This window comes from Aquarana catesbeiana, linkage group LG03 (assembly GCF_042186555.1).
Source record: "Aquarana catesbeiana isolate 2022-GZ linkage group LG03, ASM4218655v1, whole genome shotgun sequence".
NCBI classification, from domain to species: Eukaryota; Metazoa; Chordata; class Amphibia; order Anura; family Ranidae; genus Aquarana; species Aquarana catesbeiana.
In genome coordinates, this window is record NC_133326.1 from 729,403,560 (window position 1) to 729,613,107 (window position 209,548).

At 44.6% G+C, this 209,548-nt stretch overlaps 2 protein-coding genes and 1 pseudogene across 3 annotated transcripts; all 3 read left to right on the forward strand.

The window, feature by feature from the left end:
- The first annotated feature begins 19,362 nt into the window (after positions 1-19,362).
- On the forward strand, positions 19,363-129,333 carry LOC141133794 (C-reactive protein-like). Of its 2 annotated transcripts, none has more exons than XM_073623351.1 (3): positions 19,363-19,517; positions 36,481-36,542; positions 115,161-129,333. In XM_073623351.1, exons 2-3 carry the CDS (start codon positions 36,485-36,487, stop codon positions 115,757-115,759), a joined length of 657 nt encoding a protein of 218 aa, XP_073479452.1. In that variant the 5' UTR covers positions 19,363-19,517; positions 36,481-36,484; the 3' UTR covers positions 115,760-129,333. The 2 variants fall into 2 exon arrangements, with proteins under 2 accessions (XP_073479452.1, XP_073479451.1); XM_073623350.1 differs by lacking the exon at positions 115,161-129,333 and adding an exon at positions 53,324-56,081.
- Positions 62,899-108,831, forward strand: LOC141131168 (C-reactive protein-like; annotated as a pseudogene).
- On the forward strand, positions 86,251-201,757 carry LOC141133793 (uncharacterized). Its single transcript, XM_073623349.1, has 6 exons — positions 86,251-86,357; positions 97,805-97,875; positions 153,962-154,050; positions 161,427-161,497; positions 190,543-191,142; positions 200,841-201,757. Exons 3-6 carry the CDS (start codon positions 154,007-154,009, stop codon positions 201,440-201,442), a joined length of 1,317 nt encoding a protein of 438 aa, XP_073479450.1. The 5' UTR covers positions 86,251-86,357; positions 97,805-97,875; positions 153,962-154,006; the 3' UTR covers positions 201,443-201,757.
- The last annotated feature ends 7,791 nt before the right edge of the window (positions 201,758-209,548 follow it).

Consider the following 209,548-nt stretch of genomic DNA (forward strand, 5'->3'; position numbering starts at 1 on the left):
GCTCTCGGCTCTACAGTGTGTGTTCATCATCCATGTCAGTCCAGCGGCACAGCACCCCCCCGGGCCCCCCCACGCTACCCCATGCTCTCCTGGAGCGGAGTATGGATGGAGGATGGCATGGCGTGGCAGCGTGGCGCCTGGCGGCGGCTCTCCCGGCTTTCATGGGTGCTGGTGAGTCTGTATTGGATGGGCACAGGTGAGTCTGTATTTCATGGGTGCTGGTGAAGCGACATTCATGGGCGCTGGTGAGTCTGTATTTGATGGGCAAAGGTGAGTCTGTATTTGATTGGCGCTGGTGAAGCAGCATTGATGGGCGCTGGTAAATCGGCATTGATAGGCGCTGGTGAAGCGGCATTGATAGGCGCTGGTGAGTCTGTATTTGATGGGCGCTGGTGAGTCTGTATTTGATGAGCGCTGGTAAGTCTGTATTTGATGGGTGCTGGTAAATCTGTATTTGATGGGCACTGGTAAATCTGTATTTGATGGGTGCTGATGAGGCTGTATTTGATGGGTGCTGGTGAGGCTGTATTTGATTGGCGCTGGTGAAGCGGCATTGATGGGCGCTGGTGAGTCTGTATTTGATGGGCGCTGGTGAATCTGTATTTGATGGGCGCTGGTGAGTCTGTATTTGGGTGCTGGTAAATCTGTATTTGATGGGCGCTGGTAAATCTGTATTTGATGGGCGCTGGGGAGGCTGTATTTGATGGGCGCTGGTTAGGCTGTATTTGGGCGCTGGTAAATCTGTATTTGATGGGCACTGGTAAATCTGTATTTGATGGGCGCTGGTGAGGCTGTATTTGATGGGCACTGGTGAGGCTGTATTTGATGGGCGCTGGTGAGGCTGTATTTGATGGGCGCTGGGGAGGCTGTATTTGATGGGCGCTGGTGAAGCGGCATTGATGGGCGTTGGTGAGTCTGTATTTCATAGGAACTGGTGAGTTTGTATTGGATGGGCACAGGTGAGTCTGTATTTGATGGGTGCTGGTGAAGCAGCATTCATGGGTGCTGGTGAGTCTGTATTTGATGGGCGCCGGTGAAGCAACATTCATGGGCGCTGGTGAGTCTGTATTTGATGGGCAAAGGTGAGACTGTATTTGATTGGCGCTGGTGAAGTGGCATTGATGGGCGCTGGGGAGGCTGTATTTGATGGGCACTGGTGAGGCTGTATTTGATTGGCGCTGGTGAAGCGGCATTCATGGGCGCTGGTGAGTCTGTATTTGATGTGCAAAGGTGAGTCTGTATTTGATCGTTGCTGGTGAAGTGGCATTCATGGGCGCTGGTGAGTCTGTATTTGATGGGCACAAGTGAGTCTGTATTTGATGGGTGCTGGTGAAGCACCATTGATGGGCACTGGTGAGTCTGTATTTGATGGGCGCTGGTGAAGCGACATTCATGGGCGCTGGTGAGTCTGTGTTTGATGGGCACAGGTGAGTCTGTATTTGATTGGCGCTGGTGAATCGACATTCATGGGCGCTGGTGAGTCTGTATTTGATGGGTGCTGGTAAATCTGAATTTGATAGGCACTGGGGAGGCTGTATTTGATGGGCTCTGGTGAGGCTGTATTTGATGGGCACAGGTGAGATGGAATTTGATGGGCACAGGTGAGGCTGCATTTGATGGGCACAGGTGAGGCTGCATTGGTGAAGCGGCCTTGATGGGTGCTATTGAGGCTGTATTTGATGGGCACAGGTGAGACTGTATTTGATGGGCAGAGGTAAAGCTGCATTTGATGGACACTGAGTGAGATGGCATTTGATGGGCATCCCTTACAGTCATACACAGACACTGAAACACACAATGCATCCCTTACACACACACACACACACACACACACACACAAAACTCTGGTCTCGTCTGGTCCTCTCCATCAATAACTCCCCCCGGTTCCCTCCCTTCATTAACTCCCTCCCATATTGAAATAATAGAAAACTAATGCGCACAACCACGTTCTCAAAAGATCAAGGGTACACAGATTAGAGAAGCTGCCAACATAAGAGGTGGTCTCACCCACCTTAAGGGGTAACGTAATAAAAGATAGAAATATGTGGCGCTAGTCTAAATTAGCCAATCATCATACCTCTCCGAGGAAATCTCAATGTTTCCTTGATGCACAACAACCAATAATATCTTCTCTCATTAGGGGGCAGCTAAATCAGCCAAAATAATAAATACCATAATCCTCACATTAAATCATCCTAATAAATAATGGGTTCCTCAATCAAACTAAGTATAAAAAAATGTGGCCAAAATTATTAAGTGATACTAGTGGGAATTCAACAAAGGTTCCTCAAGCTGTGTCATAAATAGTGCTAGATTTCCCTCACCTTGATCCGTAAAAATAAAATTACAAAATACATAAATGAATAATGCTGATGAATAAATAACATGCAATAATAAATATAAAGTGCAACTCAATATCACATGTGTGAACAAAAGTGATCAAATGCAAAAAAGTGATGGTAGTGCAGAGCTGTGCATATATAAAAAATCAGATTCCGAACTGCACTCCAATAATCTATATATAGCACCTCTTTCGCCTGAAAATTAATTCTTAAAATCTAAAAAACTGTGACATAAACTGTGATCAAGTCCAAAAGTAGTAATGCTTCATGCAGTGTATTTTAAAAATGTCCAACCAAATGGTTAATAATCCAGTGCCAGTAACGTGACTTTGTGCTGGATTCCTTCACTTGACAAAAACTGGTGCAGCACACAGGTGTTTCCCCCAGCCTCTCACCTTAAGCAGCGGCCCCCATTGGGCCAAGTCAGGCAGATAGTAAATGTTTAGCTGTGAGGGATGATGATCCAGCAACCGTCCCCTTCCTCCAACGGATGTGCGTGGGTCAGATTTTCACTAACTAATCACCAACACTCTCACCGACCCCAAAATGAAGAAGGAGATGCTTCCATAGTGCAGTAATTTCAATAACGTTTATTGTAAAAACATAGTAACTTACATGTATAAAATGGAACTGTCAGCAGAAGTAAACCGCAGAGACAATACAAGCTTCCGGGGACGGCCGTTTTACAATAAACGTTATTGAAATTACTGCACTATGGAAGCATCTCCTTCTTCATTTTGGGGTCGGTGAGAGGGGACATGGATCAATGCAAAAAAAAGTTTTAAAAACGGCCGTTTTTTCAGGAGCAGTGATTTTAATAATGCTTAAAGTCAAACAATAAAAGTGTAATATCCCTTTAAATTTCATACCTGGGGGGTGTCTATAGTATGCCTGTAAAGGGGCGCATGTTTCCTGTGTTTAGAACAGTCTGACAGCAAAATGACATTTTGAAGGAAAAAACTCATTTAAAACTACCCGCGGCTATTGCATTGCCGACAATACACATAGAAGTTCATTGATAAAAACGGCATGGGAATTCCCCAAAGGGGAACCCCGAACCAAAATTAAAAAAAAAAAAAAATGACGTGGGAGTCCCCCTAAATTCCATACCAGGCCCTTCAGGTCTGGTATGGATATTAAGGGGAACCCCGGCCAAAATTTAAAAAAAAAAATTACATGGGGTTCCCCCTAAATTCCATACCAGACCCTTCAGGTCTGGTATGGATTTTAAGGGGAACCCCGCGCCAAAAAAAAAAAAAAAAACGGCGTGGGGTCCCCCCAAAAATCCATACCAGACCCTTATCCGAGCACGCAACCTGGCAGGCCGCAGAAAAAAAGGGGGGACGAGAGTGCGCCCCCCCCCCTCCTGAACCGTACCAGGCCACATGCCCTCAACATTGGGAGGGTGCTTTGGGGTAGCCCCCCAAAACACCTTGTCCCCATGTTGATGAGGACAAGGGCCTCATCCCCACAACCCTGGCCGGTGGTTGTGGGGGTCTGCGGGCAGGGGGCTTATCGGAATCTGGAAGCCCCTTTAACAAGGGGACCCCCAGATCCCGGCCCCCCCCCTGTGTGAAATGGTAAGGGGGTACAAAAGTACCCCTACCATTTCACTAAAAAACTGTCAAAAATGTTAAAAATGACAAGAGACAGTTTTTGACAATTCCTTTATTTAAATACTTCTTCTTTCTTCTATCTTCCTTCATCTTCTGGTTCTTCTGGCTCTTCTGGTTCTTCCTCCGGCGTTCTCGTCCAGCATCTCCTCCGCGGCGTCTTCTATCTTCTTCTCCTCGGGCCGCTCCGCACCCATGGCATGGGGGGAGGCTCCCGCTCTTCTCTTCTTCTTCATCTTCTTCTCTTCTTCTCTTCTTCATTTTCTTCTCCGGGCCGCTCCGCATCCATGCTGGCATGAAGGGAGGCTCCCGCTGTGTGACGGCGCTCCTCGTCTGACAGTTCTTAAATAACGGGGGGCGGGGCCACCCGGTGACCCCGCCCCCTCTGACGCACTGGACATGACAAGGTGTTTTGGGGGGCTACCCCAAAGCACCCTCCCAATGTTGAGGGCATGTGGCCTGGTACGGTTCAGGAGGGGGGGGGCCGCACTCTCGTCCCCCCCTCTTTTCCTGCGGCCTGCCAGGTTGCGTGCTCGGATAAGGGTCTGGTATGGATTTTTGGGGGGACCCCACGCCGTTTTTTTTTTTTTTTTTGGCGCGGGGTTCCCCTTAAAATCCATACCAGACCTGAAGGGTCTGGTATGGAATTTAGGGGGAACCCCACGTCATTTTTTTTTTTAAATTTTGGCCGGGGTTCCCCTTAATATCCATACCAGACCTGAAGGGCCTGGTATGGAATTTAGGGGGACTCCCACATCATTTTTTTTTTTTTTTATTTTGGTTCGGGGTTCCCCTTTGGGGAATTCCCATGCCGTTTTTATCAATGAACTTCTATGTGTATTGTCGGCAATGCAATAGCCGCGGGTAGTTTTAAATGAGTTTTTTCCTTCAAAATGTCATTTTGCTGTCAGACTGTTCTAAACACAGGAAACATGCGCCCCTTTACAGGCATACTATAGACACCAGGTACGAAATTTAAAGGGATATTACACTTTTATTGTTTGACTTTAAGCATTACTAAAATCACTGCTCCTGAAAAAACGGCCGTTTTTAAAACTTTTTTTTGCATTGATCCATGTCCCCTGGGGCAGGACCTGGGTCCCCAAACACTTTTTATGACAATAACTTGCATATTAGCCTTTAAAATTAGCACTTTTGATTTCTCCCATAGACTTTTAAAGGGTGTTCCGCGGCATTCGAATTTGCCGCGAACACCCCAAATTGTTCGCTGTTCGGCGAACTTGCGAACAGCCAATGTTCGAGTCGAACATGAGTTCGACTCGAACTCGAAGCTCATCCCTACTGATCACATGTGCAGCACCATGGCAGTTGCAGATTGAACAGAAGCAGCTTCCTTGGCTGTACAAGATAGGAGGGTTTAATTCTGTTTCAAGGCTGTCAGCAGGCCTCTACAAACACAGCAGTGCCTAAAGGTGCCTAAAATTTTGAGCAACTGAGCATGTGCAGAGCGGGGGAGACAGTATATTACTGGATTGTACACAGTATAGACACGCATTTTTAGTGTTCTACATAGCTATACCTGCAAAAGGGGCCAGCCCAAAGCGATCGAGCAGGACTTCATTTTCTGACTAAAGTTCCACTTTAACTTCCACCCTCCAATACGGTTCCCTCAATCTGGCTGTCCAAGATTGCATAGAGGATTGGACAAGCCTCAGCCATATGCCCACAATATCGTGTGGGTGGATGGGGAGGGGTTTATTTGTCTAGGAAGCCAGACAGACTAAGATCAACCAATATTTTTGGCCTTAAGTCATGTGGTCACTGTGAAAAACAATCAACGATCACTTGACTAAATGGCTCTTGTCCTCAGCCAAAACCCAATTTGTCATTCAGGGGTTAATTATTAGTTTATTTCTGCAGCGGATTGATTCACGTTATGCAATGTCTGGACCTCCATGTAAGAAGTTGTCGGGTGCTGGTTTCAAAAAGAAAAGAAAACTTTGAGAAGAAGAGGCCCAAAAAATGGCTGGATCATTAAAAAAAATCTTCAGTGCTGACCAGGAGCAGAAATCCACACAAGCTCAGGATGATGAACCAGATTGTGAAGTTGAAGACAATCCTGTGCATATGGATAGCGGTGAAGGACCTTCAACAACCATGACAGTGGGTGCTTCAGCATCAACAACTATTAGTGAGCAATCTGTTGAAGAGAAAAGTGACACAGATACTGAAGAAGTGAACTCTCTATTATCACCAAAACTACTAGAGATCACTTCATTACCACTGGATTTCTCTGATCCAGCGGATTGGCCAGATGTCATCACTACGTCATGTCAGGATACCATCGTAATGAAAGGCCCAGCAAAATCAAATGAACGCTTTGCATTTCCCAGGGATGCCTCTAATAGACATTTTACAGCAGTCCATTACAAACGCCGCCTTGGAAATGAAGAAGTGCAGACGAGACATTGGCTAATCTACTCTACCAAGCTAAACAAAGTGTTTTGTTTTTGTTGCAAACTGTTTGCAAACAAAGAAATAAGTCTGATTGCTGGAGGTGTCGATGACTGGAAAAATATATTGAATATTTTGACAGTACACGAACAGTCTGCATATCATCTTGCTTGGATCAGGCTTGGATCAGGAAAAACTATTGACCGGGCTTACCAGAGGTTATTAACAACCGAAACTCAGCACTGGCAAAGTTTTCTCCAGCGCCTTGTAGCCATTGACCAATATCTTGGTAAGCAGTGCTTGAGTTTCATAGGAAGCAATGACACAGTTTACAGTGCAAACAATGGTAATTATTTGCAACTTGTGGAAATGCTGGCCACATTTGATACAGTGATGCAGAACCACCTTCAAAAAATAACAAATTCAGAAATTCATTGTCACTATCTGGGGAAGGATATACAAAATTAATTAATTGGCCTTATTGCTAAAGAAATAAACAGAGGGATTCTTCTACTATTAAAAAAGTACTATTCCATCATTCTTGACTGCACCCTAGATGTTGCTCTTGTGGAACAGATGACCATCATTGCTAGATTTGTGTGAATCATACAAGGGGACTCAATAACAGCAAGCCCTGAAGTGAAAATCGAAGAACGGTTTCTTGGATTCATCCCAGTTCATAGTTCAACTGGAGAACAGTTGACTGAATCGATTCTGGCAGAGCTTGATAAACTGAACATATCATTAAGTGATATGAGAGGCCAAGCGTATGACAATGGGTCCAACATGAAATTGAAGCACTCTGGTGTTCAGAAGAGAATCAAGGATTTGAATTCACGGAAATTCTATATTCCTTGCAGTGCTCATTTGTTAAACCTTGTTGTAAATGATGCTGCTATGTGTTGTAGGGAAGCCAGTTCATTTTTTGGTACCGGTACTTTGCAGAAAATATATGTTTTTTTATCTGGCTCAAAAAATCGGTGGGACATCTTAAAGAAGCACATCAGTAGGCTGACAGTGAAGCCACTATCAACTACAAGATGGTCAAGTAGAATCGATGCCATTCGTCCTTTCAGATTTCAAATAGCTGAAATATATGACACACTGATGGCAATTGAAGAAAATCCAGCATTTGCTATTCTTGCAAGAAGTGAGGCTGCTTCATTGGCAAAAGAGCTGAACAGCTTTACATTTTTGTGTTTGACAGTAATGTGGTTTAACATATTAAGTAGCATTAATGAAGTAAGCAAACTTCTTCAAAGTCAAACAATTTACTTTCCAGATGTTGTGGAGCTTTTGGAATCCAACAAAACCTACTTAGAAATTTATCGGTCTGATAATGGATTTGAGGAGTTACTCACAGAAGCACGAACAATGGCACTGGAAATGGAAATTGAACTTGTGTTCCCTTCTACAGTGCAGAGAAAAAAGAAGAGCCTTTTTTCCTACGAGGGACAAGATGATCCCATCCAAGATCCCCAAAAACGGTTTAAAGTTGAGTGTTTCTACACTATCTTGGATGTCATAATAAAATCTGTTGAGGAGAGATTTGAACAGCTTAAAGGTCATAGCAACTATTTTCCTTGTCAAAATATTTTATTATAGATTTCAGTATGGAAATGACATTGTACAAGTAACATATTATAGTAATGATATAGTCTTGTAGAAGATGATTATTTACATTTACATAAGCGATCTAATATTATATCTTTAGAGACAATATATTAATGTCAAGAACAAATTAAAATGTTGTTGATAATACATAAGGCTTGTTCAAGATAGTGTGTATTATTATAATAGTAATAGTCATTTATTACAATTTTGACAATATCAAAGAGACTGTTGAGTGGGAAATATGAAAAGAAAAAATATGCAAATTAAACAATATGGGTATTACACAATTAAAAAAATATACCATAAAAAATAAAAGAAAGGAGAAAGGAAATGAAGAAGAGAAGGAAGAGTGGAAAAGTCCGCAAGGTAAGACCATAATCCATTACTACTATTTAAAGAAACATAAGTGTTAAAATTCTTCATTCAATCTACCACGGCAGTAGTACTTGATTATCAAAGGTTTGTGGTATAGTATCGTTTATCCAGGGTCCAGGGTTGCCACATTCTTTCAAATTTAGGGATCGTGTCCATGTCAATAGCTATCATTTTGGCATGGGTCATAGTATTATTCATTTTAACTAATGCTTCTTTTATGATTAGATTAGAAGATGTCCATGCTCTTGCTAGTGTTTGTTTAGCCGCTGTAAAGAATTGCATTAGCAATTTGAATTGAGCATGTGTTATACTTTCAGGTTTCAGGTTAATTAGTGCTATTTCAGGATCAAAGGGAATTATCTTATCAAATAATTTAGATGCTATATTAAAAATTTCCTTCCAATATATTTGAGCTTTTGGACACATCCACCAAATGTGAAACAACGTTCCCAATTCAGAGCATCCCCTAAAACACTGTGCAGAATAATTTGGTACATATTTTGCCACCCTGGCTGGTACAAGGTACCATCTTGTTAACACTTTATAACTTGCTTCCCACGCCAATATATTAGGTGATGCTGCTTTAGTTGAAGACCATATTTGATTCCATTCAGAGCTATCCAATTTTCTTTTCAAGTCTTTTTCCCATTTCTGTATATATTGGGGTTCATTATGATTGGCTTGAACCAGTGCTTGTGAATATAGTACAGAAATAGTACCTCTAGAATGTGGGTTATTCTTACAAATAGCTTCAAAAGTGGACAAATGAGTTGGAGATGTTACAGTATTTAATAACGGTGCGAAAAAGTTTTTGATTTGGAGGTATCTAAACAACTCCGATTGTGGTATATTATACATTTCACATAAATTCGGAAAAGAAATGAATGATGAAGAATTTACAAATTTGTGCATGTAAATTACATCTCTAGATGTCCATTCTTTGAAGGATTTGGGATATACCCATGCAGGGTAAAAAGCAGGATTTTTGAAAAAAGAGAGTAAAGGATTATGTAAGGATTGTAACTGATTTTTAAATTTAAATCTATCCCAGAGGAAAATAAAATGTTTGGTAGCCGGGTTTCGTAGTGTTTTACGATCTTTTGAAGACATCCATAGTAAGTTGGAAAGTGAAATAGGATCACATTCAGCAGCTTCAATAGATACCCAAAGTGGAACTTCATGATGAGCATGATATTTAGCAATACTTGCTAAATGAGCTGCCCTATAATAGTATGCAAAATTAGGACATCCTAATCCCTGATTTATTTTAGGTAGATAAAGTGTATTTTGCTGAATCCGTGGTTTGGAAGATCCCCAGATGAATGACATTGTTTTCCTTTGTATAATTCTCAGATAATGTGCTGGGATTGGAATTGGTAAAACTCTAAACAAATAAAGTAATTTAGGTAACAATGTCATTTTAATGGCATTTATTCTACCAAACCACGAAATTGGAAGGTGGGACCAGGAATCAATCATATTTGATATACTTTTCAATGCCTGAGGATAGTTGGCTGAAAATAAATCAGATAATAATGATGCAAGTTGCTCACCAAGGTATGGGATTGATCTGTCAGTCTATGTATATGGGAGTCCAATTTTTGCAGAAGATAATTCCAAATTTGAGAGGGATATGTTTAGAGCTAGACATTTTTTAGAGTTAATGTAAAGACCTGAAATTGCAGCAAAATTATTAGGAGTTGGCACAAGATTAGGGCCAGACACTTGCGGTGATGAAAGAAATAAGAGAATGTCATCAGCGAATAGACAAAGTTTGTGATGATAACCTGCAATTTCAATTCCAGTAATTGTAGGTTCATTTCTAATTTTTTGTGCTAGTGGTTCTATAAGAAGGGCAAAAACTAAAGGAGAGAGTGGACATCCCTGTCTAGTACCTCGCTCAATATCAAAAGAGTCAGATTTATAACCGGCATATTTTACATATGCTTTTAGTTTATTATAAAGTGCAAATTTGTATAGTTAGGACCAAATCCCCATTTCTGTAACATATATTGCATATATTTCCAGGAAATAGAGTCAAAGGCTCTTTTGATGTCAAGGGAGAGAAAACAAGCAGGAATATTACTAGACATGTGCACAGCCAAAAAAATTTGTTCATTTTCGTTTTCGTTTCATTAGTTTATTATTTTTTTCGGGTCATTAGTTAATTCGTAAATTTGTTCATTTGTACGTTTGTACATTCGTAAATTGGAACATTCGCTCATTCGTACATTCGTTCATTCGTGCATTCGTACATTTTACATTTGTACATTCGTAAATTCATACATTCGTAAATTCGTAGAATCGTACATTTGTAAATTAGAATATTCGGAAATTTGTAAATTCTACGTTTGAAAATCCAAAAACACGAAAAATTCAAAAATCTGAAATAGTAACTAACTATTAAATTATAGGTATTGTAATTTCCTTTCAAATTTGACTGTCAGTGAACATAACAAATACGAATTTATCCGAAGTTACGAATTATTCGAAACAAATGCTGCATCTAAACAAATGGGACGGAACAAATTAATAATAAATAATAATAATAAAACGTTATTATTATTATTGTTATTTATTATTATTAATTCATTACGTTCCATTCCGTTTTTTCGGATCATTCATAACTTTGGATAAATTTGTATGTGTTACGTTCACTAACAGCCAAATTTAAAAGGAAATTACAATACCTATAATTTAAAAGTTACTAGTAATTACTAATAGTTAAGTTATTATTAGTTAACTATTATTTCAGATTTCCGAATTTTCAAATTTACAAATTTACGATTTCACTAATTTACTAATGTACGAATGTACGAATGCCCAAATTTACGAATGTCCAACTTTATCGAATTTACGAATATTCGGAAAAAATTTGTTAAACGGGTTTTCGTTAATTCGGATATTCCCATTAAAAAACGAATTTGGAACGAAACGAATTGCACATGCCTAAATATTACGTGTTTTAGCAATGTGGGACAACAGGACTGCTCTGCGTATATTGTCACCAGCCTGACGTGAAGGCATAAAGCCAACCTGATCACTATGGATAAGAGTACCAATAATCTTTTTTAGCCGAGCTGCTAAGATTTTCGCTAATATCTTAATATCAATGTTTATCATAGATATAGAAGAGAAGAGCGGGAGCCTCCCCCCACGCCATGGATGCGGAGTGGCCCGAGGAAAAGAAGATAGAAGACACCGCGGAGGAGATGCTGGACGAGAACGCTGGAGGAAGAACCAGAAGAGCCAGAAGAACCAGAAGAAGATGAAGGAAGATAGAAGAAAGAAGAAGCATTTAAATAAAGGAATTGTCAAAAACTGTCTCTTGTCATTTTTAACATTTTTGACAGTTTTTTAGTGAAATGGTAGGGGTAAGTACCCCCTTACCATTTCACACAGGGGGGGCGGGATCTGGGGGTCCCCTTGTTAAAGGGGGCTTCCAGATTCCGATAAGCCCCCCGCCCGCAGACCCCTACAACCACCGGCCACGGTTGTGGGGATGAGGCCCTTGTCCTCATCAACATGGGGACAAGGTGTTTTGGGGGGCTACCCCAAAGCACCCTCCCAATTTTGAGGGCATGTGGCCTGGTACGGTTCAGGAGGGGGGGGCCGCACTCTCGTCCCCCCCTCTTTTCCTGCAGCCTGCCAGGTTGCGTGCTCGGATAAGGGTCTGGTATGGATTCTTGGGGGGACCCCACACCGTTTTTTTTTTTTTGGCGCGGGGTTCCCCTTAAAATTCATACCAGACCTGAAGGGTCTGGTATGGAATTTAGGGGGAACCCCACGTCATTTTTTTTTAAATTTTGGCCGGGGTTCCCCTTAATATCCATACCAGACCTGAAGGGCCTGGTATGGAATTTAGGGGGACTCCCACGTCATTTTTTTTTTTTTAAATTTTGGTTCGGGGTTTCCCTGTGTTGAATTCCCATGCCGTTTTTATCAATGAACTTCTATGTGTATTGTCGGCAATGCAATCGCCGTGGGTAGTTTTAAATAGAATTTTTCCTTCGAAATGTCATTTTGCTGTCAGACTGTTCTAAACACGGGAAACATGCGCCCCTTTACAGGCATACTATAGACACCCCCCAGGTATGAAATTTAAAGGGATATTACACTTTTATTGTTTGACTTTAAGCATTATTAAAATCACTGCTCCTGAAAAAACGGCCGTTTTTAAAACTTTTTTTTTGCATTGATCCATGTCCCCTGGGGCAGGACCTGAGTCCCCAAACACTTTTTATGACAATAACTTGCATATAAGCCTTTAAAATTAGCACTTTTGATTATTCATGTTCGTGTCCCATAGACTTTAACGGTGTTCACGTGTTCGAACAAACTTTTTTCCTGTTCGCATGTTCTGGTGCGAGCCGAACAGGGGGGTGTTCGGCTCATCCCTAACTTCTATAATACAATGCTGAATATCTGTCAGGACCCGGTCTCCTATTTATTTTTAAGTCTTTAATGGCTTCTGTAACATCTTTGACTATAATATGGTTTTCTAGTTGTGCTTTTTGTGCTTCAGTCAATTAAGGAATATTTATTTGCGAGAAAACGAAATCTGCCTCATTAGTGTTAAATGTATTTGTTTCAGTATAAAGATCTTTTAGATGAGATTTGAATTTCTGTACAATTTTTTGTGGATTACTCGTATATATATTATTAGCCAATTTAAGTTTTATAGGTTTGAAAGATGTATTAATGTTTTTTTAACGCCTTAGCTAACAATGTACCATGTTTGTTGGATTTCACAAGGAAAGTATGTTTAGTTCTATGAAATGATTTATCAGTGGAGTTGGTGAGAAAAAGGTCATATTCTAGACGCGCTTTTTCTAACCGAGTTCTAGCAGAAGAAGTGGGATTATTTTGAAAGGACATAAACGCTGAATTGAATTCCGTCTCGAATTGTTTTGCTAAATTTCTACCTTCTCGTTTAAGTATTCCTGATTGTTGTTGAAAAATACCCCTAAGGACCGGGTTATGCGCTTCCCATAGTGTAAGAGAGGATATGTCAGTACTGGTATTGTTCTTTAAATAATCCTTTAATGCTAACTGCAGTGAGGCGGATGTTTAAGTAATGTGTCAGGGAGGTACCAAGTTGGGTTATGTGCTCTAGGTATAATTGAATCAATAGTGGTACATACCGCATTATGATCTGACCAAGGAAAGGGAATGATGTTGGACATAAGTATTTCTGGCACCATACCTATTGTTATAAATATGTGATCTATACGGCTAAATGTTTGATGCGGATTTGAGAAATACATATAATTTCTTTTTGTTGGATTAGATTCTCTCCAAGAATCGATCAATTTGTGTCTTGAAAGAAGCTGAGAAAAAGACCATTTGGTTTTGTATTTTGGCGTGGTATATGGGGTTTTATCTAGAAATGGGAGGAGTACATGATTGGAATCACCGCACACAAAAATGGAACCAATTTTGTGCGTATTTATAACTTGAAAAAGATGTGATAAGAATGATAGAGGTTGACGGTTGGGGGCATAATAAGAAACCACTGTTATAGGGGTATCCATCACATATCCTGTTAGTATTAGATAACGTCCTTCTGGATCTTTGATTTCAGAGTGTAATGTGAATGGTGTAGTACGATCAAATGCTATGAGAGTACCATGCTTTTTGATGTTAGCCGAAGCTGTAAATAATTGTGGGTAGGATTTACAGAAAAAAGTGGGAGTTGTAGTCTGTGTAAAGTGTGTTTCTTGAAGACAAACAATGTGTGCTTTTTTAGCTTGAAAAGACCTGAATGCTTTTGTACGCTTGTGCGGAACATTGAAAGCCTGGACATTAAGTGAAAATATATTTAAAGGAGCCATGTCAAATCATTCCGCTAGCTAAATATAGCTTATGAGATAAACTTAGTGCAGTGATATTTGGACTTACCTTCGCAGACAAGAAAGAGAAAAAAGGATAAGATAGTTTAGTATAATCTATATTAAAAAAGAGAATGGAAAAATACATTATTATATAGCATGCTAATACAGTGAAAAAACATAGTGATACAAAAATTGCCCGTGATGAAGAGTTAAACTCCTCATCAGGGGGTAGAGGACCTTCGTCGAGTCCCCACATAGTAATGTGGGGATCCGAGGAAAGCAGATTGAGGCACATGAAGCTTCCGTGCACTGGGGAATCGCCTAAGAAATATAATGTACATCTCAAGGATGTAATAGTACTAGCCCTAACTACGTATTTTAGAGTCATATATATAATAAGATCTATAATGATAAAGTAAAAATGAAATGAGAGGAGAAATCCCTCAGAATTGTATCTTATATAACTAAGGTTATGAAAACAAGATTATCCTCAGTGTTGATGTAACCAAAGTGTGTTCAGAACAGTGGAAACAAATTACCCTCAAACTTTGTTATTTTGTTTCAAAACTGAAGATAACTATATAGTTACAAAGTAACTCTCAAAACTTTTACTAGATATCAGTAACAAATGGAAGATCTGTAATTACTTAGTCCGTAAGTAATAGTTGATCTTAGGCTGAGAAAAAAAAAGGAACATTTCCAATATTTCAAATAGGAATTATAAAAATATTTGATTTGAACAACAAATTCAATATGTTTTAATATTGAATTTGAAGAAAAAAATAAAAAAATCAATTAGGATAATAAATTATTACTGAAAACTTAGAAATAATTCATAGAGATATATAAATGTATATGTCATTTTTCAATGCATCTCAACCTATCAGGGTGTTATATGGGATAATAAGCTAAATTAAAGCAGCATTTACATTTTTCTTAACCCTTAAAATGTATTATTTTAACAAAAATCAATGAATTTTATGATAAGAATGAATTTCTTCAGTCCATGGAGTCATCTTGTCCTTGGGGTGAGATTGCATATCGTCCTCTTTTATGTGAATGATAATTTCCATTTCTTGCCTCAGAATGTGTTGCATTTTGGAGGGATGAGGCTGAAGCTGACCTTCTTCATGTAGCAGTGTAGGATGAATTTCCATCTATTAAATTGAGGTCTTGGAGCGCTTGTTGAAGTTCATCAGCTGTTCTGCAGGAGACTCTTGTGCCTTGGTGGGTGAATCATACAGAAAATGGGAAGCCCCATTGGTATTTTATATTATGACATTGTAATTCCATTAACTGTGGCTTCATTAATCTCCTTTTAGATATTGTTAATTGGGAGAGATCAGCAAAGAGTTGGTAATTATATCCTTGGAACATGAGGTTGTTCTTTTCTCTAGCTGCATTTAAGAGCTGTTCCTTTGTACGGTAAAAATGGAATTTTGCTATTACATCTCTTGGGGGGCCATCTACTTTTTTGGGCATTAGAGCCCTATGCACTCTATCCATTTCCATCCTTTCTAATGGTATTCCTGGCTGTAGTTCTTGGCATAGTGCGGTTATAGTTGCTTATAGATCTATGACCGATTCAAGTATGCCTCTGAATCGCAGGTTTTTTTGTGATATTCCTCACTTGTGTGCCGCTGTTAGGGGTCTGTTTTATCTTATTTCTGGCACCCCCCAGCACCATTTTAGATTCAAAATGTTCCCCTCACCTCTCAGGAGTATACGCCTTGAAGTTTTATAATTTTATGACTGCGGGCTGTCTGTGTGATTCGGCTTTCTTCCCCTCATGGAGCGGAGCTCTAGCCTGACATGTCCATCCCGCTAGCCTCCGCGCATGGGCCGATTTCATAGCAACTATTTTCAGTTTTTGTATGACATCAGTTAACTTAAAGACATGAATAGGGAGCAACTCTTAAAGAGCTGTATGGAGTTACAAGAGGTGTTAACTGATGTAAAGACCAAGGATGAAGATATTGATGGAATGCAGCTGTGTGAAGAGCTAATTGTCTTGGCTCCTGTTGTATCAGCAAGCATGAAACCAATTGACGTTCTGGGCTACGCAGTCAAGAATGGTTTTGCTCCAAATGTAGCTATAGCACTTTGCATACTGTTGACACTCCCCATCACAGTCGCTTCTTGTGAAAGACGCTTCTCAAAATTAAAAATCATTAAAAATTACCTGCGTTCTTCAATGTCACAAGAAAGGCTGGTGGGTCTTGCCACTCTGTTTATTGAGAATGCCATTGCTCAAGAGATTGACTTTGAAATATTGTTGAAGGAGTTTGCTAATGCTAAAGCAAGAAAGGTCAATTTTTTGTAGACCTAATAGCCTTAGTTAAAAGATGCTTGAACAGCACAAAGTTCAAAGATTGACACTTTCATTATATATTGTTTTTAGATTTGCAATGTTATAAGTTCTTTTACACTATCATTTAATTTATAATTTGCTCTTTTGTACTTTAGTTTATTTTTTATTGTACCAAATTTATTGAGAGATGTTAGACATAATAGAATGTTATAATATCTCTCCTGTCTCATGGTGTTTATTTTATAATAGTATGTTTCTATAACGTTGTCATGTTATTTATCTATCTTATTTTTGTGAGTCTTGTTGCCAGTTGATACATGTGCAATGTTGCTATGTTATGTTTTGCAAATGAGAAAATGTTTACAAATAAAATCTACTATTTTATGATTTATCATTTTGAATTATTTGATCCAAAAGCTGGTTAGGGGGCTAAACTGTAAAATTTCCACAATTTCCACAATTAGCTGGTCTAGCAAAGTGTTGCATGCAAAATAGTAGTGGTCATTAAAAAGGTGGGGTGTACATGGGCAGGGCAAAGGGGTTGGAGTCAGGAGTGGAGCCAAGGGGGGCGGCAAAATGAGGTTTACCCTAGGGTGTCAAAAATCCTTGCACCAGCCCTGCTCAGAGGCAATACAGCAGGACCAGTACACAGAAAGTCATGGGTTCAATACCTCCTTAAGCCACCTTGGGGGTGGCCACACCTGGCCATTTGCATGGCACGGTAGGAACCGTGACAATATTCCATAGTTTGGAGATGCTGTAACTTTCATGCAAACCAATCAATATACACTTATTAGGATTTTTTTTTACCAAAATATGTCGTAGAATACATATTGGCCTAAATTTAGTAAGAGATTTGATTTTTTATGATATGTTTTATGGCAGAAAGTAAAAAGTATTGTTTGCTTTTCCAAATTTTCAGTCTTTTTTCGTTCCTAGCGCAAAAAAATAAAAAAACCCAGTGGTGAACAAATACCACCAAAAGAAAGCTCCATTTGTGTGAAAAAAATGATATACATTTCATTTGGGTACAGTATTGCATGACCACTGCAAATTGTTTTTGAGTGATTAATAACTTAATAGTTATTTATATTTCTATAGTGCTATTGGGGCAGATGATGAGGCAGCCATCTTGGGCACATTCTGTAGAATATCACGTGGTCAATGTTAGACAGGAGCAAAGGAACCTACCAGCATGCATTTTTATAGATCTATTTAACAAATGCCACATTATGAAGTATGGACTTTTTATTGTGGGTGAGGTGCTGATCCCTTGTTTGGTACAATACAAATAGGTAGTTGAAGATAGCGAGTTTGTGTGCTCACTATCTAGCAAATAATAGACATTTTGTTTACTTTCGAAGCCAATGTACTTCCATTTATTTGCACTTCCTGTAGAGCATCCTGGTTGTATTGGAAAGTTTCCTAGTGTCATCCACAGAAGACACAACAAGACAGTGGACATCCTTATATGTGTAGCACAGATCCCAAACCAGTCTTGCAGTTTTATCTCAGGTACTGTTCCTAGTTGGGTACACAACAGCTCCACAGTCTTGCAACACAATAACTAGGCAGTGAAGTTTAATGTGAATTGAACTTGGTCAGGGTGTAGAGTGAGCTTTCGAATACTCCAGCTTTAGTGCAAAGACTAGAACAGGACATACTCTGGTTATAATTAGACTCTTTAGGGTTTTTTTGGACCAGCAGTAAATGGGCATACAGTTCAGAAAACTACAATTGCATGAGCAGCCCTAAGCCCGCAACTCTGGAACAGTCACTCACAAAATTAACCCCTTAACGCCAGTGCCTTCCCTTTAAGAGGTTTCTGAAGCCGGGAGGATTTCTGATCATATGATTGACTGTCACAGTGGTCACATGATCGGAAAGCTGCCAATTGCAAATAGAGACTGGCAGTATTTCGTTAACCGTCGGTAATTGGGCTGAGAGTGCACACGGTGTGCGCTCTTGGTAAAGCTGTTTTTACATTTTGGTATGTATATATGCGGCCTCTCGCCATTCAGGCCCACCCACCGAGAGGCCACAAATATGCATACCGCTGGCGCAAATAAGCTAAACAGCAACGGCCCTAAGATCTCTCTCTATAAGGAATCTACTCACTGTGTCCCTGTGTAATTGGATGCCTCCTTTCAATATCACCACTGATCCAGTATTCAGCTCTTTAGAATCAGAATGGACATCACACCTGTTATTGTCTCTCAGGACCCCTGATAATGGACTTTGCTGCAACTTTCATCCAGAGGTATCTTTGCTAAATAACGGTGTATACCCGGGTATATGTACACAACTCCACCAGAACTCCTGTTAGGCTCATTTGATGATGTTATATGTATGTATAGTGAATGTCCATACTGCTACTGGAAGTGAGGTCGCGCTGATACTCTGGACAGGTAGATGGGGCTTTGGCTCTGCATGCTTTTCCTAATTGCAGAAGTGACCGTAATGTATATTACATCAAGAGAGTTTATTATAGTTCATTCATCTGTTCAAGTAAAGGTAACCCACGTGTAAGGCAAGTAAGACCCTACTCAAAGTGCTTAGCATTGCCCAGAAGAACCCATCCCATGGTAGGCCTCTAATATAACCCCTGCTTGGTGCCCAATGAAGAGGAAAACTGGGGGATGTGACAACCATCCCTGTCCCTGCAATCAGGACAAATAGGAAAACATAATTTCGTAAAGATATTTGGATCAGTATAACAGTATACATGACACATTATGAAAGCCCCGTCAGCGCTAAGATAAACAGCCAGAAAATAATTTTGGTTTGCATAAGGTTAATGCTTATACAATGCTTGTTGTTGTGTAATTTCTTTTCTTGAGAAATGATGATCTCATTAATGAAGTCAGAGGAGGAGTTATTAACGAGGAAGAGACTTTATAACACTCCTCCATCCTCTCATCTCACCATTACCAGGAGGATCTTCTGAGGGCTGAGACTGGACACATTGAGAAGGCTTCAACCAGACCAACAACATCGTACACAGAGATCGCAGGTACTGTCATACACATAGATGAGGAGCTAAGCTGAATATTTTTGATTGTCCTGTAGTAAGGATGAATATGAGAAAAATCTGAAATCTTAATAATACTTGGTTCTGGTCAGTGACCAACAACATTATTATTATTATTATTATTATTATTATACAGGATTTATATAGCGCCAACAGTTTACGCAGCGCTTCGCAACATTAGGGAGGACAGTACAAGTACAATACAATTCAATACAGGAGGAATCAGAGGGCCCTGCTCGTTAGAGCTTACAATCTAGGAAGGAGGGTCAAGTTATACAAAAGGGTAATAGCTGTGGGGGATGAGCTAATGGAGAAAATATTGCAGTTGTTAGATGGAGGCAGGATAGGCTTCTCTGAAGAGGAAAGTTTGGGATTGCCTAAAAGTGGATACATTTGGAGACAGTCTGACAGATTGGGGTAGGGAATTCCAAAGGATGGGTGAGGCTCGGGAGAAGTCCTGGAGGCGTATATGGGAGGAGGTGATGAGAAAGTTAGAGAGCAGGAGGTCCTGGGAGGAACGGAGAGGGCGATTAGGTTGGTATTTTGAGACTAGGCTAGTGATGTAGCTGGGGGCAGAGTTGTGGATGGCTTTGTAACATTGACATTGACATTAAAACCAGAGGATCATCTTGACAATCAGGAACTGAGCACCCTTAGAAGGAAGGTCACCACAGAGCTCAGCCAATGCTAGGATAGGGGAAGAGGGAGCGCACTTTGCAAGGATAGCTTTTAAATCAGGCACACTCAATACTTTGATGCTAATGAAAATGCTCAATGTCTGCTGTGTCCTAGAATTGCACCCTCTAAGTGCAGCACGTGAATAACTTTAAGGGTCCTTTCACTCTGGGGCAGTTTGCAGGCGCTATTGCGCTAATAATAGCGCCTGCAAACCGACCCAAAAGTGCCGCTACCTTCATTCCAGTGTGAAAGCCCCGAGGGCTTTCACACTGGAGCGATGCGCTGGCAGGACGGTAAAAAAAGTCCTGCTAGCAGCATCTTCGGAGCGGTGAAGGAGCGGAGTGTATAACGCTCCTTCACCGCTCCTGCCCATTAAAATCAATGGGACGGCGCGGCTATACCGCCGGCAAAGTGCCTCTGCAGAGGCGCTTTGCAGTGGTTTTTAACCATTTCTCGGCAGCTAGCGGGGGGTAAAACCACCCCGCTAGCGGCCGCATACGGACGGTAAAGCTCCGCTTACAATAGCGGCGCTTTACCGCCACCTCCGTCGCCCGCCCCAGTGTGAAAGGGCTCTAATAGTAAACATTAGATATAGATACAGTATCTCACAAAAGTGAGTACACCCTTCACATTTTTGTAAATATTATATTCTATCTTTTCATGTGACAAAACTGAAGAAATGACACTTTGCTGTCCCCTTAAAATAACTCAATACACAGCCATTAATGTCTAAACCGTTGGTAACAAAAGTGAGTACACCCCTAAGTGAAAATGTCCAAATTGGGACCAATTAGCCATTTTCCCTCCCCGGTGTCATGTGACTCATTAGTGTTACAAGGTCTCAGGTGTGAATGGGGATCAGGTGTGTTAAAATTTGAGAGCTCTCACTCTCTCACACTGGTCACTGAAAGTTCAACATGGCACCTCATGGCAAAAAACTCTGAGGATCTGAAAAAAATAAATGTTGCTCTAAATAAAGATGGCCTAGGCTATAAGAAGATTGCCAAGACCCTGAAACTGACCTGCAGCACGGTGGCCAAGACCATACGGCGGTTTAACACAACAGGTTCCATGTGGAACAGGCCTCGCCATGGTCAACCAAATAAGATAAGTGCATGTGCTCAGCGTCATATCCAGAGATTGTCTTTGGGAAATAGACATATAAGTGCTGCCAGCTTTGCTGCAGAGGTTAAAGGGGTGGGGGGGTCAGCCTGTCAGTGCTCAGAACATACGCCGCACACTGCATCAAATTGGTCTGCATGGCTGTCGTTCCAGAAGGAAGCCTCTTCTAAAGATGATGCATAAGAAAGCCTGTAAACCGTTTGCTGAAGACAAGCAGACTAAGGACATGGATTACTGTCCTGTGCTCTGATGAGACCAAGATAAACTTATTTGGTTCAGATTGTGACAAGCGTGTGTGGTGGCAACCAGGTGAGGAGTACAAAGACAAGTGTGTCTTGTCTACAGTCGAGCATGGTGGTGGGAGTGTCATGGTCTGGGGCTGCAAGAGTGCTGCCAGCACTGGGGAGCTACAGTTCATTGAGGGAACCATGAATGCCAACATGTACTGTGATATACTGAAGCAGAGCAGGATCCCCTCCCTTCCGAGACTGGGCCGCAGGGCAGTATTCCAACATGATAACGAGCCCAAACACACCTCCAAGACGACCACTGCCTTGGTAAAGAAGCTGAGGGTAAAGGTGATGCACTGGCCAAGCATGACTCCCGACCTAAACCCTATTGAGCATCTGTGGTAGGGTGACCAGATGTCCCTGGTTTCCGGGGACAGTCCCCGGATAGAGTACACTGTCCCCGGACAAAATCTGTCCCCGGTTCTGTCCCCAGATTCAGGGATAGCGCCATACCCATTGCTGACAGCCTAGCCCTAGCAGGACATGGAGCAATGTCAATATCTATCCAGCATAGCAGGGATTGGGTGGGCAAGCCAGGGGCATATATGGCCACAAGTGAGTGGAGCTATCAAATCAGAGCTCTGATGTCGGGGATGGGTGGGGCCGATATGTGGAAGACAAGAAGGCAAGAAGGCAGAAGTCAGGGCCACCGCTAGCAAAAGAGCGGCATGAAGATAGCGGAGGAGCCGGCAGAAGAACTAGAACACCGGGAGCAGAGGTCAAAAACCGGGAGAAGAGGCCAGAGAGAGCGGAGAAGAACCAACTGGATGCAGGGAGAAGAGGCCGGAGGGTCCCCCAAAGTCAGAAGAAGACCCCCGGAGCTGTCTAATACATTACTTTAAAAACCTGTGTAGTGTTTTTTTCTTGACACTTTTCCCCCCAGGTGAATGGGTAGAGGTACCATGTACCCCATACTCATTAACATAGGGTGGGGGGCCGGGATCTGGGGGCCCCCTTATTAAAGGGGGTCTGGTATGGACTTTGGGGGGACCGTACACCGCTTTTTTGGCGTAGGGGTTCCCATTAAATTACATACCAGACCTAAGGGCCTGGTATGCCCCATGCTCGCCGCAATAGGATAATTTGTTTTTCTTATTGCAGCGAGCGCGAGATGCAGTACCCTGCCCTTGCGTCGTATCTGGTCCGTCAAACCAGCATACAGATGAACAGGCTTTCTGTCAGGAACTGAGTCCGGCGGAGTTACGACGGAAAGATTTGAAACATGTTTAATTTCTAGGTCCGTCGGACTTTTGAAAAAAACGTCAGCGGGACCCTACACACGATCGGAATGTCCTGCGGACTCTGGTCCGCCGGACCAAGTCTGCTGTAAAGTCCGCTTGTGTGTCTGCGGCATAAGGCTACTCAGCTACCAACAACTGCTTTCTCTGTTAACTAATGATGTACCAAAACAGTCCTGGCTGCAATTGACACTTATATACCCCTAATAGATGATATTAGACTTTGGTATACACTGTGCAGGATGGTTGCAGGTGCAGGAATCACATCTGTTCCTGCCTGCAGCTAAATTGCACTGCTCTTATGAGAGGTGGGGCTGCCATTCATTTTGAATGGTACACCCCAGCACACACACACATTTTAGCCCATACTTAGTTTGTGGTAACCGCAGGAAAATCAAATGGTCAAAAAGACCATGCTTTTTCCTTGCCACTGGGTTTTTAAAAGGGTGCAGGCATCTTTTTTGCGGAAAACGCAGACATAGCAGCCCATTCAAATGAATGGGCTATCCGGCCCACAAAAGTGTGAACCAGGGCTAAAGGAGATGTATGGCCAAAGCTCATTTGGCTGTACTTCTCCCATGGATCACACAAGTGCAGTTTGTTCTGCCCTCCTGTGACCCAGATTCAGTCCGGTGAAGTCCGCTGTCGGCTGATATCACAGAGCTGGTACAAACTCTAGGAAGATCCCAAGATTAAAGGCGGGATCCACCCAGATGCCTACCCAGCAGCTGGCTTGGCATTCCACTAAAAACCTGAGCTCCTGCCCCCTCCACAGCGCAGCACTCCAGTGAGCATTGGAGGGGCAGAGCAGAGAGCGACTGACAGTCACAGCTCTCTGCTCAGAGTGGAGGGGAGTGATCAGCTGTGTTTGGTCATTCAGTTCTCAGTGTGGAGCCAGCGGGAGACAGATGCAGTTTTGGACTGATGCCACATCCACCGCCGTATGTAAGGTGTGTGTTTTTTATTTATTTTTTTAATTCCTGAATTTCTTTTTTGAAAATCCAAATCCTCAGCCACTTATTGGGTATTTGTATTGTTAAAATACCAGTCTTTCATTCCCTAACACTGCACCCTCTCTTCTAACAACATGGATATTTTAGTTTGCCTCACCTGCAATTACGTAGAAGGCAGGTGGCAGGAGGAAGGGGTCAGTTTAAATTTAAAAAACAATTTAAAAAAAAAATGACGTAGGGGTCTCCCTCGAAATTCATACAGACCCTTCAGGTCTGGTATGGATTTTAAGGGGAACCCTGTGCCAAAGTTTTTTTAAAAATTGGCGTGGGGTCCCACCAAAAATCCATACCAGACCTTTATCTGAGCACGCAACCTGGCAGGCCGCAGGAAAAAAGAGGGGGGACGATAGAACGCCCCCCCCTGAACTGTACCAGGCCACATGCCCTCAACATTGGGAGGGTGCTTTGGGGTCCCCCTCAAAGCACCTTGTCCCCATGTTGATGAGGACAAGGGCCTCATCCCCACAACCCTTGGCCGGTGGTTGTGGGGGTCTGCGGGCAGGGGGGCTTATCGGAATCTGGAAGCCCCCTTTAACAATGGAAACCCCAGATCCCGGCCCCCCCTGTGTGAAATGGTAACCATTTCACACAAAAACTGTCAAAAATGTTAAAAATGACAAGAGACGGTGAAGAACCGTCAGAAGATGGGTGAAATGTTAAAATGTCATTTTGCTGTCAGACTGTTCTAAACATGGGAAACATGCGCCCCTTTACAGGCATACTATAGACACCCCCCAGGTACGAAATTTAAAGGAATATTACAATTTTATTGAACAATGAAAAAATTCCTACGAGCCAAAATGAACCTAGTGCTAAAAGTAAGCACTACACAGCCGCATATATGAATCACGCTTTGTAATGCGTGTGAAATATTAAATAAATAAATAAATATGATGCGCTAGAGTGTGCTAACCGTGCCTAATCACATTCTCCCTGATGATGACACGTATGCCCTGTGTCGAAGACGCGTAGGGAAGGGTCCAGGACGGAGTGTTAGGCAGCAGCAGCTGCCTGTGCTGGGACGGTCTCCATAACCTCACTGCTACATCCATTACCTATTGTTTTATCCAGGATATATGCCTCTTCTGAGTGGTGCACTGACGCACCCTCAAAATGTGAGTACCCCCTTCTGGGGGAGAGTTTTTTATCTGACCTTGTTAATAAACACTTTTTAAACGTTATCACACCATATGGTTCCTTTCTCTTTTTGCCTATGATATGAGCCTATGCTGGAGCCTGTTTTCCTGTGATCCATACTGAGCCCTGGGTGGCTCAAAAGCGTTTCCTGACTCTGTCTAGCGACTTAGTCACATTTCCTAAGGTGAGCGCTTTACCTTGGGGGGGGGGTCACCTTTTGTTTCACCATCGCATGACATGTGGCACATGGAATCACAGCACGTTTGAAAACATCATCACTGAAGCACAGTTGTCATCACTTTCATTAAGGAATTTTTTGTTGAAAATAATATATGTCTATTTTATGATGGACGATTAAGTATATGTATTGTGTGACACCCTGCACTTTTTGGCTGGCACATGTCATTTTTCAGCTTTTGTTTGTATATATGAATCATTTATGAATTAACGTTATTTATTTTATCATTTGTTCATTGCACTTTTAGCACCCGGTTTGCACTGATTCATTTTGGAGCATTTTTGTTGATATTACTATATCACATGCTCACTGCAATATTTATTTGTGCACATTAAGTTTGTTTATCTTGGGGGATATAGCACATATTGGGGTAAATTATTTTATACTCTGTTGTATATGCACTGTATCTCTGTGTGCCAGGATTAAGGCACGGTTAGCACACTCTAGCGCATCATATTTATTTGTTTATTACACTTTAACTTAAACTTTTTTTGCATTGATACATGTCCCTTGGGTCAGGACCCAGGTCCCCAAACACTTTTTATGATAATCAAATTGGAAAAATTCTGTGAGCCACAATGATCTTATGCCTTGCTTGTGCTACCTCCAGCTGCATGCGCTAATCACGCTTCATATAACGTGCATAGGATAAATTTACAAGTTATGCGCTGCGCTTGGGTGACCCCAAAAACAAAATTAATAATAACCAACTTTGTGCTTACTAGTGCGATAATATTAAATACAAATAATATGAATGTAGAATAAATAAACAAGGTGTGAAAAAACAAGTGCTTGTTACACCATAAATTAGTGCTTATTAGTGCTTTTTACACCATACATAGTGTCTTAATCAACATAAAAAGTGTGCTTGGTGCTCAATACACAGTAACCTACTTTTCTTAAATGAAAAAAAAAAAAGTTCTCTATGGCACTCTCAATAGTGTGTGCAAATAATGTCCAGCAGTGATAATAAAACAATGCGTGCAGGTGGTGTTCAGCTGTGACAACAATCCAACATCATGCCGAAGATATCCTGAGTGCTGCAAAACATGCTCCTGTGCTCCTTCGTGACCCCCTTAAGCTAATGTGCTCACCTCAGAGCATGTGACTCAGCTTCTACCCTGAGTCCAAAATTGCTTTGGAGCCACCCCTGGGCTCAGTCTCAGTGTCTGCTCCACTCCTCCAGCTGGAAACAATGTGGCTCCATACATAGAATGAAAAGGAAACTATATAGTGTAATATAGTCAAAATGCTTTTATTAAAAAAAAAACGCTCCCCACACCGGGGTACTCACATGGCACTGGTGCGTCATGATTTTTCTATGCAAAATCAGTGGAAGTTTGGTGCGGTATGCTGTGCTGAGACAGGGCTGGTGTAAAGTCTGTGTCAGTCTCTCCGTCCTGGCCCCTCCCCTACGCGTCCTCGACACAGGGATCACGTGTCATCATCAGGGGGATATCCCCCTGATGTTGAACGTTAGAACCCCATTGACGTCACAAAACTTTTAAAAACAGCCATTTTTTCGGGAGCAGTGATTTTAATGATGCTTAAAGTAAAAAAAAAAAAGTGAAATATTCCTTTAATTATCGTACCTGGGGGGTGTCTATAGTATGCCTGTAAAGTGGCGCGTGTTTCCCGTGCTTAGAACAGTCCCTGCACCAAATGTCATTTTTAAAGGAAAAAAAGTAATTTAAAACTGGTTGCGGCTTTAATGTAATGTCGGGTCCTGGCAATATGGCATGGGTACCCCCCCAGTCCATTACCAGGCCCTTTGGGTCTTGTATGGATATTATGGGGAACCCCGCACCCAAATTAAAAAAGGAAAGGTGTGGGGCCCCCATGCCCTATATACTCTGAACATCAGTATACAGGCATTGCAAACAAGACAGGGACTGTAGGTTTGTTGTTAAGTAGAATCTGTTTGTAATTTTGAACTGGTACATTTTTAACGTGTTTAGCTCCAGCCAAAAAATCTATTTTAAGCTTTTTGGAAAACATAGGGAAGGGTTATCACCCCTGTGACATTTGTTTTGCTGTCTGTGCTCCTCTTCAGAAGATTTCACCTCACTTTTTTCTCAATGACAAATGTTTTTTGAAAATTTGGGTTTTTTGTGAAAGAAGGATTGGTAATAAAGAATCAGTGTAAAGGAGAAAAGTTTTTCCCATATTAACTCGTACAGGAGAGAATTTCCCTTCCTAAGGGTAGATTTTATCTCACTTCCTGTTGTCTCCTTCCGTTTGCAAATAGGAGTCGTTTGTAAATTGGATGTTTGAAAGTAGGGGCCTGCCCTATATACTCAGCAGAAATTTGGGCCTTAGGTGTTGTTGTGGCCATAACACTGTAAGCCCTCACAGGGCCCTGCTGTGAAATATTAGATCAAGAATTGTAATTACATGCCCCTGTTGAACAGGGGCAGAAAAATTAGGCCTTTGGTGGTGGTGGTGGTGCTGGTGCCACAACACTGTAAGTCCTCACAGATACTCTTGGTGGGCGCAGAAACAAGCCCTGCTGTGAAATATTAGATCAAGAATTGTAATTACATGCCCCTGTTGAACAGGGGCAGAAAAATTGGGCATTTGGTGGTGGTGGTGGTGCCACAACACTGGAACCCCTCACAGATGCTCTGGTTGGAGCGCAGGAACTAGCCCTGCTGCAAAGAATTGCATCAAAAATTGTAATTACACGCCCCTGTTAAACAGGGGCTGAAAAATTGGGCGTTAGGCACTGGTGCCACAACACTGCAACCCATCATAGATACTCTAGTTGGCGCGCAGGAACTAGCCCTGCTGCAAAGAATTGCATGAAAAATTGTAATTACATGCCCCTGTTAAAAAGGAGCTGAAAAATTGGGCGTTAGGCACTGGTGCTGGTGCCACAACACTGCAACCCCTCACAGATACTCTAGTGGGAGTGCAGGAACAAGCCTTGCTGCAAAGAATTGCATGAAAAATTGTAATTATATGACCCTGTTAAACAGGGGCTGAAAAATTGGGCCTTAGGCAATGGTGCTGGTACCACAACACTGCAACCCCTCACAGATACTCTAGTTGGAGCGCAGGAACTATCCCTGCTGCAAAGAATTGCATGAAAAAGTGTAATTACATGCCCCTGTTAAACAGGGGCTGAAAAATTGGGCCTTAGGCACTGGTGCTGGTGCCACAACACTGCAACCCCTAACAGATACTCTAGTTGGAGCGCAGGAACTAGCCCTGCTGCAAAGAATTGCATGAAAAATTGTAATTACATGCCTCTATTAAAAAGGAGCTGAAAAATTGGGCGTTAGGCACTGGTGCTGGTGCCACAACACTGCAACCCCTCACAGATACTCTAGTTGGAGCGCAGGAACTAGCCCTGCTGCAAAGAATTTCATGAAAAATTGTAATTACATGCCCCTGTTAAAAAGGAGCTGAAAAATTGGGCGTTAGGCACTGGTGCTGGTGCCACAACACTGCAACCCCTCACAGATACTCTAGTTGGAGCGCAGGAACTAGCCCTGCTGCAAAGAATTGCATGAAAAAGTGTAATTACATGCCCCTGTTAAACAGGGGCTGAAAAATTGGGCCTTAGGCACTGGTGCTGGTGCCACAACACTGCAACCCCTCACAGATGCTCTAGTTGGAGCGCAAGAACTAGCCCTGCTGCAAAGAATTGCAGGAAAAATTGTAATTACATGCCCCTGTTATACAGGGGCTGAAAAATTGGGCCTTAGGCACTGTTGGCGGGACTGGCGGCGCCCAGAACCAAAAATGTTCTTACAAGCTATCATCATGATCATTGAGGAGGAAGAGGATAATTATTCAGTATAACAGGATAGTCACTCAGCATCAGCATAGGCAGTCTTTGAAGGGATCTGACATTTAAAAAAAAAAATATTCCGTTACATCAGCATCAGGTGCTTGGTAGCTGGTGGTGATCCAAGACTGATTCATTTTTATGAAGGTCAGTCAATCGACCGTGGACAGACGCACCCTGTGATCGGTTACAAAGCCTCCAGCAGCACTGAATGTGCATTCCGAAAGAATGCTGGATGCAGGACAGGCCAGTAGTTCAATTGCACACTGTGTAAGCTCTGGCCCGTGATCCATCCTCAAAACCCAGTAACCCAGAGGATTTTCAGTGGGAAAGGTGTCCAAGTCAGATCTTGCCCCTAGGTATTCCTGAACCATGTAAAACAGACGCTGGCGATGGTTGCTGGAACCGATCATACCTTGGGGCTGCGGACCAAAAAATTGTCTGAATGCAGCAGTCAGATGGCCACCTTCTCCACCGTTCCTTATTTGACTGACCGAAGCCTCAGCAACACATTGTCCAGAAACAGGAGTTTGTCACCTCCCAGTCTCTGGGAACGCGTTGCACAGACCTTTCTGTAAGACCTTCTGAAGATGTTTCATCCTCTGCTCCCTCTGCGATGGCAAGATAAGGTCCGCGACCTTACCCTTGTAAGGTGGATCAAGGAGGGTTGCCAACCAGTATTGGTCCTTCTCCTTGATACCACGAATACGAGGATCCTTCCACAGGCTTTACAGGATCAGGGAGGCCATGCAGCGTAGGTTTGCTGAGGCATTCGGTCCAGAGTCCTCTGGGTCACTAAGAACAACATGGTCCGCAGCCACCTCCTCCCAGCCATGTACAAGTCCATGTGTTTCTTGGGACTGATCCCTTAAAGACTGCTGCTGATGCTGAGTGCCAGGCTCCACCTCCATACTGACACAATCATCTCCCCCTCCTCCTCCTCTTCCTGTGTGGTCGGTGGGCATGCAGGAACACTGTCTGGATAAAGGGGGCCTTGAGAGCTAAGAAAGTCCTCCTCTTCCTGCCTCTGTTCTGCCTCAAGTGCCCTGTCCATTATTACACGCAGCGTGTGCTCCAACAGGTGGACAAGGGGGACAGTGTCACTGATGCATGCACTGTCACTGCTCACCATCCTCATGGCCTCCACAAATGATGACAGGACAGTGCATGCATCCCTGACCATGGCCCACTGGCGTGGGGAAAAAAAACAAGCTCCCCTGACCCTGTCCTGGTGCCATAGACTCACAGGTACTGATTGATGGCCCTCTGCTGCATGTGCAGATGCTGCAGCATAGCTAACGTGGAGTTCCACCTGGTGGGCATGTCACAGATTAGGCGGTTCTTGGGCAGGTTAAATTCCTTTTGGAGGTCTGCCAGCTGAGCACTGGCATTATATGATCAGCGGAAATGCACACAGACTTTCCTGGCCTGCCTCAGGACATCCTGTAAGCCTGGGTACCTGCCCAAGATCCGCTGCACCACCAAGTTAAGGACGTGAGCTAAACAGGGTACATGGGTCAGTTGTCCCTGTCGGAGGGTGGAGAGGAGGTTGGTGCCATTGTCGCAAACCACCATTCCTACCTTAAGTTGGCGGGGCATCAACCACCTCTGAACCTGCCCCTGCAGAGCTGACAGAACCTCTGCCCCAGTGTGGCTCCTGTCCCCCAAGCACACCAGCTCAAGCACCGCATGGCATCTTTAGGCCTGCTTACTTGCTTAGCCTCTTGAATGCCTACGGAGCACCGCTGGTTCTGAGGACAAAGCACAGGAAGAGGCCATGGAGGAAACAGAAGAAGAGGGGGCGGTGGAGAGAGGTGTGTCAGAATCATCAGTAGTGGCATTTTGGAGGCGTGGTGGTGGAACAACCTCCAACACTACTGCACTTTGTCCTGCATCCTTCCCAGCTGCCGGCAGAGTCACCCAATGCAATGAAACTTAGGTAACGTCCCTGTCCATGCCTGCTGGACCATGAGTCAGTGGTAATATGCACCTTACCACTGACCGCCCTGTCCAGCGAGGCCAAGACATTGCCTTCCACATGCCGGTAGAGAGCCGGAATCGCCTTCCATGAGAAGTGGCGTTTGGGTACCTGCCACTGAGGAACCGCACATTCCACAAACTCATGGAAGGGGGCAGAGTCTACCAACTGAAAAGGTAGCAGTTTAAGTGCTAGCAATTTTGCCAAGCTAGCATTCAACCGCTGGGCATGTGAATGGCTGGGAGCGAACTTCTTTTGGCGGTGCAGCAGCTGGGGCAGGGAAATTTGCCTTGTACAATCTGACGTCGGTGTACCAAAAGAAGATTGCCCACAAGTACTTGGCTGTGACACACCTAATTCTACACCTTCATTCTTCTCAGTTCAGGTCTCAGAGAGGACTGAAGGTATAGTGGGGTTGGAGATCTCAGCTGATGAGGAGCAAGGAGAGGTCCTCTTTGTTCTTTGGTGTGGGTCTTTTATATACGCTTGCCAACGAACATCATGGCAGGTCAACATATGTCTGGTCAAGCATGTGATTCCCAAGCGGGAGATGTTTTGGCCACACAAGATACGCTTGAGATATATGTTGCAAATAGCAGCAGTGCGATCTGATGCACTCGTCTCAAAAAAGGCCCACATCAAAGAACTTTTGGAATAACGCGCAGAGACAGCAGCGCCCTGCACATGCGGAGCTTTGCGGTGTGATGCAGTCAGTGTGCTGCCCTTAGGCTGGCCCCTGGATGGCATCCTGCCTCGATGGTGATGTGCCTCTTCCTCTTCTTCCTCCTCCTCCTCTCTCCTATCAGGCACCCACGTTGAGTCAGTGACCTCATCATCCCCTCCCTCCTCATCACTGGAGCAAACCTGGCAGTATGCTGCAGCAGGAGGAGCATGACTGCCGGATTGCTGTCCTTCTTGGGCACCCCCTCTGTCCATGCTCACGTTACTGACTTCATCTAGCTCAGTATCATCATCAGAGCCTTCTAAACGCTGGGCATCCCCCTGGAGCATGTACCCAACACTGTGGTCAAACAGTTCGACGGACTCCTCAGGAGGACATGGTGGGGCTAGGAAAGGAGTCACTGATGCCATTGAGCTGAGGGAAGAGGCCGCGTGGGCAGCTGCTTTGCCAGACAAAGTACCCTGAGCATGGGTGAGATGGAGGAGGATGAGGACGACTGTGTCATCCACTCGACCAAGTCTTCTGCATGTTGCGGCTCAACACGGCCAGCTGCCAAAAAAAAGGCCAAGCGTGTACCACGGCCACGTGCTGATGAGGATGCACCGTCTCCATGACCAGCACTGTTGCCTCTAGGCACAGAGCCTGCTTGCCCTCTTTTATTGGCTTGTGACTGTCCGTCTCTCCTTGTTGGCCTTCCAGACATACTAATGGCCTGTAGCTGCACTAAGCTGGGATATATATATACTGATACTGCAGCTAGCAAAATCAACTGCCTGCCTGTAGTATGAGAACACCACCAACCTTCTGGAGGTAGCTTTAGCTGAACACTGTGCAGAGGTTGCACTACACTTTTTTGTAGCTTATTTAGCTGCCTGCGGTAGTGATAGGATCAGGAAAACACCACCAACCTTCTACAGGTAGCTTTAGCTGAACACTGTGCAGAGGTCGCACTACACTAACTTGTAGCTTATTTAGCTGCCTGCGGTAATGATAGGATCAGGAAAACACAAACAACCTTCTACAGGTAGCTTTAGCTTAACACTGTTTAGAAGACGCACTACACTAACTTGTAGCTTTAGCTGAACACTGTGCAGAGGTCGCATTACACTAACTTGTAGTTTTAGCTGAACACTGTGAGGAGGACGCACTACACTAACTTGTAGCTTTAGCTGAACACTGTGCAGAGGTTGCACTACACTAACTTGTAGTTTTACCTGAACACTGTGAGGAGGACGCAGTAAGCTAACTTGTAGCTTTAGATGAACACTGTGCATAGGTCACACTAAACTAACCTGTAGCTTTAGCTGGACACTGCACTACACTAACTGTAAATATTCTAGCTGCTTGACTGTGGTACTAATAGGATCAAAAGAACACCAGCAATTTTCTTCAGGTCGCTGTAAATACTGTAGCAACACAAGCCTGCCTGTCAGTAGGAAGATAACAGGAACGGATCTAGCTAAACTGAATACAGTGTATATATATATATATATATATATATATATATATATATATATATATATATATACAACACCTGGGATGCATATATATATACACAATACACTGTAAGTGTAGCTAACTGACTGACTGTCCTGCCTAATCTATCTAAATTAAATCAAATGACACTGTCTGTCTCTCTCTCTAACGCCGGAACACACACTACACGGGGCCACAGTGCAGGCAGCCTTATATAGTGTGGGGCGTGTTCTAAACCCCCTGAGCCAGGGTGGCTTTGGCCAATTAGAGCTCTCTCTACAGACGGCGCTGTGATTGGCCAAGCATGCGGGTCATAGTGCATGCATGGCCAATCATCAGCCAGCAATGCACTGCGATGCTGCAGTGAATTATGGGCCGTGACGCGCAATTCGGCGAACAGACGAACAGCCGATGTTTGAGTTGAACATGGGTTTGACTCGAACATGAAGCTCGTCCCTAGTGCCAAACATGGGACATGGGTCAAGTGTCCCTGTCGGTGGGCAGAGAGAAGGTTGGTGCCATAGTCGCATACAACTATTCCTGGCTGAAGCTAGCATGGCGTCAACCACCTCTGAGCCTGCCCCTGCAGAGCTGACAGAATCTCTGCCCCAGTGTGGTTCCTGTACCCTAAGCAGACCAACTCAAGCACCACTTGCGTAGTCCCTTGAATGCTTACGGAGCACCGCTGGTTCAGAGGACAAATCTGGAGAAGAGGCCATAGAGGAAGAAGAAGAGGAGGGGGTGGAGGAGAGAGCTGTGGCAGAATTACCACTAGCATTTTGGAGGCGTGGTGGCGGAACAAGCTCCAACAAAACTAAACCCTGTCCTGCATCCTTCCCCACTGCCAGCAGAGTTACTCAGTGCACCATGAAGGAAAGGTAATGTCTCTGCCCATGCCTGCTAGACCATGAGTCAGTGGTAATATGCACATTACTGCTGACTGCCCTGTCCAACGAGGCCAAAACATTGCCTTCCACATGCCGGTAGAGAGCCGCAATGGTCTTCCATGAAAAGAAATGGTGCTTTGGAACCTGCCACTGAGGTACAGCACATTCCACAAATTCACGAAAGGGGGCAGAGTCTACCAGCTGAAAAGACAGCAGTTGCAGTGCTTGCAATTTGGCCAAGCTAGCATTTAGAAGCTGAGCATGTGGATGGCTGGGACCAAATTTCTATTTACAGTTTAGCAACTAGGGTAGGGAAATTTGCCTGCTAAAATCAGATGTAGGTGTACTGATAGCAGATTGGCTGCAAGTACTTGGGACACCTATTGCTATACCTTCATTCCACTCAGTGCATGTTTTTGAGAGGACTGGAGGTATAGTGGGGTTGGAGATCCCAGATGAGGAGCAAGGAGAAGTCCACCTTTTTCTTTGATGTGGGTTGCCAACAGACTGCATGGCAGATCGTCATATATCTGCTCAAGCATGTGGTGCCCAAGTTGCTGCTGTTCTGGCCACGCTTGATCCGCTTCAGACATAGGTTGCAAACAGCAAGGGTGCGATCTGCTGCACACGTGTCAAAAAAGGCCCACACCAGGGAACTATTCAAAATCAATGGGGAGTCAGAAGTGCCCTGCACCTGCAGAGCTCTGCAGTAGGATGCAGCATGCTGGGACTGGGACCTTTTAGGGGGGCGTGGTCACCGGGTGATGTTGACCACGCCCCCCTAAAACGTCACAGTCCCAGCATGCCCAGGGATGGGACGGCATAAGGGGGAGGGGTCACCACCTATATAAGTCCCATCGGAGCGCTCAGAGAGCATTCTAGATGGAGAGAGCATCGTGTCAACATTGGAAGAAGAAAAGAGGGAAGAAGGCAAGAAGACAAGAAGGCAGAAGGCAGAAGTCCAGGCCACCGCTAGCAAAATCGTGGCATTAAGATAGCGGAGGAGCCAGCAGAAGAACTGGAACACCGGGAGCAGAGGTCGAACACCGGGAGAAGAGGCCAGAGAGATCAGAGAAGAACCAACCGAATGCCGGGAGAAGAGGCCCGAGGGACCCCTGAAGTCGGAAGAAGACCCCCCGGAGCTGTCTAATAAATTACTTTAGAAACCTGTGTAGTATTTTTTTCTTGACACTTTTTCCCCCAGGTGAATGGGTAGGGGTACCATGTACCCCATACTCATTCACATAGGGTGGGGGGCCGTTATCTGGGGGCCCCCTTATTAAAGGGGGCTCCCGGATTCCGATAAGCCCCCTGCCCGCAGACCCCGACAACCAACGGCCAGGGTTGTCGGGAAGAGGCCCTTGTCTTCATCAACATGGGGACAAGGTGCTTTGGGGTGGGGGGGCTGCAGGGCGCCCCCCTCCCCCACAGCACCCACCCCCCCATGTTGAGGGCATGCAGCCTGGTACAGCTCAGGAGAGGGGGGCGCTCGCTCGTCCCCATCCCCTTTCCTGACCGGCCAGGCTGCGTGCTCAGATCAGGGTCTGGTATGGTCTTTGGGGGGGACCCCACGCCGTTTTTTTGGCGTAGGGGGTTCCCCTTAAAATTCATACCAGACCTTAGGGCCTGGTATTCCCCGCGCTCTCCGCAATAGGAAAATTTTATTTTCCTATTGCAGCGAGCGCTAGATGCAGTACCCTGCCCTTGCGTCGTATCTGGTCCGTCGAACCAGCATACAGATGAAGGGGCTTTCCATCAGGAACTGAGTTTGGCGGAGTTACGACAAACAGATTTGAAACATGTTTAATTTCTAGGTCTGTCTGACTTTTTGGGAAAAAAAGTCAGCGGGAGCCTACACACGATCGGATTGTCCGGCGGACTCTGGTCCACCGGAAAAAGTCTGCTGTAAAGTCCGTTCGTGTGTATGCGGCATAATACTTCCAGCACAAGACCTCCTGTGTAGCTCTAAACTGGTAACCTGTAAACATTTTTAAAGCGTAGCCTATGGAGAGTTTTAAGTATAAAAGTTTTGCGCCATACTACAAGTGTGCAAAATTTTAAAGCATGACATGTTGGGTATTTATTTACTCGGCGTAACATCATCCTTCACATTATACAAACAAAATAGGGCTAACTTTAGTGTTTTGTTTTTTAATTCATTTTTCCTCCAAAAAAATTGTGTTTGAAAAGTTGCTGTGTAAATACCGTATGTCACAACCATCATTTTATTCCTTAGGGTATCTGCTAAAAAATAAAAAAAAAAAAGATATATAATGTTTGGGGCTTCTGAGTAATTTTCTTGCAAAAAAAAAATTATGATTTTCACATATAGGAGCGAAGTGTCAGAATTGGCTTGGGACAGAGGTGGTTAAGTAAGACATTAATTTTATTTAATCATTTTATATGTTCTCAGGGAGATGGAGCTGAGTGTTCTAGTGTTGCTGTTGGTGGTCCCCGTGTCTCTTGCAAAGGAAGGTAGGTGATAAATCCTGCTCACATTTACTGCTAGTGGAAATCAGCGATGTATAATATTCAGATTCTTCTCCGCTTTTCCATTTTTCCTTTATTTCCACACGATAGATCTGAGCTCTTTCCTTTGGATGCTCTGCTCACTGAATGACCGCCCTTAGATCACTGAATTCCATAAAAGAGTCGGGGGCTGGGTGAGGTCTAAGCCATGACCTGAGTTCAGCCCTACAGAGAAAGATGGCTTGTTAGGGTAGAGGTGTTACAGATGTCCATTTAGATCACTCAGCACTTAGTCTGCAAAGAGTGGTGGACCGGTATTGGACATTTTTTGATAGGAAAACCTCTTGGACATACTGCTCAGACCATAATGGGGGCTTTCAAATTGCAGGCATATCCATCCATCCATCACCGCCTCCCCTATCTATGCGTCCAGCCCCTTTCAGGACACTGGCTCATGGATTCCAATGCGGGGGAGGGGCTGTTTTTTTGAAGTACCGATTAGAGCCAGAGGCTCTAATAGTCTTCAATATAGGGTGGGCTCGGGTCACACAGAGTGTGCTCTGAGCCCACCCAGGTGTGTTACAACAGCGAATCAATATTTGCTAATATAACACTGATCCTGTTCCCAGCTAATCAGGAAGCTGGTTTTGACACCGGTCACCTGATTGGCTGAAAGGACATGTAGCGCTGGTAGATTTTAATCTACCGCTGATAGGTAAATCTAGTGGGTTAATTGTTTAGTTAAAGTTAAATTTGCCTCTGTTCCAGCTTGGCTGAGTTGCGTGTGGTTCCACACTGTGCTGGTGGGTGTCATTGTCACCATGGGCCGGTGTTGGAAAAGCAACGTTTTAAAGCGCATAGGTGCTCCTCTGTCCCGGAGACAACTCGGTGGAGGTGGTCCTCCGAGTTGCATTCTGGGAGAGGGTATTTATGGGACAGACGCCATGTTGTTTAGAGTAGTTTTCACCTGCTGGCCCTCCTGGCTGACAGGCATGCGTTAGGAGATCACCTCGTGGCCCTCCGATCGGGAGGCCCAAGTTGCAGCAGCGTGTGGGTGGGCCCAGAAGCTTGTCTGGGGCCTACCACAGCAGCAGAGGAATGGTCCTGGGCTGTCTATCCAGAGTGAAGGAGCTGGACAACTGAGAAGATCCCAGGGGAGGACCCATCATGGAAGGATCATGCAAAGTGCTGGTCTGGAGAGGGGCCTGGTGACTCAGTTGGAGGACGTATCCTGAAGTAATCTTACTGCATAGTGCTGCCGGGTTGGCTTAAAGGTTCAAGTGCTGTGTCAGATATTCATCGTAAACCTCTACATCCTGTGGCAGAGGATCGTATGGGATTTTCTCCAAACAAGTCTGTGGCAGAGACTTTTGTTTGTGCTGCGCACTGGCTACTAGGCAAGTGAGAGAGGCCTATCCAGGCAGGCAAAGATTAAATCCCACAAGGGGAGTACATTCAGCTACGAGCGTTCAATCCCTGATGATGTACTAAAGAATACTAAGAAAAGGTATTTGAGCTTCCCTGCAGTCTTCCTTCTACCTCTTTCCTGCTACTTCCTATGCCATCTGTTCATTAATTCATTGGAAAAGATACCCAAGTCTATGGTGCCTGCATTATCCAAAGGTAAACTCAATGGGACCCTAGACCTGATGCTGGTGAAATCGAGGTGGCAAAAGTGAAGGTAACAGCCCGCTTTAAATCAGCAGCTCCACCGAGAGTTATTGCTACAGACAGGTGATCTTATTATACGCCTAGGAGGAGCAGGGAAGAGCCACACGGTGGAAGCCGCTGTGATGCAGAGAGGACACAGGAGCTGCTTCCCATAGGAGCGCGCAATCCGCTGCCCGTAGGAGCCTGCAATCCACCCATAGGAGCCTGCAAACCCCCGCCCGTAGGAGCCCACAACCCACCGCCTGTAGAAACCCGCAACCTGACCTCTGCCTGTAGGAGCCCGCCCGCCTGCTACCGATGGGGTAAAGGCCATGGTGGGGGGGAGGGTGCCGCTGACCAACCAGGGGGAGGGTGATTGTTTGCCGCCCCCCCAAAAAAATAAACACCAGCCGCCACTGATAAAATCTATGAAACTTTAGTCAAAATACATTAACATAAGTATTTTTTAAACCAAAGTATTAGTCATCTTTCCTCTGTAAGATATCTATCTATCTATCTATCTATCTATCTATCTATCTATCTATCTATCTATCTATCTATCTATCTATCTATCTATCTATCTATCCATCTATCTATCATATATTACCAAATTCGAGTTAACATTGTTATAGATTGACAGTGTGTAAGTTTGTGATTTATAGTCCATTTTGCTATTATAGCGCTCTTATGCCTTTATCTGTTTGTTGGTTTGCACCGTACTACATTGAATTGCCTTAATACATTCATGGAAATATGGTGATTACTGCGCTTACCCCAAAACCTAAAAAAGCAGCTACATAAAAATGTGACAAACATAGAAAATCGAAAAGTGATATAGCGCTAACCAGTCAACACAAATATGGAAATATATGTGAAATAATACATAACAGTGATAATGATTCATGTAAACAGGGGCGTACCTAGAGCATTTGGCACCCGGGGCGGATCCTGTATCTGGCAACCCCCAGGCGGGTAGTCGGAGCACCACACGTTGACGTCAAGATGTCACGCGTAGCGCCTCCACGCGCCGCAGCTCGGAACCCAGAAGAATCCTCCTTCCTCTGCTTCCCCGGGAGGCCAGGTCCCTCCTCTGCAAAAACAGCACAGACTGACCTAAAGATTGTCATTGCGTGGCCGGCGCCAGACAGAAATACATGTAACTAACAGTGGCACACTTACAATGTGCTGCTGCCAGTGGCATCACTAGGGCTGGTGTCACCTGGTGCAGTAAAACATGTCACCCCTCCAAAAAAAAATGTTTTCTGAAAGTGCACCAAAGATGCAGACTTTTGGTGCACTTTCAGAAAATGCAGAAAAAAAAATGCAACCTAAGGGAAATCTATAACACTGCAGCTATAACTGCTGGTAAAATGTAGGAAGACCTCCTTTACATTGCACAGCCTCCATACCTCTGGACCCCTTCACAATACACAGCCCCCATACCTCTGGACCCCTTCACATTACACAGCCCCTATCCCTCTGGATCCCTTTACATTACACAGCCCCTGCACCTCTAGACCCCTTTACATTACACAGCCCCCACACCTCTGGACCCCTTTACATTACACAGCCCTGTACCTCTGAACCCCTTCACAATACATAGCCCCATACCTCTGGACCCATTCACATTACACAGCCCCCATACCTCTGGACCCCTTCACATTATACAGCCCCCATACCTCTGGACCCCTTCGCATTACACAGCCCCTATACCTCTGGACCCCTTTACATTAAACAGCCCCTGCACCACTAGACCCCTTTACAATACACGGCCCCCACACCTCTGGACCCCTTTACATTGCACAGCCCCCACACCTCTGGACTCATTTACATTACACAGCCCCCATACCTCTGGACCCCTTTACATTGCACAGCCCCCATTGACACCAATGCTGTGGGGGTAATATTGCATCCACTGACACCAATGCTAGGGGTAATTATAGCATCCACTGACATCATTGCTGGAGGTTATTAACAAATGGGCTTATTTTACTCTTGTTTCATTTCCATGTGCCTTGCTGCAAAAAAACTACATTTACAGCGTATTATGCATCCGTAGAACAGGAATAAAATAAAATTATGGGAGCATTGGAACTACTAAAATAAATACTGTTAAAATTTGTGAGCGATATCTGATTTGAATTAATTAAGGGCTCGTTCATACCAGAAGGTGGTGCAGCAAATCCATGTCCCGTGTGCGTTTCCCGCACTGCATTCAAAACACTCTGGGTATGTGATTTCCTGCAAGTGTATATATATTTTTCTAAGGACACCTCTAAAGCAGATCACAATTGCAGTGTGTTTGCCTGCCCCAGATCTCATGGTACCACAGTACCAAGCAATTTGGTGCAGTACGCTTTTGAGAAAGTAGTGCGTGCATTACATGTTTGTGCGATCCAGTGTGATTTCATCCCAGTTAAATGAATGAGCTGAAAATTGCACTGCGTGGAGTTGCACATGAATCCAGCAGGAACGCATTTGTGTGATTCAGGTGTGAACCATCCATAAACCTTATCTAAATTATTATGTTCTAAATATGCTCATGACTAATTTGCAATAAACTAGTATGGGGGGGAAGTTTGGCATTATCTCCCTGGACACCAGAAGATCTTGTCCCATCAGGACAAACACCCCCCCACTGTAGCTTGCATACATATAGTCTCACACTAGTGGTATTAAGGGTAATACTCACAATTCCTTATCACCACTATAGGGGGCATTTTCAAAGCTGCATTGGAAAAACAAGCAAAATATGGAACAGCAAGCAAGTAAAGTCAAATCAAAAAATTACTCTCAGGTAAATTTTATTGAAAATCATCACTCCAATCACTGAATCACCCTTTAAACTAAAAGCAGTGAGTTAGTACATTAGTGGGTGGTTGTGGAAACAACAGCTTCCCCCCTTCTCTGTTATCAGACCAGCTCAGGGATACAGAAACAAACACCCCACCCTCTTCTCACAGCACACCATGCCAAGATACACCCCCCACTCCCTTATCACAAGCTCACCTCGGGTGGTGGAGGACACTGCCAGGGAGGGCGGCTGGCTCAGCTTCAGGTACAACAGGGCAGCAGCTAGGGAGGTCTGAAAGACACAGTGTGCAGTGGCAGTTGCACCGCCCAGGCGGAGAATAGTAACAGGCCTGGCTCTGCAGTGTAGCAGTGGTGGGAGGAGCGAGGAGGAAAACACAGACCAGACCATTGCTCTGCTGCAGCGCGGGGGGGTTGATCTGGGTCACGGGTGAAAAAAAAAAAACATAGGGAGCTGCCAGGGCTCTCCCCTCCCTCGGTAAGTGGTGTCACCCGACCCGGGCATTGACCGCACCCCCATAGCAACGCCACTGACACCCCCCAATATGTGGCACCCAGGGCGGTCCGCACCCCCCACCCCCCATTGGTACGCCCCTGCATGTAAAAAATCAAAAGTCCATCTATAAAGCAAAAAAAGTGAACCAAACACTCTAACAACCATTAAAACATTATTCCAATGGTGAATGAGGTATATAGTGCTGTCCAACATTTGCAAAATAGAAAAAAACAGAATAAAACGTCCAACACCAGATGATGGGGAATCACAGGAGTTAAAGGTGAAACACTGTCCAGTGAAGAAACATCAAAGATGGTATGTCATCAACAACAAAGAGAGATGTATATGCTCTCACCGGAACAGGTGGAACAGCGACGTAGAGTCAAACAGGCAGGATTCCACAAAGGGCAGATATGTGGACCTCGGGGTGATTGAATACCTCCGGGACAAAATCCAGGGGAACCGTGAGCGACCTCCAAACGGACCTCCAATCAGAAGGGCATCGAGACTGGATCCTGATGATGGATTCAACTGGATAGTGGAGCCACTCGCATCCAGATAATATGTGATAAAAGAAATGGCTTCCACATAGTGTAGGTCAAAAAGGTATTTTATTACTAAAAAACAGCATGTAACAATAAAAAGTGATCACGAATAAAAATGACCCTGTTGAAGACCCATTGGTCAAAACACGTATGGCTAGGCTCATTATCTCCTCAAACACTCATCATGTTTTTTCACTTTTCACATTTTTTCACTTTTTCCCCTTTTTTTTCACTGTTTTTACACATATTTTTCTCATTTTCATACATTTTTTTCAGAACACCACACTTACAATCATCCCCACACAGGTGGAATGTAGCAGCAATCAAGCATGCTATGTGGAGGTTTTCTTGGCTGGGGTGGGGTTCCTGGCCTCAGCTCTGGAACAGACAACCATTTGGGGTCCCATGCTCCTCGATGCCAGCCAAGCACAGTGCTCCAGCCGACCTGTGAGTATAGATCTCTCTTTCCCCATGAGGTCTTTTCTCCCTTTGAAGGGGTAGAACATATTTGCTAACATTACATATTTATTTATATTTACAGTTTACTTTTGTACTCAACTCCTGATGAATGGCATGTAGCCATGAAACGCGTTGAGTTTCCATGGGGTGATTAGACAAGTCTGGCTCATTACTTACCTACTGGCCCATATATACTTTTTATACATCCAAAATTCATTGAGTACTATGTAATTATCAATGTGTACAGTATGTGTATCTTATAGCAGCTCTTTTGCATATGATGTACTAATGCCTGCCAATATGAAACCTCTTGTAGTATATTTATTAATATTTGCTATCTTTTATGTGCTGCCAGGCTAATGTATATGTATCCATTATGTTTATGCCATTGTACATGTATATATATGAAAATACTTTTATACTATTGTTACAAATAAAAAATGATTACTATATACTCTACCTCCACAAGTCAATTGCCTCATTTAAAGTCCCACACTCCCTTTTTATGTACATCATCTCCACATTTCCTGGTATTTTTATTTGTGATCACTTTTAATTTTTACATGCTGTTCTTTAGAAATTAAATACCTTTTTGACCTACACTATGTGGAAGTCATTTCTATGTTCCACATATCATCTGGATACGAGTGGCTCCACTATCCAGTTGAATCCATCCTCAGGATCCAGTCTTGATGCGTTTCTGATTGGAGGTCCATTTGTAGGTCGCTCCCGATTCCCCTGGATTTCGTCCTGGAGGTATTCAATCACCCCGAGGTTCACACATCTGCCCTTTGTGGCATCCTGCCTGTTTGACTCTATGTCACTGATATTGGAGTCCACCTGTTTCGGTAAGAACATATACATCTCTCTTTGTTGTTGATGACATACCATCTTTGATGTTTCTTCACTGGACAGTGTTTCATTTTTAACTCCTGTGATTCCCCATCATCAGGTGTTCGGCGTTTTATTCTGTTTTTTTCCATTTTTGCATATGTTGGACAGCACTATATACCTCATTCACCATTGGAATCACGTTCTATTGGTTGTTAGAGTGTTTGGTTCACTCTGGTTCAACCATTTTGCTTTATAGATTTTTTTACATGAATCATTATCACTGTTATGTATTATTTCACATATATTTCCATATCTGTGTTGACTGGTTAGCACTATATCACTTACCACCTTAATACATTCAACTGATTTACTGTGGAGCTGGTTGTGGCCTTAGTCTTGTGCTTTCTTAGAGTGGGAGCCTGCTAACACTTAAATTCACAGGTGCCAATGGTCTTCAGTATACGACCAAGTGTGTCAGTGGGGACCGAACAGTTTAGAGTCATGGCAGAACAGAGAACCCATCATTACCAGTGACTTCTTTGGGGGTAACCCTACATGATAAAAGGACTTTTTGGCATACTTATTTTGCTCCAGCTTGGCTCAATGTAGGTATCCATGATATGGAAGGCTGCTGAGGATGCTGGAAATCCCAGTATTAGTCCAATTTGCATACAGTGATAGCCACCATCTTCTGGGCGCTCCTCCAGCAGCTTCTTCTCCCCACACTGACCATGGGGTCACTTGCATTCATAGAAATTCATAGAAATTAATGAGATTAAGGCATTCTGTTATTGAACGAGGTGGAGAACATGATCTCACTGCCCCTCCTCTCCACCTTATCCAATCAGAGTGATATGAATGACAGAGGTTCTGAGTAAGTGCCCCCTGTGGTCAGTTTTCAGAGGGAAAGCCACTCACACAAAACTCAGAAGACCGCTGCTATCTCTGTATATAGTGCTGGATACTACAGTGATTTTCAGTATCCCCAGCAGCTCTCCAGGTATCAGATATGGATAGTTATATTGAACCAGACTGGACTTATGTAAGAATGCAAAAAATATAATTTCTGGAGTTCAAGGAGGATGCACTGCTGGGCACATTTCCCTCAGACTTACCCGATGAGACTTGGCAGAAGGGGGAGCCAGAACCAGGGTCAGGAGCCATACCAGATGTCATACACAGAATGTCAGCCAGGGGTAAGGCAGCAAGCAGAGTCAGGAGGAAGCCAAGGTCAAATACTGGTAATCAGGCAGCAGAGGAGTCAAGGAGCAAGCCAGACAGTGGCAGCTGGTGCTCAAAATTTTTTTGGGGGGCACAAAAAAGTTGAAAAAAATCATCAATTGCAGCCACTGTGCCCTCAAACGCTGCTACTGTGCCATCAAATGCTGCCACTGTGCCCATTAAAAGCTGCTGCTGTGCCATCAAATGCTGCCAGTGTGCCCATCATATGCTGCCATTGTGCACATCATATGCTGCCAGTGTGCCCATCACATGCTGACAGTGTGCCCATCACATGCTGCCAGTGTGCCCATCAAATGCTGACACCCCACTCACACCCACTCACAAACCCCCACCCCACCCCCGCATGGATGAGTTGCGGGACACACTGGCCCGCTCACACACCACGACACCCCCCCGGATGGATGGCGGGACACCCCGCTAGCACCACTCCCCTATGCGGATGGATCGCGGGACACACCGGCCCGCTCACACACAAACTTCTCACTGGTCTCACTGACCTGCCTCCTGATTGGTGGGGAAGCAATGCGATGTGAAAATAGCGAATATTCATTCACTATGGTCACACAATTGGGTGGGATCAGGGAGCACTCTCTGCGCCCTCCGAGCCCACCCTTTTTTGAAGCCTATTAGAGCCTCTGGCTCTAATCAGGTGCTTCAAAAAATACACCCCTCCCACCCCCCGCCCCCCGCCATAGGAGTCCATGTGTCTGGCATCCTGAAAGGGGCAGCAGGGACAGGGGGGTTTCCCGTGTGCCCACAATGCACGGCCGCCACTGACAGTGGTCATACACGGATAAGCAGGCAAAAGCGGGGTCAATGGAGCAAGCCAAGAGTCAAAGCCAGGAATGGAGACAAGACAGGTCAAAGGCAAGCCGGGTCAGTAATAGGAAATACAATAGTATCAATAACAGGAACACATGGGGGAGCTGAAGATTACCCAGCAACTATTGGCTCAAGCTGCTGGCTTTAAATAGGCACCCAAATGTGTCACGTATTGCTTGTGCACTGGCACATGAATCCTCACAGCAGTTCGTGCTCGTGCGTGCATGCGCCTTTGCATTGGTCAATTTCTATGTGCCAATCTTCAGTTCCACTGGGCCTTTAGTGGATGTGCCAGTCCTTCTACGAACCATTCTCTGACACATAACTAGTGATATATTGATGAATGTGGTAGCCAGTTTATATAGCTTATAGTATTGGGGCTCCCATACTTCTAAAACTGAGGATGCAACATTAATTAAAATGTTGTAAGAACATTTGGAGATACAAGTAAAACCCTTTATTGGGTAATTGAGAAGATGGAAAATATAAAAATAACAAATATAAATGATCCTCTCAAGGTATATAGAAGTGTATCCAATTGTTTTGTATTTTAGATTCTAGCATCTATAAATGAAATCTGAGTTTATTGTTTAGTATCCAAAGCTTTGAGAAGTATCAGTAATGAGTTTTGTCTGTTTGTAAAATGTTCGTCTTCTCCAGAGAAACCAACACAGCTCATGTCATTTTAATGCCGCGTACACGTGAGCGGACTTTCCGGCATACTTGGTCCGGCGGACCAGAGTCCGCCGCACAATCCGATCGTGTGTAGGCTCCCACGGACTTTTTTTCCCAAAAGTCCACCAGACCTAGAAATGAAGCATGTTTCAAATCTTTCCCTTGTAAGTTCGCCTCACTTCCTGATGGAAAGCCCGTTCATCTGTATGCTGGTCTGACGGACCAGATACGACGCAAGGGCAGGGTATTGCATCTTGCGTTCGCTGCAATAGGAAAAACAAATTTTCCTATTGCGATGAGCGTGGGGCATACCAGGTCCTTAGGTCTGGTATGGATTTTAGGGGGAACCCCCTACGCTGAAAAAACGGCATGGGGTCCCCCTTAAAATCCATACCAGACCCTGATCCGAGCACCCAGCCCGGCCGGTCAGGAAGGGGGGTGGGGACGAGTGAACGCCCCCCCTCCTGAGACGTACCAGGCCGCATGCCCTCAACATGGGGGGGTGGGTGCTTTGGGGGAGGGGGCGCCCTGCGGCCCCCCCACCACAAAGCACCTTGTCCCCATGTTGATGAGGACAAGGGCCTCTTCCCGACAACCCTGGCCATTGGTTGTGGGGGGTCTGTGGGCGGGGGGCTTATCGGAATCCGGGAGCCCTCTATAGTAAGAGGGCCCCCAGATCCCGGCCCCCCCACCCTATGTGAATGAGTATAGGGTACATGGTACACCTACCCATTTACCTAGGGAAAAAGTGTCAATAATAAAACACACTACACAGGTTTTTAAAGTAATTTATTAGACAGCTCCGGGGGGTCTTCTTCCGACTTCGGGGGTCCCTCCAGTTCCTCTTCTCCCGTCATCTGGTTGGTTCTTCTTCCCTCTCTCTGCTCTCATCTCCCGGTGTTCGACCTCTGCTCCCGGAGTTCCAGTTCTTCTGCCGGCTCCTCCGCTATCTTCATGCCGCTCTTTTGCCAGCGGGGGCCTGGACTTCTGGCTTTTGGCCTTTGGCTTCTGGCTTCTTGGCATCTTGGCTTCTTGGCTTCTTGGCTCTTCTCTTCTTCAGATGTTGACACGATGGTCTCTCCGGCTGGAATGCTCTCTGAGCACTCTGATGTGACTTATGTAGGCGGAGACCCCGCCCCCTTATGCCGTCACAGTCCCTGGGCATGCTGGGACTGTGATGTTTTAGGGGGCGTGGTAACTGATGTTCAGCAGATACTCAGCAGAAATTTGGGCCTTAGGTGTTGTTGTGGCCACAACACTGTAAGCCCTCACAGGGCCCTGCTGTGAAATATTAGATCAAGAATTATAATTACATGCCCCTGTTTAACAGGGGCAGAAAAATTGGGCATTTGGTGGTGGTGGTGGTGGTGCTGGTGCCACAACACTGTAAGTCCTCACAGTTACTCTTGGTAGGCGCAGAAACGGGCCCTGCTGTGAAGTATTAGATCAAGAATTCTAATTACATGTCCCTGTTAAACAGGGGCTGAAAAATTGGGCCTTAGGCACTGGTGCCACAACACTGCAACCCCTCACAGATACTCTAGTTGGAGCGCAGGAACTAGCCCTGCTGCAAACAATTGCATCAAAAATTGTTATTACACGCCCCTATTAAACAGGGGTTAAAAAATTGGGCCTCAGGCACTGGTGGCGGTGCCCAGAACCTAAAATGTTCTTACAAGCTATCAGCATGATCATTGAGAAGGAAGAGGATAATTACTCAGCATAACAGGATAGTCACTCAGCATCAGCATAGGCAGTCTTTGAAGGGATCTGACATTTAAAAAAAAATTATTCGGTTACATCAGCATCAGGTGCTTGGTAGCTGGTGGTGATCCAAGACTGATTCATTTTTATGAAGGTCAGTCGATCGACCAAGTCGGTGGACAGATGCACCGTGTGATCGGTTACAAAGCTTCCAGCAGCACTGAATGTGCGTTCCGAAAGAACGCTGGATGCAGGACAGGCCAGTAGCTCAATTGCATACTGTGCAAGCTCTGGCCAGTGATCCATCCTCAAGACCCAGTAACCCAGAGGATTTTCGGTGGGAAAGGTGTCCAAGTCAGATCTTGCCCCTAGGTATTCCTGCACCATGTAAAACAGATGTTGGTGATGGTTGCTGGAACCGATCATACCTTGGGGCTGCGGACTAAAAAATTGTCTGAACGCATCGGTCAGACGGCCACCTTTTCCACCGCTCCTTCTTTGACTGACCAAAGCCTCGGTAACACATTGTCCAGGAAAAGGAGTTTGTAACCTCCCAGTCTCTGGGAACGCAATGCACAGACCTTTCTGCAAGGCCTCCCGAAGATGTTTCATCCTCTACACCCTCTGCGACGGCAAGATAAGGTCCGCAACCTTACTCTTGTAACGTGGATCAAGGAGGGTTGCCAGCCAGTAACGATCCCTCTCCTTGATACCACAAATGTAAGGATCCTTCCGCAGGCTTTGCAGGATCAGGGAGGTCATGCAGCGTAGGTTTGCTGAGGCATTTGGTCTGGAGTCCTCTGGGTCACTAAGGACGACATGATCCACAGCCACCTCCTCCCAGCCACCGAAAAAAGGCCAAGCTTGTCCCACGGCCATATGCTGATGAGCATGCATCCACGACCAGTACTCTCCTTGTTGGCCTTCCAGACATACTAATGGCCTGCAGTGAGATGTAGCTGCATTAAGCTGGGATATATATAGATATATATATCTATATATATATATCTATATATATATAGATATATACATATATAAAGGTAAAATAATGTAGCTGCCTGCGGTAGTGATAGGATCAGGAAAACACCACCAACCTTCTACAGGTAGCTTTAGCTGAACACTGTGCAGAAGTCGCACTACACTAACGTGTAAATAATGTAGCTGCCTGCGGTAGTGATAGGATCAGGAAAACACCACCAACCTTCTACAGGTAGCTTTAGCTGAACAATGTGCAGAGGTCGCACTACACTAACTTGTAGCTTTAGCTGGACACTGTGCACTACACTAACTTGTAGCTTTAGCTGAACAATATGCAGAGGTCGCACTACACTAATTTGTAGCTTTAGCTGAACACTGTGCAGAGGACGCACTACACTAACTTGTAGCTTTAGCTGAACACTGTGTAGAGGTCGCACTACACTAACTTGGAGCTTTAGCTGAACACTGTGCAAAGGTCGCACTACACTAACGTGTAAATAATGTAGCTGCCTGCGGTAGTGATAGGATCAGGAAAACACCACCAACCTTCTACAGGTAACTTTAGCTGAACACTGTGCAGAGGTCACACTACACTAGCGTGTAAACAATGTAGTTCCTGCGGTAGTGATAGGATCAGGAAAACACCACCAACCTTCTACAGGTAGCTTTAGCTGAACACTGTGCAGAGGTCCCACTACACTAACGTGTAAATATTGTAGCTGCCTGCGGTAGTGATAGGATCAGGAAAACACCACCAACCTTATACAGTTAGCTTTAGCGGAACACTGTGCAGAGGTCCCACTACACTAACGTGTAAATATTGTAGCTGAACACTGTGCAGAGGTCGCACTACACTAACTTGTAGCTTTAGCTGAACACTGTGCACTACACTAACTTGTAGCTTTAGCTGAACACTGCAGAAGTCGCACTACACTAACTTGAAGCTTTAGCTGAACACTGTTCAAAGGTCGCAATACACTAACTTGTAGCTTTAGCTGAACACTGTGCACTACACTAATTTGTTGCTGTAGCTGAACAATGTGCAGAGGTCGCACTACACTAACTTGTAGCTTTAGTTGAACACTGTGCAGAGGTCGCACTAAACTAACTTGTAGCTTTAGCTGAACACTGTGCACTACACTAACTTGTAGCTTTAGCTGAACACTGCAGAAGTCGCACTAAACTAACTTGAAGCTTTAGCTGAACACTGTGCAAAGGTCGCAATACACTAACTTGTAGCTTTAGCTGAACACTGTGCACTACACTAATTTGTTGCTGTAGCTGAACAATGTGCAGAGGTCGCACTACACTAACTTGTAGCTTTAGTTGAACACTGTGCAGAGGTCGCACTAAACTTACTGGTAGCTTTAGCTGAACACTGTGCACTACACTAACTTGTAGCTTTAGCTGAACACTGCAGAAGTCGCACTAAACTAACTTGAAGCTTTAGCTGAACACTGTGCAAAGGTCGCAATACACTAACTTGTAGCTTTAGCTGAACACTGTGCAGAGGTCGCACTAAACTAACTTGTAGCTTTAGCTGAACACTGTGCAGAGGTCGCACTACACTAACTTGCAGCTTTACCTGAACACTGTGCACTACACTAACTTGTAGCTTTAGCTGAACACTGTGCAGAGGTCGCACTACACTAATTTGTAGCTTTAGCTGAACACTGTGCAGAGGACGCACTACACTAACTTGTAGCTTTAGCTGAACACTGTGCAGAGGTCGCACTACACTAACTTGGAGCTTTAGCTGAACACTGTGCAAAGGTCGCACTACACTAACGTGTAAATAATGTAGCTGCCTGCGGTAGTGATAGGATCAAGAAAACACCACCAACCTTCTACAGGTAGCTTTAGCTGAACACTGTGCAGAGGTCCCACTACACTAACGTGTAAATATTGTAGCTGCCTGCGGTAGTGATAGGATCAGGAAAACACCACCAACCTTATACAGTTAGCTTTAGCGGAACACTGTGCAGAGGTCCCACTACACTAACGTGTAAATATTGTAGCTGAACACTGTGCAGAGGTCGCACTACACTAACTTGTAGCTTTAGCTGAACACTGTGCACTACACTAACTTGTAGCTTTAGCTGAACACTGCAGAAGTCGCACTAAACTAACTTGAAGCTTTAGCTGAACACTGTTCAAAGGTCGCAATACACTAACTTGTAGCTTTAGCTGAACACTGTGCACTACACTAATTTGTTGCTGTAGCTGAACAATGTGCAGAGGTCGCACTACACTAACTTGTAGCTTTAGTTGAACACTGTGCAGAGGTCGCACTAAACTTACTGGTAGCTTTAGCTGAACACTGTGCACTACACTAACTTGTAGCTTTAGCTGAACACTGCAGAAGTCGCACTAAACTAACTTGAAGCTTTAGCTGAACACTGTGCAAAGGTCGCAATACACTAACTTGTAGCTTTAGCTGAACACTGTGCAAAGGTCGCAATACACTAACTTGTAGCTTTAGCTGAACACTGTGCACTACACTAATTTGTTGCTGTAGCTGAACAATGTGCAGAGGTCGCACTACACTAACTTGTAGCTTTAGTTGAACACTGTGCAGAGGTCGCACTAAACGAACTTGTAGCTTTAGCTGAACACTGTGCACTACACTAACTTGTAGCTTTAGCTGAACACTGCAGAAGTCGCACTAAACTAACTTGAAGCTTTAGCTGAACACTGTGCAAAGGTCGCAATACACTAACTTGTAGCTTTAGCTGAACACTGTGCACTACACTAATTTGTTGCTGTAGCTGAATAATGTGCAGAGGTCGCACTACACTAACTTGTAGCTTTAGTTGAACACTGTGCACTACACTAACTTGTAGCTTTAGCTGAACACTGTGCAGAGGATGCACTACACTAACTTGTAGCTTTAGCTGAACACTGTGCACTACACTAACTTGTAGCTTTAGCTGAACACTGTGCAGAGGTCGCACTAAACTAACTTGTAGCTTTAGCTGAACACTGTGCAGAGGTCGCACTAAACTAACTTGAAGCTTTAGCTGAACACTGTGCAGAGGTCGCACTACACTAACTTGTAGCTTTAGCTGAACACTGTGCAGAAGTCGAACTAAACTAACTTGTAGCTTTAGCTGAACACTGTGCAGAGGTCGCACTACACTAACTTGCAGCTTTACCTGAACACTGTGCGCTACACTAACTTGTAGCTTTAGCTGAACACTGTGCAGAGGACGCACTACACTAACTTGTAGCTTTAGCTGAACACTGTGCAGAGGTCGCACTAAACTAACTTGAATCTTTAGCTGAACACTGTGCAGAGGTCGCACTACACTAACTTGTTGCTTTAGCTGAACACTGTGCAGAAATCGCACTAAGCTAACTTGTAGCTTTAGCTGAACACTGTGCAGAGGTAGCACTTCACTAATAGTCTAGCTGCCTGACTGTGGTACTAATAAGATCAGAAGAATACCAGCAATTTTCTTCAGGTAGCTTTAAATACTGTAACAACACAAGCCTGCCTGTCAGTAGGAAGATAATAACAGGAACGGATCTAGCTAAACTGAATACAGTGTATATATATATATACACATACACACACACACACACACACACACAACACCTGGGATGCATATATATATACACAATACACTAAGTGCAGCTAACTGACTGACTGTCCTGCCTAATCTATTTAACTTAAATAAAATGACACTGTCTCTCTGTCTCTCAACGCCGAAACACACTACACAGGGCCGCCATGCAGGTGGTCTTATACAGTGTGGGGCATGTACTAAACCCCCTGAGCCATAATTGGCCAAAGCCACCCTGGCTTTGGCCAATTACAGCTCTCTCTACAGACGGTGCTGTAAATGGCCAAGCATGCGGGTTATAGTGCATGCTTGGCCAATCATCAGGCAGCAATGCACTGTGATGCCACCGTGAATTATGGGCCATGAAGCGCCACTCGAATTTGGAGCGAATGGCCCATATCATTCGCAATTTGACGAATGGTCGAACAAACGATGTTCGAGTCGAACATGGGTTCGACACAAACATGAAGCTTATCCCTATTGGTGAACTAAGTGACGTTCCTGGGATTATGTCCTGACACCAGAAGACATTCAGAAGGTTGTCCCTGGTGATCTCCATGGAAATGTCATTAATTGGAATTGTCTACTCTACCAAGTGAAAGGAGACGTTCTTGTCCTGCCTAACAATTTGTGTTAGTATGCCATCTTCACTATATATACATAAGCTCCTCCAATGCCTGGTACAGAATTACTATAAAAAATTATGATTTATTTGTCATGAACAATAACAATGAGAGGTGACAAAGACAACTATAAGAGAAAAATCACTTGACAAGAAATCAACATTCTCATGGAGTAACTACAACAACTGAAAAAATTGAAAAGATGATTCTCAGTGATGAATTATTGAGTCCTAACTTAAAACTTCTATCCTGAGATATATGAGTGTATCCAATTGTTGTTTAGTTATGATTCTGGTACCTTTAAATAAATTCTGATTTCATTATTCAGCGTGTAAAGCTTTGATATGTATCAGTAATGATCTTTGTCTGTTTTCTTCCCTAGACATGGAGGGCAAAGTCTTCGTCTTCCCCAAAGAAACTAACACAGATCGTGTCATTCTAACACATACAATTACAAAACCATTGAAGAAAGTCAGCGTTTGTCTACGTTCTTATACCGACCTTTCCCGTCCTTATACTACCTTCTCTCTCGCTACTCCCGGGAAGGACAATGCCTTTTTCTTCTACTTACAGCCTCCAAACACTTTTTCTATGCATGTCAACCAGGAAGTTACTCATTTTAAAACAGACTCTGAGACTTTGGACTGGATGCACATCTGTGTAACCTGGGACTCCGACACTGGAGTGATCCAACTTTGGGTCAATGGAAAGCTCTACCCCAGAAAAGTCTCAATGAAAGGGACTTCTATCGCACCTAAAGCCAGCATTGTTCTGGGACAGGACCAAGACTCTATTGGTGGAGGGTTTGATTCTAAGCAGTCATTGGTTGGTGAAATAAGTGATGTTAACATGTGGGATTCTATCCTGACTTCATTAGATGTACAGAAAGCCCTTCTTGGTCAATTCAATGGAAATGTCATTAATTGGAAGTCTCTAGCCTATGAAATTAAAGGGGGAGTGATTATCCAGCTTAAAACAAGTACCTCGAGGTTAATATAATAAAGGCAAATAAGCTGTTTACGTTGCAAGATTATTTTCCTTAGTGTATGTGGTGCATCTCTGCTGACTTCTATCATTTGGTTTGGAACACATCTGTGTGGCCTGGAACTCCGACACTGGAGTGGTCCAAATCTGGGTCAATGGAAAACTCATAGGTGAAGCTCTGCTCACTTCCATCATCCAATCATCTGCAAGAAAAACACAGGTGTTTCCTGGCATGTGATTGAGTATTCTTAGCAAAGTGGATTGTCACCACATTGACTAAGTTAAGTGAAAATTCTCTTGCAAACAATACCACCTGTTTGCCTTTAGTAAATCAATTTCTCTGTTTTTAAGATAACCCAACTGCTGGTTTTGAATTTCATTAAAAACAATCATTTATTTTTCATCCAAATCAACAATGACATTTCTTATTTACTCAACCGTATATATCGAGATATATTTTCTTAAGTGTGTTGCACCATCCTTCTAGTAAATACATAACCACAAATATAAATAACAGGTAGGAATTGTTACCCTTTTGCTGCAAGTAGAAACTGTGTGGGGTTTTCTTTGCCACTTTCTGCCAAACGACATAATGGTAACCCATGGCAGTTTGAGTGGTTATACCGGGGCCATGTTTGTAGTTATGACTTCAGTACCTTTTTTTAGAGCTGGCAATGCTCTACAATGTAAAAGCAGTCCTAGTGACTGATTAGCTGCTGGATCAATTTTACAGGCAGCGGGAGGTTTCATGCCTCTCCTTCCCCCACCCTCCAGTGCCTCTTCTGGCTCTCCTGTCCCACCGCAGAACCCAGGACTGAAGCCAGCGATTCTGCTGGCTTACCATAGAGCTGAACATCCCCGATCATCTCTATGGTCTAAGGCAGGGGTCTACAAACTCTCTATACAAATTTTACTGTCCTTCATGCTTTAGGGGGCCAGAATGAGGCCATCGGGAGTAGAAAATGCCCCAGCATCAGTAGGAATAAACAATGTCCCATCTTTGGTGTCAGTGAGAGAAATTGTGTCCCATCCTTGGTGTCAATGAGAGGAGTTTTGCCTCATCATTGGTGTTATTGAGAGGAATTATGCCCTATCATTGGGAGGAATTTTTCCCCGTCATTGGTGTCATTGGGAGGAATTGTGCCTCATATTTGGTGTTATTGGGAGGAATTGTTCCCCATTGTTGGTGTCATTGGGATGAACTGTGCCCCATCTTGGTGTCATTGAGAGGAGTGGTCCCCCATGATTGGTGTCATTGGGCAGATTTGTCCCCCATCATTGGTGTCATTGGAGGAATTGTGCCTAATCTTTAGTGTCATTGGGAAGAATTGTGCCCCATTGTTGGTGTCAATGGGATGAACTGTGCTCCATCTTGGTGTCACTGAGAGGAATGGTCCTCCAGCATTGGTTTTATTGGGCCCCGTTGTTGGTTTAATTAGGAGGAACTGTGCCCCTTTGTTGGTGTCAGTGAACGAAATAGTGCCCCAAGGTCCGGATAAAAGCAAGCAAAGGGCCATATCTGACCTCCGGGCCGCAGTTTGGAGACCACCATTAGTCTAAGAGACCAATCCATTTTGGATTGGGAAAGCATCTGTTACAAACTGATCTTGGTTTGATCAGATGCTTTTTAAGGCAGACGGGAGATCTGGTGTCTGTTAGACCCCAGATGTCTCAGTAAAGAGGACCAGTCATGTTTTATTGCTACAGTGGTATAGAAAAAAATCACCCCCTTTAAAATAATCACATTTTGTTGCTTTGCAGCCTGAAATGAAGACAGGCACAGTTTTAATTTTATCCAGCTGTTTTTACTCAGTGCAACTTGAACAATGTAACACCAACAAGTCAGGAATTTTTTTCCCACAAAATTACAAAAACAGAATCACTGAGCTCGAAAGAAGATCACCCCCCTCCTAAAAATGATGTGTAAACTCAATCAGTTGTAGCTCATCACCTTCTCAATGGCACACAAAGCCATCTGACTTTCAGCTATGGTCATTTTGATTAGCTCAGCATGAAAAAGAACTGACCACAGTGTCCAGGGAAAGTGACGGACCCGGAAGGGGGGGGATCAGTGAATGAACCTTTGTTGGTCTCCTCCAACCCCCCATACCTGTAGGCACCCACCACCATGCTTGTCATGGAGGGGATGCATGTGATATGGAGGAGAGGAAAGCGTATCTCCCACTCATGTTCATATATGAAATACATTAGTGGAAGCAAATGGGTTAAAGGTGCCAAATGCCCAACTTTATGTTAAATAATTATCCCAAAATATTTCTAAAAGTTATTATTTATTGATTAGTTTAACACCATAAAACATTGAAAACTTAAAAAAATGTAGTACAGCAAAATCAATAAATACAAAATTTTAAACACATTTTTTTTAGAAATATTTTGGGATAATTATTGATTGTGATGATTATTATTGATAATTATTGATTGTGATAAATATTTTGGGATAATTATTGATTGTGATGATTTTTATTGATAATTATTGATTGTGATAAATATTTTGGGATAATTATTGATTGTGATGATTTTTTTTCTTTTAATATTAACAATATTTCTGTCATTTTATAGTCTTGTTTAAAACAATATATAGCATAAATAAATATAAATCATCTGAAATAAAATATACAGAGAAGTTATATGAAAGCTGCATTCTCACTGTGTTTTTTCTTCATTCTAAAACCTGAAGTCTAATTGGTTAGTTAACTTTTTGATATTCGGAGATTCGGATATGTCCGAATACCTGAATTACAGTATAAACAAAGTTTACCGAATGCTCCAAATAACGAAACAAAATTCTAATTGAAATTCGATTAGAATTTTACATCGAATTCCATTCGAATTCGAACTGTAAACATATTTCTGAAATCAAAGACTGTGTGTGTTATTAGAGTACCATTTGGAAATAATGCTGTTTTTGTTAAGCCAAAGGTGATTTAACCGCTTCAGCTCCAAGCATCGTTTTGAGATTTGTTGTTTACAAGTTAAAATATATATTTTTTTTTGCTAGAAAATGACGTAGAACCCCCAAACATTATATATGTTTTTTTTTCAGACACCCTAGAGAATAAAATTGCGGTCATTACATGTCACATCGTATTTGCGCAGTGGTCTTACAAGTGCAATTTTTGGGAAAAAAATACACTTTTTTGAGTTAAAGAGTAAGACAACGGTAAAGTTATCCCAATTTTTTTTATGTTGTGAAAGATAATGTTAAGCCGAGTAAAGTGATAACCAACATGTCACGCTTCAAAATTGCGCCCGCTTGTGGAATGGTGACAAACTTTGGCACTTAAAAATCTCCATTGGCGACATTTAAAAATGTCTACATTTTACCAGTTTTGAGTTATAGAGGAGGTCTAGTGCTATAATTATTGCTCTCCCTCTAACAATTGTGGCGATGCCTCACATGTGTGGTTTGAACATCATTTTCAAATTTGGGCGTGACTTACGCATTGTGTTCGCTTCTGCGTGCGAGCACGGCTGGACGAGGAGCTTTAAAATTTAAAAAAATTCTTATTTATTTTACCTTTTTTGATTTTTTTTTTTTTACACTGTCCTTTAAAAAAAAGTGTCACTTTTATTCCTATTGCTAGGAATGTAAACCTCTCTTGTAATAGAAAAAAAAATAACAGGACCTCTTAAATATGAGATGTGAGGTCAAAAAGACCTCACATCTCATATTTACACTAAAATGCAATAAAAAAAAATAATGTCAAAAAAAGAAAAAATTCCCTTTTAAGAGCATTGGACAGAAGTGATGTTTGACGTTGCTTCTGCCCTCCAATGCTATGGAGCCGAGTGGGGCCATCTTCCCCTCACTCGGCATCCAGGCAGTGAGGGGAGCGGACACGATCGCCTCCACAGATACCAACGGCCCTGGTAAGTGGCGGAGACGACTGAAGCATGGCATGCCTAATAAAAGTGATAAAAGTGATCCTGCCACGAATTCGCCACTGAGACCACTTTTATCTCAAAGAGAAATGCATGCCGTTCCTGAAAATACCAGGGTTATGGCAGCTAGCTGCTGCCATAACAGCGGTATTTAGCCCCAAACTGCGGAAGTACAGGTACGGCGATTTGCGTGAAGTGGTTAGAGTCATTGTAATCTAGTAAAGATTTTCATTTTGTTTGTTCTCTTCGAATTGAAAATAAAAATCTAAAATTTTCTATTCAACCGATTCAAAATTTATCGATTCAAACTTATCAAATCGAAATAAAAAAACGGTAAATTCGAAGAAAATTTGAAAAAGACATAAAACAAATTCTGAATATGAATTCCAAATACGAATCCCGAATACGAATCGACCGAATTTAACAAAACAAAATAATTAGATTTAGGAATCTAAATGAAACAAAACAAAATAGGAGATCCCTTAACCACTTCCGCACGACTATATACATCCTCACTTTGAGGATGGATATCGTTGTTATGGCAGCAGCTAGCTGCCATAACCCTGGTATTGCCGTGTTCGTCCGGCGGTCCGGTTTAAGATAAAAGTGGTCTCTGTGGCGTATTCACTGCAAGATCACTTTTATCACCCCCCCCCCACACGCACGCGCCACATTCCGGTGCCCTCCACCGCTTACCGGAGCTGTCGGCAGCAGCGGAGGCAATCGGATCCTTGTGGCTGTGCATGGAGATGAGTGAGGGGAAGATGGCCCCCATCCGTCTTCATGAAACTGCAGGGCGGAAGCAACGTCAAAATGTCTCTTCCGCTCATAGCTCTTAAAGGGCCACTTTTAAATTTTTTTTTAATTGAATTTTAGTGTAAATATGAGAGGTCTTTTTGACCCCAGATCTCACATTTAAGAGGTCCTGTCATGCTTTTTTCTATTACAAGGGATGTTTACATTCCTTGTAATAGGAATAAAAGTGATCCAATTTTTTTTAAAAAACAGTGTAAAAAATAAAAATAAAAGGTAAAATAAATAAGAAAAAAAAATTACACCCGCGCCCCATCCCGCCGAGTTTGCGTGCAGGAGCGTACACATACGGGAGTAGCGCCCACATATGAAAACAGTGTTCAAACCACACATGTGAGGTATTGTCGTGATCAGTAGAGCGAGAGCAATAATTCTAGTCCTCTGTAATGCAAAACATGCAACCTGTAGAATTTTTTAAATGTCGCCTATGGAGATTTTTAAGGGTAAAAGTTTGTCGCCATTCCATGAGCGGGCGCAATTTTGAAGCGTGACATGTTGGGTATCAATTTACTCGGTTTAACCTTATCTTTCACAATAAAAAAAAATTAGGCTAACTCTACTGTGTGTTTTATTTTTTAATCCAAAAAATGTATATTTTCAAAAAAAAGTGCGCTTGTAAGACCACTGCGCAAATACGGTGTGACAGAAAGTATTGCAACGACCGCCATTTTATTCTCTAGGGTGTTAGAAAAAAATGTATAATGTTTGGGGGTTGTAAGTAATTTTCTAGCAAAAACAAACTGTTTTTAACTTGTAAACAACACATCTAAAAAAGAGGCCCGGTCTTTAAGTGGTTAAACACTACCAGCCCAACCAGGGTGGGCTGAAGGGACAGTTGCCCAGGGCACAGTAGTAGAAGATGGCATCCCACTCACCTCACCAAGCAGCAGATCATGGCGAGCAAGCAGTGGACCCCAGCTTCATGTCTGCTCTGACAGCTCCTGTTGTCATCCTGTACTCCAACATGCCCACTCTCCACCCCATCTGCCCCCAGCTGACGCAAAAGCATATTACTACCTCCTTTGCAACTACCTTCTAGAAAGAATGCAGGTAATTGTCCACACATGTGCAGTGCACACTTCATGCCAACCATGGACTGCTGGAGCAAGGTGGCAGAGAATGGACACAGGGCGCTACACCCATTCTATGGCAGAGGCTGGGGTCTCAGTACAGAATCCTTGTCCTGGGCACTGGATGGACCTGTCCTGGTACTGAGTAAAACACAGGGGACAATAACTGTGCAAGCTTTTATCTGGTAAGTCCAAGAACAATCACTGCACTGGCATTCACTGCTATTTTTTAACGTAGTTATAATCCCAGTAAATGTTCAGACCATTAACCACTTGGCGACCGCTCACTTTGGCTTTACTGCTACAGTGCGTGCCAGCTGCACAGAATCACACATACACATGACTCTGCTTTTCCAGGAAGGAGGCGCACCTGAAGGCCAGGCTGTGTTTTGATACATCACAGCACCTACCGGTCACCAGGTCCAGGCAAATGACTGACCTCCGGCACCCGGTGATCGGCTCTGAGCTTCCCTGAACACAGCTCTGTGAATTAAAAAAAAAGAGAGCAGTGTTCAGTGACAGGTGATCTCACTGTTGCTAAGCAGGGAATTAAAGCAAACTACAGTGCCTTGCAAAACTATTCACCCCCTTGGCTTTTTATCTATTTTGATACATTACAGCCTTTAGTTAATTTTGTTTTAATCTGAATTATATGTGATGGATCAGAACACAATAGTCTAAGTTGGTGAAGTAAAATTAGAAAAATATATACATAAAACTATTTTTCAAACATAAAAAACTGATAATTGGCATGTGCGTATGTATTCACCCCCCTTTGTTATGAAGTCCATAAAAAGCTCTGGTGCCACCAATTACCTTCAGAAGTCACATAATTTGTGAAATGATGTCCACCTGTGTGCAATCTAATGCCCCGTACACACGGTCGGATTTTCCGACCGAAAATGTGTGATAGGACCTTGTTGTCGGAAATTCCGACCGTGTGTGGGCTCCATCACACATTTTCCATCGGATTTTCCGACACACAAAGTTTGAGAGCAGGATATAAAATTTTCCGACAACAAAATCCGTTGTCGGAAATTCCGATCGTGTGTACACATATACGACGGACAAAGTGCCATGCATGCTCAGAATAAATAAAGAGATGAAAGCTATTGGCCACTGCCCCGTTTATAGTCCCGACGTATGTGTTTTACATCACCGCGTTCAGAGCGATCGGATTTTCCGACAACTTTGTGTGACCGTGTGTATGCAAGACAAGTTTGAGCCAACATCCGTCGGAAAAAATCCTAGGATTTTGTTGTTGGAATGTCCGAACAAAGTCCGACCATGTGTACGGGGCATAAGTGTCACATGATCTGCCATTACATATACACACCTTTTTGAAAGGCCCCAGAGGCTGCAACACCTAAGCAGGAGGCACCACTAACCAAACACTGCCATGAAGACCAAGGAACTCTCCAAACAAGTAAGGGACAATGTTGTTGAGAAGTACAATTCAGGGTTAGGTTATAAAAAAAATATCCAAATCTTTGATGATCCCTAGGAGCACCATCAAATCTATCATAACCAAATGGAAAGAACATGGCACAACAGCAAACCTGCCAAGAGACAGCCGCACACCAAAACTCACGGATCGGGCAAGGAGGGCATTAATCAGAGAGGCAGCACAGAGACCGAAGGTAACCCTGGAGGAGCTGCAGAGTTCCACAGCAGAGACTGGAGTATCTGTACATAGGACGACAATAAGCCGTAAGCTCCATAGAGTTGGGCTTTATGGCAGAGTGGCCAGAAGAAAGACATTACTTTCAGCAAAAAACAAAATGGCACGTTTTGAGTTTGTGAAAAGGCATGTGGGAGACTCCCAAAATGTATGGAGGAAGGTGATCTGGTCTGATAAGACTAAAATCGAACTTTTTGGCCATCAAAGAAAACGCTATGTCTGGCGCAAACCCAACACATCACATCAGCCAAAGAACACCATCCCCACAGTGACACATGGTGGTGGCAACATCATGCTGTGGGGATGTTTATCACCAGTTGGGACTGGGAAACTGGTCAGGGTTGAAGGAAAGTTGAATGGCGCTAAATACAAGGATATTCTTGAGCAAAGCCTGTACCACTCTGTGTGTGATTTGAGGCAATGATGGAGGTTCACCTTCCAGCAGGACAATGACTCCAAACAAACTGCTAAAGCAACGCTTGAGTGGTTTAAGGGGAAACATGTAAATGTGCTGGAATGGCCAATTATGTGCATTTGTATTCAGCCCCCTTTACTCTGATACCCCTAACTAAAATCTAGTGGAACTAATTGCCTTGAGAAGTCACCTAATTAGTAAATAGAGTACACCTGTGTGTCATTTAATCTCAGTATAAATACAGCTGTTCCTTGAAGCCCTCAGAGGTTTGTTAGAGAACCTTAGTGAACAAATAGCATCATGAAGGCCAATTAACACACCAGACAGATCAGGGATAAAGTTGTGGAGAAGTTTAAAGCAGGGTTAGGTAAAAAAAAATCTCCCAAGCTTTGAACATCTCACTGAGCTCTGTTCAATCCATTATGCAAAAATGGAAAGAGCATGGTGCAACTGCAAACCTACCAAGACATGGCCGTCCACCTAAACTGACAGGCTGGGCAAGGAGAGCATTCATCAGAGAAGCAGCCAAGAGGTCCATGGTAGTGGCGGCTGGTGAAGTTTTTGGATGGGGGGGCGCCAGACTCCGTCCATCGTTTTTGACCCCTCCCACTTTTCATAAACCACATCCGTTATAGAATTTTGACTTTTATCTTTATAGCGGATGAACGATAAGAAAGGGTGTGCCAATCAAACTATAACCTACCCTTGTGCAGACCTTTCACTATGCAGACTAAGGCCCCGTTCACACTGCTGCGATGCAAGAACCCTGCAAATCCACTGCGGGTTCCCGCATCGCGCCTGACTCACACGGCAGTTCACACTGCCATATGCGAACTGCTGGCGAGTGCCATACAATGTTTATGACACCCCCATTTCAGCTTGTATATCACACTGCGAACTGACAGTTCGGACATGAATCTGACCGCATAGGTGTGAACACCCATGCGATCCGATTCTGGTGCAGACCAAAAAAAGGGTCCTGTTCGAGTTTAGTCCAATGCGATGCGATTTCAGCAATACTATCTGTATAAAAACTGTAGGTGGACAAGAAAAAAGCCGCCAAACCCCGTCCTACCACCACTGCACTCAGTATGGTAAAGAATGACCCAATAAAAGCTGCCACTTTAAAGAATATACATGGAAAATCTGAATCACACCTAAGAAAAGGTACACAAGGAGATGAAGAGTGGCGCTACCCCCCTAATGTGGGCTTTGAGGCAAGTGCTCACACCCCCTCTAATGATGTGAAGTAAACCCTATATATCCTAAATCACAGTGTAGGAAGTGATACAAAACATACAATCAAAACATACAGTCAAAAATAAAAATGGGATGCTAGAAGGGCATGTGAGATGAGTAGTGATGACCACACAAATGAGCACCAGCTACTGGTGCAATACACATGGATACAAACTATTGCATATCAGTAATAATCTAGCATGACACTAGAAACAAATGAAAGAAGTGGTATGTAAATGACTGCAATGACTCCTATTGACAACCCGTGACAAGTGAATAAAACCCGGTATCGTAATACCAGAAAAAACACACCTGAAAAAATCAATATGATATTAGATTAATGAACTGTGAAAAAATATTCAAAAAAATGTAAAAATATGAAACTGTATGTGAAAAAAATAAAACAATTGGAAAAATTGAGAAAACTTGAAAAATAGTCTACATAAAATATGAGGTAATGTAGAGAAAAGTTCCAAAAGTGCAGTTGTCTCCAATCCACAAAATGCTGTTGACCATGTCCACCACACCTCAGTGACGTGATTCCACTCCCTTGTAGCCACGGCAATCCTATACGTCTGTTAGAGGAAGGAGTGAAGGGTGATGGAGCAGGGATCAGCTGAGGAACGTGGGCTGCGAACAGGTGAGACGATCATCGGCATTCACACTCTCTGGGTCCGCTGTGGCCATCCTGTGCTGTGCTATTGTTGCTGCATGCTCTGCTGTGGTCTGCTGTGATACAGTTTCATTGCTGTGAAGTGAATTGCCTAGTTGATTTTATCTACCATGTGAGTGCATATGTGTTGATTTTAGTTTGGATAAAATTTTTTAAACAATATCACGCCATTGGAGCGTTTTTTTTTTAATTTTATATGTGGAATCACTATCTCAAGGAAAGTGTTCGGTGCACTTAGCAGTGGAAACCATTGGTCGCATGATAACCCCCATGTGAGTGGGTTGAGGCTTTTCGCCGGCCAAACACGAGAGTGGGAGGCCTTATCAGCTGGTGAGTTTGCAATTCACAAGGGAGTGGAATCACGTCACTGAGGTGTGGTGGACACGGGTCAACAGCATTTTGTGGACTGGAGACACCTGCACTTTTGGAACTTTTCTCTACATTACCTCACATTTTATGTGGACTATTTTTCAAGTTTTCTCAATTTTTCCAATTGTTTTATTTTTTTCACATACAGTTTCATATTTTTACATTTTTTTCAATATTTTTTCACAGTTCATTTATCTAATATCATATTGATTTTTTCGGGTGTGTTTTTTCTGGTATTACGATACTGGGTTTTATTCACTTGTCACGGGGTGTCAATAGTAGTCATTGCAGTCATTTACATACCACTCCTTTCATTTGTTTCTAGTGTCATGCTAGATTATTACTGATATGCAATAGTTTGTATCCATGTGTATTGCACCAGTAGCTGGTGCTCATTTGTGTGGTCATCACTACTCACCTCACATGCCCTTCTAGCATTCCATTTTTATTTTTGACTGTATGTTTTGATTGTATGTTTTGTATCATTTCCTACACTGTGATTTAGGATATATAGGGTTTACTTCACATCATTAGAGGGGGTGTGAGCACTTGCCTCAAAGCCAAAATTAGGGGGGTAGTGCCACTCTTCATCTCCTTGTGTACCTTTTCTTAGGGGTGATTCAGATTTTCCATACTATCTGTATGGCTGAAATCACACTGCACCGACATCGAATGTGATTCGCACTACAGTGCAATCACATGCGATCTAGCACAGAGCACCAGTGTGAACTGGCCCTAATAAAGATATATGTTTGTACATAGTATCCAGAAAATAAAACATGTGTGTACACACCAAATATATATCCTAGAAACCAAGGTTATACTTCTGAAGGTCAATGCACTAAACAAATGTCATGCTGATATGTGGTCTATGCAGCATACCTTCCAAATGCATGCTAAGATATTTTGATCAATTGTACACTTCTAACTTTGTGCAAAAGTTTGGTGAAGGCTAATTTAAATTCCAGCATGACTACCCACAAGGCCAGCTCCATGATCTGAACGGTTTGACACAGAAAAATTCAAGAGGTCTGCCCAGATGCATAACCTCAACCTTACTAAACACCTTTGGGTGGAATAAAACACCAATTGTGAACCAAGTCCTTATATCCAACATCAGTGCCTAACGTTAAAAATGCATGCCCACAGATAAAATCCAAAACCATGCTGGAAGCCTTCCTGGATAAGTGGAGACTGTTGTAGATACGTGGGGAGTGGGTAAAAAAAAAGCTTAAGCCCCTAAATCACTTAAGAACTGAACCGATCCTCATGCTGCATGGCGCGCGAGATCTCATTACCTTACCTGGCTTCCAGCACCTCCGCTCGGGCCGAAGAATGGAGCTGCCGACGTCACTTCCTATTTTCGTCTATTACGCGAAACCCAGAAGTAACTTCAAGATTTAAGCAACAATGCTCCCGCCCGTAGTGATTCTACGAGCGGAAGCTACTCAGCGCTTTGTATTGCACCACAAAGCGGGTTGAAAGCCCGCAAATGAAGCTCCACTTCTTCAATCTCATGATTGCATTGACCTGGCGCTTCCCATAGTGCACTGTGTCCGGTGCTCGAACACAGTGCACTTAGTTAAAGGACTTTTTTTCTTTTTTTTTCCTTAAAGGGACAGTTTTAATTTTTTTTTGTGTGACTACACAGGAGGGGGGGCAGCGCCCGGGCGCCCCCTATGGACGGGCCCCAACTGGTCCATGGTAACTCTGGAGGAGCTGCAGAGATCCACGGCTCAGGTGAGAGAATCTGTCCACAGGACAACTATTAGTCGTGCTCTCCACAAATCTGCCCTTTATGGAAGAGTGGCAATAAGAAAGCCATTGTTGAAAGAAAGAAATAAGAAGTCCTGTTTGCCGTTTGTAAGAAGTCATGTGGGGGACCCAACAAACATTTGGAAGAAGGTGCTCTGGTCAGATGAGACCAAAATTGAACTTTTTGGCCTAAAAGCAAAACACTTAAACACTGCACATCACCCTAAACACACCATCCCCACCGTGAAACATGGTGGTGGAAGCATCATATTGTGTGGATGCTTTTCTTCAGCAGGGTCAGGGAAGCTGGTTAGAGTTGATGGGAAGATGTATGTAGCCAAATACAGGGCAATCTTAGATTTGAGACTGGGGCGGAGGTTCACCTTCCAGCAGGACAATGACCCTAACACACACAGCCAGAGCTACAATGGAATGGTTTAGATCAAAGCATATTCATGTGTTAGAATGACCCAGTCACAGTCCAGACCTAAATCCAAATGAGAATCTGTGGCAAGAGTTGAAAATTGCTGTTCACAGACGCTCTCCATCCAATCTGACAGAGCTTGAGATATTTTGCAAAGAAGAATGGGCAAAAATTTCCTTCTCTAGATGTGAAAAGCTGGTAGAGACATCCCCAAAAAGACTTGCAGCTGTAATTGCAGAGAAAGGAGGTTCTAGAAAGTTTTGACTCAGGGGGGCGCCATACAAATTCCCCCCACACTTTTCACATATTTATTTGTAATAAATATATAAAAATAAACATTTTGAAAACTTTTATTATTTTTCTTCTACAGTACTTCACAGTTATGTGCCACTTTGTGTTGATCAATCACATAAAATCCCAATAAAACACATTTACATTTTTGGTTGTAACATGACAAAATATGGAAAATGTCAAGGCACTGTATATGAGTGTATCCAATTGTTTTGTATTTTAGATTCTAGCATCTATAAATACATTCAGAGTTTATTGCTCCACATCTAGAACTTCGATCTGTAGCAGTAATGATCTTCATCTGTTTTCTTCCCTAGACATGGAGGGTAAAGTCTTCGTCTTCCCCAAAGAAACCAACACATCTCATGTCATTCTAAGACCTACAATTACAAGGCCATTGCAGAAAGTCAGCATCTGTCTACATTCTTATACCGACCTTTCCCGCCCCTATACTCTCTTCTCTCTTGCTACTCCCGGGAAGGAAACTGCCTTTCTCATCTACTTACAGCCTTCAAACACTTGTTCTGTATATATCAATGAGGTAAGCATTGATTTTAAACAGACTCCGGGCCTCTGGACTGGAAGCACACTTGTGTGACCTGAGACTCTGAAACTGGAGTGGTCCAACTTTGGGTCAATGGAAAGTTCTACCCGGGAGAAGTCTCCAGTAAAGGGTCTTCTATCGAAGCTGAAACCAGCATTATTCTGGGACAGGAACTGAGTCATTGAGAGGAATAGTGCCCCATCTTGGTGTCACTAAGAGGAATGGTCCCACATCATTGTTTTTATTGGGCCCCGTTGTTGGTTTAATTGGGAGGAACTGTGCTCCTTTGTTGGTGTCAGTGAATGAAATAGTACCCCAAGGGTGGCCAGGTAAAAGAAAGCAAAGGGCCACATCTGGACCCCAGGCTGCAGTTTGGAAACCACTGGTCTGAGAGAACAATCCATTTTTGGATTGGGAAAGCATCTGTTCAAACTGATCTTGGTTTGATCAGATGCTTTTTAAGGGCAGATGAGAGATCTGGGGTCTAACAGATGGCAGATGTCTCAATAATGAGAACCAGTCATGTTTTATTGCTACAGTGGGTATATAAATAAATTGTACCCCTTTAAAATAATACATTTTGTTGCTTTGCAGCCTGAAATGAAGAGAGATACATCTTTTGTTTTACCCAGTTGTTTTTACTCAGTGCAACTTGAACAATGTAACACCAACGTGTCAAGAAAAAAAATAAAAATTCAAAAACAGAATCACTGAGTTGGAAAGAAGATCACCCCCCTCCTAAAAATGACTTGTAAACTCAATCAGTTGTAGCTCATCACCTTCTCAATGGCACACAAAGCCATCTGACTTTCAGCTATGGTCATTTTGATTAGCTCAGCATGAAAAAGAACTGACCACAGTGTCCAGGGAAAGTGACGGACCCGGAAGGGGGGGGATCAGTGAATGAACCTTTGTTGGTCTCCTCCAACCCCCCATACCTGTAGGCACCCACCACCATGCTTGTCATGGAGGGGATGCATGTGATATGGAGGAGAGGAAAGCGTATCTCCCACTCATGTTCATATATGAAATACATTAGTGGAAGCAAATGGGTTAAAGGTGCCAAATGCCCAACTTTATGTTAAATAATTATCCCAAAATATTTCTAAAAGTTATTATTTATTGATTAGTTTAACACCATAAAACATTGAAAACTTAAAAAAATGTAGTACAGCAAAATCAATAAATACAAAATTTTAAACACATTTTTTTTAGAAATATTTTGGGATAATTATTGATTGTGATGATTATTATTGATAATTATTGATTGTGATAAATATTTTGGGATAATTATTGATTGTGATGATTTTTATTGATAATTATTGATTGTGATAAATATTTTGGGATAATTATTGATTGTGATGATTTTTTTTCTTTTAATATTAACAATATTTCTGTCATTTTATAGTCTTGTTTAAAACAATATATAGCATAAATAAATATAAATCATCTGAAATAAAATATACAGAGAAGTTATATGAAAGCTGCATTCTCACTGTGTTTTTTCTTCATTCTAAAACCTGAAGTCTAATTGGTTAGTTAACTTTTTGATATTCGGAGATTCGGATATGTCCGAATACCTGAATTACAGTATAAACAAAGTTTACCGAATGCTCCAAATAACGAAACAAAATTCTAATTGAAATTCGATTAGAATTTTACATCGAATTCCATTCGAATTCGAACTGTAAACATATTTCTGAAATCAAAGACTGTGTGTGTTATTAGAGTACCATTTGGAAATAATGCTGTTTTTGTTAAGCCAAAGGTGATTTAACCGCTTCAGCTCCAAGCATCGTTTTGAGATTTGTTGTTTACAAGTTAAAATATATATTTTTTTTTGCTAGAAAATGACGTAGAACCCCCAAACATTATATATGTTTTTTTTTCAGACACCCTAGAGAATAAAATTGCGGTCATTACATGTCACATCGTATTTGCGCAGTGGTCTTACAAGTGCAATTTTTGGGAAAAAAATACACTTTTTTGAGTTAAAGAGTAAGACAACGGTAAAGTTATCCCAATTTTTTTTATGTTGTGAAAGATAATGTTAAGCCGAGTAAAGTGATAACCAACATGTCACGCTTCAAAATTGCGCCCGCTTGTGGAATGGTGACAAACTTTGGCACTTAAAAATCTCCATTGGCGACATTTAAAAATGTCTACATTTTACCAGTTTTGAGTTATAGAGGAGGTCTAGTGCTATAATTATTGCTCTCCCTCTAACAATTGTGGCGATGCCTCACATGTGTGGTTTGAACATCATTTTCAAATTTGGGCGTGACTTACGCATTGTGTTCGCTTCTGCGTGCGAGCACGGCTGGACGAGGAGCTTTAAAATTTAAAAAAATTCTTATTTATTTTACCTTTTTTGATTTTTTTTTTTTTACACTGTCCTTTAAAAAAAAGTGTCACTTTTATTCCTATTGCTAGGAATGTAAACCTCTCTTGTAATAGAAAAAAAAATAACAGGACCTCTTAAATATGAGATGTGAGGTCAAAAAGACCTCACATCTCATATTTACACTAAAATGCAATAAAAAAAAATAATGTCAAAAAAAGAAAAAATTCCCTTTTAAGAGCATTGGACAGAAGTGATGTTTGACGTTGCTTCTGCCCTCCAATGCTATGGAGCCGAGTGGGGCCATCTTCCCCTCACTCGGCATCCAGGCAGTGAGGGGAGCGGACACGATCGCCTCCACAGATACCAACGGCCCTGGTAAGTGGCGGAGACGACTGAAGCATGGCATGCCTAATAAAAGTGATAAAAGTGATCCTGCCACGAATTCGCCACTGAGACCACTTTTATCTCAAAGAGAAATGCATGCCGTTCCTGAAAATACCAGGGTTATGGCAGCTAGCTGCTGCCATAACAGCGGTATTTAGCCCCAAACTGCGGAAGTACAGGTACGGCGATTTGCGTGAAGTGGTTAGAGTCATTGTAATCTAGTAAAGATTTTCATTTTGTTTGTTCTCTTCGAATTGAAAATAAAAATCTAAAATTTTCTATTCAACCGATTCAAAATTTATCGATTCAAACTTATCAAATCGAAATAAAAAAACGGTAAATTCGAAGAAAATTTGAAAAAGACATAAAACAAATTCTGAATATGAATTCCAAATACGAATCCCGAATACGAATCGACCGAATTTAACAAAACAAAATAATTAGATTTAGGAATCTAAATGAAACAAAACAAAATAGGAGATCCCTTAACCACTTCCGCACGACTATATACATCCTCACTTTGAGGATGGATATCGTTGTTATGGCAGCAGCTAGCTGCCATAACCCTGGTATTGCCGTGTTCGTCCGGCGGTCCGGTTTAAGATAAAAGTGGTCTCTGTGGCGTATTCACTGCAAGATCACTTTTATCACCCCCCCCCCACACGCACGCGCCACATTCCGGTGCCCTCCACCGCTTACCGGAGCTGTCGGCAGCAGCGGAGGCAATCGGATCCTTGTGGCTGTGCATGGAGATGAGTGAGGGGAAGATGGCCCCCATCCGTCTTCATGAAACTGCAGGGCGGAAGCAACGTCAAAATGTCTCTTCCGCTCATAGCTCTTAAAGGGCCACTTTTAAATTTTTTTTTAATTGAATTTTAGTGTAAATATGAGAGGTCTTTTTGACCCCAGATCTCACATTTAAGAGGTCCTGTCATGCTTTTTTCTATTACAAGGGATGTTTACATTCCTTGTAATAGGAATAAAAGTGATCCAATTTTTTTTAAAAAACAGTGTAAAAAATAAAAATAAAAGGTAAAATAAATAAGAAAAAAAAATTACACCCGCGCCCCATCCCGCCGAGTTTGCGTGCAGGAGCGTACACATACGGGAGTAGCGCCCACATATGAAAACAGTGTTCAAACCACACATGTGAGGTATTGTCGTGATCAGTAGAGCGAGAGCAATAATTCTAGTCCTCTGTAATGCAAAACATGCAACCTGTAGAATTTTTTAAATGTCGCCTATGGAGATTTTTAAGGGTAAAAGTTTGTCGCCATTCCATGAGCGGGCGCAATTTTGAAGCGTGACATGTTGGGTATCAATTTACTCGGTTTAACCTTATCTTTCACAATAAAAAAAAATTAGGCTAACTCTACTGTGTGTTTTATTTTTTAATCCAAAAAATGTATATTTTCAAAAAAAAGTGCGCTTGTAAGACCACTGCGCAAATACGGTGTGACAGAAAGTATTGCAACGACCGCCATTTTATTCTCTAGGGTGTTAGAAAAAAATGTATAATGTTTGGGGGTTGTAAGTAATTTTCTAGCAAAAACAAACTGTTTTTAACTTGTAAACAACACATCTAAAAAAGAGGCCCGGTCTTTAAGTGGTTAAACACTACCAGCCCAACCAGGGTGGGCTGAAGGGACAGTTGCCCAGGGCACAGTAGTAGAAGATGGCATCCCACTCACCTCACCAAGCAGCAGATCATGGCGAGCAAGCAGTGGACCCCAGCTTCATGTCTGCTCTGACAGCTCCTGTTGTCATCCTGTACTCCAACATGCCCACTCTCCACCCCATCTGCCCCCAGCTGACGCAAAAGCATATTACTACCTCCTTTGCAACTACCTTCTAGAAAGAATGCAGGTAATTGTCCACACATGTGCAGTGCACACTTCATGCCAACCATGGACTGCTGGAGCAAGGTGGCAGAGAATGGACACAGGGCGCTACACCCATTCTATGGCAGAGGCTGGGGTCTCAGTACAGAATCCTTGTCCTGGGCACTGGATGGACCTGTCCTGGTACTGAGTAAAACACAGGGGACAATAACTGTGCAAGCTTTTATCTGGTAAGTCCAAGAACAATCACTGCACTGGCATTCACTGCTATTTTTTAACGTAGTTATAATCCCAGTAAATGTTCAGACCATTAACCACTTGGCGACCGCTCACTTTGGCTTTACTGCTACAGTGCGTGCCAGCTGCACAGAATCACACATACACATGACTCTGCTTTTCCAGGAAGGAGGCGCACCTGAAGGCCAGGCTGTGTTTTGATACATCACAGCACCTACCGGTCACCAGGTCCAGGCAAATGACTGACCTCCGGCACCCGGTGATCGGCTCTGAGCTTCCCTGAACACAGCTCTGTGAATTAAAAAAAAAGAGAGCAGTGTTCAGTGACAGGTGATCTCACTGTTGCTAAGCAGGGAATTAAAGCAAACTACAGTGCCTTGCAAAACTATTCACCCCCTTGGCTTTTTATCTATTTTGATACATTACAGCCTTTAGTTAATTTTGTTTTAATCTGAATTATATGTGATGGATCAGAACACAATAGTCTAAGTTGGTGAAGTAAAATTAGAAAAATATATACATAAAACTATTTTTCAAACATAAAAAACTGATAATTGGCATGTGCGTATGTATTCACCCCCCTTTGTTATGAAGTCCATAAAAAGCTCTGGTGCCACCAATTACCTTCAGAAGTCACATAATTTGTGAAATGATGTCCACCTGTGTGCAATCTAATGCCCCGTACACACGGTCGGATTTTCCGACCGAAAATGTGTGATAGGACCTTGTTGTCGGAAATTCCGACCGTGTGTGGGCTCCATCACACATTTTCCATCGGATTTTCCGACACACAAAGTTTGAGAGCAGGATATAAAATTTTCCGACAACAAAATCCGTTGTCGGAAATTCCGATCGTGTGTACACATATACGACGGACAAAGTGCCATGCATGCTCAGAATAAATAAAGAGATGAAAGCTATTGGCCACTGCCCCGTTTATAGTCCCGACGTATGTGTTTTACATCACCGCGTTCAGAGCGATCGGATTTTCCGACAACTTTGTGTGACCGTGTGTATGCAAGACAAGTTTGAGCCAACATCCGTCGGAAAAAATCCTAGGATTTTGTTGTTGGAATGTCCGAACAAAGTCCGACCATGTGTACGGGGCATAAGTGTCACATGATCTGCCATTACATATACACACCTTTTTGAAAGGCCCCAGAGGCTGCAACACCTAAGCAGGAGGCACCACTAACCAAACACTGCCATGAAGACCAAGGAACTCTCCAAACAAGTAAGGGACAATGTTGTTGAGAAGTACAATTCAGGGTTAGGTTATAAAAAAAATATCCAAATCTTTGATGATCCCTAGGAGCACCATCAAATCTATCATAACCAAATGGAAAGAACATGGCACAACAGCAAACCTGCCAAGAGACAGCCGCACACCAAAACTCACGGATCGGGCAAGGAGGGCATTAATCAGAGAGGCAGCACAGAGACCGAAGGTAACCCTGGAGGAGCTGCAGAGTTCCACAGCAGAGACTGGAGTATCTGTACATAGGACGACAATAAGCCGTAAGCTCCATAGAGTTGGGCTTTATGGCAGAGTGGCCAGAAGAAAGACATTACTTTCAGCAAAAAACAAAATGGCACGTTTTGAGTTTGTGAAAAGGCATGTGGGAGACTCCCAAAATGTATGGAGGAAGGTGATCTGGTCTGATAAGACTAAAATCGAACTTTTTGGCCATCAAAGAAAACGCTATGTCTGGCGCAAACCCAACACATCACATCAGCCAAAGAACACCATCCCCACAGTGACACATGGTGGTGGCAACATCATGCTGTGGGGATGTTTATCACCAGTTGGGACTGGGAAACTGGTCAGGGTTGAAGGAAAGTTGAATGGCGCTAAATACAAGGATATTCTTGAGCAAAGCCTGTACCACTCTGTGTGTGATTTGAGGCAATGATGGAGGTTCACCTTCCAGCAGGACAATGACTCCAAACAAACTGCTAAAGCAACGCTTGAGTGGTTTAAGGGGAAACATGTAAATGTGCTGGAATGGCCAATTATGTGCATTTGTATTCAGCCCCCTTTACTCTGATACCCCTAACTAAAATCTAGTGGAACTAATTGCCTTGAGAAGTCACCTAATTAGTAAATAGAGTACACCTGTGTGTCATTTAATCTCAGTATAAATACAGCTGTTCCTTGAAGCCCTCAGAGGTTTGTTAGAGAACCTTAGTGAACAAATAGCATCATGAAGGCCAATTAACACACCAGACAGATCAGGGATAAAGTTGTGGAGAAGTTTAAAGCAGGGTTAGGTAAAAAAAAATCTCCCAAGCTTTGAACATCTCACTGAGCTCTGTTCAATCCATTATGCAAAAATGGAAAGAGCATGGTGCAACTGCAAACCTACCAAGACATGGCCGTCCACCTAAACTGACAGGCTGGGCAAGGAGAGCATTCATCAGAGAAGCAGCCAAGAGGTCCATGGTAGTGGCGGCTGGTGAAGTTTTTGGATGGGGGGGCGCCAGACTCCGTCCATCGTTTTTGACCCCTCCCACTTTTCATAAACCACATCCGTTATAGAATTTTGACTTTTATCTTTATAGCGGATGAACGATAAGAAAGGGTGTGCCAATCAAACTATAACCTACCCTTGTGCAGACCTTTCACTATGCAGACTAAGGCCCCGTTCACACTGCTGCGATGCAAGAACCCTGCAAATCCACTGCGGGTTCCCGCATCGCGCCTGACTCACACGGCAGTTCACACTGCCATATGCGAACTGCTGGCGAGTGCCATACAATGTTTATGACACCCCCATTTCAGCTTGTATATCACACTGCGAACTGACAGTTCGGACATGAATCTGACCGCATAGGTGTGAACACCCATGCGATCCGATTCTGGTGCAGACCAAAAAAAGGGTCCTGTTCGAGTTTAGTCCAATGCGATGCGATTTCAGCAATACTATCTGTATAAAAACTGTAGGTGGACAAGAAAAAAGCCGCCAAACCCCGTCCTACCACCACTGCACTCAGTATGGTAAAGAATGACCCAATAAAAGCTGCCACTTTAAAGAATATACATGGAAAATCTGAATCACACCTAAGAAAAGGTACACAAGGAGATGAAGAGTGGCGCTACCCCCCTAATGTGGGCTTTGAGGCAAGTGCTCACACCCCCTCTAATGATGTGAAGTAAACCCTATATATCCTAAATCACAGTGTAGGAAGTGATACAAAACATACAATCAAAACATACAGTCAAAAATAAAAATGGGATGCTAGAAGGGCATGTGAGATGAGTAGTGATGACCACACAAATGAGCACCAGCTACTGGTGCAATACACATGGATACAAACTATTGCATATCAGTAATAATCTAGCATGACACTAGAAACAAATGAAAGAAGTGGTATGTAAATGACTGCAATGACTCCTATTGACAACCCGTGACAAGTGAATAAAACCCGGTATCGTAATACCAGAAAAAACACACCTGAAAAAATCAATATGATATTAGATTAATGAACTGTGAAAAAATATTCAAAAAAATGTAAAAATATGAAACTGTATGTGAAAAAAATAAAACAATTGGAAAAATTGAGAAAACTTGAAAAATAGTCTACATAAAATATGAGGTAATGTAGAGAAAAGTTCCAAAAGTGCAGTTGTCTCCAATCCACAAAATGCTGTTGACCATGTCCACCACACCTCAGTGACGTGATTCCACTCCCTTGTAGCCACGGCAATCCTATACGTCTGTTAGAGGAAGGAGTGAAGGGTGATGGAGCAGGGATCAGCTGAGGAACGTGGGCTGCGAACAGGTGAGACGATCATCGGCATTCACACTCTCTGGGTCCGCTGTGGCCATCCTGTGCTGTGCTATTGTTGCTGCATGCTCTGCTGTGGTCTGCTGTGATACAGTTTCATTGCTGTGAAGTGAATTGCCTAGTTGATTTTATCTACCATGTGAGTGCATATGTGTTGATTTTAGTTTGGATAAAATTTTTTAAACAATATCACGCCATTGGAGCGTTTTTTTTTTAATTTTATATGTGGAATCACTATCTCAAGGAAAGTGTTCGGTGCACTTAGCAGTGGAAACCATTGGTCGCATGATAACCCCCATGTGAGTGGGTTGAGGCTTTTCGCCGGCCAAACACGAGAGTGGGAGGCCTTATCAGCTGGTGAGTTTGCAATTCACAAGGGAGTGGAATCACGTCACTGAGGTGTGGTGGACACGGGTCAACAGCATTTTGTGGACTGGAGACACCTGCACTTTTGGAACTTTTCTCTACATTACCTCACATTTTATGTGGACTATTTTTCAAGTTTTCTCAATTTTTCCAATTGTTTTATTTTTTTCACATACAGTTTCATATTTTTACATTTTTTTCAATATTTTTTCACAGTTCATTTATCTAATATCATATTGATTTTTTCGGGTGTGTTTTTTCTGGTATTACGATACTGGGTTTTATTCACTTGTCACGGGGTGTCAATAGTAGTCATTGCAGTCATTTACATACCACTCCTTTCATTTGTTTCTAGTGTCATGCTAGATTATTACTGATATGCAATAGTTTGTATCCATGTGTATTGCACCAGTAGCTGGTGCTCATTTGTGTGGTCATCACTACTCACCTCACATGCCCTTCTAGCATTCCATTTTTATTTTTGACTGTATGTTTTGATTGTATGTTTTGTATCATTTCCTACACTGTGATTTAGGATATATAGGGTTTACTTCACATCATTAGAGGGGGTGTGAGCACTTGCCTCAAAGCCAAAATTAGGGGGGTAGTGCCACTCTTCATCTCCTTGTGTACCTTTTCTTAGGGGTGATTCAGATTTTCCATACTATCTGTATGGCTGAAATCACACTGCACCGACATCGAATGTGATTCGCACTACAGTGCAATCACATGCGATCTAGCACAGAGCACCAGTGTGAACTGGCCCTAATAAAGATATATGTTTGTACATAGTATCCAGAAAATAAAACATGTGTGTACACACCAAATATATATCCTAGAAACCAAGGTTATACTTCTGAAGGTCAATGCACTAAACAAATGTCATGCTGATATGTGGTCTATGCAGCATACCTTCCAAATGCATGCTAAGATATTTTGATCAATTGTACACTTCTAACTTTGTGCAAAAGTTTGGTGAAGGCTAATTTAAATTCCAGCATGACTACCCACAAGGCCAGCTCCATGATCTGAACGGTTTGACACAGAAAAATTCAAGAGGTCTGCCCAGATGCATAACCTCAACCTTACTAAACACCTTTGGGTGGAATAAAACACCAATTGTGAACCAAGTCCTTATATCCAACATCAGTGCCTAACGTTAAAAATGCATGCCCACAGATAAAATCCAAAACCATGCTGGAAGCCTTCCTGGATAAGTGGAGACTGTTGTAGATACGTGGGGAGTGGGTAAAAAAAAAGCTTAAGCCCCTAAATCACTTAAGAACTGAACCGATCCTCATGCTGCATGGCGCGCGAGATCTCATTACCTTACCTGGCTTCCAGCACCTCCGCTCGGGCCGAAGAATGGAGCTGCCGACGTCACTTCCTATTTTCGTCTATTACGCGAAACCCAGAAGTAACTTCAAGATTTAAGCAACAATGCTCCCGCCCGTAGTGATTCTACGAGCGGAAGCTACTCAGCGCTTTGTATTGCACCACAAAGCGGGTTGAAAGCCCGCAAATGAAGCTCCACTTCTTCAATCTCATGATTGCATTGACCTGGCGCTTCCCATAGTGCACTGTGTCCGGTGCTCGAACACAGTGCACTTAGTTAAAGGACTTTTTTTCTTTTTTTTTCCTTAAAGGGACAGTTTTAATTTTTTTTTGTGTGACTACACAGGAGGGGGGGCAGCGCCCGGGCGCCCCCTATGGACGGGCCCCAACTGGTCCATGGTAACTCTGGAGGAGCTGCAGAGATCCACGGCTCAGGTGAGAGAATCTGTCCACAGGACAACTATTAGTCGTGCTCTCCACAAATCTGCCCTTTATGGAAGAGTGGCAATAAGAAAGCCATTGTTGAAAGAAAGAAATAAGAAGTCCTGTTTGCCGTTTGTAAGAAGTCATGTGGGGGACCCAACAAACATTTGGAAGAAGGTGCTCTGGTCAGATGAGACCAAAATTGAACTTTTTGGCCTAAAAGCAAAACACTTAAACACTGCACATCACCCTAAACACACCATCCCCACCGTGAAACATGGTGGTGGAAGCATCATATTGTGTGGATGCTTTTCTTCAGCAGGGTCAGGGAAGCTGGTTAGAGTTGATGGGAAGATGTATGTAGCCAAATACAGGGCAATCTTAGATTTGAGACTGGGGCGGAGGTTCACCTTCCAGCAGGACAATGACCCTAACACACACAGCCAGAGCTACAATGGAATGGTTTAGATCAAAGCATATTCATGTGTTAGAATGACCCAGTCACAGTCCAGACCTAAATCCAAATGAGAATCTGTGGCAAGAGTTGAAAATTGCTGTTCACAGACGCTCTCCATCCAATCTGACAGAGCTTGAGATATTTTGCAAAGAAGAATGGGCAAAAATTTCCTTCTCTAGATGTGAAAAGCTGGTAGAGACATCCCCAAAAAGACTTGCAGCTGTAATTGCAGAGAAAGGAGGTTCTAGAAAGTTTTGACTCAGGGGGGCGCCATACAAATTCCCCCCACACTTTTCACATATTTATTTGTAATAAATATATAAAAATAAACATTTTGAAAACTTTTATTATTTTTCTTCTACAGTACTTCACAGTTATGTGCCACTTTGTGTTGATCAATCACATAAAATCCCAATAAAACACATTTACATTTTTGGTTGTAACATGACAAAATATGGAAAATGTCAAGGCACTGTATATGAGTGTATCCAATTGTTTTGTATTTTAGATTCTAGCATCTATAAATACATTCAGAGTTTATTGCTCCACATCTAGAACTTCGATCTGTAGCAGTAATGATCTTCATCTGTTTTCTTCCCTAGACATGGAGGGTAAAGTCTTCGTCTTCCCCAAAGAAACCAACACATCTCATGTCATTCTAAGACCTACAATTACAAGGCCATTGCAGAAAGTCAGCATCTGTCTACATTCTTATACCGACCTTTCCCGCCCCTATACTCTCTTCTCTCTTGCTACTCCCGGGAAGGAAACTGCCTTTCTCATCTACTTACAGCCTTCAAACACTTGTTCTGTATATATCAATGAGGTAAGCATTGATTTTAAACAGACTCCGGGCCTCTGGACTGGAAGCACACTTGTGTGACCTGAGACTCTGAAACTGGAGTGGTCCAACTTTGGGTCAATGGAAAGTTCTACCCGGGAGAAGTCTCCAGTAAAGGGTCTTCTATCGAAGCTGAAACCAGCATTATTCTGGGACAGGAACTGAGTCATTGAGAGGAATAGTGCCCCATCTTGGTGTCTTGGTGTCAGAGGAATGGTCCCACATCATTGTTTTTATTGGGCCCCGTTGTTGGTTTAATTGGGAGGAACTGTGCTCCTTTGTTGGTGTCAGTGAATGAAATAGTACCCCAAGGGTGGCCAGGTAAAAGAAAGCAAAGGGCCACATCTGGACCCCAGGCTGCAGTTTGGAAACCACTGGTCTGAGAGAACAATCCATTTTTGGATTGGGAAAGCATCTGTTCAAACTGATCTTGGTTTGATCAGATGCTTTTTAAGGGCAGATGAGAGATCTGGGGTCTAACAGATGGCAGATGTCTCAATAATGAGAACCAGTCATGTTTTATTGCTACAGTGGGTATATAAATAAATTGTACCCCTTTAAAATAATACATTTTGTTGCTTTGCAGCCTGAAATGAAGAGAGATACATCTTTTGTTTTACCCAGTTGTTTTTACTCAGTGCAACTTGAACAATGTAACACCAACGTGTCAAGAAAAAAAATAAAAATTCAAAAACAGAATCACTGAGTTGGAAAGAAGATCACCCCCCTCCTAAAAATGACTTGTAAACTCAATCAGTTGTAGCTCATCACCTTCTCAATCGCACACAAAGCCATCTGACTTTCAGCTGTGGTCATTTTGATTAGCTCAGCATGAAAAGAGCTGGCCACAGTGGCCAGAGAAAGTGACGGACCCAGAAGGGGGGGATCAGTGAATGAACCTTTGTTGGTCTCCTCCAACCCCCCATACCTGGAGGCACCCACCACCATGCTTGTCATGGAGGGGATGCATGTGATATGGAGGAGTGGGAGCGTGGATCTGGGGAACATGGACGGGATGCATGGGACTGCTGCTCATATATGAAATACATTAGTGGAAGTAAATGGGTTAAAGATGCCAAATGCCTAACTCTATGGTAAATCATTTTCCCCAAATATTTAAAAATATATATTTTTCATTGATTAGTTTTACATCAGAAAAAAAGTGTAGTACGGCAAAATCAATGTATACAATTTTTTTGAAATATTTCGGGAAAATTATTGATTGTGATGATAGGCACTTGGCACCTTTAACATATCTCTGTGTGTTAATGAGTTCTGTGGTTCAACAATGAGAGTTGCCAATGATTAGTGAAGGGAATGGAGGGTCTCATAGCTCAACTAAATAAAATTTGTAAAAGATTTCAAATGTTTTTTTTGGGACTTTTTGAGAATTTTTGGCAACAATTCAGGTTTACTTGGCCGTTGCTTCTCCTCCCGGCCGAAAAGGAAGTGGGTCCTAAGACTCCCTGGCCAATTGGGTCTCAGGACCCCCTTCCTGATTGGCCAGGAGGAGAATCAGGAAGACAATAGAGATTATTAATTTGCCATTGTCACAAAACTGGGTGGGCTCTCCTCCCCTCTTTCTAGCACCTTCTTGAAAGAGGATTGAAGAAGATTGAATTGACCCCTACTTTCAGCCACGCTGACATTGGCCATCAACACAAATAGAGAGTGTGAATATCCAGAAAGCAATACAAACCTAACAGTGATTGTTACCTTTCAGTAAAAAAATGTTTCGGCTTTAGATATTCTTTAACTACATCCTACAGTGAGCAGCCAATAGATTATCTACTTTGTACCCCCATGTAACAGAAGAAATGTATATCTCTACCTCCAACAGCTTGATTGTGAATAACAGTAAGACACTCATCTTGTTTACACTATTGGAACAACTGTGATTGCCCTTATATGTTTAAACATCATGGGCTAGTTTGGGCTATATGGCACAGCACTGATGGGCACTTATAGGCAGCACTGATTGATACTGATAGGCGGCACTGATAGACAGCACTGATTAGCACTGATACACAGCACTGATTGGCACTGTTTGGCAACACTGATGGGCACTGATTGACAGCACTGATGGGCATTGATTGGCAGCACACTGATTGGCAATGATAGGCAGCAGTGATGGGCACTGTTTGGCACTGATCGGTGGCACTGATTGGCGGCACTGATGGGCACTGATTGGCAATAATTGGCAGCACTGGTTGGCACTGATAGGTGGCACTGACTGGCAGTGATAGGCAGCACTGATTGGCAGCACTGATTGACACTTATAGGCGCCACTGAAAGGCAGCACTGATGGGCACTTATTGTCACTAATAGGTGGCACTGATTGGCACTCATAGGCGGCACTAATGGACACTGATTGGCAGCACTGTTGGGCACTGATTGGCAGCACAGATGGACACTCATTGGCACTGATAGGCAGCACTGATGACCACTGATTGGCAGCACTGATAGGCAGTACTGATGGGCACTGATAGGCAGTATGCAGCAATGATTGGCAGCACTAATTGGCACTGATAGGCAGCACTGATGGGCACTGATTGGCAGCACTGATGGGCACTGATAGGCAGCACTGATAGGCAGCACTGATTGGCACTGATAGGAGGCACTGATTGGCAGTACTGATAGGCAGCACTGATGGACACTGATTGTCACTAATAGGTGGCACTGATTGGCACTGATATGCGACAATGATTGGCACTGATAGGCAGCACTGATGAGCACTGATTGGCAGCACCAATGGATACTCATTGACACTGATAGGCAGCACTGATGGACACTGATGGGCAGCACTGATTAGCACTGATTAGCATTGATAGGCAGCACTGATGAGCACTGATAGGCAGCACAAAGCAATGATTGGCAGCACTGATTGGCACAGATAGGCAGCACTGATGGGCACTGATGGGCAGCACCGATGGACACTCATTGGCACTGATAGGCAGCATTGATTGGCACTGATTGGCAGCACTGATGGACACTGACAGGGGAGAGTGGAATTTTCACATTGAGCAGACAGTGAGGCTTGTAGGAGCTGTTCGGTGTGGGAAACTGTCAGGTAATGTAACTGTTTGCAGGGAGAAAGATCACCTGTCAAAACTCAGCCATGATGTCGGGGTGGATGGGACTGTCACATACCTTACTGGTAGAGCCTGATGAGCAGAGGAAGGCCTCTTGAACAGCCCCGGTTCAGGGACCACTGAGTTTACAACAGCAGCTGCGAGAGCGCAGTGAGGTTGGAGTGCCTGTGGTGTGGTGTGGGGACACTAGTAGCAGCCAGCAGCAGTGGTGGAGATGCTGTTGGTGGCTGTGGATGCAGGCACTCATAGATGCAGGGATGCTACGGATGCAGGTAGATTGCTGGTGCTTGGTACCGCAGATGCAGGTATGAGGAGGCTGTAGCAAAGGGAGGAGACTGGTGCAGAGTCAGAAAAGCCAGGTCAGATACAGAGGAATCACGTACACCAGAGGTATCAATAAGAATGGTCAAGTTCACGGAGAGGTTTGGCAACAGGAAATCCGGAGAAGAAGACTGAAGAAAGGTCAAGCAAGCCGAGGTCAGGAATGGAGAGAATCAGAGCAGTCAGGAAAGCCGGGTACAATCAGATCAGAAGGGCAGGTACTGGAAACAGGATACAGGGAGAAGACTTCAGATCAGACAGCAAAGGCCCTGCTAATGGGTGCATGAACACGTGCGCGCATGAGCGTTTGCCCAGACCCACGGACATGCCTCTGCACATCTGCTCTGTTATGGCCAGCAAGTCCCTGACAGGGACCAAGCAGCTATCAAACATCAAACAATGATTGAGCTGCTAAAGAAAGGGGCGGAGCCACATAAACACACCCAAACACCATCCCATTGGATGATGTTTTATTAGCTGTTCAGTTCCCCCCCTCCCCCAACATCACCACTGAGTTTTGACAGCTGGTCTTCTCCCTGCAAGTAATTGCATTACCTGACAGTTTCCCACACTGAGCAGCTCTTAGAAGCTTCACTATCTGCTCAATGTGAAACCTTGGATGCAGCATTTCAGAGCAGCCCAGCAGGCAGTCCCCGGCAGGGGGGAAAGATACTGTGATAGTAGTGCAGGAAAGGGAGAGATAACAGCACAGCCTCCTCTCCTCCGGTGTCTCACTACTCTCAGTAACAAAGATGGAAATCACAGGAGACGTCCGACACTCGGCTACACTAACACACATGGGATGATTAGGGTGTGCCCAGGCACACCCTGCACATTCCATGCGCATGCCTATGGTTCTGTTATTTGAAAATCTCTATTGTTAGATGTGGATGTAAATTGCTTTACATTTCCGACATGAGAAGAAACTAGCCCTATCTTAAAATATATGTGGTCTATTTGGTGGATCCAATATTTTTTTCACAAATTTCCTATAAATGAACACAGGGTTATCAGGCAGTACTGGTTTCAATGCTTTATCCATACATAATATGTGCCAGTAAAGATGGTTTCAATCTCTTTATATTGTGGATGATAATTGAAGATTAAACACCCATTCTTGGTTTTCGTTTTTCCTGCAATCTCTCCATCACTCAAACAATATTCTCGAGGTAACTCCAAGACCTCTTTTATTACTCCATCAATCAAAGAAGGTTTGTAGCCTTTTTGGGTGAACCTTTCCTTAATTATTTGGGATTGTGTAATAACATCACTGTTGGAAGAGCAATTTCTCCTCACTCTCATAATCTGGCCTTTGGTAGATGATGTCCACTCTGCAAGGGGAGACAGCTATTAGAGTCAGTGGGTTAAAAATAGACTCTAGTCCCCAATTGTTGGTTTTGTTTATATACATTAACATCAAGAAAGGTTATCTGACCCTTACTCCACTAACTAACCAATTTAGAATTATTATTGTTCTTATCAGTGGTGGCTGGTGGTATATTTTTTTGGTGGGGGGGCAGCAATCCGTCCATCGCCTCTAAAACCCCCTCGCCAGTCAATCGGGTCTCCTGTACCCCCCTGGTCAGTTGGATCCCCCCAAGTCAGTCGGTTAGCAGCCGAGCACTAACCCCATCTGTGGTGTGGGATTCCTCTGGGTGGCGGCTTCACACTTCTTCCTCCTTCTTCGGCTTCACCGCGAGTTGGCTTCCCCTGAGTGACATCTCTTCCCTTCTTCTCCTCCCTCCTCCTCCTAGGCCAATAGGATCGCTTCTCCTTTTGGCCAATTCCTGATGGACCGGGAGGAGAATCAGTGTGACAATAGCGAATATTCATTCGCTATTGCCACACAACTGGATGGGCTTGGGGTGCAGCGCCCTGCGCCCCGAGCCCACCCTTTTTTATGCCTGTTAGAGCCTCTGGCTCTAATCACGTTCTTAAAAAAAAAATTGGAATCCATGCGTCCGGCGCCGTGCATTAGGGGGCTGGATGAATGGATAGGAGGGGCAGCACCCCTGCACCCTTAATGGAGCGGCTGTCACTGGTTTTTATTAAGTTCAGCTACAAATTCACATAACGACACCTCTGTTCCTGCCCATATAAAGAAAAGGTCATCGATGAACCTTCTACAAAAGCCCAGTTCATCTCAACTTTTCCAAACACAAATTTGTCCTCTCATTCTTCCATAAAAAGGTTTGCGAGGCTTGGAACGAATTTTGTACCTATGGCAACTCCTCTCTTCTGGGAGAAAAACTCCTTGTTATACCAAAAATAGATATGGGAGAGTCAAAACTCCAATGCCTTCCACAGAAATATCTCATATGTAATATCTTCCCTTTGGCTCAAGGGCCCAATTTAGGGCCAATAAGACGTCATCGTGCTGAGTAATTGTGTACCGTGGTAACAGTTTGCCATCACTAAATACACTTCAGATCTCCCTGTTAAATCTACCTCCTGCAGCAAAACGTACTGTTACTGACTCTATACTGTTAACGATTGTGGATTTTCGGAAGAGTATAGTGTATATTGTTTGTATACGACAGTTACTGGGCACTAAATATTTCCTCTTCTTTTTAGTCAGTATTCTAGTACGATACCCAAACTCCACTACATTGTTTAATTCACTCCTATACTGACAGGTGGGGTCGCTGTCTAATTTCACATATGGGTTATCATCAGACAGCATCTCTACCAGCTGTCCATGATAAAAATTCTTTAGAAAGAATTACCACTCCCAATCCTTTATCAGCTGGCCTTACAATTATTTTTTTCCTCTTTTCCAGCTGCTCTATACCTTCCTGAATATACCTAGGATCAGGACCAGTGCTAGACTATTTTGCACCCTACGTAAGACCAGATACTTAAACTCCCTCCCCCCCAGTCAGCAATGTTATATTTGTGAAGAAATATAGGAGATGAAAAAACCTCAGAGTAACAGAGATAGTGTGTAGTGAAATGCAGCCCCCAAATGAACACAAGGCAGTGACAGGCTTACCAGGCCAACTACCCCATCCAGGGAAAGAAACAAAGGGCTGTACCATCAGTGCCTCCACAAGAAGTCAAATGACCTGCCAAGTTGCCCTATATAGTCCTCATGGGAGAGAACGCACCACCCACACCTATCCCCCATCCGGTGTGCGGCGCTCGCCTGGTCCAAGACTCACAATTGCGCATTTGCAGCAGAACCAATGACCGTCGCCGCCATCTTCAAAGAGGGCAGTTCGGCAGTATACTAAGCTCCAGGCATCAGAGCCAGCAGAAAAACCAGGACAATCTGTCCACATGACCCTGAAGAGGCCAGGCATCCAAAAAAAGCCTACAATGACACGGACTACTGTAAGTAGCAGTGCACCCTAGGCGCCTGCCTAGCTCGCATAGTGGTAGCACTGGCCCTGCCTAGGATTAGTATTCCTTTTAGGGACAATGTTCTAGAATAAAAAAAACTCAATATGAAATCGGATTTTTGTTTGCAAAAAAAAAGTAATTGTTGAAAAAAACTGAATCTTCCATATCTGTTCTGGTCAGGAAGGCTTGGATTGCACATGGACAAGAACGGGTCAATGCTTTTCCTATATGACATTGCCTGTGTTGGTCTTGGAGGCTCCTGATGTTTAGTCTCTTGTATTGTGCAATGGTGATCCCTGGGGGGAAGAGTGTAATTGGGCGGGAGTTAGGGGGAGGAGGAGGTGTTATTAACAAGAAACAGATGTTATAACATCCCCCCCGTCTTCTCAATCCGCCATTAGTAGGAGGATCTGAGCACAGAGAGGGGCTGAGGCTGGAAAAACGGAGAAAGAGTCAAACTGACCAGCAACACAGAGATTGAAGGTAATGCACAAATAATGGGGGTTACATGTGATGTGGATGGGGTGATTGACTAGGAGTGAGAATGCAGATCACAGAAGTCAGAAATCAGCATGACGGCCGGGAACCTAAGATTTCTAGAAGAAGGGGTCACTACATACAGAAATATCTATCTGTCCAGACCTCTTCCCATCTCCATCTTGCCATCATGTTGCAGTTGACCTTTCTTAACGGCCAGGGCTTGGTACACCCCAAAAAAATCTTAAATTCACATATTTTTTTGTGGGAAAAAAATTTGTATGCATTATTTTTGTAAGCATAACATTTTTAATAATTCTTTTTTTTTTTTACATAGAAAAGTTCTAGCAATACAGGACATCTGAGTGTACAGTGCCCTGAAAAAGTATTCACACCCCTTGAAATATCCCACATTTTGTCATGTTACAACCAAAAACGTAAATTAAATGTTTTATTGGGATTTTATGTGATAGACCAACACAATGTGGCACATAATTGTGAAGTGGAAGGAAGACGATAAATGATTCAAATAAATATGTGAAAAGTGTGGGGGGGGGGGGGGGGCATTTGTATAGTGCTCCCCTAAATCAATACTTTGTAGAACCCCCTTTCACTGCAATTACAGCTGCAAGTCTTTTTGGGAATGTCTCTACAAGCTTTGCACATCTAGAGATGGACATTTTTGCCCATTCTTCTTTGCAAAATATCTTAAGCTCTGTCAGATTGGATGGAGAGCATCTGTAAACAGCAGCTTTTCAAGTCTTGCCACAGATTTAGGTCTGGATACACACATTCGGAATTTCAATCAAAAAAGTGTGATGGGTGCTTTTGGTCGGATATTCTGACCGTGTGAATGCATCCAACTTTTTCTGTCTGAATTTCCGCCAGCAAAAGATTGAGAGCTGGTTCTCTATTTTTCCAATGGAAAAAGTTCTTGACGGAAATTCCGTTAGTCTGTATGCAATTCTGACGAGCAAAAAAACACGCATGCTAGGAAACAATTTGACGCATGCTCAGAAGCATTGAACTTAATTTTCTGGGCTCCTCGTATTGTACGGCACCGCGTTCTTGACAGTCAAAAGTTCCGAGAACTTTTGTGTGACCGTGTGTATGCAAGCCATGCTTGAGCGGAATTCCGTCGGAAAAACCATCCAAGATTTTTCCCGGCAGAAATTCCGCTTGTGTGTACGGGGTATTAGTTTTCCTCCACACATAGCATTTTCCCTTATGGTAAAAAGTTACATTTTGGTCTCATCTGACCAGAGCACCTTCTTCCACATGTTTGCTGTGTCCTCCACATGGCTTCTCACAAACTGCAAATGGGACTTGTTATGGATTTCTTTCAACAATGGCTTTCTTCTTGCCACTCTTCCATAAAGGCCAGATTTGTGAAGTACACGACTAATAGTTGTCCTGTGTACAGGCAGCGCTGATAGGCAGCACTGTTTGGCACTGATAGGGAGCACTGATAGGCACTTATAGGTGGCACTGATAGGCAGCACTGATGGGCACTGATTGTCACTAATAGGTGACACTGATTGGCACTGATATGCAGCAATGATTGGCACTGATAGGCAGCACAGATGAACACTCATTGGCACTGATTGGCAGCACCCATGGACAGTCATTGACACTGATAGGCAGCACTGATGGACACTGATTGGCAGCACTGATTAGCACTGATATAAAGCACTGATGAGCACTGATATAAAGCACTGATGAGCACTGATAAGCAGCACACAGCAATGATTGGCAGCACTGATGGGCACTGATGGGCACTGATAGGCAGCACCGATGGACACTCATTGGCACTGATAGGCAGCACTGATAGGCAGCACCGATGACACTGATTGGTAGCACTGATGGAAACTGACAGGGGAGAGGGGGATTTTCAGATTGAGCAGACAGTGAGGCTTGCAAGAGCCGCTCGATGTGGGAAACTGTCAGGTAATGTAACTTCATGCAGGGAGAAAGATCAGCTGTCAAAACTCAGCCGCGATGTCAGGGGTGGACGGGACCGTCACATACCTTTCTGGTAGAGCCTGACGAGCAGAGGAAGGCCTCTCGTACATCCCCGGTTCAGGGACCACTGAGTTTACAACAGCGGCTACAAGAGCACAGGGAGGTAGGAGTGCCTGTGGTGTTCTCCATAGCAGGGGGACACTAGTAGCAGCCAGCAGCAGTAGTGGAGCTGCTGTTGGTGGCTGTGGATGCAGGCACTCGTAGATGCAGAGGTGCTGTGAATGCAGGTATATTGCTGGTGCCGGGTACCGCAGATGCAGGTACGAGGAGGCTGTAGCAAAGGGAGGAGACTGGTGCAGAGTCAGACATGCCAGGTCAGGTACAGAGGAATCAAGTACATCAGAGGTATTTTATACCTTCATCACCCACTTGTCCTCATGGAAGAGTGTCTTTGTGGTTTCCACGAATTGTTCTACATCAGAGGTATCAATAAGAATGGTCAAGTTCAGGCAGAGGTTTGGCAACAGGAATTCCGGAGAATTATGCCCCATACATAGGATAGGATTTTCAGATGGAAAATGTTCGTTAGGAGCTTGCTGTCAGAAATTCCGACCGTCTGTAGGCTCCATCGGACATTTTCCATCGGAATTTCCGTCACACAAAATTTGTGATCTGGATCTCAGATCTTCCGACAACAAAATCCGTTGTTGGAAATTCTGATTGTGTGTAGACAATTCCGACGCACAAAGTTCCACGCATGCTCAGAATCAAGCAGAAGAGCCGCACTGGCCATTGAACTTCATTTTTCTCGGCTCATCGTACGCGTTGTACGTCACCGTGCTCTTGACGTTCAGAATTCCCGAAAAGATTTGTGTGACCGTGTGTATGCAAGACAAGTTTGAGCCAACATCCGTCGGAAAAAAACATGGATTTTGTTGTCAGAAAATCCTATCGTGTGTACAGGGCATAAGACTGAAGAAAGGTCAAGCAAGCCGAGGTCAGGAATCAGAGGAATCAGGAAAGCCGGGTACAATCAGATCAAGGGCAAGTGCTGGAAACAGGATACAGGGAGAAGACTGTATCAGATCAGACAGCAAAGGCCCTGCTAATGGGTGTGTGAACACATGTGCGCATGAGCATTGTGCACATGTGCGCATTGCCCAGACCCGCGGATATGCCTCTGCACATCTGCTCTGTTATGGCCAGCAAGTCACTGACAGGGACCAAGCAGCTATCAAACACCAGCCAATGATTGGGCTGCTTAAGGACGGGAGAGGAGCCACATAAACCCACCCAGACACAATCCCATTGGTAGGAGTTTGATAGCTGTTCGGTCCCACCCCCCTCCCCTCCCCCTGACATCACCACTGAGTTTTGACAGCCAGTCTTCTCCCTGCAAGTAATTGCATTACCTGACTGTTTTTCACACTGAACAGCTCTTTCAAGCCTCACTATCTACTCAATGTGAAACTGTTTCACAGGCAGCGCATGCTACACACTCCTTGGATGTAGCATTTCAGAGCAGCCCAGTGGGCACCCCCCAGCAGGGGGGAAAGATACTGTGATAGTAGTGCAGGAAAGGGAGAGATAACAGCACAGCCTCCTCTCCTCCGAGGTCTCACTACTCTCAGTGCCAAAGATGGAAATCACGGGAGACGTCCAACACTCAGCTACACTAACACACATGGGATGATTAGGGTGTGTCCAGGCACACCGAGCACACCCCATGCGCATGTCTATGGTTCTGTTATTTGAAAATCTCTATTGTTAGATGTGGATGTAAATTGCTTTAAATCCCTAAAGGTGTTGGTAACCAGTCAACGTGCTTTACATTTCCGACATGAGAAGAAACCAGCCCTATCCCAAAATATCTGTGGTCTATTTGGTGGATCCAATATTTTTTTCACAAATTTCCTATAAATGAACATAGGGTTATCAGGCAGTACTGGTTTCAATGTTTTATCCATACATAATATGTGCCAGTATCTTTTAAAGATGGTTTCAATCTCTTTATATTGTGGAGATTAAACACCCATTCTTGGTTTTCGTTTTTCCTGCAATCTCTCCATCACTCAAACAATATTCTTGAGGTAACTCCAAGACCTCTTGTATTACTCCATCAATCACAGAAGGGTTGTAGCCTTTTTGGGTGAACCTGTCTTTAATTATTTGGGATTGTGTAATAAAATCACTGTTGGAAGAGCAATTTCTCCTCACTCTCATCATCTGGCCTTTTGGTAGATGATGTCCACTTTGCAAGGGGAGACAGCTATTGGAGTCAGTGGGTTAAAAATATACTCTAGTCCCCAATTGTTGGTTTTGTCTATATATATTAACATCAAGAAAGGTTATCTGACCCTTACTCCACTGACTAACCAATCTAGTATTATTATTGTTTTTATCAGTGGTGGCTGGTGGTATATTTTTTTGGTGGGGGGGCGGCAATCCGTCCATAGCCACTAAACCCCCCCCACCGGTCAATCGGATCTCCTGCCCCCCCGGTCAGTTGGATCCCCCCAAAGTCGGTCGTCCAGCAGCCAAGCACTAACCCCATCTATGGTGTGGGATTCCTCTGGGTGACGGCTTTGCACTTCTTCCTCCTTCTTCGGCTTCACCGCGGGTTGGCTTCCTCTGAGTGACGTCTCTTCCCTCCTCCCTCCTCCTCCTAGGCCAATAGGATAACTTCTCCTTTCGGTCGCTTCCTGATTGGCCGGGAGGAGAATCAGTGTGACAATAGCGAATATTCATTCGCTTTTGCCACACAACTGGATGGGCTCGGGGCGCAGTGCTCTGTGCACCGAGACCACCCTTTTTTATGCTTTTTAGAGCCTCTGGCTCTAATCACGCGCTTTAAAAAAACAAAACATTGGAATCCATGCGTCCGGCGCCCTGCATTAGGGGGCCGGAAGCATGGATAGGGGGGCAGCACCCCTTTTCCGCTACAAATTCACATAACAACACCTCTGTTCCTGCCCATATAAAGAAGAGGTAATCAATGAACCTTCTATAAAAGCCCAGTTCATCTCAACTTTTCCGAACACAAATTTGTCCTCTCATTCTCCCATAAAAAGGTTTGCGAGGCTTGGAACAAATTTCACACCCACGGCAACTCCTCTCTTCTGGGAGAAAAACTCCTTGTTATACCAAAAATAGATATGGGAGAGTCAAAATTCCAATGCCTTCCACAGAAATATCTTATATGGAATATCGGAATATCTTCCCTTTGGCTAAGGGCCCAATTTAGGTCCAATAAGACATCATCGTGCTGAGTAATTGTGTACTGTGGTAAAAGCCTGCCGTCACTAAAACATATCTAAATATTGTCCCAAACGTACTGTTACTGACTCTATACTGTTAACGATTGTGGATTTTCGGAAGAGTATACTGTATATTGTTTGTATATGACAGTTACCGGACACTAAATATTTCCTCTTCTTTTTAGTCAGTATTCTAGTACGATACCCAAACTCCACTACATTGTTTAATTCACTCCTATACTGACAGGTGGGGTCGCTGTCTAATTTCACATATGGGTTTATCATCAGACAGCATCTCTACCAGCTGTCCGTCATAAAAATTCTTTAGACAGAATTACCACTCCCAATACTTTATCAGCTGGCCTTACAATTATTTTTTTCCTCTTTTCCAGCTGCTCTATACCTTCCTGAATATACCTAGGATCAGGACCAGTGCTAGACTATTTTGCACCCTACGCAAGACCAGATACTTGAACTCCCTCCCCCCCAGTCAGCAATGTTATATCTGTGAAGAAATATAGGAGATGAAAAAACCTCAGAGTAACAGAGATAGTGTGTAGTAAAATGCAGCCCCCGAATGAACACAAGGCAGTGACAGGCTTACCAGGCCAACTACCCCATCCAGGCAAAGAAACAAAGGGCGGTACCATCAGTGCCTCCACAAGAAGCCAAATGACCTGCCAAGTTGCCCTATATAGTCCTCATGGGAGAGAACGCACCACCCACACCTATCCCCCATCTGGTGTGTGGCACTCGCCTGGTCCAAGACCCACAATTGCGCATTCGCAGCAGAACCAATGACCGTCGCCGCCATCTTCAAAGAGGGCAGGTCGGCAGTATACTAAGCTCCAGGCATCAGAGCCAGCAGAAAAAGCAGGACAATCTGTCCACATGACCCTGAAGAGGCCAGGCATCCAAAAAAAGCCTACAATGACAGGGACTACTGTAAGTAGCAGTGCACCCTAGGCACCTGCCTAGCTCGCCTAGTGATAAAACTGGCCCTGCCTAGGATTAGTATTCCTTTTAGGGACAATCTGTTCTAGAATAAAAAAAACTCAATATGAAATCGGAAGCACTAATAGAACATTAGGGATTGACAGTGGTTTGCGGAACAAGTCTCTGTTTAACCCACAAAATGCTGCCAATTAACATTTAGAGGTCTTTATGGGTTTGGTGCTTAGAGATCTAGAACAGATTGTCCCTAAAAGGAATACTAGTAAATAAATGTCTGTACTTAACTACTGGCAATAGAATTGCACAGAGCTGCCTAATCCTCCTCTTCTCGGGTCCCCCGTTGGTGCTCCTGGCTCCTCCTCTCTTGCTGATGCCCCAATAGGAAACTGATTACCATGCGGGCTTACTCCCGAGTCCCGCTGCTGCGTCCATTGACACAGACAGCAGGACTTGGTACTGCCCCCACCCACTTTATCATCACTGGAGTTGATTGACAGGAGCGGGAGCCAATGAAACCTCTTCTTGGGTCCCCCGCCGACACTCCTGGCTCCTCCTCTTTTGCTGGTGCCCTCAGAAGGAGATTAATTAACATGCAGGCATACATAAGGTCTTGCTCCTGAGCCCCTCTTCTGTATACACTGACACAGTCAGCGGGGCTCAGCCCAGCCCCGCCAATCCCTCGTCACTGGAGTTTATTGACAGGAATGGGAGCCAATGGCTCCTCTTCTTGAGTCCCCCACCAGCACTCCTGGCTCCTCCTCTCTTGCAGGTGCCCCAATAGGAAACCGATTCCCATGGGGGTACCCATGCAGGCTCATTCCCAAGCCCTGCTACTGCATCCATTGACACAGACAGTGAGACTGGGCCCCACCCCCTGCTCCATCATCACTGGAGTTGTTTGACAGTGGGAGCCAATGGCTGCTATCAATTTTCTCAATGAGGAAGAAGGACATGCTGGATTGAATTGGGATCAGGCACGAATAAGAGGGGGCTAGGGGGATCCTTCAGGAGATAATGTGCTTGAGGCTTTAGAAACACTTTAAGGCAGGGGTCTAAAACTGGCAGCCTTCCAGCTGTTGCAAAACTACAAGTCAAATGAGGCATTGCATGGCTGACAGTTACAAGCATGACTCCCACAGGCAGAGGCATGATAATTTCTCAACAGCTGGAGGGTCGCCAGTTTGAGACCCCTGCTTTAAGGCATTATGATATTTGCATAACTCCACCCAAGAGCCCACTCACTGCTTCCATCAGGGCTGAGGGCTCTTGAGAGGAGTACTGAGGCAGCTCGGTATAGCTCCCTGTCAACCCCTCCAACCAGTATTGCACAGAGAAGCACATAGATTCCGTACACTTCCAAATAAGCAACACAAGAATGATTTTGGTTTGCAAAAAAAAGGAATTGTTGAAAAAAAACGGAATCTTCCACATCTGTTCTGGTCAGGAAGGCTTGGATTGCACATGGACAAGAACGGGTCAATGCTTTTCCTATATGACATTGCCTGTGTTGGTCTTGGAGGCTCCTGATATTTAGTATCTTGTATTGTGCAATGGTGATCCCTGGGGGGAAGAGTGTACTTGGGCGGGAGTTAGGGGGAGGAGGAGGTGTTATTAACAAGGAACAGATGTTATAACACCCCCTCCCATCTTCTCATTCCGCCATTACTGAGCACTGAGAGGGGCTGAGGCTGGAAAAACGGAGAAACAGTCAAACGGACCGGCAACACAGAGGTTGAAGGTAATGCACAAATAATGGGAGGTTACATGCAATGTGGATGGGGTGATTGACTAGGAGTAAGAATGCAGATCAGAGAAGTCAGAAATCAGCATGACGGCCGGGAACCTAAGATTTCTAGAAGAAGGGGTCACCATATACAGAAATATCTATCTGTCCAGACCTCTTCCCATCTCCATCTTGCCATCATGCTGCAGTTGACCTTTCTTAACGGCCAGGGCTTGGTACACCCTAAAAAAATCATAAATTCACCTTTTTTTTTGTGGGAAAAACATTTGCATGCATTATTTTTGTAAGCATAACATTTTTAATAATTCTACTGATCTACTGGCTGGGGATCTATTGTTGCTGGAGGAGATCTATTTTTGTTTGTGCATGTGGGGGGGTCTTTTGCTACTGGGGGGGTCTGTTATTGCTAGCAGGGGATCTGTTTTTGCCAGTAGTGGGCCCTGTGTTGCTGGGGGGTCAATTGTTGCTGGGAGGGATCCACTGTTATGGGAAGAGTCTATTGTTTCTCACTGCTGGAAGGTCTATTGATGCTGGCTGTGGGGAGATCTGTTGTTGCTGCTGGGAGCCTATTGTTGCTGGAGGGTTATTTGTTGTGGGTGGTCCATTGTTGCTATGGGGATCTATTGTTGCTGGGGGGTCCATTGTTGCTGGCTGCAGGGGATCTATTTGACTGCTTTTCTTGTTATGATTAACAAATTCCACATGAATTACTTAGCACCGGGGCTTTTTATCTCAGAGATTAGGTGCAGGAACTCCCCCTTTCTAAATCACCCCTGTTCTCCACCCTGCCCTCCTGTGAGCACCATTGCTTGCCTCCACCATCTACCCACCTACCAGTACTACCCCTTTAAAGAATACAGTACTAAGTATTATTTTGTGGTGCTTAGTAATTCGGATTGAATCTGTGATAAAAAGCAGTACAATAGATCATCTGCAGCCAGCAACAATAGACCCCCTAGCAACAATGGACTACCTGCAGCAACAACAGATCTCCCCACAGCCAGCATCAATAGACCCTCCAGCAGTCAGGAACCATAGAACCCTCCCTCAACAGTAGATTACTCCCAGCAACAACTGACCCATCAGCAACATAAGACCCACCCCCCAGCAGTGTCCTCCTCCAGCTGTCTTTCTCCTGTTCCCATGCCTCTGGTCAGAACACCCATGTGTCATGAAGAGGGTCCCTTCCGTACTTGAGCCCAGGCCGAGGTCACCCCAGACAAGGGGGTAACCCTCAAGGGCTACTGACAGCCTAACACTCAATCCCCAGTCCTCCAACTGAACTCCACTACCCCAAGCTGGGCTGACCCTAAGTATTTGAGGGAGCCTGCCCCCTGCCAACCCATCTGTTTGGAATTGGTCAGGGCCCTCATAAATACTCCAGGCAGCTCCTCCTCACCTCCACTCCCATTCTTCTGGAAGTTTCTCAAAATTTCCAGAAGTAGAGAAAGTTTTAGAAGTGCTGCCTGTGAGTCATCCAACCCTGCCTAATTCACTCACCCTGACCCAGAAAAAAAAACACAGGCTTGGCTACCAGCCAAGCCTAAACATTTTGCTTACTCAAAAAAAACCTTACAATTCCTATTCTAGTACACTAGAAGGTGCTACAGGGGTAGTACTGGAGGTGGATAGAGGGTAGAACCAAGGAATGGTGCTCACAGGATAGTGGGGGGAGGAGAACAGGGGTAACTTAGAAAGGGGGTCTTCCTGCAGCTATTCTCTAAGAAAAAAAGCTATGACTATATACATATACATCTTGAAGATTTTATATAGTGACAGCAATGTTCAATAATAAGGTTAGGAAGCCGTTGAGTAGATTTTTCTTTGGCTCTATACAAGGACCCCTTAGCTCTTTTTAACCGTTTCATGATAAATGGAAAACAAATCCTAATACCTGAACATAATTGCCTTATCCTGTGACTTGTTACCCCATCTCTGCTCCCCTCGTTCCCAGTCCCAGTCTTGCTCATGCCCTGTTTAGTTCAGCTTCCACCATTTGTATATAGTGTGTTATAGTTAGATTGCTGGTTTGGTTTGCAACACTGTCACAATACTGTCAGGACCTGAATGACCTGCTGGGGGCACTGTGATTCCTAGAGCTGAAGAGTGCAGTTCTGGTGGCCACCAGCAGGTGCCTTCCAGCAACCAGCAGATCCCAGTAAATAGATTTGACCTGATGCTGGCTGCTGGGAAGGTATATAATCCCTTGCTTGACTTTTCATCAACACTTCAGTGTTTTGCCTGTTAGCCATATACCTGCTTGTGGATTATATTGATACTGATCGCTGCTTTATCATATATCTTGTTACCCCATCTCTGCCTCCCTTGTTCCCAATCTAAGTCCTGCTCATGCCCTGTTTATGTCAGCTTCCCTCTATTTGTATGTGGTGTATTTTAGTTAGGCTGTTGGCTTGGTTTGGTTTTGTTTCACTGCCACGCTACTGTCAGGACCTGGACCTTGTGACTTGTTACCCCATTTCTGCTCCCCTCGTTCCTAGTCCCAGTCTTGCTCATGCCCTGTTTAGTTCAGCTTCCATCCATTTGTATATAGTGTGTTATAGTTATATTGCTGGTTTGGTTTTGTATCACTGTCACACTACTGTCAGGACCTGGACGACCTGCTGGTGGCACTGTGGTTCCCAGAGCTGAAGGGCGCAGTTCCAGTGGTCTCCCAGCAGCCAGCAGGTCCCAGTAATTAGATTCCACCTGATGCTGGCTGCTGGGTAGGTATATACTTCCTTACTTGACTTTTCATCAATGCTCCAGTGTTTTGCCTATTAACCATAAACCTGGTGTCTCCCAGGTGTCTCCCAGCAGATCCCAATAAGCAAGCTCCACCTTATCCTGGCTGCTGGGAGATACTGGAACTGCGCACTTAAGCTCTGGGGACAACAGTGCCACCAGCAGGTGATCCATGTCCTGACAGGGGTCTCCAGATACATACATAAATACATAGTACTCGTACTCATTCACAAAAAAATGTAAAGTGTAAATAAAAACAAAGACTGCTTTTCACAAGACATTTAATTAAAAGATAGAACCATGTCAATCATGATGCCTGACGCCCACTGACCTGCCGAAAGAAAGAAAAAAAAATGTGTTTCATGCTCATCTTGTTCAACACTTATCTTGTGCTGAACGACAGGTCCAGGGAATGACAGGTTGGGTCTCCTCAGGGAAATCATCGACCATATTTTGACATGACCATACATGGTCAATGATGTTACTTGTACCCCGTGATGTCATTAAACAACTATGGTCATGTCCAGATATGGTCACTGACATCATCTGGTAGGCCACACCCCTTTGTAAATATCAGCTGTCATCAGCCAGACCTGTCATTCGGCATGAGGAAAGCGATGGAACAAGACGTGTTCAGACTTCCGTTTGGACTGAACCTTCAGCTCATACCTAGTGGTGACTTCTTTGGCCGCTTATTGAAGCCCAGATACCTTTGCTCATAAAATTTTTGTCTATTTCCACTAATAAATGCTGACTATTGCTTAGCAGAGAGTGATAAGTTTTTTTTTTTCTAGGCTATTCAGAGAGATGGAGCTGAGTGTGCTTGTGTTGCTGTTGGTGGTCTCTGTGTCTCTTGCACAGGAAGGTAAGTAATAGAGCCTGCATACACTTACTGCTAGAAAAAATAAGTGATGTGTAATATTTCCACTCTTCTCTGCTTTTCTATTTCTCTTTATTTAAAGAGGTTTCACAAGGAAGAACTTGGCTTTACCGCCTTCCCTATTGGAAGCTCTCCTTACTGAATTACAGACCTTAGATTACAGAGTTTCAGTAGTAAAGCTGGGGGGCTATGTGAGGTCTGAGCCATGACCTGAGTTCATCCACACAGAGACAGACAACTTCTCTAATGCCGCGTACACACGATCGGAAATTCGGACAGCAAAAGACCGATGAGAGCTTTTGATCGGAAAATGCTCAATCTGACTTTTGCTGGTGGAATTCCCACCAGCAAAAGATTGAGAGCAGGTTCTCTATTTTTCGGTCGGAAAAAGTTCTGATCGTTTGTAGCAATTCCAATGCGCAAAATTCCTACACAAAACAATTTGACACATGCTCGGAAGCATTGAACTCCATTTTCTCGGCTCATCGTAGTGTTGTACATCACCGTGTTCTTGGCGGTTGAAAGTTCAGAGAACTTTTGTGTGACCATGTGTATGCAAGCCAAGCTTGAGAGGAATTTCGTCAGAAAAACCATCCAAGATTTTTCGGACGGAAATTCCACTCGTGGGCATAAGAATCGATCTGTCATAGACACCAGTCACGGCTCGTGCTTCATCCGTTGGGGGAGCGGCAAATGAACCTGAGACATTCACCCCACCCCTGGTTGCTCCAGACCTCTACCCCATCCAGGTCGCTGCTGCGGCTTCCATCCTCTGTCTCCTCCATGTCACTGCTTCTACTCCCGGCCAATCGGGTCTTTGGACTCCCAGGCCAATCAGGTCTTAGGACTCCTGGCCAATCAAGTCTCAGGACCTACTTCCTAAATGGCTGGGAGGAGAAACAGGAAGACATTGGCGAAAATTTTAATTCGCTAATGTCACAGAACTGCATGGGCTCAGGGCGCAGTGCTCTGCCCACCATTTTTTAAAGCCAAGTAAAGCCCTAGGCTCTAATCATGGGCTTCAAAAAAACAAAAACAAACATTGAAATCCATGCATCTAGCGCCCTGCAAGTAGATTAGGGGCCGGGCACATGGATTAGGGCCACCCTGCATGGATGGGGCGCCACTGATAGACACCCATTTGTGGCATGTAGTCTGAGTGAAGTATCAGCCTGGTATTGGACAAGTGTTGGGGTCACAAGGTTCTAAATTGAAGCAGCACACCACTGCTAAGAGTTCCAGATACAACTTTATTACATTAAAAATCAGGGATGCAGTTCTAAAAATATTCAACATGTTTCGCCCCCCCCCCTTCTTCAGGGCTTGACTGGCAACAATGTGAACAAACCAAAAGTGAACTGAACTTACAGTTGTATTTTTCCCAGTGTGAATTCAGCAGCTTGTCAGCTGGCAGACTTGGGGTTGGTCATCCAGCGCAGCAGTTCTCTGCATGGACCTTTTGAAACCAGAAACAACACAAAGTCATAAAGTTACCAAAGTTAACCACTTGCCACCCGCCAACAATAACTTTACCGCTGACAGGCAGCAGCCCCAGGCACCGCGACATACCCATACATTGCAGTGAACTTCCTGGTTTTCAGGCGCACATGCGCACCCCTTGCTGATCTGTGCTGTGATTGGCCACTGCACAAGTTTGTCAGCAGGTTTCAGCCAATGATTTTGGCTGCATACCTGCTGATCAGTTGTCGCCAATCACACCACAGAGTTCTGCGTTTACAAACACACAGAACTCTGTGTACACAGCGATCTGTCTGCTTCTTCTCACTGAAATCCTGTAAGTAAAAGCAGCACACATGACACTGGTTAGACATACAGCTAACCCCTTAATTGCCCTCCTGGTCACCCCTGTCACCCAGCCAGTGTCATTAGTACAGTGTACACTATTATCCCTGATCACGGTATTAGTGTCACTAGCAACGTCAGTGTCAGTTAATGAGTTAGTGTTCTTCCCAGGCAGTGTCAGTTAGGGCCGAATTATCCGCCACACTGTCATAGTCATACTATAAGTCACTGATCAACGCCATTACCAGTATAGCATCATAGCAGTGTAAATTCCAGTATACATACCATAGTTTGTAGGTGCTATAACTTTCACACAATCTAGTTTATATACACTTGTTGGGATTTTTAATTTTTTTTTTACCAAAGACGTAGCAAAATAAATTTCGGCCCAAATGTATAAAGAAATTAGATTTTATTGAATATGTTTTATAATAGAAAGTAAAATAATATAGGTTTGACTTTAAAAAAAAATTGTATAATATAATAAAAATATAATATAATATAATATAATTTTTTTATATAATAATATAAAAAAATAAAAACCCAGGGGTAAATAAATACCACCAAAAGAAAGCCCTATTTGTGTAAAAAAAGTATATACATTTCATCTGGGTACAGTGTTGCATGACCGCGCAATTACCAGTTAGCGTAGTGCTGAATAGGAAAAAAAAAGGTCCCTGATATGCTGAGAGAGCAAGCATTATTACCTGTATCTTGAACGTGTTACAATACCATATTCTTGTCGGAGAAGAAGTGTCCTGCTCCCTTAATGTAATGCCGCATACACACGGTCGGATTTTCCGACAGGAAACGTTTGATGGGAGCTTGTTATCGGAAATTCCGACCATGTGTAGGCTCCATCGGACATTTTCCGTTGGAATTTTCGACAAACAAAATTTGAGAGCTGGATCTCAAATTTTCCAACAACAAAATTCATTCTTGTAAATTCCGATCGTGTGTACACAATTCCGACGCACAAAGTTCCACGCATGCTCTGAATCAATTAGGCTTGCTTCCAGGCTGTGGTTTTGGAGTTGTGGCAGGAGGTGGAGGAGGAGGATGGTCAAACTCACACAGGTGGGTTTTGGTTGTGAGTTGGCCCCTCAACCCCTTATTTAGGGACAGTTACATAATTTCCTCACAGATGAGGCGTTGGCCCTCCTCCATTTCTTGCATTTTGCATGCAGCCATGGAGGCAAAGGGCTCTTGAAGAGTGGGGGTGGTTCTGAGGGCAGCATTAGCCTCCCGAATCAGCCCAAGCGCTGCCTCCTCCATGTTAATCCCCTGCTGGGCCTTTTGGTTGAAAGGCGGAGGGGAGGGACCTGGGATTCGATCAGGCTAATGGGCCGGGCCATCTCCTGGCTGCCACCTACCCCTGCCACCTCCTGGCTGCCACTTTCCACTGCCACCTGCTGGGTGCCACATTCCACAGCCTCCTCCTGGCTGCCACATTCCATGCCCTCCTCCTGGCTGAGGCTTTCCTGTGTATGAAAAAGGATTTCTATTCATCAATCACACACAATTTTCAGCTCATGACTGTTGCAAATTGAATGTTAACAAATAGAAAAGACTATCATTCTGACCCCAGCATTTTTCATTCTTGTCCCAAACATTTTTGGCCCCTACTGTCTATCGATATGTAAAACACTTTATTAAATCAGCAATTAGTGATCAATAATAACATCTAGTTAACATCATTAATTTTTACGACAAGAAATATGTAGAACAATGCTATACCTGGCTCTTCCACTTCTTCCTGGCTAGAAGGCCCAGGCTGAATGTCGGAATCCTCATCTGGGGTAGAAGGAAGCGTGGAAGGAAGAGTGGAAGGAAGGGTTGAGAGTGATTGCCTGACTTCAGTCTGGTTTGACAGAAAATGCAGTCTGTCATAATACCACAGCCTGGGGACATAAATGGCATCTGCTGCTGCTGCTCCTGATCTCATGGAATCCTGGACCTTATTGCGCTCCATATTATAAATGCTCCTCAGCCCACCAATTTTTGCCTTCAAATAGGGGATGGTTGCCTTGGGGATCTGCGGCTTCACCAACTCCAGCAGTTTCTCCAGTGCTGCCTGCCTCTTTTATTTATGATTATAATGCAGATTTTTCACCTGCCACAGACAGGGCAGCTCCCTGTACTTGTCTATGAATAGGGGGAGGAAGTTGTGATCATTGAAGCCATCCATTTTCTCTGCAAGACACAACACAAGACAAACCCTAATGTCAGACTAAACTCTCCTAATCTTGTCCCAATATAGGCCTCTATCTAGAAGCAGTATAGGCCACTGATGCACCAAGTTAAACTTGTACCTTTGTTAGAACAATCAGCCCTTCTGCTACTCCTTCCTCCGCTCACATATCGTACGTACGACGAACACGTACGTTACGCTTTATATACACTGCGCATGCGTGAAACTCCGCCCGCCCCGACCTTCTTTCTAGTCTATTCCCCACCCCTTGTCTTTTGGCACAGTGGGAGAGCACATGGCGGAGAAAGAGCAAGTGCATGCAGACATCAGCAGCAGCAACAACGAAAGGCCAGAGCCATGAACGTCCCGATCCCGGAGGAGATTTAAGGCCTCAAATATGTCCTTTATAGAGATGGTGGACATCTTGAAGAGGGCCGAATATGATGGGAAGCATGGACCTTACCCAAACTCAAATGTCAGAAAGGCCAAGAACATGGCTAAAGTTGTGAGAAGTCTGCACAGGAATTTTGGGGTACGACGATCCAAGGATCAATTGAGGAAACTCTGGTCAAACCTGAATTTGAGGGAGCAGGATCAGTACAGAACTATCAAGAGAGTTCTTCAAAAAAGTAAGTAGTTGTCGTGTGTTCCTATTATTATTATTACTTGCATGCTGCTCCATGTGCTTTTCTATACTGTTGTACAGTTTAAAATGACAACTTTCAGGTTCGTGAGCACAGTAATCATTCGTAGTAAACATCATTCATTTGCCCACTAATACAATGTTTTTGGCAGATACAAGTTAACTACATTTGTTCAGGCCTATTTGTATTAAAAGAAGTTTATGACTTTGTTGTCTAGATGGGTTTGTACTAGAATGAAATGCAAACTTGATTCAGTGTAAGGAGAGGACACTCAGCAGCTGTTTACACATCTGTACGCAGGAGCACTAGTGTGGGACACCAGAACACCCTTTTTAGGGTGTCCCACAGGTGCTCCAGTGGATACTAGGGGTGTCTCCATGTGTGAAACTTGTACAAAAAAGGTAAGTAGTCCATCTTTATAAAGTTAAATAAATAATGTTGTCAGCTTGGAACTCTGCCAAAAAAGACAATTGTATGACACTTCCAAGCAATGTTTCATATTACTATTTCTCGCCTCAAATATCTGTGTGCTAAGTATACCTTTTTTTGATTCACATAGGGGAGAAAAGAATCGGGACTTCTGAGGACACCAGGGACCCCCCACCTCCTAAAGAAAAGCAAATCCCCACACCACAACCAGAAGATGTTGAGGAAGGAGAGGTTTAAGATGTGGGCGAAATAGTGACCACAACAGGTGACTGTCTGAGACCACAGCTTCAGGTAATAGATGGATGCCTGCATATTTATAATACATGTTCTGTTTTTGAATTTTAGGTGATGTGGATGTTTTGGAAGAAGAAACTCATTTCACAAGTGCAAGTGCACAGATCCTCATCGGGGAGATCATGGTGTGCAATCGTGACTCACAGAAGATCAAGGAAGACATCAATGATGTTGAAAAAAGACTCAAAAACAACATTGATGTTTTAGGCAGAATATAAAACACGCCTAAATTCTTCAATTTTTTGTTATTTTAATTGTTTGTAATATTTTTTAAACTTTTTGGAAGTATATGGAAGTATATTGAAAGCCATATTTTGAAGATGCACACAGTGTGTCAACATGTGCTATCTGCCAGCACAGGATATCAATGTACGCGTTTTGTGGGTGCAACCCCTTCCTCACAACTCAAGTAGCTGAGAGGAAGGGGTTGCACCCCCGAAACACGTCCATTGATCCACCATGATGGGAGCTAGCACATGTTGACATTAGGCATAGGATCAAGAGGGAAATCCCCATTTTCTCTCCCAATTTGTGTGCATCTTCAAAATTTTGCTTTCACAGGGGTGACATCAACACAGTTTGGACATACTAACTAATGTCTGATATTGCCTTCAATTCATCAAAGTTAAACTTTGTAAGTTCCTGAGTTATGTACTGTTTTATGGTTTTAAACATGCCTGTTTACCAAAAAAAGGCTATTTTGCAATGTCAAACGCCAAAATGTTATTTCAAAAATATGTTGGTTTGTTCAAAAACCTTTTCTAAGTAAATATTTTTCTAATCAACAATGTGTGGCTTCTTCTTTCAATGCTAAATAGCATTTTTTAAAGTAAGTTGGTGTTTACAGTGACAATGGGGGTTATTTACTAAAGGCAAATCCACTTTGCACTACAAGTGCACTTTCAGTGCAGTTTCAGTGCACTTTCAAGTGTACTTTTGCAGTGCACTTGTAGTGCAAAGTGGATTTGCCTTTAGTAAATAACTCCCACAGTGCTTTGACATTTGCCACAATCAGGCCATTTTTGTGACTCACAAAAAAATAATTCATGGTGCTGAAAATGATGAATATTTTTATCATTAATGCATTACATACATTAACAACAAAAACAAGGTGTGTGTGTAGCAGACCCACAACATAATAGTTCGCCGAAGAAGAGATTGTTACCTCATGTATCAAAGAAATTACGTTTGCACTGTTGAAGAAAATGGGCAAAATTTGGGCCATTGGATAACATAGGAGACAGCTAAAAGAAAGACAAGCAGTAAATCAAAGGAAATACTATTTCAGTTTAACTAAAAAATGTATTTTTAAAATGTTTATGAAAGATTTTCTGGCATATCAATGGCCCCCCTACCCGCAAAGTACTCCATATATTTGATACGGATCTCGCGGGCGCTTTGGGGAGGCAAGCCAGGATGGCCAGCTTCAAGTGCCGTCAAGGTTTGTTCGTTAAGTTCGGCCTCAGGCCCAACTGAGGCCACATACTTCATTGAATTTCTCCTTAAATAATTGTGGAGAATGCAGCATGCAAGGATTATATGGTTAAGTTTATATTCCGCAATGTTGATTGCCATAAGGAATAGGCGTAACCGGATGGCCATTATCCCAAAAGCATTCTCCACCACTCATCTGGCCAGCCGGTAGTTAAAATCCCTCTGGTCCGGGGTGAGGGTCCTTATCGGGAACGGCCGCATCAGGTGATCATCCAGCCCAAATGCTTCATCAGCGACAAAGACAAACGAGAGTCCTTCCACAATCTCTTCAGCAGGTGGCAATCCCAAGCCACCATTCTGGAGCTGTGTGTAGAACTTTGTCTGGGCGATGACTCCACCATCTGATATCCGACCATTTTTCCCCACGTCCACATAGAAAAACTCATATGTCGCTGACACCACCGCCAACATCACAATATTATTAAACCCCTAATGCCTCGTACACACGGTCGGACTTTGTTCGGACATTCCGACAACAAAATCCTAGGATTTTTTCAGACGGATGTTGGCTCAAACTTGTCTTGCATACACACGGTCACACAAAGTTGTCAGAAAATCTGATCATTCTGAATGCAGTGACGTAAAACACGTACGTCTGGACTATAAACGGGGCAGTGGCCAATAGCTTTCATCTCTTTATTTATTCTGAGCATGTGTGGCACTTTGTCCGTCGGATTTGTGTACACACGATCGGAATTTCCGACAACGGATTTTGTTGTCGGAAAATTTTATATCCTGCTCTCAAACTTTGTGTGTCGGAAAATCCGATGGAAAATGTGTGATGGAGCCAACACACGGTCGGAGTTTCCGACAACAAGGTCCTATCACACATTTTCCATCGGAAAATCCGACAGTGTGTACGGGGCATTATAGTTATAATAGTAAGACTTGGGGGGTGGCACAATGTGGACATGTTTCCCATCAATTGCCCCTCCGCAGTTGGGAAAGTCCCACCGCTGGGCAAATTGGGAAGCCACAGTCTGCCATTCCTGTGGCATTGAAGGAAACTGTGGAGTCAAACAAGAAAAAAAAACTTAGTAATTTTGCACATAAATTGAGGGGGGGTATGTTTTGGACAGGTAACCCTCTCCACTTCATTGAGAGCTGAATGCATAAATAATGTGTTTTACTTTGGCCAGACCCTCCTTACTTACACTATTGGCAGCCCATTGGACAGGTAAGAAGTGTCATAATACAAAAATATAAATATACACTGTACAAATTGAAGCACTTTTTTACATTCTGCAATTACCTATCAAGATAATAGGAGAACAAAACTTTAAACAGTACCATTTGAAAGTATTCAGGCAGGCCCTTTCACTACATGCTTTGGGGAATTCTTACAGAAATCTGACCACAAAAGAGGTAGGTATAGTGTGTATGGGTTTGGCATAGTCAGTAGATAGAGGATTGGTATCTGTTGGGGGGGGAGGGAGGGTTCCAAATGATTTTGGGACCCAAAAAAAAGCCTCTGGCACTCTGCATGAATTTAAGCACAGAAAAAAACATTTGTACACATTTTAGGGGGTGTTTAGGGTAAAGCACTACTATAGAGCTGAAAAAATACAGTACATTGTTAAGTGACTAGGCTAGGTGTGTATGGGCCCAGGATAGCATGCTGGGGAGGTTAGTGAAGTCAAATATGCATGAAGGACAAAAAAGAAAGTTTAAAAAATTCCAGCATGCATGAGGACAAAGGGACTTTCACAGCATATTACAATCATGGTAATTATGGAATGATGAAAGAAATACAATACATTATCAATCATTAAATACATAGAATGTGATGTTAAAGGAGAAATCTTACCTTAATATACTCCTTCTGCAGGACCTGAATAATGGCAGAACTTGTCTCTGGAATAATGATCCCCAGAGCCTGGGGGGAGATGCCTGTCAAGAACTTGATGTCCTGCAGACTTCTCCCCGTCGCCAAGTACTGCAACGTGGCAACTAGCCTCTGCTCGGGAGTGCTGACTTGCCGCATGCAGGTGTTCTGCCTGCTAATATAAGGGGACAGCAAAGCCAACAAACGGTGAAAAACGGGGTCCGTCCTCCAGAGATAATTCCTGAAATCATCAGGATTATTCTCACGGATCTCCTGCAACAAAGGCATATGAGATAATTGGTCACACTGGAGTAACCAATTCTTCGTCCATGAACTCCTCCCCGCCCTGTTCATGGACTGGGCTTGGGTCAAAGTAAGAACCCCAACACGACGAGAACGTACCCGCAACATTGCTTCAAAACAGTCAGCTGGTCAGAACGAACTAAAAGAACGCACTGAAATTTAGAAAGGCCTGAGAAGAGGGATCTGAAAATCAGAAACGAGGGGACAAGAACGCACTGAAAATCAAATATGTACTATAAAATACGCACTGAAAAACAAATGCGAACTGACTACATGCACTGAAAACCAGATACGAACCCACAAGCACAAACTGAAGAGCAGTAACGATCGGAAAAGCACGAGGCTGAAAAGCGCGAATCGTCTCTCACCAAACTTCTACTAACACAAGATTAGCATAAGGAGCCCAAAGTGCCGTCGTACGTGTTGTACGTCACCGCGTTCTTGACGTTCGGAATTTCCAATGAGATTTATGTGACCGTGTGTATGCATGACAAGTTTGAGCCAACATCCGTCGGAAAAAAACATGGATTTTGTTGTCGGAATGTGCGATCGTGTGTATGCGGCATTATACCAACCTTTCCCACCCCTATACTGCTTTCTCTCTTGCTACTCCCAGGAAGGACAATGCATTTCCCATCTACTTACAGCCTCCAAACACTTGTTCTGTACATATCAACCAGGAAGTCACTAATTTTAAGACAGACTCTGTGTCTTTGGACTGGAGGCATATGTGTATGACCTGGGACTCCAACACTGGAGTGGTCCAACTTTGGGTCAACGGGAAACTCTACCCTGGAGGAGTCTCCATGAAAGGGTCTTCTCAGTGGTGGCCCCTTCATATGGGGTGCAGGGGCACCAGCCCCCTAATCCATGCGCCCAGCCCCTAATCTACATGCAGGGCGCTGGACGCATGGATTTCAATGTTTGCGCGTGATTAAAGCCTGAGGTTCTATTTAGCTTCATAAAAGGGTGGGCTCGGGGCAGAACACTGCACCCTGAGCCCACCCAGTTATGTGAAAATAGCAAATTAATATTCGCAATTGTCCTCCTGGTTTACCTCCCGGCCAATCAGGAATAAGGTCATGAAACCCGATTGGCCAGGGAGTCTTAGGACTCACTTTCTATTTGAGTTGGGTCTCAGGAGGGAAGGAGAAGCAACAGCATGGTGTCATGGCAAGCTGCAGCAGGTGGAGCAGCAGCTTTCAGGAGCCCTACCCTAGATCACCAGCACCACCTCCTAAGGTAAGGACACGGATGGCGTCCAACCCATCCACAAGGGATGGGTTGGATGAGGGAGCACTAGTGCAAGCGAGGGGGCCAGGGGCAGCTTCCAGGAGCCCGCACCACCTCCAATTCCGATTTGTCTCCCACGGGGGGGTGCCACTGGGTCTTCTGTCACAGCAGAAACCAGCATTGTTCTGGGGCAGGGCCAAGACTCTTTTGGTGGAAGATTTGACTCAACATGCACATTGGGCTTAAAAAAAATCTGCTCTCTTGACAGTAAAAAATGCTCAACATAGAGCTTTTTTGGACAAAGTTTAGACGAGTTTAGGAGAGTTTTACATTTTTTTCTGCAAGTAAGCTCCTATCAGAGACACGAACCAGAGGGGTTTTTTTTCCTTTACACAAGTAGTAGTTTTTTTTTCTGCCTCTAAACGTTGAGCTCAAAATATGCCTGTAATTGTCTTAATGTGCATGGACACAAAGAATAACAGTGAGCTGCTTCTAGAGGCAGAACACAAACCTCCTGTAGAAGCAACGTTTTTTAAGTCAGTGTGCATGGAGCCTTAGCAGTCATTGGTTGGTGAAATAAGTCACGTCCGTGGGATTATGTCCTGACACCAGAAGATATTCAGAAGGTTGTCTCTGGTGAGCTCCATGGAAATGTCATTAATTGGAAGTGTCTACTCTACCAAGTGAAAGGAGATGTTCTTGTCCAGCCTAACAATATGTGTTAGTATGCCATCTTCACTATATATACATAAGCTCCTCCAATGCCTGGTACAGAATAATGCCCCGTACACACGGTCGGATTTTCCGATGGAAAATGTCCGATCGGAGCGTGTTGTCGGAAATTCCGACCGTGTGTGGGCTCCATCGGACATTTTCCATCGGATTTTCCGACACACAAAGTTGGACAGCAGGAGATAAAATTTTCCGACAACAAAATCCGATCGCGTCAATTCCGACCGTGTGTGGCCTGTTCCGACGCACAAAGTGCCACGCATGCTCAGAAGAAATTCCGACACGGGATAGCTCGTTCTGGTAAACTTAGCGTTCGTAATGGATAAAGCACTTTCGTCACGCTGCAATGTAAAAAATGGTTTAATACAGCGCACTCTCTTCTTCTTTATAATGTGACAAGAATATAGTAGTTTTGATGCTCATATTCACACACACTTCTCACAAACTTTTTTCGTTACTATTTATCGGGATTCCCTCAATATATTTTGATTTCTCACATCTGACAACATATTTTTTATTTTATTTTTTTACTTTAATGTAGAATCTTTTTTTGTGTTTCTCTTTTTAATTTTTTTTTTTTGGTGATTTTGATTTGTATTCCCGAAAATGTTTGTGTGTTTTTTGTGACAAGTTCCCACAACACCATTGATATGTTGTTCTATTTAATCTGTAGGAGATTGTTTGGTGTTGTTGTCCCTTGTTAATTTCACATTGTACTTTAGAAATGTACCTGAATACTCACCAACAAACGGTCCTTTTTGGATGAAAACACACACAGGAGAGTAGAATTTACCTAAAAATATTTTATTAAGGGGTCACAACTATAAAAAAACAAAGAGGGAGGCAACGCTGGAGAAACTGCAGAAGTGGGCAAAGCCTTGGACCCCCAGGGCAGACATCAATTATTTAAAAGCAAAATTGGTGGCCTGAGGAGTCCTTATCTAAGGGAGGGCAGTCTGGTCCAGAAGTCCCAGAGATCCGGAAAGCAGCAGATGACATCTGTGTCCCCAGGCTGTGGTCATACGAGAGACTGCAGCTTTTGTCAGACCAGACTGAACCCAGGGCAATCACTCTTTGGTCTTCTTTCCACGCCTCCTTCCACGCTGTGGCTGTGGTGGTGGAGTTGTGGCAGCAGGAGGAGGAGGATCGTCCCTCTCCATGACATCTGTCTTGGGTGTCAGTTCCCCACTCTCCCCCTTACGAAGGACTTTATAAATCAGGTCCTCAGAGATCTTGCGTTGGCCCTCCTGCATGCCCTGCAATTTTGTGGCAGCCATGCAGGCAAAGGCCTCTGCAGGACTGGGGAAGGCTCTGAGGGACGCCGAAGCCTCCTGGATCAGCCTGTACACTGAATCCTGCACAGGACTGGGAGTGGCCTTCCTGGCCCTTTTATATGGCAGGCGGAGGGGAGGAACCTGAGACTCAGTCAGGCTGCGACTTGTCCCAGGCTTCTCTTGGCTGACACTTAGCCCCGCCTCCTCCTGGCTGCCACTAATCCCCGTATCCTTCTGACTGCCACTAATCCCCGCCTCCTCCTGATTGCCACATTCCACAGCCTCCTCCTGGCTGAGGTCTTCCTGTGTATGAAAAAGGGACATAGTTTTAGTATTTTTTCAATCAATCACACACAGTTTTCACCTCCTGACTGCTGCAAATTCAATGTTAACAAATATAACAGACTATCCTTCTGAGCCCAGCATTTTGCATTCTTGTCCCAATTTTGGGTGCCCACTACTGTCTATTGATATGTAAAACACTTTTTTTAATCAGCAATTAGTGATCAATAATAACATCTAGTAAACATCATTTATTTATTGCCCAGAAATCAGTAGAACAATGCTATACCTGACTCCAGCTGGGCTCCTCCACTTCTTCCTGGCTGGAAGGCCCAGGTTGGACATCAGAAGCCTCAGCTGGGGTGGAAGGAAGCGTGAAAGGAAGAGTAGAGAGGGATTCCCTGACTTCAGTGTGGTCTGACAGAAATCACAGTCTCTCGTAGTACCACAGCCTGGGGACATAAATGTCATCTGCTGCAGCTCCGGACCTCTGGGAATCTGTGACCTTCTTGCGCTCCCTAAGATATGTGCTCCTCAGGCCACCAATTTTAGCTTTTAAATAAGGGATGGTTGCTGTGGGGACCACCGGCTTCACCAACTCCAGCAGTTTCTCCAGCGCTGCCTGCCTCTTCTGTTTGTGGTTATAGTGGGGGTGTCTGACCTGCCACAGACAGGGCAGCTCTCTGTACTTGTCAATAAACAGGGGCAGGAAATTGTGGTCGTTGAACCCATCCATTTTCTCTGCAAGACACAACACAAGACAAACCCTAATGTCAGGCCAAACTCCCCTAATCTTGTTACAATATAGGCTTCAATTTCGAAGCAGTATAGGCCCAAGTTTAGATCCTACCTTCATTAGCACGATCGGCGTCTCCGATGCTCCTTCCTCCGCTCACAGATCGTACGTAAGACGCGCGCGTTACGATTTATACACACTGAGCATGCGTATAACTCCGCCCGCCCCTGACGTTCTTTCTATTCTATTCCCCGCCCCTTTTTGTTCGGCGCAGTGGAGGAAGAGCACATGGCGGAGAGACAGCAGGATAGTGCTAATTACAGCAACGAGGAGGAGGAGGAGGAGGAGGAAAGGCCGGAGCCTGAAACGTCCCGATCCAGAAGGAGATTAAAGGACTCAAATATGTCCTTTGGGGAGATGTTGGAAATGGTGGACATCCTGAAGAAGGCCGACTATGATGGAAAGTATGGGCCTTACCCCAACCACAATGTCCGAAAGGCCAAGATCATGGCAAAAGTGGTCAGGAGTCTGCACCGGAAATTCGGGGTACGGCGATCGAAAGATCAGCTCAGGAAGCGGTGGTCGGACCTGAAATTACGAGAACATGAGCAGTACAGAAAGATCCGGAGAGTGCTGCAAAAAAGTAAGTAGTTGTGCTGTGTTCCTATTGTTCTTGTGTTTATTACGTTCGTGCTGCTCCATGTGCTTTTAGGAACTGTTGTACAGTTTAAAATGGCAACTTTCATGTTCATGGGCACATTATTCGTTCGGATCACACACTTTTTTTTCGGACTATAAAATACCATTGTTTAGGCCATATGCATTTGGCCCCCATTTTGAGGCCCTATACTTGTCTTCAAAGAATTGGGTTGTGTAGATGGCTTTGTTACTAGAATGAAATGCAAACTAGATTCTGTGTAAGGAGAGGACACTGAGCAGCTGTTTTCACATCTGGACACTGGAGCACTAGTGTGGGACCCCAGAACACCCTTTTTATTAGGGGGGCCACACAGGTGCTCCAGTGTATACTATAGGGGGGTCTCCATCTGTGAAGCTTGTACAAAACAGGTAAAGTATTGCAGCTTGACAAAGGACACTAAAAAAGCTACATCTTGGAACTCTGCTAAAATAGACAATTGTACCCCACTTCCAAGCAATGTTTCATCTTTAGAGTTCTGCCATCAAATATCTGTGTGCTAATTATACCATTTTGGTTTTACATAGGGGAGAAAATACTCGGAGGACACCCCTCATCCGAGGAGACCAGAGCCCCCCCCCCTCTGGAAGAAGGTGTAATCCCCCCAACACAAGATGAGCAGGAGGAAGAAGACGTGGTGGAACTAGTCACCACAACAGGTGAGTGTCTGCAACCACAGGCTCCGATAAGAGATGGATGGCGGCATTTTTTTTAGACCTAATTTATTTTGGGGTTCCTCTCTTTTTAGGTGATCGTGAGGTTGTGGATGAAGATCCTTTCAGATCCGAAAGTGCCCAGATCCTGATCGGGGAGATCATGGGGTGTAATTTACAATTGGAAAACATCCAGCAAAACATCAATGATGTTATTCCAAAATATAAAAACATCATTGATGTTTTGGGGCGAGTTTAAAGCCCCTCAAAATCACTTTCTTCTTTTGTCTGCTACAATGTGCGAAATGTTTTTGTGATTTTTCCCAAAGCCAAATTTGGAGGATGCACACAGTGTGCCAACATGTGCTATCTGCCATCACAGGAGATCAATGGACGCGTTTTGGGGGTGCAACCCCTTCCTCAATTATAAAGTAGCGGTGAGGAAGGGCTTTCTCCCCCAAAACACATCCCTTGATCCCCCCTGATGGCAGATAGCACATGTTGACATTGGGAAATTTGTGTGCATCTTCCAAATTTGGCTTTTCCAGGGGTGATTTCCCCCCATCTGAACGCAATATCAAACACAGTTCCTAAATACTCATGTCTGATATTGCCTTCAAGTTCTACCAAATGTGAACTTTGTAAGATCAAGATTTGTGTCTTTCTTGTGGGTTTTACACAGGCCTGTTTTCTATAAAATGCACATTTTGATTTTGGATAATGACACCACAAAATATGTTATACAACAAACATGTCGGTTTGTCAGAAAAACCTTTGGTAAATGCACATGTGATTGTGCTGGTATTAAAAAGATTGTTCATCAAGAATGTGTGGATTATTGTCTCAACACTACAACACTTTTGGGGTGATGTAATTGTTGTTTGATGAGAAAATGGGGGTTATTTCCTAAGGGCAAATCCACTTTGCACTACAAGTGCAGTTTCAGTGCAGTTGCAAGTGCACTTGTAGTGAAAAGTGTCTTTGCATTTAGTAAATAACAGCCAACAGTGCTTTGTATAAGGTTACACAATCACGACATTTTCTGCACTCCACACATTTCTGTCAGGGTCAGCTCAAACAAACACAAGCAGTAAATGCCCACAAAGAAGAACCTGGGGGGAGATGCCTGTCGAGAACTTGAGGTCCTGCAGGCTTCTCCCTGTGGCCAAATACCGCAGGGTAGCGACCAACCTCTGCTCCGGAGTGATGGCTTGCCTCATGCAGGTATCCTGCCTGCTGATATAGGGGGTCAGCGAAGCCAACAAACGGTGAAATACGGGGTCCGTCATCCTGAGAAAATTCCTGAAATCATCAGGATTATTCTCACGGATCTCACGGAGCAAAGGCATATGACAGAACTGGTCACGCTGAAGCAACCAATTCTTGGTCCATGAACTCCTCCTCGCCCTGTTCATGGACTGGACTTGTGTCAAGGTCAGGACCCCAACACCAAGCCCCCGCACAGCACGAACTGTACGAGGAGTACGCATACGAAACATGGCTAGAAAACGGTCGGCTGCTCAGAACGAAGTAACAGAACGCACTGAAGAACAGCAAGGCCTGTGAAGAGCGACCTGAAAAACAGCAACGAGCGGACAAGATCGCACAGAAAACTCCGATACGAACTGACTGCACGCACTGAAGAGCAGATACAAACCCACAAGCACAAACTGAACCGCAGAAAACGATCTGAAAGCCACGAGTCTGAAAAAGCGCGAATCGTCTCTCACCAAACTTTTACTAACACGAGATTAGCAAAAGGAGCCCAAAGGGTGCCTCGCTTGGTTCTGAACTGGCCTTTTCTAGTCTCGTCGTACGTGCTTGACGTCACCGCGTTCTTGGCGATCGGAAATTCCGACAACTTTGTGCGACCGTGTGTAGGCAAAACAAGTTTGAGCCAACATCCGTCGGAAAAAATCCGAGGATTTTGTTGTCGGAATGTCCGAACAAAGTCCGACCGTGTGTACGGGGCATAACTATTATGACTTTTTTGTCATGAACAACAACAATGAGAGGTGACAAAGACAATTATAAGAGAAAAATCACATGACAAGGAATCAACGTTCTCATGGAGTAACTACAACAACTGAAAAAATTGAAAAGATGATTCTTATGCCGCGTATACACGAGCGGACTTTACGGCAGACTTTGCCCGGCGGACTTTTCAACGGACTTTCTGAATGAACGGACTTGCCTACACACAGTCAACCAAAGTCCGTCAAATTCGTACGTGATGACGTACGACCGGACTAAAACAAGGAAGTTCATAGCGAGTAGCCAATAGCTGCCCTAGCGTGGCTTTTTGTCTGTCGAACTAGTATACAGACGAGCGGACTTTTTGACCGGACTCGAGTCCGTCGGATAGATTTGAAACATGTTTCAAATCTAAGTCCATCCAACTTTTGAGAAAACAAAGTCCGCTGGAGCCCACACACGATCGAATTGTCCGACGAAATCCAGTCCGCCGGGCAAAGTCTGCCGTAAAGTCCGCTCGTGTGTACGCGGCATTAGTGATGAATTATTGAGTCCTAACATAAAACTTCTATCCTGAGATATATGAGTGTATCCAATTGTTGTTTAGTTATGATTCTGGTACCTTTAAGAAAATTCTGATTTCATTATTCAGCGTGTAAAGATTTGATATGTATCCATAATGATCTTTGTCTTTTTTCTTCCCTAGACATGGAGGGCAAAGTCTTCGTCTTCCCCAAAGAAACTAACACAGCTCATGTCATTCTAAGACCTACAATTACAAAACCATTGAAGAAAGTCAGCGTCTGTCTACGTTCTTATACTGACCTTTCCCGTCTTTATACTACCTTCTCTCTTGCTACTCCTGGGAAGGACAATGCCTTTCTCTTCTACTTACAGCCTCCAAACACTTTTTATATGCATGTCAACCAGGAAGCCACTCGTTTTAAAACAGACTCTGAGACTTTGGACTGGAGGCACATCTGTGTAACCTGGGACTCCGACACAGGCGTGATCCAGCTTTGGGTCAATGGAAGGCTCTACCCCAGAAAAGCCTCAATGAAAGGGTCTTCTATCGCACCTGAAGCCAGCATTGTTCTGGGACAGGACCAAGACTCAATTGGGGGAGGGTTTGAATCTGTGCAGTCATTGGTTGGTGAAATAAGTGATGTTCACATGTGGGATTATATCCTGACTTCAGAAGATGTAAAGAAAGTCCTTTATGGTGACTTCAATGGAAATGTCATTAATTGGAAGTCTCTAGTCTATGAAATCAAAGGGGAAGTTCTTATCCAGCCCAAACTGTAATGTCAGTCTATCAGCTTATAATACGCACCTTGAGGTTGATATACTAAAAGCAAATAAGCTGTTTACCTTGCAAGGGAATTTTCCTTAGTGTATGAGGTGCATCTCTGCTGACATCTATCATTTGGTTTGGAACACATCTGTGTGTCCTGGAACTCCAACACTGGAGTGGTCCAACTCTGGGTCAATGGAAAACTCACAGGTGAAGCTCTGCTCACTTCCATCATCCAATTATCTGCAAGAAAAACACAGGTTTTGTCCTGGCATGTGATTGAGTATTCTTATGCCGCATACACACGATCGGACTTCTTGGCTACAAAAGTCTGACAGCCTGTCCGACAGACTTTCAACGGACTTTTGGCAGACTTTTGGCGGACTTTTGGCGGACTTGCGGCAGACTTTCTAACGAACGGACTTGCCTACATACGATCACACAAAAGTCAGATGGATTCGTACGTGATGACGTACACCGGACTAAAATAAGGAAGTTGATAGCCAGTAGCCAATAGCTGCCCTAGCGTGGGTTTTTGTCCGTCGGACTAGCATACAGGCGAGCGGATTTCTGGGTCCGGCGTAGTTACGACGTAAAGATTTGAAGCATGTTCCAAATCTAAAGTCCGTCAGATTTGCAGCTGGAAAAGTCTGCTGAAAGTCTGGGGAAGCCCACACACAATCGGATTGTCAGCTGTATTTTGTCCGTCGGCGTCCGTCAGACTTTTGTAGACGAAAAGTCCGACCGTGTGTACGCGGCATTAGCAAAGTGGATTGTCACCACATTGACTAAGTTAAGTGAAAATTCTCTTGCAAACAATACCATCTGTTTGCTTTTAGTAAATCAATTTCTCTGTTTTTAAGATGCCCCAACTGCTGGTTTTGAATTTAATTAAAAACAATCATTTATTTTTCATCCACATCAACAATGATATTTCTTATTTACTGAATCGTATATTGGGATATATTTTCTTAAGTGTGATGCACCATTCTTCTATTAAATATGGAACCACAAAGATAAATAACAGGTAGGAATTGTAACCCTTTTGCTGCAAGTAGAACCTTTGTGGGGTTTTCTTTGCCACTTTCTGCCAAACGGCATACTGGTACTCCATGGCAGTTTGAGTGGTTATACCGGGGCCATGGCTGTAGTTATGATTTCAGTACCTTTTTTTAGAGCTGGCAATACTCTACAATGTAAAAACAATCCTAGTGGCTGATTAGCTGCTGGATCACTTTTACAGGCAGCGGGAGGTGTCATCCCTCCCCTTCCTCACACACTCCAGTGCCTCTTCTGGCTCTCCTGTCCCACCGCAGAACCCAGGACCGAAGCCAGCGCTTCTGCTGGCTTACCATTGAGCTGACCATCCCAGATCATCTCAATGGTCTAAGACAGGGGTCTCCAAAGTTTCTATACAAAATTTACTGTCCTTCAGACTTTAGGGGGGCCAGAATGAGGCCATCGGGAGTAGAAAATGCCCCAGCATCAGTTTGAGTAAACAATGTCTCATCTTTGGTGTCAGTGAGAGGAATTGTGCCCCATCCTTGGTGTCAGTGATAGGAGTTTTGCCCATCATTGGTGTCATTGAGAGGAATTATGCCCCATCATTGGGAGGAATTTTTCCCCGTCATTGGTGTCATTGAGAGGAATTGTGCCCCATCGTTGATGTCATTGCGAGGAATTGTTCCCCATTGTTGGTGTCATTGGGATGAACTGTGCCCCATCTTGGTGTCATTGAGAGGAGTGGTCCGCCGTCATTGGTGTCATTGGGCGAAATTGTGCCCCATTATTGGTGTCATTGAGAGGAATTGTGCCCCATGATTGGTGTCATTGGGAGGAATTGTGCCCAAACTTTGGTGTCATTGGGTGGAATTGTGCCCCATCATTGGTGTCATTGGACAGAATTGTGCCCCATCATTGGTGTCATTGAGAGGAATTGTGCCCCATCACTGGTGTCATTAAGAGGAATTGTGCCCCATCTTGGTGTCACTAAGAGGAATGGTCCCCATCATTGTTTTTATTGGGCCCATTTGTTGGTTTAATTGGGAGGAACTGTGCCCCTTTTTTGGTGTCAGTGAATGAAATAGGGCCCCAAGGGTGGCCAAATAAAAGCAAGCAAAGGGCCACATCTGTCCCCCAGGCTGCAGTTTGGAGATCACTGGTCTGAGAGACCAATCCATTTTTTGGATTGGGAAAGCATCTGTTCAAACCGATTTTGGTTTGATCAAATGCTTTTTTAAGGGCAGGCGAGAGATCTGGGGTCTAATAGGGCGTACACACGGTCGGACTTTGTTCGGACATTCCGACAACAAAATCCTAGAATTTTTTCCGACGGATGTTGGCTCAAACTTGTCTTGCATACACACGGTCACACAAAGTTGTCGGAAAATCCGATCATTCTGAATCGCGGTGACGTAAAACACGTACGTCGGGACTATAAACGGGGCAGTGGCCAATAGCTTTCATCTCTTTATTTATTCTGAGCATGCGTGGCACTTTGTCCGTCGGATTTGTGTACACACGATCGGAATTTCCGACAACGGATTTTGTTGTCGGAAAATTTTATCTCCTGCTCTCCAACTTTGTGTGTCGGAAAATCCGATGAAAAAAGTCCGATGGAGCCCACACACGGTCGGAATTTCCGACAACACGCTCCGATCGGACATTTTCCATCGGAAAATCCGACCGTGTGTACGGGGCAGATGGCAGATGTCTCAATAAAGAGGACCAGTCATATTTTATTGCTACAGTGGGTATATAAATAAATTGTACCCCTTTAAAATAATACATTTTGTTGCTTTGCAGCCTGAAATGAAGACAGACACATCTTTTGTTTTATCCAGCTGTTTTTACTCAGTGCAACTTGAACGATGTCACACCAAGAAAATGTGTCGAAAAAAAAAAAAAATTAAAAAATAGAATCACTGAGTTGGAAAGAAGATCACCCCCCTCCTAAAAATGACTTGTAAACTCAATCAGTTGTAGCTCATCACCTTCTCAATGACACACAAAGCCATCTGACTTTCAGCTGTGGTCATTTTGATTAGCTCAGCATGAAAAAGAGCTGACCACAGTGTCCAGGGAAAGTGACGTACCCAGAAAGGGGGGGGGGGGTTAAGTGAATAAACCTTTGTTGGTCTCCTCCAACCCCCCATACCTGGAGGCACCCACCACCATGCTTGTCCTAGGTCCACCGATGGGAGCGTGGATCTGGGGAACATGGACGGGATGCATGGGACTGCTGCTCATATAAGAAATACATTAGTGGAAGTAAATGGGTTAAAGGTGCCAAATGCCTAACTTGGTAAATAATTATTCCCAAATATTTAAAAAAATATATATATTTTTTTTTTTTTCCAAATAAAGCTTTATTAAGTTAAATCCATACAGAAAAGTAGTACACAAAAGCAAGGTTTGAGATAAAATGACACTAGTGTTATACAGAGGGAACAGTCCAGAGAGTACAACGTTGTATTTTAACAAGTATTCAAATCTACGACTGTGGATTTGTTGAAAAACGCATTACATCTGGGGTGTGGATATATGGGATTACAGAGTAGTGTGGGCAGAAAATATAAAGAACATATAGTAAAGCAGGTAAAACATTTTTTAAACATGTTGATTTTTGAGGGCGAAAAAGATTAAAAAGGGAGAGAGGAGTAAAAACCGTATGATAATAGATTGCCTATGATAGCCTTAGTATATGAGTCTGAGATTTTTGTTGGATTGTGTTTGGAATAATCGTTAATTACTATGTCTGTGTGAGAGTGTGAAATTGATCCTGGTGCGTGGTGCCCAGAAGTCGGGTGATGTTTGTAGATAGAGATATAATCATAGCATACAACAATGGATATCTAACATAGCAAAGTTTCGATTTAATGGTGGTCAAAATATAGTGAGAAGTACAAAGGGAAGGTAGGGGAAAGTTATTTCCCGTCCCTGGCTCAGCCATGGGTCTAACGGGAAATATCTTTACAGAAGGACCAAGTCCCAGGAAGAAAAGCATAATAGAGCTTTTGAAGTGAATTCTGTATGCATAATGATATAGTTACCTCCTGAATTTTGTTTCATGCACGACTATAGGGAGGACTATAGACAGTTGTGATGTATGATGTGTCTTATGGTGTGCTGGAGGAGGGTTCCTGATTGATTAATTGGGTATATTCAGATGTTGTGCGGAAATGTAGCCAACAGGCCCAAGTGTTCCTGTATTTAGTATAGGAATCCTGTGCTTGATGTACAAGTTCCTCCATTTCAGCTATTTTGTTCACTCTTTTGAACCAGTCTGTGATTGTGGGCGGGTTGGGAGACCTCCAGAGAACTGGGATACAGAGTTTGGCAGCATTGATTAGATGTAGTGCTAGGGATTTGTGATAAGATTTCATTGGTAGGGAGGAGTGGTGTAAGAGGGCTTGTGCTGGAGAGAAATCTAGCTGAAGTGTAGTGATTTGGGAGGAGAGGTGAAAAACTTTAGTCCAGAAGGCAGAAATCGCAGGGCAGTCCCACCATATGTGAAGGAGTGATCCGTTTTTGTCATTACATCTCCAACAATTAGATGGGATCTCTGGATTAATGGTGTGTAACTTGAGAGGCGTTTTGTACCATCTGGAGAAAAGCTTGTATCCGTTTTCTAGAGTTGTTACATTAATGGAGCCTTTGTGTATGTTAGAGTATATCTTTTCCCATTCCTTATCAGAGAGGTGGATGGAAAGATCTTTTTCCCATTTTGCACTAGCTATATTTGTTTTAGGAGTATGCTCGAGAAAGAGGTTCAAGTATATGGTGGATATCAGGTGTCTTTGGGGTTCAGTGGCAGAGCAAAGGGATTCAAAGTGTGATAGGTTTCTTGAGTATGCAGCCCTAGTTTGGGGATCAAGAAGAAAATGTCTGAGTTGTATATAAGACCAGAAAGGGATCTGGTGATTCGTTTCTTGGGAGTTCAATGAGGACAGCGGTTTAATATTCCCCTTAGCGAAGAAATCTCCCGCTGTCATCCTTGTCTGGGATCCTATTTGATGAAGGAACGAATCATCATTGCCTGGTGGAAAGTGTGGGTTATGTTTGATTGGCGTGAGAGGGCCTGGAGAGGAGGAAATGTGCAAATGTTTACATGCCTTTTTAAAGGAATTCAGTGTTGTATCGATAAGGGGATGTTGTTTGCAATGTGGAGAGATGTGGCGAGGGTGAATCCAGGGTAGGTTATGGATCGGGATTTGTGAGAAGGCTTGTTCAATTGCGATCCACGCTTTAGTTTTAGGGTGAACATTCCAGTCCACTATTCGAGAGAGTTGACAGGCCCAATAGTATTTTCGAAGATCCGGTAGGCCTAATCCACCTTTCATTTTGGGTACGGTCATTCTGTTGAAACTCATTCTAGGTCATTTATCGTTCCAGATGAATTTCATACAGGATTTGTGGTACGCATTAAAAAAAGTTTGTGGTAGAGACACTGGGATTGTTTGGAGCAGGTATAGAAATTTTGGCATTATAGTCATTTTTATAATGGAGACTCTGCCAAACCATGAAAACAAGCCCGTTGACCAAGTGTTGAGGTCTTTTTGAATATTTTGGATAATGGGAGTATAGTTTTTGCTGTATAAGTCCGATAGCGAGGTTGGAATGTAGACCCCAAGGTATTTAATGGCGCTCGGTTTCCATTTGAATGGGAAATTAGTTTGACATTGTTTCACTATATCTGGTGGTAGAGTGATATTTAGGGCCTCTGATTTAGCGAAGTTAATTTTAAGATATGTGAGATTTTCAAAGAAAGTAAGATCTTTGAGGAGATTGGGTAGCGTAATGTGTGGCTCTGTCAGGAATAGTAGGATGTCATCCGCAAATGCCGCTAATTTATAGGTAGATTTTGCGATGGTTATTCCTTTAATGTTTGGATTGTTTTTTAGATGCGTTAGACATGGTTCCAGTGCCAAGACAAAAATAAGCGGAGAGAGTGGGCATCCTTGTCTTGTACCGTTAGATATGGAGAAGGCATTCGACAGGTGTCCATTTATCCGGACTTTGGCAGTTGGGGTGGAGTATAGAGCAAGAATAAATTGTAGCATGCGATCTCGTATGCCAATGTGTGTTAGGACCTCTTTTAGGTAGTCCCAGGCTACCCTGTCGAATGCCTTCTCCGCATCAAGGGAGAGAAGGAATCCCGGTTGTTTCTTTGAAGTCAGCCAATTGTGAATACTGATTGCCTTTAGGGTGTTGTCCCTTGCCTCTCTACCCGGGACGAAACCAACTTGGTCTAAGGAGATGAGGCCAGGGAGAAGGGGTAAAAGTCTATTAGCCAAAATTTTTGCATATATTTTCAGGTCAACATTTAGTAGAGATATTGGTCTGTAGTTGTGAACTAAATTTGGATCTTTATCAGGTTTTGGAATAACCACTATGTGGGCTGTGAGAAGATCTCTGGGAGGGGGGTTCTCGGATGAAAGGGAGTTGAAAGCATTTAAGAAGTGAGGATAAAGCGTAGCTATAAATTCCTTATAGTATCCTGCCATTAGGCCATCTGGACCTGGACTTTTGCCTGTTTTGAGTTGTTTGAGCACAGACTCTAGTTCGTCCTTAGAGATGGGACGTTCTAGATGCGAAGCTTCTGCATCAGAAATGGGTTTGGGACCATGTTGGGCTAGGAACTCTTTAATCAAGTGTGTTCTACGATCATTGTTTATCGTGGGTTTATGAGGATTGATATTATAGAGTTGCGAGAAATAATTCACAAATTGGTCTGCTATCAGTGTATTAGACGTTACTTTAGAACCCGAAGGGTCATTAATGGAATGAAGTGTTGTAGATGATCGTTTTGCACGGAGGGCTCTGGCTAGAATTTTACTGGATTTGTTGCCGTGTTCGTAGAATATTTTTTGTGATAATATGTATTTGCGTTTTATTTGTTTATGTAACACTTCTTTCAACTCTGTCCTCACCTGAGTAAGTTCCTCAAGCGTGGAGAGCGCTCGAGTTTTCTTATGTATTTTTTCTAAATTCTGTATGCGTTTGGAAAGGATAGAAATATGCGCTTGTCTTTCTCGTCTTCTCTTGGAAGCGATAGCTATTAGCTTTCCCCGTATGGTGCATTTGTGGGCTTCCCATTTTATCATTGGGGATATTTCAAAGGAGTCGTTATCCTGGAAATAAAGTTTTAGATTTTCGTGTATAGTAGACACAATTGAAATGTCTGTCAGCAGTGAGGGATCAAGACGCCATATTTGTGAGCGGGTATGTTTAGATGGAAATTCCAAGGACATGGTTATCGGATGGTGATCTGATATGTACATTGGTTCGATGGAGGTGTGCTTGAGCATGGGGAGATCGTTTTGTGAGATAAAGAAATAGTCAAGTCTGGAGTAGCTGCCATGTGGGTTGGAGAAAAAAGTGTAATCTTTAGTTGAGGGGTTTAAAGTACGCCATGCGTCATGTAATGTCAATTCTTGAAAACATTGTTTAATTGCTCGTAACGCTGAGAAGGGTAATTTGGATGCACCCGAAGATGTATCCTGTATTGGGTTTAAGGGAACATTAAAATCTCCCCCAGTTAATAGTATACCCTCTTGAAACGATGCGAGCAATTGCAGTGTGTGTCGGAAGAACGGGACTTGTTTAATGTTGGGGGCGTATATGTTTGCTAAGGTTAAAGGTTTACCGAAAAGTGAACCTTTGACAAAAAGAAATCTTCCATCTTCATCCGCTAGAGTGTCTTTGATTATGAGTGGACACTGTTTTGAGATAAGGATAGAAACTCCTTTTGTTTTTGATTGTTTGTTGGTAGCATGAAAAGCTGTTGGATAACGTAAGTCGGAGAATTTGGGGATAGAGTCCGTTTTGAAATGCGTTTCTTGGATGTATATAATGTCTGCCTTGAGTTTATGCATAGAAAGGAGAACTTGTGTACGTTTCTCAGGGACATTTAGTCCCCGTGCGTTGAGCGAGACTAGTTTAGTAGTGGCTTTGTGGTGAGATATTGGTGTAGAATTGTGTGAGACCGGTGTCATTCTGTAATTTGGGAGGTGTTGTGAGTTAGACTGGAGTGGTGTTTACTGAATATAGTCCGCGGTGCAGGTGTATGTGTGGCAGAAAAAGAACAGTAGTTGGACTTGTGCCTTATGCTCTTATGTGTGGAAGGCGCGTTCTAGGAGAGTGATGAGATTCTATTCAGGATGAGAGTAGATTGTTCAGGAGTAGAGAGTGATGTGAGGGGGACTGGGTATGCGGGGGAGAGGAAACTGTGAAGACCACTGTGTAGTGTTGTTAGGGGTTATAGGTAGTGGAAAGTAATCCGGGGACTAGCGATGCCTGCTCGCTAGGCTATGTACGAGTATACACTCGTGATATATGGTACCGGAATGGGTCAGTGGTGGTTTAAAGGAGGGTTGAGTGGAGAGATCAGGTAATCAATTGAAACCACTGTTTGGGAAGGTGACCAACCGGTAACGTAGAGAAAAGTAAAACCTGTCAGTAAGGGACAAGAGCCGCTGACATATGGGATAGATGTAGGAAGAAGGCATGGACTGAAGACGGTCCATGTGTGAAATGGTTGCATTGAGATTGCTGTGAATGCCGCCTATTAACTTTCTCAGTGGATTTGGAGAAACAGCATGGGTCAGATTTGCGAAAAGCAGATAAAAAATTAGGTGTATGGTCAGATGAAACATTAAGTTAATGACATATTTTGTGAGATCGTTCCCCTGGTGATCGTTAAGTGAGAGGAAAGAATGAAAAATAAAGAAAAATAAAAGAAATAAACATCCCCATGAGTAGCACATAAAATAAACATCTGGTGAGGCGTAGATATTCATAACGCAAAGATCTATGTAATAATTCAGTTAAACAGTCAGCCAGAAAACTTAAACAGTTTGCAGATCAGAGTATTCAACATAGGTAGAAAGTATTATCTCTTAAGATAGATAAACCGTGCCTGAACTAATTTATAATTAACAACCCCTGAAGGCTATGAAGAAGCTTGTCAAAATAATTAATAAAACGAAGGATCCATGTAGATCGTTATGCTATTTAGGAGCATATCTCATTGGATAGGAGGGGATGAATATATGAGAAAGATCAGTGTCTGTGAAAGTCCCTTAGAGTGCCTTTGTCTGAGAAGCCTTTCAGTTCCGTTTTTGGCGTGTAGACAGCTTTCTAGTCAGGGAAAGGCAATCATAAGGATAAGTTCTATATAATCATACAGGGTAGTGAGTGCCCTAATCTTTACGTAATTCATGACAGATAAGGTGATGTTAGGACTACTAAGGAGATGAATCATGTGTCACAACTATCTCGGGCTGGGATGACACAGGCATCCTCCTATGGGAGGTGCGTGTGTGGAGGCAGGGAAGAAAGGTCTGCAGAGTGTCACCACGGTAACAAGTCAGGTCTGAAACCTTGTGAGAGCCAATGAGCGACTGCAGAGTCATTTTGGGGGAGAACTTTTTACCTCAGACCTTGGCTCCTCTCATGAATTTGCGCCGAAAGACAGCAACCAATAGAGCGCTGAACAGCTGGTTGTCATGGCAATAAGATTGTGTGGTAGTTCTAGTATTCACCTAATAATGTAGTTGCTATCTAAGAGGAACAGAGAGTTAATACAGGATTAAAATAGGGGTGTCAATGAATATTACTAGCAGCCCGTTGTGTGAAAGAGAAGGGCATATTTGCAGTTAGAAGTATGAATCCGTGTAATCGGAGCGGGATGAAACCCTGTGAAACTGTCAGTGTACCGATCAGCTAGAGGAGGGAGAGATAAAGTAGATTGGAGATCTCTGATGAGACTATACATCATTAGATCGGAAAATACAGTCACATAAGAATTTAATTATAATAGAGCTCTAATGAAGGGTGGAACTGCTAGTGTAGGGCTGCTTTGATAGTCAGCGTTAAGGGGGATATAGATATGCCTGTATGTAAGAACTATGATCTACATAAACTAAACTTAACAGTTTGAAATACTTTAGGAGCATATTACCAGCTGGGGCTTGAACTTTCAATATTCTAAAAATGGCACATGAACAGTCAGAGGAAATCTTTCAGTCTATGTTGCAGATGCCATCTGTATTCACCGATCTCTTCTAGCTCTTCTGGAGCGTGGAGGTTTCGTCGGGCTGTAGATGGAAGGAGACTGCGGGTCGGGTTGATGAATTCTCGGTTCCGATGGCGAACGGTGTCTTCGGTATCTTGTGTGTTGGGTCTCTATTGCTTCACTCCTGGAAGGTGCTTTAGATGCTGTAGGGGTACGAAATTCCGCGTACCAATCAGGGACCTCCATGAGAGGGATTCCGAGCGTAGATCCTCAGGGACTCTGAGGAGAGCTGAGCGTCCTTGTACTGTTGCCGCCAAACCAAAAGGGAACTTCCAGCGGTAAATTATACCCTTGGCCCGGAGTACTGACAGAAGGGGTTGCAGTTCCCTTCTGCGCTGCAAGGTTATGTTTGATAAATCCTGGAATAGGCGAAGTTCTGTGCCATTATGTAGTAAAGGGGTCAGGGAACGTGCAGCCCTCAGAATGTCTTCCTTCAAACGGTAGTCAATAATGCAGCATACCACATCCCTAGGCGGGTCAGAGTCTTTTCCCTTCGGTCGCAGGGCACGGTGGATTCTTTCCATCGCAATAGGAACCTCTCTGGGTCTGCCGAGTATGTTATTAAAGATATGGATAACTTCACTTTGAAGATGATCCGCATCCACGGTTTCAGGCAGACCTCTCAGCCTGAGGTTATGGCGTCTGCCGCGATTGTTTAAATCTTCCAAGTGGCGATTGACATCTCTTAATTGCCGTGTATGTGTGTCAATCGCCAGATGCTGGTGACGGATCTTGGATGAATGGAGGGCAGTCGTTTGTTCCACCGCCCGAACTCTGCCTGTAATAGATTGGATTTCAATTTTTAAATCTGAGATTGCTGCTGTCAGGGTGTCCTTAATGTCCTCAGCTACGGATCTGAGATCGCTCAGGCTCGGATGCTGATGAGGAGTGAGGAGAATTCCCCCGTCATTGAGTTCAGCGTGAGATGGAGAGGCAGCAGCATTAGAGTGAGGAGGATGCTGATGCTGGCTCCGTGAGGTGGAAGCCGGCTCCGAAGTTCCCATCTGTGCCCGGAACATCTCTGGGATGTTCTGACTGGATCTTGCCGGTATTTCACGGGGAGAACGGGACCGGGAGGTTGACGAAGTTCTAGAGGATGTACCCATCGCTTTTCGGGTGTTTGGGAGGCCGTTGACCGTCTTTGAGATTCAGATTTCTATCCCTGTCAGCGGAGCTCTGAAGTTAAGCAGCCATTCTCTACGAGGTCAAGCCACGCCCCCAAAATATATTTTTTATTGATTAGTTTTACATCATAAAACATTGAAAACCTAAAAAGTGAAGTACGGCAAAATCAATGAATACAAATTTTTAGAAATATTTCAGGATAATTATTGATTGTGATGATAGGCACTTGGGACCTTTAACATCTCTCTGTGTGTTAATGAGTTTTGTGGTTCAACAATGAGAGTTGCCAATGATTGGTGAAGGGAATGGAGGGTCTCATAACTAAATGAAAATTGTAAAAGATTTCAAATGGATTTTTTTTCTTTTAATATTAACAATATTTCTTTGTTGTAATTTTATAAATCTTGTTAAAAGCAATATATAGTATAAATAAATATAAATCATCTGAAATAAAATATAGAGAGAAACAATATTCAAGCTTCTTAAAAAATGTCACCCATTTGGGGGGGGGGCACCTCTGAGGGATACCACTGTGACCCTGGTGTTTTTAGTGTAGCAAAGTCCTGGGCCCCTTTCGGCCTAATAGTTACCTCCAGAGTTAGGGAGAGCTGACATCCTTCAGTGTAGAGTTGGTTACCAGGCATGGTGGGTGTAATGCAAGATGAACAGGTGGGTGCCAGACACTTTTTGAATGCAAAGAGATTCATTGTCTTTTAAACAGAACTGTGGGAGAGAGGGTTAGGGCCAGGACATCCTTAGATAGATGTAAAGATAATTAGCAGACTCCGAGACTTCTATAGGTGGACAGCTATATAGGTGAAGGCCTCCCATTGGATACCACTTCTGTATAGGTAGGACCGCTGTCTCCCATGGCAACAATCTTATAGCGGTTACTAACGGCAATTGAAGTCAACGAACAGTTCTTAGTTTACCCCACCATCACTCATTGTGGGTCTTCACTCAACGAGCTCCCAGTCTCTCTCATTAGACTTCAGATCCCCTAGCCACTGGATCCTCTGAGCTCTTCCACTTTCAGCACTCAGTATCTTCCTCAAGCGTCACCCCCGCTTCCCTGCTGGGTCTCTGGCTTGGCACTCAGATACTCCTCAAGCGTCCTCCCCCCGATGACATGTTAGGTCCCTGCATTGGCACTCACTGATGCTATGCAAGCGTCACCTCTGCTGTCCCGCTGGGTCCCTGACTTGGCACTTGCTGATGTATCCCACTTCTTCACTGTCCCCGGCTGGCGAGAAGTCTGCTCTGGTACTTGCTTCAGCTTACTCGCAGTGATCTCCGCTAGCAAGGTGGATGGTCCCTTAGTGGCGACAGCTTCCCCTCTACCTCCGACCACCACTGGTTCCCTGGCCGGCGGAACCGTTACTTCTGGTTGGACTACAAGCCCGCAGTCCCAACCCTATGCTGCTTTTCCTGCTTCTGGATAGGCACTCAGACAGCCTAGCAGCCAGATGTCCCCGGGATAGGCCTTAGGTCTCTGGACTAGCAGCCCGGGCCAGTAAGACACGTCCACGCAGACAGCCATCCAGGTGGCACAGAACCCCAATCACCTGACTCCACCCACATAAATAGGCACTCCCAGCAGGCTAAGGGATCAAAGAAAATCCCTGCCCACTGGCTGAGACACCCCATTCATTCCTAATCTGCCCTTGCTATGCCCTTGTCTTTTCCAATGCCAATGCCCGGGCCAGTAAGACACGTCCACGCAGACAGCCATCCAGGTGGCACAGAACCCAGATCACCTGACTCCACCCACATAAATAGGCACTCCCAGCAGGCTAAGGGATCAAAGAAAATCCCTGCTCATTGGCTGAGACACCCCATTCATTCCTAATCTGCCCTTGCTATGTCTTTTCCAATGCCACCTAGTGACAGAAGAGAGAAGTGCAGCAATTACAGAATTAGGGGGAAATCAATTGCTCTCCAATCAATTGGCCAAGGCAACTACCGCCTGGCAACTAAATTTTGATAGCAGCTCTACCTAAACATCAGGGTGCTACATCAGTAGTTCCAATTTCATTCATAACAAGTGAGGTGCAGGCTATTTGACTGGTATGTTGTGTACTTACTTCCGATAATGCTCCCATTTCATATATCTGTCTCATGGTCCTAAATGTGTTTTTTGTTCTATTATAGAGTATTGTTAATTCATGATTTTCTCCATGGAGTGCGCCTGAAGGAAGGATTCTTCACTATTCCTGAAACGTGTCGGGAATAGTACCAGGAGAACATCCATTCTATATCCAGCCTTACCCTATAGTCTTATTTTAATGTGTATTGGGTATGTTGTTTCATGGTGATGTATGCACCTATTTTAGCAATGTACATTATTAATAAAACTTTATAATTGAATATATACTTTACATATTTGAGTTGCCCTTGTCCCTTTGTATTGGGGAGTACTTTATTTATTTATTTTTGTCCAGAATTTTTGGGACGTTGGCAACAATTCAGGTTTATTTGGGAGGTATTAATTTTTGTCATTCTTAAAAAAAAATTTCCAATAATTGTAACACTCTATTTAGTGCCAATACACAGAAGATCGGTCCACCACATGTATTTACATATGGTAATATCACACCTCAAAATATCGTTAGCTGCCACTATACCAAATACATTTAATTAAAACAAAATAGCGCTAAAACCCGTAGCAGCTGGTGCTTAATATTTTGGGGGGGATAAACCTTCCCCCCCACGGGAGACAGACAGCGGCGATCAGTGCCCCACCACGCGGTAGACGGCCGATGGTAATCAGTCCCCCCCTGCTGGAGACGGACGGCAGCGATCAGTGGCCTTACCTTACCAATGCTGCTCCTCGCCCCAGGGAGGAGCTGGGGCTGTTGCTTCTCCCCTCGGCCAAACAGGAAGTGGGTCCTAAGACTTCCTGGCCAATTGGGTCTTAGTACCCCCTTCCTGATTGGCCGGGAGGAGAATCAGGAAGACAATAGTGAATGTTAATTCGCTATTGTCACACAACTGGGTGAGCTCTCCTCCTCTCTTTCTGGCACCTTCTTGAAAGAAGATTGAAGAAGATTGACTTGACCCCTACTTTCTGCCACGCTGACATTGGCCATCAACACAAATAGAGAGTTTGAATATCCAGAAAGCAATACAAACCTAACAGTGGTTGTTACCTTTCAGTACTCTAAAAAAAATGTTTCGGCTTTTGATATTCTTTAGCTATCCTACAGTGAGCAGCCAATAGATTATCTACTTTATACCCCCATGTAACAGAAGAAATGTATCTCTCTACCTCCAACAGCTTGATTGTGAATAACAGTAAGACACTCATCTTGTTAACACTATTGGAACAACTGTGATTGCCCTTATATGTCCATGGGCTAGTTTGGGCTAAGTGGCACTGATAGGCAGCACTGATGGGCACTTATAGGCAGCATTGATTGGTACTGATAGGTGGCACTGATAGACAGCACTGATTACTGAGTACTATTCATTCACCATTGTCACAAAACTGGGTGGGCTTCGGATACAGTGCTCTGCGCCCCGAGACCACCCTTTTTTGAAGCCTATTAGAGCCTCTGGCTCTAATCATGTGCTTAAAAAAAACAAAAAAAAAAAACATTGGAATCCATGCATCCGGTGCCCTGCATGTAGTTCAGGGGGCCGAACGCATTGATAGGGGAGGCGGCACCCATGCGCCCCTAATGGATGGGCCGCCACTGCTAGGATTACTATTCCTTTTAGGGACAATCTGTTATAAAAAAAAAAATACACAGCCCGGGTTCACACTACAACGGGCTGCGGATCGCACAGGAGCGCTGTGCGTCCCTGTTCCCCGTTTCAGGGATGAATCAGGGCCGATTCTATGCCTGAATTCGTCCCTGAAACTGAGCCAAAGACGCACAGCGTTTTTGTGCAGTGCGCTCCGCAGCCGCCCCGGAGATATCTGAACCGGCTCCATAGGGAGCAAGTCACATTCTCCTGCTATGCGAATTAGATGTGCGGAAACGCACATCCAATTTGCATAGGTGTGAACCCGGGCTAAATTTGGAAAAAATATTTTTTAAACAAAAAACCAACCCCTGAAATTGGAAGCACTAATAGAACAGACCTGATCATGGATGTGGAAATACGGGCGATTTAGGAAACAGCAATCACAGTCAATTAGCTTCAGAATAAATCAAACAAATAGGAAACATGAGAGGAATACAAAGACACTGAATTTCAAAAGAGCCAACTTTCCTAAACTATGAATCTTGCTAGAAGATATTAATTGGGATATATTCTTAGAAATAAAGAACATGGAGGAGAGATGGGTTTGCTTTAAGAGCATATTAAAAAAGGGCATTAGCCAGTGCATCACATTGGGAAATAAATTTAACAGAGCGAATCAAAGTCCTGGATGGCTTAACTCCAACGTAAAAATGCATATAAAAGCAAAGGAGAAGGCCTTCAAAAAATACAAGGCTGAGGGATCATCATCAAAATAATGCATTTGGGTGGCAAAAATATGAATGCAATCTATACACTGGGGGGAGAACCTCTGGGGGAATCTAGGATGGAAAAGGACCTGGGGGTCCTAGTAGATGATAGGCTCAGCAATGGCATGCAATGCCAAGCTGCTGCTAACAACGCAAACAGAATATTGACATGCATTAAAAAGGGGATCAACTCCAGAGATAAAATGATAATTCTCCCACTCTACAAGACTCTGGTCCAGCCGCACCTGGAGTATGCTGTCCAGTTCTGGGCACCAGTCCTCAGGAAGGATGTACTGGAAATGGAACGAGTACAAAGAAGGGCAACAAAACTAATAAAGGGTCTGGAGGATATTAGTTATGGGTAGGGATGAGCCGAACACACCCCGTTCGGTTCGCACCAGAAACTGCGAACGGACCGAAAGTTTGCGCAAATTTTAGAACCCCATTAAAGTCTATGGAACTCGAACGTTCAAAATGAAAAGTGCTAATTTTAAGGGCTAATATGCAAGTTATTGTCCTAAAAAGGGTTTGCGGACCCCGGTCCTGCCCCAGGAGACATGTATCAATGCAAAAAAAGTTTTAAAAACGTCCGTTTTTTCAGGAGCAGTGATTTTAATGATGCTTAAAGTGAAAAAAAAGTGAAAATATACCTTTAAATATCGTACCTGGGGGGTGTCTATAGTATGCCTGTAAAGTGGCGTGTGTTTCCCGTGCTTAAAACAGTCCCTGCACAAAATGACATTTTCAAGGAATAAAAGTCATTTAAAACTGCTTGCGGCTTTAATGTAATCTCCGGTCCTGGCAATATGGATGAAAATCAGTGAGACAAACGGCATGGGTACCCCCACCCCCCAGTCCATAACCAGGCCCTTTGGGTCTTGTATGGATATTAAGGGGAACCCCGCACCCAAATTAAAAAAAGGAAACGCGTGGGGCTCCCAGGCCCTATATACTCTGAACAGCAGTATACAGGCGGTGCAAACAAGACAGGGACTGTAGGTTTGTTGTTAAGTAGAATCTGTTTGTAATTCTGAACTGGTACATTTTTAAAGTGTAGCTCCAGCCAAAAAATATATTGTTAAGCTTTTTGGAAAGCTTGGGAAGGGTTATCAGCACTGTAACATTTGTTTTGCTGTCTTTCCTCCTCTTCAGAAGCTTTCACCTCACTTTCTGTCCCAATGACAAATGTTTTTTGAAAATTTGGGTATTTTAGTGAAACAAGGATTGGTGATAAACCATCGGTGGAGAGGAGACACGTTTTTCCCATATTAACTCTTACAGGAGAGAATTTCCCTTCCTAGGGGTAGATTTCATCTCACTTCCTGTTGTCTCCTTCCGTTTGCAAGTAGGAGTCGTTTGTAAGTTGGATATTTGAAAGTAGGGGCCTGCCCTATATACTCTGCAGAAATTGGGGCCTTAGGTGTTGGTGTTGCCGCAATACTGTAAGCCCTCACAGTTACTCTTGGTGAGCGCAGGAACGGGCCATGCTGTAAATTATTAGATCAAGAATTGTAACATTGTTACATGCCATTGTTGAACAGTGGTAGATAAATCAGGCCTTTGGTGGTGGTGCCACACCACTGTAAGTCCTCACAGTTACTCATGGTGGGCGCTGGAACGGGCTCTGCTGTGAAAAATTATATCAATAATTGTAATTACATGCACTTGTTGAACAGGGGCAGAAAAATTGGGCCTTTGGTGATGGTGGTGGTGGTGTTGCCACAACACTGTAAGCCCTCACAGTTACTCTTGGTGGGCGCAGGAATGGGCCCTGCTGTGAAATATTAGATCAAGAATTGTGATTACATGTGCCTGTTGAACAGGTCCAGAAAAATTGGGCCTTGTGCACTGGTGCCACAACACTGCAACCCCTCACAGATGCTATAGTTGGAGCACAGGAATGAGCCCTGCTGCAAAGTAGTGCATCAAAAATTGTAATTATACGCCCCTGTTAAACAGGGGCTGAAAATTTGGGCCTTGGGCACTGGTGCTGGTGCCACAATACTGCAACCCCTCACAGATACTCTAGTTGGAGCCAGGGGCGTAACTAGAAATAGCAGGGCCCCATAGCAAAATGTTGTATGGGGCCCCCCTGCAAACAGCCCCCCCCACAGCTGCCCTAGTGTCAATGCAGCGTGACCTGTGGCACATATAGCGTGACCTGTGCACAATGCAGCATGACCTGTGCCCAATGCAGCATGTCCTGTGCACAATGCAGCGTGACCTGTGCCCAATGCAGCGTGACCTGTGCCCCATACAGCATGACCTGTGCCCAATGCAGCGTGACCTGTGCCCAATGCAGCGTGACCTGTGCCCAATGCAGCATGACCTGTGCCCAATGCAGCATGACCTGTGCCCCATAAAGCGTGACCTGTGCCCCATACAGTGTGACCTGTGCCCAATGCAGCGTGACCTGTGCCCAATGCAGTGTGACCTGTGCCCCACACAGCTTGACCTGTGCCCCATACAGCGTGACCTGTGCCCAATGCAGCATGACCTGTGCCTAATGCAGCGTGACCTGTGCCCAATGCAGCATGACCTGTGCCCAATGCAGCGTGACCTGTGCCCAATGCAGCGTGACCTGTGCCCCATACAGCGTGACCTGTGCCCAATGCAGCGTGACCTGTGCCCAATGCAGCGTGACCTGTGCCCCATACAGCATGACCTGTGCCCAATGCAGCGTGACCTGTGCCCAATGCAGTGTGACCTGTGCCCCATACAGCTTGACCTGTGCCCCATACAGCGTGACCTGTGCCCAATGCAGCATGACCTGTGCCTAATGCAGCGTGACCTGTGCCCAATGCAGCATGACCTGTGCCCAATGCAGCGTGACCTGTGCCCAATGCAGCGTGACCTGTGCCCCATACAGCGTGACCTGTGCCCCATACAGCGTGACCTGTGCCCAATGCAGCGTGACCTGTGCCCCATACAGCATGACCTGTGCCCAATGCAGCGTGACCTGTGCCCAATGCAGCGTGACCTGTGCCCAATGCAGCATGACCTGTGCCCAATGCAGCGTGACCTGTGCCCAATGCAGCATGACCTGTGCCCAATGCAGCGTGACCTGTGCCCCATACAGCATGACCTGTGCCCAATGCAGCGTGACCTGTGCCCAATGCAGCGTGACCTGTGCCCAATGCAGCATGACCTGTGCCCAATGCAGCATGACCTGTGCCCCATACAGCGTGACCTGTGCCCCATACAGTGTGACCTGTGCCCAATGCAGCGTGACCTGTGCCCAATGCAGCGTGACCTGTGCCCCATACAGCTTGACCTGTGCCCCATACAGCATGACCTGTGCCTAATGCAGCGTGACCAGTGCCCAATGCAGCATGACCTGTGCCCAATGCAGCGTGACCTGTGCCCAATGCAGCGTGACCTGTGCCCAATGCAGCGTGACCTGTGCCCCATACAGCGTGACCTGTGCCCAATGCAGCGTGACCTGTGCCCCATACAGCGTGACCTGTGCCCAATGCAGCGTGACCTGTGCCCAATGCAACATGACCTGTGCCCAATGCAGCATGACCTGTGCCCCATACAGCGTGACCTGTGCCCCATACAGTGTGACCTGTGCCCAATGCAGCGTGACCTGTGCCCAATGCAGCGTGACCTGTGCCCCATACAGCTTGACCTGTGCCCCATACAGCGTGACCTGTGCCCAATGCAGCATGACCTGTGCCTAATGCAGCGTGACCTGTGCCCAATGCAGCATGACCTGTGCCCAATGCAGCGTGACCTGTGCCCCATACAGCTTGACCTGTGCCCCATACAGCGTTACCTGTGCCCAATGCAGCATGACCTGTGCCTAATGCAGCGTGACCTGTGCCCAATGCAGCGTGACCTGTGCCCAATGCAGCATGACCTGTGCCCCATACAGCGTGACCTGTGCCCCATACAGCGTGACCTGTGCCCCATACAGTGTGACCTGTGCCCAATGCAGCGTGACCTGTGCCCAATGCAGCGTGACCTGTGCCCCATACAGCTTGACCTGTGCCCCATACAGCGTGACCTGTGCCCAATGCAGCATGACCTGTGCCTAATGCAGCGTGACCTGTGCCCAATGCAGCATGACCTGTGCCCAATGCAGCGTGACCTGTGCCCCATACAGCGTGACCTGTGCCCAATGCAGCATGACCTGTGCCCCATACAGCGTGACCTGTGCCCAATGCAGAGTGACCTGTGCCCCATACACCGTGACCTGTGCCCCATACAACGTGACCTGTGCCCAATGCAGCGTGACCTGTGCCCAATGCAGCATGACCTGTGCCCCATACAGCGTGACCTGTGCCCTATACAGCGTGACCTGTGCCCAATGCAGCGTGACCTGTGCCCAATACAGCGTTGCCTGTGCCCAATACAACCTGGTCTGCCTTTGCCCCATACAGACTCACCTGTGCAGAGGAAGAGGCAAGTCACCCGGATCAGCAGAGAGCGGGATTGCCCGCTGTAATAGGTTTCATTTGAATTTCCCGTCTTCCCGGGGCTCATCGTCACATAGCCCCACCTCTTGGCCTGACGCCTTTGATGACATCACACGTCCCGCATTGGATTGGCGTTCTGTCTATCAAAGGCGCCGGGCCAAGAGGTGGAGCTATGTGACGTGAGCCCCGGGAACACTGGAAGTTCTAATGAAAGCGATTACATCGGGCAATTCAGCTCTCTGCTGATCCGGGTGGCTTGCCTCTTCCTCTGCACAGGTGAGGCTGTATGGGGCACAGGCAGACCAGGCTGTATTGGGCACAGGCAACGCTGTATTAGGCACAGGTCACGCTGCATTGGGCACAGGTCACAGCTTGCCTCTTCCTCTCCTCTCTCTTCCCCTGGCTGGGAGACTGTGCCGGTGGTGCTCTCATCCTCACTGGGCCCCACTTGGCTGCGGGCCCCATAGCGCCCGCATGGGTCGCTATGGTGGTAGTTACGCCCCTGGTTGGAGCGCAGGAATGAGCCCTGCTGCAAAGTATTGCATCAAAAATTGTAATTACACGCCCCTGTTAAACTGGGGCAGAAAAATTGGGCCTTGGCCACTGGTGGCGGTGCCCAGAACCAAAAATGTTCTTACAAGCTATTAACATGAAAATTGAGGAGGAAGAGGATTGTGAGTCAGCATAACAGGATAGTCACTCAGCATCAGCATAGGCAGTCTTGAAGGGATCTCACATTTTAAAAAAATCAAGTTACATCAGCATCAGGTGTTTGGTAGCTGATGATCCAAGACTGATTCATTTTTATGAAGGTCAGCCGATTGACCGATTCGGTGGACAGGCGCACCCTGTGATCGGTTACAAAGACTCCAGCAGCATTGAATGTGCATTCTGAAAGAACGCTGGATGCAGAACAAGCCAGTAGCTCAATTGCATACTGTGCAAGCCTTGGCCAGTGATCCATCCTCAAGACCCAGTAACCCAGAGGATTTTCGGTGGAAAAGGTGTCCAAGTCTGATCTTGTCCCTAGGTATTCCTGCACCATGTGAATCAGACACTGGCGATGGTTGCTGGAACCGATCAGACCTTGGGGCTGCGGACTAAAAAATTGTCTGAACGCATCGGTCAGACAGCAACCTTCTCCACCGCTCTTTCTGTGACTGACTGAAACCTCAGCAACACGTTGTCCAGGAGGACCAGGAAATTGTAACCTCCCAGGCTCTGGAAACGAATTGCACAAACCTTTCTGCAAGGCCTTACGAAGATATTTCATCCTCTGCTCCCTCTGCGATGGCAAGATAAGGTCCACAACCTTACCCCTGTAGCGTGGATCAAGGAGGGTTGCCAGCCAGTAATCATCCCTTCCCCTTGATATGAGGATCCTTCTGCAGGCTTTGCAGAATCAGAGAGGCCATGCAGCGTAGGTTTGCTGAGGCATTTGGTCCAGAGTCCTCTGGATCACTAAGGACGACATGATCCGCAGCCACCTCCTCCCAGCCACGTACAAGTCCATGGGTTTCTTCGGACTGTAAATGATCCCTTGAAGACTGCTGCTGATGCTGAGTGCCAGGCTCCACCTCCATGCTGGCACAATCCTCGTCCTCCTCCTCTTCCTGTGTGATCGGCAGGCATGCAGGAACACTGTCTGGATAAAGGGGGCCTTGAGAGGTAAGGAAGTCCTCCTCTTCCTCCCTCTGTTCTGCCTCAAGTGCCTTGTCCATGATTCCATGCAGCGTGTTCTCCAACAGGTGGACAAGAGGTACAGTGTCACTGATGCATGCACTGTCATTGCTCACCATCCTCGTGGCCTCCTCAAATGGTGACAGGACACTGGCGTGGGGAAAAAAACAAGGTCCCCTGACCCTGTCCTGGTGCCATAGTCGCATAATGAGCGACGGAACTACGCTCATTACGTCACTTCCCTGCAGATGAGTGGGTGGAATGTAGGAACACCGCTCTGATCGTCACTTCCCCCACCTCGGTACACGGTACATGCATTGGGTACAGTGACTTTGCTGGTATCCAAGTCTGTTTGTGATTGCCATCCTATCCCAGTGGCCACTGGGTGGGTGGACACATTACTCTTGGACGTTTTTTGATTTTTGTTTTTTGCTTTTAATAAGTGTTTTTAATAAAATTGGTACTTTATCACACCATGGAAGCTTTTTTTATATTTTGATGCACGAGGGTAATTCCGCATCCTGACCCACTTGAATACAACTGAGACACCTATAATCACGCAGCGGGGTGCAGCGAAGCCCACTGAAAGCACTACAGGCCTGATACCCCTGCAGGGGTTCCGACAGCTGGTGAGTAGGCAATTGGAGGGGGGAGCACAGAAGTCACCCATCAACTTTGGTCACACAAAAGTCACTGTTGGGAACATCCTGATTTGTTGCCGTGAAAAGTGTTGCCGTGAAAAGTGCATGGAGCATTATACTGCATTGTGCCTCAGTCGCTGCAATATATGAACTGTGGAAACACTGATACATGCATATATGTGGTGGAAGTAGCTTCTCTCCCTTGGAATTAACAAACATCACTAAGTACTTGTTCCCTGCAATATATTATTATTTTTTCAGTTAATATGTGATATTGGTGGATATGGCTATTAATTTAAAGACCGGGTATTGATTCATAGTATATCCATACAAGGTGTCTCTTATATGTCACACATATCATCCTCTTTACAGCCTATATGCATTTAAAGTTAGGACATATATATATATATATATATATATATATATATATATATATATATATATATATATGTTTTCTATCCATCTACAATGGTATTAGTACTCCCTCCCATATATTACTGAGGGGTTAAGAATCTTGACGTATGAGATAAATAAAAAACGTTATGCTAATGTTTCCTGTATATGCTTAGCTGACAGGTTTTCAGGTAGCGCTGTTTTGTCCCTATTTTTGTTATAATATATACGTTTGGCAGGACATTCCTTGTGAGTGTTTTTGCGGAAGGGAGGCAGCAACCTGCGTTTTTCTTACCATATAACCTAGTCCTAAGCGCGGCTTCTCAGGAATATTTACATAGTCGCATAGGTACTCATTGATAGCCCTCTGCTGCAGCCGTTGCAGCATGGCCAACGTTGAGTTCCACCTGGTGGGCATGTCACAGATTGGGCAGGTTAAATTCCTTTTGAAGGTCAGCCAGCCGAGCACTGGCATTATATGACCTGCGGAAATGCACACAGGCTTTCCTGACCTGCCTCAGGACATCCTGTAATCCCGGGTACCTTCCCAAGAACCGCTGCACCACCAAGTTAAGGACGTGAGCCAAACAGGGCACATGGGTCAGTTGTCCCTGTCGGAGGGCGGAGAGGAGGTTGGTGCCATTGTCGCAAACTACCATACCTGCCTTAAGCTGGCGTGGCGTTAACCACCTCTGAACCTGCCCCTGCAGAGCTGACAGAATCTTTGCCCCAGTGTGGCTCCTGCCCTCCAAGCACACCAGCTCAAGCACCGCATGGCATCTCTTTTGCCTGCGTGCTTGCGTAGCCCCTTGAACTCCTACAGAGCACCGCTGGTTCCCAGGACAAATCAGCACAGGAAAAGGCCATGGAGGAAGAAGAAGAGGAGGGGGGGAGATAGGTGTGGCAGAATCACCACTAGTAGAATTTTGGAGGCGTGGTGGTGGAACAACCTCCAACACTACTACACCCTGTCCTGCATCCTTCCCAGCTGCCAGAAGAGTCACCCAGTGCGCGGTGAAAGATAGGTTACGTCCCTGTCCATGCCTACTGGACCATGAGTCAGTGGTAACATGCACCTTACCGCTGACTGCCCTGTCCAGCGAGGCCAAGACATTGCCTTACACATGCCAGTTGAGAGCCAGAATCCCCTTCCGTGAGAAAAAGTGGCGTTTGGGAACCTGCCACTGAGGAACTGCACATTCCACAAACTCACGGAAGGGGGCAGAGTCTACCAACTGAAAAGGTAGTGCAGCAACTGGGGCAGGGAAATTTGCCTGGTACAATCTGACGTCGGTGTACGCAGAGTACTTGGCTGTGACACACCTAATTCTACACCTTCATTCCTCAGTGCAGGTTTCAGAGAGGACTGAAGGTATAGTGGGGTTAGAGATCCCAGCTGATGAGGAGCAAGGAGAAGTCCGCTTTGTTCTTTGGTGTGGGTCTTTTAGGTACGCTTGCCAATCAACTGCATGGCAGGTCGACATATGTCTGGTCAAGCATGTGGTGCCCAAGTGGGTGATGTTTTGGCCACGCAAGATACGCTTGAGACATATGTTGCAAATAGCAGCGGTGGGATCTGATGCACTTGTCTCAAAAAAGGCCCACACCAAAGAACTTTTGGAATAACGCGCAGAGACAGCAGCGCCCTGCACCTGCGGAGCTCTGCAGTGTGATGCAGTCGGTGTGCTGCCCTTAAGCTAGCCCCTGGAGGGCATCCTGCCTTGTTGGAGATGTGCCTCCTCCTCCTCTCTCCTATCAGCCACCCACATGGAGTCAGTGACCTCATCATCCCCTCTCTCCTCATCACTGGAGCAAAGCTGGCAGTATGCTGCAGCTGGGGGAATGTGACTGCCAGATTGTTGTCCTTCTTGACAACCCCCTCTCTCTGGGCTCACGTTACTGCCTTCCTCTAGCTGGGTACCATCATCGGAGCTTTCAAAACGCTGGGCATCCTCCTGGAGCATGTACCCAACACTGTGGTCAAACAGTTCTAGGCACTCCTCAGGAGGACATGGTGGGGCTAGGGAAGGAGTGACTGATGCCATTGAGCCGAGGGAAGAGGCCGCGTTGGCAGCTGCTTTGCCAGACAAAGTACCCTGAACCTGGGTGAGAGAGGATGAGGAGGATGAGGACGGCTTGGTCATCCACTCTACCAAGTCTTCCGCATGTTGCGGCTCAACAGGGCCAGCTGCAGAAAAAAAGGACAAGCGTGTCCCACAGCCATGTGCTGATGAGGATGCACCATCTCCATGACCAGCACTGTTGCCTCTAGACACAGAGCCTGCTTGCCCTCTTTTATTGGCTTGTGACTGTCTGTCTCTCCTTGTTGGCCTTCCAGACATACTAATGGCCATGCATTTTAACCACTTGCCGACCGCCTAACGTAGATATACGTCGGCAGAATGGCACGGGCAGGCAGAATCACGTACCTGTACGTGATCTGCCTCCCGCGGGCGGGGGGTCCGATCGGACCCCCCCCCAGGTGCCAGCGGCGGTCGGCATTTGACTGGGAGCGTCGGGAGGCGAGGGGGAGACCATCCGATCGTGGCCCCCCCCTCGCGATCGCTCCCAGCCAATCGGAATCCTCCCCTGCCTGTGTGTAGTTTCACACAGGCAGAGGATGTGATGTCATCTCTCCTCGGCTTTGGCAGTTTCCGTCCAGCGCCAAGGAGAGAAGACATGTAAGTGCACAACACACACACACACACAGTAGAACATGCCAGGCATACTTTACACCCCTGATCCCCCCCCGATTGCCCCCCGATCCCCCCCCAATCACCCCCCCCCCTGTCACAAACTGACACCAGCAGTATTTTTTTTTTTTTCTGATTACTGCATGGTGTCAGTTTGTGACAGTTACAGTGTTAGGGCAGTGAGTATTACCCCCCTTTAGGTCTAGGATACCCCCCTAACCCCCCCTAATAAAGTTTTAACCCCTTGATCACCCCCTGTCGCCAGTGTCACTAAGCGATAATTTTTCTGATCGCTGTATTAGTGTCGCTGGTGACGCTAGTTAGGAACGTAAATATTTAGGTTCGCCGTCAGCGTTTTATAGTGACAGGGACCCCCATATACTATCTAATAAATGTTTTAACCCCTTGATTGCCCCCTAGTTAACCCTTTCACCACTGATCACCGTATAAGTGTTACGGGTGACGCTGGTTAGTTCGTTTATTTTTTATAGTGTCAGGGCACCCGCCGTTTATTACCTAATAAAGGTTTAGCCCCCTGATCGCCCGGCGGTGATATGCGTCGCCCCAGGCAGCGTCAGATTAGCGCCAGTACCGCTAACACCCACGCACGCAGCATACGCCTCCCTTAGTGGTATAGTATCTGTACGGATCAATATCTGATCCGATCAGATCTATACTAGTGTCCCCAGCAGTTTAGGGTTCCCAAAAACGCAGTGTTAGCGGGATCAGCCCAGATACCTGCTAGCACCTGCGTTTTGCCCCTCCGCCCGGCCCAGCCCAAGTGCAGTATCGATCGATCACTGTCACTTACAAAACACTAAACGCATAACTGCAGCGTTCACAGAGTCAGGCCTGATCCCTGCGATCGCTAACAGTTTTCTTGGTAGCGTTTTGGTGAACTGGCAAGCACCAGCCCCAGGCAGCGTCAGGTTAGCGCCAGTACCGCTAACACCCACGCACACACCGTACACCTCCCTTAGTGGTATAGTATCTGATCGGATCAATATCTGATCTGATCAGATCTATACTAGCGTCCCCAGCAGTTTAGGGTTCCCACAAACGCAGTGTTAGCGGGATCAGCCCAGATACCTGCTAGCACCTGCGTTTTGCCCCTCTGCCCGGCCCAGCCCACCCAAGTGCAGTATCGATCGATCACTGTCACTTACAAAACACTAAATGCATAACTGCAGCGTTCGCAGAGTCAGGCCTGATCCCTGCGATCGCTAACAGTTTTTTTGGTAGCGTTTTGGTGAACTGGTAAGCACCAGCAGCCTAGTACACCCCGGTCGTAGTCAAACCAGCACTGCAGTAACACTTGGTGACGTGGCGAGTCCCATAAGTGCAGTTCAAGCTGGTGAGGTGGCAAGCACAAGTAGTGTCCCGCTGCCACCAAGAAGACAAACACAGGCCCGTCGTGTCCATAATGCCCTTCCTGCTGCATTCGCCAATCCTAATTGGGAACCCACCGCTTCTGCAGCGCCCGTACTTCCCCCATTCACATCCCCAACCAAATGCAGTCGGCTGCATGAGAGGCATTTTCTTTATGTCCTCCCGAGTACCCCTACCCAACGAACCCCCCAAAAAAGATGTTGTGTCTGCAGCAAGCGCGGATATAGGCGTGACACCCGCTATTATTGTTCCTCCTGTCCTGACAATCCTGGTCTTTGCATTGGTGAATGTTTTGAACGCTACCATTCACTAGTTGAGTATTAGCGTAGGGTACAGCATTGCACAGACTAGGCACACTTTCACAGGGTCTCCCAAGATGCCATCGCATTTTGAGAGACCCGAACCTGGAACCGGTTACAGTTATAAAAGTTAGTTACAAAAAAAAGTGTAAAAAAAAAAAAAAAAAAAAAACACAAACAAAAATATAAAATAAAAAAAAAAATAGTTGTCGTTTTATTGTTCTCTCTCTCTCTATTGTTCTGCTCTTTTTTACTGTATTCTATTCTGCAATGTTTTATTGTTATTATGTTTTATCATGTTTGCTTTTCAGATATGCAATTTTTTATACCTTACCGTTTACTGTGCTTTATTGTTAACCATTTTTTTGTCTTCAGGTACGCCATTCACGACTTTGAGTGGTTATACCAGAATGATGCCTGCAGGTTTAGGTATCATCTTGGTATCATTCTTTTCAGCCAGCGATTGGCTTTCATGTAAAAGCAATCCTAGCAGCTAATTAGCCTCTAGACTGCTTTTACAAGCAGTGGGAGGGAATGCCCCCCCCCCCAACGTCTTCCGTGTTTTTCTCTGGCTCTCCTGTCTCAACAGGGAACCTGAGAATGCAGCCGGTGATTCAGCCAGCTGACCATAGAGCTGATCAGAGACCAGAGTGGCTCCAAACATCTCTATGGCCTAAGAAACCGGAAGCTACGAGCATTTTATGACTTAGATTTCGCCGGATGTAAACAGCGCCATTGGGAAATTGGGAAAGCATTTTATCACACCGATCTTGGTGTGGTCAGATGCTTTGAGGGCAGAGGAGAAATCTAGGGTCTAATAGACCCCAATTTTTGCAAAAAAGAGTACCTGTCACTACCTATTGCTATGATAGGGGATATTTACATTCCCTGAGATAACAATAAAAATGATTTAAAAAAAAAAAAAATGAAAGGAACAGTTTAAAAATAAGATAAAAAAATAATAATAATAAAGAAAAAAAAAAAAAAAAAAAAAAAAAGCACCCCTGTCCCCCCTGCTCTCGCGCTAAGGTGAACGCAAGCGTCGGTCTGGCGTCAAATGTAAACAGCAATTGCACCATGCATGTGAGGTATCACCGCGAACGTCAGATCGAGGGCAGTAATTTTAGCAGTAGACCTCCTCTGTAAATCTAAAGTGGTAACCTGTAAAGGCTTTTAAAGGCTTTTAAAAATGTATTTAGTTTGTCGCCACTGCATGTTTGTGCGCAATTTTAAAGCATGTCATGTTTGGTATCCATGTACTCGGCCTAAGATCATCTTTTTTAGTTCATCAAACATTTGGGCAATATAGTGTGTTTTAGTGCATTAAAATTTAAAAAAGTGTGTTTTTTTCCCCAAAAAATGCGTTTGAAAAATCGCTGCGCAAATACTGTGTGAAAAAAAAAAATGAAACACCCACCATTTTAATCTGTAGGGCATTTGCTTTAAAAAAATATATAATGTTTGGGGGTTCAAAGTAATTTTCTTGCAAAAAAAAATTATTTTTTTATGTAATCAAAAAGTGTCAGAAAGGGCTTTGTCTTCAAGTGGTTAGAAGAGTGGGTGATGTGTGACATAAGCTTCTAGATGTTGTGCATAAAATGCCAGGACAGTTCAAAACCCCCCCAAATGACCCCATTTTGGAAAGTAGACACCCCAAGCTATTTGCTGAGAGGCATGTCGAGTCCATGGAATATTTTATATTGTGACACAAGTTGCGGGAAAGAGACAATTTTTTATTTTTTTTAATTTTTTTTGCGCAAAGTTGTCACTAAATGATATATTGCTCAAACATGCCATGGGAATATGTGAAATTACACCCCAAAATACATTCTGCTGCTTCTCCTGAGTACGGGGATACCACATGTGTGAGACTTTTTGGGAGCCTAGCCGCGTACGGGACCCCGAAAACCAAGCACCGCCTTCAGGCTTTCTAAGGCCGTAAATTTTTGATTTCACTCTTCACTGCCTATCACAGTCTCGGAGGCCATGGAATGCCCAGGTGGCAAAAAACCCCCCCAAATGACCCCATTTTGGAAAGTAGACACCCCAAGCTATTTGATGAGAGGTATAGTGAGTATTTTGCAGACCTCACTTTTTGTCACAAAGTTTTGAAAATTGAAAAAAGAAAAAAAAAATTTTTTTTTCTCGTCTTTCTTTATTTTCAAAAACAAATGAGAGCTGCAAAATACTCACCATGCCTCTCAGCAAATAGCTTGGGGTGTCTACTTTCCAAAATGGGGTCATTTGGGGGGGGGTTTGTGCCACCTGGGCATTCCATGGCCTCCGAAACTGTGATAGGTAGTGAGGAGTAAAATCAAAAATGTACGCCCTTAGAAATCCTGAAGGCAGTGACTGGTTTTTGGGGCCCCGTACACGGCTAGGCTCCCAAAAAGTCCCACACATGTGGTATCCCCGTACTCAGGAGAAGCAGCTAAATGTATTTTGGGGTGCAATTCCACATATGCCCATGGCCTGTGTGAGCAATATATCATTTAGTGACAACTTTTTGTAATTTTTTTTTTTTTTTTGTCATTATGCAATCACTTGGGACAAAAAAAATGAATATTCAATGGGCTCAACATGCCTCTCAGCAATTTCCTTGGGGTGTCTACTTTCCAAAATGGGGTCATTTGTGGGGGTTTTGTACTGCCCTGCCATTTTAGCACCTCAAGAAACGACATAGGCAGTCATAAATTAAAGGCTGTGTAAATTCCAGAAAATGTACCCTAGTTTGTAGGCGCTATAACTTTTGCGCAAACCAATAAATATACACTTATTGACATTTTTTCTACCAAAGACATGTGGCCGAATACATTTTGGCCTAAATGTATGACTAAAATTGAGTTTATTGGATTTTTTTTAGAACAAAAATTAGAAAATATCATTTTTTTTCAAAATTTTCGGTCTTTTTCCGTGTATAGTGCAAAAAATAAAAACGGCAGAGGTGATCAAATACCATAAAAAGAAAGCTCTATTTGTGGGAAGAAAAGGACGCAAATTTCGTTTGGGTACAGCATTGCATGACCGCGCAATTAGCAGTTAAAGCGACGCAGTGCCGAATTGTAAAAAGTGCTCTGGTCAGGAAGGGGGTAAAACCTTCCAGGGCTGAAGTGGTTAAAGCACATTTGGCTGCAATTGATGTGTACAGTGGCTGCGTTTGATGGCACAGTGGCTGTGTTTTATGGGCACAGTGGCTGTGTTTAATGGGCACAGTGGCTGTGTTTAATGGGCACAGTGGTGGCAATTTATGGGTACAGTGGCTGTGCTTGATGGCACAGTGGCTGCGTTTAATGGGCACAGTGGCTGCAATTGATGGGTGCAGTGGCTGCGTTTGATGGTACAGTGGCGGTAATTTATGGGCACAGTGGCTGCGTTTAATGGGCACAGTGGCGGCAATTTATGGGTACAGTGGCTGCGTTTGATGGGCACAGTGGCGGCAATTGATGGGTACAGTGGCTGCGTTTGATGGTACAGTGGCGGTAATTTATGGGCACAGTGGCTGCGTTTAATGGGCACAGTGGCGGCAATTTATGGGTACAGTGGCTGGGTTTGATGGCACAGTGGCTGCGTTTAATGGGTACAGTGGCTGCGCTTGATGGCACAGTGGCTGCGTTTAATGGGCACAGTGGCGGCAATTTATGGGCACAGTGGCTGCACTTGATGGCACAGTGGCTGCGTTTGATGGCACAGTGGCGGTAATTTATTGGCACAGTGGCTGCAATTTATGGGTACAGTGGCTGCGTTTGGCACAGTGGTGGCAATTTATGGGTACAGTGGCTGCGTTTGGCACAGTGGCGGCAATTTATGGGTACAGTGGCTGCGTTTGGCACAGTGGTGGCAATTTATGGGTACAGTGGCTGCGTTTGATGGCACAGTGGCTGTAATTTATGGGCACAGTGGCTGCGTTTAATGGGCACAGTGGCGGCAATTTATGGGTACAGTGGCTGCGTTTGATGGCACAGTGGCTGCGTTTGATGGCACAGTGGCTGCGTTTAATGGGTACAGTGGCTGCGCTTGATGGCACAGTGGCTGCGTTTAATGGGCACAGTGGCGACAATTTATGGGCACAGTGGCTGCACTTGATGGCACAGTGGCTGCGTTTGATGGCACAGTGGCTGCGTTTAATGGGCACAGTGGCGGTAATTTATCGGCACAGTGGCTGCGTTTAATGGGCACAGTGGCGGCAATTTATGGGTACAGTGGCTGCGTTTGGCACAGTGGTGGCAATTTATGGGTACAGTGGCTGTGTTTGATGGGTACAATGGCAGCGTTTGATGGGCACAGTGGCGGCAATTTATGGGCACAGTGGCTGCATTTAATGGGCACAGTGGCTGCGTTTGATGGGCACAGTGGTGGCAATTTATGGGTACAGAGGCTGCATTTGATGGTATACAGCTTTTCCACGATAATCTGGCACTTGAACAAAACATGAACTTGTACACCTCCCTGAAGACCAAACTGCAGACAAATGTGACTGTCACAAAAAAGGAGAGAGAGAGAAAGGAAGAGAGAGAGGGAGAAAGGGGGGAGAGAGAGAGGAGAGAGAGAGAGGGGGGGGAGGGAGAGAGAGAGGGGGGAGAGAGAGAGAAAGAGAGAGAGAGAGAGATATTTTTTTTTGTACCTTAATTCCTGTGCTGCAGCTGCACGGGCCATTCACTTCTCCTATTCTCCTCCTGCAGATTAGTGGGCGGTGCTGGCGCTGCACGGGACCAGTCACAAAGGGAAAATCGAGCAGCACGGCGTTCTCCTGCTCCTCCCCTCAGGCACACAGAGGCATATCACTATTTAGTTCTGTGGCCGGTCCGGAGGAGGCGACACACACGGCCATTGGGTAGTGCGGCGGCGGCCGCCGCTGCTCAGTATTTTGCTGACAGTCAGCCAGCCAGCCAAGCTCAGAGCCAAAAGTGGCCCCAGGGGTACTAGGTGCAGACAGCCTACCGGGAATCTTCCCGGTATCCCGGTAGGCCAGTCCGGCCCTGGCTGCCTGCCTGTGGTATTAATAGGAGCAGAACAACAGCAATTGTCTTCAGGTAGCTTTAGGTGCACACTGTGCAGAGGACACAGTACACTAACTGTAAATACTGTAGTTGCCTGCCTGTGGTATTAATAGGATCAGAAGAACACCACCAATTTTCTTCAGGTAGCTTTAGGTGCACACTGTGCAGTGGACACAGTACACTAATGCCCCGTACACACGGTCGGGTTTTCCTATGGAAAATGTTCGATCGGAGCATGTTGTCGGAAATTCCGACCGTGTGTGGGCTCCATCGGACATTTTCCATCGGATTTTCTGACACACAAAGTTGGAGAGCAGGAGATAAAATTTTCCGACAACAAAATCCGTTGTCGGAAATTCCGATCGTGTGTACACAAATCCGACGGACAAAGTGCCACGCATGCTCAGAATAAATAAAGAGATGAAAGCTATTGGCCACTGCCCCGTTTATAGTCCCGACGTATGTGTTTTATGTCACCGCGTTCAGAACAATCGGATTTTCCGACAACTTTGTGTGACCGTGTGTATGCAAGACAAGTTTGAGCCAACATCCGTCGGAAAAAATCCTAGGATTTTGTTGTCGGAATGTCCGAACAAAGTCCGACCGTGTGTACGGGGCATAACTGTAAATACTGTAGCTGTCTGCCTGTGGTATTAATAGGATCAGAACAACAGCAATTGTCTTCAGGTAGCTTTAGGTGCACACTGTGCAGAGGACGCACTACACTAACTGTAAATACTGCAGCTGCCTGCGGTACTAATAGGATCAGAAGAACACCACCAATTTTCCTCAGGTAGCTTTAGGTACACACTGTGCAGAGGACGCACTACACTAACTTGTAAATACTGCAGCTGCCTGCGGTACTAAAGGGATCTGAAGAACACCACCAATTTTCTTCAGGTAGCTTTAGCTGCACACTGTGCAGAGGTCGCACTACACTAACTGTAAATACTACAGCTGCCTGTGGGAATAATAGGATCAGAAGAACACCACCATTTTTCTTCAGGTAGCTTTAGGTGCACACTGTGCAGAGGATGCACTACACTAACTTGTAAATACTGCAGCTGCCTGCAGTACTAATAGGATCAGAAGAACACCATCAATTTTCTTCAGGTAGCTTTAGGTGCACACTGTGCAGAGGACGCACTACACTAACTGTAAATACTGCAGCTGCCTGCGGTACTAATAGGATCAGAAGAACACCGATATATATATATATATATATATATATATATATATATATATATATATATATATATATATATATATACAACACCTAGGATGCATATATATACACAATACACTGTAAGTGCAGCTAACTGACTCGCCTGCCTACTCTATCTAACTTAAATCAAATGACACTGTCTCTCTCTCTCTCTCAACGCTGGAACATACTACACAGGGCCGATGTGCAGGTGGCCTTATATAGTATGGGGCGTGTAATAAACCCCCTGAGCCATAATTGGCCAAAACCACCATGACTTTGGCCAATTACGGCTCCCTGTACAGACGGCACTGTGATTGGCCAAGCATGTGGGTCATAGTGCATGCTTGGCCAATTATCAGCCAGCAATGCACTGCGATGCCGCAGTGAATTATGGGCCGTGAATTTGGCGCGAACGGCCCATAACGTTCGAAATTTGACGAACGGTCGAACATGCGATGTTTGAGTCGAACATGGGTTCGACTCGAACTCAAAGCTCATCCTTAGTTATGAGGAAAGATTGCAAGCACTAAACTTATTCTCTCTGGAGAAGAGACGCTTGAGAGGGGATATGATTTCAATATACAAATACCGTACTGGTGACTAGGGATAAGTCGAACACCCCCCAGTTTGGTTTGCAGCAGAACTTGCGAACAGGCAAAAAATTTGTTTGAACACGCGAACACCATTAAAGTCTATGGGACACGAATATGAATAATCAATAGTGCTCATTTTAAAGGATTATATGCAAGGTATTGTCATAAAAAGTGTTTGGGGACCCGGGTCCTGCCCCAGGGGACATGTATCAATGCAAGAAAAAGTTTTAAAAAACGCAGTTTTTTCGGGTGCAGTGATTGTAATAATGCTGAAAGTGAAACAATAAAAGTGTAATATTCCTTTAAATTTCATACCTGGGGGGTGTCTATAGTATGCCTGTAAAGGGGTGCATTTTTTCCGTGTTTAGAACAGTCTGACAGCAAAATGACATTTCAAAGGAAAAAAAGTCATTTAAAACTACTCGCGGCTATTAATGAATTGTCGGTCCGACAATACACATAAAGGTTCATTGATAAAAACGTCATGGGATTTCCCCATAGGGGAACCCCGAAGCTAAATTTTAAAAAAATGCATGGGGGTCCCCCTAAATTCCATATCAGGCCTTTCAGTTCTGGTATGGATATTAAGGGGAACCCCGTGCCAAAATTTTTTAAAAAATGGCATGGGGTCCCCCTCAAAATCTATACCAGACCTATGGATTTTAAGGGGAACCCTGCACCAAATTTTTTTTAAAATTGGCGTGGGGTCCCCCCAAAAATCCATACCAGACCCTTATCCGAGCACGCAACCTGGCAGGCTGCAGGAAGAGAGGGGGGGATGAAAGAGCGCCCCCCCTCCTGAATATCAGGCCACATGCCCTCAATATTGGGAGGGTGCTTTGAGGTAGCCCCCCAAAGCACCTTGTCCCCATGTTGAAGGGGAGAAGGGCCTCATCCCCACAACGCTTGCCCGGTGGTTGTGGGGGTCTGCGGGTGGGGGGCTTATCGGAATCTGGAAGCCCCCTTTAACAAGGGGACCCCCAGATCCCAGCCCCCCCCTTTGTGAATTGGTAATGGGGTAGAAATGTACCCCTACCATTTCACAAAAGAAGTGTCAAAAAGGTTAAAAAACACAAGAGATGGTTTTTGACATAGTTACATAGTAGGTGAGGTTGAAAAAAGACACAAGTCCATCAAGTCCAACCTATGTGTGTGATTATGTGCAGGATTACATTACATATCCCTGTATGTTGTGGTCATTCAGGTGCTTATCTAATAGTTTCTTGAAGCTATCAATGCTCCCCGCTGAGACCACCGCCTGTGGAAAGGGAATTCCACATCCTTGCCGCTCTTACAGTAAAGAACCCTCTACGTAGTTTAAGGTTAAACCTCTTTTCTTCTAATTTTAATGAGTGGCCACGAGTCTTGTTAAACTCTCTTCTGCGAAAAAGTTTTATCCCTATTGTGGGGTCACCAGTACGGTATATGTATATTGAAATCATATCCCCTCTCAAGCGTATCTTCTCCAGAGAGAATATGTTCAGTGCTCGCAACCTTTCCTCATAACTAAGATCCTCCAGACCCTTTATTAGCTTTGTTACCCTTCTTTGTACTCGCTCCATTTCCAGTACATCCTTCCTGAGGACTGGTGCCCGGAACTGGACAGCATACTCCAGGTGCGGCCGGACCAGAGTCTTGTAGAGTGGGAGAATTATCGTTTTATCTCTGGAGTTGATCCCCTTTTTAATGCATGCCAATATTCTGTTTGCTTTGTTAACAGCAGCTTGGCATTGCATGCCATTGCTGAGCCTATCATCTACTAGGACCCCCAGGTCCTTTTCCATCCTAGATTCCCCCAGAGGTTCTCCCCCCAGTGTATAGATTGCATTCATATTTTTGCCACCCAAATGCATTATTTTACATTTTGCTACATTGAACCTCATTTGCCATGTAGTTGCCCACCCCATTAATTTGTTCAGATCTTTTTGCAAGGTTTCCACATCCTGCGGAGAAGTTATTGCCCTGCTTAGCTTAGTATCGTCTGCAAATACAGAGATTGAACTGTTTATCCCATCCTCCAGGTCGTTTATGAACAAATTAATTAGGATTGGTCCCAGCACAGAACCCTGGGGAACCCCACTACCCACCCCTGACCATTCCGAGTACTCCCCATTTATCACCACCCTCTGAACTCGCCCTTGTAGCCAGTTTTCAATCCATGTACTCACCCTATGGTCCATGCCAACGGACCTTATTTTGTACAGTAAACGTTTATGGGGAACTGTTTCAAATGCTTTTGCAAAATCCAGATACAGCACATCTACGGGCCTTCCTTTATCTAGATGGCAACTCACCTCCTCATAGAAGGTTAATAGATTGGTTTGGCAAGAGCGATTCTTCATGAATCCATGCTGATTACTGCTAATGATATCATTCTTATTACTAAAATCTTGCATATAGTCCCTTATCTTCCCCTCCAAGAGTTTACATACTATTGATGTTAGGCTAACTGGTCTGTAATTCCCAGGGATGTATTTTGGGCCCTTTTTAAATATTGGTGCTACATTGGCTTTTCTCCAATCAGCTGGTACCATTCCAGTCAGTAGACTGTCAGTAAAAATTAGGAACAACGGTCTGGCAATCACTTGACTGAGTAAAGTACCCTCGGATGCAAGCCATCTGGTCCCGGTGATTTATTAATGTTAAGTTTCTCAAGTCTAATTTTAATTTTGTCCTCTGTTAACCATGGAGGTGCTTCCTGTGTTGTGTCATGAGGATAAACACTGCAGTTTTGGTTACTGAAGCCCCCCGATTCACTCGTCCTTTATTAATTTCTTCTTAGAGGTCTTTAAGGGTTTGGGGCTTAGAGATCTAGAACAGATCGTCCGTAAAAGAAACACTAATAAATAAATGTCTATACTTACCTGCTGGCAACAGAGCAGCCCCGATCCTCCTCTTCTCATGTCCCCCGCAGGTGCTCTTGGCTCTTCCTCTCTTGCTGGTGCCCTCAACAGTAAACCATGCAGGCTTACTCCCGAGGCCCACTGCAGCGTCCATTGACACAGACAGTGGGGCTCGTCCCAGCCCCCCGATCCCTCATCACCTGAGTTGATTGACAGGAACGGAAGCCAATGGATCCTCTTCTTGGGTCCCCTGCCAATGCTCCTGGCTCCTCCTCTCTTGCTGGTGCCCCCCAGAAGGAGATTAATTCCCATGCAGGCACCCATGTGGGCTTGCTCCTCAGTCCTGCTGCTGCATCCACTGACACAGACAGTGGGGCTGGGACCTGCCCCACCGATCCCTCGTTACTGGAGTTGATTGAGAGGGCGGAAGCCAATGGCTCCTCTTCTTTGGTCCCCCACCAGCACTCCTGGCTCCTCCTCTCTTGCTGTGCCCCAATAGGAAACCTATTCCCATAGGGGTACCTGTGCGGGCTCACTCCCAAGCCCTGCTGATGCATCCATTGACACAGACAGCGGGACTCGCCCCTCAACCCCCAAACCTGCCCACTCCCTCCCGCCGGCACTCTCCCTCCCTCATCACTGGAGTTGATTGATTGGAAGCAGGAGCCAATGGCTGCTATCAATTTTCCCAATGAGGAAGATGGACATGCTGGATTAAATTGGGCTCAGGTAATACTAAGAGGGGGCTAGGGGGATCCTGCAGCAGAGAAGGTGCTTGAGGCTTTAGAAACACTTTAAGGCAGGGTTCTCAAACTGGCGGCCCTCCAGCTGTTGCAAAACTACAAGTCCCATGAGGCATTCTATGGCTGACAGTTACAAGCATGACTCCCATAGGCAGAGGCATGATAGTTTCTCAACAGCTGGAGGGCCGCCAGTTTGAGACCCCTGCTTTAAGGCATTTTGATATTTGCATAACTCCACCCAAGAGCCCACTCACTGCTTCCATCAGGGCTGAGGGCTCTTGAGAGGAGTACTGAGGCAGCTCAGTATAGCACCCTGCTGGCCCCTCCCACCAGCATTGCACAAAGAAGCACATAGACCCCTACACTTCCAAATAAACAACACGAAAATAATTGTGGTTTGCAAAAAAAAGTCATTGTTGAAAAAAACGCAATGTTCCACATCTGTTCTGGTCAGAAAGGCATAGGTTGCACATTGGCACGGGTCGATGCTTTCCCATATGATATTGCCTGTGTTGGTCTTGGAGGCTCCTGATGTTTAGTCTCTTGTATTGTGCAATGGTGATCCCTGGGGGGGTGTAATGGGGGGTTGGGGGAGGAGGAGGTGTTGTTGACAAGGAACAGATGTTATAACACCCCCACCGTCTTCTCATCCAGCCATTACTAGGAGCATCTGAGCGCTGAGAGGGGTTGAGGCTGGAAATGCAGAGAAAGATTCAACCAGACGGACAACTCAGAGATCAGAGGTAACGCACAAATGATGGGGGGTTACATGGGATGTGTATGGGGTGATTGACTAGGAGTGAGAATGCAGATCAGAGAAGTCAGAAATCAGGAGAGGTCACCATATACAGAAATATCTATCTGTCCGGACCCCTTCCCATCTCCGTCTTACCATCCTGCTGCAGTTGTTGACCTCTCTTAATGGCCAGGGCTGGGTACACCCTAAAAAAAAAATTAAATTCACATATTTGTTGTGGGAAAAAAAATGTGCATTCATTATTTTTTTAAGTATAATATTTTAAATTATTATTTTTTAATTTTATTTTTTACATAGAACATTTCCAGCAATATGAAACATCATATTTTAGATGTATATACAGTATCTCACAAAAGTGAGTACACCCCTCACATTTTTGTAAATATTTTCTTCTATCTTTTCATGTGACAACACTGAAGAAATGAAACTTTGCTACAATGTAAAGTAGTGAGTGTACAGCTTGTATAACAGTGTAAATTTGCTGTCCCCTCAAAATAACTCAACACACAGCCATTAATGTCTAAACCGCTGGCAACAAAAGTCAGTACACCCCTAAGTGAAAGTGTCCAAATTGGGCCCAAAGTGTCAATATTTTGTGTGGCCACCATTATTTTCCAGCACTGCCTTAACCCTCTTGGGCATGGAGGTCACCAAAGCTTCATAGGTTGCCACTGGAGTCCTCTTCCACTCCTCCATGACGACATCACAGAGCTGGTGGATGTTAGAGACCTTGCGCTCTTCCACCTTCTGTTTTAGGATGTCCCACAGATGCTCAATAGGGTTTAGGTCTGGAGACATGCTTGGCCAGTCCATCACCTTTACCCTCAGCTTATTTAGCAAGGCATTGGTCATCTTGGAGGTGTGGTTGGGGTCTATTGTTGCAGGGGGGAATTTTGTTGTGGGTGGTCCATTGTAGCTATAGGAATCTATTGTTGCTGGGGGATCTTTTGTTGCTGGCTGCAGGGGATCTATTTTACTGCTTTTCTTGTTATCATTAACCATTTAAGGACCGAGCCTCTTTTTGAGATGTGTTGTTTACAGGTTAAAAACTGTTTTTTTTCTAGAAAATTACTTAGAATCCCCAAACATTATACATTTTTTTCTAACACCCTAGAGAATAAAATGACCGTCGTTGCAATACTTTCTGTCACACGTGTGGCAGCGGTCTTACAAGTGCACTTTTTTTGAAAAAAAAATACACTTTTTTGAATTAAAAAATAAGACAACAGTCCCGCCGCCAATAAAAGTGATCTCGCTGCAAATCTGCTGTAGAGACCACTCATATCAGAAAGCGGACCGCCGGCCGAAGAAGAGAATACCGGGGTTATGGCAGCAGCTAGCTTATCCCCCTTCAAAGTAAGGACGTATATCGGCGTGAGGAGGTCCGGAAGTGGTTAACAAATTCCATATGAAATACTTCTCACATTACACCCTCCTGGCTACTCTTCAACAGTCCTCCCGGACTGACTCTGCATCCATCCCAGACTGCACTCTCTCCCAGTCCTCTCAGAATACTTCTCAGTCCTTCTGACTGTCTCTCTCATCTGCCAATATATATATATGTTTACACACAATTTTTCCTAAGTGCAATGTGCCAAACACCATATAGGATAAAAATATATATATATGTTTATACACAATTCTTCCTGAGTGAAATGTGCATATAAATAATTATTCCAACACACAATCATAAATTACTGTGCATATAATGTATGTATAAGTTGGTGAAAAGTTGATAAAAAACATGCAATAACTCACATAAAGTGCAACATGCAAATATTCTATTATAATCTAAAATTGATTTCCATATAAGTGCCAAGTGAACCTTAAATAAATTAATACAATCTCTAATGGTAAAATATCACCCAAAAAAATTCCTTATAACAGTGTCCAAAATATCCAAAAAAAAGGTTATGTGTATATTCGTGTCCAAAAGAAACACTAAATGTCCAAATTATCCAGCGTGCTGAGTCCAAGTGTCACAAAACATGCAGTGATGTGCCTCGGCGACCCCCCCACATTGATTGTGCTCACCTTAGAGTGTGTGACACAGTAATTAGCTGTGTCAAATCACACTGTGGAGCCACCCCCGGGCTCTGTATAGCAAGCTAGATGCGATCTCCAATCTGGATCAATATGGCTCCATAGACATCATACCATAAAGTAAAGAGAGACTATATAGCGTAATTCCGTTAAACAATTTTTTATTAAATAAAAAAACACTCCCCACAAAGGGGTACTCACATTTTCCTGGTGCTACTGTGCACCAAACAATAAAAGCTCTTTAAAAACCGCCGATCGGCTTGCTGCGGGGTATATGCTTCTCCCAGCTCAGCTCTGTGCTGTTCACTCCATCCTGGCCCCTCCCCTACGCGTGTTCGACACAGGGAGTCACGTGTCTTCATCAGGGGGATGTGATTGGATGGGTGCTCTATAGCTTAAATACTCTAACGGTGGCCATTTTTCCTGAGATCGCAGACAGGTTAATATTGGGCTACACTTCTCTATCACTTATACGCAGCGGATTTAACCATAACGAAGAACGCTGCATTGCTAGGTTACTATGAATCTATCAATCCATTGGAGAGGAAAAGAATGTATATATACCAATCCAGGACGGAGCTCGGAAGAAACAAAATACCACACCGCACCTCAATAGCAGACCTTACATAATAAAACCACATACTTAATACAGGGTGACAGTGCTGTTAACAAACTTCATACATAAATTACTTTATTATAAAACCGTACTAAAAATATCAGTTATACTAGTGAATATCATGAAATATACTTTATTCCCCTCCTTATAGACGCTGCCCCAGTAAATATCATGAAATATACTTTATTCCCCTCCTTATAGGCACTGCCCCACTGAATAATAATATTAATAATACGTGGTAGGAGCGGTAAACAAATACTAAATCTAATTGCTGTATCATGACCACAAATTAATAAACAATACGCCTATTATTATAAAATATCCTCCATCAATCAAGGCATCTCCCATACTAGATAAAACAAATGACATATATAGACATATGTACACATATCTGTATCCCTAAATTATAAAGAAATACATAAAAAATCATCATGTGAAATTATATTGAAAATATATACAAAAAATAGATACATAAAAAAATATAAAATAATGAAATAAATATAATAATGAAATTAAGATAAATCTCTCTATATTAGGAATAAAATATAAATATAAATGTATGTGTCATATGCACACCCCCCAACAAAAAAGGGGGGGGTTCTTGAACTGCAAATTCATCATTAATGCTTAAAAAGGGGGTTTAGGTACCCCCAATGAGTATACCTCATTTAATTCAATATAAACAATTACATAAAGAGGACGGATAAGCCAATTTAGTGTATAGTTTCACCAAGGATAACTATACAAGGATAATAATGCGGAGTGGATCTAGAACACAGAGTGGCAGATATATTATCCCCCAATCTAAAGAAATTGATTGAAAAATTAAAAATTACTAAGAAAACATGTAAGATCGAACTCCTTATTCAATCCACCAGGTGATAAAGAGCCTAGCTGGTATATCCACCAGGATTCGCGTTTGCTAATAACCCTAATGTAATTAGAGCCCCTCCAGTTACATTTTGGTGCCTCTACTCCCCAAAACTTCATACCCTGCGTACTTTGGTTATGCACATTTTTAAAATGTACAGAGAGGTAATGTTTATCAGATCCTTTACGTATGTTCCTCACGTGTTCCTCCATACGATCTTTCAAAGCCCTAATAGTGCGACCAACATAGATAAGATTACAGGGACATTTGATCGCGTACACCACCCCAATCGTTTCACAAGATATAAAATCTTTTATAATATGCGACTGATCTCTATGGGGGTTATAGAACTCTTTAACTCTCTTAGTGTTAGATGGGACCCTAACACAACTATAACACCTCCCACAGCCAAAAAAGCCTTTTAGGTCCCAAAACATTTTTGGCTTTGGTGGGGGTGGTTCCACTATGTTGTGTACTAGCCTATCATGTAAACAAGGTGCTCTCTTGTAAATAATCCTGGGTTTATCAGATAATAGATCTCTCAGATGGCTATCTTGCTTAAGTACACTCCAATATTTTCTTAAAATTCTCGCTACCTCCCTGCTTTGTAAACAGTAATCCAAAACTATACAGGTACCATCAAATTCTTCGTTACCCACGGTTGCACTTTTATCCTTCAATAAATCATCCCTCTTCAAATTCCTCACCAAACTTTTTTCTTTTTCCAAAAATTCCTTATGGTATCCTTTGTCTAAAAACATTTTTTTCTAGTTTGTCCGACTGGGTCTCAAAATTATCCTCAAGTGTGCATTTTGAGACCCAGTCGGACAAACTAGAAAAAATGTTTTTAGACAAAGGATACCAAAAGGAATTTTTGGAAAAAGAAAAAAGTTTGGTGAGGAATTTGAAGAGGGATGATTTATTCCAGAAGTAGAGGAAGGTCTCAGAAGTGCTGCCTGTGAATCATCCAACCCTCCCTAAATCACTCACTCTGACAAAGAAAAAAAACACAGGATTAGCTGCCAGCCAAGTCTACTCTAACAAAAACCTAACAATTGCTATTGTAGAACACTAGAGGGAGCTACAGGGGTGGTACTGGGAGGTGGGTAGAGAGTGGAGCAAAGGAACGGTGCTCACAGGATGGTATGGGGCGGAGAAAAGGGGTAACTCAGAAATGGGGTATTCCTGCAGCTATTCTCTGAGAAAAAGAGCCCTGACTATATACATATACATCTTGAAGATTTTATATATTGACAACAGTGTTCAATAATAAGATTAGGAAGCCGTTTAGTGTTTTTTCTTTGACTCTATACAAGGTTCCATCAAATAGCTTTTTTAACCCTTTAAAGATAAAGGGAAAACAAATCCTAATAACTATAAAACAATTGCCTTATCCTGTGACTTGTTACCCCATGTCTGCTCCTATTGTTCCCTCCCAGTCCCAGTCTTGCTCATGCCCTGTTTAGTTCAGCTTCCATCGATTTGTATATAGTGTGTTCTAGTTAGATTGCTGGTTTGGTTTTGCATCACTTTCACACTACTATCAGGACCTGGATGACCTGCTGGTGGCACTGTGATTCCCAAAGCTGAAGGGTGCAGTACTGGTGGCCACCAGCAGGTGTCTTCCAGCAACCAGCAGGTCCTAATAATTGGACTCCACCTGATGCTTGGCTGCTGGGAAGGTATATAATCCCTCCCTTGACTTTTCTTCTATGTGTCAGTGTTTTGCCTGTTAGCCATATATCTGTGTTCGGATTATCTTGATCCTGATCGCTGCTTTATGATGTATTTTGTTACCCAATCTCTGCTTCCCTTATTCTCAATATTAGTCCTGCTCATGTCCTGTTTGTGTTAGCTTCCCTCTATTTCTATATGGTGTATTATAGTTAGGCTGTTGGTTTGGTTTTGCTCCACTGCCACGCTACTGTCAGTAACTGGACGACCTGCTGGTGGCACTGTGGTTCCCAGAGCTGAAGGGTGCAGTTCCAGTGGCCACCAGCAGATGTCTCCCAGCAGCTAGCAGGTCCCAGTAATTAGACTCCACCTGATGCTTGGCTGCTGGGAAGGTATAAAATTTCTCACTTGACTTTTATTCAATGCTCCTGTGTTTTGCCTGTGGATTCACGTCACTGAGGTGTGGTGGACAGTTCGGCACAGCATTGTGAATTAGAGACACTCACTTTCTGGAAACGTCTTCTCCTTTTGGCACAATTGCACAATATATGTGGACTATTCACTATTATCTGGCCTCATCTGGCTTTTCACTTTAAGAACTGCTTTACATTATTATTATATCTTGCAGCCTAGTTATTAAGGCAGTTTAATTTTGATCACAATGTAATTCAATTGAATTATCACGAAGTGTATTATTTAATATTGTCACTTTATATATTAACATTTTGAGTTTAAGTTCACCCAGTTACCTTGGTGCGGTGTCATATTGCACCAGGGGATTGATTTCACATTTATTTTTGCAGGAATGGTTGAATGCACCATTTATATATATATTGTTCACTTGTACATTTTCATGTGTGTTTAGGATTTTCTAGGGTCAGTTTGAGCACATGCAACTCACTCATCAAGATTAGAGTGTATGTATTGATTATTTCACTCTCACTACCAGGGGAGTAGCGCCACTATTCATCTACTGGGTGTTTTCAGATTTCTATATTTCCTTTTTGTAAGTGGCAGCTCACAGCAGGTTTAATATTCAGGGCGCAGTGGTGGAAGGACAGGTGTGGGCGGTGTTATTTTATCCTGTTCATCCACAGTTTTTAAAGTTGATGGACTGGCCAAGCATGTCTAAAGACCTAAACCCTTTTGAGCATCTGTGGGGCATCCTCAAATAGAAAAAGGGAGTAGCGAATGGTTTCTAAAATCCACCAGCTCTGTGATGTCGTCATGGAGGAGGGGAAGAGGACTCCAATGGCAACCTGTGAAGCTCTGGTGACCTCCATGCCCAAGAGGGTTAAGGCAGTGCTGGAAAATAATGGTGGCCACACAAAATATTGACACTTTGGGCCCAATTTGGACATTTTCACTTAGGGGTGTACTCACTTTTGTTGCCAGCGGTTTAGACATTAATGGCTGTGTGTTGAGTTATTTTGAGGGGACAGCAAATTTACACTATTATACAAGCTGTACACTCACTACTTTACATTGTAGCAAAGTGTCATTTCTTCGGTGTTGTCACATGAAAAGATAGAAGAAAAGATTTACAAAAATGTGAGAGGTGTACTGACTTTTGTGAGATACTGTGCATAAATACATAGTACTCCTACTCATTCACAAAAAATGTAAAATGTAAATAAAAAACAGACATTGCTTTAGACATGTAATTTAATTATAAGACAGATCCACATCAATCATGATGCCTGATTCCCATTTCCCACTGACCTCCCGAAAGAAAAAAAAATGGTGCCCACACATATCTTGTTCATCACTTCCATTGTGCTGAATGACAGGTCCAGGGGTTGACAGACTGAGTCTCCCCAGGAACATCATTGACCATATTTGGAGAGGGCCATACATGGTCAATGATGTTACTTGTACCCAGTGATGTCATTAACCAACTATGGTCATGTCCATATATGGTCACTGACATCACCTGGGAGGACTCACCCCTTTGTAGATATCAACTGTCATCAGCCAGACTTGTCATTCGGCATGAGGGCTGAGGGCATGTTTGGACTGAACATTTAGCTCATACCTAGTGGTGACTTCTTTGGCCGCTAATTGAAGCCTAGATACCTTTGGCCATAAAGTTTTTGTCTGTTTCTACTAACACATGCTGACTATTGCTTAGCAGAGAGTGATTTTTTTTTTTTTTTAGGCCATTCAGAGAGATGGAGCTGAGTGTGGTGGCGTTGTTGGTGGTGGTCTCTATGTCTCTTGCACAGGAAGGTAAGTGATAGAGCCTGCGTACACTTAGTGCTAGAGGAAATAAGGGATGTGTTAAATTTCCTGGCCGGTGCTCAATATTTTTTTTTTTTTGGGGGGGGCGGCACACAAATGTCACACAACTGGTTGGGCTTAGGGCGCAGTGCTCTGCGCCCTAAGCACACCCTTTTTTTAAGCCAATTAGAGCTTCCGGCTCTAATCATGTGCTTCATAAAATAAAAAAACATTGGAATCCTTGCATCTGGCACCCTGCATGTATATTAGGGGCCTTGCGCATGGATTACGGGGGCCGCCACTGGGATAGCCAGGGGCTATGTGAGGTCTGAGCCATGATCTGAGTTCATCCACATGAAGACAGACAACTTTTCTAAGAATTGATCTGTCATAGACGCCTATTTGTGGCATGTAGTCTGAGTGGAGTATTGGCCTGCTATTGGACAAGTGATGGGGTCATGAGAATTTAAATTGAAGCACCACACCACTGTTAAGAGGACCAGATACAACTTTATTCCATTAAAAGTCAGGGATATAATCCGAAAAATATACAACACATTTTGAGGGGGTCCAAGTGCCCCCCCCCCCTTCATCAGGGCTTGACTGGCAATAATGTGAACAAACCAAAAGTGAACTGGACCTACAATTGTATTTTTTCCCAGTGTGAATTCAGCAGCTTGTCAGTTGGCAGACTTGGGTCGGTCATCCAGTGCAGCAGTTCTCTGCATGGACCTTTTGGAACTAGAAACAACGGAAAGTCATAAAGTTAACCAACATTAACTACTTGCCACTCACCAACAACACATTTACTGTTGGCAGGCAGCATCCCCATGTACCGCGACGTACCCGTACATTGCAGTGAACTTTCTGGTTTTCAGGTGCTCGCCCCTTGCTGATCTGTGCTGTGATTGGTCACAGCACAAGTTTGTCACGAGGTTTCAGCCAATGATTTTGGCTGAATCCGTGCTGATCGGCGTGGCCAATCACAGCACAGGGCTCTGTGTTTACAACTCTGTGTACATAGAACAGCGATCTGGCTCCTTCTTCTCCCTGAATTCATCTCTGAGTTCAGCGAGAAAAAGAGGCCAGATCTGTAAGTAAAAACATTACTCACATTACACTTGTTGGGCACACAATTAACCCCTTGATTGCCTTCCTGATCATCCCTGTCACCAGTGGCAGCTGATGCTCCATTTTGGGGTGGGCAAACAAATAACTTGCCACCGCCTCCCTCCGGTTGGTCAGTCCTCCCCCCAACCCCCTCCTGTCGTTCGCTCATCCATCTGCCAACCAGCCCCGCACTTACCCCTGTGTCCAATCACAGCTGACCACATGTAAACACGGAAATGCCATTTATCGGCTCTCTTCACCTCACACTGACAGAGTGTAAGGAGAGGGGAGCTGATCAGCGATATCCCCTCACAGGGGAGACCTGTACAGGTTATTAGGGCACTGATCATCAGTGTAGCCCCAACAGTGCCCAGCAGTGATGCCAGTCTGTGCCCACCTGTGACATCAATCTGTGCCCATCAGTGATGCCAATCAGTGCCCATCAGAAATGTAAGTCAGTGCTACCTTTCAGTGCCCATCAGTGCCACCCATCAGTGCCATCCATCTGTGCTGTCCATCAGTGCCCATCAGTGCCACCTATTAGTGCTCATCAGTGCTGCCTATTACTGCCTCCTCATCTGTGTCACCTCATCAGTGCTCTTCAGTGCCATCTCATCAGTGCTGCCCATCAGTGCCCCTTGGTGCCATCCATTTGTGCTGTCCATCAATGCCACCCATCAGTGCCGCCTATCATTACCAATAAGTGCTGCCTATCAGTGCCACCTGTCAGTGCAACCTATCAGTGCTCATCAGTGCTGCATATTACTGCCACCCCATCAGTGCCCTTCAGTCCTTTCAATCTGTGTTGTCCATCAGTGCCCCTTAGTGCTGTCCATCTGTGCTGTCCATCAGTTCCACCCATCAGTGTTGCCTATCCATGCCGCCTATCATTGCCCATAAGTGCCGCCTATCAGTGCTCATCAGTGCCACCTATCAGTGCCCATCAGTGCTGCATATTACTGCTTCCTCATCAATGCCGCCTCATCTGCGCACATCAGTGAAGGAGAAAAATTACTTATTAACAAAATTTTATGACAGAAACTGAGAAAAATGTTTTCATTTTTTTTTTTTTTGCAAAAAAATAAAAACCCAGTGGTGATTAAATACCACCAAAAGAAAACTCTATCTGTGTGAAGAAAAGGATAAAAATGTCATATGGGTACAGTGTAGCATGACCGTGCAATTGTCATTCAAAGTGTGACAGCGCTGAAAGCTGAAAAATGGCCTGGGCAGGAAAGGGTTCAGAGTGCCTGGTATTGAAGCGGTTAAAGCCCAACCCTCTAAAGCCCTCATCCCATATTAAACAATAAATAAATAAAAGTATACATTACATAAAAATTATAAAATTCTTATTTTAAATATTCTGGCTGATCTGGGGAGGTCCTTACTCCTGGAAAGCTTGACGCTCGACTAGCATAGTGATTGGCACGGGATCAGGTAACGATGAGTCTGCAGGGGGCAGCACTGAGAGGAGGTCAGTATTGCATACAAAGCTTTTTTGAATATAACTAATATTATATGAATGAATGCAACTAATTATTGTTTTATTTTGCCAAAAGCGAAGTTGGGCTTTAGGATGATCACATTCTATGCTATCTGCAATGTGCTTTATCTGGTAATGGTTTTACAATATTTGATCAAGAGACTGATTGAGAGTTGCTGATTGTTGTACTATTCTAGGACTATTGTGCAAAGGAAGAGAAAGGTTGTGAAGTCTATGGGGGGGGTGAATAGTGATACTAAATTCTGTGTCTATTTTCGTGGCTAATGGGAAAACTTGTGTTAAAAAAAAATGACATGGAGAGCTGGGCATCTAACAAAGCAAAACAATTATATAGTGTACAATGGAAAAAGAGTTGTTTTAATGTAGCTTAAAAAAAAAAAAACAAGCCTTTAAGCACTGCAGATCCAGAAGGTTTTCCCCCCTTCCTGACCAAGCTGGCAGCTCCCGGTTTACAGACTTGGCGCCAGTCTCCCCTGTCTCCGCACCCTTCAAGCTTCCACGCATTTGTATTCAGAAGTTCACCCCGAACATTGCAGAGATAATCACCGGCTCTTTCGAGCCTTACTGTACATGGTAAAAAGCAAATGAACGTCGCCCACGGGACTTTAAATGAGGTGTAAATGGTGATCAAAGGGTAAGCAAGTATAAAAGTGCAAATATTTATTGAAAACAACAGCATAATCCATAATAGGACATGAGCATGGGTGAATAGGTTCATAAAACAGCAACATTGCAATGTAGTCCTAAAACATAGCCATCATATAATAGTAATACATATAATACAGGTATGCATAGTACATCTCTAATCCGACGCGTTTCGCGAGCTTTCCTCGCTTCATCAGGGGCTGATGTGCATAACTGCTGTCTGTAAATACAGATTAAAGTAATTAGAGTACCGGTTATGATAGGGTAAAAGCAAGAAGCCAGACCTGGTCATCCCATACTTACTTGTAGGACCAAAGCTACAGACACATAGCCCAGGCACGGGTCGGTGGAGGGCATCTCCCCCGGGAGCTGAAGGGGCCGAGGACCCAACCAGAGGACCGAGGCCAGGCGTGGGGGGCAGCATGGCAGAATGAGAGAGAGAAAGGAGAGCGTGAACCCAAATTGATCCCAAATGCAATGCAGGGCGACTCACTGTATGGGGATATAAATATAGGATTAAAGAGTTTGGAAATATGAGATGTATGTAGTGGCATAAATGCAAGGTATGTTGGTAAGCAAGGTCTAAAGTAATGTCATTGGTATTGTCATAGAAATACAAAATATGTGCTACTTGCATGGTATGCACAAAGTGTCCCACAGACACTTTGGAAATATGAGATTGGAAATATGAGATGTATGTAGTGGCATACATGCAAGGTATGTTGGTAAGCAAGGTCTAAAGTAATGTCATTGGTATTGTCATAGAAATACAAAATATGTGCTACTTGCATGATATGCACAAAGTGTCCCACAGAGCAGAGAGAAAAAAGAGGGTACAGGGTGAGAGAGTGAATGAGAAAGGAAAGGGAAGGGAAGGAGAGGAAAACAGGGGGAAGTGAAGTGAATAGTAACAGAAAAAGGACAAAGAAAGAGAAAAGAAATGAAAAGAGGGGGGACGGGACCAGGGGGAAGGAAAGAAAGAGTGAGTGAAATGAAGGGAGGAGAGGCACGGTGAAATAAGGGGCAAAATGATTATTGGTGTGATGAACTGGAAAAGTACTTATGTGTGAAGAAGCAGAATGTGATTGGAGGAGTCAGTCAGAAACAGCAAGTGAGGATAGGTGCGCTGTGAGGTGCAGGTATTCATATTAGAGTAAATAGATAAGGTGCCTACCAGTATAGTGCAGCGTCCCGACTGAGTGTTGGAGAGGTAGTGAAGGAAAGGTTGCCATACTGTCACCCCCCACCTTATACCCGGACATCCGCCGAGTTCTCCGCCCCTAACGTCATGCGTCAGGCGGAGCAAGGGAGATCGCAACGCACCCGCCGCATAGGGCAGGCACTCGCGATCCACAGCCGCCGCCTGGATGACACATCCCGCCCATCGGGGAGGGGGATACCGCTGGATTGCAAGCATCCCCAGGTGGGCGTGGAAAAGCATGACGCCGATGCCCTGGTGGCCCCGTACCTCCGGAGAAGCCAGAGAAGCGGGGACAGCTGGGGAAATGAATCCCCATTTGTGCATCGCAGCTCCCAGAGGGTAAACAGACCGCTCAGCCCAAACATGGGTGCAGTGAAAGAGCTGGGTCTGCAAGTAGATAGAAAATTCAAACATGATCATATTAGAAGGTATGTTAATAAAGTCATTAAGGTTCAGTAATAGCCGAACCAATGTAGCCCCTAAGATCTAGGGTCAGCATCAGACGAGGGCATTATGGTGTTTTCCACCTGGGTACAAATTATAAAGAATGTCTGAGAACTGACCCCTAACATAAAACACCTCCATCCCTAATATCAGAGAAAAAGCAAATGAACGTCGCCCACGGGACTATTCACTTCACTTCCCCCTGTTTTCCTCTCCTTCCCTTCCCTTTTCTTTCTCATTCACTCTCTCACCCTGTACCCTCTTTTTTCTCTCTGCTCTGCGGGACACTTTGTGCATATCATGCAAGTAGCACATATTTTGTATTTCTATGACAATACCAATGACATTACTTTAGACCTTGCTTACCAACATACCTTGCATGTATGCCACTAGATACATCTCATATTTCCAATCTCATATTTCCAAAGTGTCTGCGGGACACTTTGTGCATACCATGCAAGTAGCACATATTTTGTATTTCTATGACAATACCAATGACATTACTTTAGACCTTGCTTACCAACATACCTTGCATTTATGCCACTACATACATCTCATATTTCCAAACTCTTTAATCTTATATTTATATCCCCATACAGTGAGTCGCCCTGCATTGCATTTGGGATCAATTTGGGTTCACGCTCTCCTTTCTCTCTCTCATTCTGCCATGCTGCCCCCCACGCCTGGCCTCGGTCCTCTGGTTGGGTCCTCGGCCCCTTCAGCTCCCGGGGGAGATGCCCTCCGCCGACCCGTGCCTGGGCTATGTGTCTGTAGCTTTGGTCCTACAAGTAAGTATGGGATGACCAGGTCTGGCTTCTTGCTTTTACCCTATCATAACCGGTACTCTAATTACTTTAATCTGTATTTACAGACAGCAGTTATGCACATCAGCCCCTGATGAAGCGAGGAAAGCTCGCGAAACGCGCCGGGTTAGAGATGTACTATGCATACCTGTATTATATGTATTACTATTATATGATGGCTATGTTTTAGGACTACATTGCAATGTTGCTGTTTTATGAACCTATTCACCCATGCTCATGTCCTATTATGGATTATGCTGTTGTTTTCAATAAATATTTGCACTTTTATACTTGCTTACCCTTTGATCACCATTTACACCTCATTTAAAGTCCCGTGGGCGACGTTCATTTGCTTTTTCTCTGATATTAGGGATGGAGGTGTTTTATGTTAGGGGTCAGTTCTCAGACATTCTTTATAACTTACTGTACATGGTGGGAGACTGTGTGGTTTGTCCCATGGTTGACATGTTTCACCCATTGTCAATCTTAGTGGGCTTCTTCAGAACCTCAAGGGGATACAGCAATACAGTATATGTTGCAATCCTAATATCTTACCACTTCACCTCCAAAAGGTTTACCCCCACTTAATGGCCAGGCCATTTATTTGCAATACTGTGTTACTTTAATTGACAATTGGTCCTGCAACACTGTACCCAAAATTATGTCCTTTTTCCTACAAATAGAGCTTTCTTTCGGTGGTATTTGATCACCTCTGAGGTTTTTATTTTCTGCGCTATAAACAAAAAAGGCCACTTCTGCTGTAAAACATCCAATAAAAAGACCCTCATAGATAGCACATTGGCTGTAAGGACATCCAGAAGCTCCAGCTCATGTAATGCAAGCTCTGACCAAAGGTCCAGCCTGGACACCCAAAAATCCATGGGGTCCTCAAGTTCTGACAGTGTCCACATGGGACCAATGCAGACAACAAACATATGGTACAGACGTCACCTATGATTGCTGCCTGAAGCTGGGCTTGGTGGTTTAAAAAGAAGATCTGAAAATCTGGCACTAATGCAACCACTGCCACCACTGTTCTTCCTTTGAAGGCATATTGGTCATCAGAGGGGATCCCACCGCCATCAAGAAATGAGGCAAAGAGGTTCTTTTGCAGCAACTCCTCAAAATGCAGCATTTTGGGCTCTTTCTGCAATGACATTCCTTGCAAGCGTTAACATACTAAAGAAATGTACTGATGTAGCACCCTGATGTTTAGGCAGGGCTGCTATTAAATTTAATTGCCAGGCAATAGTTGCCTTGGCCAATTGTTAGGAGACCAATTGATTTCCCCCCTAATCCTGACTTGCTGCACTTTTCTCTTCTGTCACTAGGTGGCACTGTAGCTGGTGACATTGGATAAGACAAGGGCATAGCAAGGACAGATTAGGAATGAATGGGGTGTCTCAGCCAATGGGCAGAAATTTTCTAGATCCCTTGGCCTGCTGGGAGAGCTTATTTAGTTGGGTGGAGTTGGGTAATCGGGGTTCTGTGCCACCTGGATGGCTGTCTGGGTGGATGTGTGTCATGCTGCCCGGGCTGCTGGGCTGTAAGCCTGAGGCCTCTCCTGGGAACATCTGGCTGCTAGGCTGTCTGAGGGCCTATCCAGAAGCAGGAGCGTAGTATAGGGTTGGGACTGTGGGCTTGTAGTCCAACCAGAAGTAACGGTTCTGCAGGCCAGGGAGCCAGTTGTGGTCAGAGGTAGAGGGGAAGCTGTCGCCACTAAGAGACCATCCACCTTGTTACCGGAGATCATTGTGAGTAAGCTGAGGCCAGTACCAGAGCAGACTTCTTACCTGCCAGGGACGTGAAGAAGTGGGAAAACTTCAACAAGTGCCTAGTCAGGGACCCAGCGGGACAGCAGAGGTGAAGCTTGAAGAGTATCTGTGAGTGCCAACCCAGGGACCCAGAAGGGAAGCGGGGGTGATGCTTGAGGAAGATACTGAGTGCTAAAAGTGGAAGAGCTCAGAGGATCCAGTGGCTATTGGATCTGAAGTCTAGTGAGAGAGACTGGGAGATCATTGAGTGAAGACACACAGTGAGTGATTGTGGGGTAAGCTGAGAACTGTTTCTTGCTGCAAATAGTTGGATACAATTAGTAACTTCTACAACATTGTTGCCATAGGAGACAGCGTCCTACCTATACAGAAGTGGTGTCCAGCTGGAGGCCTTCACCTGTATGGCTGTCTCCCTATAGAAGTCTCGGAGTCTGCCAATTAACATTGCATCTACCTAAGGGTGTTCTGGCACTAACCCTCTCTCCCAAAGTTCTGTTTATGAGACAATAAATCTATTTGCATTCAAAAAGTGTCTGGCGCCCACCATTTCATCTTGCATTACACTCACCATGCCTTGTAACCTACTCTACACAGAAGGATGTCAGCTCTCCCTGACGCTGGAGGTCACCATTAGGTCTAAAGGGGCCTGGGACTTTGCTACACGTATATCATTATTACCAATGTTAATAAGCCCAACCCACAGGCACAGTGTTTTTTTTTTTTCTGATTTGTAAAACATGTTTTATATTTACTATGATATGTTGATGTTTTTTGGGAGCAGTGATTTTAATAATTCTTAAAGTGAAACAATAAAAATGAAATATTCCTTTAAATATTTTACCTGGGGGTGTCTATAGTATGCCTGTAAAGTGGCACATTTTTCTCGTGTTTAGAACAGTCCCTGCACAAAATGACATTTCTAAAGGAAAAATTGTCATTTAAAATGGATTGCAGCTGTAATGAATTGTCGGGTTTCGGCAATATAGATAAAACTCATTGAAAAAAAGGGCATGGGTTCCTCCCCAGTCCATTACCAGGCTTTGAGTCTGGTATGAATATTAAGGGGAACCCTGAACCAAAATAAATACAAGGCCCTTCAGGTCTGAAATGGATTTTAAGGGGAACCCTGCTCCAAAATTTAAAAAAAATGGCATAGGGGCCCCCCAAAATTCATACCAGACCCTTATCCTAGTACGTAACCTGGCAGGCCGCAGGAAAAGAGGAGGGACGAGAGAGCGCCCCCCCTCCTGAACCGTACCAGGCCACATGCCCTCAACATGGGGAGGGTGCTTTGGGGTCTGACCCCAAACCACCTTGTCCCCATGTTGATGGGGAAAAGAGCCTCAACCCCACAACCCTTTCCCAGTGGTTGTGGGGGTCTGCGGGCGGGGGGCTTATCAGAAACTAGAAGCCCCCTTTAACAAGGGTACCCCCAGATCCCGACCCCCCCTATGTGAATTGATAACAGGGTACATTGAACCCCTTCCATTTTACAAAAAAAGTGTCAAAGATGGTAAAAAAGGACAAGAGACACCTTGGGACAAGTCTTTTATTAAAAGATAAAAAAAAATGTTCCGCGATGTAAATCCACGCCACCCGACGGACCGAAAAAAACCCAAAGAAGCCTCAACAGTTCCGCCACCATGGGAGGCTCCCGTCAAGTGATGCTTCTTCTGGGTGACAGCTGTTATATAGCTGAGGGCGGGGCCACCCGTGACATAAACGGGTGACCACACCCCCGTCTGACACCACGGGAAGCATTAAAAAAATCACTGCTCCTGGAAAAACGGTTGTTTAAAAAAAAAGAAATTGCATTGATACATGTCCCCTGGGGCAGGACCCGGGTCCCCAAACACTTTTTATGACAATAACTTGCATATAAGCTTTTAAAATGAACACTTTTGATTTTTCGTGTTCGTGTCCCATAGACTTTAATGGTGTTCGTGTGTTCTTCCGAATTTTTTGCCTGTTCGGATGTTCTGATGCGAACCGAACCGAGGGGTGTTCGGCTCATCCTTAAAAATGAAATATTCCTTTAAACACCATGCCTGGGTGGTGTCTATAGTATGCCTGTAAAGTGGCACAGTTTTCCCGTGTTTTAAAACTGATCTCAGCTATAATGAATTTTTGGGTCCCAGCAATATAGATAAAATTTATTGGTGTAGGGGTCCTCCCAAAATCCATACCAGACCCTTACCCGGCCCCCCCCCCTCCTGAACCGTACCAGGCCACATGCCCTCAACAGGAGGAGGATGTTTTGGGGTCCCCCCCAAAACATCTTGTCCCCATGTTGATGCCACGTGATGTCAGAGGCGGGGTCACCTGTTTACGTCACCGGTAACAGCTGTCACCGAGAAGAAGCGTCACTCGGCGGGGGCCTCCCATGGAGGCGGAGCTGTTTTTCTTTTTTCGGCTCGTCGGGCAGCGTGAGATGGATCTATATCGTGGGACATTTTAATTTTTTTATGTTTTAATAAAGGACTTGTCCCAAAGTGTCTCCTGTCTTTTTTACTAATTTTGACACTTTTTTTGTGAAATGGTAGGGGTACAATGTACCCGTTACCAATTCACATAGGGGGGAAGGCCGGGATCTGGGGGTCCCCTTGTTAAAGGGGGCTTCCAGATTCCGATAAGCCCCCCCGCTAGGAATGAGCCGGACACCCCCCCGGTTTGGTTTGCATCCAGAATATGCGAACAGACCGGAAGTTTGCACGAACATTCAAACACCGTTAAAGTCTATGGGACTCGAATGTGAGAAATCAAAAGTGCAAATTTTAAAGGATAATATGCAAGTTATTGTCCTAAAAAGGGTTTGGGGACATGGGTCCTGCCCCAGGGGACATGTATCAATGCAAAAGAAAGTTTCTTTCTCGTACATCACGGGACACAGAGCCTCAGTAATTACTGATGGGTTATAGGGTATCATTAGGTTATTGGACACTGGTCACACCCTAGACAGGAAGTTCAACCCCCTATATAACCCCTCCCCTTCCTGGGGATACCTCAGTTTTTTTGCCAGTGTCCTAGGTGTTGGTCATGAATAAGATGTGCTGTGCTGAGCTCCAAAGGAATATCCTATTCTGGGGCAAGCCATGCAGCCAGATCCATTCAAAGTGTCTTTTCCAGGCCGAATTGGATGGTACCCGGGCCTCGTGTCTGAAGAAACGAGGTTTTACTTGTAGCCCTGCTCTGAAGAAACCAGCGTCTATTGGCTGGCGAAACGCGTCACCAGCGTGACGTCAGCACGTCATTGGGAACCATGCGCTATTTGATCTGGCTTGTTTATACACAGAACCAACAGCATCTTCCTACTGCTGTTTATATGGACTTAGATCCCGCTGCTCCTGCATGCTATATTCAAATCATCCTATGCTGTTACTTTGAAGCGTCTTGCTATGCAGTTTAATTTATACGCTGATTTCATCTATTTATGCTTATGGTTCTGTACCTTTACGTGTATGATTCAACTGTATTGACCAACATTATTACAGACTTTACGGCCAGATCGTCCACCCACATAATCAGCACTCATATTATTGGTATATGACTGTCCTCACCATATTGGAATTTCTATACAGGACTACTATTTATTTACAATTGATCATTCAAGCTTGAATTTACCAACATTAGTATATCCTAATTGTATGGATGATGAGTGTTTGATGTGAATGAATGAATGAATGAATGAAGGATTTGTAGAGCGCTGCAAATGCGAACTAAATCGCCTCAAGGCGCTAGAATGCGTTCTCTGTTGCCAGCTTTTTAGAAAAGGAAGGTCTTTAGTTTTTTCCTGAAGGCCTGATGGTTTTCTTCCATGCGGATGTGGGTCGGAAGAGCGTTCCATAGTCGAGGTCCTTGGACTGCAAATCTTCGTTCTCCCTTTGCTTTGTAGCGATATTTTGGAATGATGAGGAGGTTTTGGTTAGCTGATCGAAGGCTGCGATTGGGTGTGTAGTGTTTTATTTTCTCCTGCAGATATAGCGGAGCATTTCCTTGTATGCATTTGTGGGTGAGGCAGAGGGTCTTGAATTTGATCCAATTCTTTACAGTTAGCCAGTGTAGGCACTTTAGGGATGGTGAAATGGATTCCCAGGGTTTTTTTCCTGTTAACAGTCTTGCCGCCGTGTTTTGAATGAGCTGTAAGCGCGCAAGCTGATATTGGGGTAGTCCTATGTAGAGCGAATTTGCATAGTCGAGTCGGGAGTTGATGATTGTTCCCACAACTGCCGGTTTGTCTTCTTCTGGGATGAAGGGGATGAGTCTGCGTAGGAGGCGGAGGAGATGGTGGGATCCGCTCACCACTGATCCTATTTGAGCATCCATTGTCATTCCTGAGTCAAAGATGACTCCGAGACTCTTGGCTTTGAGGCTTGGAGTGATGGTCTGTCCGAGGATGGTGGGGGGTGTCCACGGGGTCTTCATTTTGGAATTTTTGTTGGCATGTAGGAGAAGAAGTTCTGTTTTCGAACCGTTAAGTTTGAGGGAGCTGATGGTCATCCAATCATCAATTGAACAGAGGCATTCTTCTAATTGTTGATGATGGTTTTTTTGACCGGTGATGCGAAAGTAGAGTTGGGTGTCATCGGCATATGAGTGGAAACAGAGGTCCGTTTTCCTGATGATATTGAGAAGTGGGCGGATGTAGATGTTGAATAGCACTGGTGACAGGGGTGAGCCCTGGGGAACTCCGCAGGAGACTGCCCGGGTCTCTGAGGTGAATGTTCCTAGTTTCACTGTCTGAGAGTGATTCTCTAGGAAGGATGCAAGCCATTTTAGCGCCAGACCTGTGGCTCCTGCCACTTCTGAGAGGCGGACAAGTAAAGTATTGTGGTTCACTGTATCAAATGCTGCGCTGAGGTCCAACAGTACCAGGAGACTAGATTCTCCGTTATCTGCTGCTTCAAGGGCGTCGTCCCATATTTTGAGGAGTGCTGTTTCTGTGCCATGGCCTGGGCGGAAGCCTGATTGCAGTGGGTCCAGGAGTTGATGTGTGTCCAGGTGGTGTTGAAGCTGATGTACTACTGCTTTCTCCATAATCTTGGAGATGGTGTTGAGGCTTGTTATCGGTCTCCGGCAGTTGGGGTCCTTAGGGTCAAGATTGGGTTTCTTCAGCAGAGGTTTGACGATGCCTTGCTTGAGGGAGGTTGGTACAGTCCCTTCTTTGAATGATTGATTTATGAGGTGTGTCAGAGTAGGGGCCAGGATGTCGGAACATTCTTTAAGGAGTTTTGTGGGAATGATGTCGTTTGGGGATGTGCTGTCTCGAAGGCTTCTGATGATGTTTATAGTCGTGTCAACGGTGATAGGGGACAAAGAAAATTTCGGTGGTTGCGTGATGTTTGTGTTAATATCTTCTTTTTGCTTTGGTTGAATGAGGTTGGTTGTTCTTTTCTGATGAATCGATTTCCGAATGTTGTCGATTTTGTCGATGAAGTAATCCGATAATTCATTGCAGAATTCTTGAGTATTGTTTTCGGGTGGCTCTAAGCAAGTCGGGTTCATTGACTGGGTGACTAGTTTGAAAAGTTCTCGCGGACGATTTAGGGCAGTTGAGATGGTGTCCGAGAAATGTTCTTTTTTGGCTTTGAAGATTGCCTTGTGGTATTTCACAGTAAGTTCTTTGTAGTTGGTACGGTTTTCCTTAGTGGGATTTCTTCTCCATGCTCTTTCAGCTCTTCTACGTTCTTGCTTGAGTAGGGTGAGCGTGGCATTAAACCATCTTGAGTTTTTATTGCGGATAGGTGTTCTGCGTTTTGGCGCCACTGAGTCTGCTGTTTGTAGTAATACCTTGTTTAGGGAGTTGAGTGTTTGTTCCGTTGATAGGTTTGAGTTTAGCAGAAGTATTTTTTTTGATAATGTGGTTTTGAAGAGTTCGGAGTGTAGTTTCTTCTGGGATCTATTCCATTTTGTTGTTGTTGTCCATTTCTGTTTTTGGGAGGTGGTGTTGATGGTGATTTTGAATTTGATAGCGTGGTGGTCCGTCCATGGTAGTGGAGTGTTGTCCAGTATGTTGATGTCCATATTCTGTTTGAAGATGAGGTCTAGAGTGTGTCCTGAACCGTGTGTGGGAGCGTTTATCAGTTGTTGCAGGCCCAGTTCTTCCATTTGGTTGACGCAGGCGGTTGCGATACAGTCTTGGGCAGAGTTTGCCCAGAGGTTAAAATCCCCAAGTACCAGCAGGTTTTTGGTTTTCAGGGTGTGTATTGAGAAGAATTCGGTGAGTGGAGTAAGGAGATTGGTCTTTGGTCCTGGTGGTCTGTAGCATGGTAGTATGTGAATGGTGTCTTGGGGTGTTGTTTGAAGACGCAGGGAGAGATTCTCCATGAAAGGCACTGAGTTCTGTAAAGTTGGTTTGGTGAAAACAAGGTTTGAAAATCACTGCTAGGCCTCCTCCTTTTTTTCCTATTCTATGCTCGGTTAGGATACTGTAGTTCTCGGGCACCAATTCAGCTAGGATGGTGTTGCAGTCAGGTGTTAGCCAACTTTCTGTAATGAAGAGGCAGTCAATGTTGTTTTCGTTGATAAAGTCGTAGATTTCCAGCCTGTGCTTGACTGCAGATCTGGTGTTGATCATGGCGCATGCTAGTTGTTGTGGTTGGATCGATGTCTCCCTGTTTCTGATGGTTGATTGTGGCTTGGTCCTTAGTAATTGTTCTTTTTTTAGTCTTTTTTGAGTGGCGGTTGGCAGGATTGAGGCAGCGTTTCTTAGCCTGTGAAGGGCGTCTGCTGTGTATTTGAAGTTGCACATGATGAGAAGGCAGCGTTGTTGAAAGAAGGTTGATCTAATGATGATGATGATGATACTGATGTAGCGATGACGAGCTTGCAGGAGGATGTCGGGATCGGATGGTCACCACTGCTTCTGGAGGGGTTTTGGTGCCCGGTTAATGTGGTGCGGAGGACCTGGCGGAGGAGGTGTGCTTACCACCCTCCTGTTGATCCAGAGGAAGGCAAAAAAAACCTCTGCTGCGAAGCCAATAGCGCAGCAGAGGAAAAAATTCCTTCCTGACCCCCCGAGGGGCGATCGGGCTCGGCCCCTGGATCAACTGTTAGTGAGCTTGGTGCTTACCTGTAGGATGGTGGGTGGTGCGGTGGCTGCGTCTAGGGCGATCTGCGGTGGATTGGGATCAGGTGAGTCGCCAGTCACCAGTGCCCTCTGCGGTGTGGTCTAGTAGCGGGGGGGTGTTCCAGGTGTGGAGGGGGAACAGGCTCTGTTGGGAGAGGGAGGGGGGGTGTGGCTGCCGGAGCTGGGCCGCAGCCGTGGTCTGTCCCACCAACCTAGCGGCTGATCGGGGTGGCTAGACAGCGGCTGCGGTGGTGTCCGGGGGGGGGGGGACTGGGGTCAAATCAGGAGGTGATGTGATGCGGCTGGGTGCTTGCGGCCTAGGGAGGGAGGCCCAGAAGCTGTATCGTTCAGCCTAGGTGTAGCAAGATGGCTGCCGGCTAGGCCTGAGCGGTGACCAGGCCGGCAATAGGAGTACTAAGATGGCCGCCTGCTAGGCCCAAGCCGCGGGCTGTCCTAGCGTTGTTACCCGGGCCCTTATGCTGTAGTGGGCGGGTGGAACCGGTGGGAAGGCTGGCAGGAGGGGGGCGCTGGTCAGCCGGACGAGCTACCAGGCGGTGGTGTGAGGAGCGGCAGTGATGTGCTGCCGGCAGGCAGCCGGAGCCGGGTAGGAGCCGCGGAGTGTCCTGGGCGGCCGGACGGACTGGGTGAGTGCAGCGCCCGGAGGAGGTCAGTGGGGGGATCCTAGTGTACCGCTAGAGGGGCGGCGGCAGGGACTAGATCCGTGGATGGGTGCCTGAATGTCGGGCTGGGAGGCCGGTAGACCGGGCTGAAGTGTGGGTGGCAGTGATGTCCTGCCGAGCTAGCCGCTGAGCTATGGAGGGCCGCAGAGGAACCTGAGCGGCTGGCCTGCTGGCTGAGTGCGGCATCCGGAGAAGGTCAGAGGGGGGAGGGAGAGGGATTCCGGAGAGGCGTACGAGGATTCCCGGAAGGGTGATAGGATGCCGGAGCTGGTGGTCGGATAATCAGAGGAGAGGTGGTGGTGAGATACCGGTTGGCAGAGGAGCTGGCAGTGGCCGCGGTATCCCAAGCGGCCGGCCGGCTGGCTGATGTGGCCCTCGGATGTAGGCCGGGGGGGGGGGGCCGGTGCCGCTGCAAGAGGATCAGGAGGATCAGGAGGATCCAAGGATCCAAGGGTCCAAGCCGGATGGCCGGATGGCCGGAGCTGAGTGGCCGGATGGCCGGAGCTGCTTCAGGGAGCTGCTACAGAGGTCTGCTCTCCACAGTCACAACCTGCGTCTGAGGCAATGAACTACTACAATGAAAGTGGAGCACACATGTGTGGGTGTGAAGCCGCGGCTCCCAACTGTTTTTACTATCCCCCTGTGACAACGTTGTCCAAGTTTAATTTGGGTCTGTGATAGCCGTCTATCCATACTGCTTTTTTCAATTTCATTTTTGGTGTTATTATAATTTTGGTATAATTTTGGTAATTAATAAAGCTGGTTTGTATCTATCCCTGTGTTCTTTGTTGACCCTCTTAAGAGAATCCTTTCTCTTTGTTTTTCCCATTAATGGATTAGAGGAAAGATTAATGGCCTTAATGGCATCTTCACTCAGTGGAAGAAAACGCACTAGGTCTCCCTCTGTTACCCAGGACCCTCAAGCAGAGGAACTCTGGGAAAAAGGAGAGGAATCCCTCTCAGAGGATCGGGATGGGACTGATGATTCCTCTTCTGAGGAATCAAGTGGAGAGGGACCCTGTTCAGCTTCTCAGGATGAGAAGGTGTTAGTGCAGATTCTTGCTGGATTGGTCCACTCCACATTTAAGTTGCCCGTATCTGAGTCAGTTAAAGAACCCTCCTCTTCTTTGGGTTCACTGAAGCCTCCTCAAACAACACATGCTTTTCCTGTTCATAATTTACTAGAAAAGCTAATTTATTCTGAGTGGGATCCCCCAGATAAACATTTTTTTCTGCCTAAAAGGTTTTCAACACTTTGTCCTATGGAGGAAAAATTTTGAAAAAAAATTTTGGGGTATACCGGCAGTTGACGCCGACATTTCCTCCGTAAATAAAAGTCTGACTTGTCCTGTCAACAATGCTCAGATGCTTAGGGATCCAACTGATAAAAAAATGGAATCCCTGTTAAAAAATATTTTTTCCTTAGCGGGTTAAGTAGCTCAACCTGCAGTGGCAGCGATCGGAGTCTGTCAATACTTGAGAGACCATGTTAAACAGGTCTTCAAAGTTCTACCTGAACAGCAGGCCCGGGGGTTGGCCAACCTTCCAGTGGCTTTATGTTTTGCTGTTGACGCAATCAGAGATTCTATCATCCAAACCTCATGCCTTTCGCTTGGGTTGGTGCATATGCGTAGAATCTTATGGTTGAAAAATTGGTCAGCCTAATCACCATGTAAGAAGCTTTTGGCTGGATTTCCATTTCGTGGTGCAAGGCTGTTTGGAGAGGATTTGGACAACTATATCCAAAAGATCTCTAGTGGGAAAAGCACACTCTTACCAGATAAGAAAAGTAGTAAATGTCCCTCTTTTAAATGGGCTCTTTCCCCAGTGCCAGGAGCATCAGCCTCCAGGCAGTCGCGACGGCCTCCTCCGTCAGGCTCAAGAAATAAATTTCAGAGTCGACCCCAGGGACAAAAGAAGTCCTGGGGGAAGAAGCCTACTAGACAAGACGCTAAAGCCTCTTTATGAAGGAGCGCCCTCGCTTGGGTGGGGGGAAGACTGCTACAGTTCTCAAAGCTCTGGCAGGAAGATTTCCAGGACAGATGGGTAGTCTCCACGGTAACTCTAGGTTACAAACTGGAGTTCCGAGCATTCCCCTCTCCTCGTTGCCACAGATCAAATGTCCCCAGAGATCCAGATAAATAGCAGTCTCTCCTTCTAGCGTTAGAGCGACTATTGTCACAAAAGGTCATCGTGGTGGTTCTCACAGAAGAGCAGGGATTGGGGTTTTAACCTTTTCATGGTTCGAAAACCAAATGGAGATGTCAGACCCATTCTGGATCTAAAGGATCTAAACCGATTCCTAAAGATTCGATCTTTTCGCATGGAATCAATTTGGTCAGTAGTCTCCATCCTACAAGAAGGAGAATTTCTGGCGTCAATAGACATCAAGGATGCGTACCTGCATGTACCCATTTTCCCTGCTCATCAAAAGTACTTGCGTTTCGAAGTAGAAAAACGCCACTTTCAGTTTATAGCCCTGCCCTTTAGGCTAGCCACTGCACCTCGGTGTTTACAAAGATCTTGGCTCCTCCTCTGGCCAGATTAAGGGCCCAAGGTATAACTGTCATAGCATACATAGACGACCTGCTCTTGATAGACCGGTCGGTAGCCTGCCTGAACCAGAAGTCAACTACTTGGAATACCTAGATTGGATTCTCAACTTAGAAAAGTCTTTCTTAAAACCAGTAAGAAGGCTAGAGTATTTGGGCCTGGTCATAGATACAAGCCAAGAGAAGGTATTTTTACCTCAGGCAAAGATCAGTGCCTTAAGAGAACCGATTCAGGTAGTCAGGACAAAAAAGGGTCCTTCTGTCTGCCTTTGTATGAGGCTGCTGGGAAAGATGGTGGCTTCATTCAAAGCAGTTCCCTATGCTCAGTTTCATTCAAGACTGCTGCAACACAGTATCCTGTCTGCCTGGAACAAGAAAGTACAGGCATTAGATTTTCCAATGCATCTGTCTCCTACAGCGCGTCAGAGCCTCAGTTGGTGGTTAATACCCGAAAACCTGCAAGAAGGGAAATCCTTTTTACCGATTACCTGGACAGTGGTAACAACGGATGCCAGTCTTTCGTGTTGGGGAGCAGTTCTGGAACAGTCTGCTGTAGAAGGGGAATGGTCCAAAATCGAGAGGACCTTACCCATCAACATTCTGAAGATCCGTGCAGTGTATCTAGCCCTAAAGGCCTGGACTCTCAGGCTACAGGGTTGCCCTGTCAGGATCCAGTCCGACAATGCCACAGCAGTGGCTTATATCAATCATCAAGGAGGCGCCAGGAGTCGTGCAGCTCAGAGAGAAGTGAACCAGATTTTAGTCTGGGCAGAAAAGCATGTGCCATGCATATCCGCAGTTTTCATTCCAGGGATAGAGAACTGGCAGGCGGACTATTTGAGTTGCCAGCGGTTAGTCCCGGGGGAATGGTCTCTTCACCCCGACGTCTTTTGGGCCATATGCCAAAGATGGGGGGTTCCAGATGTAGATCTCTTTGCATCCAGGTTCAACAAAAAGATCGACAAGTTTGTGGCAAGAACAAAGGATCCTCTTGCATGCGGGACAGATGCGTTGGTGATTCCGTGGCATCGGTTCTCACTGATTTATGCATTCCCTCCTATTCTGCTACTGCCATGGCTCGGCAGGATCCGGCAGGAGAAGAAGTCGGTACTTCTGGTAGCCCTAGCCTGGCCCAGGAGAGCTTGGTATGCAGAAATAGTAAGGATGACAGTGGGTTCCCCGTGGACCCTACCGTCACATCCAGACCTGTTATCTCAAGGCCCAGTGTTCCATCCTGCCTTACAAACGCTAAATTTGATGGTTTGGCTATTGAAACCCACCTTCTGAAGAGTCGTGGGCTTTCAGGTCCTGTGATCTCTACCCTAATCAATGCAAGGAAGCCAGCTTCCAGAGTGATTTATCATAGAGTTTGGAAGACTTATGTATCCTGGTGTGAAGCCAGGGGTTGGCATCCCAGAAAATATGTCATAGGTATAATTCTTGACTTTCTACAAATAGGATTAGAAATGAAACTGGCCTTGAGTACCATCAAGGGCCAGGTCTCGGCCTTATCAGTATTATTTCAAGGCCACTTGCTTCACATTCTTTGTTCCGAAACTTTATGCTCGGGGGGGACGCACCTTAATCCTCCGGTTAAAGCGCCCCTAAAACCCTGGGACTTGAATTTGGTTCTGTCAGTTTTACAGAGACAGCCTTTTGAACCAATACGTCAGATTCCCTTGGTCTTGTTGACAAGAAAGTTAATTTTCCTGATAGCTATTTCTTCTGCTAGAAGAGTATCAGCATTAGCAGCCCTTTCCTGTAAAGAGCCTTATTTAGTCATGCATAAGGATAGAGTGGTATTGCGCCCTCATCCTAGCTTTCTACCGAAAGTGGTTTCAGATTTCCATCTAAACCAAGATATTGTTCTGCCTTCCTTTTTTCCAGATCCTTGTTCTACGGAAGAAAGGTCACTACATTCTTTGGATGCAGTTAGGGCACTCAAGGCCTATCTGGAAGCAACTGCTCAAATTCGCAAAACGGATGTTTTGTTCGTACTGCCAGAAGGTCCCAATAGAGGACAGGCAGCGTCAAAGTCTACCATTTCAAAATGGATTTGACAAATGATTATTCAAGCTTACGGTTTGAAACAAAAAATTCCACCTTTTCAAATAAAGTGGAAAATTAGTGCTTCTTGGGCGGTGCATCACCGGGCCTCTATGGCTCAAATCTGCAAGGCCGCAACCTGGTCTTCAGTCCATACATTCACCAGATTTTATTAGGTGGATTTGGGAAGGCATGAGGATATCGCCTTTGGGCGTAGTGTGCTGCAGGCAGCGGTACAAGGTCCTCAGGTCTGATTACACCCTACATTGTGTGGTCCCCTCCCCTCAAATAGCATTGCTCTGGGACATCCCATCAGTAATTATTGAGGCTCTGTGTCCCGTGATGTACGAGAAAGAAAATAGAATTTTTTATAACAGCTTACCTGTAAAATCCTTTTCTTTTGAGGTACATCCCGCCCCTCTTCTAATACACTTATTGTGCTTTGTTAAAAAACTGAGGTATCCCCAGGAAGGGGAGGGGTTATACAATGGGTTGAACTTCCTGTCTAGGGTGTGACCAGTGTCCAATCACCTAATGATACCCTATAACCCATCAGTAATTACTGAGGCTCTGTGTCCCATAATGTACCTCAAAAGAAAAAGATTTTACAGGTAAGCTGTTATAAAAAATCCTATTTTTAAAAACAGACGTTTTTTCGGCAGCAGTGATTTTAATGATGCTTAAAGTGAAAAAATAAAAGTGAAATATTCCTTTAAATATCGTACCTGGGGGGGTGTCCATGGTATGCCTGTAAAGTGGCGCATGTTTCCCATGTTTAGAACAGTCCCTGCACAAAATGACATTTCTAAAGGAATAAAAGTCATTTAAAACTGCTTGCTGTAATATAATGTCGGGTCCCGGCAATATGGATGAAAATTATTGAGAAAAATGGCATGGGTAACCCATTACAGGCCCGTTTTGTCTTGTATGGATATTAAGGGGAACCCCGTACCCAAATTAAAAAAAGGAAAGGCGTGCAAAATATTACAGCAAAAATTGTAATTACACGCCCCTGTTAAACAGGGGCAGAAAAATTGGGCTTTAGGCACTGGTGCTGGTGCCACAACACTGCAACCCCTCACTGATACTCTAGTTGAGCGTAGGAACAAGCCCTGCTGCAAAATATTACAGCAAAAATTGTAATTACATGCCCCTGTTAAACAGGGGCAGAAAAATTGGGCTTTAGGGACTGGTGGTGGTGCCCAGAACCAAAAAGTTCTTAGAAGCTATCAACATGAACATTAAGGAGGAATAGGATAGTAACTCAGCATAACAGCATAGGCAGTCTTCAAGGGATCTCACATTCATAAAAAAATTAATCGGTTACATCAGCATCAGGTGCTTGGTAGCTGGTGATCCAAGACTGATTCATTTTTATGAAGGTGAGCCGATTAACTGAGTCTGTGGACAGGCGCACTCTGTGGTCGGTTACAAAGTCTCCAGCAGCACTGAATGTGTGTTCAGATAGAACGCTGGATGCAGGACAGGCCAGTAGCTCAATTGCATACTGTGCAAGCTCTGGCCAGTGATCCATCCTCATGACCCAGTAACCCAGTGGATTTTCGGTTGGAAAGGTCTCCAAGTTTGATCTTGCCCCAAGGTATTCCTGCACATGTAAATCAGACGCTGGCGATGGTTGCTGGAACCGATCAGACCTTGGGGCTGCGGACTAAAAAATTGTCTGAACGCATCAGTCAGACGGCCACCTTTTCCACCGCTCCTTCTGTGACTGACCGGAGCCTCAGCAACATGTTCTCCAGGAGGACAAGGAAATTTTAACGTCCCAGGCTCTGGAAACGCATTGCACAAACCTTTCTGCAAGGCCTCCTGAAGATGTTTCATTCTCTGCTCCCTCTGCGAAGGCTGGATAAGTTCCGCAACCTTACCCTTGTAACGTGGATCAAGAAGGGTTGCTAGCCAGTACTGATCCCTCTCCTTAATACCACGAATGCGAGGGTCCTTTGCAGGCTTTGCAGGATCAGGTAGGCTATGCAGCATAGGTTTGCTGAGGCATTCGGTCCGGAGTCCTCTGGGTCACTAAGGATGACATGATCAGCAGCCACCTCCTCCCAGCCACGTACAAGTCCATGGGTTTCTGGGGACTGAAAATGATCCCTTGAAGACTGCTGCTGATGCTGAGTGCTAGGCTCCACCTCCATGCTGACACAATCCTCATCCTCCTCCTCTTCCTGTGTGTTTGGCGGGCCTGCATGAATACTGTCTGGATAAAGGGGACTTTTAGAGGTAAGGAAGTCCTCCTCTTCCTCCCTCTGTTCTGCCTCAGGTGCCCTGTCCATTATTCCATGCAGCGTGTGCTCCAACAGGAAGACTAGAGGGACAGTCACTGATACATGCACTGTCACTGCTCACCATCCTCGTGGCCTCCTCAAATGGTGACAAGAGAGTGCATGCATCCTTGATCATTTGCCACTGGCATGGCGAAAAAAAGCCAAGCTCCCCTGACCCTGTCCTGGTGCCATACTTGCTCAGATACTCATTTATGGCCCTCTGCTGCATGTGCAGCCACTGCAGCTTTGCCAATGTTGAGTTCCACCTGGTGGGCATGTCACATATGAGGTGGTTCTTGGGCAGGTTGCATTCCTTTTGAAGGTCAGCCAGCCGAGCACTGGCATTATATGAGTGGCAGAAATGCCCACAGACTTTCTTGGCCTGCCTCAGGACATCCTGGAAGCCCAGGTACCTGCACAAGAACCACTGCACCACCAAATTAAGGACGTGAGCCAAATAGGGAACATGGGTCAAATGTCTCTGTCGGAGGACGGAGAGGAGGTTGGTGCCATTGTCACAAACCACCATTCCTGGCTGAAACCACCTCTGAACCTGCCCCTGCAGGGCTGCCAGAATCTCTACCCCAGTGTGGCTCCTGTCCCCTAAGCAGACCAACTCAAGCACCGCATGGCATCTTTTTGCCTGAGTGCTTGCGTAGCCCCAGAACACCTATGGAGCACCGCTGGTTCCGAGGACAAATATGCACAGGAAGAGGCAATAGAGGAAGAAGAGGAGGGGGTGGAGGAGAGAGGTGTGGCAGAATCACCACTACCAGCATTTTGGAGGCGTGGTGGCAGAACATGCTCCAACATTACTGCACTCTGTCCTGCATCCTTCCCAGCTACCAGCAGGGTTACCCAGTACATAGTGAAAGAAAGGAAATATCCCTGTCCATGCCTGCTGGACCACGAGTCAGTGGTAATATGCACCTTACCGCTGACCGCCTTGTCCAACGAGGCCAAGACATTGCCTTCCACATGCCGGTAGAGAGCTGGAATGGCCTTCCGAGAAAAAAATGGCGTTTGGGAACTTGCCACTGGGGTACCGCACATTCCACAAATTCTCGAAAGGGGGCAGAGTCTACCAGCTGAAAAGGCAGCAGTTGGAGTGCTAGCAATTTAGCCAAACTAGCATTCAGCCGCTGAGCATGTGGATGGCTGGTACCGAATTTCTTTTGACGGTTTAGTAACTGGGGTAGGGAAATTTGCCTGCTACAATCGGATTTAGGAGTACCGCTAGCAGATTGCCCGCAAGTGCTTGGGACACCTAATTCTACACCTTCATTCCTCTCAGTGCAGGTCTCTGAGAGGACTGAAGGTATAGTGGGGTTGGAGATCCCAGCTGATAAGGAGCAAGGAGAGGTCCAGCTTGTTCTTTGGTGTGGGTCTTTTAAGTACTGTTGCCAACAGACTGCATGGGATTTCAACATATGTCTGGTCAAGCATGTGGTGCCCAAGCGGCTGCTGTTTTGGCCATGCTTGATTTGCTTCAGACATATGTTTCAAACAGCAACGGTGCGATCTGCTGCACACGTCTCAAAAAAGGCCCACACCAAAGATCTTTTGAAAAAACGCGCGGAGTCAGCAGCACCCTGCACTGCGGTGTGATGCAGTCGGTTGGCTGTCCTTAAGCTGGCCCCTGGAGGAGATGTGGCTCCTCCTCCTCCTCCTCTCTTCTATCAGGCACCCACGTAGAGTCAGGGACCTCATCATTCCCTCCCTCCTAGCCACTGGAGCAAACCTGGCAGTATGCTGCAGCTGGGGGAACATGACTGACAGTTTCTTGTCCTTTTTGGGCACCCCCTCTCTCTGGGCTCACGTTACTGCCTTCATCCTCAACCTGGATACCATCATCGGAGCCTTCAAAATGCTGCGCATCCACCTGCAGCATGTACCCAACACTGTGGTCGAACAGTTTAGGGGACTCCTCAGGACACGATGGTGGGGCTAGGGAAGGAGTGACTGATGCCATTGAGCCGATGGAATAGGCCGCTTTGGCAGCTGCATTGGCAGCCAAACTTCTCTTAGCCTGGGTGACAGAGGATGAGAAGGATGAGGATGGCTTTGTGATCCACTTTACCAACTCTTCTGCATGTTGTGGCTCAACACGGCCAGCTATCGAAAAAAAGGACAAGCGTGCCCCACGGCCACGTGCTGGGGATGCACCGTGTCCATGACCAGCACTGTTGGCTGTAGACGCAGAGCCTGCTTGCCCTCTTTTAGTGGCCTGTGAGCATCTGCCTTTCCTTGGTGGCCTTCCATACAAGCTGTAAAATTGGATTAGCAAAACACTGCCTGAAGTTTACTAGTAAAATTACAGCAGGAATGGCCTACAGTCAGGTATAGGCTTGGCTAGACTAGAATGCAGTGGATATATATATGTAGGAGACTGTATATACATCTTTATGCACTGCAGATCGCTGAATCAACAGCCTGCCTGCCTGAAAGTGTCGTTGAAAATGTACACCAGGAATGGCCTGTAGTCAGGTATAGGTTTGGTTAGACTAGAATGCAGTGGATATATATGTAGGAGACTGTATATACTGTATTTATTCGCATATAACACTCACTTTTTCACCATGAAAATCAGGTGCAAATAGCGTGTACATGTTATACGCCAATACTTCAAATTTAGCTGCCTTTAGGTGACAGGGAGGGTGGGAGGGGCAAGCGCCATCAGATTACATATAGTGAGAATCTCCTGTTTACTTGGCGGCCTCTGTATAAGGAAGGCCCATCTCCTGGGCTGCCATTGGACCACTGTTCTGTCTATCATAGGAGATTCTCACTATATGTAATCTATCGGCACTCGTCCCACACCCCTCCCTGTCCCCCTGTCGGCTGCAGATGGGCATCGATCAGCCTGCACTGATGGCAATGGTGAGGCTGCATTGAAGGGAATGATGAGGCTGCTGCATTGATGGCAATGATGAGGCTGCTGCATTGATAGCAATGATGAGGCTGCTGCATTGATGGCAATAATGAGGCTGCTGCATTGATGGCAATGATGAGGCTGCGCATTGATGGCAATGGTGAAGCTGCATTCATGTGGACTGATGAGGCTGCATTGATGGCACTTGTGAGGCTGCAGATAGGCATTGATCAGGCTGCATTGATGGCAATGGTGAGGCTGTAGATGGGCACTGACCCTTATTTTGCTTCAAAGTTCCTTATTTAAAATGTAAGTTTTTTTTCCTGAAACTTTCCTCTTAAAATTAATGTGCGTGTTATACTCATGTGCATGTTATAGGCCGATAAATATGGTATATCTTTATGCACTTCAGATCACTGAATCACCTGCCTGCCTGCCTGAAAGTGTATTTGAAAACGTACACCAGCAATGGCCTGCAGTCAGATGTCAGATATTTGGTTTGGGGTTCCCCTTAATATTCATACCAGACCCAAAGGGCCCGGTAATGGACTGGGGGGGAACCCATGCCGTTTTTTTCAATGATTTTTATCTATATTGCTAGGATCTGGCAATTCATTACTGCCGTGATCAGTTTTAAATGACTTTTTTTCCTTTAGAAATGTAATTTTGCTGTGGTATTGTTCTAAACACGGGAAAACTGCGCCACTTTATAGGCATACTATAGACACCCCCCAGGTATGATATTTAAAGGAATATTTACAGTAATTTTTACAGTTTCACTTTAACCATTATTAAAATCACTGCTCCTAAAACTTTTTTGCATTGATGCATGTGCCCTAGGACAGGACCCGGGTCATCAAACACTTTTTATGGCAATAAATTGCATATAAACCTTTAGAATTAGCACTTTTTGGTTTTTCATGTTAATGTCCCATAGACTTTAACGGTGTTCCACGGCTTTCAGTTTCATTTGTGCCGCATAATGTTCGCTGTTTGGCGAACAGGCGAACACCCGATGTTCGAGTTGAACTTACGTTCAACTCGAACATCGGGCTCATCCCTATTACTAAGCCCCACTGAGCCAGAGTCCAGAAGGTACTGCAGGAGCCACACATCCGCTGCATACTGTTGGCAAATGTAGATTGTCTAGGGATATTTTTAGACCCTCGATAAGTCTGCAAAAGATGTACCTTACAATCCCCAAAGGCCTGTGAGATTAGCCCATTGAGACAATGATAAAAAAACTCTAAAAGTCTTGCTGAGCAAATCTAATCTTTATTCTTTGGTGTGAATGTTTAAAGGGGGCTTTCAGAAACTACCGCCCCTTGACCGTGTCATACAAATTATCCAATAAAATACAAAAACAATTTATGACAAAAGTGAAACTAATTATTTTTGAGAAATCACGTGCTTTACGGGAAACTAAACAATAAAGATAACAGGGATGTGAGAAACAAAACTAGATTACATTACACACCTAGTAATATGTGAAATAGAGTACAGGGAAAAACACAAAATGGAAACTAAATTGTAAGATGGAGGTGGTTAAGCTAAATATGCCTTCACATACTAGTTCTGGGGTTGTGCCCCGCTCCCAGTGATGATAAAGGATGATGAATTAAAATACAAGAACAAATGGGGCTCCCTCCTCCTCTCCCTGTCCAGTAGGAGAGAGGAGCGGGGCCTCGCGCATGTACAGTAGGTTTCCCGGCGTGAAGCCGTAAGGCTGCACTGCCGGGTACCCTTACCCGCAATGGCGGCGGCAGCACCCGACAGCTGATGAAAAAATCAGCTGCAGTGTCGACATCGCTGGACTCCAGGACAGGTAAGTGTCCAATTATTAAAAGCCAGCAACTGCAGTATGTGTAGCTGCTTGCTTTTATTATTTTTTGGGGGGCGGAACACAGCTTTAACAAGGGCTGCAGCGAGTTTGTTTCCCTCTAGTGTTCAGCCTGGACATTGTGACACAATTTCCTGAATGCAAAGAGAGCGAGAGACTACTACTGAAAGCAGGGGATCATGGGATATGTGGTCTGGAAAACCAGGATTTGCATTGGAGCCAGTGTTGCTGCAGACTACAAGTTCCAGCTGGCTGGGAGAGAGAGGGATGCTGGGTGGGGACATAAATGGCAGTGTGAGAGGTCAGCTGTGGAAAAGTTACCATCTTTGACAGGGAATCCATCAACGTGAAATATGATAGACAATAGACAAGCCTAAAACTAGGGGCCTTGAGAGAGTGGAAAAGAAGAAAAGGTAGAAAGAAGAAGGAGGAGGGAATTGGGAAAGTCCCCAGGTGTGACCCAACCATTAATGTGGATGTAGAGATAGGAAACACAATAGTTAGTCACCATGGCATAAGGACGGATTCTTCAAAGTTCGGTGGCAAGTGGTGTTTGATCCAGGGTTGCAGATTTTGTTGAACTTGGGGTCAATAGCTTCCATTTTTGTGTGCATGAGTGTGCGAATAACTCTGTGTTTCATTTTGGCAACATCCAAACATGGAGCTTTCCAAATCTTTGTAATAGTTTGCTTGGTAGCTGTGAGGAGCTGAATCATGAGTTTAAATTGTTTACCCATCAAGACATCTGGCTCCAGATTGAGGAGGGTGCACAAAATGTAAGCTTGTAAGAGACCTGGGTTTGACATCGGTTCCCACCAAGCTGGTCTAGGTCCTGCTTCTTCTCCAGAAAGTATATGCACATAACTATCTTTTTAAAGATACCACCATATAATAATATTGTGTTAATCACTCTTCTGGCCTGAGGCCAGCTTTCTCACATATTCTTGGCCTGAGGCATGTTACCCTGAATAAAGAATGTCCAGTCCAGATGCTTTCAAATCGTTTACTGCATCAGTACTGGCACATATAACAATATATCTTTCTCAAGACACACAGTATCAGTGCAGAACACCATAACATAGTACCATAGTTTCCATCCATATTCCCAGTTCCCTTTAGTGAGTCCCCCAAAGGTGGTTTCTCACATAAGGTGTCCCTCTGTGACAGTCAGGGGTCAGGCTCAGAGACCAGTAGCTATAACAGTAGAGAGGTTCACACCAACGAGCACTAACTGGTCCACAGACCAGTCTTCATCAGAGCTCCTGATGGTGGAGATGGGTTTTGCTGCGGGTTAGTACCAGGTTGCAGTCCTCAGGATCACCCCACCAGGAAGTGAGCAAGATATATATATATATATATATATATATATATATATATATATATCCAGAAACAGATATAGGAAGAAGGGATCAAGCAGAAGTGTAGTCAGTAAACAAGCCAAAGGTCAGTAACAAGTGGTTCCAGGTTGGGATCAGGTGAAAGCATAGTCAAGTAACAAATGGTAGCAAAGATAAGGAAAGCTGCAGGTATGCAAAAGAGCAAGGAGAGAGCACAATAATCTGGGAAACAGAAAGTGCAGAGACATGGCTTGAATAGGAAGTCCATGAGAGGAGCAAAGAGTTCAAGGTTCACCGGGAACAAGATACAAGGCAATGTTGTCATAGGGATCAGACAGAGAGCTGTCTAGCATCTCAGGTGGAACAGCAAGAAGAGCTACAGCCAGAAATTGCAGAGCTGCCAGGTTCAGATGTGGACCCTGACACCCTCAGTCCCAGGCCCTGAGACCTACAACCAAGCTACAGACCTGCTAGGCAAAGGTCAGGGGTAGCAAGGTTCTTCCCCTTCTCCATTGTCCACAACTACTCCTCCAGGCATTCTAGCTCCTCCACTCAGGTACACAGGCAACACACCTACATGGTGTTGGTCAGGGGTAACCTGTTCCCATACCGAACTACCAGATCCTACCCATAGTTGGTATTAAAAGGGCACTGATCCCACCCACTACATCACCAAAGGAGTGGCAACACATAAACACACGGTTCAGAATCTGCAAACCACATATTACAAATTTAAAAAGGAAGATAATTACCTTTCTGAGATTTATCAGCAGATCTATATTTTTTTTTTATTCTGGATTCTAGCATTCGTAAATAAATTTTGACTCTTTTGCTCTAGATCCAAAGTTTTGATAAGTATCAGTAATGAGATGTGTCTGTTTTCTTCCCTAGACTTGGAAGGTAAAGTCTTTGTCTTCCCCAAAGAAACCAACACAGCTCATGTCATACTAAGACCTACAATTACAAAGCCATTGCAGAAAGTCAGCGTCTGTCTACGTTCTTACAGTGATCTTCGACGCCCCTATTCTTTGTTATCTATGGCTACTACAACATATGATGATGCCTTTCACATCTACTTACAGCCTCCATACACCTATATTGTATCCATAAATAATGCAGTGTCTTCTTTTACACCGAACTGGAAGCCCTTTTATGGGAGGCACATCTGTGTGACCTGGGACTCCACCTATGCAGAGGCCTATTTTTGGCTCAATGGAAAGCTCTCCTCCGAAAGGAGGCAATATAATCAGGTATATATTGATGCCGAAAACAGTATTGTTCTGGGACAGGACCAAGACTCATTTGGTGGAGGTTTTGATGCTTCTCAGTCATTGGTTGGTGAAATAAGTGACGTCCACATGTGGGATTATGTCCTGACTCAGGAAGACATCCAGAAGGTCCTCTCTGGTGATCTCAATGGAAATGTCATTAATTGGAAGTCTTTACGTTATGAAATTAAAGGGGAAGTTCTCATCAAGCCCGAACCTCAACGTAAGTCTGTCATCTTACTATATATACCTTGTTAATTTACAAGATCCTCCAACTTTCGGTACAGAATTACATTCAAAATGATTTTATTTGTTATGCACATCAGTAATGAGGTGACAATGACAATTATATATGAAAGATGATCATAAAACTGAAAAATTGTGGTTTCAAAAACTGAGGCCCACCTTAAATGCATTTTCTTTTGTGTCAAATGGGATTATCATTTGCAGTTCAAAGCTTTTTTCTTTCCTAAGTATTTTTAAAGGTCCCTTTAAAAATCAAAACCTTTATGTCTTCCATAGAATGTCCTGGTTGTGAGATGATTCTGCTAAGGTGTTTCTATGTAAATTAATTCTTTCTTTTGTAATTTGTTGTACTGAATGAGGTACACCACAAGTTATAACAAGGCATGGCATAGAGCAAAACACCCATACAAACATGGCATTGCTGTTTTCACATAACACAAGTCTCCCCTCCCTTTTGCACAAATGTGACAGTTGGTATTCTCATTTAATACCTAGAAAAAATTGAACAGATTTACTGGTACCAGGGATTACAACAAGGTTTTATGAAACTTTTTATTACAATTGCTTTTTACATTTATTACTTTATTACTTTTTATTACATAATTAAAATGATATATAAACTGTCCATAACATTAAAACATCCAGAGATTTATCTCCAATATATGGTCACAACTCTTGAACATGAGATTTTACATCATATTGTATGTTCCCAAAATACAATAGGCCAGAGAGGTCAGCATCTTTCACACAAGTGCCTCCTCAGGACCTTCACTCACCCATATATTTGAATACATATGTAGCACCCTGCAGGTACTAATGTCAGTAAATAGTTAATCTTTTTGCTGTTTGGTAGGCAGGGCAGACCCAGGTTGGACTGGATTTGCTGGGTCCCCCTCAGCAGCCTGGGTAGAAATCTACAGGGTTTCCCCAGGGACTGCATACACACGATCACACAAAAGTTCTCTGAACTTTTGACCGTCAAGAATGTGGTGACGTACAACACTATGATGAGCCGAGAAAATGAAGTTCAATGCTTCCGAGCATGCGTCGAATTGTTTCCGAGCATGCGTAGGCATTTTGCGTGTCGGAATTTGCACAGACGATCGGAATTTCCAATCGGAACGTTTTCCGACCGAAAAATAGAGAACCTGCTCTCAGGCTTTTGCTGGCGGGAATTCAGCCAGCAAAAGTCCAATGGAGCATACACATGGTCGCATTTTCCGACCAAAAGCTCTCATCGGTCTTTTGCTGGCTGAATTTCCGATCGTCTGTACGGGGCATTACACTTGCTTCAAAACATGACTTTGGACACGCTTTGTTAAAGCTCTCTAAACACCAGTCAAAGCCCCTATCACTAAATAAAAGGGTTAGCAAAAAGTGACCCCGGCTCTCTCTCATTCTTCTCTGCTATCCCTTTCCCTTCTTACCCCTTCCCTTCCTCCTCCCTACCTACCAGCATGCTACTGCCTCTTTTTCTTCCCTCACTACTCTGCCCAGTTGCTCCTATTTGTTGACAACAACTTATCTGGTAATGATAGGGCAGTTCATGAAGGTACGACTTCTTATGTCATGTACACACGAGCAGACATTTCAACCGGGACTGGTCCGACGGGCCGAATCCGGCAGACAATCCGAATGTGTGTGGGCTTCATTGAACCTGCAGCAGACTTGTTCGGTCGAAAATCTGACGGACTTTAGATTTGGAACATGTTTCAAATCTTTACATCAGAACTCCGCCGGACCCAGTTCCTATTGAAAAGTCTGCTCGTCTGTATGATAGTCCGACTGACCAAAAATGATACTAGGGCAGCTATTGGCTACTGGCTATCAACTTCCTTATTTTAGTCCGGTCGTACGTCATCACGCACAAATCCGTCAGACTTCGGTAAGATCGTGTGTAGGCAAGTCCGTTCATTGGGAAAGTCCATTGGAAGTCCGCCAAAAGTCCGTCGGATAGTCCATCTGACCAGAAGTCATTAGGAGAGACAGTTGTGACCTCCTTAACTATATCAATACCAACTTTTGAATCCATAAGCAATAGCCACCTTTCTGCGTACCACATCCTACTATTGGACATTTAACACCCAGAAAAAAATTATCATTGACTACCAGTGGTGACCCATAAATTTAAAAACAACAATCCCATGGACTGTTTTCTGACTGCGAGCGTCTGTTACAAATGCTGGTTGCTTGGCTGCCGGGCCGGAATGCCTCCCTCCTGGCTGCACACACACGGTGAACCTTTTAAAATCCAGCGGCCCTCAAGGGGAATAGTGCTACACATAGTTAGTCTGGTTGAAAAAAGACACAAGTCCATCTAGTTCAACCAATAAAAAGTAAAAAAAAAATCCTAAAAAGAATAAAAATAAATACAATACCATATACACAATCCTATACCCAAAGTAGATCCAGGGGAAGGCAAAAAAATTCCCAGCATAGCATGATCCAATTTGCTACAGCAGGGGAAAAACTTCCTTCCTGATCCCCCGAGAGGGGGATATATTGTATTAAAATACAAACAAAACATAAGAAGCATGAAGTATAAAAATATACAGTTACATTAAAAAGTCTGATGCACAGACACATGTCTATTCAAGAAGACCCATGAAGGCGGCAGCAGGCTAGGGGGCCAGTATATTTCAATAAAAGAAAAGGGAATTCATGCCACCATCTACAAGACCTCGGCAGCCACATCCAAGTGGTTAAACCATAATAACTACTCCTATCAAAGGAGGACGGGCAAAAAGGGAAAAAACAAAACAAAAAAACAATAAACCTCTGAAAAGTGACATTCCCAAAAAAGAGAATGTTATACACACTTATGGTAACACTTACAATCAGTGTCCTTCTTTTTGGTAGGCTTTTGCTTATTGGATTTCTGAAACACCTGGGACTCCAATCCCTCCAGGATGAAGTCTGCACCAGTGCCAACAAGCAAGAGACGGGCAGAAGAACTCTCGGGGGTAGGGGACATGGAGCCTATGAGGTGTTGGAGTTGAGCAGCTATATAATAAATCCAAGAATTTGGGAGGGCAAGGCCTCCGCCGTCCTTAGGAAATTGCAGCTGTTCTTGCCTGACTCTGGGGGGGAGGGGGGGGTGGCCACCACAAAGTAGCAACTGGAAAAGGGAATTAGATACCCAAAATGTTTTCAAGGGGACCACTACGGGGGGAATTATGAAGGGCATATAGAAGTCGGGGCATAAGTATAATTTTAATTAAATTTGTTTTTCCTGCCAGAGACATTTTGAGGTTGTTCCAAATATTTATTTTATCTCTAAACCGGGCCAGCAGAAGTTGCACATTAAGACAGCAATATTCTGTAATAATGGGGGAGATTTGGATACCCATGTATCTGAAAGAAGTCACTAAGGGGATGGAGCAGGGGATAGACGGTGCCTGTCCAGGTGTGTTGTCTAACAGCATTAGTGCCGACTTAGTCCAATTAATAGTAAGGCCCGAGAACCGCCCAAACTCCAAAATGATGATTATAACATTGGTCAATAAGGAAGTGTCTCCTAGAAAAATCAACATATCATCGGAGTATAGCATGATCTTTTCATGCAATTCACAATACTGAAACCCAGTGATATGTGGGCACTAAAATGGCCAGGGACTCAATCGATATGGCAACAGTATAACATTAGCCCTAGACATTGAAACAGCCTACCTCAACCGAGGCATTGAAAGCTTCCAGCAGCCTGCCCAGGATCGTCTCCCCATAGGTGGTATAGACCTCAACGGGAATACTTTCATCCCCAGGGGCTTTGCATCTGGGGAAGGAACAGGCCACCTTCTGAAACTAATCAAGAGGAAGCGGGGTGTTCATTTGTAAACGGGTCTCAGAAGATAAGGTGGGCATAGGAAAATCAGTAAGGTAGTTCGCCAGCGACTCAGATGAATAGTTATATCAGGAACCATATCAGTGTGAGTAAAATGATGAAAGTTTCCATGACAATTATCTGTCTCGCGTGTGTATCTCTCTCTTTTTCCCTTTTCTTTTTTTTTTTTTTTTTTTTTTTTTGCTGTGACCTGGCAATTTTTGCCAATAGGCAGCCTGTTTTCTCCCCCTCATTATAAAACCCCATTTTCTTGAAAAAACATTTCCGTTCAGCAGCGGAGGATCTCAGATGGTCCATAGAATCTTGGGCCAATATCCATGCCTCCCTCGTGGAATCAAATGGGTCCAACACATATGACAGCTCCAACTGTCGAACCTGGCCTTCCACCTGCTCAAGGAGAATGGATGTGTTATGTTTAACAGCATAAAGGTGCCTCTAAGGCATGCCTTAAAGGTTTCACATCTTAAAAGGATATCAACACACTGTGCATGTGTATTGAAAAATCAGTCAATTTGCTGTGTTCATGGGGTGGAAACAGCTGAAGCCAGAAGGCATTCAGTTTTCATGGATCCCTGCACATAGTGGATGGGGGCCTGGTGTTCAATCATAATGTTAAGGGAGAGAGATCCGATACCCCCCGGGGGAAGTACTCTGCATTACACGTATAGTTGGGTATGCGGGTCATGCCCAAGCAGAGGTCTATGCGTGAGAGCGATCTGTGCATCTTAAAAAAGCAGGAGAACTGTTTGGTGTTAGGGTTGGGGATCAAGACAACAATTAAAGTCTCCTATAATCAGAATAGGTAGATCAGGTTTGTTGGTCAGATACAACAGTAATATTTGCAAGATTTCCCTGGAGAATGGAGGAGGAATATAAACACAAGCCAAAATTAGCCTTAAGGTGTACAGTTTACAATATAAAAAAACATAGCGGCCTAGAGAGTCCACCTTTGAGTCCAGTTCCTCGTATGCCAGGGCTTTGTGCACCAAAACACTCACACTCAATAAGCAGAGTAAGTGGAGTGGTACACCTTACCAGAACCAGGGGTAGTGTACTGTACATAGTTGGCAGTGTCTCATGTCAGGTGTGTCTCCTGGAAACCTATGATAGCAGGGTAAGACTTCCAGATGTCAGAGGCAATCATGGTGTGTTTCAGTGAGTCATTGACTCCCCTAACGTTCCAGGAGACCAGAGGAGTAGCTATTACATTGCCCATTGTATAAAGTCAGTAGAGATATGACCTACTGTGCAAACCAGACCACAGTGGACTAACCCCATAAGGGATAGGTGGTCAGTAGAAGGTAGCAAATTGCAACACCGCAGGAAAAGTGAGTCAGATGATGTTGTACCTAATTAGGGTACCTGGCAGTAGCCAACTTATATCATTATTGCGAAACAAAGTGCACAAGTGCATCCATAGAAACAAGGCACAAAGGGAGTAGCGGAGCTAGAGTCATTATGGCAAGAAGAAAGGGCAATCCCCTCTGTGACTAGGAGAACTGTAGGTAGAATTGTCATGTGCCAACCGGGCACAGAAACAAATGCCATCTTAACCATGGCTAATGATAGTTCATTAACTCACAGCACTAGCAAGATAGGAGTGACCAGTAGCTTTCTCTTTGCTGGGTGTAGGAAAGGAATACCGTCCCTCATTAAGAAAAAGGCTGCCATAGGGCCGGCGTTAAGGTACCATACTGAAAATTAGGAAGAAAATAAAAACTCCTTTTGTCTTAGTTTCTATATAAAATTTTGCAACTAAATAACCCTTCTTCATAAATTTAGGCCAAAATGTATTCTGCTTCATTTCTTTTGTAAAAATAAATAAATAAAATAATCAGTTTGTATTTTTTAGAGTCTACAAACTATGGGATATATGCTGTATTTGAAAATCGATGAATCATGATGGACATTTCTTGAGGCCTGAAAATGCCAGAACAGTACAAATATCCCCCAAATTAACCCTTTTTGGAAAGTAGACAGTCCAATTTGTTTAGTAAGGGGCTTGGTAAGCTTTTTGGAAATTGTAATTTTTTGTCAGAATTTTTTGAAAAATTAAGAAAACAAATATATATTTTTCTTTTTACAAAGTTGTCATTTTAACAAGTTATGTCTCACACACAGCATAGGTATACTTAGAAATACACCCCAAGACACATTCTGCTACTCCTCCCGAGTATGGCAATACCTGAGACTTTTTTAGTTTTTGGACTGATTACAGTGCCCTTTTTACCTTTTTTGTTACATTACAGCCTTTAGTTCAATGTTTTTTTAATCTGAATTATATGTGATGGATCAGAACACAATAGTCTAAGTTGGAGAAGTAAAATTAGAAAAATATACACAAAACTATTTTTCAGAAATAAAAAAAATGATAATTGTCATGTGCGTATGTATTCACCCAATTTGTTATGAAGCCCATAAAAAGCTCTGGTGCAACCAATTACCTTCAGAAGTCACATAATTAGTGAAATGATGTTCACCTGTGTGCAATCTAAGTGTCACATGATCTGTCATTACATATACACACCTTTTTAAAAGCCCCCAGAGGCTGCAACACCTAAGCAAGAGGCACCACTAACCAAACACTGCCATGAAGACAAAGGAACTCTCCAAACAAGTAAGGGACAATGTTGTTGAGAAGTACAATTCAGGGTTAGGTTATAAAAAAATACCCAAATCTTTGATGATCCCTAGAAGCACCATCAAATCTATCATAACCAAATGGAAAGAACATGGCCCAACAGCAAACCTGCCAAGAGACGGCCGCACACCAAACCTCACGGACCGGGCAAGGAGGGCATAAATCAGAGAGGCAGCACAGAGACCTAAGGTAACCCTGGAGGAGCTGCAGAGTTCCACAGCAGAGACTGGAGTATCTGTACATAGGATGACAATAAGCTGTACGCTCCATAGAGTTGGGCTTTATGGCAGAGTGGCCAGAAGAAAGCCATTACTTTCAGCAAAAAACAAAATGGCACGTTTTGAGTTTGCGAAAGGGCATGTGGGAGACTCCCAAAATGTATGGAAGAAGGTGCTCTGGTCTGATGAGACTAAAATTGAACTTTTTTGGCCATCAAAGTAAATGCTATGTTTGGTGCAAACCCAACACATCACATCACTCAAAAGAACACCATCCCCACAGCGAAACATTGTGGTGGCAGCATCATGCTGTGGGGATGTTTTTCAGCAATCGGGACGGGGAAACTGGTCAGGGTTGAGGGAAAGATGGATGGTGCTAAATACAGGAATATTCTTGAGCAAAACCTGTACCACTCTGTGTGTGATTTGAGGCTAGGACGGAGGTTCCCCTTCCAGCAGGACAATGATCCCCAACACATGTAAATGTGTTGGAATGGCCTAGTCAAAGCCCAGACCTCAATCCAATAGAAAATCTGTGGTCAGACTTAAAGATTGCTGTTCATAAGCGCAAACCATCCAACTTGAAGGAGCTGGAGCAGTTTTGCAAGGAGGAATGGGCAAAAATACCAGTGGTAAGATGTGGCAACCTCATAGACACTTATCCAAAGCAACTTGGAGCTGTGATAGCCGCAAAAGGTGGCTCTACAAAGTATTGACTTTAGGGGGGTGAATAGTTATGCACATTGACTTTTTCTGTTATTTTGTCCTATTTTTTATTTGCTTCACAATAAAAAAAACATCTTCAAAGTTGTGGGCATGTTCTGTAAATTAAATGATGCAAATCCTCAAACAATCCATGTTAATTCCAGGTTGTGAGGCAACAAAACACGAAAAATGCCAAGGGGGGTGAATACTTTTGCAAGGCACTGTATATACCAGACATTGTATCTTTTGTATCACACAATTCAACTTCTAGTTTTCACAGCCTAGAGGCATAGAAGGGCACAAAATCCAGGGAGCACCTTTGGGCTTTCAAGGAGTACAAATTGTGCATAATTTACACATCTAATTTTCTGACTACCAATCACATCTTTGGAGGCCCTGGAGCACCAGGTCAATGGAAACACCCACAAAATTACCACATTTTGGAAAGCAAATACTCCAAGGTATTTTTAAGAGGCATAATGAGTCTTTGGAAAATGCCATTTTTTTACCACAAGGTTTTGTAAAACGCAGGAAATAAAATGAAAATTATTATTTTTACACAAAGTTGTCAATCAATAAGATATTTTTAATACACAGCATATGCATACCTAAAATAACACCCCAAAACACATTTTTATACTCCTCCTGAATATGTCGATACCACATGTGTGAGACTTTTTTTACAGCAAAATGAGGAGGGGCCCAAAATCCAAGGGGCACCTTTAGGCTTTCTATGGGCATAAATTAGACATCTACAGTATATACTCGAGTATAAGTCGACCCGAGTATAAGTCGAGGCCCTAATTTACCACAAAAAAATGGGAAAAACTTAATGACCCGAGTATAAGACGAGGGTGAGAAATGCAGCAGCAACTGTAAGTGGAAAAAGAGGGTCAACAATGCCCATCTGCAGCTGTATACCTCCCTGTGTCCTGTGTATATGTGCATGTGTCATGTGTCCTGTGTATATGTGCATGTGTCCTGTGTATATGTGTATGTGTCATGTGTCATGTGTCCTGTGTATATGTGCATGTGTCCCTGTGTATGTGTGCATGTATCCTGTGTATGTGTCCTGTGTATGTGTGAAACTTACCTGTGTACTGTGCATGCCTCCGTGTGCCGCTCTGCATCCACCGATCAGTGTGTGCTATTACTATTCGGCGGTCAATCACTGTTCAAAAGCCGCGCCTCCTCCTCATCCATGATAGGCAGAAAACTCCACTTCCCAGCAGTCAGCGGTCAGCCTATCACGGACATTCTCTCATCCTCATACCATGGACGAGGATGAGAGAATGTCCGTTATAGGCTGCTGGGAAATTGAGTTTTTTGCCTATCACAGACGAGGAGGAAGCACGGCTTTTGAACAGTGAGAGGCTGCCGAATGGTATGTAGCACACGCTGGCCGTCTTCTGCCTGCATGACACATTGATCATGTAGGCAGATGGCGGTGACTCAAGTATAAGTCGAGGGGGGCACTTTCAGCCCAAAAAAAAGGGCTGAAAATCTCAACTTATACTCGAGTATATACGGTAATATCCTGACTACCTATCACATTTTTGAAGGCCCTGGAGCACCAGGATAGTAGAAACACCCATAAATTTACCACATTTTGGAAAGCAATCACCCCTTTATTAACCCCTTCCCCAGCCTGGACGTCTTTAGAAGAGTTAATTTTTTTGCCACTTTTTTTAGAAAATGTGTACTGAAAATAAACATTATTATTTTAACACAAAGTTCATATGCCAGGAACCACCACGCACCCCTTTAAAGTGACTTCAATCCAGGCTTAGAACAGTTGATTAAACCTTACTAGTGATTTTGCAACACAGTCCACATGAACAGTTCAATGCCACATCCCCTGTCTATCTCTGCTAGGCTATCCAGGTATACCTCAACAAGGTGATAGCCAAAAGCTAGTGTTTTCCAAAGCTTGGTGGTTCTTTGGGTTTCTCGGTGACTTCTGATGGACTGCAGGACACAGCAGTCCACCTTGGGAGCTCCAGAGCAATCACAGCATCTTGTTGAGCAGGACAAAGCTATGGAACTTCCCCCATAAATCAATCACAGGGCAGGGAGACTGGGTCCAAAAAGCCTGGAAACAGAGGCAAAAATCATTAACCCCTTCCCCAGCTTGGGCCAGCCAACTGCCTAACTAACACATTGTAGGCAACCTGCCTACAGGCATCTATAAATAATTTATAACATTTTTTGTTCAGGATCTAAAGCTTTGATATGTAGCAGTAATGCTCTTTATCTGTTTTCTTCCCTAGACTTGGAGAGTAAAGTCTTTGTCTTCCCCAAAGAAACTGACACAGATCATGTCATTCTAAGGCCTACAATTATAAGGCCATTGCAGGAAGTCAGTGTCTGTCTACGCTCTTTTACCGACTTTTCCCGTTCCTATACTCCCTTCTCTCTTGCTACTCCCGGGAAGGACAATGCCTTTGTGATCTACCTACAGCCTCCAAACACTTGTTTTATATATATCAACCAGAAACTCACTAGTTTTAATACAGACTCTGAATCTTTGGACTGGAGGCACATCTGTGTGACCTGGGACTCCAACACTGGAGTGGTCCAACTTTGGGTCAATGGGAAACTCTACCCCAGAAGAGTCTCAATGAAAGGGTCTTCTATCGCAGCTGAAACCAGCATTGTTCTGGGACAGGAACAAGATTCTTTTGGTGGAAGGTTTAATGAGAAACAGTCATTGGTTGGTGAATTAAGTGATGTCCACATATGGGATTATGTCCTGACTCCAGAAGACATCAAGAAAGTCATCTCTGGTGAACATAATGGGAATGTCATTAACTGGTTATCTCTATACTATGAGATCAAAGGGGAAGTTCTTGTCCAGCCCAAATTTCAGTGAAAGCGAATGAGCTCATCATACAAGTATACACTTTGTTGTTAGGATGCCTCAACTGCTGGTTCTGAATTACAGTGATAATGATGATTTATTTGTCACCCTCATCAATAAAGAAGGTTGACAATGACAATGATTAGTGAAGATCAAGTAATAAAAGAGTCAACGTCCTCATAACGTAACTAAAACACATAAATATTGTAAACAGGATTCTAAATCATTGGATTTTTTTTCTAAATGGTAACATAATAGTCCAGGTCATTTTATAATCTTATAACAATAGATAGTAACATAAACCATCTGAAATAAAATATATATAAAGAAGCAATATACAATATATCTGCAATCTTTCTGTGTTTTTTCTTTGTTCTAAAAACCTGAAATCTGATTGATTAGTTTTATTCACCTTTCAACCCTCCCTTCTACTTCAAGTATTTGTAGCAGGTAATAAGAGATGAGATCCCTCAAACACTCCCAGGCTAGCACAGGGGGCAATAAGTGTGGAAGTTGTGATCTGGTAAGCCAAAGAACAATCACCGCACTGCAAATATCTGGCATCTATTGATAATATTCACCATAGTTATAATTAGCAATCAGCCAAAATGTACCCAGTTTCGGTTTGGGGTACTTCACCAAATTTGGATGTCAAATCTGAACCCCATTGAAATCAATGGGAGTGTAGCCCCCTTGTCCTAAACAGGGGCTACTATCCAAATGTAGTTTTTAGCTGGGCTATAGTCTCCCTGGTTGATTGTATAGATTTTTATTTGGTCTTTCCCTAAGCTTAAATTGGGGTCTGATCCCTTACTGCTGCCAGTAGGTGTCACTGGTACCACTGGCAATAGAATTAGATTTTCCAAACAGAACTGTGTTATGAATATGTATATTTCCTTTAGCCAGTCCAGTAATAGGTTCAGGCAACTGATGCATGCTAGTGGAGGATATAAATATTTTGTACATGACATGTGCTCGCTCTCTTCCCCTGAGCTGAGGTCTGGGGAGGTGCTGCTGGCCAGCTCTGTTGTTAGGCCCAATAGCTTGTTTTGGGGCCTAATGAGGAAGCTGTTCCAAGGAGAAGACCCAGAGGAGGCCCCTTGACAGAGAAAGACAGAAAGAAGGCTGGTTTCTCGCAGGGCCGGGTGACTCATTTGAAAGACGCACTGAATTTGGGAATGTGCTTACCTTCTGACACTGTGAAGCTGGATATGGATCTGGAGAGTCTGTAAGTGATCTGCGTGGTATATGGGACCCCTAACTCCATCACCATCACAAAACAGCGCAGTAAGTTGCATCACACCAAAGTCACATCTCCATTATCCCACATCTACACATAATATAACACTTGATGTAGGTTCCCAGGATCATGTAATATACTGTATGTAGGTGTAGCACTGCCCTCTAGGGAGTTGCTTGTAATGGCATGTTCTTCTGTGCAGCCTTGACCCTGTGAACATTCCAGCCCTCCTGACATTCTAGGTTCAGACATGTTGTGTATACCTTTAAATAACACACAGACACTATGCAAGTAGTTTTAGCTCTCTCCGATTTACCTGATCATCAGCTGTCGGGTGCTGCCGTCACCATTGCGGGTAAGGAAACACGGCAGTGTAGCCTTACAGCTTCAAGCCGGGAACCCTACTGTGCATGTGCAAGGTTCCGCTTCTCTTTCCTATTGGCTCAGCGGCGGGGGAAGGAGAAGGGAGCCGAGCATTGACGTCAAGGGCCGCGGCGCAGGCTCCCGAAAGTGGGGACAGGATACCTGTAAAAGACAGGTATTCTCTCCCCTCTCCCCCTTGAAAGGTGTCAAATGTGGCACCAGAGGGGGAGAGCAATCAGATGAAGTTCCACTTTTGGGTGGAACTCTGCTTTAAAGGGGTATTAGTCAGCCAAGTCCTGGATAAACAGCCAAGACTAGGTTGACATAGTTTTTAAAGCAGGTAAATGACAGTTAGCAATTACAAGTAAATGATACCAATGTACACAATAACAAAGAGTAGTACATGGATTCCTCAAGAAGGCTATTGGTTTCTATAAAGAATACTTCTGCTAATGGGGAACCCCAGGGGAAGGCATTAATCCTAATGAGAGATAAAGTATTATAGATACCAGTAACATGTCCCCTTTAAGAGCAATAAAATAGCAGTGTTCAGAGTGCAAGGCCTTGCGATTATCTTTACCGGAAGTTGGAGCTCAAAGAAACAAGCGTCCCTTAGTGTGACACAGTGATGGCAATCAAGGCAAAGCAGCTGGTTCTGATAGCAATCCTTAGGCAATCCAGATAAAAGGTGTCTGTATACAGTGTTCAGAGTGTGATATTAATGCCTGGTTATTGGATTTGTTTTGGGCAAGTGCCCTCTCACCAATCCTGAGAACATTCTGGAAACCTCTCGATGAACAATGAAACAATTCTCCTTATTGCATGCAGGCAGAGATGGCGATCGGTCTGCTGAATCAGTGAGCCATCCGACTCTGATGCTTTCAGCAATGCTGCAGGGGGCACCCCTTAGATAGCGCACAACGTCTGACCCACTTGGGCTAGAGCTTTAAGGCTGTGTACAACGTGGTAGGCCGCAGTCTTCTCTCACAGCAGCAAGATGGTACTCTCATGATGGGACCCAGGAAGCAAGGGAGCATGGGCCTGCACGGCAGACCAGTTTATAGTCTCTGCCATAGTTCTCCCCTGGAGCAGATGGCTAGCTGGGAGGTGTAGTCCTGTCAGGGCTGGGCTCAGCCCTTCCTTCTCTGAGCTGGCCGCTCAGCTGTCGGCTAATTGCCAGCTCCTATCTCTCCACAGTGACTCAGCTGTTGATGATCTCCTCTTCAGTCCTGGCTACTGAAAGCCATCCAGCCTACTTAACCTCTGCCTTCGCCTTTGGTCACATCTCAGAAACTTTCTCCTGCTTTCCTGTTGATGACTTGCTCCAGCTGACAGTCCTTCTGGCTCCTGATTCTGCTTGCTGTACTACTACGTTGATCTCTGGCTCTCTGACATTGGCATTGGCTGATTAGCCAATCTGGTTGCGGAACTCTGGCTATGTATTGACTACGCTTACTCTGTTTACCTTTTTATTATTATTTAACAAGTGTGATTAACTGTACTTCTGTCTCGGTCTGATTCATGGTTTCTGACAAGTCCATGGTCAGTTCTGCAGTTCAGCGATGTCTGCTCAGAAGACTACAGTTCCCACAATGCTTTCCTCTAGGCTCAGAAGTGTGAAGTCAGTAAACTGAGCCCAGCACTAAGGGGATACAGCAACAGCCGGGGACAGCAGAAGGCAAATCTGCAAAGTCAGATAGCTGTAGTTCTCTCCCGGCTACATCAGGTATTGTTGACATGTTTTGAATCCTTTTTCAGGGGAAAGAGACTATTCATATAGATAGAAGGCGATCTTGCATCATGTCAGCTAATAAAAGCATCCTTATCTCAAGACCCCAGTGGAGCCCCATCAGCAATCATGTAGGCAAGACAAACCACAAGGGCCCTAATATACTGAACTATATCAAACTAAAGGTAAAAACTGAGTAGCTGCTTTTGCAGAATACAAATGTGGGGCTCTTAGCCGCTAAGTTGTAAGTGCACCAGGGTGGTATATTAGGATCCCTACCAGCGATGGCCATTTTTTAGGCTAATAGGCAAGTGCTTGTAACTCAGAGGGCATGGGGAGCTGAGCAGTGCCCTGGTGGACATGTACCAAAGCAATTTAAATTAATAAGTTATCGTTCAGCGGAGAGAGGGCTGGTCAGTTCAATAAAAGGTGTTAAACAAACGTACAACTGGTAATCATTTTCTGGATAAAAGAGTCTAATTATGCACTCGCCACAGCAGATAAGGAGCCAAGGAGGGGTGAGGAGAGTGACACTGTGTGGAGGAGTAGCAAAAAGGGGCAGAGGTGGACATTACTGGGGGAGGGGTGAAGTCGTGCAGGGGCAGAGGAGGACACTGATGTGCTGCCCTGTGGAGAGGTGAAAGGGGCACAGGAGGAGTACACACCAATGTGGAGACGTAATATGAAGGTGGACAGAGGAGAAAACTACTGTGAGGGGGTGAGGAGGACACTACTATGTTCGCAGACTCTGTCCACAACCTGTATCACGTCCGCAGTCTCTGTCCACCCCCTGTATCATGTCCGCAGCCTTTGTACACCTCCTGTATCATGTCTGCAGTTTCTGCCCACCTCCTGTATTATGTCCACAGCCTCTGTCCATCTCCTGTATCATGTTCGCAGCCTCTGTCCACCACCTGTATCATGTCCACAGTCTCTGTCCACCTCCTGTATCATGTCTGCAGCCTTTGTCCACCTCCTGTATCATATTCTCAGCCTCTGTCCATCTCCTGTATCATGTCCACAGCCTCTGTCCATCTCCTGTATCATGTTCACAGCCTCTGTCCATCTCCTGTATCATGTTCGCAGCCTCTCTCCACCTCCTGTATCATGTCTGCAGCCTCTGCCCATCTCCTGTATTATGTCTGCAGCCTCTGCTCACCTCCTGTATCATATCCACAGCCTCTGCCCACCTCCTGTATCATGTCCACAGCCTCTGTCCACCTCCTGTGTCATGTTCACAGCCTCTGTCCACCTCCTGTGTCATGTTCACAGCTCTCTCCATCTCCTGTATCATTTCCGCAGCCTTTGATCATCTATTGTCTTTTATCATGTCTGCAGTCTCTGAGGGGGAGTCTGGAGAGGAGTCAAGAGTGGGATCACCGCCGGGATGAGGGGTCATAGGAGGAGTCAGACGTGTGTGGACTGTGGAGAAGAGACTATAGGATAAAACCAGAGCCGCCAAGCTTGAGGCAACTGCACGGTGCACCTGAGAGGAGGTCAGTGACAGCGCCGCCAGGCCAGTCTGCATGTAATAATACTTTCAAAGAGTCACCGCCAATCCAGCTGGCATGTCACTGTCACTGTCTGGGCTGTAGGAAGTCAGCTAGGAAGGTTGGAAGACCAAGGCTGAGGGCTGGAGCGCTTGTGGACCTTGATGCCACCGGGCATGGGGCAATGCATTTCCAAGCATGGGCATTGTGAACAGGCACGCTACTTTCTCAAGCAATCAAACAGGGATCATACAGCTGTCTATATATAGGGTTTTGGGGCATACTTAAAGGGGACTTCCACCGAAAAAAGAAAATAAAAAAAACAGCAGCTACAAAAAGTGTAGCTGCTGACTTTTAATAAACGGACACTCACCTGTCGCAGGGTCCAGCGATGCGGGGGCAACAGGGCAGTATCCCCATTCTAAGACATGCATTAGAAGCAGAGTATGGGGCTCAGTTCAGCATCCTTGCCCTGGGCACTGGGCAATCCTGTCTTGGTACTGAGCATAACATGGGAGTAATAACTGTGCAAGCTTCGGTCTGGCAAGTCCAAAAACAATCACTGCACTGCAATTAACTGGCATCCACTGGTAATATTTAACATAGTGTGACAGAATAAGATGCTTTCACTATGAAATTGGTCAGTTACAGGACACAGGGTGTGCACATTGGCTCAGTGCAGGACTATAGAGTGTAGATGTGGAGTACAGCTTTCTCCAGGTTTTGGAATTCCTGGATGGGGCTCTGATGGGGCTCTGTAGTTTGCAGATTCCCCAGTGTCTTGGGTGGGAGAGAATCTCCAACCAAGTGTGCAGGTTTTGTGAATGACCAGAGGTTTAGAAATACCTCAGACCAGGCCTTTTTTTCTCAGAAAATAGGTGCAGGAACTCAACAACGACCCCCCCCCCCCCAAAACCCCCTCCCCCTACACATATCCTCCAAACCACATCAAATAGTGGATGTGGTCAAATTTCACTAACAGTTGAAGTGTCTTAAAGGGGCATTAAATGCCAGGAGTGCATTATGTACAGAATTCAGAGCTGGGGGGTTGTTACACAGAGAGTGCAGAGTTCAAGGGTGTGCTGCACTACGCAGAGTGCATGGCTTAGCCTTCTTCAAAAGGTGCCTACCTCTGCACCCCCTATTCACATCTCACTTTCACCCCTCTTCAGCTCTAACCTCTGCATGCAACCCCCCTTCCACTGCCCCTATCTTCTTCCTCATTGAAAGCTCCACCATCTTCCACTTGTCTTAATTGTGTTGCTGTATGAAGCTGAAGCACCCAGGCAGGGGCGGATCCAGGGGGAGGGCAACGGGACAATTGCCCCCTCCGAGAATGTGGGTCAGTAAATGTGCTGGCAGGCGTCTCTGTGAGTAAAAGAGCTGGTGGGCGGCCCCGCGGCTGAAAGACAGCGGTGGGGAGAGACAGCGGGTCTCGGGCGGCTCCGGTGGGGACTGGGGAGAGACAGCGGGCTGCACTGTTGTTGAGCAGCTGTGCGGCTCGGTGACAGGCAGCGTGAGCGGCTGCTGGCCAATCAGGGAGCCGGCGGGCAGAGGAGCAGAGAGATAACATCATCTCTCACCGCCCAGCGCCCACCCTGCATCCCTGCAGTTCCGCCCTCACTGTGTGTGCAGTGTGCAGGCAGCCGCGGCAGCAGAGAGATTACATCATCTCTCTGCTGCTTGACTGGGACACAGCAAGAGAAGATTATAGCAGGCAAGTAACAATCCGCAATGTGTGGCATGTGACGTGACAAGTAACAATCCGCAACGTGTGGCAAGTAACAATCCACAACGTGTGGCATGGGACCTGGCAAGTAACAATCCGCAACGTGTGGCATGGGACGTGGCAAGTAACAATCCGCAACGTGTGGCATGGGACGTGGCAAGTAACAATCCGCAATGTGTGGCATGGGATGTGGCAAGTAACAATCCGCAATGTGTGGCATGGGACGTGGCAAGTAACAATCCGCAACGTGTGGCATGGGACGTGGCAAGTGACAATCTGCAATGTGTGGCAAGTAACAATCAGCAACGTGTGGCATGGGACGTGGCAAGTGACAATCTGCAACGTGTGGCATGGGACGTGGCAAGTAACAATCCGCAACGTGTGGCATGGGACGTGGCAAGTAACAATCCGCAACGTGTGGCATGGGACGTGGCAAGTGACAATCTGCAACGTGTGACATGGGATGTGGCAAGTGACAATCCGCAACATATGGCATGGGACGTGGCAAGTAACAATCCGCAACGTGTGGCATGGGACGTGGCAAGTGACAATCTGCAACGTGTGGCATGGGACGTGGCAAGTGACAATCAGCAACGTGTGGCATGGGACGTGGCAAGTAACAATCCGCAACGTGTGGCATGGGACGTGGCAAGTAACAATCCGCAACGTGTGGCATGGGACGTGACAAGTAACAATCCGCAACGTGTGGCATGGGACGTGGCAAGTGACAATCTGCAACGTGTGACATGGGATGTGGCAAGTGACAATCTGCAACGTGTGACATGGGATGTGGCAAGTGACAATCCGCAACATATGGCATGGGACGTGGCAAGTGACAATCTGCATCTAGTGACAGGCAACATAGCAAGTGGCAATCCGCAACATGTGGCAGGTGACAGTGGCAAGTGACACGCTCTGGGCTCCAACAGATTCTGCATTATGGTGAGTTGAACTATTTCTTTTTTTATAAAAATGTAATAATAGTAATAATGCGCTTCAATCATCCTGACACCAACCATTTCCCCATTAAATTTACCCCAAAAAAAGTATTTTCTGGCAGTGCCCCTCCCAAGACTAGGCTCTGGATCCGCCCCTGCACCCAGGGGGCTCTAGTATCTACCCACACTCTGTAGGAGGCTCTGCCTCTCTCACTTGCAGGGAGATCATCTAGTGGGGGTGTCAGCACCTGCACCTCCCTTGTCTCCATCATACACTCAGTGGGAGCCTCTCAGGAGATCAGATCTGTGGGAGCTGTTGGGAGACAAGCTGTCACATGTAAACACAGAAGCTAAACGTCTGAGTTTTACAAGTGATATTATTGAGCAGGAAGTAGAGGGCCTGAGCCAGAGGTGGTGGAACTGAGTTCCACAAAGTTCCAGCTGAAAAAAAGCCCTGCCTCAGACCCCTTTCACACTGAGGCACTTGGCAGGCGCTATAGCGTTAAAAACAGTGCCTGCAAAGCACCATGAATGAGCAGCTCCTCTCACTCCAGTGTGGAAGCCTGAGAATTTTCACACTGGAGAAGCAAAAAGATCCTGGACTGCCACACTCAGTGAAAAAGGCATCT

Excerpts from the sequence above, each read along its gene's own strand:
- LOC141133794 (XM_073623350.1), top strand. The coding sequence starts at position 36,485 with ATGGAGCTGAGTGTTCTAGTGTTGCTGTTGGTGGTCCCCGTGTCTCTT. Across the intron at positions 36,543-53,323 it reads CGTGTCTCTTGCAAAGGAAG|ACATGGAGGGCAAAGTCTTC; the intron begins GTAGGTGATAAA and ends TTTCTTCCCTAG.
- LOC141133793 (XM_073623349.1), top strand. The coding sequence starts at position 154,007 with ATGCAGAGAAAGATTCAACCAGACGGACAACTCAGAGATCAGAG. Across the intron at positions 154,051-161,426 it reads GGACAACTCAGAGATCAGAG|GCCATTCAGAGAGATGGAGC; the intron begins GTAACGCACAAA and ends TTTTTTTTTTAG. Across the intron at positions 161,498-190,542 it reads TATGTCTCTTGCACAGGAAG|ACTTGGAAGGTAAAGTCTTT; the intron begins GTAAGTGATAGA and ends TTTCTTCCCTAG.